This window comes from Puma concolor, chromosome A2 (assembly GCF_028749965.1).
Source record: "Puma concolor isolate L17-30 chromosome A2, mPumCon1.1.hap2, whole genome shotgun sequence".
Taxonomy (NCBI): domain Eukaryota; kingdom Metazoa; phylum Chordata; class Mammalia; order Carnivora; family Felidae; genus Puma; species Puma concolor.
In genome coordinates, this window is record NC_141668.1 from 134,073,445 (window position 1) to 134,282,013 (window position 208,569).

Consider the following 208,569-nt stretch of genomic DNA (forward strand, 5'->3'; position numbering starts at 1 on the left):
TGACTCCCTCTTTGTGTGTGTCTTATTTCTGCTTTCCTTTCACTATCTTTATCAGTTTTATTTCTTAAATTCTACAGACGAGAGAAATCATATGATGTGTGTCTTTCTCTGACATATTTTGCTTAGCATAATAGAGTCCGGTTCCATCCATGTTGTTGTGAATAGCAGTTTTCATTCTTTTTGATCACCGAGAAATATTCCATTATATCAATATACCACATCTTCTTCATCCATTCATCAGTCAATGGTCATTTGGGCTCTTTGCATTATTTAGCTAATTTTGATAACGCTTCTGTAAACATTGGAGTGCACGTGCCACTCCGAGTCAGCGTTTGTGTATCCTTTGGATAAATACCTAGCAGTGCAATTGCTGGGTCATTGTGTAGTTTTGTTTTTAGTTTTTGTGATAAATCTCCATACTATTGTCCAGAGTGGCTACACCAGTTTGCATTCCCACCAGCATTGCAAAAGGGTTCCCTTTCTCTGCATCCTTGCCAGCACGTGTCGTTTCCTGAGGTGTTAATTTTAGCCATTCTGATAGGTGTGAGGGGATATCTCCTTGTGGTTTTGATTTGTATTTTCGTGATGACGAGTGAGATTGAGCAACTTTTCATGTGTGACCAATCTGGATGTCTTCTTTGTTAAAGTGTCTCTTCATGTCTTTTGCCCATGTCTTCATTGGCTTCTTTGGTTTTTGGGTGTTGAGTTTGATAATTCTTTATAGATTTTGGATATTAACCCCTTATGTGATATGTCACTTGTAAATATCTCCTCCCATTCCATTCAGCTGCCTTTTAGATTTGCTGATTGTGTCCTCTGCTGTGCAGAAGCTTTTTATCTTGAGGTCCCAATAGTTCATTTTTGTTTTTGTTTCCCTTGCTTCTGGAGACACAACAAGCAAGAAGTTGCTGTGGCCAGGATCAAAGAGGTAGGTTGCCTGTTTTCTCGTCTAGGATTTGGATGGTTTCCTGTCTTACATTTAGATCTTTCATCCATTTTGAGGTTGTGTATGTGTATGGTTTCAGAACATGGTCCAGGTTCATTCTTCTCACTCTCCACTTTCCCAGTACCATTTGCTGAAGAGACTCTTTTTGTCCATTGGATATTCTTCCCTGCTTTGTCACAGATGAGTCGGCCATATGTTTGAGGGTCCACTTCTGGGTTCCCTATTCTGTTCCATTGATCTATGTGTCTGTTTTTGTGCCCATACCATACTGTCTTGATGATTATAGCTTTGTAATACACGATAAAGTCCAGAATTGTGATGTCTCCTGCTTTGGTCTTCTTCTTCAAGATTACTTTGGCTATTCGGGGTCTTTTGTGGTTCCATACACATTTTAGGATTGCTTGTTCTAGCTTTGAGAAGAATGCTAGTGCAATTTTGATTGGGATTGCATTGAATGTGTAGATAGCTTTGGGTAGTATTGACATTTTATGAATATTTGTTCTTCCAATCCATGATCATGGAATGTTTTTCCATTTCGTTCCATTTTCTTTTTCTGTGTTCAATTTCTTTCATAGACGGTCTGTTGTTTTTTCTTTTAATTTTGTTAATGTTTATTTATTTTTGAGAGAGAGAGCAAGAGGGAGAGAGAGAGTGCGCGTCCATGAGCAGGGAAGAGGCAGAGAGAAGAGGGAGACACAAAATCTGAAATAGGCTCCAGGCTCCAAGCTGCACTCCGGCTCCAAGCACAGAGCCCTATGTGGGGCTCGAACCCACAAACTGGGGAATCATGACCTGAGCTGAAGTCGGTGCTTAACCAACTGAGCCACCCAGGCACCCCTCTATTGTTTTCAGTGTACTGGTCTTTTACCTCTTTGGTTAGGTTGATCCCTAGGTATTTTATGGTCTTCAGTGCAATTATACATGAGATCAATTCCTTGATTTGTCTTTCTCCTGCTTCATTATTGGCGTATAGAAATGCAGTCAAACTCTGTATATTGATTTTATATCCTGAGGCTTTCCTGCATTCCTGTACGAGTCCTAGCAATTTATTGGTGCAGTCTTTTGGATTTTCCGCGGAGAATATCATGTCTGTGAGGAGGGAATGTTTGACTCCTCCTTGCCAGTTTGGACACCGTTATTTATTTTTGTTGTCTGATTGCTGAGGCTAGGACTTCCAACAGTATGTCGAGTAACAGTGGCCAGAGTGGACATCCCTGTCATGTTCCTAACCTTAGGAGAAAAGCTCTCAGTTTTTCCCCATTGAAGGTGATATTGGTTGTGGGACTTGCGTATCTGGACACTATGATGTTGAGGCACGATCCTTCTATCCCTCCTTTCATGAGGGTTTTCTTTTCCCATCAAGAGAGGATTCTGTATTTGGTCAAATGCTTTTTCTGCATCTGTTGAGAGGATCATGTGGTCCTTAACCTTTCTCTTATCAATGGGATGTATCCCATCAGTTGATTAGCAGACATTGAATCAGTTGTGCATCCCAGGAATAAATCCCACCTCATTGTGGGGATGAATTCTTTTTCTGTGTTGTTGGATCCAGTGTGCTAATTTTTGTTGAGAATGTTTGCATCCAGGTTCATCAGAGAAATTGGTCTGTAGTTTTCCTTTTTAGTGGGGTCTTTGTGCAGTTTGGACTCAAGGACATGCCGGCCTCATAGAATGAGTTTGGAAGTGTTCCTTCCATTTTCTGGCCATAACCTTATCTTGTTCCTTCATTTGGGATGCATTCCTCTTGTCTTGGCATTTTGGCTGAGTATTTGCCTTCTCTGTGTTCCAAAAGCTCCTTATGTTACCTGCCTGTGAGATAAATGGCTTTATGAAGAGGATGTCATCTAGTGTCCAGGGCCGGGCACATCAGGTAGTGTCTGTGGTGTGTGTTGCGTGCACTGTTTTGTGTTCTGGCTGCACTATCCTTCAGGCCAGTTGTATAGGCAATGTATGGTCCTTGGCCAGAATGTGGTGAGTTTTATCTAGGTCTGCTCTGATCTGCTTGTTAAATGAGACTTGGAACGACTGCCACTAGAAGTGAAGCCCTGAACAACTGTCTGGTCAAGAGAGGTGCTGTGGTCAGGGCTTCTGCTGGTCTTCTGGAGAGGGGCCAGCTCCTCTGGGACCGAGGCAAGCTTGACCTAGAAGGCCAGTCTCACCAGAGCACAGGAAGGTGGGGCTTGGTGTAAGCAGGTTAGGCAGTCAGTGTGGGAATTGCCTTGTTTCCGGTAGGCGGCTCTATGTTTATGCTGGGGGGCAGACGAGGGAAATGGCGCCACCCAGCTCCTCTGTCCCAGCTCCTTTGTCCCCTCTTTGTGACCACTGCAAAAAGAGAAAGGGCTCTTTTCCTAGAGGATTTGTGGAGTGAATACTAAATTAATAAAATAGCATACTCCCCATAGGAAGACATCTAAGTCCACGGTCACCATCCACCCTTCATCCCCCTCCGCCACAAAGGCTGCTTATTGTGTATGTGAAGAACTACAGAATGAGAAGGAATGACAGTCCCAGTTTCCACCCATGGAATCATAGCCCTTGTGGCTCAAAGCTCTGCCTCTAAGCCCCCGCCTGTGCCCGATCTGCTGCTCTCCTGACAATAGGGTCTCCTCCTCTCTGGAAGTGCTATCCAGTGGCACAGAGACACATGGGGTGATAGGGATCCTGAGGTCCTGCAGAGAATCTGGAAAAAAGCATGCTCTTAGAGAAACACTTCACCTATACATGTTAATTGGGCTCAGCTAATTTATTTTAATTCAGAGGTGCTTCTCAGCTTAAGTAGAGTAAAATTTGCAGGGTACTTTTGTCCTCTAAAAAAATAAGCTAAAATTCTATTAACAAAATTAACACAAATACACTTTGATTTCTGGTGTAAATTTCCATGTTTTACCTGTACCTGTGACACAGGACACAACAGAACCTGCTCATGTGAACCCAAGTGAAGGCCATGGTGGGGACTTGCCACACAGGTCATTTTGGAATTTTTTCTTTTCACAACTTAACTTTCAGTGTGTGTTTTCTACAACAAGTATGTCACCTCTTATAGTTCAGAATGTTCATACTCAGGGCACACCTGAAGGGATTCTGGATAGAATGTTTACCACAAAAAGATTGAATGCTGATGGATGTGAAAGTTATGCTGTCTAAGACCACTCTAAATGACACATACAAAAATATAAGTTGCAGTGAAGGCAGTTCGCATTTTCAAATTGTAGAGATATCCACAGATTTTCTGAACACATTAAAACCCTTGACAGAAACAGGAGAGGAAGAAACAGCAAGAGCAGTGATGCCACATTGAGGAGATCCAGAAAGAATGAGGCAAGCCAGGAGACTTCCAAGTGGAGTGTGGGATCATCCACCTTGGCTTATTTCCAGGAACACACTGGAAAAGCCCTAAGGTCCTCACCCCTAAGCACACTTAACCTGTAAACTTACCACAAAGAGATGCCAGGTGGACAGTAGAGAAGCCCGTAGACTATTCGGTAACGGTTGTGCGTTTGGAAAATAAAAACACAAGCAGACATATCATACGACACAGAAACCAGAGACATTGGCAGGAGAGTGTGCTGTACAGAAAGATGCGGGTGTCAGGAGAGACTTAGAACTGAAAATGGCCAGAGCATTTCCCTCGTACTTGATGCACTTTTGGTAGAGTCAGTATTGGTATCACTCACGGGAGTGACACCAGCTTCTGGATCTGCTAAAGGCCCTGGATGGGATGGACATTTACTCTGATTTGAGTAGACTGTTGGGGGATTAAAAACAAAACAAAACAAAAGAAAACAAAACAAAAAAACCCTCCCCACATTCCTGAAACAACTTAAACTCTTTGCTCCAGTCAGATCACAAATCACATGCAGAGGGTGTGCCTCATCCCTCAGGTGATCCCCAAGAAGTGGAAGACCCATCCTGTAAACCCTGACGAAGACCTGTAAAAGCCTTGATTCAGATGTTTTCATCACTCATCAAACAATGATGGATGGCTGGGGCTCAAGTAGATGGATATACATTAGGCTGTGCCTCATGCCTCACAGAGCCCAGCCCGCGGGCAGGGCATTTCTAATGAACCGCTATGTCTGCTTTTCTGCATACAGCCCCATTCCTTATCCACGAGAGACACCTGTACCAACACAGAGTGGAGGAAATGACAGAAAGATGAGATGTCGATCATGAAACATGAGGAACGTGGTAATGGCGGCAGACACATTCCCCTCGCATCATAATGGTCCGTGGTACCACCTCTGCACCTTGGCCAAAGACCTAACACCAACAAAAATGAGTGTGCTTTACAAGTCAACTCATACTGCTCAGATCATCTTACCAAGTGTTGCTGGTGGAGGGTTCGGGGTGGCCCCAGGGCCACCAAGGTTCAGGAGGTAGATGTGCCGAACAGCCCATGGGGGTGCATCTAGGGTCCTTGTCTGCAGAATCTTCCAGTTAATGGAGGAGGTCCCCATGGATCCACACTGTCCTGCAGAACAGAAGTGACAGCTATGTGCCTATGCCAGACAAGAGAACCAATACCAAAAGCAGCTTTAACCCAGAGAAGAACGTGTCAGCACCTGCCACCTTCTCTGCCACCAGGATCCAAGAGAGTAACATCAGTACCTGAAAACTCTGTCCCTGCCACTGGATACCACCTACAGCTTGGGGTGGTAGATGCAAGAGGAGGAACTGCTGTCACACACATCACTGCCCATGTCTGCGGAAGTAAAATGGCAAGGGTCCCGTCCTAGAGGGTTAACAGAAGTAATTACGTAGTAATGAAGTAGCATTCTCCAGACAGGCAGGCATCTATGTCCCAGTTCACCCTGCATGCCTCCTCTGCAGTGACTCCTGATGCTCTGTTTTTGGTATATTAGGAACACAACAAATTGAGTGCAAATAAATGGCTCATATTCTGCTCGTGGAATCACAGCCACTCCTGGCGAAATGTTCTGCAGCCAGACCCTCACTTTGCCTCCTCTGCTCCTCTCCCTGAAAAGAGTCTTCCCTCTTGAAGTGGTGTCAAAGGCCTCTGAGACCTCTGGGGAGTGGAGGATGCCTGGGATCTTGCAGGGGAATGAGAGTCTTCTGTAAGGAACAAGTGACTTGTGGTGAATGTCTCCAAAGCTCAGATGTGTTCATCTTAATTCATAGGGAATTCTGATTTTAAGCATACTACAGGACACAGAGTAATTAAGTCCTACAGAGAACAAGAGGTAAAAATTCACATGACAGAATTAATTCAAGTGTGTTTTGATTTCTGGTATAAAACTCCTGGGATGTATCATGAGACTGTATCAGCTCTAACAGTGACTGGGGACACAACCAGAAACTGCTCATATGAGCACAATCGAAGGACACAATGTTCAGGTTATTTTTAGCTAAGGTATAGCTGGAAGGCTTCCAGACAACTCATTTACCAACAAAGATGGGAAGGTGATGAGTGATGATAATGACTTTGTCTAAGACCACTCTGAATCGCACAGGGCACAGGGACACCTGGGTGGCTCAGTCGGTTGAGTGACTTCAGCTCAGGTCATGATCTCACGGTTTGTGAGTTCAAGCCCCGCGTCGGGCTCTGTGCTGATAGGTTAGAGCCTGGAGCCTGCTTCTGATTCTGTGTCTCCCTCTCTCTCTGCTCCTTCCCCACTCGTGCTCTGTCTCTCTCTGTCTCAGAAATAAAAACATTAAAAAATTTTTTAAATTGCACAGGGCACAAAATAAAAAGTTGGAGTAATGATGGGGTTTTGCATTTTTCAATTTTAAACAATACGGTAGACTTTCTAGCAGGTTAGTCTCCTAGCCAGAATCAAGAAAGGAAGACACAGCAGCCACACTGTTCCCACAGAGTTGAGGTCTGGAAGGGGTGACCCAGGCCAGGAGACGTCTGTTTGGAATATGGGGTCATCCTCCTCTCGTTATTTCCAGAAACACATGGTAAAATTTTAGGGTACTCAGCCTCTAAGCCCCTTGGGCTTCTAAACTTACCACAAAAAGATGACAGGCTGAAAATAGAGAAGCTTGTAGGCTCCTAGGTTAAGAGTGTGCATTTGGAAAACAAATAACAAGCAGACCTATCACACAACACACAAAATGAGACTAGGCCAGGAGAGCGTGCTGTACAGACAGATGAGGGTTTCCCGAAAGTGTTACGACTGAGAATGGTCCCAGGATTTACCTTGTCCTTGTCTGCATTCTTCGTACAGTCAGAGCTGCTGTAACTCACAGAGGTTGCACCAGTTTCTGGATCTGCTAAGGACCCCAGAAGGGATAGAGGTTTATTCTACTTTAGTGGACTGTGTGAAATTAAAAGAAGCCCTCACCTCATTCCTCCAATATCTTAAACTGTTCCCTACACACAGGTCCTTGGCCAGAGGCAGAGGGTATCCCACATGCCTCAGGTAACCCCCAAGGATAAGGGGGACAATCCCATCACCTTGATAAAGACCCCACCGTGCCCTAGTTCATGGTTTTCGCAATTAATCAAATAACTGTGGACAGGTCAGGCTCAACTAGCAATCTCGAAGTCATCACTTAAACAGAGGTTTCTCAGTATACATTATGGGAAATCACCATTTCATTACAGATTAAGAATAAAAATGAGGATGCCTGGGTGGCTCAGTCAGTTAATCATCTGACTCTCGATTTTGGCTCAGGTCATAATCTCACAGCTTGTGAGTTCGAGCCCTGCATCCGGCTCCACCCTGACAGTGTTGGGATTCTCTCTCCCCACCTCTCTCTCTGGTCCTCCCAGACGTGCACGCGTGCGCACGCACACTCTGTCTCTCTCTCTCTCTCTCTCTCTCTCTCTCTCTCTCTCTCTCTCTCTCTCAAAATAAACGAGCTTAAAAAAAGGGTAAATGGAGCATACTGATTGGGGTATATCATCAGGGAATGCTCAACCTGGGTATGTTTCTTCAGGCTCGAGGTGGATTGTTCAGTCTTTTCGCTTATCTAAAAACTGCCTTCTGCATGGGAAGTTATTATATAACTATATCTGATTAGAAATGTACTTACACTCCTATACAAACGAGAAAAGGAAAACGATGGGTATTTAGCAGTGAAGCCGCAGACTTGCCTGATAACATCAGAGGACAAAGCTATAGGGAGCCTGAATTAAGAACGTAGGGCTATGGTTCAAGAAAAAAATAAAATGACAACATTAAAAATAGTAACGAAATGAACTCCTGAAATAAAACTAAAATAAAGTCTTCACATTGTGTCAAGGTGGGAAGAAAGCTAAGGCCCATGTCCCGTCATCCCCTCCAGGATCCTCTCTTTAGCTAGGGGATGCTGGAGGAGGTGGGAGGGTCCGCAGTCAGGGGAGGGGCCTGAGCTCCACCAGTCACAGGGACAGGTGCTCCGCTGCCTGGGGCACCAGAGGAGAACGCCCTCCTGTCACCCCTTCAGACCACCTGCTATCCTTAGGTAGTAATTGTGGTTCTGTCCAGGACACACGATGATCACCCACAGGAAAAGGCTTTGCCACAGAAATTAGGCTGCTGCACATCCCCACATGCTCCTTACCTCTCCTCAGAGGGTTCTGTTTCTCTGGACTTCCAGGCATTGGTCTCCGCCTCCTGTATCCCTCAAGCAGCCTCTTTCCTTCCATCCCATCCAGTCTTGGATACAGAAAAAGAATGGACTTCTATAAGAGTTGCAATGCCACGTCCTCTGACTAGACACTAAACAACACAGCTGTCATCCCTCAAAACACCCATAAAAACTCATGTCACGCTCCCACACCTGTGTTTCAAGCGGGCGACCTCCTGGCTCTGCTCTGCCATTTCCCTCTCCCAGATCTGAGGCTTGATCTGGGGGAGAAAAACACATCCACCTTCAGTCGTGCCAGACTGTGCGCCAAAGAGGGAGAGGAGGAAAAAAGGAAATACTTACCCAGTTGTCCTGAGCATTATTCTCATGAACTGCGATCTGAAAAAGCAACAATGAAAAGTCCATATTTAGGAATTCCAAGGACCAACTACATTCACCCACATGAGGTACTAAGGGTTCAATATGTCAGGCAGAACTCACGTTACCTGGTGTCTGAAGGTGAGTTCTGCCTGCTGCAGCTGTTCTTGTCTTTGTTCAATTTGTTGCCTGTGAGTTATAGTTGCTTTTGTCAGATAAGGCCCAATATTGGGTATGGTTTTCAATCTGCCCATGTTCTCATCATCCTCCTATCTGTCCCCTAATACAATTTTACACATGAAACACTTTTCACATGATTGTAAATGTACAATAGGATCAAAACTATTGTTCCATCCTTTCCTAACTCATTCCATAACCGTAGGGTTCAGAATTCACGTAATTCCTTCCCCCTTTCAATTGTGCCCTAATTCATCATGTGACAAGTGTCTTTCATCATAAAGCTCTTTCATCCTTTCACTTAGGTCTTCACCATGTTTCCTAGGGTTGCAAAGACCAGGGCCATGAAATGGCACTACCATGTTGATGGTATGATTCATTCTAAGACACACTGCTTTCCTACAGATTATGATACTTGACACCACCCCCCAGGAACGTTGGCATGGATGAAGGTTCCCCACACTCTGGCCATTGCTTGAAATCTGGAAATGTTGATGAAGTTAATTGTTTTGTTCTTTCTAAATCTTACCTTTTTACCTGTTAATACTCTATGCATATGTCCTCTGAATTTTTTTTACATTACTATGTTGAGTTTAAACATAGACTTTTAACCTTGTAAAAAGGTTAGAAACAAAAAAAATGAAGAGAGGTTTCATGAGCTGCTGGTAATTAGTAGCTGAACTCAGTTGTACTTGTTTATTTCTTTCATGGCTATTTTCACATTTCCCCTGCAGCTGCCAGCTGATTCTTCTTTGCCGCCAGTTCACACTGTGTCATTTTCAGCCTCCTAAGATGGGAAAGACATATACATGGTCCAGGAGCCAAGGTCCACAAATTCTGCCTTTTTACCTCCCAGCACTCTTGAAGGCCTAGATACAAATACCTTTCCCCACTTCTCCCATAAATGGACAGACTGACAACACAGTCAGAGACATGAACTGAACACCCCATTTAAGTTAAAGAAAATTCAACCTCTGTCTGCTGCCATGTCTCTGCTCTCAGACCTGTTTCCTCTCCTTCATCATAAAGTCATCAAATAACATTGCACTTTGTGCCTTCCCAGAGCTGGACTTTGCTTTGAGATGGTGAAGGCTCATTTCAGTTCAGTGTCAAAAGCCGTGTCTGACCACCCATACCCATTAGGATGAAGCAAGGGATCATCACTAGTCTCACCCCTCCGTGGGGAGCCCTGATTCTCAATCCAGAAGTTGTACCCTGACAAAGACAATCACCCTGAAACACGACCTTCCAGGATATGGCTTCCCCAACATTGCAGCTCACTCCCAGACATCGCTAGAGCCAGGAGTACAACCCCTGCATCCACCTTCACATATCCTGGTGGAGGAAAAGGCCAATCTTAGAGCAGCAACATCACCTGAGGTAGAACCTGATATGAACTGTCACACAGTCTGGGTTTATCCAGGAAACAGATTTCAGATGGAAAACTATCAACTTCATGGAGCCAATGTACTTGAACAAGACTCAGTTCATTGACAGTGAAGGCAGCAAAGGGAAATGCTTAGAAAGGCTGGTTTGCTGTGTTGCCCTCAGACTATTTTGTTCATGGTGTTGCTTTAAAGGGTTTCAACTTGGTACTGGACGTATTCAAGAGTCACATGCAAAATTGAAAGACTCCTAGAAACTGACACCAAACCTCTAGACAGAGAAAGGCACATGCATTTCCTTCCGGCATCTCAAGCAGTCCTTCAACAAATGCTTTCTGGAGTGGCTGGAATGTAGTGGTTCTGTTGTAAGGGATTGAAAATAGAAAGGTGGCCAGGGTGCTGTACGTGCTCCCCAAAAGAGCTTAGAAATGATAAAAACAAGATGCCAGTGAGACAGAGCAGGCTCCACCCCAGGTGTGGGAAGGACTAACAGAAGCTGAGTCTCCAGGGAAGAGAAGGAAGTATTTCCTTTTCAATGTGAATGAGGGACTCTAAAGGCCCTGATCTCCTCGTGAGAACAAAAGGAAATACTGTACAAAGGAGGAAACATGTGAGCGAATGCACCAAATTTCTAATGACCCCATGAAGACACATGTGACCAAGATGGAGAAGAAGGGAGCCCAGGACAAAGCCAGCCTGGCAGTGGGAACCAATCTCCCCAGGACTCATGAATGAACTTGGGGACAGACAGCTGAACTGCAAAATAGGTGAACAACTTTATGGGCACAGACTTAGAAGGAAACGTGTTTCGTTCAGAGGCGGCCAGCAAAGATGAGCCCTAGTGAAGCTGCGGGCTTTGGTCAAGACTCAGAGGAGTTACACTTCAAAAATCGGGGGACAGGAAATAACTCAGCTTCCTTAGGCATTGGCCTGCTGTGAACAATCTCACTAGCAGAACTGATGCAGGGATCCAGTACTACTGGCGCCCCTACCCACTTTCCAGAAATAAATTTCTGTGGTTTCTGCAGCAAGATCATTGATTTTTTCCCTACACATTCTTGACCCATGTGGGGTCCTGAACAAAAATGACCTAATTCCTGGATGACAAGACAACGTGATGGGACTGAAACCCATGCGCCAATGGAAATGGATCCCAAGCAGATCCAGACATCAGTGTTATTAATGCTGATACCTTCCCTCTTCCACCCCAAATACATGACACAATGTGTGACAAGCACTTAGGACAGAAAGGAAAATGCGGGTGACAGAAAGCAAGGTAAGAAGGACAGGCACAATTCTGAGTGCATTTGGCAAAAAATTCGCAAAGAATTTTAATTATCTCTACTGGCCGTCACATTCATTCATACAACAGTACTTGTGATAGTTCTCACATGAACATTTTAGTCTTCTATAGCCACTTTTCTTTCTTCATAGAATTCTTCAAGGATGCCTGCTTTGTCCTTCAGCTGTTTGACTTTTGCTTCTTTGGTTGCTTTCACAGACCTCAATGCATTACACTTGTCTTCCAGGGCCTTTTTATTTTCTGTACAAACATGGATTTGCTTTCTAAGTGTGCACATGACCTGAGACTTGTTTTGGGTGAGATAGGAAAAGGGCAAGAACCGTGAAGGCAGGAAGGCACTCTTTCCCTTTCCAATGCAAAGTCATTGTCACCAATATGGGGATTTCTCCGCAACAGACAGCATACTTTCCAGTTGACAGTTATTGGACCTCAAGACTCTCAACTCTACATGCTCGAATTCACCATTTTCATCTTGCGTTTTTAAGTAAGACAGATAAGAGAAAAACACTTTCCATAAGTAATGATTGCACAAAAATTTGAGTGCACCTAACACAACAGGATTGTGCATTGCAATAAACAAAGACCTTGAGGCATAAATATAACTAGGAGAAGATAAAGATGGTGGGAAATAGTTCATGTCAGATAGCTTATAAATGGTTTTCTTGTTGGAATATATATATATATACATATATATATATATGTATATATATACACACACATCTGTATATGTGTGTGTGCATACACACACACAAACACACACGTTTTCCCCATTCATGTTGAAAATTCAATGTTCAGCATTACAAGAGGAAGAGACTATGAGGCACCTGAGTGGTTCAGTCAGTTGAGTGTCAGACTCTTGATTTCGGGTCAGGTCATGATTCCAGGATCATGGGATCTAGCCCTGTGTTGGGCTCCACGCTGAGTGTGGATCCTGCTTAAGATTCTCTCTCTTTCCCTCTGCCTCTCTCCCCCACTTGCATGCCCTCTCTCACTAAAATAATAATAATAATAATAATAATAATAATAATAATAATAAAGAATAATTTAAAAATAACTTCTTTAAAAAAGGAAGGGACTATACACTTTACATTTTCCCCATTATCTCTCAACTGTCTTTGAGAATTTTCTATATATCTTGGAGGGCAGAGCTGAATGATGTGATAATTAGTTGTGAACATAAAAGATAAATCCTAGTCCTGGAAATGACAAAAGTCATCATGGTGGTCGTAGTGAAATTCTAGGTCCTTGGGCAGGAGGTTGGACTCCCAGAGGCCCGCTCTCTACTGTGGTAATGGCAAGCTAATATGCTGTGCTTACCTCACCCAATACCAATGAACAAAGCACAATGAACTAATACCAAGTCTTAGCACTTCCTGATTCTTCACATTCCTCTCTCTCTCTGAGATAGCAAGGCAGCATGTGCACTTTGAAGGGTGTCTTTTAAAATTTCATTAAAGTGCTCAACTTTTCTGATGTTCTCCTTTAACAAACCATGTTGAATGAGTAATAATAATTCGTTATTTTACTTGTGTGTTTAGAATGCAATCTAGGCAAAGAAGGGATTCTTACCTTCCATTTAAGAGCTTCATCAGAGAGAAACTTCCGTTCTCTCTTAGTTTCCTGAAGATGTTTCTTTAATTCATTGTTTTATAAAACATGAAAAAGGAATCAGAATTCAAAAAAAAAAAAAGCATAATGCTAGATAAACCTGTCTTCTACTGTGTGACTCCTTTCACAAATAGAGAGGTAGCTCTTTACATTTGTGAAGCTTGTCTTCAATTGGGACTGTTTATAGAACACATGAAATAGGTCAGTAGGATGCTCTACCAGAGTGGAAGTAACCAAAATGAAATCACACAAAATATTTGAAAGGGCAATGCTACCTTCTATTCCCAAGTGGATATATCTTCAGCAAGTTCTTTGTTTTCTTTCTTAAAATTATTGATCTTCGTGGTTGTTTGCTGTAAACTAACTAAAAGGAGATAAAAACAATTTCTGAGGTTGTTACCAAACCAGTTATATCGAATAATCCCAGCGTTTTAGCCGCACAGACACATAACCTGACAGGTGGGTGTAACTAACAGTTTAGCTTTCCCTTGTGTCTGAAGAAATCAAGTTTCAGCAGCATTTTAAACCGAAGAAAGCCTATTTCAATGAGATTCCTATTTAAAATATTGTCCAAAATGGAGAAGTGCAATAAAATATCTTCTGCTAATTTCTCTCTTATCTGGAAGCACCCTTCTTGGAAAATTCAGTCCCTTTAAATAGTCACCACCAGAGATGAAACAGAAAAATCAAATCCTATCAACTTACGTTTCTCTCCTCCAAGTATTAAGGTACACAGAGAGGTCCCAGCAAATAAAGGAACAAACAAAAACAAAAAAAAACCTCATTTAGTCTGGATTTGAGCCACTCACACCCCCAGGTGCTATTTGGAATTCCACGCAAAGAAAGCTCAAACTGCTGCTGACTGACTACTCAAAGGTCTTGGATGACTTCCTCCTGCTCACAGATTGCCTTTCATGAACCCTAGGCCAGGAGCCCTGGAGGACAAGGTCTTTGGAATCAAACATACGGGTACCATCTCAGCTTTACACTTAGTGGCTGAAGGTTCTGGATTAATGGCAATTCCAAGAAGACAAACTTTTTTCATCCCGACATGCGAGTATTACCCTCCAACCTTAAAGGAATATTATTCAACACACAGGAAGCACCCAATTACAGGTGGATAGCACACGTAAGCTAGAACAGACTCCTCTAGCAGGGATTAATTCTCTTATCTGACCACAGAGTGCAAACTTCTATTGGCCGGCCCACTGTGAGAGCTCTCATGCCCTGAGATCACTCTTCTCCCCACCACCACCACTGCATTCAAAGGGATGAACACCAGCCTTTGAGGGCTCCTTACGTGTCGGGCAGCCACCCTGGCTCTCAACAGACAGCACCACAGCATCACCACAGTCTATGGAGCCCATGCAGAGTACATTTCCCCCATTTGTGTCACATTCACTTCTCATTCTTCCCTGGCATGGACGGCTCCTTGCACCTCAGACTCAAAACCTTGGTTTAAACCTCTCTTGTGACACACACCGTGCCTGGCAATATCTGGCTTCTTCTCTAAGCGTAGGCTTCTTGATAGACTCAAAAAGGGTTTTCTTATCTTCACATTTCAGCAAGAGCCGGGTCATGGCAAAGTGCTCACTCCACACCTCAGTCTCATATCATCACGTGTTTCCTAACCATTTCTATGTAAAATTACACTCATTTCATTCCCTCTACTTTGGTGATGTGTTCCTCCTCGTGATCTCTTATCTTAAGGGATGGCAACTCCCCTCCACATTGTCACTTAGGCCCCAAACAGGGAAGAGAAAGATTTTCAAGAGTTAACATGCCAATTAGACATCAGAAATCACCATGTGTATCCCTAGTTGAATGAAAATGCACATCAAGGGGTGCCTGGGTGGCTCAGTTGGTTGAGTGTCCAGCTCTGGGTCAGGCCATGATCCCATGTTTTGTGGGTTCTACCCTCACATCGGGCTCTGTGGTAACAGCTGGGAGCCTGGAGCCAACCTTGGAGTCTGTGTCTCCCTCTTTCTGTCCCTCCCCCACTCGCACTTTGTCTCTCTTCCTCAAAAAGAAACAAACATGAGAAAAACCCACATCAAACACCAGTACTGAGAAAATATTACAAAGAAAACTAAAGCTTGAATTCTTACCTTGATATTCTCGAGGTTCTAAGAGAGGAAGAAACAAAATTAAGTTTGCTGTCAAAACATATTGTTAGTAAAAAACCCAGTGTTCATGATACATACTAAAATAATACTCCAATGAAGTCACAATAATCATTTAATTTTGCCTAATGAATTCACAGGATTAAAAAATAGGAAAAAATTAGAATTTCCTATTTAAGTCATGATACTTCACAAACATTTCCGTTAAAACACACAATGTATATAGCTTATTTTTGACCCCCAAATCGATTTACATTTTCCTAAATGAACATTGAACCTATGCAATTTTGAAAATTGATAATGCAGACATTTTTTAAAAATGCACTAAATCGTCATTTCCCTGACTTTTTAAACCCAGGTTCCACACTGAAGTTTAGAACTGGGATTATTTTTAAATCCTGAAATAAAGAAAAAAGGAAGGAGGAAGGAAGGAAGGAAGGTAGGAAGGTAGGCAGGCAAATTCTAATATTTTTCAAGTAGTTAACATAAATTAAGTATTTATAAACCAGGTTAAAATAGAAAACTCAATAATATTAAACATAAGAAGTCAATGACTTCTGTTGTACATTCATAAAGTATCTAAAGAAACTCCTTTGGAATATCTCCAAAAATATGCCCAAAATTTATGGAAGAATGGGAGAAAGTAACAATAAAAAATGTACTAGAGATACAACTGATAATGTTATATGGATAGGTGTTTACAGATAGGGACTTAGAGGAGTAGTGACTATTATAAACATGGGATTGTTATTCCCCCCAAAATATACTTCTAGTTCACGTTCTAAAAACATTGAGGTTTTCTTTCAATGTTTACTTTGATTCTGAATCACAGCTTGAAGTGTCAGATTTCTGAAGTAAATAAAGATTTGCCTAATCAGGTGATCTTCTCTATGCTGATGACATCTAGGAGATTTTAAGTTCCTTGAATACACAGCTCCAAGTAGCCAATGAAAGGAATTCACATTCCTATTTCACAGTATTGCACCTAAATCAATCATTAAGAACTATGAAAATTATTTCTAAAAGAATGCTAAAGTCCTGGATATGGCCCCCAAAAGAACACATATCATTTTACAAAAACTAGACTAACCAGCACTGTAGGAGCAAATACACCCACAATGCAATTCACACGAATTCACATACGAAGCTTTAATTTTGTGCGAATGAACCACTCTAGAAAGTAGCCTCCAAAATGTGTAACATTTGTTTCTTCAGCTCTCAGAAGTGAGGTCACTAAAATGCGTGCTGGTGGGAAATGTACATGTCTTTGAGTGGCCACTGTCTGAAAGAGAGCAGGGGCTGTCAGCACAATGATCATGGGTTGTCGAACACACAAAAGACAAGCCATACTGGCATGAATGTAAACATCCTCCCTCGTGGGTATTCTTGAAACATCTGGCAACTGTCTGGCTGCTGATATTCATAGTTGACTTTTTTTTTTTTTGAAATTATTGTCAAGTTACCGAACATAGAGTGTATATAGTGTGCTCTTTGTTGTGGGGGCAGATTCCGTGATTCATCGTTTACATACAACACCCAGTGCTCATCCCAACAAGTGCCCTCCTCGATGCCCATCACTCATTTCCCCCCACCCCCGCATCAACCCTCAGTTCTCTGCATTCAAGAGTCTCTTATACTTTGCCTTCCCTTCTATTCAAAACTACATTTTCCCTTTCCCTCCCCCCATGGTCCTCCATTAAGTTTCTCAAGTTCCACATATGAGTGAAAACGTTTGATATCTTTTTCTGACGGACTTATTTCACTTGACATAATACACTCCAGTTCCACCCACATTGTTACAAATGGCAGGATTTTATTCTTTGTCAATGCCAACTAGTATTCCATTGTATATATATACCACATCTTCTTTATTCATCAGTTGATGGACATTTAGGCTCTTTCCATAATTTGTTGAAATTATTATTGAAAGTGCTGCTATACATGTGCCCCTATGAATCAGCACAGGGAGGAGAGCATTTTAAGAGAAATAGTTCATTAGCTTCTCTCCTGGGAGCCCTGGGACAACACCCAGATGGTTGACGGCCCCAGGTGTTCTGGGCAGGGAGGGCCTAGCAGGTGGCCAGGGTCACCCCAGTTATAAGTGGAGCAGAGAGCAGGGAAAGATGCAGCAGTGAACAGAGTTGGGGGCCTTGAAAAGTTGAGATGATTCATGGAGGCGAGGTAGTGTCCCCAAAGCCAGTGTCAGCTTCCCATCTGGGGAGCCCTTTGTGGCTCCTAGGGGCAGGACCAGGAGCCAAGAGTTTGAGATCCAGCTGTGCTGCTTATCAGCTGTGTGACCTAGAGTGGTTTGCTTCAGTAAAATGGTGTCCTTCCATGTACATGCCTGTGTCCATAACTGTGGTGAGGACGAGAGAAAGCCATGTACTGAGCACCTGTGCACAGTAACCTCACCATCTACGGGGATGCAGGATCATCAAGCCCAATGGTCAAGAATGAATTCTTGTTACGTTTTATGGTGCGAAGAGGTGTTTTCATTTCAGCATGGGGACAGGACCGGTTGGAAGGAAGAGCTGCACTGGGAAAGTGAGGAGCAATTAACTGTATACTTTTAAGTTTGGGGGTGGAGAGGCTAGAGGTAACCTATCTCTAAAGGGATTTGTGCATGTTAAAGAAGACTCATGGGATCCTGGAGGTCTGGCTGTTGTGAAGACAGGGTTGCTTTCAGTCTCTAGCCAATCATCAATATTTAGTGCCATTAGTGCCTTGAGCAGGGTCTCACTCTGCATGTCTCAGAGATTTTTCAGTGTGCTGCAGATTGTGAGAGAATTTAATCTTGACTATGATTCTCTTGCCTTTGTGCTCCTCCTCATTTCCCCCATGAATAATTTTTTAAGTTTCTTTACTTTGAGAGAAATATAGAGTGAGCAGGGGAGGGGCAGAGAGGGAGGGAGAGAGAGAATCCCAAGCAGCATCCACTCTCATATTGCTGAGCCCGATGTGGGGTTGAACTCACAAGCCATGAGATCATGACCTCAGCTGAACTCAAGTGTCAGAGTCTTAACTGACTGAGAGACCCAGGCACCTCGCCCCCCGCCGCCCCCTGAACAATTCTGAACCTTAAATCTTTAAGGTTGTTGAAGGCAGGGGGAAGGCCTCATCTTCTGTAACTTCTCCTTGCCGAATAGAGATGTAGAGATGTCCCTACGTCATGGGTCAACATTGATTAGTCAGGAATGTATAGGGGATTTAGGAAAAGTGGAGGCAGCTGAGTCCAATGTGGATCCCAAAGAAGTATGTGTGTGGTGGTAAGGACCATTTGTCAACCTGAAGTTATTGTAGTGATGGAGTCTTGGCACCAAGCAGAGAAACTTTGGAAAAGGCAACGTATGAGTATTAAATGGCTATAAGAATGAGAAGTCCAACAAAGAGACCCTTTATAGTTGACCCCAGTCGTCCTGAGAAGCAGGGCTTAACCAGTCTTTTAAAGAGAGGGAAGTATTTTTGCATAGCCTTAATTTGAGTACACATGTCAGTTGGTAACCCTGCCATAATTCTGGAGTAATATTTCTGGATAACCTGGAGTGCATACATAGCACTCTGCTTTCATGAAGCATAGGTGCCTCCTTGGGCTGCAGTTAAGATACCAAGGGCCATTCGGTTTTGGAGGGCCACTTTTTAAACTGAGCTGCGTCTGTTTAAAGATGAATAGTTTATGCTTGGCTAAAGCCTCTATTTGTAATTTTATATCAATAGAGGTGGCCCCTGGGGCATATATGGCTAAGGGATCAAACCATCAAGAAGCCCTCTTTGTTTGATGTCTAACTTCAACAATATCCTAATTATGAGGAATCATGGGCAAGTGGGAGAAAACTTGTCCGAGCCAGGCCAGAAGCCAAGCCAAATACTTGCCATCACACATGCCTGCAATACCTGTAGGTGTGGGTGAATTCCTCTTCTCAAGGTCCCCCAAATATCCTGAGGTCCCTGTACCTCCTGGGAAGTGATATTCCTGACTCTCCTGGTAAGGCTGCTGGGAAACCTGTAAGCAAGGTATCAGGCCAACAGTTCCAAAGGGCTTTCCTAGCTTACTTTTCATTTCTTTAAATGTGTGTTTATTTCGGACAGAGAGGGGGATGAGTGGGGGAGGGTCAGAGAGAGGGTGACAAAGGATCTTAGCAGGCTTTGTGCTATCAGTGCAGAGTCTGATACGGGGCTCGAACTCATGAACTATGAGGTCACGACCTGAGCTGAAGTCAGACGCTTAACTGACTATGCCATCCAGGCGTCCCCTGGCTTTATGTTTCATAAAGGCAACCTCAGTTCCTTAAAGCTGTATGGTCATATCTGAGTCTATGTATGTCCCTCTGAAATATGACATTCCAGTCAAAGCTTTGGTAAAATAACCAATACTTTCAATAGTGTCCTGTTACAAGGAGAACAGATTCTTAGTGAACTTAGGAAAACAACTGTAATTACCTTGTAAGAAAGAACTTTTGAATTTCAGAAGGTTGAGGTAGAGAGGAAAGTTAGATGCATCATTGTTCACAAATGAATGTTTTACCATGTTTCTGTAAGTCATAGAGACTCCTGTTAAGAGAGTTTCCTTAATCTGGCAGAGCAAACATCAGAGAACAAGTAACATTTCCAACAAGAGTCACGAAAATTATAATCATTTTCTTCAGTTCATTTAGTTCCATGTTACTAATTCTTGCTCAGTTTGAATGTAGCTTTCGTTAGTTCTGGAAATTCTTACCCATTGCAGCTTTATGATTTTTTTAAGTTTATTTATTTGTTTGAGAGAGACAGAGGCAGCATGAGAGGGGAAGGGAGAGGGAGAAGGAGAATCCCAAGCAGGCTCCACACTGTCAGTGTAGAGCCCGACAAGGGGCTCAGTCTCATAAACCATGAGATGGTGACCTGAGCCAAAATCAAGAGTCTGATGCTTAACTGACTGAGTCACTCAGGAACCCCAGTTTTATGATTTTAAAGCTATCAAAAACCTGCATTTGTTTAAAAAGAAGTCCTTTGCATGAATTTGCTTGAAGATGAAACACATTTTGCAAATGACAAAAGACCATAATACAGCTGACAAGAAAATTCAGTTATTTCTGTGACATAGAACACTTCGATAATCAGAATATCAAGGGGTATTAAAACTTCAGGAATTTCATATCTATATCTGTCTCTATCTATCTTTGTCCCTATATGAACCGTTATAGCATTGGCCCAAGCAATACAAGCTTAAGTTTATCGTTATTTGTTTGTGCATTCCAAGTATCTTAACATACCAAATAAACAAGCCTACTTGGTCAAAAAAGACTTCATTTACTATTGAAATCTTGGGAAAGTTTTAATGTTCATGCCTAAATAGGATTATGGATCATTATAAAACTTAAAACTTATTTATTTAACCAAGGTGACAAGAGATTCCAAAGGCCAATAGATAGGGTACTATACTTGTTAGTAAAACTTAGCTCCTTTAACATTGTGATGTTTTAACTTTCTTAACAAACCAAAGACCTGCTAAAGGCAAAACAGGGAACCTTTGGTTTTCTGGGCAAGCAAAACAAAAGAGAAAACAAGATTTATGTTTTCTTACCAAGTGCAAACTAACAATCCAAGAAAACGTTGTCTTTTTTTGGCAGAGAGAAAGCAGAATTGTAATCTTCTAACTGTGTACCTCTAGAATCCGTTCATTTTGGGGTACCTGCGGAGCGCAGTTGCTTGAGCATCCCACTCTTGATTTGGGCTCAGGTCATGGGATCAAACCCCGAGTCAGGCTATGCACTAAGCGTGGAGCCTCCTTGAGATTCTCTCTCTCTGCCCCTCCCCCATGTGTGCACATACTGTCTCTCTCAAATACGAAATGAAGAAAGTCCATTCATTTCAATGTTAGTCTGTGCTGATGACATATAAAATTATTGTCCAGAGACTACCCTTCACAAACTTCCTACAACTTTCTTTTGCACTCAGATTTTGTCCCAAGCCATTTCTTTCCAAACAACCAATCTCATTTTAGGAGAAAATTACTTTCTTTTACCTCAACAAAAAGTATTCCCATTCATCACGTCTTCCTTACACATCTCTTCGCTTTTTTACATGCAGAGTTACTTTCCTTATTTCCATCAGTCTTATTTACGTTTAGCAGAAGAATTTTCACTCTTAGAAACCTTAGCCTCCAGTGAAAACTAAGTAGTAACCACTTGTGAACTCTTATACCAGAATTCTTCTAGATCTAAAATTTATAAAACTACATTTTATAATTAAAAAACATGTTTTTCCGTGGTACCATCTTTTAATAAAGCACAAATCATTTGGGTCCAACAGACCCATTATATCTTCAGCTTCAATGTAATAAGAAGCCAAAAGTACAAATCTACATTCAGTAATCAATGCTACAGCACTCAGTCCTATTTGGAAAAGGCCTAGATGGCCAATGGATTCAGTTCTCTTTATCATTTAACCAAAACTTTCAAGTTAAATACTTTGAAAGCTATCTTAACCATTATCCAAGAAAACTTTGAGACAGACAAAATTCAGAATCATTTTAAGTCCTCTTTTTGCTAACAAATTGCCACAGAAATAACACAAGCTTATTTGACTTTCTGCACACCTTTGTAGAATAAATGTTTTATATTTGATGCTGACAACTCCAAAGACACGTCCATTTTCATTAAGCCAACAAATGTCGTTTAAATACCATGTATATTTCACCCGGGGCCACTAAAATGTCAATCAGTTTGTTCCCCATTGTCAATTTTTACCTGGGGCTGTGGCTGGAACTCTGAAGTGGGAGGGGTTAAGTCCAAGAGGGTACTCTTTGCTCCTTGACAGCAAGGGTAGGAGAAGGCGTCAGAGGTACTGAGGATGTATAGGAGTCTTTAAGGGTCTATGCGGGTACCACCGCACCCCAGGTGGTACAGAAACAGGTGGAAGGGTCCTGGGGAGGCTCACCTGTCTCCCTCACTTGACCTGGCCCCATGCAACACCCCCACGCTAAGTGTACCCTGTCCCTACTCTGTGCTCCTGTCCCCATGGCCACACTACCCTGGCCACTCCCTGGAATCCAGGCCTGGACACAGCTTTCCATAAGCCACTGACACGGGGTGCCCAGCACCGGGTTGGAACCAGGAAAACACCCCCTTCCATGACAACTTAGATGGGATAGGTCATGCCAGGGTCTGTGTATTCTGTCTGCCTGTGCTGGCCTCCAATGGAGTGCCAGAGTTATGTGGAGTGTGCGTGTGTGTGCGTGTGTGTGTCTAAATTTACGTTATGCACCTGTTCGTGGGAATTCTGTTTCTGTGAGTCTATTGACTGTGGACATGAGTTTCTTGTTATTTGGTTGTTTTCATGTTTGTCACTTGGGTTTATTTGTATGTATGTGTATCTGTGTCTGTCTCTGAATGAGTATATATCCTCTGTGCAGACCTCTGTGTCTGTGACTGTATCATCTTTATCTTCCAGGGACACGGGTCCCTGTGGTGGGAGTGTCTGTGTGTATCTGTGTTTCATGTCTGTGCGTGTATTGGTTGTGCATGTGATTCTGAGGCCCCTTTGGGTGTTCTTGATCATACCTGTGTGTGTGTGTTTTCTGTGTGTGTGTGTGTGTTTAGCGTGTGCAGAGTTTGCTTTATGGGGCTGTTACACGTGGCCCTGCGTGTGTGTGTCTGTGTGGGTGAGTGTGCTCCCCTCAGGGTGTCACTGACTATGTCTGCAGCGTGGGTCTGTGTGTGAGTCTGTCCATGAGTCCCATACCCGAGTACCCAGATGAGGCTGCGGGTGATTCCATGCCCGTGTGTCTCTGTGCTTATGGTGTCTGTTTCTTTCTGTGAGTGTGTATGTCTGTACCCCTAGGAATGAGCGGCTGCAGAGGAGACCCTTCAAGGATGAGTCCTGGGGTGGGTGAGCAGGAGACAATCTGGGCTGCCCTCAACCTGAGGCTCAGCTCCCTCTGTCCATTTTTCTCCTGTCCTCCAGTGTCCCCGCCTTGTGTTGCCACCTCAGTCCCCAAGGATGGATGGAGTGAAAGGTCAACTCACAGGACCACAGGCCAGTGGCTGGGAGGGCTCCAGGTGGAAGGAGGGCTTATTTAGTATGGGGAGGGCTCCTAGACCCTGGTGAGGATAAGGGCTTCCTGGGCCCTGGAAGAGGTGAGTGAGCGGGGGGCCCCTAGGGAGGCCCGGGGAAACAGAGCTCCTGGGCCCCATGGAAGGAATGCAGGATTGGGCACCCCAGGAAAGAGCTGGAGGAGTCCTACAGGACTCATGAGTCCCCAAAGGGCAGATCCCTCACTCACCTGTGCTGGTGCAGGCTGGGGCCGGGAAGCAGCAGCAGCAGCATCCAGAGGCAGCAGGGGCAGCAGATCCCTGGGATGGTGGATGGAGCAGTGAGCCATGGTCTTGCAAGCAAGGGGAATCACCACGCTGGGCTGCCCTCGGCCCTTGCCCCCTGCCCCAGCCACCTCACTAGCTCTTGCCCCAGCATCACCCTCCAGCAGGGCATGGGCAAGCCAGGCAGGGATGGGCACCTGGGGCCACAGGAGTGTCTCCCATGACCTCTGTGTCCTAGCTGTTGAATGGGCATAAGGAGTCACCCAGGGCCCCTGGAACAAGGTGGGAGAATCCAGCCCTGGAATCTTCTCTGATGGGACTTGGGGAGAATTATGGAGGGAGAGCATTTAGGGCCAGTTCATTGTCAGGATAAAAGCACAACACGAGGTCACCTTGGAGGCCGAGGTCAGTGTTTTCTTACGCAGGCCACATTCGGAGCACTCACCCAGGGATTTGGAGGAAGGAGAATAACTGATATTAATGTAAAAGAACAGAAATGCTGGACCGTGGGCACTCCTGATGCTCTTACAAAACAATGCCCATCCCTCCGTCCTCATCCTCTCCATAGTGGGGAAACTGAGGCAGTCAGGGATTTGGTCAAGATCACAGAGTGGTTTCTGGGTGTTTTGCTGATTACATGTGACCAAACTCCTTTTTCCAAAGTTCACTTCTTTAATCTTGCCAGTGATGTTTTTGGGCAACTCTGGGACAAATTTCACCTGGTTGAGGATGAAGCAAACCCATCCCGAATGAGTCCTGTTGTCATTTCCTACCAATGACCCGTGCGTCGCCTTTGTCCCTGCCCAGTCCCCCAGACAGGTTGGTACCATGTGGTGGCCTCACTAGGCTCCACAAAGGATGTCACATTGTCCCGTGACCCGGTAAGCTGGATGCAGCCCTGTGACGTGCTCTGACCAGTGAAACGTGAGTGGGAGCGAAGAGTGCCACCTTGAACACAACAGTTGGGAACAGCTGTGTCTGGCCACCTCTCTGTCCATCTCTTATGGCACCTGGTAGTTACCTATGGTGGGTGCTCTTTTATCCTGGTCCCAGGAGGACCATGGTGGACATGTGGCTTGAGCAAGGAAAAGATTTCCGTTATTACAAGCCATTAAGACTTCGGGGCCATTTGTTACGCACAATAGCATCTAGCCCATCCTAACTGGGATGCATCCTCCGTTCTCCTCTCTATGAGGCAGGCAGCACAGCCTAACATTGGAAGCATGATGTCTGTTGTCAGATACACGTGAATTTGAGTTCCAGCTCCATCCTTTTATTAACCTCTACCGCAGGCAATTACTTGGAGTCTGGGAGCCTCCATTTCTGCTCCGTAAGATGGATGGTTACATGATCTGAGGTTTGAAGGGGATTAAATGAAATGTAAATCTTTGAGTCCAGGGCCTGGCACGCACAGTGAATGCTCAGTCAACAGTAGTTGTATAGCTTTATGTCCTGATTGTCACATTCAGAAAAGCTGCAACTGGTTACAAAAGAAAAGAAGAAAGTGTTAATCCCTGTGGCCTATGTTTCCTTTCAAACTGTTTTTCAGCAAATAGGATAATATGTATATTCATTCATACCCTGCTTTTTTCCCTTGGTAAGAAATTGTTGTGATATTTTTATGTGACAAATAAAAGACCTGCATCTTCTTTTTAAATTATAGCACATTAGCTATCTTGACTTGCCTATTGCTGGACATTTCCATAGGTTGCCCATGGCACTGTAAACAAACGAAGCAGAATGAAAACTATCAGAATGCATTGTTTGCTAGAATAAATATTTGTTAACTGTTCTTTGCTCTGTATCTATGTACTAGGTTGCAATGTAGAATGTATTTCTTATTACAAATAATGTTTTAAAAGGTATGGAGTTGTTGATTTGAATTTTTTTCAAATTTTGAAACATTACACGTAATCTTTTTTTTTTTTTTAATTTCAGGAATAGAACTTAGTGATTCATTACTTACATATAGCACCTAGTGCTCATCCCAACAAGTGTCCTCCTTAATTCCCTTCACTCATTTAGCCCATCTTCTCACTCAACACCCAACCTGCAACCCTCCTTTTTTCCGTCTGTATTTAAGAGCTTCTTACAGTTTGTCTCCCTCTCTGTTTTAATATTATTTTTCTTTCCTTCCCTTCTGTTCATCTGTTTTGTTTCATAAATTCTGCATATGACTGAAATCATGTGATATTTGTCTTTGTCTTCTTTGACTTAGCATAATACACTGTACTTCCAACCACTTTGTTGCAAATGGCAAGATTTCATTCTTTCTGATCACGGAATAATATTCCATTGTGTATATATACCACATCTTCTTTATCCATTCATCAGTCGGTGGATATTTGGGATCTTTTCATACTTTGCCTATTGTTGATAATGCAGCTATGAACATTGAGGTGTTGGTGACCCTTTGAATCAGCAGTCCTGTTGCCTTTGGATAGATACCTAGTAGTACAATTGCTGCGTCATAGGGTGGTTCTGTTTTTAATTTATTTTTTTTAGGATCCTTCATACTGTTTTCCAGAGTGGGTGCACCAGTTTGCATTTCCACCTGCAATGCAAAAGGGTTCCTTTTCTATGCATGCTCACCAACATCATTTGTTGCCTGAGTTGTTAATTTTAGCCATTCTGACAGGTGTGAGGTGGTATCTCCTTGTGGTTTGGATTTGTATTTCTCTGATGATGAGTAATGTTGAGCATCTTTTCTTCTTTCTGTTAGCCATCTGGATATCTTCTTTACAAAAGCGTCTATTCCTGTCTTTTGCCCATGTCTTCATTGCATTATTTGTTTGTTAGGTGTTGCACTTTATAAGTTTTTATAGGTGTTGGATACTCACCTTTTTATGTGATATGTCTTTTGTAAGTATCTTTTACCATTCTGTCAGTTGCCTTTTAGTTTTGCTGATTGTTTGTTTCCCTCGCCGTTCAAAAGTGTTTACCTTGATGATGTCCCAATAGTTCGTTTTTGCTTTTGTTTCCCTTGCCTCCAGAGACGTGTTGAGTAAGAAGTTGCTGCGGCCAAGATCAAAGAGGTTTTTGCCTGCTTTCCCCTTGAGGATTTTGATGGCTTCCTGTCTTACATTAGGTCTTTCGTGCATTTTGAGGTGATTTTTGTGTACGGTGTAAGAAAGTGGTGCAGGTTCATTCTTCTGCATGTCACTGTCCAGTTTTCCCAGCACCACTTGCTGAAGAGACTGTCTTCATTCCATTGGATATTCTTTCCTGCTTTGTCAAAGATTAGTTGGCCACACGTCTGTGGGTCCCTTTCTGAGTTCTCTAATCTGTTCCATTCTCTATTCTGTTCTTGGGCCAGTACCATAGTGTCTTGATGATTACGGCTTTGTAATGCAGCTAGAAATCCAGAATTGTGATGCCTCTAGCTTTGGTTTTCTTTTTCAAGATTTCTTTGGCTATTTAGAGTCTTTTCTGGTTCCATACAAATTTTATGATTGTTTGTTCCAGCTCTGTGAAGAATGCTGGTGTCATTTTGATAAGGATTGCACTGAACGTGTAGATTGCTTTGAGTATTATTGACATTTTAACAACTGTTAAATTGTTCTTCCACTCCATGGGATGGTTTTCCATTTTCTTGTGTCTTTTCAGTTTCTTTCCTAAGTTTTCAGTGTATCCATTTTTCACCCCTTTGGTTAGGTTTATCCCTAGGTATTTTATCTTTTTTGGTGCAAGTTTAAGTGGGATCAATTCCTTGATTTCGCTTTCTGCTGCTTCATTGTTGGTGTATAGCAATGCAACTGATTTCTGTACGTTGATTTTATATCCTTCAACCTTGCTGACTTCATGTATAAGTTCTAACAGTTTTTTGATGGGGTCTTTTGGGTTTTCCACATAGATTACCATGGTGTCTACAAAGAGTGAAATTTTGACTTCCTCCTTGCCGATTTGGATGCCTTTAATTTTTTTTCGTTGCCTGACTGCTGAGGCTAGGAATTCCAACCCTCTGTAATAACAGTGATGAGAATGGACATCCTTGTGGGGTTCATGACTTTAGGGGAGAAAGCTCTCATTTTTTCCCCATTGAAGATGATATTAGCAGTGTGACCTTTATGATCTTGAGGTATGATCCTTCTATCCCTGCTTTCTTGCAAGTTTTTATTTAAAAAGGGTGCCATATTTTGTCACATGCTTTCAGGAACCTCTATTGAGAGGACCATGTGGTTCTTATCCTTTCTTTTATTAATGTCAGATATCACATTGATTAATTTGTGGATATTGAACCAGTCTTGCATCCCAGGATCAATCCCACTTGATTGTGGGGAATAATTATTTTAATGTGTTTTTGGATCTGGTTGGCTAGTATCTTGTTGAGAACTGTTGCAACCATGTTCATCAGGGAAACTGATTTGTAGTTGTCCTTTTAAGTGGGGTCTTTGTCCCGTTTTGGAATCAAGGTAATGCTGGCCTTGTAGAATTCGTTTGAAAGTTTTCCTTCCATTTCTATTTTTTGGAACACCTTCAAAGGAATAGGCGGTAACTCTTCTTTAAATGTTGGGTAGAATTCCTCTGGAAAGCCATCTGGCCCTGGACTCTTTGTTGGGAGATTTTTGATTACAGATTCAATTTCTTTCCTGGTGATGGGTCTGTTCAGGTTTTCTCTTTCTTCCTGTTTCAGTTTTGGTAGTTTTATGTTTCTAGGTATTTTTCCATTTCTTCCAGATTGCCCAATTTGTTGGCATATAATTGCTCACAGTATTCTCCTCTTATTGTTTGTATTTATGTGGTGTTTGTTGTGATATCTCCTCTTTCATTCATGATTTTATTTATTTGGGTCCTTTCCCTTTTCTTTTTGATCAGTCTGGCTAGGGGTGTATCTATTTTGTTAATTCTTTCAAAGGACCCTCTTCTGGATTAGTGGATCGGTTCTACTTTTTTGAAAATTTCAATATCATTGATTTCTGCCCTAATATTTATTATTTCCCTTCTTCAGCTGGTTTTGGGCTTTATTTGCTCTTCTTTCTCCAGCTCCTTTAGGTGTAAGGTTGCATTGTGTATTTGAGACTGTTCTTCCTTCCTTAAGAAGGCCTGGATTACTACATACTTGCTCTTATGACTGCCTTTCTTGCATTCCAGAGGTTTGAGGCTGTCATGTTTTCATTTTCATTGGCTTCCATGTACTTTTATATTTCCTCTTTATTTTCATGGTTAACCCGTTCATTCTATAGTAGGATTTTTTTTTTTTTATAATTTTTTTTTTCAACGTTTATTTATTTATTTTTTGGGGGGGACAGAGAGAGACAGAGCATGAACGGGGGAGGGGCAGAGAGAGAGGGAGACACAGAATCGGAAACAGGCTCCAGGCTCTGAGCCATCAGCCCAGAGCCTGACGCGGGGCTCGAACTCACGGACCGCGAGATCGCGACCTGGCTGAAGTCGGACGCTTAACCAACTGCGCCACCCAGGCGCCCCATATAGTAGGATGTTTTTTAATCTCCAGGTATCCATGGTCTTTCCAAATTTTTTCGTGTGGTTTCACAGATTTCTTGTCCAGTCCCCTGCAAGTGTTTTCACTTTCTCTCTCTTTCTCTCCAGCTACGTTCAGCGGAGTGCTTTTCTTGCACCATCCCCGTGGGCTGCACTCTCCCCCTTTCCTTTTCTCTGTCCTCTCTCTCCACAAAGAGCTCCCCCCCTCCCCGGCTTTTCTCTCCAGCAGTTCACTTATCCACACCGCATACCTGCCATGTTCTGTGGCTCAAGTGATGCAGATTATTGTCTTAATGTTCAAATCTCTTTGCTAGCTGTTCAGAATGATTTGGTGCTGATCTAACTGCATTTCCAGGATGAGACAAGCTCAGGGTCTCCATCTAGAGACCACATTTATAGCGATCAAACTCAATTTTTGGCTTACCTGAGGGTGGATGTGGCATCATCCCATTGTTCTAATAAGTATTTCTCCCACTTACTGGTGAGCATGAGTGTTCCTTGTCTTTAATATGCTTCCTGATCCTTCATATTTTTATCAGCTATTTATTGGTTGTCTCCCAGAAGGAATACTTAGGTATGAATCAGGAGATGTGACCTTCCACTCAGACTGAGAAGTAACAAGACAGTTCATAAATCTTGTGTAAGGGAGTACTCTGGATGCAGGATTAGAAATTGCTGTCCAGCTTCCCTGCCTCTCCTTTTACACCACCCAAGTTACATTAACACGTCTCACACATCATCTCATCTTCCAAAATAGACATTTTCTTTATTTCAGCATCTTGTGTTTAGTGCCCATTCAGTGAATCAACTCCTTGAAATGTAACCACCCATCATAGCTCTTATCTGATACCAAGAGATTGGTCTTCAAGGGGGCATAGTTGGACACAACAAGGTCCACAAGTGGGACCATAGCCTCATTGACTACCATGCACTGGGACTTAGATGTGTATGATTGATAGAAAATGTCCTTGACAGTCAGCTGAAGGGTTCCAGGCATAAAGGTGATTCCTGAAAATGGCAAAAGAGAAGACTTCAATCATATCTTTAAAGTAGATACCATTACCGTAACCATCCTGGCAGGCACATGAGATCTCTTTCAATACTAGCCTTCTAGGCTATCACCTCTCCACTGGGCCAGCACCCAAATAGCAGCTTTGGTGTAAATGGACTCTGAGCCCTCTGAGCATTTTTGCCATTACCTTTTCCTCTCAAGCGGTCAATAATTTACATGGGTAGGTGTCAGATTAATTGCTATTTGAAAGACAGCCTGATTTTGAAACTGTGTGATGCAAGGGGGTTGTGGAAACTTCCTCTATGTTGGTGCCTCTAGTGTGAAAATAGCCACTGCTGTGGATTGCTGGATTTGCACTGGACACAAACATTCCTTCCTCTTTTCTTCTGGCTGATCGATAGTGTTTCTTCCATCCATTTATCACATATTTGGGGACTATTATGTGACTGACACATGCAGGGTACATCTGTCTGCCGCAGGCTGCTCTATGATTATGTCAAGCAGAGGCTTCCCTTGATTTCACAAGCTTGGAGAATTAGAATATTTCTGGGAACAACTGACGATGACAATGTCTGTCTTGTACTAAAGGTTACATACCCTATTACAGGCCTCTTGGTTTTGGAAAAGCATCTGGTGTACCAGTGTGGGCCTTGGCCACACCTCCCACCTTTGTCTTTTGTGTCTCAGATGGAAATATCTTAAGGACAATAATAAAAAGTCCCTGTTCAAAACTGATGGTTGCCAGAGCACAAGTAACAACAAGTGTTGGCAAAGGTGTAGAGAGAGAAGAACCCTCTTGCATTGTTGGTGGAAATGCAAACTGCTGCAGCCATTCTTGAAAACAGTATGGAGGGTCCTCAAATAGTTAAAATAGGAGCGCCTGGGTGGCTCATTCAGTTAAGCATTCAACTCTTGATTTCAGCTAAGGTCTTTATCTCATGGTTCATGAGATTGAGCCCTGCCTCAGGTTCCACACTGACAGCATTGATCCTGCTTGGGATTCTCTCTCTCGCCCCTCTCTCTCTGCCCCTGCCCCCAATCACATACACACACTCATTCTCAAATGAACATTCTTAAAAAGTTAACAATAGAACTGCCCTACAATTCAGCAATTGTAGTACTAGGTACTCACCCAAAGAATACAAAAATACCAACTCAAAAGGATACATGCACCCCGATGTTTATAGCAGCATTGCCTCAACAGCCAAAGTATAGAAGGAGCCCAAATGGCCATTGAACAATGAATGGATAATGAAGAATCGGTGTATATGTATATAATGGAGTATTACTCAGACTACAGAAAAAATGACATCTTGCCATTTGCAAAGACATGGATGGAAGTAGTTTATGAACTAGTTCCTAAGTGAAATAAGTAAAATCAGTCAGTCAGAGAAAGACAAACATATGATTTCACTCACATGTGGAATATAAGAAACAAAACAGATGAACGTAAGGGAAGGTAAGGAAAAATAAGATAAAAACAGCGAGGGAGGCAAAGCCTGAGAGACTTCTAACTATAGAGAACAAACTGAGTATTGGTGGATGGGAAGTGGTTGGGGGGATGGGCTAAATGGCTAATGGGCATTAAGGAGCCCACTTGTGATAACCGCTGGCTGCTATGTGTAAGTGATGAATCACTAAATTCTACTCCTGCAATCAGTACTACACTACAGGTTAACTAAGTTGCATTTAAATAACATCTTGGAAGGAGGGGTGCCTGGGTGGCTCAATCGGTTGAGCGTCCGACTTTGGCTCAGGTCACAAAATCGCAGTCTGTGAGTTCGAGCCCCGCATCAGGCTCTGTGTTGACAGCTGGGAGCCTGGAGCCTGCTTGGGATTCTGTGTCTCCTTCTCTCTCTGCTGCTCCCCCGCTCATGCTCTGTCTCTGTCTCTCTCTCTCTCTCTCTCTCTCTCTCTCTCTCTCTCTCAAAAATAAATAAACATTAAACGAATTTTAAATAAAATCCTGGAAGGAAAAAAATCAACTTTGGCAAAGATGTAGAGAAATCAGAACTTTCAAACACTGCTTGTGGAAGTGTGAACTGGTACAGCTACTCTGGAAAACAGTTTGGCAATTTCTTAATAAGTTAAAAATGGAGTTGCCATATGGCACAGCAATTTCATTCCAAGGTATAAACCCAAGTGAATTGAAGACATATATTATTCTCACAAAAACTTCTACATAAATGTTCATAGGAGCACTATTCACAATTCCTGAAATGTGGAAACAACCCAGTTGTTCATCAACTGGTGACCAGATACATCAAAGGTGGTAAAACCGTACAAGGGGATATTGTCTAGTCATCAAAAGCCATGCAGTACTGTCACATGTGTAGATGAACTTCAAGAACATTGTGCTAAGTGAAAGAAGCAAAAGTCCATGTCTTGTATAATTCCATTTATATGAAATCTCCAGAACAGGCAGATCCAAGAGACATAAGTAGATTAGTGGTCGCCAGGGAATTGGCGTGGGAGGAATTGAGATATGGGCTTTCTTCTCAGAATGATAATAATATTTTAGACTTAGTGGTAATAGTTGTGCAACATCAGGACTAAAATAAAAGCGACTGGACTGTCCATTTTCAAATGGTCAGAATGACGGCTTTTAAGTGTTGTCAATTTCACCTTTTTTTTTTACATTTTTTCATTTTTTAGTATGTTTTAAATGTGAAATTTATTGTCATTGGTTTCCATACAACACCCAGTGCTCATCCCAACAGGTGCCCTCCTCAATGCCCATCGCCCACTTTCCCCTCCCTCCCACCCCCCATTGACCCTCAGTGTTTTCTCAGTTTTTAAGAGTCTCTCTCTTATGGTTTGGCTCCTCCTTCTCTAACATTTTTTTTAAAAAATAAAAAAATTGAAAGCTTCAAAAAATAAAAATAAAAATAACCAAAAAGGAGCATTTCAAACATAAAGAACAAGAAAAACATGTCCCTGGTTTCCATAAGATTAAAGTCATACAGCCTTGCAGATACTAATACATGAGATAAAGTCTGTAACTTTCTGGAATGTCATTGGCTATGATGATTTATGATGCATCGTGTGAATAAAACATATGTAATCCTGCACTGACTGTTCCTTCCTCAGAGAAGTCTCTTCTTTGTGAAGATTTTGTATCCTGGGTGGCTATCTTAACTTGGGCTTAAATGAAAGTCTTCTCCCTTCTGTCTAAAATTAAAAAACAAACAAACAACTTTTATTCACTTTGAATCAACATAGTTGTTTTGCAGTGTTGCTCAACTCTCCTATTTCCTTGTTGATCTTTTGTGTAGTTGTTCTATCCATGATTAACAGTGGGATATTGAAATCTCATTCTGGGAAGTATACTTCTGAATAAAAAAGGGAAGTTTAGAGTAATGATGCTGCTTTCCTTGGTGACCCTTTCCCAAAGTATCGTCCTAAACTTTTTTTTTTTTTAATTTTTTCAACGTTTATTTACTTTTGGGACAGAGAGAGACAGAGCATGAACGGGGGAGGGGCAGAGAGAGAGGGAGACACAGAATCGGAAGCAGGCTCCAGGCTCGAGCCATCAGCCCAGAGCCCGAAGCGGGGCTCGAACTCACGGACTGCGAGATCGTGACCTGGCTGAAGTCGGACGCTTAACCGACTGCGCCACCCAGGCGCCCCCGTCCTAAACTATTTTTAAGCAGAAGCAATACAATGAAAACAAAGGTATAGTCCCCCAGAGTGGCTTCTTTGCAGTGGGAATATGCATGTTGTGCTACCTCCTTGCAGCATCCTTTCCTGATTTTCTAGCTGAAGGGAGTTTCTTTTCCTTCTGAATTCCTTGTCAATTTACCGAGGACCTTCCTGCTTGCATTAAATTGCTCCTTCATCATCTCATCTCCCCTAGGAGTGTTTCAGCCCCTCTGAGGGTAGAACTTTGTCTCATTCATCCTTAGCTCCAGCTTCTTGCTCAGCGATTTTCATTCCATGGACTTTTGATAACATTTCAGAATACACGTTCAGAAGAAACGTATCATTGCTATTTGCCCACAGAGTGGTTTTAAACATGTATTATTTCACATGTGGTTTAGAGTATGGACTGTGGAGCTGGGGTCAAGATGGCAGCATGGGAGGATCGTGAACTCACCTCCTCCCATGAACACAAGAATTCAACAGCTGCTTATGGAACAATTCCCTCTGAAAAGGATCTGAAAGATAGCTTAACAGTGTCTGTACAATAACGGATAAAAGGATAAAATATATGGAAACAGGAGAGGCCGAGACACAGTCTCACAAGAAACCCCACTCCAGGTGTGGTGACCCACAGTCAGGAGGATCTCATAATACAGAAGTTGTCCCAGAGGACTGAGGGGTTTGTGAGCTACCTCAGGCACCCCAACTCTTGGGAACTACATGGCAAAGATGAGCCTCCAAGCATAGGGCCTTCAAAAAATAGGACTTACTTCCTGAAGTACTCAAGGGCTTCTGTTGAGCCGTGGTGTGGCTCACTCCTGTCTTGTCTTCTTTGTGCCTCCCACACCTGGCATTCTCAAGGATACCTGCTCTTTGAATGCTCTTCAGGATTTTTTGTTTTTTAACTACAAGCCTATTATTAGGCAAAAGCAATAGGCTGAGCCATGTGTGGGAACTTATAATGGCAAACACTTCATGGGAAATCTCCAGGGAACATGTGCTTTGAGTTTCCTAGGAACCTCCTAATTCCAAAAAATATTTATATTTTGGAGCCTCTCAGAGGCTAAGATTTCCTTGAGGTGATAAATGGCCTACAAGGTAGTTAAGCACTCTCTATGGATAATTTGTGTTTCATTTTCACAATAACACACAAGTCTGACTCTATTACTGTGCCCATTTCACACATAAGGAAACTGAGGCTCAGAGAGGGATGATATTACAAAAGTGGCAGTTCGTGGAACTGAGATGAAACCTTAGGCCTGTTTATAGACCCCCACACAATGGGAAGAATTCAGGCATCAGATGGACATCCTTTTACCACCTCTCCATTCTGTGAATGACTGAGACTGGAATCCCATAGGAGCCTCTGTCCCAGGGGCCCCTCTCCCATGTCTTACCCAATCGCACCCAGGCCAGGCAGCTCCAGTAGGTTTCTGGTGCTGGGCGCAGGAATATCTTCAGTTGGTCCCCATGGCTGAGGGCCCATGTGTCAGAGAGGATGCTAGCCACTTTCTGGGAGAGCTTAATCATTCTTCCAGAGCTCCCTTTGTCTTCTTCTCCTTTGGGGTCATTGATTATCTCATCTAATCTCTGCAACAACGCTAAGAAACAGGTACCATTGACATCTCCATTTGACTGATGACAAAACTAAGGTTTTAGCTAAGCAGTTTCCTCAAGGACATTTGGTTTTAGTGACAAGGCCAGGATTTAAACACAAACCTGTTTGGCTGCCAAGCCTGTGTTTTTAGTCACTTGCTAGAACACCTCTCCTGTGAATTTGTACTTTCTAGGGCCAGGCATGGATGGGGTTTGAATCTCATGATCTTTGGTTATGAAACAGACACCTTACCAGGGGGTCTTTGCCAACATTTCAAAGTTGAAAAACTTTTTTGGTTTTACCTTTTCAAGTTGGGACCTTTGGTTTAGCACATCCTTTATCAAATTAAAGTGTGGAGAATTGTTTTGCCTTGGGTCTTGGAGTCAGAAAATTTGAAGGTCCAAGTAGCAGTTTTTCTCCTTGGTCCTCATCAGGCACACCAGGTCACAGAGAAGATTTGAAACCGGCTCCACATTTGTCTCGGGGAACCACCTAGGCAAGTTGGAGAAAAGGCAGTGTGTCGGTACGTGTCTCAGAGAGATCATCTTTGAGGTCATAGTGCTGCGAACGAATCCATAAGGTCAACAATTTCTTTATGAATACAAACAAGAGTCAGACTGCTGGAGAGAAAGAAATGGAACACAAATATCTACCAACTTCAACAACAGACTCTATTAAGGGACTTGGGATATTGGGAGGATGGGGGAGCTGTTGTCCCTGTCTCCTCTGAGAAGTGCTTACCGTTTGCAATTTCAATGCCAGCTCTGGGGCAGGAGGAACTTTCCCAGACTTGGAACAAACCAAGTACTGGATCACTTTCATTGGCTCCTAGGCCTAAAAGACAATCTCCTTTGCCTGTGGAAGGTGGGGCTTGGGGGCGGTGAGGCAAAATGAAACAATGAATATATCTTGACTTTTAATAGTATGTCAAGAGAAATAGGCCACAGACTATAGTGCCAGGTGTGGTAGACTTTAAGATAACAGACACAGAAGTCGAGTAAGATTTTATCACAAAGTCTTGCCCTGATGAAAGAGATTGCTCATCAGTCACAAGAGCCCTGAGCCCTCAACACTGAACCCACAAAAATGTCAGGGTTTCTTTTAAAAACTGTCACATTGAAAGTCCTCTAGATATTGTCCCATAAGACTGTCTCATAACAAAGTTTGTAGCATTTAGATCTGGAGAGGAGACCTTGTGATACTCAGCAGAAGAGGGAAAGGTAGACCTTAGAGTCTCGAGTTAGCAAAATCTAAGAAGGTTATTTAAAAGGAGGTATTGATAATATACATTTCAAAGCAGTCCCAGTATTTAACAAAATATCGAACGTGTATGCTTTGTTGGAATTTTAACTTCATTTTTCTAACTGTGTGATGTGTAAATTTATCTGTTTCAGGTGGCTGGCGCTCTTCTTCCCAATTCCCATCCATGTTTGCAAACATAGAAAAGAGTAAACAATGACTGCTTTGGGTTATTGATAGATTTATTCAAGTTCTAGAAACTCGGGATTAGTGATTTTCATTTGATGATACTGGCATATCATCAATGTACTCAACATTAGAACAAAAATACTTGTAACAAATCATGAGAGTTCAAATGCTGTTATTAGCTTCCTACTGTCTACAATACGAACAAATTCTTTAGAGCAATGTCTGGTTAGATATAGGTTCGGTTGCTTCAACAAACACACCCAGTAACTTATTCCTTCCTTCCTGAATAGACTGGGCATATGCAGTCCATAGCTGGCTTAGCAGCTCCACCCTCTCAGGGACTCAGGTTCCTTCTGTGAAGGTGCTCCACCACCTCTAGGGTAGAACTGAGAGGACTCAGCATCATGTCCACATCCAGGAAGTGGGAAGTGAACGTGGGAAAGGGGAGGACATGCCTCTAGCTTCAGAGAATAACCAGAAAGTTTTCCATATCACTTCTGCTCACATTTAATTGGTCTGAACTTAGTCGCCTGGCTGTACGTAGCTTCGTGAGAGGCTGGGAAATGTGGTCTTTCCTTTTGAGTGGTTATGTGTTCGGCCAGAAATAGGGCATTCCATTTCTATGAGAGAACTGAGGGCATGACTATTGAGTGACCACTAACAGTTTCTGTCAGGGTCCACCCCTTTGATTAAACAACTGTCCGCAAATACACACAGAGCATCATCCCCACGCATAGAACATTGTCATATTCAAGAAATATAACCTCCAGGTCTCATAGAATGACTACATCTGGGTCAAAATTTAGTATCTCTTGTTACTCCCTGGTTCTCTCCATTCAGTAGGGATAGAATTCCTCTCTGACAAACTATAAACTAAAGCATGAGTTATGTCTAGTCTCCAAACCAACCAATATCTATCCCTGGAGTAGGATATTGCTATAAAAACTCCAATACTGGAAAGAGAAGAGTGAATAATGAGGTAACATAGGTCCCTAGCAATGATCCAACTCCTCTGGGCATGAATTATGACAGAACCCTGTCCTGGCGCTCTTTCGGGCCTCAGTTCATTCAGTAGGTCCTGATTCTGCTGTCTGGGAAGCATTCCTTCCTCTGCTGTCATCTTTAGCTTTTGTCTTTCCCTCTGGAACATTCTTTCATGTTCATCATCCTCTGTGGACAAATCTGAGGTGGATGTTTGGAAGAATATACCCTTCTTGAGGACAGGATGGCTTTTGCAGCCCACTTCCTGCTGCGCAGAAAGGGGATCATAAGGATTGTATTAGAGGTCAAACTAGTCTATGCCTTATTGACAATGGCGTTACAAGAAAGGATATGCTCTCTCCTCCCCATTTTCCTAGGCTATGGTTTCTTTTGCAAGAAAATTCCCTCAAACATTTAGGCTTCTGGTCTACTTTTATGTCTGTCAAATTCCATATGTAAATAATCATAGTGAAATATTTTGTTCAGGCATAGTTTTGGGGCCTGAAAACTCTGGTCTTCTGTGTAGCTTGTTCTGGGCTTTACCAAGTCTCCCTACTAAATCAATGAGAGCTATTTTGCACTTAGCCAGTTTACCTTGAGTCAGCCATATTGGGGAGGTGACTGAGAAAGGCTTGGGTGTCCTGTCCTGCTTAGGCTACCTATTGAAAGCCACGTGTAATTCCTTCAGTTTGGGGTGCAGAAGTTTTTGCCTCTCTCAGGCTTTGGCGGCACTAGTCACTCTCGTTGCCGCCAAATTGGATTGTCATCTACAGGCAGAAAGAGCTTCCTTAGAAGAGCTGTATACCCCTGAATCAGTGCTGGCAGACTGGCCGACCCTAGCCTGAGGTCTGTTTGTGGCAGGTTCCTGGTGAAAGTGGCAAAATGCATCCCACAGACACCACGTTCCAAATATTACGATTAATTTCTTCTTGAGTTTCAGGTTCTGATCGCATGTGATCCGCCACGAGAATGATCATAGACAACAGCTTAGTGTTTTGTCACAACATAAAAACTGTCACCAGACTTGCCACCAGACTGTAATACCTGTGCCTTCCCACCTACTGCCTGCCCACCAAACCTATGCCACTTATGTTGGGTTCTACACTAGCAGCCACTCCCTTCTCTTATCAAATTCTGTAATAGTTTGGATATAGAGCGCGTTGCTCTAACAGGGGCTATAAATAACCGTGGCTTCAACAAAATATGTATTTCTCTTTCATGTAACAGTCTAGGTATATGTTCAAACCCACAATGGTTACCCTATAGTGTCAGATACCCAGGATTCTGTATGCTTGCTCTGTGGTTCCTTACTGACAAGGTCAAAGATGACTCAGTACAGCAGATCTGCTTGCAGCCAGCAGGCAAGGAAAATGGGGAGGGGAGAGCGTATCCTTTCTTTTAACGCCATTGCCCATAGCACACCTCACTTCCATTTGCATTCTGTTGACCATAACTTAACACTTCCTGGTAATGTAAAGGCTCAGTCTACAAAGCCATGTACCCAACCAAATATCAGGAATTCTCTCAATATGAGAGAAGGTGGGAATGGATGTTAGGTGGCAACAAGCAGTACTGTTGCCAAGTCAATAATCCTGACTCCACTCTTCACTTCCCAGCCTCTCCTCAACATATGGTCATCTGGGTTCTGGCCTTCACCTCCCAGTTGTATCATTCCCACCGAGGTCATCCTGTCGTAGCTCAATGCAAGTTGTCTCTTGCCCTTCTCGATCCCACTGTAGCAACTGACCCATCAGACCTCTCCCTCTCTCCCAACCCCAATAGCTAATCATCAAGACCTCTCACGTGTATGTCTTGAAACAATTGCCTCATCGTCCCACTACTTCCAGTCTTGCGCAACTAACATAGGCCAGGCCACCATCATCTCATGCGCAGCCTTAAAATTGGCCTGTTTACTTTTCCTGCCACCCACTTCCATTTCACGTCAACCCATTCTCCATCTCCAATCAGAATGATCTTTTAACAATGAAAGCTCAGCAATCAGTCAGTGAATGATTGAAATTCTTCAATGGCTTCTCAGTACTTTCCGGAAAAGCACAAAGTTCTTTACTGGTTTGCAAGGTCCTGCAGAAGCAGGCTTTGGTTACTTCTCCAGCTTCATCTCTTAAAAGAAGCCTGTATTCTCTCCTCACCTTTTTGCTCCAGGTATACTGAAGTACCACGTATGTATCTATTTCCCAGGTCCTCTTGTATCTCTGGTGGCTGTTACTATGTTTCAGGCATTATCCAAAGTCATTTTCACACATTGGAATTTTGTTCATTTATCTCTTTATTTTGGTCTTTATTTACTTACTTATTTATTGTTTTTGATGAATAAAAATTTTATGTATTTGAGACTTACAATGTGATATGTTGATACATGCATACACTGACAAGTGAGAACCACAATGAAACTAGTTAACATATCCATCACCACCCATAGCTACTTTGTTTTTGTGGTGTGGTTAGAATGCTTGAGATCTGCTCTCTTCGTCAATTTCAAGTATACGATATGGTATTGTTAACTGTAGTCACCGTACTGTACGTTAGGTCGCTAGAACTTGTGCATCTTACAATGGAAAGTTTGTACGTTTTGATCAGTATCTCCCCCTTTTGCCCATCCTCCAGCCTCTGGTAACTACCCTTCAACTCTCTGTCTCTACAAGTTCAACTTTTCTTTAGACGAAGAGTTCACATGTGCATGAGATTATACAATATCTGTCTGTTTGCGTCTGACTAATTTCACTTAGAATCATGTCCTCTGGGTTCACCCACGTTGTCAGAAATGGTAGAACTTCCTTCTTTCTTCTGGCCAGATACTATTCCACTGAATGCACAGGCCATTTTTCTTTCTTTTGATGGGCACTTCAAGTTGTTTCCATATCTTGGCTACTGAATAATATCGCAATGAACATGGGAGTACAGATGTCTCATTGAGATAGTGATCTACACCCAGAAGTGGGATTGCTGGATCATATGGTATTTCTATTTTTAACTTTTTGAGAACCCCCAAACTGTTTTCCACAATGGCTGTACCAATTTACATTCCTGGAAATAGTGCTTAAGGGTTCACTTTTCCTCCACATCCTTGCCCACAGTTGTTATCTTTTGACTTTTGGAGAATAGCCATCCTAACAAACAGGTGTGAGGTAATAGCTCATTGTGGTTTGGGTTTGCATTTGCCTGACAATTAGCGATGTTGAGCATCTTTTCTCATACCGGTTAGCCTTCTGTATGTCTTCTTTGGAAAAAGTCTATTTGGGTCCTTGCCCACTTTTTCACCCTGTTATATGGTTTCTTTGCTGTTGACTTTGGGAAAATTGTAAGAGGAAACTTTATTTAAAGTGGAAGTGTTGAATTACTCTATTGTATACCTGAAACGAATGCAACACTGTATGCTAATGAACTGGAAAGAAAATAAAACCTTAAAGAAAATGGAGTCAGGGGGCCAGAAGGGGGAAGCTCACAGGCTCTACCACGTGTCATTTCCTGCAGACCCACTGGAAGGAGACATATCTTGTAAGCTGACACTACTTCAGCTACTGCTATACTACCTCAGCAAGAGGAAGAAAGGTCTTTCTTCTTCCCTCATGATGGCCCAGCTGATGACGGTCACAACTTAAGCAATGAAAAGCCACTATACTTGGATCTCCCAGTGTACTCCAAAGGACTTTTACTAGATCATAGCCCTCCCAATTTCTTCCTTTCCTCTACAAAAGTGTTCCTCTCCTTTGTTCTCCAGACTTGCTATAGCTTCCTTCTCCCAAGGGGCAGTTCTCTGCTATTCCTAAATAAGCCATTTTCTTTTGTGGTAACATAACTGGTAGTTTTATTTTTAAGGTTAACTATTCATGTGAACTCCTTATTTGTTTTGTATATTAACTCTTTCTTGGAGATGGTCTGCAAATGTATTCTCCGATTCTGTAGGTTGCTTTTCCATTTTGTTGATGGTTTCCTTCCCTTTCCTTCCCTGTGCTTTTTAGTTTGATGTGGCCCAATTTTAATTATAATTAATTATAATTATTTATATATATATATTTATATATATTTATATATATAAATATATATGATATATAAAAAATAAATATATTTTTTATATTTAAATATATATATATTTATATAAATATATAATATATATATTTATTTATATTTTTTGTGCATTATGTGCATTATATTTTGTGCATTTTGTGTATATTTTGTGCATTATAAAATATAAATATATATTTATATATATATATAAATATATATATATTTATATATATTTATATATATATATTTTTATAATAATAATATTTATAATTATATATTATTATATATATTTGTATTTATATAATATACATATTATATATTTTATTATATTATATATTATTATATATATATATTATATATATTATTATATTTATATTATACATTATATAATTTTATATATATATACACATGTGTATATACATTATATATATTTATATTTATATATTATTATATATAATATATTTATATTATATATAAAATATATATTTATTTATATATATAAATAAAAATATATATAATTAAAAATATATAAAATATATAAAATTAAATACATAAAAAATATAGATATAATATATATATAAAAAAATATATATTATATATATAAAAATATATATATAATTATATATATAAATCTATATATAAATATATATATTATATATATTTATATATATAAATATATATAAATAAAATATATATATTTATATATATATTATATAATTATGATTAAAAATAAAAATTTATTTTTACTTTTACTGCGTATGCTTTTGGTGCCAATCCCAAAATCTCATTGCCTAGAGCATAGTCAAAGAGCTTTCCTCTTTGATTTTTCCTAGAAGTATGATGGTTTCAGGTGTTACATTTAAGTCTTTAAGCCATTTTAAGTAGATTTTTGTGTATCATGTAAGGGAAGCGTTCACTTTCATTCTTTTGCATGTAGATATACAGTTTTCCCAACAGAATCTAATGAAGAGATAGATTGTCTCATATTCACCCATTGCTGGGGGTCACCTTTGGGGAGTCCCCTTTGAATTTTTTTTTTCAACGTTTATTTTATTTTTGGGACAGAGAGAGACAGAGCATGAACGGGGGAGGGGCAGAGAGAGAGGGAGACACAGAATCGGAAACAGGCTCCAGGCTCCGAGCCATCAGCCCAGAGCCTGACGCGGGGCTCGAACTCACGGACCGCGAGATCGTGACCTGGCTGAAGTCGGACGCTTAACCGACTGCGCCACCCAGGCGCCCCTGGGGAGTCCCCTTTGTGGCAGCTCATTTCTGAGGTTCACAGACACCCATACTCACTAAGAAATAAACAGACACCACAAGCACAGAATCACACCCAGCCTCACCTGGGAACACAGGTATGGGGTTTATGGACAGATTCACACACAGACCCACACTGCAGACACGGCCAGTGACACCCCGAGGAGAACACACCCACCCACACACACACACACCCACACACACACCACACACACCACACACGGTAAGACCCAAGGGGCAGCAAATTCACACACATAACTAATATATACACGTACAAAACCCAGACATACATAGACACTCCCATAGGGACACACATGCCCCCAGATATGTACATAATGGAAGGGGCATTTGAAAAGCCATGGTCACGCGGGGTGTCCTTTGTGAGCTATCAGGGTCGAAGGCAGCTGATTGGTGGAGAGAGAGCATAAACCGTCTGAATTGCTATGGCAATGCTCAAACAGGTGAAGACTTGGATGAAGAGAGATCTTCGTCTGCTCCACCTGCTACTGACAGTCTACTTAACTGGCTACTTGTGGCCTACTCATCTAGTGATTTACTGACCTGCTGAGCTACTAACTTCTCTGAACCCTCCTCCCTCCCTTCTTGTACTTGACCTGATCCGGGTACTCTCCCTGACCCCCTTCTTCTCCTGCCACACCCCCCTCCCCAATCCCATCCCTATTTAAACCCCGCCCCCCCACCTCACCCCCTTTCCCACCCCGTCCCTTCCCCTCCCACCCCCACCACCTCCTCACCCCCATCTGCACCTCCTCTCTGGTGCCCAGGCGCCCCCTGAAAGGACCAGAATATGACGGTTCGGAAGCTATTTTTCTGGATGCTCTTACTCGGGTATCCCAGTTACCCCAACACAAATGTGAGTACACATCCGACATCAGTGACTTCTTCCTTTTGTATTTATTTATCTTTTTCAGACTGTGGTTAAAAAAACAGCTTTTTCATGGAGTCCTTGATGAGAACTCAGTTCTTTTGGAAAACCCATTAAGTCAGGGCAAGGTTTCTCCACCAGCATGTAGGGGTTCTGGCCACACCTGTCCACATGAAGTTGTGGATCCTGTCTGGGCCACTTGCTCCAAAAAGAGTAGTGTTGACAGGATGGAAACCTGAGCTTCATAATGTCCAGAAAGAAGGACATGGGAAGATACTAAAAGCCACTGAGATCTTTGTCTTAAATAAGGGGCTCGTATGATGTTTGAATTATACTTCCTTAAAATCATTTTTAAAAATGTCAGAAACTCTACTGAATAAGAGCCATTCAATAGTATTAATAGTATTTTATACTATTAGATGGCTCCTGGAAGGCCTGTCAAGATTCTTCTTCAAGCTTTGTAAGTTTAGAGTCCCTCTTATACGTAGTTAGTTTTCCTATCAGCACGTTGTTCACATTTGTGAAGTTTGGTAGCCCTGGGAACCGTGGTGTCCGAAGTGTTGGTGTTGGAACGTGAAATGTCGTTGGTGCTCTGTGCTTCCTGGTTTGTTCGCTTTGGGGAACTTGTGCATCAGCCCTCTCCCTCTGGTCTTAGAGGCTGCCCCCAAGGACTCTGTGTCCAACCAGGTAGCTGACAAGCTCAGCGTACATGAAGTGGCCTCAGCCTGCTTGGACATTTATAATAAGAAAATCACTAGGAGTGATGTGATCAGGAAGTGAATGCATTCTTGTCCTTTCTTTAGCCAACTATGTGCAGAGTGTTGATTTACCCAAAGCAAAAAGGGTCTTGAATGTCCTTAGGATTGTCCAACTATAAAGAAATCCCTGGTTGCCAGTGTGAATGTTTCATTCTATCATTAAAAAGCAAAACCTGTACTCCCAAGAGCCTGAGACAGAGACACAGGGGACACCCATAGAGAAAAGTAGATTTCTTGATATTGGCATGCACCAGATTCTTAGAGAGGGATCTGCAAGGTCTCAAGTCAGGAACAACCTAAATTGAGGCAGAATCCTCTCACATGAATACCTCCAGGCACAACAGAATCTATTCTGTCTCTTTTGAGTCTACGAAGGAGGAAATTTCTTGGTTCTGTTTATTGCAATTTCCCCCTTCTACCTAGGCTGCATCTCATCGATCAGTTCAGCTCTCTCTCCCTCCCTCATTTCTGAATTCTTGCACAAACTAACTTGTCTTGCATTTCCTACCTCCACCTGGTCATGACCATTGTATGTGGGAACCAAGTGTTACTGGCTCCCTTGGATCGAATCTAGTAAACGGTAACTAATCAAATCAGCATACAGATAGCTGGCAGAGGTATCAAGAGTGCCCAGGACTTAGGATGTTTACCATTCATGTCAAGATGGCCTCTGTCTTTTGATCCCCATGATCACTGTGCTGACGGCCCCTGGTCTCTTGCAGACACTGGCCACTCAAAGACAGTGTACATTTCCCACCGGGACGCAATTTAGTGACCTCAGTTCTGAGAGCTGAAGATACAAATGGTACACCTTTTGGAGGCTACTTTCTAGAGAGGTTTATTGGCACAAAATTAAAGTTTGGTATGTGAGTTAGTATGAATTGCATTGTGAGTGTATTTTCTCCTAAAGGACTGGTAAGTCTAGTTTTAGTAAAATGATATGTGTTCTGTTGTTTTGGTGACCATACCCAGGACTTTTGTGTTATTTAGAAAGTAATTTCCATAGTTGTTATTGATTGGTTTAGGTGCAACACTATGAAATAGGAACTTGAATTTATTGTATTGGCTATTTGGAGATGTGTGTTCAAGTAACTTAAAACCTCATAGATTTCATCAAAATAGACAAGATCACCTGATTATGCAAATCTTTATTTAATTCAGAAGTCTGACAATTTGGGCTGTGATTCAGATTCAAAGTAAACCTTGAACGTAAAACCTTATGGGGAGCCTGGGTGGTTCAGTCAGTTAAGCATCTGACTCTTGATTTTGGCTCAGGTTTGTGAGTTTGAGCCCAGCATCAGGCTGTGTGCTAACAGCGTGGAGCCTGCTTTGGATTCTCTGTCTCCCTCTCTCTCGTTCCTCCCCCGCTGTCTCTACTTTCAAAAATAAATCAACATTAGAAAAAAGAAAACCTCAGTGTTTTTAGAAACTAAACAATAATGTAGAATTTATTTTTGCTGGAATAATCCCATATTATTATAAGAGCAGCTGCACATCTCTCAGTTATATCCATATCTGTAAACATCTGTCTCTATAACAGCCTCGTTTGAATCTCTAGTACATTTTTATTGTTACTTTCTCCCATCCTTCCGTAAATTTTGGTGTATGTTTGGAAATGTTCCAAAGGATTTTGTCTAGGTACTTCGTGAATATGTACAACAGAAGTCATTTACTTCTTGTCTACTAAAAGGGTGAGGAACAATGAAGCCATCACCACAGTAAGATCGTAAACACAATCATCACTCCTACAGGTTTGCCCCTGCTCCTTTGTAAGCCTTCTGTCCTCCCTCTCCTTCAGGAGGAGGCCTTTGAGAGGTGTGCTTATAACCTCCTGGAGGCTGGTTGAAGGTTTATAAAAATGATTCTTGGTGACAGATATTATAAATGTCTTTGCTATTCCTCATTATCTCAAATATTATTTCAGCTTGTCCATATTTTGGCTGACCATTTCCCTCTTGGCTCTCGTGTCTTCGGAACTCTGCGGAAGCTTGCCGTTATTACTGCCACCGTTGCAATTTGTGCATGTCTTATTTACCTCTGGAGAGTTGTCCTTGCTGTGAGTATACTCAAATACCTTACAGATAGGCTTTTAAGCATAAGTAAGCAGAAGTTTTTTGGTAAGCACAAATTTTTTACTAGACCATTTGTATGCACTCAGTACTTCAAATTTCCCTTTAAGCACGGCATTCATTGCATCCCACAAATTGTAGTAATTCCAACATTCATTATCATTTAGATGGACATATTTTTAAAATTCTGTGAAATGTCTCTTTGACCCTCTTCTTTTAGAATTTCTCTAGTCTATCTCTATTCTCTATCTTCTATGAGAATATCTCTCATATATTTTGTAGTTTTTCCGTTGTCTTTCTATTATTGATGTCTAGCTTACATATGTGTTCTGAGAACGTATTTTCTATGATTTTGTTGACTTCAAGTTAAGGTGTATTTTATGACCCTGAATATGGTCTGTGTCAGTGAATGTTCTATATGAGCTTGAGAAGAATGTGTATTTTTCTATTGTAGAAAGTGTTCTACAGATGGTCATGGATCTAGGTGATTGGTGATGCAGTTCAGTCCAACTGTGTTCTTATATTTGAATATCTTTATGCTCAATCTGTCAATGACTGATAGAGGGTGTTGAATTCTTGCAGCTGTAATAATGTATATGTCTACTTCTCCTATCAGTTGTATCAGTTTTTGCCTCATGTATTTTGGCACTCTGTTGTTAATGCATGTACATTAAGGATTATGTTTTCTTGGAGAATTCAGCCTTTATTATTGACCTCAGTATCTCCAATAATTTCCCTTACTTTGTACATGTTTTGAAGGACAATTTAATTGTTCACAGAATTCTAGGTGGATGGGTTCTTTTCTTTTAACAGTATAAACATTTCAGTCTTCTTGATTGCATGGTTTCTGAATTCTGAGTATTTTTTGTCCTGGTTCCTCTTGGGTAAGGTGTTATTTCTTCCATCTCCCTGCAACTCCAGCCCCCAACACTACCCCTTAGCTTCTTCCAAAATTCTTTGTTTTCAATTTTCTCTTGATTGAATAGTATATGTCTAGGGATAGTCTTGTGTTTCTTGTGTTTTTTTTTGTTTGTTTTGTTTTGTTTTGTTTTGTTTTTGGTTTGGTTTGGTTTTTTTGGAGGGGGGTATTTATCCTGCTTGAAATTCTTTGAGTTTCCTGAATCTGTGGTTTATGACTATCATTAATTTTGGAAAATTCTCAGTCATTTGCACTTCAAACGTATAAGTAGGTATTCCCATTTTGTGTATGTTACACCTTTGTCATTGTCACACTGGTCTTGGATTTTCTCTGTTGTATTTTTAATTTCTTTGTGTGCGTTTCTGTTTTGGGTGTTTCTACTTGACATTTCCTTCTGCTTGTTGAGTCTTTCCTCAGGTGTGTTGTGTGTGTTAATAAATCCAACAAAGGCATTCCTTATTTCTGTTATGATGTTTTGGATTTCTAGAAGTCCTTTTGGATCCTAGAGTTATCGTTTCTGTGCTCACATTCACCACCTCTTCTTGCATACTGACTACTTCTTCCATTAGAGTCATTATCCTATTAATCAGAGCGGTTTTACATTCCCAGCCTGATTATCCCACCATCTCTGCCATAGGAAGTGTGATTCTAATGCTTGCATTCTGTGTTCAAAAGATGTGGTTTTTCCTTTCAGGGTACCTTGTTAAGTTTTTGGGGAAGCTTGGGGTCACGTCCATGTTTAAAAAAACTGAGGTGAAGGCTTTTAGTGTCAAGTTTTGTCTTTCCCTAGGTTTTAGGCTGAGTTTACTCCCCTATGAGACAGGAAGGAGGAAGAGCACTGTAGTTGAGTATTTCCCTTCATCTGTATTGCTTGTCTTCAGAAAAACCCCATTAGGCTTTGGAGAAATAGTTTCTCTGGAGGGCAGGCCTTCTAAGCAAGAACAGAAGAGCATGAGTTTATTTATAAGTGGCTGTGTTTCCTCTTTTCCTGCCAATTTAGAAATCTTTCCCTTCAAAAAGAAAATATGCATATTAAGTACTTGGAAGGCCATCTCTCTTTCCATTTCCCCTGCTTAGGAAAGGAAACATGTGACATTAAAGGACTATCCATGGTTTCCTGTTTGCCCTCCGTAGATACACTTTCCTATAACAACATTTTTATGACTCACTTTTTGATACCATGATGATATTCCAATATCCTGGCAAGATGTTGGGGCTCGCTTCAGCATCACATCATCATTCAAAACTTTCAAATAGGGATATACGTCCTACCGATCAAGAAAATGTGTCTTTACCTTTTGTTAAAGTAGAGTCTTGCCTAGAATTTATTGAGCTATAATTCATCAGGGGATGACTTGGGTCTGGGTGTTACTGGGCCACCCAGACCAGGTTCTCCAGTCTCAGTGTCTTAGTAATGAACACTGATCGAAAGGGAAACAAAGCAGGTGGCGTTTATTAGAGATAGGTTGTATACAGCGGAGCCACCGAGAAAGAGGAATATCGCTCCCCAAAAGGGTAGTGTGCCAGGCTTATAAAGGCACTTTTCCAAAGGGTGAGGGGCTGGGAGTGGGGAAGCATCCTTCAGTCCCACAGTCATTATCTTATGGTTGTTACTTTTCAGTGGACGCAAGACAATCACAGGATGTCTTTTTCCATGGTTGACGTGCTTTTAGTGCTCCTAGAAAATAGAAATCCTAGTGCAGTCAGGCTTTAAATGGCTATTTCTACTTTTGCCCAGACAACCATTACTCCCTAATACCTGTTCTCTCTTTGGTTCACTTTCCCAGAAGTCTCCAGTATGGAAACTGTTAACCCTTGCCTTAGACCAGTGCCTTTACAGGAATTCAGTTCCTCTTGCTTTTCTTAGACCTTCTCAACGGGAGCCCTTTTTGCTTTGTTTTTGAAATGTTAGCCATCCTTTCTTTTGGTGCCTGTGCTTTTGCCCTAGCCATGTTCCACTCTCTTTCTCATCTGATGATGTGTTTTTGGAAGACCCTCTGTTTTTAGTGATCTAGGAAAATCATAGCACCTGACATGTTGTAATTGTTTATTGATTCGGAAAGCAGCCAACCCTGTGTAACATTTCAGAAAGCTTTCTAGAGAATGAAAGAAGCGTGTCTTCATACAAAGGTTTTCCTTTTCTTTCCTTGCCGCTTCCTTCCTCCTTCCCATCCCTTCCCTTTCCTTCTCGCCCCCCTACCGTCCCCCTCCATCTCTCTCTCTCTCTCTCTCTGTCTCTTTCTTCCTCTCTCCCTTTCTCTCTCTCTCTCTCTTTCTTTTTTTCTTTTTTTGGCATTTCAAATGATCCTGGGTTCTGGACTTCAGTGTGGATGTTGGGTTTGACTACAAGAGAAAAAAAATCAGACAAATATTTTATTTACGTATTTTTAAAACTGTCCGCATTATGCACTGACAGAATTGAATATTTTGATATTTATTTAATATAATGTAAATCTATCTTTTGGTCAAAAGAAGCTCTGAATCGTTATGCTTTTATCAGAAATGATTTATAAAGAATCATGAACTAAATATGAAATTCTACTTTTTTATTATATTAACGTTATGAATTCATTATGCTGAACAAAATGATCATTGTGATTTCATTGGATGACCTTTCAGTATTTTATCAGGAAGAATAAGTTTTTACTATTACTATGTTTTGACCTCAAACTTAATTTTGTTTCTTCCTCTCTCAGACAGAGCCTCCAGTATATCCAGGTAAGATTTTAGGTTTGAGTAGTCTTTGTAATGTTTTTTCATTACTCGTGTTTGGTGTGGGTTTTCATTTTTTAACTAGGGATAAATATGGTGACTTCTGATGTCTAATTGACTTGTTAACTCTTGAAAATCTTTCTCTTCCCTGTTAGAGGCTAAGTGACAATGTGGAGGGATTGGCCTCTCTTAAGACAAGAGACCAGGGGAGGAAAACACCACAGGAGGAAGGAGAACAGAATGAGTGTAATTTTGCCTAGAAATGATTAGGACAGAAGTGATGATATGAGCCTGAGGTGTGGAGTGAGTACTTTGCCGTGACCTGGCTTTTGGTGAGATGTGAGGATGAGAAAACCCTCTTTGAGTCTGTCAAGAAGCCTAAGCTTAGAAAAGAAGCCAGGTATTGCCAGGCAGGGTGTGTGTCACAGGAGAGGGTTAAACCAAGGTTTTGAGTCTGAGGTGGAGGGAACCACTCATGCCAGGGGAAAAGTGAACTTGATGCAAATGGGGGGCAATCTATTCTGCACGGACCCCATGGACTGTGGTGATTCTGTGGTGCTGTCTGTTGAGAGGCAAGGTGGCTACCTGACACTTAACAAGCCCTCAAAGACTGGTTGGTGTACATCACTGTAAATGCAGCGGTGGTGGTGATGAGAAGAGTGACCTCAGGGCAGGAGAGCTCTCACATTGGGCCAATGTGAGAGGAGTTTGCACTTTGTGTCTGTTAGAGGAGTCGGTGTTCTAGAGCTTACATGTATAGGAATGTCAGTGAAATGAGGTTTCTTGGGTTTAAAATGCTGCTGAAACTTGCTTTCTTCAGGCACAATGAGAAAGCTAAAAAGTTAGTTACACCCATGTGTCAGATCATGTGTCTGTGCTGCTAATACAGTGGGATTATTCGATGTCACTGGTTTGGTAACAACCTTAAAAATTGTTTTATCCCCTTGTAGTTAATTTACAGCAAAAAACTGCAAAGATCAACACGTTGGAGAAAGAAAACACAGAGCTGGCTGAAGCAATATCCACGTGGGAACAGAAGGTAGCATTGCCCTTTCAAATATTTCTTGTGACTTCATTTTGATTAGTTTTACCTCTTGTAGTTCATCCTACTGACCTATTTCATGTGTTCTATGAATACTTCCAATTCAAGATACGCTTCACAAATGTAATAAAAAACTACCTTTTTATTTGTGAAAGGAGTCACACATCAGACATAGGCTTATCTACCACGATGCTATTTTTGAATTCTGATTCCTTTTTCATATGTTTTGTATATACATCAATGAATTAAAGATACATCTTCAAGAAGCTAAGAGAGAAAGTAACATTCACTCTGCTGAAGCTCTGAAGTTGAAAGTAAGAATCCTTTCTTTGCCTGGATTGCGTTCTAAACACACAAGTAAAATTAAGGAATTGTTATGACTCATTCAACATGTTCTGTTGAAGGAGAACATCAGAAAAGTTGAGCACTTCAATAAAATTTTAAATGACACCCTTCAAAGTGCACATGTTACCTTGCAATCAGAAAGAGAGAGAGAGAGGAATGTTAAGAATCAGGAAGTGCTAAGAGTTGGCTGCTTTTACTGTCATTTGACTTTGGAGGCTTTTTGTTCATTGGGTGAGGTGAGCATAGCATATTCGCTTGCTGTTTACCATAGTAGAGAGTGGGCCTCTGGGAGACAAACCTCCATCTGCACAGCTGCCATGTCACTAGGACCACCATGAGGAGATTGCTATTTCAAGGACTAGGAAGTATCTTTTATTTTCACCACTAGGTCATTACCACATCATTCAGACCTGCCCTCCAAGATATGGAGAAAATCCCCCAAGATAGTTGAGAGATGAAGGGCAATAGCAAATTGTATACTGCCTTCTTCTCTTAATGCTCAACAATGTTCAGTGTGCATAGAGGAATATTCTCCTAAGAAAGCCATTTGTGAGCCCTTTGACTGGAACTATTTTCCATGTTCTTTGCCTTGTCCTTGTTGTATTTATGCCCAGGATCTTTCTTTGTTGCCATGCACAGTCCTGTTGCACTCACATTGTTGTGCGATCCTTATTTCTTGAATGTATTTTCTCATATCTGTCCTAAAGTCAGAAGATGCAAACGGTCAATTGGAGGAACTGAGAGCCTGGAGGTCCAATAAACGTGCACTGGAAGGTATGTTGTCTGTTGGGGAGAAATCCCCATATGGTGGCAATGACTTTGCTTTGGGAAGGGAAAGAATGCCTTCTTGCCTTCACACTAGTTGCCCTTTTCCTGTCACCCCAAAACCAAGTCTCAGGTCATATGCACATGCACAAAATAACCATTTTTTTTACAGCATGGAAAAAGGCCGTGGAAGACATTCATAATGCTTTGAGTTCTATGAAAGCAATCAGGGAAGGAACAGCCAAAAATCTGAAGGAGAGAGGAGATGTCCTTGATAAATCCTATGAAGAAAGAAAAATGGCTACAGCAAAGTAAGACGTTCATGTGATAATGGTCCCGAGTACTGTTGTATGAATGAATGTGGTGGCCGCTATAGATAAATATATTTCTTCTAGAATTGGATCCAGAGTATTTCTGCCAAATGCATTCAGGAGAATTGTGCCTGCCCTTCCTACCTTGCTTCCTATAACCTGCATTTTCCTTTCTGTCCTTAGTGCTTGTCACACATTCTTGTGTCATGTACTTGGGGTAGAAGAGGGAAGATCCTGGCATTAAGCACACTGATAACAGGCTCCCCTCTGGATCCATTTACATTGGCCTATAGGTTTCAATCCCATCCCATTGTCTTATCAGCCGGAAGTAGGTGATCTTTGTTCAGCACCGGACTTGGGTCAAAAATATTTAGGGAAAACATTGACTTACCTTGCTGCAGAAACCATGGGAGTTTCTTTCTAGACTGTGGGTTGGGATGGCATCAGTACTGCATCTCTTCATCCAGTCTGCAAGTGAGACTCGTATGAAGTGTGTCTTCATGGGTTCATTAGAAATTTGGTGCACCAGGTGCATGTTTCTTCTTTGGTCCAGTATTTCCTTTTGTTCTCAGGAGGAGGGCCTTTAGAGCCCCTCATTCACATTGAAAAGGAAATGCTTCCTTGTCTTCCCTGGAGGCTCAGCTTCTGTTAGTCCTTTCCACACCTGGGGTGGAGCCTGCTCTGTCTCACTGGCATGTTGTTTTTGTTAATTTGTAAGCTCTTTGTGGGAGCAGGTAGAGCACCCTGACCACCTTTCTATCTTCGCCCCCTTACAACAGAGCCTCTACATTACAGCCACCCCAGAAAACATTTGCTGAAGGACTACCTGAGAGGCCAGAAGGAAATGCATGTACCTTTCTCTGTCTAGTGCTTTTGTGTCCACTACTAACAGTCTTTCAGTTTTGCATGTGATTCTTGAGTACATCCGGTGCCAAGTTGAAACCCTTTAAAGCAACACCATGGACAAAATAGTCTGAGGGCAACACAGCAAACCAGCCTTTCTAAGCATTTCCCTTTGCTGCCTTCACTGTCAATGAACTGAGTCTTGTTAAAGTAGACTGACTCCATGAAGGTGATAGTTTTCCATCTGAAATCTGTTTCCTGAAGATAACAGCCTGACTGTGGGACAGTTCACACCATGTTATATTTCAGCATATATTGCCACTCTAAGATTGGCCTTTCCCTCCACCAGGATCTTTGAAAGAGTGGGCAGGGGTTGCACTCCTGAACCTTAGTGGTGTATGGGAGTGATTTGCAATGCTGGTGAAGCCTTATCCTGGAAGGCTGTCTTTCATACTCAGTGTCTGTGTCAGGGTACAACTTCTGGACTGAGATTCAGTGCACTGCCCCATGGAGGTGTAAGGCAATGATGATCCCCTGCCTCATCCTAATGGGTACAGTTGGTCAGGCACAGGTTTTCACACTGACCTGAAATAGGCCTTCTCCATCGCAAACAAAAGACCAACTCTGGGAAGGCACAAGGTGCAATGTTATTTGATGACTTGACGATGAAGAAGTAGAAGCAGAGGACTAGAAAGGCGGCTCTGATTGTAGGCGACTTGGCAGCAGACGGAGGTTGAATTTTCTTTAACATTAAATGGGGTCTTCATTTCTCTGACTGTGTTGTCAGTCTGTGCATCGTTGGGGGAGGGGATAGGGATATTTGAGTCTAGGCTTTAAGAGAGCTGAGAAGGAAAAAGGCAGAATTTCTGGACCTTGGCTACTGGACTATGTATATATCTTTCCCATCTTAGGAATCTGGATATGACAAACTGTGAACTAGTGGCAATGAAGAATCAGATGGCAACTGCAGAGGAAAATCTGAAAATAGCTACAAGGGACATACACAAGTGCAAGTGAGTTCAGATACTAATTAGCAGCGGCTCATGAAACCCCTGTTCGTTTCTTAGTTCTAACCTTTGTACAATGGGTAGACTCCATGAATATAGTAATACAAACACAAATTCAGAGGACATATCCGTAGAGAATTAACAGATAGGAAAAGATAAGTATTAGAAAGAACAAAACAATTAAGCTACTAAACATTTCTGGGTCTCCAGCATTGACCTGCCCATGTAGAAACTTCATCCATGCCAACGTTCCTGAGGGGTGGTGTCAGTTGTCATAATCTATAGGAAAGCAGTGTGTCATAGGATGAAATCATATCCATCAACAAGGTAGTACCATCTGATGGTCCTGGCCTTTGCAACCCTAGGAAACCTGGTGAGTACACAAGTGAAAGGAGAATAGAACTTTATGTTGGCTTTATGATGAAAGTCACTTGTCACATGATGAATTAGGGCAAGATTGCAAATGGAAAAGAATTCTATGACCTCTGAACCCTACGGGCATGGAATAATGAGTAAGGAGAGGATGGAACAATAGCTTTGGTTCTGCACATTTAGAATTGTGTGAAAAGTGTTTCATGTGAAAGGATAAATTGTATTGGGGAAAGATAAGAGGATGACGGGAACATGAGCAGATTATTTATAATCCTACCTAATATTAGGCCTTATTTGACGAAAACAATTGTATCTCACAGACAGCAAATTGAACAAACACGAGAACAGCTGCAGAAGGCAGAACGCACCTTCACACACCAGGTAACGTGAGTTCTGCCTGACATAGTGAACCCTTAGTACCTCATGTGGTTGAGTGTAGTGGCCCTTGGAATTCCTAAACACGGACTTTTTATTGTTGCTTTTTCAGGTCGCAGTTTATGAGCGTAATGCTGAGGACAACGGGGTAAGTGTTTTCCTTTTTCCTCCTCTCTCTTTGGTGCACAGTCTGGCACGACTGAAGGTGGATGTATTTTTCTCCCCTAGATCAAGACTCTGATCTGGGAGACGAGAATAGCGGAACACAGCCGGGAGGTCGCCCGCTTGAAACACAGGTGTGGGAGCGTGACATGAGTTTTTATGGGTGTTTTGAGGGATGACAGCGGTGCTGTTTAGTGTCTAGTCAGAGGACGTGGCATTGCAACCCTTATAGAAGTCCATTCTTTTTCTGTATCCAAGACTGGATGGGATGGAAGGAAAGAGGCTGCTTGAGGGTTACAGGAGGTGGAGACCAATGCCTGGAGGTCCAGAGACGCAGAACCCTCTGAGGAGAGGTAAGGAGCACGTGGTGATGTGCAGCAGCCTAATTTCTGCGGCAAAGCCTTTTCCTGTGGGTGATCATCGTGTGTCCTGGACAGAACTGCAAACACTAAGGACAGCAGGTGGTCTGAAGGGGTGACAGAAGGGTGTTCTCCTCTGGTACTGCAAGCAGTGAGGCACGTGTCCTTGGGACTGTTGGAGCTCATGCCCCTCCTCTGACTGTGACCCTCCCACCTCCTCTAGCATCCCCCTGTCTGAAGAGCCTGGAAAGGATGATAGGACAGGGGCCTCATCCTTCTTCCCACCCGGACTCAATGTGAAGACTTTAGTTTATTTGAGGAGAAGGTCATTTATTGACTATTTTTAATGTTCCTTTCTTTTTATTGTTGTGAACTGTAGACCTACATTCCTGAATCCAAGCTCCAAATAGCTTCGTCCTCTGATGTTATCAGTGCAACTCTGCGGCTTCACTGCTAAACATCCATAGTTTTCCTTTACTCCTTAATATAATATCAGTCAAGTTCAGTTCCATTCAGAAATAGTTACATAATATCGGCTCCCATGTGGAAGGCAGCTTATAGATAAGCTGAAAGACTGAACAATTTGCCTGGAGTCAGAAGAAACACACCCATGCTCTTCTGTGGAGGGTTTTTGATGTTATCCACCAACTGACGCTCTCATTTTAATTTTTATCTGAAATGAGATGCTGAGTTTACCCCTCATGTGTATTGAGAAATGGCTGTTTTGGTGACGATTTCCTGATTTCTCTTTGAGCTGCCCTTTTGAAAGTTATTTGACTAATTATGAAGAACATGAGCAAGGACCCTATGGTCTCTTCATTAAGATATGATGGGATGGATCTCCCCCTTATCACTGGGGTCAACTGAGGCTTATGGGTTACTCTCTGCCTCTCCTCCTGGTCCTGAGTGTGGGCAAGAGTTTAACACGTCACAAAATGTGGTGTTTGTGTGAATTCTTCACAGTCTACTAAAATCAGAGTAAACCTCTATCCATTTCAGAGCCTTTAGCCGAAGCTGATGTCACTCCCATGAGTCACAACTTCAAGCAGTCTACCAACAATGCCGAGACAGACAAGGTAAATGCTGGGGCCATTTTCAGTTGTAGGTCTGTCAGGAAACCCTCATTTGCGGAACAGCATGCTCTGCGGCCTTATCCCTGTTTTCTGTGTTGTGTGATATGTCTGCCTGTTTATATTCTCCAAATGCACAGCCTTAACCCAAGAGTCTACAGGCTGCTTTCTCTTCAGCCTGTCATCTTTTTTCTGGTCAGCTTAGTAGTCAAAGGAACTTAGAAGTTGACCACCCTATGGCTTTTCCCTTGTGTTCAAAATAACAACAACAGGAAGATACACTGCAGTCTATAGCAAAGTCTCTAAGCTTGTTGACTCCTAACACACTACCTCTCTGTGGGATCAGTGTTGTTGTTACTTTCCTCTTTCTGGTCACACTATTCATGTGTGAAGACTGACTGTTCATTGTAAACATGAAAAGACTTCCCCCAATCTTTATATTGTGTGCCTTGTACAATTTATGATGGTTTTAGACAAAGTCATTGTCATAACTCACCACCTTCACGTCTTCATGGGTAAATGAACTGTTTGGAATCCTTTCCAGCAGTATCTTAGGTAAAAGTATTCTGAACACAAGGTCCTTCAGTTGTATTCATATGAGCAGGTTCTCTTTGTCTCCAGTCAGTGTGAGAGCTGATACCATCGCTCATGACACATCCCTGGAAATGTATACCAAAGTCAAAACACATTTGCATTAATTCTGTTTCATGAATGTCTGCCTCTTTTTTCCCATAGGATGTATTACTCTGTGTCTTGTAGTGTACATAAAACCAGAATTCCTTATGAATTCAGGTAAACACTTGGGGGCCTAGTACTCATTGATGTGTAATATGTTCCTCACAGCAAACATTTCCTCAGGTCCCCTACAAGACTCCAGGCATCCCCAACTCCCGAGTGGTTTCTTGGCCTTTGACAGCACTTGCAGAAAGTAGGAAGACCTCTTTCTCAGCGAGGGAAGCAGAGGGGGCCAAGTGTGGGGCCGGCAGGCAGAACTTGTCCCCAAGAGTAGCTGTGATTTCATGTGCAGAGAATGAGCTGTGTATTTGCAGTCCATTTTTCTGTGTTCGGAATAAGCCAAAAACAGAGCTTTTGCCGTCACTGTAGTGGAGGGATGCAAAGTGATCCTGGACATGGATGTCCGCCTGTCTGGAATATGCTGCTTCATTAGTTTGGAATTACTTATTTCATCCTGTAAGATGGGATCATTTTGTTCTAAATTCTCAGACCTGGGCAGGGACATGTGGTGACAGTAGTTTAACCGCCTGCGTTTAGTTGCCTAAGCTGTAGGTGGTACCCAGTGGCAGGGACAGAGTTTTCAGGTACTGATGCTACTCTCTTGGATCCTGGTGGCAGAGAAGGGGGCAGGTGCTGACCCGTACTTCTATGGGTTTCATCTGCTTTGCGGATTGGTTCTCTTGTGTGGCATCTGCACATAGCTGTCACTTCTGTTCTGCAGGGCAGTGTGGATCCGTGGCGACCTCCTCCATCAACTGGAAGATTCTGCACACCCTACCCTAGAGGCCACCGTATGATCTCCTGGGCACATCCACCTCCTGTACCAGGTTCGGGACCATCCCAAACCCCTCCACCTGCACCACTTGGTAAGATGATCTGGGCAGTATGAGTTGGCTTGCAAAGAACCTTCATCTAATTTTTGTTGTTGTTGAGACTTTTTTAAAGAAATTTGTTAATGTTTATTTATTTTTGAGACAGACAGAGACAGGGCATGAATGGGGGAGGGTCAGAGAGAGGGAGACACAGAATCTGAAGCAGGTTCCAGGCTCTGAGCTGTCAACACAGAGCCCGACGTGGGGCTGGAACTCACGCACTGTGAGATCATGACCTGAGCTGGAGTCGGATGCTTAACCGACTGAGCCACCCAGGCGCCCCGTTATTGAGTCTTGTACAAGGTGCAGAGGTGGTACCACAGACCATTGCAACGCAAGGAACATGCCTGCCATCATCACCACATTCCTTGAGTTTCTCATGATTGACTTATCATCCTTGGGTCATTTCCCCCACCTTGTGTTGGTACAGGTGTCTCTTGTGGAGATGGAATGGGGCTGTATGCAGAAAAGCAGGCATAGCGCTTCAGCAGATGTGTGCCATACACAGTCCACGTGCTGGGCGGTGGGAGGCATGAGGCTCAGCCTAACGTATATCCATCCAGTTGAGCCCCCAGTCATCCACAGTTGTTTGAGGAGTTCTGAAAACACCTGAACCAGGGCTTTTATGGGGCTTCATCAGAGTTTAAAGAATGGCTCTCCCTTTACCTTGGGATCACCTGAAGCATGTGGGATACCCTGTGCATGTGATTTGGGATCTGACTGGGCCAGAGAGTTTAGGTTGCTTGAGGAATGAGGAGAGTGGTTTTTGTTTTTTGGGTTTTTTTGTTTTTGTTTTTGTGTTTTTGTTTTGTTTTAATTTTTTTTTAACGTTGATTTATTTTTGAGACAGAGAGATACAGAGTATGAACGGGGGAGGAACAGAGAGAGAGGGAGACACAGAATCGGAAGCAGGCTCCAGGCTCTGGGCCATCAGCCCAGAGCCTGACACGGGGTTCGAACTCATGGACCGTGAGATCGTGACCTGAGCTGAAGTCGGACACTGAACCGACTGAGCCACCAAGGCGCCCCATGTTTTGTTTTTTTAATCTCTGCACAATCTACTCAAATCAGAATAAACCTCCATCCCTTCTAGGGCCTTTTGCGGATCCACATGTTGCTCCTGTGAGTAACAACAACACTGACTCTACCAAAGGGACCACGAAGGACAAGGTAAATGCTGTGGACATTTTCAGTTGTAACTCTTTGGCAAAACCCTCCTTTTTCTGTTCAGCGCTCTCTCCTGGCTTTGTGTCTGTTTTGTGTGTTGTATGATATGTCTGCTTGTTCTCATTTTCCAAATGCACAGCCTTAACCCAAGTGTCTATGGGGTTCTCTCCTTTCTGCCTGTCAACTCCTTGTGGAAGGTTTAGAACCAATCGTGCCTAGGGCTGAGCACCCAAGGGCTTTTCTGGTATATACCTGGAAATAACCCAGGGAGGGAGAGACCACACTCCACCTGGAAGTCTTTTGGCATGACTTATTTTTTCTGGACCTCCTCAGTGTGGAATCATTGCTCTTGCTGTTTCTTCCTGTTCTGTTTCTTTCTAGGGGATTAATGTGTTCAGAAAATTGGCAGTTATCCTTATGTTTTGAAAATGCAAACTGCCTTCACTCCAACTTATATTTTTGTATGTGTCATTTAGAGTGGTCTTAGACAAAGTATATGTAATACCCATCAACATTCAGCCTTTTTTTTTTTTTTTTTTTTTTTTGTAACCGTACTGTCTGGAATCCCTTCAGGTGTGCCCTGGGTATACATATTCTGAACTACGAGAGGTGACATATTTGTCCTAGAAAACACGCATTGCTACATGCGTGGTGAAGAGAGACAATCCGTAATTACCTGCATTGTAATTCTCCACTGTGTCCTTTGTGTTCACATGAGCACGTTCTCTTGTGTCCTGTGTCACTGTTACAGGTGTAACAGTGGAGATGTACAGCAGAAACGAAAGTGTATTTGTGTTAATTCTGTTATTTAGAATTTCAGCTCATCTTTTAGAGAACAAAAGTACCCTGCGAGTTGTACTGTATTTACCTGAGAAGTACCGCTGAATGCAAATAAATTAGCTAAGCCTACCTAACATGTATACGTAACATGTTCTCTAAGAACATGCTTTTCGAGGTTCTCTGCATGACCTCAGGATCCCCATCCCCGAACATGTCTCTGTGCCCATGGATAGCACTTGCAGAGAGGAGAAGACCTCATTGTCGGGAGAGAAGCAGATCGGGCACAGGCGGGGGCTTAGAGGCAGAGCTTTGAGCCACGAGGGCTATGATTCCATGTGTGGAGCCTGGGATTGTGATTCCTTCTCAATCTGTAGTTCTTCACATACAAATAAGCAGCCTCTGTGGTGGAGGCGGAGGCGGGGTGGAAGGCGATTCTGGACTTAAATGCCTTCCTATCAGGAATATGCTATTTTATTAATTTGGTACTCCTTCCATAAATCCTCTCGGACACGAGCTTGCTGTTCTACATTTGCACACATGTGGGAACACTGGTTTGTCCCCATAGCATCCGTTCCCCACCCCCAAAGCTATAAGTGGAACCCAAAGTATGGGTAGAGATTTTGGCGCTGCTGCTGCCCTCTTGGAACCTGGTGGTGGGGAAGCTGGCAGGAGATGAGCACTGCTTCTTTGGGTTGTTGCCACTTTTTGCTGGTGTTGGTGCTTTGCTCTGTCCTACGAACATAGCTTTCTTTTCTGTTCTGCAGGCCATTATGAATGCAAGAGGGCCTGGTCCTTCCCCAGGATCGCCTTGCAGGCTGTCCCCCACGGACCACCCTTCACCACCAGTCACGGGCCATGGGCCACCTCCTCCACCAGCTCCTCCACGTACTAAGTTTGGTAAGATGACCTGAACTGGATGAGTGACCGATAAAGCGTATTCGTCTTCTTGGTGAAAGACTTGGTGGGAATGATGTAGGGATGCTTGTGAGGGCTTGGCAATTCAACTGCAAACCTGCCTGGGGACAGTGTCACATATCTCAAGTTTCTCAGGACATAGTGTACAATGGGCTGTGTCATTTCCCTGTAATGAGGTCAGCTGTAGGTTTCTCTTGTCTACAAGAAAGAGGAGTTTTACACAAAGGCAGATGTATCAGGAGTACTGGTGCCTGTCTGAAAGACACAATGCTTTGAGCTCCGTGAAGGATGAGATGCACCCCTAAGTGTAGGTGCCTCAGGTGTCCCGTCTGAAAGGGGGCACATGCATTATATGACACAGACCTTGTGGTCACCAGAGTGGAAATACCAGTGAAGGATCCAGTGCGAAACTGGGGGAAACTTGAATCACGCAGGAATAGAAGGGAAGTTGAGCACAGTAAGCAGAGTTTGAGGAGGTGCAGAGGGGAGGGCGTTGGGGTCAGTAGGATGGACTTGGAGGCCATTTCTGGCAGGGCCCACACACTGGGAAGGGAGCATGAGGACAGTGTGAAGTCTGCAAAGGACTGCTGCACGGGTTCAACCACAATGTAGAATGCAGTCATCATCTCTGAAATGTCAACGTCACCACAGTGCACCTAGTTCATAATCTAAATAAATTTTGTTGTTTCCCTTGGTTTTCTGAAGGGTCTGGACGTGTATGAAGAATGTTCTGGGAGACTTGGGAAGTTAAACTTAGTCTTAGGAAACGCTTGTCTGCCTAAGTTAGTGTGTCTCAGTGAGACTAAATGTGAAGGCAGGTTGTAGATCAGCTGTGCCGCTTCCTTGGCCTTCAGCCTGAGTCAGACTCTTGGTGGGGAACTCAGGGGTGAGGAGGAGCCGCCCCTGCTGAACTCTGGTCACCACACCCCTGCGTCTGCTGTCACCACCCTGCCTGCAGGTTTGCGTCTCCGAAAGTTCCCTCGCAATCTCCTGAGGTTTTGCCTGTGTTCCTGCTGTGTCAGCTCTAACACCAGCTCTCGGCGGTCATCTCAGAGCCTCAGGTTTGTAATCTGAGAAACAGGGACAATGTTGGTTTCTGAGGTCAGTACGATGAAGAGGTGAGAAGCACTTAAGGAATTTGTAAAATGTATGGGAGGAGTGGACACTCACCCTTCTCAGGGTGGAAATGAATGTATCTCCACACAGAAGGTCCTCAACAGATGTGCATTCAATTTCATGAAACTAAGAGTGTCATGCCTGAGGCTGAGAGGTTGGCAATCCGTGTTTCAAAAAATACGGCAAAGACCCCTGTGTTTTTTCTTTTAAAATTCAGGTCCTACTTTATGAAAAAGAAAAAGATAACTGTGATAGTGTGTACATTCAGGGATCTATATCTAAGATTTGAAGACAGTCCTAATCCCTTAGAGGTAGACACACAGATGCAGCCACACAATTAAGTGTTCATCCAAGGCCACAGATATATTGTTGAAGAGAAAATACATAGAGGAGAACACAAGATCCCATTGCAATAACCCAAAATCTCTTTGCCTTACAGGAGAATGTGAAATTTGAAGAGGACCCTGAACTGTGACCACTGGCTGTGGTGATGTGATATATTTAGAAAAGTTGTCTGATATGCGTATTTGACTGAATTCTTTCCCTGACCATTCCTGTCCCCTCTATTTTGTTTTTCCTCATTTCCCCTAATAAACCCATCACAGTTCTGTATCTCTGTCATTATCTGCTTCCAGGAGGACCTACGGTCATTCTGTGTTGATGTACACAGTGTGACCCCTGTATACATGGTCACAAACAGGTAGAATCTACAGTAATACGGGGCAGAAGATAAGTGACTGTTTGAATTGTATTGACTGCACATGTCCCGCTGGTTCCTTCTGGGGTGGTGGCCACAAGCTTCCTCCAGATCTGGTGACAGTTGTGGTCACTCGTCAATAGATCCTCGCAAGCACGTGGCACTTCCTACTCACCGTGGTGTGTGGTGATCAGCAGGGCAGCTATCAGCCCCCAGGACATGGCTGATTCGTGATTGCAAGACATGGATGAGGGGTCAGCAGTGTCTGGGGTAGAACAGTGCGGACACCCTGCATTAATCCACATGATGTGGATTTTCCCACGTACCAGCTACGTCATTGGTGCTACCTGGTAGCACCAATCCAGGTGGGAGCTGAGGTAGACTCATGGTAGTAGTTGTGGGTGTGAGTCTTATAATGGCCCATATTCCTCTCAGTGTTTTCTGTTTTTATCTTTTATTTTGATGCAATGTTTATTTTTGAGTGAGAGAGAGAGCACAATTGAGAGAGGGGCAGAGAGAGAGGGAGACACAGAATCCAAAGCAGGCTCCAGGCTCTGAGCTGTCAGCACAGAGCCCGACGTGGGGCTCAAACTCACAAATCCTGAGATCATGACCTGAGCCAAAGTTGGACACTTGAGTGATTGAGCCACCAAGTCGCCCCACCCCCCACCGTTTCCTTTTTGAGGGCCGGGCAGGGCAGATGTCAATGACATGATACCCATTCCTTCCGCACCACCAAGGAGGAGTTGGGTGTAAGCATCTGACTCTTTCCGGGTCCTCAAAGCCCATGCATTCTGCCCCAGAGCGCCTGACTCCTGCTGGGCCCGCCTTCCTCCCAGGTTATGGAGGCAACCAGGCTTCCATCCACGTTGGGGTCATGGCTGGGCCACCAAGGGCTCAAAAGCTGGCTGTCCACATGCTTCCCTGCGGTGGCTGGGAACAGCCGTGCTCCAGTAAAGGTCAGCATGAGCAGCTTCTCTAAACAGGATTCTCATCCACTGTGATCAGGGCCTGAGCTAAAACATGACAGGGGAGAGGGGGACACAGGAGATGTGGTGCCGTTTCCTGGACAGGGCTGCGCAGAGCAGGAGGCCAAGGCCTGCTAATCTCTGGATTCTGGATGGTAGGTGAGCAGTTTAAAACACCACAGCCTTCTCTTACATCAAAAGAGAAACCTATATCTTCACCCAGCCTTCCTCTGATATGAAGAGATGGCAATTATGATTTGAAGCCACAATTATCTACCTATGAGTCTGATGGAAATGATTTCATCCATCTTCGTCCATAAAGCACTTTTCATTGAAATTACCCATATAGAGGCAGGAAATTTATACCAGATGTGTAGCTTCCTCTAGATGCACATTCTGACCTTGTCCCATTTGTGTCCTCAAAGACATTATTGACAACTTGAAAAATAAGCTCTCAACATCAAGCTGGTGACGTTAGAGAATGTGGTATAAATGGAATTTCATATGTTCTCAATTAGAAATAATTTTTAATGGTGAAGGAGAAATTAAAAATATTGTCATTTTTAATTGAAATATAGGAGACTCCCCATGTTGTATTAGTTTCAGGCATATATCATGGTGATTCCGTGTGTATACATTACGCTCTCCAGGTACCTATACAAGGGTAGCTATATTGGGAAAGCATGCAACGCTTTCTTACAGGATTGACGCTATTCTATGGGCTGTACCTTGGATCCCAATGGCTTATTCATTCCATAGCTGGAAGCCTGTATCTCTTTCTCAGAGGTGTCAACTTTTTTATTTACCCAAGTATTTTGGTGCTAAACACCATGACCTGTAGGTCAGCAGGTGTCAATTTGCAGTCTGTATTTCTGTGAATGCTGCTTAAAGCATTACACATGATATCACTACGTCAATAAATTCGGTTTCATTCTTCACTCAGTAAAAAGGAGAAGGAAAAGGTTTCTTTGTGTCCCAAGCAAGCCCTTCGCTAAGACCCTTCTGGATCAGGAGAACAGGCTTCACTGGACCAGCTGCACTCTCAGTACTTCTAGCTGTGAGCAGCCATGGCCTTGAGCATTGCAGGAATTCCCATGGCGGCCGGCAGAGGGCGCGCACGCACCACGCCCAGGGTGGGGCCGGGCCTCTGCCTGGTCAGTGCTGGCCTGAGAAGGCGCCCACTAGGCTTTTCTGATTCAGGGCGCCCCGGGGCTGGAAAGGCTTCCTTGCTTCTGAGGACCCAGTGCCTCTGAGTGTGGGCAAAGAGCCAGAGCTGCGTTTCCAGCAGGTTCCGCCCCCGGGCCTGGGGGAGACCCTGGAGGCTTCGCAGCCCCTTGGCCTCTCCTAGGTGGTGGGGCTGAGTCCCGAGGCGGGGGAGGCAGGGCCTGGGCGGTTTCCCCGGAAGCGCGGGTGGTCGGTTGGCGGCACAGTCCCTCGCTTTTTCTGGGCTGTTCGTGGTTTGTTCCTCATTTCCCCTGCCGGTATTTCCCTGGAGGATCCGTGGATTCATGGGGTCCCATGACGCCACGTCAGAGAGGCTGGGCTTGGTTTGTTCCAGGTCAGGCTTGTTTCGGGGGAGAAATCCTGACACAAATTTGGAGGAACAGGAGCCGCATTTAGTTGGGAAGTGAAGACGCCAAATGTTGACTCTCAGGACCTTCTAGAAGGAGCTGGGACCCAGCTCATTTCATAATTTGAAAATAGTAGCCAAGGTGCTTACGGTAAAGTCATAACAGATGTGTAGCTCCCTGTAAGTTGCATGCGGCCTTGTCACGTGTGTCCATCAAAGATATTATTAGTGACTTTTCAGAGAAGCTCTCAACATCAAGATGGTGATGTTAGAGAATGTGGGATAAATGGAATTTCAGAGTCTAAATTAGGCATGATTTTTAAAAAAAAATTTAATGTTTATTTTATTCTTTTTTTGAGAGAGTCCCAGCTGGGGAGGACGGAGAGAGCGGGAGATGCCAAATCTGAGGCAGGCTCCAGGCACTGAGCTGTCAGGCAGAGGCTGACATGGGGCTCAAACTCATGGACTGCAAGATCATGAACTGAGTCGAGGTCGGACGCTTAACTGACTAAGCCACCCAGGCGCCCCAGGAATGATTTTTTAATGGCAAAGAAGGAGAAATTAAAAATAGTGTAAAGGATGTCGATTATTTATTGAAATATTGTTCACACATTTGTTGTATTAGTTTTAGGCATAAAGTGTAGTCATTCCATATGTCTATAAATTATGTTGTACTTAACCACAAGTGTAGCTATCACCTGAAAACATGCAACTTTATTATTACAGGATTGACTCTATTTCATCGGCTGTACCTTGTAGCCCTAGGACTTATTCATTCCATAGCTGGAAGCTGGTATCTCTCTCTCAAAGGTGTCAATTCTTTATCTAACCTAAGTATTTTGGTGGTAAACACAATTACCTCTTGTTCAGCATGTGTAAATAGGTGGGCTGTTTTCTGTGACCCTTGCTGCAAGCGTTACAAATGATGTCATTACATAAATAAATGTGGTTTCATTCTTCACTCACAAGAAAGGGGAAGGAAAAGATTTCTTAGTGCCCCAGGCCCTGTCACTAAGACCCCTCCCAATGTGGAGAACAGGCTTACTTGCCCAGAACACCTTCAGTCCCTCAGCTGAGGGCCATGGCCTTCAACATTGCAGGAATTCCCATGGTAGCCAGCAGAGGGCGTGCGAGCACCACAAACCCTGGGGGCGGGCTCCTCTCTATGCACGGTGATTGCCGGCAGAGGGCGCCCCATTGGCTTTTCTGACCCAGGGCACCTCAGAGCAGGAAGGGCTTCTGTCGCTCCCAGAGCACTCAGGGCCTCTGCCCTTGCCTGAGGACGGAGACCAGAGCTGCGTTTCCAGCAGGTTCTGCCGCCCTCCCCAGGGGAGACCTTGGGAGCCTTGCAGCAACTTGGTGTCTCCTGAGTCGCCAGAGAGAAGCTGCCTTGTTGCACTGAGTGTGGAGGAGAGGGCCCTGGGTGGCTTCCCTGGGCACTGGCCAGTCGGTCAGCAGCACAGGCCCTTGCATTTTGTGGGCTGTTCCCGTGTTTCATTCCTCACTTTCCCGGACAGTATTTGAACAAGACGTATTTTATTAAAGGACCCGTGGATCGAGGGGTCTCACGACATCACATCATGGATGCCGTGGATGGTTTGCTCCAGATTCAGGCTGGTTTCCAGGGAGAAATCCTGACAGAAATTCAGAAGACCGGGAGCTGCTTTCAGTTAGGATGTGAATACATGAAATATTCGTTCAGGACCTTCTAGAAGAATGAGCTGGGACCCACTTTCCGAGTCCTGCTGGAACCAAAGACCGAGGTAAGGGCACAAACTGTCCCCCACATCTTACATGCTTTTATAAATTTTCACGGTTATTTTTCCAACCTAGTGAAGTGATTGAAAACTACAGAAAACCTGGTAGGTAGGTGCCATTAACCTTATGTTATATTTTAGTTTAAATTCCAGGTGGTAAAGTAGAGTGTAATATTAGTTTCAGGTATAAATATAGAGCAACACTTCCACTTTCACTGGGTGCTCATCCCAGGTGCATGTCTCAATACCCATCACCTGTTTCACCCATCCCCCACCCCACTGTGGAACCCCTAAGTTTGTTTTCTAGTTAAGAGTCTGTTTGTTTGTCTCTGTCTCCTCCCCCTCCCGCCCCCTTTGTTTTCTTTCATTTCCACGCGTTAGTGAAATCACCTGGTATTTGTCTTTCTCTGACAGGCTTATTTCACCCAGCATAACATTCTCTCGCTTCATCCACCTCGTGGCAAATGAAAAGATTTCATGTTTTTTGGGCGAAATAAGGGTTCATTCCATATACTACATCTCAATTTATTCATCAGTTGATGGAAACTTGGGCAGTTTCCATAATTTGGCTGTTGTAGAAAATGCTGCTGTCAACATCAGGGTGCATGTATCCCTTTGAAGGATTATTTTTGTATTCTCTATGTAAATACCTCGTAATGAAATTGCTGGATTGTAAGGTAGTTCTATTTTGAATTTTTTGAGGACTCTCCATGATGTTTTCCAGAGTGGCTGCACCAGTTTGCATTCCTACCAACGGTGTAAGAGGTTTCCTCTTTCCCCACATCCTTGGCAACACATGTGGTTTCGTCATTCATTGATTTTAGTCATTCTGACAGATGTGATGAGTTATTTCGTTGTACTTTTGAACTGTATTTCCCGGAAGATCAGTATTGTTGAGCATCTTTTCATGTGTCTCTTAGCTGTCTGTATGTCTTCTTTGGGAAAATATCTATTTGTGTCCTCTGCCCATTTTTAATTGGAATTCTCATTCTTTGGGTGTGTATAATTATATATTTTGGACACAAGCCCTTTATCAGATGTCATTTGCAATTATGATCATGCTGTAGGTTGTGTTTTAGTTTTGTTGATTATTTCCTTGGTGACAGAAGCTTTTAATTTTTATGAAGTCCCATTCTTTTTGCTTGTGTTTCCCTTACCTCACGAGATATATCAACAAAGGTGTGTGTACAGCCATTGTCAAAGAAGATACTGCCTGTGTTATCCTCTGGGATTTTTATGGTTTCGGGTTTCACACGTAGGTCTTTATCCATGTTGGATTTATTTTTGTGTATGTTCTAAGAAAGTGGTCTGTTGTTGTTTTGTTTTGTGTTGCAAGTTGCAGTCTAGGTTTTCCAAAACCATATGTTGAGGAGACGGTTTTTTTTTTTAAGTGTATTTATTTATTTTTGAGAGAGAGAGAGAGCATGCAGAAGAGGGGCAGAGAGAAATGGACAGAAAGAATCCCACACAGGCTCTACACTGTCAGTGCAGAGCCTGACACGGATTTCAAACTGATGAACGCTGAGATCATGACCTGAGCTGAATCCAAAATTAGACGCTTCCGTGACTGAGCCACTCATGTGCCTCAAGACTATCTTTTTTTTCTATTGGATATTCTTTCCTGCTTTGTTGAGGATTAGTTGACCATATAGATGTGAGTTCATCTCTGGGTTTCCATTCTATTGATTTATGTGTCTGTGTTTTCTTTTTCTTGCTTTCTTTCTTTCTTTCTTTTTTTTTTTTTTTTGCCAGTGCCATACTGTTCTGCTCACTACAGCTTTGTAATATAACCTAAAGTCTGGAATTGTGAGGTCTCCAGCTTTGCTTTTCTTGTTCAAGTTTTATTTGGCTGTCTGGGGTCTTTTGTCGTTCCATACAAATTTGGGGATTACTTGTTCTAGTTCTGTGACAAATGTTTTGTTAGGGTGATAGGGATTGCATTACATGTGTAGATTGTTTTGAGGAGTGTAGACATTTTAACAATATTTGTTCTTCTCATCCATGAACATGAAATGTATTCTCATTTCTTTGTGTCCTCTTCCATTTCTTTCATCAGTGTTTCATAGCTTTTAGAGTATAGGCCTTTCACCTCTTTGGTTGGGTTTATTCCTGGTATGTTGTGGTACTTGGTGCACCTGTCAATGGGATTGATTCCTTACTTTCTCTTTCTGTTAATCCGTGATTCATCTATAGAAACGCAATAGATTTCTGTACATTGGTTTCTGTATATTGTGACTTGTGAAACTCATGTATCACTTCTAGCAATTTTTATGGGGGTCTTTCATGTTTTTTATAGAGAGCATCATGTCAGTTACAAATAGCGAGCGTTCCACTTCTTCCTTGCCGATTTGGTGCCTCTTATTTCTTTTTGTTGCCTGATTGCTGTGTCTAGGATTTCCAATACTATGTGGAGTAGCAGTGGTGTGAGGGGTCATCCCTGCGTTGTTCCTGACCTTCGAGGAAAAGCTTTCAGTTTTTCCCCATTGAGGATGAGATTAGCTGTGGGTTTTTCACAGATGGCCTTTAGTATGTGCAGGTAGGTTGAGTCTCAATCTATGTTGCTGAGGGTTTTTATCATGAATGGATGTGACATTTTGTCAAATGTTTTTCCCGCATCTGTGGAAAGCATCATATTGTTCTTCTCCTTTCTTCTATTACTGTGGTGCATCATGTTGATCTGTGAATGTGGAACCACCCTTGCAGCCCAGGAGTCTATCCCAGTTGATTATGGTCAATGATTCTATTAATGTATTGCTGAGTTTAGTTTGAATGCATTTTCATGAGAATTTCTGCATACATACTCATCAGGCTATTGGTCTGCAGTTTTATTTAAAAAAAAGTCTAAATATATTTTTAAATGTTTATTCATTTACTTAGAGTACATATAGGTGAGGGAGGGCAGAGGGATGGGAAAGAGAGAGAATCCTGAGCATGCTCCACACTGTCAGCACAGGGTCCAATGCGGGACACGAACCCAGGAACTGCAAGATAATGACCTAATCCGAAGTTAAGAGTTGGACAGTCAACCGACGGAGTCACCCAGGGTCCCCTGCAGTTCTCTGCTTTAGGAGAGTCTTTATCTGGTTTTGGTATCAGGGTAATGATGGCCTGATGACATGAATTGGTAAGTTTTCCTTCTTTTTTATTGTTTGTAATAATTCGAGAAGAATAGATACCACCTCTTCTTTAAATGTTTGGTAGAATTCATCAGTGAAGCCGGCTGGCCCTGAACTCTTCTTGTGTTGGGGGAGATATTTTTTTTTATTTTTTATTTTAAAAAAAAAATTTTTTTTTCAACCTTTATTTATTTTTGGGACAGAGAGAGACAGAGCATGAACGGGGGAGGGGCAGAGAGAGAGGGAGACACAGAATCAGAAACAGGCTCCAGGCTCTGAGCCATCAGCCCAGAGCCCGACGCGGGGCTCGAACTCACGGACCGCGAGATCGTGACCTGGCTGAAGTCAGACGCTTAACCGACTGCGCCACCCAGGCGCCCCGAGATATTTTTTTTTTAATTACTGATTCAGTTTCTTTCTGGTTTCAGATTTTATGTATCTTCCTGTTTCAGTTTTGGTAGTTTATGTGTTTCGAGGAATTTACCCATATTTCTCAGAGTGTCCAATTTGTTGCCTATCGTTTTCCCTAATATTATCTTCTAACTGTATTTCTGTGTTGTGGACTGTTATTTCTCCTCTCTTATTTGTGATTTTATTTGAGTCCTTTCTCTCTTCTTTGTGAAAAGTTTGCCTAGGAGGTTTTCAAGGTGATTACTGTTTTTAAAGAACCAGCCCCTGGTTTCACTGATTTGGTCTAGTGTTTTTCTGGTTTCTATTATCACTTATTTCTGCCTTAATGTTTATTATTTCCTTCTTTCTGCTGTCTTTAGGCTTGCATTGTCCTTTTTCTCATTCCTTTGGTTGTTAAGTTTCGATTGTTTGAGATTTTTCTTGCTCTGTCAGGTAGGCTTGTATTGCTATATATACTTCCATCTTAGGCTGCTTTTTTGCCTCATTCCAAAGGTTTTTTACCAGTGCATCTTCATTTTCATTTTCATTTGTTTCAGTGTATTTTTTCATTGATTTCCTGGGTGACCCATTCGTTTAGTAGCATGTTGTTTAGCCACCCTTTATTTGTGGCCTTTATTCTTTCTTCCTTCCTTCCTTCCTTCCTTCCTTCCTTCCTTCCTTCCTTCCTTCCTTCCTTTCTTTCTGTCTTTCTGTCTTTCTGTCTTTCTGTCTTTCTTTCTGGATGACTTCAAGTTTCCTAGCTTTGTGGTCAGAAAAGATGCTTGGTCTAATCTCTGTCTGGGTATCTGTTGAGGCCTGATTTGTGACCTAGAATGTGATCGATTCTGGAGAATGTCCCATGTGCACTTGAAAAGAATGTGTATTCCGCCATTTTAGTATGGAGTGTTCTGAATATATCTGTTAAACCCATCTGGTCCAGTGTATCATTCAAAGCCATTGTTTCCTTGTTGATTTTCTGTCTGTTGATGTGAGTGATATGTTAAAGTCCTCTACTCTCCTTGCATTATTATAAATGAGTTTCTTTACATTTGTTGTTAATTGTTTTGTATATTCAGTGATTATATGTTGGGTGCATAAAAATTTACAATCGTTGGATCTTCTTGTTTGGTTTCCCCTTTATTATGAGATTGTGTCCGTCTTCATCTCTTGTTACAGCTTTATTTTTTTTAATTTAAGCTTTAGTTGACGTACAGTGCGTGATTGGTTTCGGGAGTAGAATTTAGTGATTCATCAGTTACATACAATGCCCAGTGCTCATCACAACAAGTGCCCTCCTTCATACCCATCCCTCACCCATCTTCCTCCATCAACCCTCAGTTTTTGCTCTATCATTAAGAGACTCATATGGTTTGTTACCACTCTTCTCTTTTACTGCCCCTTCCCATGTTTTCATCTGTTTTGTTTCTTAAATTCCACATGAGTGAAATCATATATTTGTCTTTCTCTGTTTGACGTATTTCACTTAGCACAATACATTCTGGCTCTATTCACATCATTGCAATTGGCAACATTTCATTCTTTTTGATGGCCGAGTAATATCCCATTTTATGTATGTATGCATTACATATACGTATGTATATACATATATATGTATGTATGTGTATACATATATATACACACACACACACACACACACCTACCCCACAGCTCCTTTATACCTTCATTGGTTGATGGACATTTGGGCTTTCTCCATAGTTTGGCTATTGTTGATAATGCTGGTATAAATATTGGGTGCATGCAATTTCACTATTAGGTATTTATCCAAAGGGTACAAAAATGCAGTCTTGGTTTTAGAGTTTATTTTGCCTGATAGAAGTATTGCTACTGGCTTTCTTTTGACGTCGTTGGCATGAGAAATATTTCTTCATTCCCTCCCTTTAAGTCTGCAGATGAGTGTAGGTCCAAATAAGGCTTTGTAGGCAGCATCTAGATAGGTCTTGTTGTGTGTTTGTTTGTTTGCTTGCTTGCTTGCTTTTTTTTCTCTTGTCTATTCTGACACCCTACCCAATGTCTTTTGATTGGAGCATTTAGTCCATTTACATTCAGGGTAATTATTGATAGATATATATTTAGTGCCATTTTATTAGTTGTTTTGCCATTGTTCCTTGATGTTTTCTCTGATCCTTTGTTGTCTGTATGACTTTTGGTCTTTCATTTCCACTCAAAGAGTCTGATTTAAATATTCTTTTCTTTTGACTGGTATTACATTTATTTATTTATTTTTAATATTTATTTATTTATTTTTAAATTTAAGCCCAAGTTAGTTATCTTCTAGTGGAATCCAGTTTCAGGAGTAGAATTTAGTGATCCATCAAGTACAAAAAATACCCAGTCCTCATCCCAAGTGCCCCCCTTCATGCCCATCACCCATTTAGCCCATTCCCCTATTCACTAGCCCTCCAGGAACCCTGCATTCGTTCTCTATATTTAAGAGTCTCTTATCGTTTGATTCCGTCTGTGTGTCTTATTTCTGCTTTCCTCTCACTATGTTTATCAGTTTTATTTCTTAAATTCCACAGACGAGAGATATCATATGATGTGTGTCTTTCTATGACATATTTTGCTTAGCATAATAGAGTTCGGGTCCATCCATGTTGTTGCGAATAGCAAGATTTCATTCTTTTTGATTGCCGAGTAATATTCCATTGTATCAGTATACCACATCTTCCTCATCCATTCATCAGTCAGTGGTCATTTGGGCTCTTTGCATAATTTAGCTTTTTTTTGGTAATGCTTCTGTAAACATTGGAGTGCATGTGCCACTTTGAGTCAGCGTTTGTGTATCCCTTGGATAAATACCTAGTAGTGCAATTGCTGGGTCATTGTGGAGTTCTGTCTTTAGTTTTTGTGATAAATCTCCATACTATTGTCCAGAGTGGCTACACCAGTTTGCATTCCCACCAGCGTTGCAAAAGGGTTCCCTTTCTCTGCATCCTTGCCAGCACGTGTCGTTGCCTGAGGTGTTAATTTCAGCCATTCTGATAGGTCCGAGGGGATATCTCCTTGTGGTTTTGATTTGTATTTCCGTGATGACGACTGAGGTTGAGCAACTTTTCATGTGTGACCAATCTGGATGTCTTCTTTGTTAAAGTGTCTCTTCATGTCTTTTGCCCATTTCTTCATTGGCTTCTTTGGTTTTTGGGTGTTGAGTTTGATAATTCTTTATAGATTTTGGATATTAACCCTTTATGTGATATGTCACTTGCAAATATCTCCTCCCATTCCATTCAGCTGCCTTTTAGTTTTGCTGATTGTGTCCTCTGCTGTGCAGAAGCTTTTTATCTTGAGGTCCCAATAGTTCATTTTTGTTTTTGTTTCCCTTGCTTTTGGGGACATGACAAGCAAGAAGTTGCTGTGGCCAGGATCAAAGAGGTAGGTTGCCTGTTTTCTCTTCTAGGATTTGGATGGTTTCCTGTCTTACATTTAGATCTTTCATCCATTTTGAGGTTGTGTGTGTATGGTTTCAGAACATGGTCCAGGTTCATTCTTCTCACTCTCCAGTTTTGCCAGTACCATTTGCTGAAGAGACTCTTTTTGTCCATTGGATATTCTTCCCTGCTTTCTCACAGATGAGTCGGCCATATGTTTGAGGGTCCACTTCTGGGTTCCCTATTCTGTTCCATTGATCTCTGTGTCTGTTTTTGTGCCCGTACCATACTGTCTTGATGATTACAGAATTGTAATACACGATAAAGTCCAGAATTGTGATGGCTCCCACTTTGGTCTTCTTCTTCAAGATTACTTTGGCTATTCAGGGTCTTTTGTGGTTCCATACAAATTTTAGGATTGCTTGTTCTAGCTTCGAGAAGAATGCTGGTGCAATTTTGATTGGGATTGCATTGAATGTGTCGATAGCTTTGGGTAGTATTGACATTGTATCAATATTTGTTCTTCCAATCCATGAGCATGGAATGTTTTTCCATTTTTTTCCATTTTCTTTTTCTGTCTTCAATTTCTTTCATCGATGTTCTGTTGTTTTTTCTTTTAATGTTGTTAATGTTTATTTTTGAGAGAGAGAGCAAGAGAGAGAGAGAGAGAGAGAGAGAGCGCATGAGCAGGGGAGGGGTAGAGAGAAGAGGGAGACACAGAATCTGAAACAGGCTCCAGGCTCCAAGCTGTTCGCACAGAACGCAATGTGGGGCTTGAACCCACAAACTGGGGAATAATGACCTGAGGTGACGTCGGTGCTTAACCGACTGAGCCACCCAGGCACCCCTCTATTCTTTTGAGTGTACTGGTCTTTTACCTCTTTGGTTAGGTTGATCCCTAGGTATTTTATGGTTTTCAGTGCAATTGTAAATGAGATCAATTCCTTGATTTCTCTTTCTGTTGCTTCATTATTGGCATATAGAAATGCAATCAAATTCTGTATATTGATTTTATATACGGAGGCTTTCCTGAATTCCTGTATGAGTCCTAGAAGTTTCTTGGTGGAGTCTTGTGGATTTTCCACGGAGAGTATCACGTCTGCGAGGAGGGAAAGTTTGACCCCTCCTTGCCAATTTGGACACCTTGTATTCTTTTTGTTGTCTGATTGCTGAGGCTAGGACTTCCAACAGTATGTTGAATAACAGTGGCCAGAGTGGACATCCCTGTCGTGTTCCTAACATTAGGGGTAAAGCTCTCAGCTTTTCCCCATTGAAGATGATATTGGCTGTGGGACTTTCGTATCTGGACTTTATGCTGTTGAGGCACGATCCTTCTATCCCTCCTTTCATGAGGGTTTTCTTTTCCCATCAAGAGAGGATTCTGTATTTGGTCAAATGCTTTTTCTGCATCTGTTGAGAGGATCATGTGGTCCTTATCCTTTCTTTTATCAATGTGATGTATCCCATCAGTTGATTAGCAGACATTGAATCAGTTGTGCATCCCAGGAATAAATCCCACCTCATTGTGGGGATGAATTCTTTTTCTGTGTTGTTGGATCCAGTGTGCTAATTTTTGTTGAGAATGTTTGCATCCAGGTTCATCAGGAAAATTGGTCTGTAGTTTTCCTTTTTAGTGGGGTCTTTGTGCAGTTTGGACTCAAGGCCATGCCGGCCTCATAGAATGAGTTTGGAAGTGTTCCTTCCATTTTCTGGCCATAACCTTATCTTGTTCCTTCATTTGGGATGCATTCCTCTTGTCTTGGCATTTTGGCTGAGTATTTGCCTTCTCTGTGTTCCAAAAGCTCCTTAGGTTACCTGCCTGTGAGATAAATGGCTTTATGAAGAGGATGTCATCTAGTGTCCAGGGCCGGGCACATCAGGGAGTGTCTGTGGTGTGTGTTGCGTGCACTGTTTTGTGTTCTGGCTGCACTATCCTTCAGGCCAGTCGTATGGGCAATGTATGGTCCTTGGGCGGAACGTGGTGAGTTTTATCTAGGTCTGTTCTGATCTGCTTGTTAAATGGGACTTGGAACGACTGCCACTAGAAGTGAAGCCCTGCACAACTGTTTGGTCAAGAGAGGTGCTGTGGTCAGGGGCTTCTGCTGGTCTTCTGGGGAAGGGGCCAGCTCCATTGGGATGGAGGCAAGCTTGACCTGGAAGGCCAGTCTTGCCAGAGCACAGGGTGTGGTCTTTGATCTAAGCTGGTTAGGCAGTCAGTGTGGGAATTGGCTTGTTTCCAGTAGGCGGCTCTATGTTTATGCTGGGGGACAGAGGAGGGAAATGGCGCCACCCAGCTCCTCTGTCCCAGCTCCTTTGTCCCCTCTTTGTGACCACTGCAAAAAGACAAAGGGCTCTTTTCCTAGAGGATTTATGGAGTGAATACTAAATTAATAAAATAGCATACTCCCCATAGGAAGACATCTAAGTCCACGGTCACCATCCACCCTTCATCCCCCTCAGCCACAAAGGCTGCTTATTGTGTATGTGAAGAACTACAGAATGAGAAGGAATGACAGTCCCAGTTTCCACCCATGGAATCATAGCCCTTGTGGCTCAAAGCTCTGCCTCTAAGCCCCCGCCTGTGCCCGATCTGCTGCTCTCCTGACAGTAGGGTCTCCTCCTCTCTGGAAGTGCTATCCAGTGGCACAGAGACACATGGGGTGATAGGGATCCTGAGGTCCTGCAGAGAATCTGGAAAAAAGCATGCTCTTACAGAAACACTTCGCCTATACATGTTAATTGGGCTCAGCTAATTTATTTTAATTCAGAGGTGCTTCTCAGCATAAGTAGAGTAAAATTTGCAGGGTACTTTTGTCCTCTAAAAAAATGAGCTAAAATTCTATTAGCAAAATTAACACAAATACACTTTGATTTCTGGTGTAAATTTCCGTGTTTTACCTGTACCTGTGACACAGGACACAACAGAACCTGCTCATGTGAACCCAAGTGAAGGCCATGGTGGGGACTTGCCACACAGGTCATTTTGGAATTTTTTCTTTTCACAGCTTAACTTTCAGTGTGTGTTTTCTACAAGAAGTATGTCACCTCTTAGAGTTCAGAATGTTCATACTCAGGGCACACCTGAAGGGATTCTGGATAGCATGTTTACCACAAAAAGATCGAATGCTGATGGATGTGAAAGTTATGCTGTCTAAGACCACTCTAAATGACACATACAAAAATATAAGTTGCAGTGAAGGCAGTTCGCATTTTCAAATTGTAGAGATATCCACAGATTTTCTGAACACATTAAAACCCTTGACAGAAACAGGAGAGGAAGAAACAGCAAGAGCAGTGATGCCACATTGAGGAGATCCAGAAAGAATGAGGCAAGCCAGGAGACTTCCAAGTGGCGTGTGGGATCATCCACCTTGGCTTATTTCCAGGAACACACTGGAAAAACCCTAAGGTCCTCACCCCTAAGCACACTTAACTTGTAAACTTACCACAAAGAGATGCCAGGTGGACTATTCGGTAAAGGTTGTGCGTTTGGAAAATAAAAACACAAGCAGACATATCATACGACACAGAAACCAGAGACATTGGCAGGAGAGTGTGCTGTACAGAAAGATGCGGGTGTCAGGAGAGACTTAGAACTGAAAATGGCCAGAGCATTTCCCTCGTACTTGTTGCACTTTTGGTAGAGTCAGTATTGGTATCACTCACGGGAGTGACACCAGCTTCTGGATCTGCTAAAGGCCCTGGATGGGATGGACATTTACTCTGATTTGAGTAGACTGTTGGGGGATTCAAAACAAAACAAAACAAAACAAAAAAAACCCTCCCCACATTCCTGAAACAACTGAAACTCTTTGCTCCAGTCAGATCACAAATCACATGCAGAGGGTGTGCCTCATCCCTCAGGTGATCCCCAAGAAGTGGAAGACCCATCCTGTAAACCCCGACGAAGACCCGTAAAAGCCTTGATCACTCATCAAACAATGATGGATGGCTGGGGCTCGAGTACATGGATATACATTAGGCTGTGCCTCATGCCTCACAGAGCCCAGCCCGCGGGCAGGGCATTTCTAATGAACCGCTATGTCTGCTTTTCTGCATACAGCCCCATTCCTTCTCCACGAGAGACACCTGTACCAACACAGAGTGGAGGAAATGACAGAAAGATGATATGTCGATCATGAAACACAAGGAATGTGGTAATGGCGGCAGACACATTCCCCTCGCATCATAATGGTCTGTGGTACCACCTCTGCACCTTGGCCAAAGACCTAACACCAACAAAAATGAGTGTGCTTTACAAGTCAACTCCTACCGCTCAGATCATCTTACCAAGTGTTGCTGGTGGAGGGTTCGGGGTGGCCCCAGGGCCACCAAGGTTCAGGAGGTGGATGTGCCGAACAGCCCATGGGGGTGCATCTAGGGTCCTTGTCTGCAGAATCTTCCAGTTAATGGAGGAGGTCCCCATGGATCCACACTGTCCTGCAGAACAGAAGTGACAGCTACGTGCCTATGCCAGACAAGAGAACCAATACCAAAAGCAGCTGTAACCCAGAGAAGAACGTGTCAGCACCTGCCACCTTCTCTGCCACCAGGATCCAAGAGAGTAACATCAGTACCTGAAAACTCTGTCCCTGCCACTGGATACCACCTACAGCTTGGGGTGGTAGATGCAAGAGGAGGAACTGCTGTCACACACATCACTGCCCATGTCTGCGGAAGTAAAATGGCAAGGGTCCCGTCCTAGAGGGTTAACAGAAGTAATTACGTAGTAATGAAGTAGCATTCTCCAGACAGGCAGGCATCTATGTCCCAGTTCACCCTGCATCCCTCCTCTGCAGTGACTCCTGATGCTCTGTTTTTGGTATACTAGGAACACAACAAATTGAGTGCGAATAAATGGCTCATATTCTGCTCGTGGAATCACAGCCACTCCTGGTGAAAAGTTCTGCAGCCGGACCCTCACTTTGTCTCCTCTGCTCCTCTCCCTGAAAAGAGTCTTCCCTCTTGAAGTGGTGTCAAAGGCCTCTGAGACCTCTGGGGAGTGGAGGATGCCTGGGATCTTGCAGGGGAATGAGAGTCTTCTGTAAGGAACAAGTGACTTGTGGTGAATGTCTCCAAAGCTCAGATGTGTTCATCTTAATACATAGGGAATTCTGATTTTAAGCATACTACAGGACACAGAGTAATTAAGTCCTACAGAGAACAAGAGGTAAAAATTCACATGAGAGAATTAATTCAAGTGTGTTTTGATTTCTGGTATAAAACTCCTGGGATGTGTCATGAGACTGTATCAGCTCTAACAGTGACTGGGGACACAACCAGAAACTGCTCATATGAACACAATCGTTGGACACAATGTTCAGGTTATTTTTACCTAAGGTATAGCTGGAAGGATTCCAGACAACTCATTTACCAACAAAGACGGGAAGGTGATGAGTGATGATAATGACTTTGTCTAAGACCACTCTGAATCGCACAGGGTACAGGGACACCTGGGTGGTTCAGTCGGTTGAGTGACTGACTTCAGCTCAGGTCATGGTCTCACGGTTTGTGAGTTCAAGCCCCGCGTCGGGCTCTGTGCTGATAGGTTAGAGCCTGGAGCCTGCTTCTGATTCTGTGTCTCCCTCTCTCTCTGCTCCTTCCCCACTCGTGCTCTGTCTCTCTCTGTCTCAGAAATAAAAACATTAGAAAATTTTTTAAATTGCACAGGGCACACAATAAAAAGTTGGAGTAATGATGGGGTTTTGCATTTTTCAATTTTAAACAATATGGTAGACTTTCTAGCAGGTTAATCTCCTAGCCGGAATCAAGAAAGGAAGACACAGCAGCCACACTGTTCCCACAGAGTTGAGGTCTGGCAGGGGTGACCCAGGCCAGGAGATGTCTGTTTGGAATATGGGGTCATCCTCCTCTCGTTATTTCCAGAAACACATGGTAAAGTTTTAGGGTACTCAGCCTCTAAGCCCTTTGGGCTTCTAAACTTACCACAAAAAGATGACAGGCTGAAAATAGAGAAGCTTGTAGGCTCCTAGGTTAAGAGTGTGCATTTGGAAAACAAATAACAAGCAGACCTATCACACAACACACAAAATGAGACTAGGCCAGGGGAGCGTGCTGTACAGAGAGATGAGGGTTTCCCGAAAGTGTTACGACTGAGAATGGTCCCAGGATTTACCTTGTCCTTGTCTGCATTCTTTGTACAGTCAGAGCTGCTGTAACTCACAGAGGTTGCATCAGTTTCTGGATCTGCTAAGGACCCCAGAAGGGATAGAGGTTTATTCTACTTTAGTGGACTGTGTGAAATTAAAAGAAGCCCTCACCTCATTCCTCCAATATCTTAATATGATGCATCGTGTGAAAAAAACATATGTAATCCTGCACTGACTGTTCCTTCCTCAGAGAAGTCTCTTCTTTGTGAAGATTTTGTATCCTGGGTGGCTATCTTAACTTGGGCTTAAATGAAAGTCTTCTCCCTTCTGTCTAAAATTAAAAAAACAAACAAACTAACAACTTTTATTCACTTTGAATCAACATAGTTGTTTTGCAGTGTTGTTCAACTCTCCTATTTCCTGGTTGATCTTCTGTGTAGTTGTTCTATCCATGATTAACAGTGGGATGTTGAAATCTCTTTCTGGGAAGTACACTTCTGAACAAAAAAGGGAAGTTTAGAGTAATGACGCTGCTTTCCTTGGTGACCCTTTCCCAAAGTATCGTCCTAAACTTTTTTTTTTTTAATTTTTTCAACGTTTATTTATTTTTGGGACAGAGAGAGACAGAGCATGAACGGGGGAGGGGCAGAGAGAGAGGGAGACACAGAATCGGAAGCAGGCTCCAGGCTCGAGCCATCAGCCCAGAGCCCGAAGCGGGGCTCGAACTCACGGACCGCGAGATCGTGACCTGGCTGAAGTCGGACGCTTAACCGACTGCGCCACCCAGGCGCCCCCGTCCTAAACTATTTTTAAGCAGAAGCAATACAATGAAAACAAAGGTATAGTCCCCCAGAGTGGCTTCTTTGCAGTGGGAATATGCATGTTGTGCTACCTCCTTGCAGCATCCTTTCCTGATTTTCTAGCTGAAGGGAGTTTCTTTTCCTTCTGAACTCCTTGTCAATTTACCGAGGACCTTCGTGCTTGCATTAAATTGCTCCTTCATCGATCTCATCTCCCCTAGGAGTGTTTCAGCCCCTCTGAGGGTAGAACTTTGTCTCATTCATCCTTAGCTCCAGCTTCTTGCTCAGCGATTTTCATTCCATGGACTTTTGATAACATTTCAGAATACACGTTCAGAAGAAACGTATCATTGCTATTTGCCCACAGAGTGGTTTTAAACATGTATTATTTCACATGTGGTTTAGAGTATGGACTGTGGAGCTGGGGTCAAGATGGCAGCATGGGAGGATCGTGAACTCACCTCCTCCCATGAACACAAGAATTCAACAGCTGCTTGTGGAACAATTCCCTCTGAAAAGGATCTGAAAGATAGCTTAACAGTGTCTGTACAATAACGGATAAAAGGATAAAATATATGGAAACAGGAGATGCAGAGACACAGTCTCACAAGAAACCCCACTCCAGGTGTGGTGACCCACAGTCAGGAGGATCTCATAATACAGAAGTTGTTCCAGAGGACTGAGGGGTTTGTGAGCTACCTCAGGCATCCCAACTCTTGGGAACTACATGGCAAAGATGAGCCTCCAAGCATAGGGCCTTCAAAAAATAGGACTTACTTCCTGAAGTACTCAAGGGCTTCTGTTGAGCCGTGGTGTGGCTCACTCCTGTCTTGTCTTCTTTGTGCCTCCCACACCTGGCATTCTCAAGGATACCTGCTCTTTGAATGCTCTTCAGGATTTTTTGTTTTTTAACTACAAGCCTATTATTAGGCAAAAGCAATAGGCTGAGCCATTTGTGGGAACTTATAATGGCAAACACTTCATGGGAAATCTCCAGGGAACATGTGCTTTGAGTTTCCTAGGAACCTCCTAATTCCAAAAAATATTTATATTTTGGAGCCTCTCAGAGGCTAAGATTTCCTTGAGGTGATAAATGGCCTACAAGGTAGTTAAGCACTCTCTATGGATAATTTGTGTTTCATTTTCACAATAACACACAAGTCTGACTCTATTACTGTGCCCATTTCACACATAAGGAAACTGAGGCTCAGAGAGGGATGATATTACAAAAGTGGCAGTTCGTGGAACTGAGATGAAACCTTAGGCCTGTTTATAGACCCCCACACAATGGGAAGAATTCAGGCATCAGATGGACATCCTTTTACCACCTCTCCATTCTGTGAATGACTGAGACTGGAATCCCATAGGAGCCTCTGTCCCAGGGGCCCCTCTCCCATGTCTTACCCAATCGCACCCAGGCCAGGCAGCTCCAGTAGGTTTCTGGTGCTGGGCGCAGGAATATCTTCAGTTGGTCCCCATGGCTGAGGGCCCATGTGTCAGAGAGGATGCTAGCCACTTTCTGGGAGAGCTTAATCATTCTTCCAGAGCTCCCTTTGCTTCTTCTCCTTTGGGGTCATTGATTATCTCATCTAATCTCTGCAACAACGCTAAGAAACAGGTACCATTAACATCTCCATTTGACTGATGACAAAACTAAGGTTTTAGCTAAGCAGTTTCCTCAAGGATATTTGGTTTTAGTGACAAGGCCAGGATTTAAACACAAACCTGTTTGGCTGCCAAGCCTGTGTTTTTAGTCACTTGCTAGAACACCTCTCCTGTGAATTTGTACTTTCTAGGGCCAGGCATGGATGGGGTTTGAATCTCATGATCTTTGGTTATGAAACAGACACCTTACCAGGGGGTCTTTGCCAACATTTCAAAGTTGAAAAACTTTTTTGGTTTTACCTTTTCAAGTTGGGACCTTTGGTTTAGCACATCCTTTATCAAATTAAAGTGTGGAGAATTGTTTTGCCTTGGGTCTTGGAGTCAGAAAATTTGAAGGTCCAAGTAGCAGTTTTTCTCCTTGGTCCTCATCAGGCACACCAGGTCACAGAGAAGATTTGAAACCGGCTCCACATTTGTCTCGGGGAACCACCTAGGCAAGTTGGAGAAAAGGCAGTGTGTCGGTACGTGTCTCAGAGAGATCATCTTTGAGGTCATAGTGCTGCGAACGAATCCATAAGGTCAACAATTTCTTTATGAATACAAACAAGAGTCAGACTGCTGGAGAGAAAGAAATGGAACACGAATATCTACCAACTTCAACAACAGACTCTATTAAGGGACTTGGGATATTGGGAGGATGGGGGAGCTGTTGTCCCTGTCTCCTCTGAGAAGTGCTTACCGTTTGCAATTTCAATGCCAGCTCTGGGGCAGGAGGAACTTTCCCAGACTTGGAACAAACCAAGTACTGGATCACTTTCATTGGCTCCTAGGCCTAAAAGACAATCTCCTTTGCCTGTGGAAGGTGGGGCTTGGGGGCCGTGAGGCAAAATGAAACAATGAATATATCTTGACTTTTAATAGTATGTCAAGAGAAATAGGCCACAGACTATAGTGCCAGGTGTGGTAGACTTTAAGATAACAGACACAGAAGTCGAGTAAGATTTTATCACAAAGTCTTGCCCTGATGAAAGAGATTGCTCATCAGTCACAAGAGCCCTGAGCCCTGAACACTGAACCCACAAAAATGTCAGGGTTTCTTTTAAAAACTGTCACATTGAAAGTCCTCTAGATATTGTCCCATAAGACTGTCTCATAACAAAGTTTGTAGCATTTAGATCTGGAGAGGAGACCTTGTGATACTCAGCAGAAGAGGGAAAGGTAGACCTTAGAGTCTCGAGTTAGCAAAATCTAAGAAGGTTATTTAAAAGGAGGTATTGATAATATACATTTCAAAGCAGTCCCAGTATTTCACAAAATATCGAACACGTATCCTTTGTTGGAATTTTAACTTCATTTTTCTAACTGTGTGATGTGTAAATTTATCTGTTTCAGGTGGCTGGCGCTCTTCTTCCCAATTCCCATCCACGTTTGCAAACATAGAAAAGAGTAAACAATGACTGTTTTGGGTTATTGATAGATTTATTCAAGTTCTAGAAACTCGGGATTAGTGATTTTCATTTGATGATACTGGCATATCATCAATGTACTCAACATTAGAACAAAAATACTTGTAACAAATCATGAGAGTTCAAATGCTGTTATTAGCTTCCTACTGTCTACAATACGAACAAATTCTTTCGAGCAATGTCTGGTTAGATATAGGTTCGGTTGCTTCAACAAACACACCCAGTAACTTATTCCTTCCTTCCTGAATAGTCTGGGCATATGCAGTCCATAGCTGGCTTAGCAGCTCCACCCTCTCAGGGACTCAGGTTCCTTCTGTGAAGGTGCTCCACCACCTCTAGGGTAGAACTGAGAGGACTCAGCATCATGTCCACATCCAGGAAGTGGGAAGTGAACGTGGGAAAGGGGAGGACATGCCTCTAGCTTCAGAGAATAACCAGAAAGTTTTCCATATCACTTCTGCTCACATTTAATTGGTCTGAACTTAGTCGCCTGACTGTACGTAGCTTCGTGAGAGGCTGGGAAATGTGGTCTTTCCTTTTGAGTGGTTATGTGTTCGGCCAGAAATAGGGCATTCCATTTCTATGAGAGAACTGAGGGCATGACTATTGAGTGACCACTAACAGTTTCAGTCAGGGTCCACCCCTTTGATTAAACAACTGTCCGCAAATACACACAGAGCATCATCCCCACGCATAGAACATTGTCATATTCAAGAAATATAACCTCCAGGTCTCATAGAATGACTACATCTGGGTCAAAATTTAGTATCTCTTGCTACTCCCTGGTTCTCTCCATTCAGTAGGGATAGAATTCCTCTCTGACAAACTATAAACTAAAGCATGAGTTATGTCTAGTCTCCAAACCAACCAATATCTATCCCTGGAGTAGGATATTGCTATAAAAACTCCAATACTGGAAAGAGAAGAGTGAATAATGAGGTAACATAGGTCCCTAGCAATGATCCAACTCCCCTGGGCATGAATTATGACAGAACCCTGTCCTGGCGCTCTTTGGGGCCTCAGTTCATTCAGTAGGTCCTGATTCTGCTGTCTGGGAAGCATTCCTTCCTCTGCTGTCATCTTTAGCTTTTGTCTTTCCCTCTGGAACATTCTTTCATGTTCATCATCCTCTGTGGACAAATCTGAGGTGGGTGTTTGGAAGAATATACCCTTCTTGAGGACAGGATGGCTTTTGCAGCCCACTTCCTGCTGCGCAGAAAGGGGATCATAAGGATTGTATTAGAGGTCAAACTAGTCTATGCCTTATTGACAATGGCGTTACAAGAAAGGATATGCTCTCTCCTCCCCATTTTCCTAGGCTATGGTTTCTTTTGCAAGAAAATTCCCTCAAACATTTAGGCTTCTGGTCTACTTTTATGTCTGTCAAATTCCATATGTAAATAATCCTACTGAAATATTTTGTTCAGGCATAGTTTTGGGGCCTGAAAACTCTGGTCTTCTGTGTAGCTTGTTCTGGGCTTTACCAAGTCTCCCTACTAAATCAATGAGAGCTATTTTGCACTTAGCCAGTTTACCTTGAGTCAGCCATATTGGGGAGGTGACTGAGAAAGGCTTGGGTGTCCTGTCCTGCTTAGGCTACCTATTGAAAGCCACGTGTAATTCCTTCAGTTTGGGGTGCAGAAGTTTTTGCCTCTCTCAGGCTTTGGCGGCACTAGTCACTCTCGTTGCCGCCAAATTGGATTGTCATCTACAGGCAGAAAGAGCTTCCTTAGAAGAGCTGTATACCCCTGAATCAGTGCTGGCAGACTGGCCGACCCTAGCCTGAGGTCTGTTTGTGGCAGGTTCCTGGTGAAAGTGGCAAAATGCATCCCACAGACACCACGTTCCAAATATTACGATTAATTTCTTCTTGAGTTTCAGGTTCTGATCGCATGTGATCCGCCACGAGAATGATCATAGACAACAGCTTAGTGTTTTGTCACAACATAAAAACTGTCACCAGACTTGCCACCAGACTGTAATACCTGTGCCTTCCCACCTACTGCCTGCCCACCAAACCTATGCCACTTATGTTGGGTTCTACACTAGCAGCCACTCCCTTCTCTTATCAAATTCTGTAATAGTTTGGATATAGAGCGCGTTGCTCTAACAGGGGCTATAAATAACCGTGGCTTCAACAAAATATGTATTTCTCTTTCATGTAACAGTCTAGGTATATGTTCAAACCCACAATGGTTACCCTATAGTGTCAGATACCCAGGATTCTGTATGCTTGCTCTGTGGTTCCTTACTGACAAGGTCAAAGATGACTCAGCACAGCAGATCTGCTTGCAGCCAGCAGGCAAGGAAAATGGGGAGGGGAGAGCGTATCCTTTCTTTTAACGCCATTGCCCATAGCACACCTCACTTCCATTTGCATTCTGTTGACCATAACTTAACACTTCCTGGTAATGTAAAGGCTCAGTCTACAAAGCCATGTACCCAACCAAATATCAGGAATTCTCTCAATATGAGAGAAGGTGGGAATGGATGTTAGGTGGCAACAAGCAGTACTGTTGCCAAGTCAATAATCCTGACTCCACTCTTCACTTCCCAGCCTCTCCTCAACATATGGTCATCTGGGTTCTGGCCTTCACCTCCCAGTTGTATCATTCCCACCGAGGTCATCCTGTCGTAGCTCAATGCAAGTTGTCTCTTGCCCTTCTCGATCCCACTGTAGCAACTGACCCATCAGACCTCTCCCTCTCTCCCAACCCCAATAGCTAATCATCAAGACCTCTCACGTGTATGTCTTGAAACAATTGCCTCATCGTCCCACTACTTCCAGTCTTGCGCAACTAACATAGGCCAGGCCACCATCATCTCATGCGCAGCCTTAAAATTGGCCTGTTTACTTTTCCTGCCACCCACTTCCATTTCACGTCAACCCATTCTCCATCTCCAATCAGAGTGATCTTTTAACAATGAAAGCTCAGCAATCAGTCAGTGAATGATTGAAATTCTTCAATGGCTTCTCAGTACTTTCCGGAAAAAGCACAAAGTTCTTTACTGGTTTGCAAGGTCCTGCAGAAGCAGGCTTTGGTTACTTCTCCAGCTTCATCTCTTAAAAGAAGCCTGTATTCTCTCCTCACCTTTTTGCTCCAGGTATACTGAAGTACCACGTATGTATCTATTTCCCAGGTCCTCTTGTATCTCTGGTGGCTGTTACTATGTTTCAGGCATTATCCAAAGTCATTTTCACACATTGGAATTTTGTTCATTTATCTCTTTATTTTGGTCTTTATTTACTTACTTATTATTTTTGATGAATAAAAATTTTATGTATTTGAGACTTACAATGTGATATGTTGATATATGCATACACTGTGAAGTGATAACCACAATGAAACTAGTTAACATATCCATCACCACCCATAGCTACTTTGTTTTTGTGGTGTGGTTAGAATGCTTGAGATCTAGTCTCTTCGTCAATTTCAAGTATACAATATGGCTGTATGTTAGGTCGCTAGAACTTGTGCATCTTACAATGGAAAGTTTGTACGTTTTGATCAGTATCTCCCCCTTTTGCCCATCCTCCAGCCTCTGGTAACTACCCTTCAACTCTCTGTCTCTACAAGTTCAACTTTTCTTTAGATGAAGAGTTCACATGTGCATGAGATTATACAATATCTGTCTGTTTGCGTCTGACTAATTTCACTTAGAATCATGTCCTCTGGGTTCACCCACGTTGTCAGAAATGGTAGAACTTCCTTCTTTCTTCTGGCCAGATACTATTCCACTGAATGCACAGGCCATTTTTCTTTCTTTTGATGGGCACTTCAAGTTGTTTCCATATCTTGGCTACTGAATAATATCGCAATGAACATGGGAGTACAGATGTCTCATTGAGATAGTGATCTACACCCAGAAGTGGGATTGCTGGATCATATGGTATTTCTATTTTTAACTTTTTGAGAACCCCCAAACTGTTTTCCACAATGGCTGTACCAATTTACATTCCTGGAAATAGTGCTTAAGGGTTCACCCTTCCTCCACATCCTTGCCCACAGTTGTTATCTTTTGACTTTTGGAGAATAGCCATCCTAACAAACAGGTGTGAGGTAATAGCTCATTGTGGTTTGGGTTTGCATTTGCCTGACAATTAGCGATGTTGAGCATCTTTTCTCATACCGGTTAGCCTTCTGTATGTCTTCTTTGGAAAAAGTCTATTTGGGTCCTTGCCCACTTTTTCACCCTGTTATATGGTTTCTTTGCTGTTGACTTTGGGAAAATTGTAAGAGGAAACGTTATTTAAAGTGGAAGTGTTGAATTACTCTATTGTATACCTGAAACGAATGCAACACTGTATGCTAATGAACTGGAAAGAAAATAAAACCTTAAAGAAAATGGAGTCAGGGGGCCAGAAGGGGGAAGCTCACAGGCTCTACCACGTGTCATTTCCTGCAGACCCACTGGGAGAGACATATCTTGTAAGCTGACACTACTTCAGCTACTGCTATACTACCTCAGCAAGAGGAAGAAAGGTCTTTCTTCTTCCCTCATGATGGCCCAGCTGATGACGGTCACAACTTAAGCAATGAAAAGCCACTATACTTGGATCTCCCAGTTTACTCCAATGGACTTTCACTAGATCATAGCCCTCCCAATTTCTTCCTTTCCTCTACAAAAGTGTTCCTCTCCTTTGTTCTCCAGACTTGCTATAGCTTCCTTCTCCCAAGGGGCAGTTCTCTGCTATTCCTAAATAAGCATTTTCTTTTCCTGGTAACATAACTGGTAGTTTTATTTTTAAGGTTAACTATTCATGTGAACTCCTTATTTGTTTTGTATATTAACTCTTTCTTGGAGATGGTCTGCAAATGTATTCTCCGATTCTGTAGGTTGCTTTTCCATTTTGTTGATGGTTTCCTTCCCTTTCCTTCCCTGTGCTTTTTAGTTTGATGTGGGCCCAATTTTAATTATAGTTAATTATAATTATATATATATGTTTATATATATATATATATATAAATATATATAATATATAAAAAATAAATATATTTTTTATATTTATATATATATTTATATAAATATATAATATATATATTTATTTATATAAATATATAATATATATATTTATTTATATAAATATATAATATATATATTTATTTATATTTTTTGTGCATTATGTGCATTATATTTTGTGCATTTTGTGTATATTTTGTGCATTATAAAATATAAACATGTATTTATATATATAAATAATATATATATATTTATATATATTTATATATATTTTTAATAATAATAATATTAATATGTATATATTATTATATATATTTATATTTATATAATATATATTATATATTTTATTATATTATATGTTATTATATATTATATATATTATTATATTATATTTATATTATACATTATATAATTATATATATATACACATGTATATATACATTATATATATTTATATTTATATATTATTATATATATAATATATTCATATTATATATAAAATATATATTTATTTATAGATATAAATAAAAAATATATAATAAAAAAATATATAAAATATATAAAATAAAATACATAAAAAATATATATATAAAATATATATATACAAATATATGTATTATAAATATATAAAAAATATATATAATTATATAATTATATATATAAATATATATAAATATATATATTAGATATATATAAATATATATAAATAAAATATATATATTTATATATATTATATAATTATAATTAAAAATAAAAAATTATTTTTACTTTTACTGCCTATGCTTTTGGTGCCAATCCCAAAATCTCATTGCCTAGAGCATAATCAAAGAGCTTTCCTCTTTGATTTTTCCTAGAAGTATGATGGTTTCAGGTGTTACATTTAAGTCTTTAAGCCATTTTAAGTAGATTTTTGTGTATCATGTAAGGGAAGGGTTCACTTTCATTCTTTTGCATGTAGATATACAGTTTTCCCAACAGAATCTAATGAAGAGATAGATTGTCTCATATTCACCCATTGCTGGGGGTCACCTTTGGGGAGTCCCCTTTGATTTTTTTTTTCAACGTTTATTTTATTTTTGGGACAGAGAGAGACAGAGCATGAACGGGGGAGGCGCAGAGAGAGAGGGAGACACAGAATCGGAAACAGGCTCCAGGCTCCGAGCCATCAGCCCAGAGCCTGACGCGGGGCTCGAACTCACGGACCGCGAGATCGTGACCTGGCTGAAGTCGGACGCTTAACCGACTGCGCCACCCAGTCGCCCCTGGGGAGTCCCCTTTGTGGCAGCTCATTTCTGAGGTTCACAGACACCCATACTCACTAAGAAATAAACAGACACCACAAGCACAGAATCACACCCAGCCTCACCTGGGAACACAGGTATGGGGCTTATGGACAGATTCACACACAGACCCACACTGCAGACACGGCCAGTGACACCCCGAGGAGAACACACACACGCACACCCACACCCACACCCACACACACACACACACACACACACACACACACACACACACAGACACCACACACGGTAAGACCCAAGGGGCAGCAAATTCACACACATAACTAATATATACACGTACAAAACCCAGACATACATAGACACTCCCATAGAGACACACATGCCCCCAGATATGTACATAATGGAAGGGGCTTTTGAAAAGCCATGGTCATGCGGGGTGTCCTTTGTGAGCTATCAGGGTCGAAGGCAGCTGATTGGTGGAGAGAGAGCATAAAGCGTCTGAATTGCTATGCCAATGCTCAAACAGGTGAAGACTTGGATGAAGAGAGATCTTCGTCTGCTCCACCTGCTACTGACAGTCTACTTAACTGGCTACTTGTGGCCTACTCATCTAGTGATTTACTGACCTGCTGAGCTACTAACTTGTCTGAACCCTCCTCCCTCCCTTCTTGTACTTGATCTGATCCGGGTACTCTCCCTGACCCCCTTCTTCTCCTGCCACACCCCCCTCCCCAATCCCATCCCCATTTAAACCCCGCCCCCCACCTCACCCCCTTTCCCACCCCGTCCCTTCCCCTCCCACCCCCACCACCTCCTCACCCCCATCTGCACCTCCTCTCTGGTGCCCAGGCGCCCCCTGAAAGGACCAGAATATGACGGTTCGGAAGCTATTTTTCTGGATGCTCTTACTCGGGTATCCCGGTTACCCCAACACAAATGTGAGTACACATCCGACATCAGTGACTTCTTCCTTTTGTATTTATTTATCTTTTTCAGACTGTGGTTAAAAAAACAGCTTTTTCATGGAGTCCTTGATGAGAACTCAGTTCTTTTGGAAAACCCATTAAGTCAGGGCAAGGTTTCTCCACCAGCATGTAGGGGTTCTGGCCACACCTGTCCACGTGAAGTTGTGGATCCTGTCTGGGCCACTTGCTCCAAAAAGAGTAGTGTTGACAGGATGGAAACCTGAGCTTCATAATGTCCAGAAAGAAGGACATGGGAAGATACTAAAAGCCACTGAGATCTTTGTCTTAAATAAGGGGCTCGTATGATGTTTGAGTTATACTTCCTTAAAATCATTTTTAAAAATGTCAGAAACTCTACTGAATAAGAGCCATTTAATAGTATTAATAGTATTTTATACTATTAGATGGCTCCTGGAAGGCCTGTCAAGATTCTTCTTCAAGCTTTGTAAGTTTAGAGTCCCTCTTATACGTAGTTAGTTTTCCTATCAGCACGTTGTTCACATTTGTGAAGTTTGGTAGCCCTGGGAACCGTGGTGTCCGAAGTGTTGGTGTTGGAACGTGAAATGTCGTTGGTGCTCTGTGCTTCCTGGTTTGTTCGCTTTGGGGAACTTGTGCATCAGCCCTCTCCCTCTGGTCTTAGAGGCTGCCCCCAAGGACTCTGTGTCCAACCAGGTAGCTGACAAGCTCAGCGTACATGAAGTGGCCTCAGCCTGCTTGGACATTTATAATAAGAAAATCACTAGGAGTGATGTGATCAGGAAGTGAATGCATTCTTGTCCTTTCTTTAGCCAACTATGTGCAGAGTGTTGATTTACCCAAAGCAAAAAGGGTCTTGAATGTCCTTAGGATTGTCCAACTATAAAGAAATCCCTGGTTGCCAGTGTGAATGTTTCATTCTATCATTAAAAAGCAAAACCTGTACTCCCAAGAGCCTGAGACAGAGACACAGGGGACACCCATAGAGAAAAGTAGATTTCTTGATATTGGCATGCACCAGATTCTTAGAGAGGGATCTGCAAGGTCCCAAGTCAGGAACAACCTAAATTGAGGCAGAATCCTCTCACATGAATACCTCCAGGCACAACAGAATCTATTCTGTCTCTTTTGAGTCTACGAAGGAGGAAATTTCTTGGTTCTGTTTATTGCAATTTCCCCCTTCTACCTAGGCTGCATCTCATCGATCAGTTCAGCTCTCTCTCCCTCCCTCATTTCTGAATTCTTGCACAAACTAACTTGTCTTGCATTTCCTACCTCCACCTGGTCATGACCATTGTCTGTGGGAACCAAGTGTTACTGGCTCCCTTGGATCGAATCTAGTTAACGGTAACTAATCAAATCAGCATACAGATAGCTGGCAGAGGTATCAAGAGTGCCCAGGACTTAGGATGTTTACCATTCATGTCAAGATGGCCTCTGTCTTTTGATCCCCATGATCACTGTGCTGACGGCCCCTGGTCTCTTGCAGACACTGGCCACTCAAAGACAGTGTACATTTCCCACCGGGACGCAATTTAGTGACCTCAGTTCTGAGAGCTGAAGATACAAATGGTACACCTTTTGGAGGCTACTTTCTAGAGAGGTTTATTGGCACAAAATTAAAGTTTGGTATGTGAGTTAGTATGAATTGCATTGTGAGTGTATTTTCTCCTAAAGGACTGGTAAGTCTAGTTTTAGTAAAATGATATGTGTTCTGTTGTTTTGGTGACCATACCCAGGACTTTTGTGTTATTTAGAAAGTAATTTCCATAGTTGTTATTGATTGGTTTAGGTGCAACACTATGAAATAGGAACTTGAATTTATTGTATTGGCTATTTGGAGATGTGTGTTCAAGTAACTTAAAACCTCATAGATTTCATCAAAATAGACAAGATCACCTGATTATGCAAATCTTTATTTAATTCAGAAATCTGACAATTTGGGCTGTGATTCAGATTCAAAGTAAACCTTGAACATAAAACCTTATGGGGAGCCTGGGTGGTTCAGTCAGTTAAGCATCTGACTCTTGATTTTGGCTCAGGTTTGTGAGTTTGAGCCCAGCATCAGGCTGTGTGCTAACAGCGTGGAGCCTGCTTTGGATTCTCTGTCTCCCTCTCTCTCGTTCCTCCCCCGCTGTCTCTACTTTCAAAAATAAATCAACATTAGAAAAAAGAAAACCTCAGTGTTTTTAGAAACTAAACAATAATGTAGAATTTATTTTTGCTGGAATAATCCCATATTATTATAAGAGCAGCTGCACATCTCTCAGTTATATCCATATCTGTAAACATCTGTCTCTATAACAGCCTCGTTTGAATCTCTAGTACATTTTTATTGTTACTTTCTCCCATCCTTCCGTAAATTTTGGTGTATGTTTGGAAATGTTCCAAAGGATTTTGTCCAGGTACTTCGTGAATATGTACAACAGAAGTCATTTACTTCTTGTCTACTAAAAGGGTAAGGAACAATGAAGCCATCACCACAGTAAGATCGTAAACACAATCATCACTCCTACAGGTTTGCCCCTGCTCCTTTGTAAGCCTTCTGTCCTCCCTCTCCTTCAGGAGGAGGCCTTTGAGAGGTGTGCTTATAACCTCCTGGAGGCTGGTTGAAGGTTTATAAAAATGATTCTTGGTGACAGATATTATAAATGTCTTTGCTATTCCTCATTATCTCAAATATTATTTCAGCTTGTCCATATTTTGGCTGACCATTTCCCTCTTGGCTCTCGTGTCTTCGGAACTCTGCGGAAGCTTGCCGTTATTACTGCCACCGTTGCAATTTGTGCATGTCTTATTTACCTCTGGAGAGTTGTCCTTGCTGTGAGTATACTCAAATACCTTACAGATAGGCTTTTAAGCATAAGTAAGCAGAAGTTTTTTGGTAAGCACAAATTTTTTACTAGACCATTTGTATGCACTCAGTACTTCAAATTTCCCTTTAAGCACGGCATTCATTGCATCCCACAAATTGTAGTAATTCCAACATTCATTATCATTTAGATGGACATATTTTTAAAATTCTGTGAAATGTCTCTTTGACCCTCTTCTTTTAGAATTTCTCTAGTCTATCTCTATTCTCTATCTTCTATGAGAATATCTCTCATATATTTTGTAGTTTTTCCGTTGTCTTTCTATTATTGATGTCTAGCTTACATATGTGTTCTGAGAACGTATTTTCTATGATTTTGTTGACTTCAAGTTAAGGTGTATTTTATGACCCTGAATATGGTCTGTGTCAGTGAATGTTCTATATGAGCTTGAGAAGAATGTGTATTTTTCTATTGTAGAAAGTGTTCTACAGATGGTCATGGATCTAGGTGATTGGTGATGCAGTTCAGTCCAACTGTGTTCTTATATTTGAATATCTTTATGCTCAATCTGTCAATGACTGATAGAGGGTGTTGAATTCTTGCAGCTGTAATAATGTATATGTCTACTTCTCCTATCAGTTGTATCAGTTTTTGCCTCATGTATTTTGGCACTCTGTTGTTAATGCATGTACATTAAGGATTATGTTTTCTTGGAGAATTCAGCCTTTATTATTGACCTCAGTATCTCCAATAATTTCCCTTACTTTGTACATGTTTTGAAGGACAATTTAATTGTTCACAGAATTCTAGGTGGATGGGTTCTTTTCTTTTAACAGTATAAACATTTCAGTCTTCTTGATTGCATGGTTTCTGAATTCTGAGTATTTTTTGTCCTGGTTCCTCTTGGGTAAGGTGTTATTTCTTCCATCTCCCTGCAACTCCAGCCCCCAACACTACCCCTTAGCTTCTTCCAAAATTCTTTGTTTTCAACTTTCTCTTGATTGAATAGTATATGTCTAGGGATAGTCTTGTGATTCTTGTTTTTTTGTTTTGTTTTGTTTTGTTTTGTTTTGTTTTTGGTTTGGTTTGGTTTTTTTGGAGGGGGGTATTTATCCTGCTTGAAATTCTTTGAGTTTCCTGAATCTGTGGTTTATGACTCATTAATTTTGGAAAATTCTCAGTCATTTGCACTTCAAACGTATAAGTAGGTATTCCCATTTTGTGTATGTTACACCTTTGTCATTGTCACACTGGTCTTGGATTTTCTCTGTTGTATTTTTAATTTCTTTGTGTGCGTTTCTGTTTTGGGTGTTTCTACTTGACATTTCCTTCTGCTTGTTGAGTCTTTCCTCAGGTGTGTTGTGTGTGTTAATAAATCCAACAAAGGCATTCCTTATTTCTGTTATGATGTTTTGGATTTCTAGAAGTCCTTTTGGATCCTAGAGTTATCGTTTCTGTGCTCACATTCACCACCTCTTCTTGCATACTGACTACTTCTTCCATTAGAGTCATTATCCTATTAATCAGAGCGGTTTTACATTCCCAGCCTGATTATCCCACCATCTCTGCCATAGGAAGTGTGATTCTAATGCTTGCATTCTGTGTTCAAAAGATGTGGTTTTTCCTTTCAGGGTACCTTGTTAAGTTTTTGGGGAAGCTTGGGGTCACGTCCGTGTTTAAAAAAACTGAGGTGAAGGCTTTTAGTGTCAAGTTTTGTCTTTCCCTAGGTTTTAGGCTGAGTTTACTCCCCTATGAGACAGGAAGGAGGAAGAGCACTGTAGTTGAGTATTTCCCTTCATCTGTATTGCTTGTCTTCAGAAAAACCCCATTAGGCTTTGGAGAAATAGTTTCTCTGGAGGGCAGGCCTTCTAAGCAAGAACAGAAGAGCATGAGTTTATTTATAAGTGGCTGTGTTTCCTCTTTTCCTGCCAATTTAGAAATCTTTCCCTTCAAAAAGAAAATATGCATATTAAGTACTTGGAAGGCCATCTCTCTTTCCATTTCCCCTGCTTAGGATACACTTTCCTATAACAACATTTTTATGACTCACTTTTTGATACCATGATGATATTCCAATATCCTGGCAAGATGTTGGGGCTCGCTTCAGCATCACATCATCATTCAAAACTTTCAAATAGGGATATACGTCCTACCGATCAAGAAAATGTGTCTTTACCTTTTGTTAAAGTAGAGTCTTGCCTAGAATTTATTGAGCTATAATTCATCAGGGGACGACTTGGGTCTGGGTGTTACTGGGCCACCCAGACCAGGTTCTCCAGTCTCAGTGTCTTAGTAATGAACACTGATCGAAAGGGAAACAAAGCAGGTGGCGTTTATTAGAGATAGGTTGTATACAGCGGAGCCACCGAGAAAGAGGAATATCGCTCCCCAAAAGGGTAGTGTGCCAGGCTTATAAAGGCACTTTTCCAAAGGGTGAGGGGCTGGGAGTGGGGAAGCATCCTTCAGTCCCACAGTCATTATCTTATGGTTGTTACTTTTCAGTGGACGCAAGACAATCACAGGATGTCTTTTTCCATGGTTGACGTGCTTTTAGTGCTCCTAGAAAATAGAAATCCTAGTGCAGTCAGGCTTTAAATGGCTATTTCTACTTTTGCCCAGACAACCATTACTCACTAATACCTGTTCTCTCTTTGGTTCACTTTCCCAGAAGTCTCCAGTATGGAAACTGTTAACCCTTGCCTTAGACCAGTGCCTTTACAGGAATTCAGTTCCTCTTGCTTTTCTTAGACCTTCTCAACGGGAGCCCTTTTTGCTTTGTTTTTGAAATGTTAGCCATCCTTTCTTTTGGTGCCTGTGCTTTTGCCCTAGCCATGTTCCACTCTCTTTCTCATCTGATGATGTGTTTTTGGAAGACCCTCTGTTTTTAGTGATCTAGGAAAATCATAGCACCTGACATGTTGTAATTGTTTATTGATTCGGAAAGCAGCCAACCCTGTGTAACATTTCAGAAAGCTTTCTAGAGAATGAAAGAAGCGTGTCTTCATACAAAGGTTTTCCTTTTCTTTCCTTGCCGCTTCCTTCCTCCTTCCCATCCCTTCCCTTTCCCTCTCGCCCCCCTACCGTCCCCCTCCATCTCTCTCTCTCTCTCTCTCTGTCTCTTTCTTCCTCTCTCCCTTTCTCTCTCTCTCTCTCTTTCTTTTTTTCTTTTTTTGGCATTTCAAATGATCCTGGGTTCTGGACTTCAGTGTGGATGTTGGGTTTGACTACAAGAGAAAAAAAAATCAGACAAATATTTTATTTACGTATTTTTAAAACTGTCCGCATTATGCACTGACAGAATTGAATATTTTGATATTTATTTAATATAATGTAAATCTATCTTTTGGTCAAAATAAGCTCTGAATCTTTATGCTTTTATCAGAAATGGTTTATAAAGAATCATGAACTAAATATGAAATTCTACTTTTTTATTATATTAACGTTATGAATTCATTATGCTGAACAAAATGATCATTGTGATTTCATTGGATGACCTTTCAGTATTTTATCAGGAAGAATAAGTTTTTACTATTACTATGTTTTGACCTCAAACTTAATTTTGTTTCTTCCTCTCTCAGACAGAGCCTCCAGTATATCCAGGTAAGATTTTAGGTTTGAGTAGTCTTTGTAATGTTTTTTCATTACTCGTGTTTGGTGTGGGTTTTCATTTTTTAACTAAGGATAAATATGGTGACTTCTTATGTCTACTTGATTTGTTAACTCTTGAAAATCTTTCTCTTCCCTGTTAGAGGCTAAGTGACAATGTGGAGGGATTGGCCTCTCTTAAGACAAGAGACCAGGGGAGGAAAACATCACAGGAGGAAGGAGAACAGAATGAGTGTAATTTTGCATAGAAATGGTTAGGACAGAAGTGATGATATGAGCCTGAGCTGTGGAGTGAGTACTTTGCCATGACCTGGCTTTTGGTGAGATGTGAAGATGAGAAAACCCTCTTTGAGTCTGTCAAGAAGCCGAAGCTTAGAGAAGAAGCCAGGTATTGCCAGGCAGGGTGTGTGTCACAGGAGAGGGTTAAACCAAGGTTTTGAGTCTGAGGTGGAGGGAGCCACTCATGCCAGGGGAAAAGTGAACTTGATGCAAATGGGGGGCAATCTATTCTGCACGGACCCCATGGACTGTGTTGATTCTGTGGTGCTGTCTGTTGAGAGGCAAGGTGGCTACCTGACACTTAACAAGCCCTCAAAGACTGGTTGGTGTTCATCACTGTAAATGCAGCGGTGGTGGTGATGAGAAGGGTGACCTCAGGGCAGGAGAGCTCTCACATTGGGCCAATGTGAGAGGAGTTTGCACTTTGTGTCTGTTAGAGGAGTCGGTGTTCTAGAGCTTACACGTATAGGAATGTCAGTGAAATGAGGTTTCTTGGGTTTAAAATGCTGCTGAAACTTGCCTTCTTCAGGCACAATGAGAAAGCTAAAAAGTTAGTTACACCCATGTGTCAGATCATGTGTCTGTGCTGCTAACACAGTGGGATTATTCGATGTCACTGGTTTGGGAACAACCTTAAAAATTGTTTTATCCCCTTGTAGTTAATTTACAGCAAAAAACTGCAAAGATCAACACGTTGGAGAAAGAAAACACAGAGCTGGCTGAAGCAATATCCACGTGGGAACAGAAGGTAGCATTGCCCTTTCAAATATTTCTTGTGACTTTATTTTGATTAGTTTTACCTCTTGTAGTTCATCCTACTGACATATTTCATGTGTTCTATGAATACTTCCAATTCAAGACACGCTTCACAAATGTAATAAAAAACTACCTTTTTATTTGTGAAAGGAGTCACACATCAGACATAGGCTTATCTACCACGATGCTATTTTTGAATTCTGATTCCTTTTTCATATGTTTTGTATATACATCAATGAATTAAAGATACATCTTCAAGAAGCTAAGAGAGAAAGTAACATTCACTCTGCTGAAGCTCTGAAGTTGAAAGTAAGAATCCTTTCTTTGCCTGGATTGCGTTCTAAACACACAAGTAAAATTAAGGAATTGTTATGACTCATTCAACATGTTCTGTTGAAGGAGAACATCAGAAAAGTTGAGCACTTCAATAAAATTTTAAATGACACCCTTCAAAGTGCACATGTTACCTTGCAATCAGAAAGAGAGAGAGAGAGGAATGTTAAGAATCAGGAAGTGCTAAGAGTTGGCTGCTTTTACTGTCATTTGACTTTGGAGGCTTTTTGTTCATTGGGTGAGGTGAGCATAGCATATTCGCTTGCTGTTTACCATAGTAGAGAGTGGGCCTCTGGGAGACAAACCTCCATCTGCACAGCTGCCATGTCACTAGGACCACCATGAGGAGATTGCTATTTCAAGGACTAGGAAGTATCTTTTATTTTCACCACTAGGTCATTACCACATCATTCAGACCTGCCCTCCAAGATATGGAGAAAATCCCCCAAGATAGTTGAGAGATGAAGGGCAATAGCAAATTGTATACTGCCTTCTTCTCTTAATGCTCAACAATGTTCAGTGTGCATAGAGGAATATTCTCCTAAGAAAGCCATTTGTGAGCCCTTTGACTGGAACTATTTTCCATGTTCTTTGCCTTCTCGTTGTATTTATGCCCCAGGATCTTTCTTTGTAGCCATGCTGAGTCCTTTGCACTCACATTGTTGTGCGATCCTTATTTCTTGAATGTATTTTCTCATATCTGTCCTAAAGTCAGAAGATGCAAACGGTCAGTTGGAGGAACTGAGAGCCTGGAGGTCCAATAAACATGCACTGGGAGGTATGTTGTCTGTTGGGGAGAAATCCCCATATGGTGGCAATGACTTTGCTTTGGGAAGGGAAAGAATGCCTTCTTGCCTTCACACTAGTTGCCCTTTTCCTGTCACCCCAAAACCAAGTCTCAGGTCATATGCACATGCACAAAATAACCATTTTTTTTACAGCAAGGATAAAGACCATGGAAGACCTTCGTAATGCTGCGAGTTCTATTAAAGCAATCAGGGCAGAAACAGCCAAAAGGCTGAAGGAGAGCAGAGACGTCCTTGATAAATCCTATGAAGAAAGAAAAATGGCTACAGCAAAGTAAGACGTTCATGTGATAATGGTCCCGAGTACTGTTGTATGAATGAATGTGGTGGCCGCTATAGATAAATATATTTCTTCTAGAATTGGATCCAGAGTATTTTTGCCAAATGCATTCAGGAGAATTGTGCCTGCCCTTCCTACCTTGCTTCCTATAACCTGCATTTTCCTTTCTGTCCTTAGTGCTTGTCACACATTCTTGTGTCATGTACTTGGGGTAGAAGAGGGAAGATCCTGGCATTAAGCACACTGATAACAGGCTCCCCTCTGGATCCATTTACATTGGCCTATAGGTTTCAATCCCATCCCATTGTCTTATCAGCCGGAACTAGGTGATCTTTATTCAGCACCGGACTTGGGTCAAAAATATTTAGGGAAAACATTGACTTACCTTGCTGCAGAAACCATGGAAGTTTCTTTCTAGACTGTGGGTTGGGATGGCATCAGTACTGCATCTCTTCATCCAGTCTGCAAGTGAGACTCGTATGAAGTGTGTCTTCATGGGTTCATTAGAAATTTGGTGCACCAGGTGCATGTTTCTTCTTTGGTCCAGTATTTCCTTTTGTTCTCAGGAGGAGGGCCTTTAGAGCCCCTCATTCACATTGAAAAGGAAATGCTTCCTTGTCTTCCCTGGAGGCTCAGCTTCTGTTAGTCCTTTCCACACCCGGGGTGGAGCCTGCTCTGTCTCACTGGCATGTTGTTTTTGTTAATTTGTAAGCTCTTTGTGGGAGCAGGTAGAGCACCCTGACCACCTTTCTATCTTCGCCCCCTTACAACAGAGCCTCTACATTACAGCCACCCCAGAAAACATTTGCTGAAGGACTACCTGAGAGGCCAGAAGGAAATGCATGTACCTTTCTCTGTCTAGTGCTTTTGTGTCCACTACTAACAGTCTTTCAGTTTTGCATGTGATTCTTGAGTACATCCGGTGCCAAGTTGAAACCCTTTAAAGCAACACCATGGACAAAATAGTCTGAGGGCAACACAGCAAACCAGCCTTTCTAAGCATTTCCCTCTGCTGCCTTCACTGTCAATGAACTGAGTCTTGTTAAAGTAGACTGACTCCATGAAGGTGATAGTTTTCCATCTGAAATCTGTTTCCTGAAGATAACAGCCTGACTGTGGGACAGTTCACACCATGTTATATTTCAGCATATATTGCCACTCTAAGATTGGCCTTTCCCTCCACCAGGATCTTTGAAAGAGTGGGCAGGGGTTGCACTCCTGAACCTTAGTGGTGTATGGGAGTGATTTGCAATGCTGGTGAAGCCATATCCTGGAAGGCTGTCTTTCATACTCAGTGTCTGTGTCAGGGTACAACTTCTGGACTGAGATTCAGTGCACTGCCCCATGGAGGTGTAAGGCAATGATGATCCCCTGCCTCATCCTAATGGGTACAGTTGGTCAGGCACAGGTTTTCACACTGACCTGAAATAGGCCTTCTCCATCACAAACAAAAGACCAACTCTGGGAAGGCACAAGGTGCAATGTTATTTGATGACTTGACGATGAAGGAGTAGAAGCAGAGGACTAGAAAGGCGGCTCTGATTGTAGGCGACTTGGCAGCAGACGGAGGTTGAATTTTCTTTAACATTAAATGGGGTCTTCATTTCTCTGACTGTGTTGTCAGTCTGTGCATCGTTGGGGGAGGGGATAGGGATATTTGAGTCTAGGCTTTAAGAGAGCTGAGAAGGAAAAAGGCAGAATTTCTGGACCTTGGCTACTGGACTATGTATATATCTTTCCCATCTTAGGAATCTGGATATGACAAACTGTGAACTAGTGGCAATGAAGAATCAGATGGCAACTGCAGAGGAAAATCTGAAAATAGCTACAAGGGACATACACAAGTGCAAGTGAGTTCAGATACTAATTAGCAGCGGCTCATGAAACCCCTGTTCGTTTCTTAGTTCTAACCTTTGTACAATGGGTAGACTCCATGAATATAGTAATACAAACACAAATTCAGAGGACATATCCGTAGAGAATTAACAGATAGGAAAAGATAAGTATTAGAAAGAACAAAACAATTAAGCTACTAAACATTTCTGGGTCTCCGGCATTGACCTGCCCATGTAGAAACTTCATCCATGCCAACGTTCCTGAGGGGTGGTGTCAGTTGTCATAATCTATAGGAAAGCAGTGTGTCATAGGATGAAATCCTATCCATCAACAAGGTAGTACCATCTGATGGTCCTGGCCTTTGCAACCCTAGGAAACCTGGTGAGTACACAAGTGAAAGGAGAATAGAACTTTATGTTGGCTTTATGATGAAAGTCACTTGTCACATGATGAATTAGGGCAAGATTGCAAATGGAAAAGAATTCTATGACCTCTGAACCCTACGGGCATGGAATAATGAGTAAGGAGAGGATGGAACAATAGCTTTGGTTCTGTACATTTAGAATTGTGTGAAAAGTGTTTCATGTGAAAGGATAAATTGTATTGGGGGAAGATATGAGGATGACGGGAACATGAGCAGATTATTTATAATCCTACCTAATATTAGGCCTTATTTGACGAAAACAATTGTATCTCACAGACAGCAAATTGAACAAACACGAGAAAAGCTGCAGAAGGCAGAACGCACCTTCACACACCAGGTAACGTGAGTTCTGCCTGACATAGTGAACCCTTAGTACTTCATGTGGTTGAGTGTAGTGGCCCTTGGAATTCCTAAACACGGACTTTTCATTGTTGATTTTTCAGGTCGCAGTTTATAAGCGTAATGCTGGGGACAACTGGGTAAGTATTTTCTTTTTTCCTCCTCTCTCTCTTTGGTTCCCAGTCTGGCACGACTGAAGGTGGATATGTTTTTCTCCCCTAGATCAAGACTCGGATCTGGGAGAGGAAAATGGCGGAGCAGAGCCGAGAGGTCGCCCGCTTGAAACACAGGTGTGGGAGCGTGACATGAGTTTTTATGGGTGTTTTGAGGGATGACAGCGGTGCTGTTTAGTGTCTAGTCAGAGGACGTGGAGTTGCAACTCTGATAGAAGTCCATTCTTTTTCTGTATCCAAGACTGGATGTGATGGAAGGAAAGATGCTGCTTGACGGATACAGGAGGCGGAGACCAATGCCTGGAAATCCAGAGATGCAGAACCCTGCGAGGAGAGGTAAAAGGCATGTGGTGATGTGCAGCAGCCTAATTTCTGCGGCAAAGCCTTTTCCTGTGGGTGATCATCGTGTGTCCTGGACAGAAGAGCAAACACTAAGGATAGCAGGTGGTCTGAAGGGGTGACAGAAGGGTGTTCTCCTCTGGTACTGCAAGCAGTGAGGCACTTGTCTCTGTGACTGGTGGAGCTCATGCCCCTCCTCTGGCTGTGACCCTCCCACCTCCTCTAGCATCCCCCTCTCTGAAGAGCTTGGAAAGGATGATAGGACAGAGGCCTCATCCTTCTTCCCACCCGGACTCAATGTGAAGACTTTAGTTTATTTGAGGAGAAGGTCATTTATTGACTATTTTTAATGTTCCTTTCTTTTTATTGTTGTGAACTGTAGACCTACATTCCTGAATCCAAGCTCCAAATAGCTTCGTCCTCTGATGTTATCAGTGCAACTCTGCGGCTTCACTGCTAAACACCCATAGTTTTCCTTTACTCCTTAATATAATATCAGTCAAGTTCAGTTCCATTCAGAAATAGTTACATAATACCGGCTCCCATGTGGAAGGCAGCTTATAGATAAGCTGAAAGACTGAACAATTTGCCTGGAGTCAGAAGAAACACACCCATGCTCTTCTGTGTAGGGTTTTTTGATGTTATCCACCAACTGACGCTCTCATTTTAATTTTTATCTGAAATGAGATGCTGAGTTTACCCCTCATGTGTATTGAGAAATGGCTGTTTTGGTGACGATTTCCTGATTTCTCTTTGAGCTGCCCTGTTGAAAGTTATTTGACTAATTATGAAGAACATGAGCCAGGACCCTATGGTTTCTTCATTAAGATATGATGGGATGGATCTCCCCCTTATCACTGGGGTCAACTGAGGCTTATGGGTTACTCTCTGCCTCTCCTCCTGGTCCTGAGTGTGGGCAAGAGTTTAACACGTCACAAAATGTGGTGTTTGTGTGAATTCTTCACAGTCTACTAAAATCAGAGTAAACCTCTATCCATTTCAGAGCCTTTAGCCGAAGGTGATGTCACTCCCATGAGTCACAACTACAAGCAGTCTACCAACAATGCCGAGACGGACAAGGTAAATGCTGGGGCCATTTTCAGTTGTAACTCTTTGGCAAAACCCTCCTTTTTCTGTTCAGCGCTCTCTCCTGGCTTTGTGTCTGTTTTGTGTGTTGTATGATATGTCTGCTTGTTCTCATTTTCCAAATGCACAGCCTTAACCCAAGTGTCTATGGGGTTCTCTCCTTTCTGCCTGTCAACTCCTTGTGGAAGGTTTAGAACCAATCGTGCCTAGGGCTGAGCACCCAAGGGCTTTTCTGGTATATACCTGGAAATAACCCAGGGAGGGAGAGACCACACTCCACCTGGAAGTCTTTTGGCATGACTTATTTTTTCTGGACCTCCTCAGTGTGGAATCATTGCTCTTGCTGTTTCTTCCTGTTCTGTTTCTTTCTAGGGGATTAATGTGTTCAGAAAATCGGCAGTTATCCTTATGTTTTGAAAATGCAAACTGCCTTCACTCCAACTTATATTTTTGTATGTGTCATTTAGAGTGGTCTTAGACAAAGTATATGTAATACCCATCAACATTCAGCCTTTTTTTTTTTTTTTTTTTTTTTTTTTGTAACCGTACTGTCTGGAATCCCTTCAGGTGTGCCCTGGGTATACATATTCTGAACTACGAGAGGTGACATATTTGTCCTAGAAAACACGCATTGCTACATGCGTGGTGAAGAGAGACAATCCGTAATTACCTGCATTGTAATTCTCCACTGTGTCCTTTGTGTTCACATGAGCACGTTCTCTTGTGTCCTGTGTCACTGTTACAGGTGTAACAGTGGAGATGTACAGCAGAAACGAAAGTGTATTTGTGTTAATTCTGTTATTTAGAATTTCAGCTCATCTTTTAGAGAACAAAAGTACCCTGCGAGTTGTACTGTATTTACCTGAGAAGTACCGCTGAATGCAAATAAATTAGCTAAGCCTACCTAACATGTATACGTAACATGTTCTCTAAGAACATGCTTTTCGAGGTTCTCTGCATGACCTCAGGATCCCCATCCCCGAACATGTCTCTGTGCCCATGGATAGCACTTGCAGAGAGGAGAAGACCTCATTGTCGGGAGAGAAGCAGATCGGGCACAGGCGGGGGCTTAGAGGCAGAGCTTTGAGCCACGAGGGCTATGATTCCATGTGTGGAGCCTGGGATTGTGATTCCTTCTCAATCTGTAGTTCTTCACATACAAATAAGCAGCCTCTGTGGTGGAGGCGGAGGCGGGGTGGAAGGCGATTCTGGACTTAAATGCCTTCCTATCAGGAATATGCTATTTTATTAATTTGGTACTCCTTCCATAAATCCTCTCGGACACGAGCTTGCTGTTCTACATTTGCACACATGTGGGAACACTGGTTTGTCCCCATAGCATCCGTTCCCCACCCCCAAAGCTATAAGTGGAACCCAAAGTATGGGTAGAGATTTTGGCGCTGCTGCTGCCCTCTTGGAACCTGGTGGTGGGGAAGCTGGCAGGAGATGAGCACTGCTTCTTTGGGTTGTTGCCACTTTTTGCTGGTGTTGGTGCTTTGCTCTGTCCTACGAACATAGCTTTCTTTTCTGTTCTGCAGGCCATTATGAATGCAAGAGGGCCTGGTCCTTCCCCAGGATCGCCTTGCAGGCTGTCCCCCACGGACCACCCTTCACCACCAGTCACGGGCCATGGGCCACCTCCTCCACCAGCTCCTCCACGTACTAAATTTGGTAAGATGACCTGAACTGGATGAGTGACCGATAAAGCGTATTCGTCTTCTTGGTGAAAGACTTGGTGGGAATGATGTAGGGATGCTTGTGAGGGCTTGGCAATTCAACTGCAAACCTGCCTGGGGACAGTGTCACATATCTCAAGTTTCTCAGGACATAGTGTACAATGGGCTGTGTCATTTCCCTGTAATGAGGTCAGCTGTAGGTTTCTCTTGTCTACAAGAAAGAGGAGTTTTACACAAAGGCAGATGTATCAGGAGTACTGGTGCCTGTCTGAAAGACACAATGCTTTGAGCTCCGTGAAGGATGAGATGCACCCCTAAGTGTAGGTGCCTCAGGTGTCCCGTCTGAAAGGGGGCACATGCATTATATGACACAGACCTTGTGGTCACCAGAGTGGAAATACCAGTGAAGGATCCAGTGCGAAACTGGGGGAAACTTGAATCACGCAGGAATAGAAGGGAAGTTGAGCACAGTAAGCAGAGTTTGAGGAGGTGCAGAGGGGAGGGCGTTGGGGTCAGTAGGATGGACTTGGAGGCCATTTCTGGCAGGGCCCACACACTGGGAAGGGAGCATGAGGACAGTGTGAAGTCTGCAAAGGACTGCTGCACGGGTTCAACCACAATGTAGAATGCAGTCATCATCTCTGAAATGTCAACGTCACCACAGTGCACCTAGTTCATAATCTAAATAAATTTTGTTGTTTCCCTTGGTTTTCTGAAGGGTCTGGACGTGTATGAAGAATGTTCTGGGAGACTTGGGAAGTTAAACTTAGTCTTAGGAAACGCTTGTCTGCCTAAGTTAGTGTGTCTCAGTGAGACTAAATGTGAAGGCAGGTTGTAGATCAGCTGTGCCGCTTCCTTGGCCTTCAGCCTGAGTCAGACTCTTGGTGGGGAACTCAGGGGTGAGGAGGAGCCGCCCCTGCTGAACTCTGGTCACCACACCCCTGCGTCTGCTGTCACCACCCTGCCTGCAGGTTTGCGTCTCCGAAAGTTCCCTCGCAATCTCCTGAGGTTTTGCCTGTGTTCCTGCTGTGTCAGCTCTAACACCAGCTCTCGGCGGTCATCTCAGAGCCTCAGGTTTGTAATCTGAGAAACAGGGACAATGTTGGTTTCTGAGGTCAGTACGATGAAGAGGTGAGAAGCACTTAAGGAATTTGTAAAATGTATGGGAGGAGTGGACACTCACCCTTCTCAGGGTGGAAATGAATGTATCTCCACACAGAAGGTCCTCAACAGATGTGCATTCAATTTCATGAAACTAAGAGTGTCATGCCTGAGGCTGAGAGGTTGGCAATCCGTGTTTCAAAAAATACGGCAAAGACCCCTGTGTTTTTTCTTTTAAAATTCAGGTCCTACTTTACGAAAAAGAAAAAGATAACTGTGATAGTGTGTACATTCAGGGATCTATATCTAAGATTTGAAGACAGTCCTAATCCCTTAGAGGTAGACACACAGATGCAGCCACACAATTAAGTGTTCATCCAAGGCCACAGATATATTGTTGAAGAGAAAATACATAGAGGAGAACACAAGATCCCATTGCAATAACCCAAAATCTCTTTGCCTTACAGGAGAATGTGAAATTTGAAGAGGACCCTGAACTGTGACCACTGGCTGTGGTGATGTGATATATTTAGAAAAGTTGTCTGATATGCGTATTTGACTGAATTCTTTCCCTGACCATTCCTGTCCCCTCTATTTTGTTTTTCCTCGTTTCCCCTAATAAACCCATCACGGTTCTGTATCTCTGTCATTATCTGCTTCCAGGAGGACCTACGGTCATTCTGTGTTGATGTACACAGTGTGACCCCTGTATACACGGTCACGAACAGGTAGAATCTACAGTAATACGGGGCAGAAGATAAGTGACTGTTTGAATTGTATTGACTGCACATGTCCCGCTGGTTCCTTCTGGGGTGGTGGCCACAAGCTTCCTCCAGATCTGGTGACAGTTGTGGTCACTCGTCAATAGATCCTCGCAAGCACGTGGCACTTCCTACTCACCGTGGTGTGTGGTGATCAGCAGGGCAGCTATCAGCCCCCAGGACATGGCTGATTCGTGATTGCAAGACATGGATGAGGGGTCAGCAGTGTCTTGGGTAGAACAGTGCGGACACCCTGCATTAATCCACATGATGTGGATTTCCCCATGTACCAGCTACGTCATTGGTGCTACCTGGTAGCACCAATCCAGGTGGGAGCTGTTGTGGGTGTGAGTCTTATAATGACCCATATTCCTCTCAGTGTTTTCTGTTTTTATCTTTTATTTTGATGCAATGTTTATTTTTGAGTGAGAGAGAGACAGAGCACAATTGAGAGAGGGGCAGAGAGAGAGGGAGACACAGAATCCAAAGCAGGCTCCAGGCTCTGAGCTGTCAGCACAGAGCCCGACGTGGGGCTCAAACTCACAAATCCTGAGATCATGACCTGAGCCAAAGTTGGACACTTGAGTGATTGAGCCACCAAGTCGCCCCACCCCCCACCGTTTCCTTTTTGAGGGCCGGGCAGGGCAGATGTCAATGACATGATACCCATTCCTTCCGCACCACCAAGGAGGAGTTGGGTGTAAGCATCTGACTCTTTCCGGGTCCTCAAAGCCCATGCATTCTGCCCCAGAGCGCCTGACTCCTGCTGGGCCCGCCTTCCTCCCAGGTTATGGAGGCAACCAGGCTTCCATCCACGTTGGGGTCATGGCTGGGCCACCAAGGGCTCAAAAGCTGGCTGTCCACATGCTTCCCTGTGGTGGCTGGGAACAGCCATGCTCCAGTAAAGGTCAGCATGAGCAGCTTCTCTAAACAGGATTCTCATCCACTGTGATCAGGGCCTGAGCTAAAACATGACAGGGGAGAGGGGGCACAGGAGATGTAGTGCCGTTTCCTGGACAGGGCTGCGTAGAGCAGAAGGCCAAGGCCTGCTAATCTCTGGATTCTGGATGGTAGGTGAGCAGTTTAGAACACCACAGCCTTCTCTTACATCAAAAGAGAAACCTATATCTTCACCCAGCCTTCCTCTGATATGAAGAGATGGCAATTATGATTTGAAGCCACAATTATCTACCTATGAGTCTGATGGAAATGATTTCATCCATCTTCGTCCATAAAGCACTTTTCATTGAAATTACCCATATAGAGGCAGGAAATTTATACCAGATGTGTAGCTTCCTCTAGATGCACATTCTGACCTTGTCCCATTTGTGTCCTCAAAGACATTATTGACAACTTGAAAAATAAGCTCTCAACATCAAGCTGGTGACGTTAGAGAATGTGGTATAAATGGAATTTCATATGTTCTCAATTAGAAATAATTTTTAATGGTGAAGGAGAAATTAAAAATATTGTCATTTTTAATTGAAATATAGGAGACTCCCCATGTTGTATTAGTTTCAGGCATATATCATGGTGATTCCGTGTGTATACATTACGCTCTCCAGGTACCTATACAAGGGTAGCTATATTGGGAAAGCATGCAACGCTTTCTTACAGGATTGACGCTATTTTATGGGCTGTACCCTGGATCCCAATGAGTTATTCATTCCATAGCTGGAAGCCTGTATCTCTTTCTCAGAGGTGTCAACTTTTTTATTTAACCCAAGTATTATGGTGCTAAACACCATAACCTGTAGGTCAGCAGGTGTCAATTTGCAGTCTGTATTTCTGCGAATGCTGCTTAAAGCATTACACATGATATCACTACGTCAATAAATTCGGTTTCATTCTTCACTCAGTAAAAAGGAGAAGGAAAAGGTTTCTTTGTGTCCCAAGCAAGCCCTTCGCTAAGACCCTCTGGATCAGGAGAACAGGCTTCACTGGACCAGCTGCACTCTCAGTACTTCCAGCTGAGCAGCCATGGCCTTGAGCATTGCAGGAATTCCCACGGCGGCCGGCAGAGGGCGCGCACGCACCACGCCCAGGGAGGGGCCGGGCCTCTGCGTGGGCAGTGCTGGCCTGAGAAGGCGCCCACTAGGCTTTTCTGATCCAGGGCGCCTCCGGGCTGGGAAGGCTTCCTTGCTTCTGAGGACCCAGTGCCTCTGAGTGTGGGCAAAGAGCCAGAGCTGCGTTTCCAGCAGGTTCCGCCCCCGGGCCTGGGGGAGACCCTGGAGGCTTCGCAGCCCCTTGGCGTCTCCTAGGTGGTGGGGCTGAGTTCCGAGGCGGGGGAGGCAGGGCCTGGGCGGCTTCCCCGGAAGCGCGGGTGGTCGGTTGGCGGCACAGCCCCTCGCTTTTTCTGGGCTGTTCCGTGGTTTGTTCCTCATTTCCCCTGCCGGTATTTCCCTGGAGGATCCGTGGATTCATGGGGTTCCGTGAGGCCACGTCAGAGAGGCTGGGGTTGGTTTGTTCCAGGTCAGGCTTGTTTCGGGGGAGAAATCCTGACACAAATTCGGAGGAACAGGAGCCGCATTCAGTTGGGAAGTGAAGACGCCAAATGTTGACTCTCAGGACCTTCTAGAAGAAGGAGCTGGGACCCACTCTCCGAGTCCTGCTGGAACCAGAGCCAGAGGTGAAAACACACAATGACCTCCACATCGCACATGCTTTTATGAACTTTCAGTGGGGATTTTTTCCCAACAATGTTGTAGTCGTTGGAAATAACTGGAAACCTGACAGGTATGTTGTGTCGGGAACCGCCCGTTTCTTGAATGTTCAATATTATTCCTGCAACAGAATTTGTTACAGTTATCCTCTCTTGTCTTCATTGGAAGGAATCTCATCAATAATATCTTAAAAATATGCTCGTTACCTTATCCCCTTTTCAGTTGAGATTTGGCATGTTTTCTGATTTCTCATGAACTCGTGAACATCTGAAATACTTTTAAATTGATTGCAGGTTTTACTAAAAGCAGATTCACGGCGTCCCTCCCAGACTGCTCATGGTCAAAGAACATACCAAGGCCCCTTCTCAGTATGGGTAAGACTGTACCAAACAAACATCCTGAATCAATTTTAGAAGAAAAAGCCTGATGGTATTTTTTCTTTATGAAAATTGATGCTTAGATACCCTGTTCGATACATTTCCACTGTTTTTTTTTTTTTCCTTTCTTTCTCATTTTCTCAGTCAGAGATTCACAGACCTGCCTGAGTTTTACATTCACCACATATACTTTCAAGGCTCCTTTCTCTCCCTGTAAGAAAGAAGACAGATCTGATGCGCAGGCAAGTTGCTGTAACTTCAAGAATTGTGGTGTACGTGTCTGTTAACTCCCCCCCCCAGTTGAAAATATCACCCCACCTTGAGTACTGCCATAAAAAACGTAATCTGTGTTCACCAGTATGATTTCATTTCGTTTTAGTGGATTTCTTCATTTGATATTGTGTGTATATGCATACATTAGATGTTTTAGTCCTGAGAAAATCCCACATGTAGTTGAAAGAAAAATGTATATCCTATATGGAAAATTAGGAGATTGCACATTAAATTCATAAATGTAGAATTTTTTAATGTTTTTATTTATTTATTTTATTATTTTTTAAATATGCAATTCATTGTCAAATTGGTTTCCAACAACACCTAGTGCTCATCCCAACAGGTGCCCCCCTCGATACCCATCACCCACCCTCCCCTTGCTCCAGCCTCCATCAACCCTCAGTTTGTTCTCAGTTTTTAAGAGTCTCTTATGCTTTGGCTCCCTCCCTCTATAACCTCTTTTTTTTTTTCCTTTTCCTCCCCCATGGGTTTCTGTTAAGTTTCTCAGGATCCATATAAGAGTGAAAACATATGATATCTGTCTTTCGCTGTATGCATTATTTCACTTAGCATAGCACTCTCCAGTTCCATCCATGTTGCTACAAAAGAACATATTTCATTCTTTCTCATTGCCATGTAGTATTCCATTGTGTATATAAACCACAATTTCTTTATCCATTCATCAGTTGATGGACATTTAGGCTCTTTCCATAATTTGGCTCTTGTTGAAAGTGCTGCTATAAACATTGGGGTACAAGTGCCACTAGGCATCAGCACTCCTGTATCTCTTGGGTAAATTTCTAGCAGTGCTATTGCTGGGTCATAGGGTAGGTCTATTTTTAATTTTTTGAGGAACCTCCACACTGTTTTCCAGAGTGGCTGCACCAGTTTGCATTCCCACCAACAGTACAAGAGTGTTCCTGTTTCTCCACATCCTCGCCAGCATCTATAATCTCCTGATTTGTTCATTTTGGCCACTCTGACTGGCATGAGGTGATATCTGAGTGTGGTTTTGATTTGTATTTCCTTGATGAGGAGCGACGTTGAGCATCTTCTCATGTGCCTGTGGGCCATCTGGATGTCTTCTTTAGAAGTGTCTATTCATGTTTCCTGCCCGTTTCTTCACTGGATTATTTGTTTTTTGGGTGTGGAGCTTGGTGAGCTCTTTATAGATTTTGGATACTAGCCCTTTGTCCGATATGTCATTTGCAAATATCTTTTCCCATTCCGTTGGTTGCCTTTTAGTTTTGTTGGTTGTTTCCTTTGCAGTGCAGAAGCTTTTGATCTTGATGAGGTCCCAATAGTACATTTTTGCTTTTAATTCCCTTGCCTTTGGGCATGTGTCCAGTAAGAAATTGCTACGACTGAGGTCAGAGAGGTCTTTTCCTGCTTTCTCCTCTAGGGTTTGGATGGTTTCCTGTCTCACATTCAGGTCCTTCATCCATTTTGAGTTTATTTTTGTGAATGGTGTGAGAAAGTGGTCTAGTTTCAATCTTCTGCATGTTGCTGTCCAGTTCTCCCAGCACCATTTGTTAAAGAGACTGTCTTTTTTCCACTGGATATTCCTTCCTGCTTTGTCAAAGATTAGTTGTCCATCCGTTTGTGGGTCTACTTCTGGGGTTTCTATTGTATTCCATTGGTCTATGTGTCTGTTTTTGTGCCAATACCATGCTGTCTTGATGATTACAGCTTTGTAGTAGAGGCTAAAGTCTGGGATTGTGATGCCTCCTGCTTTGGTCTTCTGCTTCAAAATTACTTTGGCTATTCGGGGCCTTTTGTGGTTCCATATGAATTTTAGGATTGCTTGTTCTAACTTCGACAAGAATGCTGGTGCAATTTTGATTGGGATTGCATTGAATGTGTAGATAGCTTTGGGTAGTATTGACATTTTAACAATATTTATTCTTCCAACCCATGAGCACTGAATGTTTTCCCATTGCTTTATATCTTCAATTTCCTTCATAAGCTTTCTATAGTTTTCAGCATACAGATCTTGTACATCTTCGGTTAGATTTATTCCTAGGTATTTTATGCTTCTTGGTGCAATTGTGAATGGGATCAGTTTCTTTGTCTTTCTGTTGCTTCATTATTAGTGTATAAGAATGCAACTGATTTCTGTACATTGATTTTGTATCCTGCAACCTTGCTGAATTCATGTATCAGTTCTAGCAGACTTTTGGTGGAGTCTATCGGATTTTCCATGTATAGTATCATGTCATCTGCAACAAGTGAAAGCTTGACTTCATCTTTGCCAATCTTGATGCTTTGATTTCCTTTTGTTGTCTGATTGCTGATGCCAGCACTTCCAACACTATGTTAAACAATAGCGGTGAGAGTGGACATCCCTGTCGTGTTCCTGATCTCAAGGGGAAAGCTCTCAGTTTTTCCCCATTGAGGATGCTATTAGGTGTGGGCTTTTCATAAATGGCTTTTATGATGTTTAAGTATGTTCCTTCTATCCCGACTTGCTCGAGGGTTTTTATTAAGAAAGGATGCTGAATTTTGTCAAATGCTTTTTCTGCATCGATTGACAGGATCATATGGTTCTTATCTTTTCTTTTATTAATGTGATGTATCACATTGATTGATTTGTGAATGTTGAACCAGCCCTGCATCCCAGGAATGAATCCCACTTGATCATCGTGAATAATTCTTTTTATATGCTGTTGAATTCGATTTGCTAGTATCTTATTGAGAATTTTTGCGTCCATATTCATCAGGGATGTTGGCCTGTAGTTCTCTTTTTTTACTTGGTCTCTGTCTGGTTTAGGAATCAAAGCAATACTGGCTTCATAGAATTAGCCTGGAAGTTTTCCTTCCCTTTTCTATTTTTTGGAATAGCTTGAGAAGGATAGGTATTATCTCTGCTTTAAATGTCTGGTAGAATTCCCCTGGGAAGCCATCTGGTCCTGGACTCTTATTTGTTGGGAGATTTTTGATAACTGATTCAGTTTCTTCGCTGGTATGGGTCTGTTCAAGCTTTCTGTTTCCTCCTGTTTGAGTTTTGGAAGTGTGTGGGTGTTTAGGAATTTGTCCATTTCTTCCAGGTTGCCCAGCTTGTTGGCATATAATTTTTCATAGTATTCCCTGATAATTGCTTGTATTTCTGAGGGATTGGTTGTAACAATTCTACTTTCATTCATGATTTCATCTATTTAGGTCATCTCCCTTTTCTTGTTGAGAAGCCTGGCTAGAGGTTTATCAATTTTTGTTCATTTTTTCAAAAAAACAACTCTTGGTTTCATTGATCTGCTCTACAGTTGTTTTAGATTCTATATTGTTTATTTCTGGTCTGATCTTTATTATTTCTCTTCTGCTGCTGGGTTTGGGGTGTCTTTGCTGCTCTGCTTCTATTTCCTTTAGGTGTGCCGTTAGATTTTGTATTTGGGATTTTTCTTGTTTCTTGAGATAGGCCTGGATTGCAATGTATTTTCCTCTCAGGACTGCCTTCGCTGCATCTCAAATCACTTTAAAATCTTAGAGGTTCAACTGTCTGCTTACATTCACCATCTCTTTTTGCATGTTGTCCACTTTTTTCATTATCTGCATTATCACAGGAATGGAAGTGGTTTTAAGTTCCCAGGATGATAATTCCTACATCTCTGCCATAGGAAGTGTAATTCTAATGCTTGCTATCTGTGTTCAAACTGTGTGGTTTTTACTTTACTATGCCTTGTAAGTTGTGTTGAAAGGCAAATGTTATGTGCTGGTAAAGGAACTGAGGTAAATAGGACATGAGTGTGAGGTTTTTATATTTATCTGGCTAGGGGTTAGTCTGAATTTACTCCCAGGTGAGACAGGAAGGTGAGAGCCCTGGAGTTGAGTATTTTCCCTCACCTGTATTGTTTACTCTTTGGGAAATCCCCAGTTAGGCTCTTCGTTCCTCTTGAGGGCAGATCTTTTCTGGAAGAACAGAATACTTTGGAATTTATTTCTAAATGAGTATTTGCCCCTCTCCCTGCCACTGGAGAAAACTTGCCTTCACACAGAAACACAAATATTAAGTATTTGGTGTGTTCATATTCCTTTTCACTTCCCCGCCTGTGGGGCTGGGTGACAAGGAACAGGGAAGCTCAGAGGTTCCTAAGTGGCTTTTTGATAGCATGATGATATTCTAATATCCTGGCAAGAGTTTAGGGCTGGCCTCAGCCTCTCATCATCCTTTAAAACTTTAGAATGGGGAAATATGTTAATGGTGTCAAAACCGGGTCATGCCTAGATTTGATTGAGCTAGAATTTATCAGGAGAACTGAGGTCTGCAGAGCTCTTTTTGCTCTTTTTTTAAACATCAACTGTTATTTCTGTTGTTGCTTGTGCTTTAGCTCTAGCCGTGTTTTATTCTTTTTCTCATTTGGTGGCTTTTATTTTGTTTGTAGCAGTCTGGAAAAAATCATGGCACCTGATGTGCCATAACTCTGTATGAATTCAGCAGACAGCCAACTCCATGTAGTATTTCAGAAGAGCTTTCTAGAGAATAAAAGAGGCATATCATAGCTCAAAGATTTTGCCCGCCCTTCCTCTGTCCCTCCCTCCCTCCCTTCCTTCCTGTTTCTTTATTTCAGGAATTCAAAATAATCCTAGTTCTAAACTTCAGTGTGGATACTGGATTTAAAAAAAATAAGTGAGGGAAATGACAATTTAAAGCATTTTTTAAATGTATTATCAATGTTCAAAATTGAATAGGCTGAATGTTCATTTAATATAAACAAATTTTCTGTTAAAAAAAACTATTTACGTTGTGCTCTTTAACAGAAATTGTGAAGTAACATGACTTAAATAGAAATTCTATTTTTTCTTATCTTTTGATCCTGTGAATTAATTACGCAAAATAAAATTACTGTAATTTCACTGGATTACTATTTTGCTATTTATCGGGAACTATAGGTTTTTACTAATAATATGTTTTGACACCAAATTTAATTTTGTTTTTTCCCCTCTTAGATAGAGCCTTGAGAATATCACGGTAAGAATTTAAGCTTTAGTTTTCTTTGCAATATTTTCTCAGTACTGGTGTTTGATGTGGGTTGTGTTTTTTTTTTAATGTTTGAGTGAGAGAGAAAGAGTGCAAGTGGGGGAGGGACAGAGAGGGAGAGACACACACAGAGTCCAAAGTGGGTGCCAGGTCTTACCTGTCACCACAGAGCCCCATGGGAGGGTAGAACCCATGAACAGTGAGATCATGCATGACCTGAGCCAAAGTCAGACACTCAACCAACTGAGCCACCTAGGCGCCCCTTGATGTGCGTTTTGATTCACCTAAGGATAAATATGGGGACTTCTGATGTCTAATTGACTTTTTAACTCTTGAAATTCATCTTTCTCTTCCCTGTTTGGAGCCTAAGTGACAATGTGGAGGGAGTTGCCATCTCTTAAGACATCAGGAGGAGGAACACATCACCAGAGTAGAGGGAATGAAATTAGTGTAATTTTACATAGAAATGATTAGGAAACAAGTGATGATATGAACCTGAGGTTTGGAGTGAGTACTTTGCCATGACCTGGCTCTTCGTGAAATGTGAAGATGAGAAAACTCTCTATCTACAAGCCTATCAAGAAGCCTGAGCTTAGAGACAAAGCCAGATATTGCCAGGCAGGGTGTGTGTCACAAGAGAGGTTTAAACCATGGTTCTGAGTCTGAGGTGGAGGAAGCCGTTCATGCCAGGGGAGAATGAGTGGAGATGAGATTTTTGCAAATGGGGGTAATGTATTCTGCACAGGCTCCATAGACTGTGGTGATCCTGTGGCACTGTCTGTTGAGAGCCAGGGTGGCTGCCTGACACTTAACGAGCCCTCAAAGGCTGGTTGTTCATCCCTTTGAATGCAGTGGCGGTGGTGGGGAGAAGAGTGATCTCAGGGCATGAGAGCTCTCACAGTGGGCCAACAAAAGAGAAGTTTGCACTTTCTGGTCAGATGACAGAATCAGTCCCTGTTGGAGGAGTCTGTTCTAGAGCTTACATGTGTTACCTGTAATTGGGTGCTTCATGTGTGTTGAATAATATTCCTTTAAGGCTGGAGGGTAACATTCTCATGTTGGGATGAAAAAAGTTTGTCTTCTAGGAATTGCCATTAATCCAGATCCTCCAGCCACTAAGTGTAAAGCTGAGATGGTACCCGTATGTCTGATTCCAAAGACCTTGTCCTCCAGGGCCCCTGCCCTAGGGTTCATGAAAGGCAATCTGTGAGCAGCAGGAAGTCATCCAAGGCCTTTGAGTAGTCAGTCAGCCAGCAGCAGTTTGAACTTTCCTTGTGTGGAATTCCAAATAGCACCTGGGAGTGTGAGTGGCTCAAATCGAGACTAAATGATGGTTTTGTTTGTTCCATTATTTGCAGGGACCTATTTATGTACCTTAATAATTGGAGGAGAGAAATGTAAGTTGATAGGATTTGATTTTTGTTTCATCTCTGGTGGTGACATAAGTATTTGAAGTGATTGGATTTTCTAAGAAGGGTGCTTCCAGATGGGAGAGAAATGAGAAGATATTTTATTGTGTTTCTCCATTTTGGACAATATTTTAAATAGGAATCTCATTGAAATAAGGTTTTCTTAGGTTTAACATGCTGCTAAAACTTGATTTCTTCAGGCACAACGGGAAACCTAAAATGTTAGTTACACCCACCTGTCAGATCATGTGTGCTGCTAATACACTGGGATTATTTGATGTCACTGGTTTGGTAACAGCCTTAGAACATGTTTTGTCTCCTTTTAGTTAGTTTACAGTGAATAATTGAGAAGATCACTACTTTTAAGAAAGAAAACAAAGAACATCATTGCTGAAAAAACACCCATTTGGGAACAGAAGGTAGCATTGCCCTTTCAAATATTTTTTTGTGACTTCATTTTGGTTACTGCCACTCTGGTAGAGCATCCTACTGACCTATTTCATGTGTTCTATAAACAATACCAATTCAACACAAGCTTCACAAATGTAAAGAGCTACCTCTTTATTTGTGAAAGGAGTCACACATTAGAAGATAGGTTTATCTAGCACTATGCTTTTTTTTTTTTTTTTAATTCTGATTCCTTTTTCGTGTTTTATACAACAGTGAGTTAAGGAAATGTCTTTAGGAAACTATGAGAGAAAGTAAGTTTCTCTCTGATGAAGCTCTTAAACTGAAGGTAAGAATCCCTTCTTTGCCTGGATTGCATTCTAAAAACACAAATAAAAGGAATGAATTATTATTACTCATTCAACATGTTTTGTTGAAGGAGAACATCAAAATAATGGAGCACTTTAAATAAATTAAAAAAATAGTGTTAATAATTTTTTGAGAGACAGAGAGAGACAGAGCACAAGCAGGAGCAGGGGAGGAGTAGAGAGAGAGGGAGACACAGAATCCAAAACAGGCTCCAGGCTCTGAACTGTCAGCACAGAGTCTGACACAGGGCTCAAACTCACAAACCACGAGATGACGACCTGAGCTGAAGTGGGATGCTTAACTGACTGAGCCGCCCAGGCACCCACTTCAATGAAATTTTAAATGACACCCTTCAAAGTGCACTTGTTGCCTTGCAAACTCAGAGAGAGAGGAATGTGAAGAATCAGGAAGTGATAAGAGTTGGCTGCTGAGTTTTACTGTAATTTGGCTTTGGAGGCTTTTATTCATTGGGTGAAGTGAGCACAGCACATTTGCTTGCCATTTACCACAGTAGAGAGTGGGCCTCTGGGAGCCAAATCTCTTTCTGAACAATGAGCTAGAATTTCACTAGGACCACCAAGATGAGTTTTGCTATTTCAAGGACTAGGAGTTATCTTTTATTTTCACAACTAGGTAATTTATCACATCATTCAACTCTGCCCTCCAAGATATGTAGAAAATTCCCAAATATAGTTGAGAGACAAAGGGTGATAGCCACAGTGTATAATCCTTTCCTTTAAAAAAAATATTTTTAAATTATTCTTTATGAATTTTTTGTTTAAATTTTAGTGAGAGAGGGCATGCGAGAGGGGCAGTGGGAAAGAGAGAATCTTAAGCAGGATCCACGCTCAGTGTGGAGCCCAACACAGGTCTGGATCGCACGATCCTAGAATCATGACCTGACCCCAAATCAAGAGTCTGATGCTCAACTGAGCGAGCCACCCAGGTGCTCCATAGTCTCTTTCTCTCTTAATGCTGAACAGTGAATTTTCAACGTGAATGGGGAAGAAGTGTGTGTTTGTGTGTGTGTATGCACACACACACATGTACAGATGTATATAAATATATATATATATTCCAACAAGAAAACCATTTATAAGCTATCTGACGTGAACTATTTCCCACCATCTTTATCTTCTCCTAGTTATATTTATGCCTCAGGGTCTTTGTTTATTGCAATGCACAATCCTGTTGTGTTAGGTGCACTCAAATTTTTGTGCAATCATTACTTATGGAAAGTGTTTTACTCTTATCTGTCTTACTTAAAAATGCAAGATGAAAATGGTGAATTCGAGCATGTAGAGTTGAGAGTCTTGAGGTCCAATAACTGTCAACTGGAAAGTATGCTGTCTGTTGCGGAGAAATCCCCATATTGGTGACAATGACTTTGCATTGGAAAGGGAAAGAGTGCCTTCCTGCCTTCACGGTTCTTGCCCTTTTCCTATCTCACCCAAAACAAGTCTCAGGTCATGTGCACACTTAGAAAGCAAATCCATGTTTGTACAGAAAATAAAAAGGCCCTGGAAGACAAGTGTAATGCATTGAGGTCTGTGAAAGCAACCAAAGAAGCAAAAGTCAAACAGCTGAAGGACAAAGCAGGCATCCTTGAAGAATTCTATGAAGAAAGAAAAGTGGCTATAGAAGACTAAAATGTTCATGTGAGAACTATCACAAGTACTGTTGTATGAATGAATGTGACGGCCAGTAGAGATAATTAAAATTCTTTGCGAATTTTTTGCCAAATGCACTCAGAATTGTGCCTGTCCTTCTTACCTTGCTTTCTGTCACCCGCATTTTCCTTTCTGTCCTAAGTGCTTGTCACACATTGTGTCATGTATTTGGGGTGGAAGAGGGAAGGTATCAGCATTAATAACACTGATGTCTGGATCTGCTTGGGATCCATTTCCATTGGCGCATGGGTTTCAGTCCCATCACGTTGTCTTGTCATCCAGGAATTAGGTCATTTTTGTTCAGGACCCCACATGGGTCAAGAATGTGTAGGGAAAAAATCAATGATCTTGCTGCAGAAACCACAGAAATTTATTTCTGGAAAGTGGGTAGGGGCGCCAGTAGTACTGGATCCCTGCATCAGTTCTGCTAGTGAGATTGTTCACAGCAGGCCAATGCCTAAGGAAGCTGAGTTATTTCCTGTCCCCCGATTTTTGAAGTGTAACTCCTCTGAGTCTTGACCAAAGCCCGCAGCTTCACTAGGGCTCATCTTTGCTGGCCGCCTCTGAACGAAACACGTTTCCTTCTAAGTCTGTGCCCATAAAGTTGTTCACCTATTTTGCAGTTCAGCTGTCTGTCCCCAAGTTCATTCATGAGTCCTGGGGAGATTGGTTCCCACTGCCAGGCTGGCTTTGTCCTGGGCTCCCTTCTTCTCCATCTTGGTCACATGTGTCTTCATGGGGTCATTAGAAATTTGGTGCATTCGCTCACATGTTTCCTCCTTTGTACAGTATTTCCTTTTGTTCTCACGAGGAGATCAGGGCCTTTAGAGTCCCTCATTCACATTGAAAAGGAAATACTTCCTTCTCTTCCCTGGAGACTCAGCTTCTGTTAGTCCTTCCCACACCTGGGGTGGAGCCTGCTCTGTCTCACTGGCATCTTGTTTTTATCATTTCTAAGCTCTTTTGGGGAGCACGTACAGCACCCTGGCCACCTTTCTATTTTCAATCCCTTACAACAGAACCACTACATTCCAGCCACTCCAGAAAGCATTTGTTGAAGGACTGCTTGAGATGCCGGAAGGAAATGCATGTGCCTTTCTCTGTCTAGAGGTTTGGTGTCAGTTTCTAGGAGTCTTTCAATTTTGCATGTGACTCTTGAATACATCCAGTACCAAATTGAAACCCTTTAAAGCAACACCATGAACAAAATAGTCTGAGGGCAACACAGCAAACCAGCCTTTCTAAGCATTTCCCTTTGCTGCCTTCACTGTCAATGAACTGAGTCTTGTTCAAGTACATTGGCTCCATGAAGTTGATAGTTTTCCATCTGAAATCTGTTTCCTGCAGATAAACCCAGACTGTGTAACAGTTCATATCAGGTTCTACCTCAGGAGATGTTGCTGCTCTAAGATTGGCCTTTTCCTCCACCAGGATATGTGAAGGTGGACGCAGGGGTTGTACTCCTGACTCTAGCGATGTCTGGGAGGGAGCTGCAATGTTGGGGAAGCCATACCTGGCAGGTCGTCTTTCAGGGTGATTGTCTGTGTCAGGGTACAACTTCTGGACTGAGAATCAGGGCTCCTCACGGAGGTGTGAGACTAGTGATGATCCCTTGGTTCATCCTAATGGGTATGGGTGGTCAGACAAGGTTTTTGACACAGAACTGAAATGAGCCTTCACCATCTCAAACCAAAGTCCAGCTCTGGGAAGGCACAAAGTGCAATGTTATTTGATGACTTTATGATGAAGGAGAGGAAACAGGTCTGAGAGCAGAGACATGGCAGCAGACAGAGGTTGAATTTTCTTTAACTTAAATGGGGTGTTCAGTTCATTTCTCTGTGTTGTCAGTCTGTGCATTTACGGGAGAGGTGGGGGAAAGGTATTTGTATCTAGGCCTTCAAGAGTGCTGGGAGATAAAAGGCAGAATTTGTGGACCTTGGCTCCTGGACCGTGTATATGTCTTTCCCATCTTAGGAAGCTGAAAATGACACAGTGTGAACTGGCGGCAAAGAAGAATCAGCTGGCAGCTGCAGGGGAAATGTGAAAATAGCTATGAAAGAAATAAACAAGTACAAGTGAGTTCAGCTACTAATTACCAGCAGCTCATGAAACCTCTCTTCATTTCTTTTGTTTTTAATCTTATTACAAGGTTAAAAGTCTATGTTTAGACTCAACATAGTAATATAAACAAAAATTCAGAGGACATATGCGTAGAGTATTAACAGATAAAAAAAGGTAAGATTTAGAAAGAACAAAACAATTAACTTCATCAACATTTCCAGATTTCAAGCAATGGCCAGACTGTGTGGAAACTTCATCCATGCCAACGTTCCTGGGGGTGGTGTCAAGTATCATAATCTGTAGGAAAGCAGTGTGTCTTAGAATGAATCATACCATCAACATGGTAGTGCCATTTCATGGCCCTGGTCTTTGCAACCCTAGGAAACGTGGTGAAGATCTAAGTGAAAGGACGAAAGAGCTTTATGATGAAAGACACTTGTCACATGATGAATTAGGGCACAATTGAAAGTGGGAAGGAATTATGTGAACTCTGAACCCTACGGTCATGGAATGAGTCAGGAAAGGATGGAACAATAGTTTTGATCCTATTGTACATTTATAATCATGTGAAAAGTGTTTCATGTGTAAAACTGTATTAGGGGACACTTAGGAGGAGGATGAGAACATGGGCAGATTATTGAAAATCATACCCAATATTGGGCCTTATCTGACAAAAGCAACTATAACTCACAGGCAACAAAATGGACAAAGAGAAGAACAGCTGCAGCAGGCGGAACTCACCTTCAGACACCAGGTAACGTGAGTTCTACCTGACATATGGAACCCTTAGTACCTCATGTGGGTGAATGTAGTGGCCCTTGGAATTCCTAAATATGAACTTTTCATTGTTGCTTTTTCAGATCGCAGATCATGAGAAGAATGCTCAGGACAACTGGGTAAGTGTTTCCTTTTTTCCTCCTCTCCCTCTTTGGCGCACAGTGTGGCACGACTGAAGGTGGATGTGTTTTTCTCCCCCAGATCAAGCCTCAGATCTGGGAGAGGGAAATGGCAGAGCAGAGCCAGGAGGTCGCCCGCTTGAAACACAGGTGTGGGAGCATGACATGAGTTTTTATGGGTGTTTTGAGGGATGACAGCTGTGCTGTTTAGTGTCTAGTCAGAGGACGTGGCATTGCAACTCTTATAGAAGTCCATTCTTTTTCTGTATCCAAGACTGGATGGGATGGAAGGAAAGAGGCTGCTTGAGGGATACAGGAGGCGGAGACCAATGCCTGGAAGTCCAGAGACGCAGAACCCTCCGAGGAGAGGTAAGGAGCAGATGGTGATGTGCAGCAGCCAAATTTCTGCGGCAAAGCCTTTTCCTGTGGGTGATCATCGTGTGTCCTGGACAGAACCACAATTACTACCTAAGGATAGCAGGTGGTCTGAAGGGGTGACAGGAGGGCATTCTCCTCTGGTGCCCCAGGCAGCAGAGCACCTGTCCCTGTGACTGGTGGAGCTCAGGCCCCTCCCCTGACTCGGACCCTCCCACCTCCTCCAGCATCCCCTAGCTAAAGAGAGGATCCTGGAGGGGATGACGGGACATGGGCCTTAGCTTTCTTCCCACCTTGACGCAATGTGAAGACTTTATTTTAGTTTTATTTCAGGAGTTCATTTCGTTACTATTTTTTTTTCAACGTTTATTTATTTTTGGGACAGAGAGAGACAGAGCGTGAATGGGGGAGGCGCAGAGAGAGAGGGAGACACAGAATCGGAAACAGGCTCCAGGCTCTGAGCCATCAGCCCAGAGCCTGACGCGGGGCTCGAACTCACGGACCGCGAGATCGTGACCTGGCTGAAGTCGACGCTTACCCGACTGCGCCACCCAGGCGCCCCATCGTTAGTATTTTTAATGTTGTCATTTTTTATTTTATTTTTTCTTGAACCATAGCCCTACGTTCATAATTCAGGCTCCATATAGCTTCGTCCTCTGATGTTATCAGGGCAAGTCTGCGGCTTTACTGCTAAATACCCATTGTTTTCCTTCTCTCGTTTGTATATTAGTGTAAGTACATTTCTAATCAGATATAGTTATGTAATAACTTCCCATGGAGAAGGCAGCTTATAGATAAGCGAAAAGACTGAACAATCCACCTGGAGCCTGAAGAAACATACCCAGGTTGAGCATTCCCTGATGATACACCCCAATCAGTATGCTCCATTTACCCTTTTTTTAAGCTCATTTATTTTGAGAGAGAGAGAGAAAGAGAGAGAGAGAGTGTGTGTGTGTGTGCGCGTGTGCGCGCGCATCTGGGAGGACCAGAGAGGTGGGGAGAGAGAATCCCAACACCGTCAGGGTGGAGCTGGATGCAGGGCTCAAACTCACAAGCTGTGAGATCATGACCTGAGCCAAAATCAAGAGTCAGATAATTAACTGACTGAGCCACCCAGGCATCCTCATTTTTATTCTTAATCTGTAATGAAATGGTGATTTCCCATAATGTATACTGAGAAACCTCTGTTTAAGTGATGACTTCGAGATTGCTAGTTGAGTCTGACCTGTCCACAGTTATTTGATTAATTATGAAAAACATGAACTAGGGCACGGTGAGGTCTTTATCAAGGTGATGGGATTGTCCCCCTTATCTTTGGGGGTCACCTGAGGCATGTGGGATATCCTCTGCCTATGGCCAAGGACCTGTGTGTAGGGAACAGTTTAAGATATTGGAGGAATGAGGTGAGGGTTTCTTTTAATTTCACACAGTCCACTAAAGTAGAATAAACCTCTATCCCTTCCGGGGTCCTTAGCAGATCCAGAAACTGGTGCAACCTCTGTGAGTTACAGCAGCTCTGACTGTACGAAGAATGCAGACAAGGACAAGGTAAATCCTGGGACCATTCTCAGTCGTAACACTTTCGGGAAACCCTCATCTGTCTGTACAGCACGCTCTCCTGGCCTAGTCTCATTTTGTGTGTTGTGTGATATGCCTGCTTGTTATTTGTTTTCCAAATGCACACTCTTAACCTAGGAGCCTACAAGCTTCTCTATTTTCAGCCTGTCATCTTTTTGTGGTAAGTTTAGAAGCCCAAAGGGCTTAGAGGCTGAGTACCTTAAGACTTTACCATGTGTTTCTGGAAATAACGAGAGGAGGATGATCCCACATTCCAAACAGAAGTCTCCTGGCCTGGGTCACCCCTGCCAGACCTCAACTCTGTGGGAACAGTGTGGCTGCTGTGTTTTCCTTTCTTGATTCCGGCTAGGAGATTAACCTGCTAGAAAGTCTACCACATTGTTTAAAACTGAAAAATGCGAAACCCCATCATTACTCCAACTTTTTATTTTGTGCCCTGTGCAATTTAAAATTATTTTTTAATATTTATTTATTTCTGAGACAGAGAGAGACAGAGCATGAGTGGGGAAGGGGCAGAGAGAGAAGGAGACAGAGAATCAGAAACAGGCTCCAGGCTCTAACGTATCAGCACAGAGCCCGACGCGGGGCTTGAACTCACAAACCATGAGATCATGACCTGAGCTGAAGTCAGTCACTCAAGCGACTGAGCCACCCAGGCGTCCCTGTGCCCTGTGCAATTCAGAGTGGTCTTAGACAAAGTCATTATCATCACTCATCACCTTCCCGTCTTTGTTGGTAAATGAGTTGTCTGGAATCCTTCCAGCTATACCTTAGGTAAAAATAACCTGAACATTGTGTCCTTCGATTGTGTTCATATGAGCAGTTTCTGGTTGTGTCCCCAGTCACTGTTAGAGCTGATACAGTCTCATGACACATCCCAGGAGTTTTATACCAAAACACTTGCATTAAAGCTGTTATGTGAATTTTTACCTTTTTTGTTTCTGTAGGACTTAATTACTCTGTGTCCTGCAGTATGCTTCAAGTCAGAATTCCCTATGAATTAAGATGAACACATCTGAGCTTTGGAGACATTCACCACAAGTCACTTGTTCCTCACAGAAGACTTCCTCCAGGCATCCTCCACTCCCCAGAGGTCTCAGAGGCCTTTGACAACACTTCAAGAGGGAAGACTCCTTTCTCAGGGAGAGGAGCAGAGGAGGCAAAGTGAGGGTCCAGCTGCAGAACTTTTCCCCAGGAGTGGCTGTGATTCCACGAGCAGAATAAGAGCCATTTATTTGCACTCAATTTGTTGTGTTCCTAATATACCAAAAACAGAGCATCAGGAGTCACTGCAGAGGAGGGATGCAGGGTGAACTGGGACATAGATGCCTGCCTGTCTGGAGAATGCTGCTTCATCACTATGTAATTACTCCTGTTAACCCTCTAGGACAGGACCCTTGCCATTTTACTTCCGCAGACATGGGCAGTGATGTGTGGTGACAGCAGTTCCTCCTCTTGCATCTACCACCCCAAGCTGTAGGTGGTATCCAGTGGCAGGGACAGAGTTTTCAGGTACTGATGCTACTCTCTTGGATCCTGGTGGCAGAGAATGTGACAGGTGCTGACACGTTCTTCTCTGAGTTACAGCTGCTTTTGGTATTGGTACTCTTGTCTGGCATAGGCACGTAGCTGTCACTTCTGTTCTGCAGGACAGTGTGGATCCATGGGTACCTCCTCCGTTAACTGGACGATTCTGCATGCCCTACCCTAGAGGCGCCCCACCCCCATGGACCATTAGGCACGTCCACCTCCTGAACCTTGGCGGCCCTGAACCCCTCCACCTGCAACACTTGGTAAGATGATCTGAGCACTAGAAGTTGACTTGTAAAACACACCCATCTTATTTTTGTTGCTGTTAGCTCTTTGGCCAAGGTGCAGAGGCTGTACCACAGACCATTGTGATGCAAGGGGAATGTGTCTGCTGCCATTACCACATTCCTCAAGTTTCTCATGATCTCATCTTTGTCATTCCCCCCACCATGTGTTGGTACAGGTGTCTCTCGTGGAGAAGGATTGGGGCTGTATGCAGAAAAGCAGGCATAGCGCTTCAGCAGACATGCCCTGTACACATGCCATGTGCTGGGCCCTGTGAGGCATGAGGCACAGCCTAACGTGTGTCCATCTAGTTGCACCCCCAGCCATCCCTCGTTGTTCGGTGAGTGATGAACACATCTGAATCGGGGCTTTTAGGCGTCTTCATCAAGTTATAAGGGATGGTTCTTCAAGTTCTTCTTGGGGATCACCTGAGGCAGGTGGGATACCCTCTGCACGTGATTTGGGATCTGACTGGGGCAAAGAGTTTAAGTTGTCGGAAGAATGAGGGGAGGGTTTTTTTTGTTTTTGATCTCCAAACAGTCGACTCAAATCAGAATAAACCTCCATCCCTTCTAGGGCTTTTTGCAGATCCAGAAGCAGGCGACACTCCCAAGAGTGACATGAACCCTGGCTCTGCCAAAACTGCCAAGAAGCACAAGGTAAATGCTGTGGCCATTTTCAGTTCTGAGTCCTTACGGACAGCCACATCTTTCTGTACAACACACTCTCCTGCCATTGTCTCTGGTTTGTGTGTCATGTGGTATGTCTGCTCTTTTGTTTTTCTTTCCAAATGCAAAACCTTTACCCCGAGGCTACGGGCTTCCCCGTTTTACACAGGCATGTCTTTGTGGTAACTTTATAAGCTAAGCGTGCTTACGGGTGAGGACCTTTTCCAGTGTGTTCCTGGAATACATCAAGGAGGATGACACCACACTCCACTTGGAAGTCTCCTACCTTGCCTCATTCTTTCTGGACCTCCTCAATGCGGAATCATCTCCTCAGACTTCTCTCACAATATCCTGAGGCTTTGCCTGTGTTCCTGCTGGCTCAGCCCTAATACCAGTTCTCAGTGGGACCTACACAGAGCCTCAGCTGTGGTATCGGTGAAAACAGGGGTAATATTTGTTTCCAAGAACATTATAAAAAGAAGACATTAAATACGTAAAGCCTCTGCAAAATCTCTGGGAAGTGTCCACTCACCCTTCTCACAGTTTCAATTAAGATATCTCCACACAATGATCATCAAAAAAAGATGGTCAGGGGAGTTCGTTAAACTAAGACTGTTAACACCTCAGCCCAGGGATTGGGAATCGCTGTTTTAAACAATAAGACAAGGTCCCTCATTTTTCTATTAAAATTCGGGCCCTACCAGACAAAGAAAGAAAAGATCATTATGAGAATGTGCACATTCACAGATCTAGATCTGAAGACAATCATTTTCCATTACGTATAGACTCACAGATGCAGCCACACACTAAAGTGTTCATCTGAGGCCACAGACAAACTACAGAAGACAGAATGCATGTAGGAAAACATAAGATAAGACGGAAATAACACTAAATCTCTTTGCCTTATAGGACAACTATTTTGAAATTTCAAGAGGACTGTGCACGGTGACAGACGACAGTGATTATGTATCTATTTTAAGAAGGTGTCAGATCTGCCTGAATGCTTTCCCTGCCCATCCTGTCCCCTCCACTTTGTCCTTCCTACTGTCCCCTAATACACCTTTCACCATTCTGTGTCAGCGTCTGCTTCTAGGACCATCCACTCTCAGTCCCCATTGAGTGCACACAGTGGGGTTCCTGTACACACAGGGAACAAGCTGGCAGAAATGGCGGCGACAGAGGATAGTAGCAACATCACCCTTTGTGCAAGAGAGCCTGAGGGAGTTTTCCAGGGTGGTGGGAACTTCCTGTGTCTAGATTTATAGGGTGTTTATGTTCATTTATTTTAGAAATATTCACTGACTCCCTGGTGCCTCGGAGTCAGATAGACAGGTATCTGCCCCTAGGAAATGGCGGAGTTCTAATGATGGGGAAGGATGAGGGACCAGCAGTGACTATGGGAGAGGACTGAGGAGACCAACATGAAGTCAGACCCTCGCCCGGGATGCCAGTTCTCCCCAGACAGCACCATGTGTAGGAGGGCTCTGAGGAGCAGAGATTTCTTGATCAGACCCGTGAACTACATAATCCCCCTGCAGTTTCCTCACTGAGGGATGGCCAGAGCAGAAGCCAGCAGCTGGAGGACGCCCTGATCAGGGCTGGATTGGAGCAGTGGACCTGGGGGATTGAGTCAGAGAAAGGGACGGGCAGAAGGTAGCGACAGGGAGTTTGAGAGACAAAGGGAAGAGAAGAGAAGGGACCTTTCTCTGCTGACTTCACCTACATTTCTGTGTGAACAAAAGGAGATTCTTGCCTCAAGGGTAGGGAAGAAGGCTGGCAAAAAGACAGAGTGACATTCTCAGCTCAAGTGCCCAGGATATCAGCCTTGCTCGTGAGTACCTACCACGGGAAGCCCGTGCTTTCTGTCATAATTGGAACGGCAGCTCATACCATTTAGTGAAAATCAATCCAATTATGAATCCCTCAACATTAAAGTACTGCAACAAAATTAAGTGAACAGACTGAAAGATACAACACAGGATAAAGTCCAAAGGTAGATCGACTGCAGTACTTACGGGAATCCAGTCCATCAGAAAAGGAGGTACCCCAGTGCAGGCATTCAGACACCTGGGCAATATCTGCAAATGTTAAAAAAAAATGTAGTCCTTACTTCGAAAACAACATTGGCCTTAGACACAAAGGGATCATGACTTAAGGTTTAGAGAGAAACCATATGACTTCATGGTGCTGTACCCATGAGATCAAGTTGCATCAAATTATACCCTTTAACTTGAGGCTATTTGTTATATGTAGAGTTTCAAAACATAAAATGCTAGGAGAAAATGTGGGAAAGTTCCTTTCTAATCCTGAAGTGCATGGGTGATAGGAGTCTGTCTGACCATGTCTCAAAAATCCAAAAGATGAAGGCATTTAAAAAAAATTAGTAATAGCAGAGTAGGAGGACCCTGAGCTCACCCTGTCCCATGTTTTCAACTACATAACATCCACATCCAAGTCCATAAACCACAGAGGGATCCAGAGAGTGGCAGAACAAACTCCACCACTAAATAGAAGCTGTATCTGAAAGGTTAGGAAGGTCAGAAAGGTGGAGGGTGGCTGCCTGCAGAGAGGGCAGAGAAAGTGAGCCCTCACACCAGGGAGCTCACACAAACAAGACTAATCCCCAAAACAGTTGGCTTTAAAACCCAGAGGGGCTGAATTCCCTTGAGTTTGGATCCTGGAGCTTTGGAGGTCAGCTGACCCAGCACTGGGTGATCCAAGAGGATGAGTGCGAGCCAGGTCCCTGCCTGTGTAGAGAGGCAATGTAAACATGGCATTGTACACAATGCCAAGGCAACAGGAGACAGATCTGCTCATGCTGACTTCTGAGTGGTTGGGGGACTTTTCCAATAATGAGGGAGTTCACAGTCACCATTTTTCTCCCCCCCTCCCCCCAGATTAAGCACAGAGGCACCTACCAGGGAGTGGACCTGCAAGGACACTCGCTACCTAACGTGCTAGCTGTGTGCCAGTCCCAAGCATTCTCTGGGGGGGCTCACCCACTCCAAGCCTGCTGGCCTTGGCAAACTTTGTGCAAACCGCATGGGCACCCTGTGTGGCCAGCTGCAGGCAAAGCTGCCATTGCACACTGTGCACATCTGCACTGCACCCAGCTATGCACCCCTGGCTACCCTCATAGGTCTCACCCAGCCACATGTCTCCAGCCACTGATGCACTCTGTGCACAGCCTTGAGCCCCTGATTGCCCTGGTGCATAGCCCCCAGCCACCAAAGGACAGCTACATATTTGTCAACAGAATCTTGGCAAGCCAGAGGGAAGTGACATGACATATTCAAAGTGCTGAATGGAAAAATCAGCAGCCAAGAATACACTATCCTGAAAGGCTATCATTCAGAACAGAAGGAGACATGGAATCTCCCCAACAAAAACTAAAAGAGTTTGTACCACTAAATCAGTCCAGCAAGAAATACTAAGAGGGACTCTGAGTGGAACAGAGAGACCAAAAGTGACAAAAGGGAGGTAGAAAACACAAATCCAGTGAAAATGAATATTTCTGTAAAAAATCAGTCGAGGAACTCACAAAAATGGATATAAAATATAATAACGTACCAAAACACAGTAGGGAGGAGAAAATAATGGGTTCAAAGGTAAATGACCATCAACTGAATACAAACGGCTAAAAGCAAAGAAATTATGTAAAAACTTAATGGTCACCATATATCAAAAACCACCCATAAATATTCAGAGAATAAGTAGAAAGAAAATATATCACTAAAGTAAATCAGGAAAACAAGAAAGGATCGAGACAATCATGAAAAACCACAACAAAACAGGTAATAAAATGGCAATACATACATACAAATCAATAATTACTTTGAATGTAAATGGAATGAATGCTCCAATAAAAAGACATAGGGTGTAAAAATGGATGAAAAAACAAAACAGATTTATATGCTGTCTACAAGTGACCCATTTTAGACCTCAAGACACCTACAGAATGAAAACGAGAGGATGTCGAGAAACATCATGCAAATGAATGTCAAAAGAAAGCTGGGGTAGCAATGCTTGTATCAGAGGGAAAAAAACAGAATGGACTCAAATAAAATGACAAATGAGAGAGGAGAAATCATAACCAACACCTCAGAAATACAAACAACCATAAGATAATATTATGAAAACTTGTAAGTCAAAACTTTGGACAATTTACAAGAAATAGATAAATTCCTAGAAACATAGAAGTTACATAAACTGAAACAGAAATAGAAAACATGAACAGATCAACAGCCAGCAAGCAAATTGAGTCAGAAATCAAAAAACTCTCAACAATCAAAAGTCTAGGACCAGATGACTTCACAGGTGAACTCTACCAAACAGTTAAAACAGGGTTAAGACCTCATCTTCTTAAGCTAGTCCAAAATATAAAAAATGATGGAAAACTTCCAAATTCATTCTATGAGGCCAGCATTACCCTGATACCAAAACCAGAACAAGAGCCCACTAAAAAAGAGAACTCCACACCAATATCCTTGATGAGCATGGATGCAAAAATTCTGAATCAAATACTACCAACCAAATTAAAAAATACCTTAAGAAAATAATTCACCACAATTAAGTGGATTTGTTCCCAAGCTGCAAGGTGGTTCCATGTTCACAAATCAATCACTGTGATGCATTACATAACTGGGAGAAAGGATAAGAACCATATGATCGGGGCTCCTGGGTGGCTCATTCCTTGAAGCATCCGACATTGGCTCAAGTCATGACCATATGGTTTATGATTCAAGCCCTGTGTTGGGCTCTCTGCTGAAAGCTCAGAGCCTGGAGCCTGATTCAAATTCTGTGTTTGCCTCTCTCTCTGCCCCTACCCCACTCACATTCTGTCTCTTTCAAAAATGAATAAACATTTCAAAAAAACCCCCACACATACGGTCATATCAATACATGGAGAAAAAAGCATTTGACAAAGTACAACATCCATTCATGATTATAACCCCCTCAAGTAGGTTTACAGGGAACATACCTCAATGTAATAAAAGTTATCTGTGAAACCCCCGCAGTTAACATCATCCTTAGTGGGGAAAATCTGAGAGCTTCTCCTCTAAGGTCAGGAAGAAGACAAAGATGTTTACTCTCACCACTTTTCATAAATGTAGTACTGGAACTCCAAGCCACAGCAATCACACAAAACAAAACAAAACAAAACAAAACAAATCCAAATCTGGAAGAAGTGAAACTTTCACACTTTGCAGATTACATGACACTATGTATAGAAAACCCTAAAGAGTCCACCGAATAACTGCCAGAACTGATCACTGAATTCAGCAATGTCAGAGGATACAAAATCATTGTACAGAAACCTGTTGCATTTCTAGACAACAATCATGAAGCAGTAGAAAGAGAAATTAAGAAAACAGTCCCATTTACAGTGCACACCAAATAATAAGACGTCTATGAATAAATCTAACCAAAGTGGTGAGTGACCTATACTCTGAAAACTATAAAACAGTGATGAAGGAAATTCAAGATGACACAAAGAAATGGAAGGACATTCCATGCTCATGGATTGGAAGTACAAATATTGTGAAAATGTCTATACTTCCCAAAGCAATTGACACAATTAATGCAATCTCCATCAAAATACCAACAGCATTTTTCATAGAACTCGAACAGTCCTCAAATGTGTATGGAACTACAAAAGACCCCAATCTTCAGAGTAAACATCCTTTAGGTGAAGTGATAATTAAGGATGGCATGATGCCTCTGGATCTTCTGCTCCAAAACACGTTAACTCTGGCCTAAGCGTATGAACAAACGTTAGACGTATCCCACCCAAGGATCATTCTACAAAATACATTCTACAGACGTACCCTCAAAACGTTGCAGATTATGAAAAATATGGAAAATCTAAAAATCGTCACGACCAGGTGGAGCCTAAGGAGACAGGATGACTGAATGTAATGTGCCAGCTGGGATGAGTCTGGAACAGAAGAGGTTAAAACCGAAGAAATCTGAGTAAACATATAAATTTTAGTTAATACTACCATATCTCTTCGGGATATTGATTGTGATAATGTACCAACTCATAGGCCATCAAGAGTCAGAAAACAGTCTGATGTATGTGGAGACTCAGTACTATCTTCCCAATTTTTTTGGTAACTAGAAAACCATCATAAATGAAAAGATTATTAGTAATCATGGTTTTATTTTTTCAACACATAATATTATAAAACTGGTTCTAGTATAAGTTACTAGTGATTGACATTTACCTATTCTTGTTGTTCTTACTATTGTTTAATTTAAATAATAGCATTCATGTTACAGAAAACCGAATGCACAATGATGTACAATCCATAGAAACATCTACTTTACATATTTTAAGATAACATATATATATACACCACTGTATCATGTGGTATGTAAATTAAGTGTTTTTCTGATCTTGAATGATCATGTCATTGAGTGGCTTTCCATAAAGGTGGTTATCCTAGATAATAAATGATACTCAGATTTTACAGGATGTACTTCACATCATGCTCGAACATTTTCAAAAAAAAAAAGTGTACAAATGGCCAGATGAATCATTGTGACTGGCTCACTTATTCTAAAGAATCCTTGCTTTAACATTTTCATGCATATTTTTAGCAAGAATACAACAGAATCAAATATTTCCAAATCAGAGATATTCAAAGACTGGAAGAAAGATAGGGAGTTCAAGGGGTTTCAGAAGGAAAAGATGTGACTATGAAGTGGCAGTCACAGGCAAGCAACTTTCTCTGGGCCACTTTGACAGGTTTGCATGAGGATATGTGACTTGCCAAAGGATAAGACCCAGAAGTACAAGAGGGAAAGACAACACTTTAGGAAGAGGTGACTTGGAAAGGGTGCTTCTGTGCCTACGTGGTGGCTCAGCAACCTGGCTGGGGGTCCCTGGGTCAAAGATTTCAAAAGTCCAGCAGAACTTAGACTCACAAAGATCTTAGTAACGTATCAAAGTAACTTAGACCCACAAAGATCTTAGAGCCACAGAGTTGATCTTCATCTATGATTAGGAGATGGTCATAGTTTCCCAGGATATGAAAATCGGGCTGGCAGTAGGTGGCTAAATATTATTTAGGGCTACATTTCTAATAAAAAATGAATGTGTAAAAATTTGGGTTTGGAACGTTAAGAAAAATCATAGGCCCCACATCACCAAACCTAGTTTCATCCCTGCAGGAATGTAACCTTTAACCAGTCAACATAATTGCCTAGTCAGTGCTAGAAATTTTACTGATAGACCACTGCCATCCCCCTCAGGGAGACAATCTTGCCTAAATAAGGTATTCCATGCCACTAATTTTTTAATTTTTAATTTAAGTTTATTTATTTTGAGAGAAACAGAGAGCACATGCAAGGGAGGGACAGGGAGAGAGGGAGAGAGAGAATCCCATGACAACGAGTTTATGATCTGAGCCACTATCAAGAGTCAGACACTTAACCAAGCTATCCAAGCACCCCAAGAATATGGGCTTTCAAAGGTTAGCAGTCTTGGCTGGGACACATCCCTAAGGGCACTGGCCTACTCCTGGAGAGAAGGCAGCAAACTACTTGCAGGCATATGGCATGGAAACAGTTTATCTGTACAATGCCTGGTGCACACAGTGGGCAGATTATATACTCATCTTGCGGAGCATCCCTGAGAGGCAGTGGTCAGAAGAGGGGACAAAGGATCTGGGACAGAGGAGCTGGGTGACGCCATTTCCCTCCTCTGCTCCCCAGCATAAACACAGAGCCACCTGCTGGAAATAAGGCAATTCCCACACTGTCTGCCTAACCTGCCTACACCAAGCCCCACCTTCCTGTGCTCTGGCGAGACTGGCCTTCTAGGTCAAGCTTGCCTCGGTCCCAGAGGAGCTGGCCCCTTCTCCAGAAGACCAGCAGAAGCCCCTGACCACAGCACCTCTCTTGACCAGACAGTTGTGCAGGGCTTCACTTCTAGTGGCAGTCGTTCCAAGTCTCATTTAACAAGCAGATCAGAGCAGACCTAGATAAAACTCACCACATTCTGGCCAAGGACCATACATTGCCTATACAACTGGCCTGAAGGATAGTGCAGCCAGAACACAAAACAGTGCACGCAACACACACCACAGACACTACCTGATGTGCCCGGCCCTGGACACTAGATGACATCCTCTTCATAAAGCCATTTATCTCACAGGCAGGTAACCTAAGGAGCTTTTGGAACACAGAGAAGGCAAATACTCAGCCAAAATGCCAAGACAAGAGGAATGCATCCCAAATGAAGGAACAAGATAAGGTTATGGCCAGAAAATGGAAGGAACACTTCCAAACTCATTCTATGAGGCCGGCATGGCCTTGAGTCCAAACTGCACAAAGACCCCACTAAAAAGGAAAACTACAGACCAATTTCCCTGATGAACCTGGATGCAAACATTCTCAACAAAAATTAGCACACTGGATCCAACAACACAGAAAAAGAATTCATCCCCACAATGAGGTGGGATTTATTCCTGGGATGCACAACTGATTCAATGTCTGCTAATCAACTGATGGGATACATCACATTGATAAAAGAAAGGATAAGGACCACATGATCCTCTCAACAGGTGCAGAAAAAGCATTTGACCAAATACAGAATCCTCTCTTGATGGGAAAAGAAAACCCTCATGAAAGGAGGGATAGAAGGATCGTGCCTCAACAGCATAAAGTCCAGATACGAAAGTCCCACAGCCAATATCATCTTCAATGGGGAAAAGCTGAGAGCTTTACCCCTAATGTTAGGAACACGACAGGGATGTCCACTCTGGCCACTGTTATTCAACATACTGTTGGAAGTCCTAGCCTCAGCAATCAGACAACAAAAAGAATACAAGGTGTCCAAATTGGCAAGGAGGGGTCAAACTTTCCCTCCTCGCAGACGTGATACTCTCCGTGGAAAATCCACAAGACTCCACCAAGAAACTTCTAGGACTCATACAGGAATTCAGGAAAGCCTCCGTATATAAAATCAATATACAGAATTTGATTGCATTTCTATATGCCAATAATGAAGCAACAGAAAGAGAAATCAAGGAATTGATCTCATTTACAATTGCACTGAAAACCATAAAATACCTAGGGATCAACCTAACCAAAGAGGTAAAAGACCAGTACACTCAAAAGAATAGAGGGGTGCCTGGGTGGCTCAGTCGGTTAAGCACCGACGTCACCTCAGGTCATTATTCCCCAGTTTGTGGGTTCAAGCCCCACATTGCGTTCTGTGCGAACAGCTTGGAGCCTGGAGCCTGTTTCAGATTCTGTGTCTCCCTCTTCTCTCTACCCCTCCCCTGCTCATGCGCTCTCTCTCTCTCTCTCTCTCTCTCTTGCTCTCTCTCTCAAAAATAAACATTAACAACATTAAAAGAAAAAACAACAGAACATCGATGAAAGAAATTGAAGACAGAAAAAGAAAATGGAAAAAAATGGAAAAACATTCCATGCTCATGGATTGGAAGAACAAATATTGATACAATGTCAATACTACCCAAAGCTATCGACACATTCAATGCAATCCCAATCAAAATTGCACCAGCATTCTTCTCGAAGCTAGAACAAGCAATCCTAAAATTTGTATGGAACCACAAAAGACCCTGAATAGCCAAAGTAATCTTGAAGAAGAAGACCAAAGTGGGAGCCATCACAATTCTGGACTTTATCGTGTATTACAATTCTGTAATCATCAAGACAGTATGGTACGGGCACAAAAACAGACACAGAGATCAATGGAACAGAATAGGGAACCCAGAAGTGGACCCTCAAACATATGGCCGACTCATCTGTGAGAAAGCAGGGAAGAATATCCAATGGACAAAAAGAGTCTCTTCAGCAAATGGTACTGGCAAAACTGGAGAGTGAGAAGAATGAACCTGGACCATGTTCTGAAACCATACACACACAACCTCAAAATGGATGAAAGATCTAAATGTAAGACAGGAAACCATCCAAATCCTAGAAGAGAAAACAGGCAACCTACCTCTTTGATCCTGGCCACAGCAACTTCTTGCTTGTCATGTCCCCAAAAGCAAGGGAAACAAAAACAAAAATGAACTATTGGGACCTCAAGATAAAAAGCTTCTGCACAGCAGAGGACACAATCAGCAAAACTAAAAGGCAGCTGAATGGAATGGGAGGAGATATTTGCAAGTGACATATCACATAAAGGGTTAATATCCAAAATCTATAAAGAATTATCAAACTCAACACCCAAAAACCAAAGAAGCCAATGAAGAAATGGGCAAAAGACATGAAGAGACACTTTAACAAAGAAGACATCCAGATTGGTCACACATGAAAAGTTGCTCAACCTCAGTCATCATCACGGAAATACAAATCAAAACCACAAGGAGATATCCCCTCGGACCTATCAGAATGGCTGAAATTAACACCTCAGGCAACGACACGTGCTGGCAAGGATGCAGAGAAAGGGAACCCTTTTGCAACGCTGGTGGGAATGCAAACTGGTGTAGCCACTCTGGACAATAGTATGGAGATTTATCACAAAAACTAAAAACAGAACTCCACAATGACCCAGCAATTGCACTACTAGGTATTTATCCAAGGGATACACAAACGCTGACTCAAAGTGGCACATGCACTCCAATGTTTACAGAAGCATTACCAAAAAAAGCTAAATTATGCAAAGAGCCCAAATGACCACTGACTGATGAATGGATGAGGAAGATGTGGTATACTGATACAATGGAATATTACTCGGCGATCAAAAAGAATGAAATCTTGCTATTCGCAACAACATGGATGGACCCGAACTCTATTATGCTAAGCAAAATATGTCAGAGAAAGACACACATCATATGATATCTCTCGTCTGTGGAATTTAAGAAATAAAACTGATAAACATAGTGAGAGGAAAGCAGAAATAAGACACACAGACAGAATCAAACGATAAGAGACTCTTAAACATAGAGAACGAATGCAGGGTTCCTGGAGGGCTAGTGAATAGGGGAATGGGCTAAATGGGTGATGGGCATGAAGGGGGGCACTTGGGATGAGGACTGGGTATTTTTTGTACTTGATGGATCACTAAATTCTACTCCTGAAACTGGATTCCACTAGAAGATAACTAACTTGGGCTTAAATTTAAAAATAAATAAATAAATATTAAAAATAAATAAATAAATGTAATACCAGTCAAAAGAAAAGAATATTTAAATCAGACTCTTTGAGTGGAAATGAAAGACCAAAAGTCATACAGACAACAAAGGATCAGAGAAAACATCAAGGAACAATGGCAAAACAACTAATAAAATGGCACTAAATATATATCTATCAATAATTACCCTGAATGTAAATGGACTAAATGCTCCAATCAAAAGACATTGGGTAGGGTGTCAGAATAGACAAGAGAAAAAAAAGCAAGCAAGCAAGCAAACAAACAAACACACAACAAGACCTATCTAGATGCTGCCTACAAAGCCTTATTTGGACCTACACTCATCTGCAGACTTAAAGGGAGGGAATGAAGAAATATTTCTCATGCCAACGACGTCAAAAGAAAGCCAGTAGCAATACTTCTATCAGGCAAAATAAACTCTAAAACCAAGACTGCATTTTTGTACCCTTTGGATAAATACCTAATAGTGAAATTGCATGCACCCAATATTTATACCAGCATTATCAACAATAGCCAAACTATGGAGAAAGCCCAAATGTCCATCAACCGATGAAGGTATAAAGGAGCTGTGGGGTAGGTGTGTGTGTGTGTGTGTGTGTATATATATGTATACACATACATACATATATATGTATATACATACGTATATGTAATGCATACATACATAAAATGGGATATTACTCGGCCATCAAAAAGAATGAAATGTTGCCAATTGCAATGATGTGAATAGAGCCAGAATGTATTGTGCTAAGTGAAATACGTCAAACAGAGAAAGACAAATATATGATTTCACTCATGTGGAATTTAAGAAACAAAACAGATGAAAACATGGGAAGGGGCAGTAAAAGAGAAGAGTGGTAACAAACCATATGAGTCTCTTAATGATAGAGCAGAAACTGAGGGTTGATGGAGGAAGATGGGTGAGGGATGGGTATGAAGGAGGGCACTTGTTGTGATGAGCACTGGGCATTGTATGTAACTGATGAATCACTAAATTCTACTCCCGAAACCAATCACGCACTGTACGTCAACTAAAGCTTAAATTAAAAAAAATAAAGCTGTAACAAGAGATGAAGACGGACACAATCTCATAATAAAGGGGAAACCAAACAAGAAGATCCAACAATTGTAAATTTTTATGCACCCAACATATAATCACTGAATATACAAAACAATTAACAACAAATGTAAAGAAACTCATTTATAATAATGCAAGGAGAGTAGAGGACTTTAACATATCACTCACATCAACAGACAGAAAATCAACAAGGAAACAATGGCTTTGAATGATACACTGGACCAGATGGGTTTAACAGATATATTCAGAACACTCCATACTAAAATGGCGGAATACACATTCTTTTCAAGTGCACATGGGACATTCTCCAGAATCGATCACATTCTAGGTCACAAATCAGGCCTCAACAGATACCCAGACAGAGATTAGACCAAGCATCTTTTCTGACCACAAAGCTAGGAAACTTGAAGTCATCCAGAAAGAAAGACAGAAAGGAAGGAAAGAAGGAAGGAAGGAAGGAAGGAAGGAAGGAAGGAAGGAAGGAAGGAAGGAAGGAAGGAAGGAAGGAAGGAAGGAAGAAAGAAAGAATAAAGGCCACAAATAAAGGGTGGCTAAACAACATGCTACTAAACGAATGGGTCACCCAGGAAATCAATGAGAAAATACACTGAAACAAATGAAAATGAAAATGAAGATGCACTGGTAAAAAAACCTTTGGAATGAGGCAAAAAAGCAGCCTAAGATGGAAGTATATATAGCAATACAAGCCTACCTGACAGAGCAAGAAAAATCTCAAACAATCGAAACTTAACAACCAAAGGAATGAGAAAAAGGACAATGCAAGCCTAAAGACAGCAGAAAGAAGGAAATAATAAACATTAAGGCAGAAATAAGTGATAATAGAAACCAGAAAAACACTAGACCAAATCAGTGAAACCAGGGGCTGGTTCTTTAAAAACAGTAATCACCTTGAAAACCTCCTAGGCAAACTTTTCACAAAGAAGAGAGAAAGGACTCAAATAAAATCACAAATAAGAGAGGAGAAATAACAGTCCACAACACAGAAATACAGTTAGAAGATAATATTAGGGAAAACGATAGGCAACAAATTGGACACTCTGAGAAATATGGATAAATTCCTCGAAACACATAAACTACCAAAACTGAAACAGGAAGATACATAAAATCTGAAACCAGAAAGAAACTGAATCCGTAATAAAAAAAAATATCTCCCCCAACACAAGAAGAGTTCAGGGCCAGCCGGCTTCACTGATGAATTCTACCAAACATTTACAGAAGAGGTGGTATCTATTCTTCTCGAATTATTACAAAAAATAAAAAAGAAGGAAAACTTACCAATTCATGTCATCAGGCCATCATTACCCTGATACCAAAACCAGATAAAGACTCCCCTAAAGCAGAAAACTGCAGGGGACCCTGGGTGACTCCGTCGGTTGACTGTCCAACTCTTAACTTCGGATTAGGTCATTATCTTGCAGTTCCTGGGTTCAAGTCCCACATTGGACCCTGTGCTGACAGTGTGGAGCATGCTCAGGATTCTCTCTCTCTCCCACCCCTCTGCCCTCCCTCACCTATATGTACTCTAGGTAAATGAATAAACATTTAAAAATATATTTAGAATTTTTTTTAAATAAAACTGCAGACCAATAGCCTGATGAGTATGTATGCAGAAATTCTCATGAAAATACATTCAAACTAAACTCAGCAATACATTAATAGAATCATTGACCATAATCAACTGGGATAGACTCCTGGGCTGCAAGGGTGGTTCCACATTCACAGATCAATCAACATGATGCACCACAGTAATAGAAGAAAGGAGAAGAACAATATGATGCTTTCCACAGATGCGGGAAAAACATTTGACAAAATGTCACATCCATTCATGATAAAAACCCTCAGCAAAATAGATTGAGACTCAACCTACCTGCACATACTAAAGGCCATCTGTGAAAAACCCACAGCTAATCTCATCCTCAATGGGGAAAAACTGAAAGCTTTTCCTCGAAGGTCAGGAACAACGCAGGGATGACCCCTCACACCACTGCTACTCCACATAGTATTGGAAATCCTGGACACAGCAATCAGGCAACAAAAAGAAATAAGAGGCACCAAATCGGCAAGGAAGAAGTGGAACGCTCGCTATTTGTAACTGACATGATGCTCTCTATAAAAAACATGAAAGACCCCCATAAAAATTGCTAGAAGTGATACATGAGTTTCACAAGTCACAATATACAGAAATCAATGTACAGAAATCTATTGCGTTTCTATAGATGAATCATGGATTAACAGAAAGAGAAAGTAAGGAATCAATCCCATTGACAGGTGCACCAAGTACCACAACATACCAGGAATAAACCCAACCAAAGAGGTGAAAGACCTATACTCTAAAGGCTATGAAACACTGATGAAAGAAATGGAAGAGGACACAAAGAAATGAGAATACATTTCATGTTCATGGATGAGAAGAACAAATACTGTTAAAATGTCTACACTCCTCAGAACAATCTACACATGTAATGCAATCCCTATCACCCTAACAAAACATTTGTCACAGAACTAGAACAAGTAATCCCCAAATTTGTATGGAACGACAAAAGACCCCAGACAGCCAAATAAAACTTGAACAAGAAAAGCAAAGCTGGAGACCTCACAATTCCAGACTTTAGGTTATATTACAAAGCTGTAGTGAGCAGAACAGTATGGCACTGGCAAAAAAAAAAAGAAAGAAAAAGAAAACACACACAGACACATAAATCAATAGAATGGAAACCCAGAGATGAACTCACATCTATATGGTCAACTAATCCTCAACAAAGCAGGAAAGAATATCCAATAGAAATAAAAGATAGTCTTGAGGCACATGAGTGGCTCAGTCACGAAAGAGTCTAATTTTCGATTCAGCTCAGGTCATGATCTCAGCGTTCATCAGTTTGAAATCCGTGTCAGGCTCTGCACTGACAGTGTAGAGCCTGTGTGGGATTCTTTCTGTCCATTTCTCTCTGCCCCTCTTCTGCATGCTCTCTCTCTCTCTCTCTCTCTCAAAAATAAATAAATACACTTAAAAAAAAAACCATCTCCTCAACATATGGTTTTGGAAAACCTAGACTGCAACTTGCAACACAAAACAAAACAACAACAGACCACTTTCTTAGAACATACACAAAAATAAATCCAACATGGATAAAGACCTACGTGTGAAACCCGAAACCATAAAAATCCCAGAGGATAACACAGGCAGTATCTTCTTTGACAATGGCTGTACACACGTCTTTGTTGATATATCTCCTGAGGTAAGGGAAACACAAGCAAAAAGAAAGGGACTTCATAAAGATTAAAAGCTTCTGTCACCAAGGAAATAATCAACAAAACTAAAACACAACCTACAGCATGATCATAATTGCAAATGACATCTGATAAAGGGCTTGTGTCCAAAATATATAATTATACACACCCAAAGAATGAGAATTCCAATTAAAAATGGGCAGAGGACACAAATAGATATTTTCCCAAAGAAGACATACAGACAGCTAAGAGACACATGAAAAGATGCTCAACAATACTGATCTTCCGGGAAATACAGTTCAAAAGTACAACGAAATAACTCATCACATCTGTCAGAATGACTAAAATCAATGAATGACGAAACCACATGTGTTGCCAAGGATGTGGGGAAAGAGGAAACCTCTTGCACCGTTGGTAGGAATGCAAACTGGTGCAGCCACTCTGGAAAACATCATGGAGATTCCTCAAAAAATTCAAAATAGAACTACCTTACAATCCAGCAATTTCAATACGAGGTATTTACATAGAGAATACAAAAATAATCCTTCAAAGGGATACATGCACCCTGATGTTGACAGCAGCGTTTTCTACAACAGCCAAATTATGGAAACTGCCCAAGTTTCCATCAACTGATGAATAAATTGAGATGTAGTATATGGAATGAAACATTATTTCGCCCGAAAAACATGAAATCTTTTCATTTGCCATGAGGTGGATGAAGCGAGAGAATGTTATGCTGGGTGAAATAAGCCTGTCAGAGAAAGACAAATACCAGGTGATTTCACTAACGCGTGGAAATGAAAGAAAACAAAGGGGGCGGGAGGGGGAGGAGACAGAGACAAACAAACAGACTCTTAACTAGAAAACAAACTTAGGGGTTCCACAGTGGGGTGGGGGATGGGTGAAACAGGTGATGGGTATTGAGACATGCACCTGGGATGAGCACCCAGTGAAAGTGGAAGTGTTGCTCTATATTTATACCTGAAACTAATATTACACTCTACTTTACCACCTGGAATTTAAACTAAAATATAACATAAGGTTAATGACACCTACCTACCAGGTTTTCTGTAGTTTTCAATCACTTCACTGGGTTGGAAAAATAACCGTGAAAATTTATAAAAGCATGTATGATGTGGGGGACAGTTGGTGCCCTTACCTCGGTCTTTGGTTCCAGCAGGACTCGGAAAGTGGGTCCCAGCTCATTCTTCTAGAAGGTCCTGAGACGAATATTTCACGTATTCACACCCTAACTGAATGCAGCTCCCGGTCTTCAGAGTTTCTGTTAGGATTTCTCCCCAGAAACAAGCCTGAATCTGGAACAAACCATCCACGGCATCCATGATGTGATGTCGTGAGACCCCTCGATCCACGGGTCCTTTAATAAAATACGTCTTGTTCAAATACTGTCCGGGAAAGTGAGGAATGAAACACGGGAACAGCCCACAAAATGCAAGGGCCTGTGCTGCTGAACGACTGGCCAGTGCCCAGGGAAGCCACCCAGGGCCCTCTCCTCCACACTCAGTGCAACAAGGCAGCTTCTCTCTGGCGACTCAGGAGACACCAAGTTGCTGCAAGGCTCCCAAGGTCTCCCCTGGGGAGGGCGGCAGAACCTGCTGGAAACGCAGCTCTGGTCTCTGTCCTCAGGCAAGGGCAGAGGCCCTGAGTCCTCTGGGGGCGACAGAAGCCCTTCCTGCTCTGAGGTGCCCTGGGTCAGAAAAGCCAATGGGGCGCCCTCTGCCGGCCATCACTGCACACCCAGAGGAACCGGCCCCTCCTGGTTTGTGGTGCTGGAGCTCTGCCTGCTGGCCACCATGGGAATTCCTGCAATGTTGAAGGCCAATGTTCAGGCCCTCAGCTGAGGGACTGAAGGTGTTGTGCGCAAATAAGCCTGTTCTCCACATTGGGAGGGGTCTGAGTGACAGGGCCTGGGACACTAAGAAATCTTTGTGCAGCATAAAACCACATTTATTTATGCAATGACATCATTTGTAACACTTTCAGCAATGTTCACAGAAAAACAGCCCACCTATTTACACATGCTGAACAAGAGGTAATTGTGTTTACCACCAAAATACTTAGGTTAGATAAAGAATTGACACCTTTGAGAGAGAGATACCAGCTTCCAGCTCTGGAATGAATAAGTCCTAGGGCTACAAGGTACAGCCAATGGAATAGAGTCAATCTTGTAATAATAATGTTGCATGCTTTCACATGATAGCCACACTTGTGGTTAAGTACAACATAATTTATAGACATATGGAAGGACTACACTTTATGCCTAAAACTAATACAACAAATGTGTGAACAATATTTCAATAAATAATCGACATCCTTTACACTATTTTTAATTTCTCTTTCTTTGCCATTAAAAAAATCATTCCTGGGGTGCCAGGGTGGCTTAGTCAGTTAAGCGTCCGACCTCGACTCCGATCATGATCTTACAGTCCATGAGTTTGACCCCACCTTAGACTCTGCACTGACAGCTCAGAGCCTGGAGTCTGCCTCAGATTCGGTGTCTCCCTCTCTCTACCCCCTCCCCAGCTCCCGCACTCTGAAAAACAGAAAAAATAAACATTAAAATTTTTTTAAAAATCATGCCTAATTTAGACTCTGTGAAATTCCATTTATCCCACATTCTCTAACATCACCATCTGGATGTTGAGAGCTTCTCTGAAAAGTCACTAATAATATCTTTGATGGACACTTGTGACAAGGTCGCATGCAACTAACAGGGAGCTACACATCTGTTACGACTTTACTGTAAGCACCTTGGCTAATATTTTCAAATTATGAAAATGAGCTGGGTCCCAGCTCATTCTTTTAGAAGGTCCTGAGAGTCAACATTTGGCGTCTTCACTTCCCAACTGAATGCGGCTCCTGTTCCTCCGAATTTGTGTCAGGATTTCTCCCCCGAAACAAGCCTGACCTGGAAGAAACCAAGCCCAGCCTCTCTGACGTGGCGTCACGGGACCCCATGAATCCACGGATCCTCCAGGGAAATACCGGCAGGGGAAATGAGGAACAAACCACGAACAGCCCAGAAAAAGCGAGAGACTGTGCCGCCAACCGACCACCCGCGCTTCCGGGGAAACCGCCCAGGCCCTGCCTCCCCCGCCTCGGAACTCAGCCCCACCACCTAGGAGACGCCAAGGGGCTGCGAAGCCTCCAGGGTCTCCCCCAGGCCCGGGGGCAGAACCTGCTGGAAACGCAGCTCTGGCTCTTTGCCCACACTCAGAGGCACTGGGTCCTCAGAAGCAAGGAAGCCTTCCCAGCCCGGAGGCGCCCTGGATCAGAAAAGCCTAGTGGGCGCCTTCTCAGGCCAGCACTGCCCACGCAGAGGCCCGGCCCCTCCCTGGGCGTGGTGCGTGCGCGCCCTCTGCCGGCCGCCGTGGGAATTCCTGCAATGCTCAAGGCCATGGCTGCTCAGCTGGAAGTACTGAGAGTGCAGCTGGTCCAGTGAAGCCTGTTCTCCTGATCCAGAAGGGTCTTAGCGAAGGGCTTGCTTGGGACACAAAGAAACCTTTTCCTTCTCCTTTTTACTGAGTGAAGAATGAAACCGAATTTATTGACGTAGTGATATCATGTGTAATGCTTTAAGCAGCATTCGCAGAAATACAGACTGCAAATTGACACCTGCTGACCTACAGGTTATGGTGTTTAGCACCATAATACTTGGGTTAAATAAAAAAGTTGACACCTCTGAGAAAGAGATACAGGCTTCCAGCTATGGAATGAATAAGTCATTGGGATATAAGGCACAGCCCATAGAATACAGTCAATCCTGTAAGAAAGTGTTGCATGCTTTGGAGAGCATAATGTATACACACGCAGTCACTAGGATATATTCCTGAAACTAATACAACATAATGCGTCTATTATATTCAATTCAAAATGAGAATATTTTTAATTTCTCCTTCACTATTAAAAATTATTTCTAATTGAGAACATGTGAAATTCCATTTATACCACATTCTCTAATGTCACCATCTTGGTGTTGAGAGCTTATTTTTCAAGTTGTCAATAATGTCTGTGAGGACACAAATGTGACAAGGTCAGAATGCACATCTAGAGGGAGCTACACATCTGTTATAAATTTCCTGCCTGTATATGGGTAATATTTTCAATGAAAAGTGCCTTAAGGATGTAGATGGATGAAATAATTTCCCTAAAACTCATAGGTAGACAATTGAGCCTTCAAATAATAATTGCCATGTCTTCACAATCAGAGGAAGGCTGGGTGAAGACATAGGTTTCTTCTTTCATGTAAGAGAAGGCTGTGGCATTTTAAACTCCTCACTTAAAATCCAGAATCCAGAGATCGGCAGTAGATGTAAGAATAGCAATGCACCATCATGTTGCACATAACTAGTTCCAGAAGGAGAATACAGACCTTATTCTAAAATACTTTTGGTTGAGTGCAATAACCCATCATTGCAAGTTCCAGGCTGCCGGCTCTGGGGGCAGCACAATGCCTGACTCCTGGTTTTGGAACATAAGGAAGGTCATGCTTAAGCAGGGGGAATGGAGCAGGGACTGGGGGAGGGCGGGGAGACAGATCATAGTTTCCTCCCCATGGGGCACACTCTGCTCACCTGCTGATGAGCTGCACACTCTGCCTCAAGCCATCTCTCTCCATGACCGATCCTGAGACTGGGTCCCAACATGCCAGGCAAAATGAGGGGGGACCCATCTTCCCAGCGGCAATGGCCTCTACAGAGCTTGCCGCAGTGAGGTCGGAGCCTTGTACTCATGGAACTGTCATGCCCAGGTTTCCTACCCTTTCTGCCCCCAACACTTCTTAGTGTTCACAGAGCCCCCGCCTGCATGGGCCCATCAACCTCTCCACACACCGTGACCAGCTCCATCGACTCTCCTCCTTGCCTCCTCTTTGTCTCCACTTCTCTCTATTCCTGTCTCCCTCTGTTTCTTCGTCTCACTCTCTCAGACATGCCCAATTCTCCCATCGCGGACTCAGTGCCTCTCTCCTTGCCTGTCTCTTTCTCTGCCTCTCCACAGGCCCTCAGCTTTCTGCTCTGTGCAGCCCTGTCCAGGAAGCAGGGCACCACGTGTCCTGTGTCCCCCTCTCTCCTGTCATGTTTTAGCGCAGGCCCTGATTGAAGTGGATGAGAATCCTGTTTACAGAAGCTGCTCATGCTGACCTTTACTGCAGCATTGCTGTTCCAAGCCACTCCTGGGAAGCGTGTGGACAGCCAGGCCTTGACCCCTTGGTGGCCCAGCCATGACCCCAATGTTGCTGGAGGGCTGGTTGCCTCCGCAACCTGGGAGGAAGAAGGGCCCTGCAGGCGTCAGGGGCTCTGTGGCAGAATGCATGGGCTTTGAGGACCCGGAAAGAGCCAGATGCTTACAACCAAATCCTCCTTGGAGGTTAGGGAGGAACAGTATCATGTCACTGAACTCTGTCCTACCCATGTGTCACTAAGGAAACAGTGGGAGGAGGGGCACCCAGGTGGCTCAGTCGGTTAAGCGTCTGACTTCGGCTCAGGTCACGATCTCATGGGTTGTGAGTTTGAGCCTCTCATTCGGGTCTGCGCTGACAGATCAGAGCCTGGAGCCTGCTTTGGATTCTGCGTCTCCCTCTCTGTCTCCCCCTCCCTCACTTGTGCTCTGTCTCAATACACTGGGAGGAATATGGGACCTCATAAGACTCACTCCAAAACTACCACCGTTAGTCTTCCTCAGTGCCCACCTGGATTGGTGCTGTGAGATAGCGAGTAGGTGGGAAAAGTCCACAACGTGTGGATTAATGCAGGGTTTCCTCGCTGTTCTACCAGAGACACTGCTGACCCCTCATCCATGTCTTGCAATCAGGAATCAGCCACTTCCTGGGGACTGACAGCTGCCCTGCTGATCACCACACACCATGGTGATTAGCAGGTGCCGTGTGCTTGCGAGTAAACTGATATTACACTGTATGTTAATTACAGTTGAATTTTAAAAAAAAGTCCATATAGGGCAAAGAAGACATTTCTACAGAAATTTTAACGTATTTTGATCTAAATGATAATGAAAATTGAATATATTAGAGGGATATCTGTAATACTGAGTGCATATAAAAGGTCCAGTGACTTTAAAATTTTCTGCTGACTCATGATTACAAGTCTATCTATAAGTATACTTCAGTATACTCACAACAAAAACAGTTCTCCAGGGGTAAATTAGACAAGCACAAGTTCCCATAGAGGCAGTAATAATGTTTCCAAAGAATTTCAAACACATCAGAGCCAGGAGGGAAATGGTCAGGCAAAATATGGACAGGCTGAAATAATATCAGAGATGATGGGGAATCTTAAAGATGTTTACAATCTATCTGTCGCAAAGAATCATCTTTATAAACCCTTTACCAGCCTCCAGGAGGTTATAAGCACACCTCACAAATGTCTCCTCACACAGGATCAAGAGGACAGATGGCTTACAAAAGAGCAGGAACAAACTTGTGGGGGTGATGACTGCGTTTGCTATCTTGTGGTCATGGTTTCATTGCTGCTTACATATGTCAAATATCAATGAACTGTATTCTTTATAAAGGTGTTGTTACCCTATACAAATTACACGACCCTGAAGCTGTAGGAAAGATGTAAACGGCAACACTGAGAAATTTCATTTTGCTGACCAACATACTACAACTGTGTTTTAATAGTAAGAATTTGTAAGCCAATGTAAAATAGAAAAATTAAGAAAATGCAAATTTATAGTAGGTACGAAGTCAATGACTTCTGGTGTACATTCACGAAGTACCTGGATAAAATCCTTTGGAATATCTCCAAACTGTGCCCCAAATTCTTGGAAGAACAGAAGGAAATAAAAACACAAAATGTACTAGAGATACAAATGAGATTGTTCTAGAGAAACATGTGGACAGATATGGATATATCTGAGAGAGACGGGCAACTGCTATTATAATAATATGGGATTATTTTTCCAAGAAAATAAATTACACATTATGGTTCACTTTTTGATGTTTTCTTTCAATGTTCACTTTGATTCTGAATCACAGCTCAAAATGTCAGATTTCTGAGGTACATAAAGATTTGCATAATCAGGTGATCATGTATATTTTGATAATATCTGTGGGATTTTAAGTTACCTGAACACGCATCTTCAAATACCCCAATGAAAGGAATTCATGTTTCTCTTTCATGGTATTGTGCCAAAATCAATCAATAGCAACTCTGAAAATGGATCTCTCAAATAATACAAAATTCCTGGGTATGGTCAACCAAAACAATAGTACGCATCTCATGCTACAAAAACTGGACTTAGAAGCATTTTAGGAGCAAAACACTCGCAATGCAATTCATACTAATTCACATACCAAGCTTAATTGTGTGCAAAGAAACCTGTCTAGAAAGTAGCCTCTGAAATCTATAACATTTTCATCTTCAGCTCTCAGAGATGAGATCACAAAAATGTGTAATGGTGGGAAATACACACTCACCGTCTATGACTAGCCACTGTCTGAAAGAAAGCAGTAGCTGTCAGCACAATGGTTGGTCATGGGGCTCAAATGCACCAAAGACAGAGGCCATCTTGTCACGAAGGTAAAACATCTTCGGCTGTGTGGTGCCTCTGGCAGCTGTCTGGCAGCTGATATCGGTAGGTGACGCTGAACTAGATTAGATCCAATGAGGCCAGGAACACTAGGTTCTCACGGTCAACGGCCACGAGTAGGTGGAGGTGGGCAATGCAAGACAAGTTAGTTGATGGAAGAATTCAGAGATGAGGTAGGGAGAGAGCTGAACCAATCTGTGAGAGGCAGCCTAGGTACAGGGGGAAATTTCTCATCAAGACGATCAAGAATTTTCCTCCTTCATAGTCTCAAAAGAAACAGAATCGATTCTATTTAGATGGGAGGCATTCGTGTGGAATGATTCTGCCTCAGTGCAAGGGTTATTCCTGACTACTGGGACTTTCCAGACCCCGCTCTAAGGATCTGGTACATGCCAATCTAAAGAAATCTACTTATCTCTATGGTGTTCTCTGTCTGTCCGTCTGTCTGCCTGCCTCTCTCACTCTCCTAGGGGTACAAGTTTTGCTTTTCAATGATAGAGTGAAATAGTCACACTGGGAACCAGGTGTTTCATTATATTTGGACAATCCTAAGGACATTCAGAACCCTCCTTGCTTTGAGTAAATCAACACTCTGCGCATACTTAGCTAAAATAAGGACAACAATTCATTCACTTCCGGATCGTGTCGCCCCTCGTGATTTTCCTATCATAAATGTCCAAGCGAGATGCAGCCACTTAGTTCCTGCTGGGCTTATGAGGCTCCCGTCAACACAGTTGGACACAGAGTCCCGGGGGACAGCCTCCAAGACCCGAGGCAAAGGGCTGACTCAGAAGTTGCTAGAAGCCAACAAACCAGGAAGCACAGAGCCCAAAGACATTTCACTTTTTAACACTCTGTACCAACACCAATGCTCCAGTTACCTCTGTTCCCAGGGCTACCAAACTTCACAAATATGAACAATGTGCTGATAGGAAAACGAACTACATATAAGACGGACCCTAAGCTTACAAAGCTTGAAGCAGGATCTTAACAGGGCTTCCAGGAGCCGGTCTAATATCCATAGTTCCTATTAAATAAGAGTTCTTGACATTTTTAAAAACAACTTTAATGAAATAATTCACACATCATAGAAACACCTATTTAAGTCAATCAGCTCAATAGCTTTTAGTATCTTCACAAATCCTTCCTTCTTGACACTATAAACCTACTATGATCAGGTTTACATCCTGTCACCACTGCTCTTTTTGGACCAAGCAGCACAGACAGGACCCAGAACTTGATGCGGACAGCTGTGGCCACAACCACTTCAGCCTGGTGGAGAAACCTGCCCTGTGGTCCTCAGTCTTCAGGAAGAAATGAAGTTCTTCTGAAGTTCCCATCAGAAGCCCCATACAGAAGCTGTTGTTTAACCACAGTGTGAACGAACCAAACAGGAAGGAAGAATCCACCGATGTCCCATGTTTACTCACATTTGTGTTTGGGTAACCAGGACACCCAAGCACAAGGAGCCAGAAAAACAGCCTCTGCATCTTCCTGTCCTGGTCCTTTAAGGGGACTCTAGGGTTCCAGGCGGGAGGTGGAGACGGAGGATGGGGTGTAGGTGTGCAAGGGAGGAGTGGGGAGGGATGGGAAAGGGGGGAGGGGTGGTAATTGGGGATGGGAGAGGAGTATAAAAAGGGGGTGGGTTAGGGAAGGGGTGTGTCAGGAGAAGAAGGGGCTCAGGGACAGGACCAGGATCAGATCAAGTACAAGAGGGGTGGGGGGAGGGTTCAGACAGGTTAGTAGGTCAGCAGGTCAGTAAATCACTAGATAAGCAGGACATAAACAGCAGGTTAAGTGGACTCTCAGGAGCAGGTGGAGCAGAGGAAGATCCTTCTTCTTCCAAGCCCTCACCTGTCTAGGTGTTGCCTTAGCAACCCAGAGCCTTGATACTCTCTCTCGACCAATCAGCTGCCCTCACCCCTGGTAGAGCAATACGGACACCCCTTGTGACCTCATTTTTAAAAAGCCACTTCCCGCCTGGTGCACCACCACGTGCCATCCCAACGACAGGTCCTCTCTGGAAAGTTGGCCGACCTTCCGGTTTCTGGGCCCTCCCAACCCAGCTCTCTGTCACTTCTGAGTGCTCTCTCCTTCCTTTCTGAACTCCCATCTGCCATGGGCAATAGCTGAACAGAGAAAGCAAAGGAGGACACAGCTGCAAGAACAATCAAATGCACACGCAGACAGGAAGGTTTAACCCTCTCTCAGTCAAAACAGATAGAACATCCATAAGGTAGACATCTTGATAGCAAACCATCTGAATCCCACAGCTAGATCCATGTATGTGTCCACATGGACATAACACTGTAGAGGACACATTCACTTCAGGCACAGAGGATACGGTTACAAACATTCACCCTATTTATTACGGCCATAAGGGAAATTTCAGAGGAATGAAATGATTTCAGAGGAAGGAAATCACACAAAGCATGTTTCGGTGATAGAATGTGCTAGAAATCACTAATAAAGAGGAAACTAGAAATTCCCGTATGTTTAAAACTTGAGAAGTTCCTCTAGAAGTAGAATATGAGTCAAGAAATCCCAAAGCAAAAGAGCTATATTTGAACTGAATGATAGGAGCAAAATAAAATTGTAATCCAGAATGTCTCCTGGCCTAGAATATCCTGGAATGTTGGTGTGAGAAGACTGTCTGGTCCCCAAATCATCTCTAATTGACCTGGACATTTTAACACCACAAACAGTGGTACATCTGTCACTTATCTGTGTGACCCTCCTACCTATTGGCATGGGCTGTACATTATGAACCTTACGGGGGATGCGGGGGGGGGGGGGGGGGGGGGCGGGGGGTTGGATCCAGCTGACTCACAAGGGATCTCCTGCAATCTCCAGGAATGAGAGCATTTTAAGAGATATACTTCATCAGCTTCTCTCCTGGGGGACCCGGGACAACACCCAGATTGTTGGCAACACCAGGTGTGCTGGCCGGGGAAGGCCAAGCAGGTGGGCAGGGGCCAGGGACCCAGGTGACTATGCAAACCTACTGTAATCATCTCTCCCGGGCTCTGTCCTGAGCTGAGCTTCCTAAATAGTTTCTCTGCATGATTGACTCAATGATTTCCCAACTGAAAATCATTGCTCTAAATCCCCTCACTTTTATTTTTACATAAATTTATTGTAACAGGAACCACTCTGGCACTGCTAAAATAGCAAAGCAAGGGCTCCAGCCTAAATATAAAGAAACCATACAAAACAACCAAAACCAAAACAAAACAGGAATGAAAAACCAAGAGCGTTACATTCCCTTTAGATCCTGCTGCCTGCCTCAAGAGCCCCAGGGTTGGGCTGTCCTGGTTATACAAGGAGAGGCCAGCAACAGAGGGGGTGGAGTCTGACTGGCCCAAAAGTGAATGGGAGAGAGGCCATGACAATAAGGGGGCCTAGGGAATTTCAAGAAGGGTGGCCAGGGTCACCCTGATTATAACTGGAGCAGGGACCGGGGAAAGAAGAGGCAGTGGACAGAGTCTGGGGGGCCTTGAACAAGTGAGATCATTCATGGAGGTGAGGAAGTGTCCCCAAAGCCAATGTCAGCCTCCCATCTGGGGAGCCCTTCGTGGCCACTGGGGGCAGGGCCAGGAACCTAGAGTTTGAGATCCAGTGTGCTGCTTACCAGCTGTGTGACCCTGGACTGGTTTCCTTCAGTAAAATGGGAGTGTCCATGCCTGTGTCCAGAACTGTGCTGAGGACAAGAGGAAGCCACGTGCTGAGCACTAGTGGATATCAGCGCCATCACCTCCCTGGGGCATGTGTCTTCCCAGTCTGGTGCCTTAAAAGTTGCACAGCTGTTAAAGGCAACAAAGGTGAAAACCACAGTTCCCTCCAATTTCAGACCTGTGCCAAGCCTTTGCCTTTGCGGACATCACCTCTCGGGACCCAGTAGCAGTACCATCTGTAATCCCTTGCACGGATGAGGAATCAGGCTCAGAGCCCTCAAGGGGAAGGCTGGACCCAGGCTGAGAAAAGGCTCCCTGCTGACTTGGGTCTGGGAGGGGATGTTGGGAGAGTGGGAAGCTGGGGCGTGGAGACTCCAGAGAGAGCAGTGGCCACAAAGATTCTTGGCCCCATAGCCCAGCTTTGTCCAGGTCAGCCTGTACAGAAGCTGAGGCCAAACCAGAGGGCAAGGTCACAGCCCGGCTCCTGCACCTCAGGCTGCCGGTCATTCATCTCTGTGGTCACGATAATGCTGTCATATACTAGTCCTGATGATGCCATTAGTGCTATTATTGTGGTGGGAGAAGGCACAGCCCACTTTGACACACCCCAAGGATCCTGGAGAGACTCGCCTGTCTCCCTCACTTGACCTGGCCCCATGCAACACCCCCAATCTAAGTGTACCCTGTCTCTACCCTGTGTCCCTGTGCCTGTGGCCACCCTACCCTGGCCACTCTCTGGAATCCAGGCCTGGGCACAACCCTCAGTAAGGCACTGACATGGGGCACATGCCCAGCACAGGGTTGGAACCAGGAAAACGCCCCCCTCCATGACAACTTAGATGGGACAGGTCATACCAGGGTCTGTGCACCCCTTCTTCTTGTAGTGGCCTCCATTACAGTGCCAGAGCTGTCCTGGAGTGTGTGTGTGTGTGTGTGTGTGTGTGTGTGTGTAATCTGCAACATGCACCTGTGAGTCGGAGTTCTGTGTCTGTGGGTATACTGACTGTGGACATAAATTTCCTGTTATTTGGTTGTTTTCATGTTTTCTGATGAGGTTTTGGGGTGACAGTGGGTTCATGGGGAAAGAATTCTTGAAGTCATCTTTGGTGCAAAAAAGGTGATTTCATTAAAGCATGGGGACAGGACCAGTGGCCCTGGCTGAAGAGCGGCCCAGGCACCATGAGGAGAGACTAGTTCTATACTATGGAGCTGGGAAGAGGTCAAGTCCAGGGGAAGCTTCCAATGAGACTTTCATACGCTAAAGAAGATTCCCAAGAAAAAAAAAGAAAAAAAAAAAAAGAATACTCCCAGGATACTGGCTGCCTAGCTATTGTCAAACTAGGGTTGTTTGCCCTCTAGCAAAGCATTAGCAGTAAGACAGAGGGAGAGATGTTTCACTCTGCTGGCCTCAAGCCAATGGGCTGCAGGTTATAAGGAAATTTAGTTCTACCTGCCATTTCTTTCTGCCTTAGTTTCCTACATCACTATGGAGGGATGATGCTGGGGCTCTAGGAAACCAAGTCCAGAGGTTTCTGGAGATTACGATGGCCTTTTTCTCATGATTTACTAAGATATTTGTAAATAGATGGAGACAAGCCCTGCAGGACTATGATCTCTAGCAGTTAACCACTTGGGATTTTTTTTTCCTTTTGCTTTGTTCTTGGGCAGCCAGGAGTGCCCAAGGGCTATTACACATATCCCACCTGGGGGTGGGGGCTGGGGTTTGAGGCCTGGCAGCTTGCTTTATGCTCCCTCATCATTTTCCTCTTGTGTTTATCTGTATGCATGTGTATCTGTATCTGTGTCTCTGAATGAGCATATATCTGCTGTGCAAATCTCTGTGTCTGTGACTGTATTACCCGTATCTCTCGGGTACATGTGTCCCTGTGGGAGTATCTGTGCGTATCTGTGTTTCATGTCTGTGAGTGTATTGGCTGTATGTGTGAATTTGCTGACACTTTGGGTGTTTCTGACCACAACTGTGTATGTGTGTTTTCTGTGTGCCCAGTGTGTGTAGGGTTTGCTTCATGGGAGTGTTGCACAGGTCCCTGAGGATTATTCTACCCGTTTTATGGAGCTAAAAAACTGTTCAAGGTCACCCGGCGCATCACTGCAGGAACTGAGGCACAAACCTGAGTGTCTCTGAAATCAGAGTTCAGCCTCCTTCTTCACTCTGTGCTGTAAGCAGAGTCTGAAACTCAAGGAGGCTGCAGGAAAGGGAATGTTTGAGGTAAAGAAAGCCCCTCCAAACCTGATTTGCCTTTTTCACTTCTAAATAGGTTCTTCATCATGAGTTTCAGGGGGTCCCTGGACCCCTCGGGAGTTGAGTGGAAATTTTGTTTGTGCATTTTTCTTGAGCGAGAAGCCATAGCTTTCACCACTTTCTCTAAGGCGTCCCCCCCAGAATTCCATGTTATTCAGGCTGTCAAGAGGTTCACAAAGTAGGTTATCAGGACAGCTACCATGAACTTGGTCAGCGCTACTCTCTGCAAATCCCCTGGGCTTCCCCGGAGTGCTGAAATTCCTGAAAACCCAGCCCAAAAGCCAAGGATGCTTTTCCCCAAGGCAGCCCTTCCCAGGACATGCAACTGAGATGAGAGTTCTTAAGAGGCCTCCTCCATATCCGGGAAAATCAGTCATCAAAGAAGAGTCCACTCACTCTACGCACCACATAACAGGATTCGGCATAAGGACAGGAAATCTGAGAACTCCTGTGTATGGTCTTTAGTCGTTAAAGTGAGGAATCGACGCAATATGTGTATGGATGCTGGCACCCTCACTTGACATGCCCACGTCAGACAGTGAGAATCGGGAAGCTCAGACCAAGAACGGTGACTGGCACCGGCACCATCATTGGGGTATGCTGCCCATATTACAGCTATGTGCCCCCCGAGAGGAGATACGCAGACACATTATCTAGGGATAGCGAGGCTAACCATCACTGAGCAGGCACACGGCTTAAACCACCCCTCCCCACCCCATAACACAACCGCAGGCTGAAGAAAACACTGAGAGAGGAAGCACAAGAAAACAATTGCGTCGACTCTCCCCTTCTCTTCAACAGCTAGCTTGTCACAAGGTTACAAACAATGATGTTCTATTCAGATCAAAGCAAAGTCAGCCAAGAATAATCAAAAGTCTCCTGTAAAATATTCAAAATATGGACTGTTTATTAATGGTAAGTTTCTTCCTCAACACGTATCATGCTTTGATGGTAGCTAATGATTGCATGACGTCATTGCCCTTACAAATTTTAAAATAATATTTACTGCACCTTCAGCTCAGTTTAAAATTTGTATTTATGTATGCTTTATAATGTACCTAATAACTGTTCACTGGTACACGCACATACTTACTAGTACAACAAATGTGTACGGATTAGGGTACATACGAAAAAACATCTGAAAATACGTGTCCATAAAGCTTCATAAATAAGACCATGGAAATCACCAACTATGTGCTGTAAACCAAAAAATTCCCAAGGATTTGCCATCTCTTTGGGGCACACAGTTTGGGTGCTTCTCAAATGATGTGCATTCATGCTACCTAGGCTCCTTGATAAAATGCAGATTCTATTTCAGTAAGTCTGAGGCGGGGCATAAGATTCTTCCGCTCAAACTCCCAGGTCATGAAAATGAGGCTGCTCCACAGGACACACTCTGAGTAGTAAGTTCCTAAAATAACTATAATGGTAACTATTAAGTGCCCACTTGACTGGGCCACGGGGTGCCCAAATATTTGGTCAAAGGTCATTCTGGATGCGTCTGAGAATGGGTGTTTGGATGAGATGAACACTGACATTCAACAGACTGAGTAGATGGCCTTCCATCACTCGGGTGGGCCTCGTCTAATCAGTTGAAGGCACGCACAGACCAAAAGGCCCATGCTTTTGGGGCCGACCAGCACTAAGGGAACTGGGTGGGGGTGGAGACGGAGGAGAACCTGAGAGCTTCCTAAAGAGGGAAGTCACCCCCGGGAGGCAACCAACAGCTTCCTTGGGAAAATGCACGTCTGGTGTTGTCGGTTCTACCAATTTCTCAAGAGAAGTCAGAAATTGGGATTTCTATGTGAAATCTCCTTGGTTCTAAGTTGGGTTTCAAACACAATACATGACAGACACTGAAGAAATTTTACAGCCCAGATGCAGTGAGCCTTGACTGGATCCGAGTTTGGAAGCCCAAGCTCCAGAGGACATTTCTGGCTTGACCAGGAGAATGTTACCGTGATTGGCTATTTGATGGTATTAGAGTTTCTGTCCTTCTTCTTGAGTGCGATCCTGGGATTGTGTTGTGTGGGAGAATGTCCTTGTTCTTAGGTGATCCACGCTGAAGTATTTAGGGAGAAAGGGAGAGGGCAAATGAAAATACAGAGTAGGTGCTAAAGCAGATATGACAAGATACTCATAATTGCGTGGCCTAGATTAGTAACTCTCAACTGGGGGTGATTCTACCCCCAGATGACATGTGGCTATGACTGAGGACATTTTTTTTTAACTCACAGCTGGGTCATAAGGGGGGTGCTACTGGCACCTAGTGGGGGGAGTCGAAGCAGGCTGCCAGACACCCTACGATGCACAGAACAGCCCCCCACAACCGAGAATGGGCCGGCCCCAATGGCAGTCGTACCGGGAGTGAAAAACCCTAAAGACATTTTTATCCTTCTTTCAAGTTTTGTCTTTTGTATGTGTAAAATGTTTCACAGTAAAAAAAAAGAGAGAGGGGCGCCTGGGTGGCGCAGTCGGTTAAGCGTCCAACTTCAGCCAGGTCACGATCTCGCGGTCCGTGAGTTCGAGCCCCGCGTCAGGCTCTGGGCTGATGGCTCAGAGCCTGGAGCCTGTTTCCGATTCTGTGTCTCCCTCTCTCTCTGCGCCTCCCCCGTTCATGCTCTGTCTCTCTCTGTCCCAAAATAAAAAAAAATAAATAAATAAAAAAAAAAAGTTGAAAAAAAAAAAGAGAGAGAGAAACTTAAAAATAAGAATACATAAATAGTGGTGCCTGGGTGGCTCAGTTGGTTGGGCCTCTGACTTCAGCCTAGGTCATGATCTCTCCGTTCCCGGGTTCGAGCCCTGTGTTGGGCTCTGTGCTGACAGCTCAGAGCTTGGAGCCTGTTTCAGATTCTGTGTCTCCCTCCCTCTCTCTCTCTCTCTCTCTCTCTCTCTCTCTCTGCCCCTGCCCTGCTCATGCTCTGTCTCTCTCTCTCTCTCTCAAAAAGAAATACACATTAAAAAATTTTTTTGAGAAAGAATACATAAATAGCAATACCTTGCAGACCAAACAAAACATGTCTGCATGGTTGGGTAACCACAGCCGGCCACTGTTTGCAGTCACTTGTTCCGATACATATGACAGGATGTAACGCTACTGTGGCTGGTGAATGAGGGTCTCTGAAGTTCTTCCTATATCTTGGGCAAGACCCCCCCAGCTCCTGGAATTAGAGACTTTCTCCTGTTTTCAGGTCCCAGTCGGCCCAGAAGGGAGCAGCCGACATGCCCAGGATTCTGGGTCTGAAAACCAACATCACGGAGGTCTCTTCTAGGATGCCTCAAGTGCACAGGTCACGAGGAGCAGTTCGTGACGTGGCGCTGCTTTCCGATGAAATGAGAATGAACCCTTCATCTCAGTGACCCGCACAGCCAGCCCAAGACAAAATAAATTAAGAGGCTGTGGCCGAGATGGTAATTTCACCCAGAAGCTCTCAGGTAGCTGGGTGTATGCCACCCAGGTACCCCCTGACCTGTGGCTGGGACTTGAAATGGTTAATTGCATACACAGGGCACCATGCATTTCGACGGTCCTGGGGGCAGCCCCCAGCACCACAAATACACAAATACACAAAGCAGAAATACGTGCAGAAAACACACAACCAAATGCAAATAAGAGAGTGGCATTGGATTAATGCATCCAATTCCAAGACTGTAAAATAGTCCCAAACTCAAGAACACTCTTCCTTAAACATGAAGGCCACTTTTGAGGAGCTATTCAGGGAGGCTGCCACATGCGGATTTCTGGGGCTCATCCCAGACCTTTGCTGACCCGGAATGTTTCCCTTTCTGGACAGAACACAAGAATATGCATTCTAGGAAGCTGCCCACCCCCACCCAATATTCACTCAAACTGAAAACACACTTGAAATCAGGGGGCTGGGGACTGCAGTTTTATAACTAACTGGGTGACCTTGGAGAAGCCACCCAACCTGAGCCATGATTTTGTCATCTATAAGTGGGAACTAATAGCACCTGTCTCCTAAGGTGGTCATGCACACTAAAGGAGTGTTTACACACACATGCACTCAAGTACACACACACACACACACACACACACACACACACCCCTCTAGTGCAGTGCCTGGCAAATGTTCTTTCCTTTTCAGTAATAGTAACTGGCCACACACTGGAAAGCCTAGAGAGCTTTACAGAAGTACACAGACTCAGCAACCCTAGAGATTGTGATCTAAATTGCCTAGGGCAGGCCCCTAGCAAAAGGGTTGTTTTGTTTTGTTTTTTAAAGCACTCCAGGTGGTCCTAAACAGCAGCTGGGGTTGTAAACCACACCTGGGAAACTGCCAATAAAAATCAACCATCCTTTCTCTTCAAGAGAATGTACTTCCATGGCATTCTGGAATTTCCAAACTGTGTACCCAGAGAGACTTGTGTCCAGGCTCTTTCAGAGGTGTGGATGCCCCGATATTCAACACCCAACCAGCGCTCTGGTGGTCCCTGAAGAAGTGGCTGCAACCAACTAAGCCGGGGGGATTCTTTCTCCAGACAGAGCTGCAAGGTGGCAAGACAGGAATAAGATTCCCTCCTGAGCCCTGAGGTCTGCGGTGGAGCTCTGTCTCAACAGGAATACCCAGATCACACAGAGCCTGAAGATCACACATCGCCTTCCCCCTCTGCAGGCCAAAGGGAGCCGCCCACCCTTAGCTCAGCTCCCACCTTCCCACCTCCCCTTGTCCTGCCTTTCCTACCCTCCTTCACCCCCCACCCAAACACCCAGGAGGGCTCCTGGAAGCGCTGGTTTGCAAGGGAAAGGCTCAGTGGATACTTCAGCAGAGGAATTAATACGAAATGGCAAGGCAGCCTACCTATCCCTGGGGGACTCTCTCCCTACCAAGGCGACACCCATCGTCCTGCCTCCATATTCTTCCTTCGCCTTAACACAGACCCCAGGAACCTACAGGGACTGGCAGGGACTGTGGGGAAGTGAAACTCCTGCCTGTGGGGCTGGCGACAGGGCATCTTGGAGGTGCAGGAGGTGGGCGGGGCCAGCGCCTTACTCTCTCACTTGGTCAGAGTTTCCTGAATCCTCTCCAAGCTAACTTTTGTGCTTCAAGACCCCAACATCCACCCACACCTCCCTGCTGACCCAAACCAAGAGGAATTTCCTCACCTCTTGCCCCAAATCCCTACCCTCTGGGGGGAAAAAATCATCGGATACTCTGCGTATAAACAGAAAATAATTACTAGTGAGGTGGTCATGTTCCTTCGCCTATTTTGGGTGGGTCGCTTTGTTCAGGTTTTTAGGGCAGGAGCACCGAGTTCCTGCATCCACACGAGCACACATGGGCCCCACCAGAGGTGTGGGGAGGGTGTGTGTCTGTGTTTAGGGGGCGGGGGGGACACGTGGCTACCCAGCTGCCCACACTCGGCAAGATCCAGCTAGCTAGGGCCCAGCCATCCAGCTGTTCCAAGACCGCCAGTCGCTCTCCAACCCCGCCCGCCCAGACCTCCTGCCAACCCTGGCCTGCATCGCGTCTGGGGGCCGCTTCCCGGTGGCTGCCCTCTCTGCCTCCAAAGTTACTGGGTTGTGCGAATCAATTTAGACACTTTTTAAAAGGCAAAAAGAAAATCGCTCCATTAATCCCCAAATGCCTTCTCCCATCTGCTGCAACTCGCCATCACTAGGACTTGCATAATGAAAGTTGACGGAAAGTTGAGGAATCAGTGGGGCAGGAGGGAGGCTCCCGCCCTTGGAGTCCTCGCCAACCCCTGCAAGGGGCGCAGCTCGGGGCGGAGGCCCTGGCCCCCAGCAGGGAGAAATGGCGACAGCGGAAAGCGGGCAGGGGTCCTGGTGGCTGGGAGGCAACCAAGGTCCCAATTTCAGGAACCTAACAGCTCAGGGAGAGAGAGAAGAGGCCGCTCCAGGCAAGGCTTTTGTTCTCGCCCTCCCCTCTCTCTCTCCACCTCCCTCGCTTCTTTTTCGCGACCCTTACGAGTTGCAGGCGGCACACACTGCTTCCCTCCCTCACACGTGCCGCCCTTCCTTTTCGGGCCGCCTGCCCTGTTTACCTAGAAGCTGGCATCTGGAATCCGAGAGGTAGACCCTTCGCCAAAACCCAAGACTCCGGGGCCCTGAGCTCCCGGCCTGTGTGTGTCTCAGATCCGCTTGAATCCTAGGTGGGAAAGGGCAGCGAGACGGTGAGGGGTGGTGCAGAGACCACCCCCTACATACACACACGCGCTCAAGTCCACACCTGTGCGGAGCCCAGCGCCCCTTCTCCGCGCCTGGAGCCGAAATTGGCTGCCCAGGCGATCTCCGCCAGCGGACATGGGGGTTGGGGGGGGGGGGAGCGCCATTGCCCAAGGAAAGGTGGAGAGGGAAGAGGAGGGAGAGCGGCGCGTGGAGGGGAGGCGACGGAGTTGGGTGGAGGGGAGGCAGCCTACCTGGACTTGGCTTCCTTTGCCTCCGGTGCGCTTTCTCCAGCCCCAGCTTGGTGAGGATGCCTACAAGCGTGACGGCCAGCACCCCGCACATGATGTAAAGGATCCGGTTGGTCTTGTCCTTCGTGGGGGTGGTGCAGGGGGCCGTCCTTGCGCCCGTGGGGCTTGCGGGTGTTGAGCCACAGCGGAATGTCCGAGTTGGTGCAGGTGCTCTGGTTCAGTCGCCGCTTCTTAAAATGTGCAGCAGAACCGCAAGTCACAAGTCCCTCAGCAGAAGATGAAGTCGCCCGAGGAACAATTGAATGGCTGGTCCCACTGGTCCCTGATACCGAAGTAGCCGCGGCAGAAGTTCGGCGTGGGCGCTCGGGTAGGGGACGCGTCCCAGACCCCCGCGCCCTCGCTGGCCTCTTCCGAGGCGGCCCCCAGAGCGGCTGCACGCCCCCCTCCCCGCGCCAGCACTACCTCGCAGCCCAGCTGAGCCAGCTGCCCGTGCCCCGCTCGCTCCTGCGCCGGGCACACGCGGGCGCACAGCTCGGTGAGGAAGCTGCCGAGGAGCAGCCGGAGGACGCTACGAATCATGTCTCCCAGCCTGGGCTCGGCCGGCCGCCTGCCTCTCCAGGCGCAGCGGAAGCTGCCGAGGCTGTTGCCGGGGGCTGCGAGCCGCCTCCAGCCGCACAGGCAGGGAGAGGCGCGGGGCTCTCGCTGGTGGGCGGCCCCGGCGCTGGGCTCAGCCCGCGTTCGCCTCCCGGGCGCCGCGCGCAGCGCGCCTAAGGGGAGGGGCCAGGCGGGGAGGAGCGCGCCTGGCCGGGCTGGGGGAGGACGAGTGGGTGCAAGCGCTGGGTGCACGTCCGGCCCCCTACAGGGAGAGGGCGGAGGCCGGAGTGCCGCGGAGAGTGGGTCGGTCCCTGCCTCGACTAGGCCGGCGGCTCCGGACTAGCCGCCCTGCGCCCGCTCTCAGGATCCCTTTCAGCTCTCCAGCTTGCTAAGTCCCCAGGAGAGAGCCAAGCAACGCTTTTGGTATGAAGCGAGGGCAGGAGGAATGGCGGAGGGGGGAGGGGGGAACGAGGGGTGGAAAGGTCGCGAGCTCCCGAGAGGCGGGGGCGGGGAAGAGGTGAGTCGGCAGGGCTGGCGGGAGCGAGTTGAGGGGCGGGGGTGCAGAGCTGAGCTAGGCTAGCGGGCGGGGAGGGGGGGAGCGTCGACAGCCTCTGGGGCTGAAGGCACCGCTCGGGTTTCCAGCAGGTGGAGGATGGCTGCGGGACCTCTCGCGCCCTCTCTGGGTGGGAGGCGCGGCTCAGACCTGTTCCGGGCGAAGAGGCGGCTCAGCCCCTGGCTTTTTCAGGCGTGAGTGCGCAGGAGCTGCGGTTCGAATCTGCCCTCCAGGGAAGGGGGGATTCACAGGGGCTAGGTAGGGACAGACTAAGTGGCTTCCACTCCAAGGCAAACTGAGACACAGTCTGATCAGGATCGCCCCTCCATGGTGCCCGGGCCGTCTCGCCCTTCCCTTCCCCGACTGAGCCCTCTAGCCAGGCGCGCGTCCGGGGTGGTTCTACTCCCTGGGACTTGCCTAGGACCAAGACTGAGCTGGGAAGGCGCGGTGGCAAGCCACTGGCCCCAGGGTAAGGACCCCCGGGAGAGGGCCCTGGGAGGAACTGAAGTCAAAGAAGCCCAGGGGGTAGGAAGAGGCAGCAGACCAGGCCCAGGCAGGGGCACATCCCAAGTTCCTGAAGGTCTTTCCTTGGGACTCTCCCAGGCCCCAGGACCTGCCACTTGCGTCCTTCTAAGACCTCGCGGGGGCCTTCCCTGCGTTCTACAGGAGGGCACACCGCACGCCCAGATCCAGTGCAGCGCAAGGCCTGGACACCTAGCCTCAGCCACCCTCCCGCATCTGGAGCTCGCGCGTGTGTCTCTGGAGTCGGCTGGCCCCTTGCTCACGGAGCCCCCCAGACATCCTCACCGGTTGTGGTGCAGTCCGGCCTTGCTTCCTGGGCTTCCAGCCTCTGGTCCTTGCCCTTCAGCATTTCCAAATCTGCCCTCTCCACTCAGGTGATTCCAGCTGGAATCAGTTGGCCCTCTCTCATTTATCCCACTTCTTTCCTCTGCTTGAGTTTGACTCCAATAGCCCCCAAAACAGGATTTGCACCAAAGCTGCTACACTGAATTTAGATCTCCACACGCCCCTGTGTGTGTTTGTTGTTGTTTTGTTTTTTTTTTTCATTGCATTAACTAAGTATACACCTTGCAGTCACCTGGAGGGTTGGCAGGGAAATGTTGTCTCCACCACCCTCCCCTCCACTGGGCTTCAGTCAGGGGTTTCTCCGGGCATTTTCAAAGCACCCAAAAGTTGGGCCACCAATAAAATGACATAGTGGGTTCTCTTTAACCGAAAAAGCATGGTGGGGAGGTGGTTACTGAACTCCTTTGCAAGTTTTCTCAAAATGACAGGGAGTTTGGCTGACTGTGCCTTCTCTTGGAAGAATGTCACCTCCTGTCTTCTGAAAGACTAGCACAGAATGACCCTGTTCCAGCAAAAAATGAACCAGGCCGACACTGACCCGGCATATCCAGGAGTATGCCAGCCCTCGGAGACTCACTGAATCCCGGGCTGTATGATGTCCCAAACCCACCTGGACAAGGTGTGAGATTGTTTAGTCTAAATGCATCAGAGCCATCGGAACGAGGTTCCCAAAAGACGGCAGTGTGGCATGTGGGTCGACCCACACCCACCACCACTGTGTGAGCCTCTACAAACACAAGCATTGGGGTGTGAGAACTAATGATGGCTGACATCTGATGCCTACAATATACCCACTAAGCTTGTCTTTTCTAAAGTCGTCTCTTCACAGATGCTCAAAGCATATGTAGCATCTCGCAGACAATCTGGGAATAGTTGCTAAACCACTGGAGTGACTGATCTCCTGTAACTCTATCTCTAGGTGATACTACGAGGCCCACACAACAGAGGGAGGGACTGAGGCCCAAAGCGATGAAACCAGATGCCCACAGTACCGCAGCAAGGGATGCTACACGGTTGGCTTTTGACCCAAGAAATGTGAGTCCAGGGTCTGTGTTGTAACCGCTGCAGATAGTGCCTGCCTAAAATAGGCCTCCAGACTCCCTGTCCATCTGACATTACATTATGTATTTGGTTTTTGCCTATCTCCGCACATTGAACGGTAAACTCCAGGGCAGAAAGGGGCCTTCACTCCTGCAGCATCTCCCAGCACCTACAGCAGCAAGAAGCATGAGAAACACCCAAAAACTATTTACAGGCTGTTTTGAAGAACTTACTAAACTCTTATGCAAGACCTTTGGTGTGAAACGAAGGGAGGAAAGAAATGCATACAACAGGGACAAACAATGGAGTTTCTGCTGTCAGGACCACACAGAGGGATCGGGATATTTCTAGGCACTAAATCAGAATTGGAAAGGACCCTTCCAGCAGGCCTGCCTAGGTCCAAGAGGCTGAGGCTCAGAGAGGTTAAGGTCTTTGTCCCAAGGTTACATGGTCAGCAAGTGGGAAAGCCAGGGCTGGGTGCAGAATGCCAGACTCCTAACCTCTGCTTTCCTGCCTGCCCACCCCCACTGCACCCCACTGAGCAGCTGGCACCTCCCAGCAAGCATCAGGGCTGGGAGCCTAGGACAAGGGCCTGGTAGGAGGATAGGTCACAGACCTTCCCGCCAGAGTTGGGGTTGTTCAGACACATTTAAATTCGATTTTAAACAAGAGAGACAGAACAAAACAAACAAACAGAAAAAAACACCTTCGTGAAAAGAGACAAAATCTAGACAGGAAAGTCCATTTTAGAATCGGTCTCCGATCTCTGTAAAATATTGCCTGTCACCAGAATATTTGAGTCCAGTCCTCAGGGGAGATTCACTCTGGCTGCTATTCCAGGCTTTACTTAACAGAGACTGCCCCCTGATTGTCACAAGGAGAGTGCAGGGGGCCTGCTTGGGAAAGAAGCCAACCTGATAGAAGGACCCTTTGTGGCTTATTTGCCAGATCCCAAACTTTAAACCTGCTATCCCTGTGAACGTCAACCAAACCCAATTCCCTTGCTGTTCCCGCCTGGAACATTGCCCACACCCGTTTCCCAAGCCTTTGAAAAATATGTACAAGAAGGGGGAGAATCAGGTTCATTTTCCTCTCTAAAGGAAGAAAGCCACTTTCCTCTGGGTATGTCAACTCAGTAAATAGAGTCACTGCCTCCTAATAGAAGTGTGATTATTGACAACATGTCCCCATTTAGAACATGTGGTTGAGAAAGCATTTCCGTAAGGGTTCCCGGTGGGGAGGGGTGCGGTGTGTGTGTGTCTGTGTGTGTGTGTGTGAAGGGATGGTGGTGGTTATTCACTTCCTAATTGAGACACCTGTCAAGTTCATAGAAGATGAAAAATCATCCTCAAAGACCACCCCCACCACTACCCAAATGAATTCCTGCAAATGTGCTGAAATTAACATGCAGCTCTTCAGGAAAGTGCTTTGTATGAAATAGATGATGACATTATTATTTACAACACAGGCAGTTTTAGTATCTAAGGAAGAATCTCGTTGGCTCTAGGCTTCATTATGTTAGTCTGCAGCACAATTTGCCAGGAACCTGCAACCATACTCCCCAGGTATTAAGGGGAAGGAGCGATGTTACAAAGGAGGTTTACTCACCAGGACTCGGAGCCCACATCAGTCTATATGCAACTCCACAAATTAGACTCTCTGTGTCGTGGTCCTCACTGGAAGGCATTGATTCTTAATAGTCCTCCTCGGGTGACTGTTAGGGTTTCAAAAAGGTTTCTTAGCAACTGTTAGCCTTGCGAAAAAAGAAAAGAGATGGCACACAAGCTGTTGGTTGGAAACCTTAAGAGCTGCCTGGGGGCTGGGGGAGATCAAAACTGGACTCCCAAATGCAGAGGGCAAGGAGAGACCAAAGGAGGAGGCAGACGTCTCCAGATGGGTGCATGGTGGGGGTGATAAGCAAGGGAACTTACAAGGCCTGCCCTGGGCCCTGCAAGGCAAGTGGATCTCTCCACCTGCCTGCCAGAATCTTACAAGTTTATATTACACACAACCCGCAATAGGGGTCAGTAGTATATCGTCCAGATGGTCTCAGCAGCACTTTGCTCTCTCAGGGCTGCATCCTTGAAGCAGACTCCTCGTGCCAGAACAGTGTTTGGAATATACATTGCAAGGACAGGGGAGGGGGTGATGAGCCTCCGATTGCCCACTGCCAGCCCAGGGGTCAACTGAAGGTCATGTCCCCTGGATGACTTTCTCCAACAGAAGCCAAAATGTGGCCAGCACCTTGCCGTGCTGGGGCAACACGCTGGTTTGATACATTTTATTCTCTTGTTCTGAAAAGAGAGAGGAAACTACAAGACAAGTGAAGTGGGTCTCAATTTAGGCTCCCCCAGACTACAAGTAGTAGGTGAGGTGATTTTTGGTGGTACCCAAACATGTTTTGTAAATAATTTTATATTTATGTTAATATGTGTCAGAAAAAATTAATGACACATCAAACACTTGGCTTCAGGAGAAAAACATTTAAGGTGCACATCAATTTAAAGTCCATTAAGAAGAAGAATAAATATATTATAGTATTTATTAATAAAGTAAAAATGCAGAAAATAAGATGAAGTGTCTTGTGTTTAGGAAACGTGGGTTTTGGTATGAGGACAGGGTTTCTCAGTTTCAATGCTATCGACATTTTATTTTTTTTAAATGTTTATGTATTTATTTTTGAGTGCGAGACAGAGTGTGAGCAGAGCAGGGACAGAGAGAGAGAGAGAGAGAGAGAGAGAGAGAGAGAGGAAGACACGGAATCTGAAGCAGACTCCAGCCTCTGAGCTGTCAGCCCTGACCCAGATGAGTGGCTCAAACTCGCGGACCGTGAGAACATGACCTGAGCCAAAGTCAGTAGCTTAACTGGCTGAGCCACCCAGGTGCCCCAATACTATTGACATTTTGGAGTGGATCATCATTCTGTGATGGGGGGAGCTGATGTGGGGGGCTGTCCTGTGCATCGTAGAAGGTTCAGCGGCATCTCTGGACTCTACCCACTAGATGCCAGTAGCACCTCCCAGTTGCCACAACCAAACACAGGTGATGAGCAGACATTGCAAACAATTGAGAACTGCCCCATGTTTAAATCCTAGTTCTTTCTGTATGAGGTTTATGACCTCAAATGAGTCGCTTAACCTCTCTAAGCCTCAGTTTCCCCACCTATAAGATGTGGATATGAATGGGTCTTTCCCGGGACACCTGGGTGACTTTCGGTTAAGCCTCTCTGACTCTTGATTTTAGCTCAGATCATGATCTCATGGTTGGTGAGTTCAAGCCCCATGTTGGGCTCCACGCTGACACCAAGGAGCCTGCTTGGAATTCATTCTCTCCCTCTGCCCCTCCCCCATGCGTTGCTTGCTCTCTCTGTCTCTCTCAATAAATAAATAGATGAATAAATAAATAAATAAATACATACATACATACATACATACATACATACATACATACATACATACTTTAAAAAAAGAATGGTGCTTTCCCCAGGAATCTTACAAACACTCCATATCTTGCATAGAGTGCTTAGCACAGTGAAATGGAACTTTGGCAGTGCTTAGTAAACAGTCATTCTTACGACAGGAAACCTGAAGGAGCCTAGCAGGTGGCAGGCACTGGGCTGAGTCCTGGGGAGACAGAAGGCTGAGACAACATCCTTGCTCTCCAGGATCTCAGATCTCCAGGACAAGATAGAATATAGAGGCAGGGCAAGCTTCCTGGGCATGCAGTCTGGACAGCCTTACAGCAACCCATGTTCAGGAGGGTCCCGTGCTTCGCCTGCTGCTCTGCCATTGTCGTGAAACTCTTAAATGATTTCTGAACACGGGGCCTCACCAATTCTGCAGCCAGTCCTCTATGTAGGGGATGCAACTCTGGCAAAATGAGAGGTCAAGCATTTGGGAACTTACAGGGCGATGTTTCACTCCGCCTACACAGGCAAAGGTGTCTCTTAAAGTGTTGACATCCAATCAGTCCTAGCTTACATGTATGTAAGCATTCTCAGCAATGTAGCAAGAAGAAGTATTTTTTAAGTAGGCTTTAGGCCTAGTGTGGAGTCCAATGCTGGTCTTGAACTCACAACCCTGAGATCAAGACCTGAGCTGAGATCAAGTTGAACCAACGGAGCCACCCAGGCACCCCACAGCAGGAAGAATTTTGGTAGATTCTCTTTAAAAATAGTTCTCGTGGTGCCTGGGTGATTCAGTCGGTTAAGTATCCAACTCCTGATCTCGGCTCAGGGTATGATCTCATAATTCCTGAGATCAAGGCCCACGTGGGGCTCTGAGCTGACAGTGTGGAGCCTGCTTGGGATTCTCTCTTTCCCTATCTTTCTGACCCCCCACCAAAATAAATAAATAAACTAAACAAAAATCCCAGGTAGTTGTCAAATGTCAGTCCCAAGAACAATACTGAAGTTTTCCATAGTTAAGTTTCCACTGGTCCATAGAAAGTTGAGAAAAATTATGGTTGATGAAATAGATATTCTATAAGCAGCTCTTTTAAAGGTTGTATACTGTATTTGTGTAACAATCACACAAACTATGTTAGTCGTGTGTGTGTGTGTGTGTGTGTGTGTGTGTGTGTGTGTGTGTAAATATTTCTTACCGGGGTAAAATGGTAAACTTATCATGCCTAATTTTTGGTCATTTTACTATAGACGAATCCCAGAGTCTGGGATGACTAATGTAAGAACCTCACAGTAGGGTTTGTTCACAAGAAAAGTGGTAGTTTGAGGCAATTCTCTGAATAATTTAAGTCCCTCCAACTGTGCTGTGAAACCAAAATAGGTTTTAGGGTCATGCATTTTCCAGCTAGCTACATTGGCTAAAATGATGAGGTATATCCCCAGGAATTAGGTACAGCTGGATGCAAAGTACACAACTCCCCGGACCCACGTCTCTCTGCTCCAACAAATGCCTATAAATACAGATTGTATCAGAGAGTTTTTTCCATGTAACAAATCATCCCAACATTTAGTGGCTTAAAATAATAACTGCTTATTTAACTAACAGTTCCGTAGATTGGCAACTTAGGTTGGCCTCAACTGGATGGTTCCTCTGGTCTTGGTTGGACTCACTCATGCATTTGCTGCTAAACTGCCAGGTCACCAGGGTGCTGGTTGGTCTGGGACAGCCTTCTCTGTCCCATGAGATTTCTCATAAGCCATTAGGCTAGCCAAGGCTTTTTCACATGACGCCTGGGCAGGGTTCCTAGTCACTAAAATAAAGCACATGAGACGTATTGAGACCCAGGGTCAGCACAGGCACGTCATCACTGTGCCACATTCTGTTGGCACAAAACAAGATACAAAGGCAGTTTATATTCAAGGAGAATATGGAAGAGTGGCAAGGTTGCATTGCAAAGGGACATGAGTGTGGTGCCTGGGTGGCTCAGTCAGTTAAGCATCCGACTTTTGATGTCAGCTTGGGGTATGATCTCACAGTTTGTGAGTTCGAGCCCTGTGTCAGGCTCTGTGCTGACAGCGGGGCGCCTGCTTGGGATTCTGTCTCTCCCTCTCTCTGTTTGTTGACCACTTGCTCTCTCGCTTTCTCTCTCTCTCTGAAAATAAACAAGAAAAAGAGAAAGGAAGGAAGGAAGGAAGGAAGGAAGGAAGGAAGGAAGGAAGGAAGGAAGGAAGGAAGGAAGGAAAAGGGACATGCATGCAGAATGTGTGAATCACTGTAGCTATTTTTTTTTTTTTTTTTTTTTGTATGTGTATCGACCGTCTTAGTCCATTTAGGCTGCTGTAATAATATGTGATATACTGGGTGGTTTGTAAATAGTAGAAATCTATTTCTCACAATTCTGGAAGCTGGCAAGATCAAGACACAAGCATGGACACATTCTGGGACAGCCTCTTCCTGGTTCATAGCTGGCACCTTTTCACTGTGTCCTCACATGGCGGAAGGGGTGATGGAGCTCTGTGGGGGCTCTTTTATAAGAAGGGTGATTCCATTCATGATGACACCGCCCAAATGACCTAGCCATCTCCCACAGGCCCTTCCTTCTAATATCATCACATTGGTCTTTAGGATTTCCTGATGGGAATTTTTAGAGAACACAAACGTTTATTTAAAAAGATTTTTTAAAATATTTTTCTTTATTTTTGAGACAGAGAGAGACAGAGCATGAGCAGAGGAGGGGCAGAGAGAGAGGGAGACACAGAATCCGAAGCAGGCTCCAGGCTCGGAGCTGTGAGCACAGAGCCCGACGCAGGGCTTGAACTCACAGACCGTGAGATCATGACCTGAGCTGAAGTCCGAGGCTTAACCGACTGAGCCACCCAGGCACCCCTGAGAGGACACAAACATTTAGAGGATAGCTTCAACCTACCCAACAGTTCAAATGGCATTACTACCAACCACGGTAGAATGAAAATCCCCCTATCACCAAGACTGCCTCACCGACAGTATTCCAGGACAAACTTATACACACGTTTGTACTGTCTGCAAAGAAGCAACAGTCACATAAAGTTATACAAGTTGTACTTTCACCTCCATAATCAGAACAACCCCTGTACATTGGAAAGTTTGGTACCCAAACAGCCAGCCATGTGTCCAAACCAGTACACCGGGAGGTCCTTGGTGCCTCCCTTTGTTTCAACTTCCGTATCCTGTCAGTCACCAAGTTCTGTCAAGTCTCCCTCCTGAACAAACATCAGCTCCTTCCTTGCTGTCATCCCCGTTCCTCCTGTTTCACTTCAGCCCTCATCATCTCTCATGGTGACGATGACACTTCTCCCTAATTTTGCCTACCCCTCCCCCCATGTCCTCATCCTGAATCCAGTTGTCTTTCATTCACTTAACAAGCCTTTATTGAATGCTCACATCGTGCCAAGCACTCTGCTGGTGGTGGCAGATACAACAGGAAATAAGAGAGCCCCTAGTTTGGTAAAGGCAAGAAGCAAAAAAGACTTAATTTATTCGTCAGGGCAGGTCATGTGCTGTACTGCATAACCACAAAATCTCAGTGGCTTAACCCAGTAAATGGTGATTTAGGAATTCAGGTCTCTCCCATCATGTAGTTCCACCATCACAAAATCCTTTACTTTGAGCCATGTGGGAGCCATGCAGAGGCCATATGGAGCCATAGAGGAAAGAGCAGAAGGATGGAGTGAGGTAGTTTATGGCCATACCTGGGAAGTGGCATACATCATTCCCACCATATTCCATTGGCTGAACTCGGTCACATGGTCCCAACTTAAGCACAAAGGACTCTGGGAAATGTAGTGTTCCTACATGCTCAGAGTAGGAAAGAGAGCTGGTGAGTGTATAACCAGTCCTTTCCTCCATGGATGATTGTCATGCATGTAACTGGGAAGTATGGCATCCTAAGGGAACCAGGGGCGGGTCTAATGTATTTACTACATCCTTGGATTCAGGAAGGCAGGGTGGTGGGCTAAATAATGGCCCCCAAAGATATCCAAGTCCTAATCCCTGGAACCTCAAACCTAGTACCTGGCAGAAAGGACTTTGTACATGTGATTAAGTTAAGGATCTTGAGACAGAGAAATTGCTCTGGATTATCCAAGGGGGCCCTATCTGTAATCATGAGTGTTCTTCTAACAGGTAGATGGAGGGAGATTTGACCAGGGAAGAGAAAAGGGAGATGGGATGACAGAAGCAGAGATTGGAGTGATGTGCTCTGAAGGTGGAGGAAGGGTCCACAAGCCCCACAAGCTAAAAAGCTGGGAAAGGCAAGGAAGAGAATTATCTCTTGGAACCGCCAGAAGGAATCAGCCTGCCGACACCTTGATTTTAGGCTGTTAAGGCTCAATTTGAACCTCTGGCCTCTGCAAGTATAAGAGAATAAAGTTTTCTTGCTTTAAAATACTGAATTAGTGATTTGTGACAACAAGGGGAAACTAATACAAGCAGTTATGCCTACACTAAGTTCCAGATAAGGATCACGCGTTAGTGAGCTAGGCAAAAAGACTGGAAGACAGGGCCAAAAGTGGAAGTTAAGGCTGAAGGGTAGCAAGGTCCAGATCCAACAGGATTTGCGAGGGAGGAGAGGGAGGGGAGGAGGGCAGTGAATTTAAGCGCGAGAGCACCAGAAAGCCATTGGAGCAGGAGTGACCTGACCAAGATCTGCATTTTTAAAAAGCACGATAACCCCACCTGCTCTGTGGAGAGCACATCAGGGGAACCAGTGCTGGTGGCAGAAGACAGTCATTTATTTGCTTTATCCCAGGAGAAAAGGAGAAAGACAATATTCCAGGGTCCTGGCAATATGTAGTGGAATCAACGGGACTTGGTGATGGCCCGCCTCTGATAAGAGACATCCACTCCATCAGCAACATCAGCTGCACCAACTCTGATGGTCGATGGTACCTGCAGAGGACATAACCTGCTTAGCCACCTATCCGGAATTGTGAGAATATCTATTGTGTGAGAAGTCTAAAGGAACAGGCAAGGTGCCTGTGAAGACCAGGTGCTATCCATTGGATGCCTTCTTCCAAATCCTGTATTGCCAACACCATCATGTCCTTTGTAATTTGAGTAAAATAGTTAGAGCACCATCCCCATATACAGGGAAACCCAGCATTAACCTTCATCACCACCCACGCCACGATCAAGGCATTTCTATTTCTCCAGATCACTTCTGACTCTGATTTCCTGTTGCTGCTTGTACAGCTACCCAAACGATGGGTGAGCTGAGGCTGAAATCCAACCTACACTGTCCTGGCCGAAGCATGTACTCTTGGTGTATACAGAAACTGATTTGATGCTTGGCATGGCCAGAACTTGGAGCTTTTGAGGAGAAAAGACTGGAAATAAAGGTCAAGTAGGGGGTCAGCTTAAAGTGTACCAATGCCTTGCTAAGGGGCTCGAGACTGCTTCTTATAATGATGGTACCTTGTCCAACAATGTAAAACAAAGACAGACACAACCATTCATATTTGCATCTTATGCAGATCATGTTGCCAGCAAATCTGGTCCTCATCACCCTTCTGGGACCAAGAAAAAGCCAACCAGTCTGAGCTGAGACTGTCTATACCGAGTCCTGTTGGGAATCCCATTGGCCTCCATGCACAGACAGGATTAAACAGTGCTAGGAAAAGAAAGGGAAAATGGATCTGACTCAAGAGAGAAGCAGAAACAAACAAAAAGAAACTTAACTACCTGGTTGATGGCTTTCTGGATCCTGAGATTTGGGGGTTCTGTGTGCTACTCCTGGATCTTCCAATAAAGTCCTCCTAACTTCCTCCCGTTTTTGCCCAAATTAACGCAAGTTGATTCCTCTTATAAGTCTGACCTGGATATTGTGTGTCCACTTTCTGTCTTCAGGCCTTCGTCCCATCACCACCAAATGTGACATTTTGTGTCTCTCCTTCCTGATGCCATGAGTTGGCCAGATGGAGAGGAGGAGGAGAGGTCAGGGGAAGGCAGGGGCGGGGAGAAGAGAGAAAGGTGTCATTGCATACATACTCAAAGCTATAGAAAAGTGTTCATTATGGCATTGTCTGTAATAGCAAAGGACTGAAAACCACCTCCATCGGTGAGAGAACTGATAGTCTCCCAGAGAGATCTCTCCATCGGTGAGGTACTGGCTAAATAACTCACAGTACTTCCATACTGGAATACCATACAGCAGTTGAAAAGAATGAGCAGTGAAAAAAAGTTCTAGGGGTGCCTAGGTGGCTCAGTCAGTTGAGCATCTGACTCTTGATATCAGCTCATGTTGCAATCTTGCCATTCGGGGATCGAGACCTGTGTGGGGGCTGAGCTGACAGCTCACAGACTGCTTGGGATTCTCTTTCCCTCTCTCTCTGCCCTCCCCCCACCTCTCTCTCAAAATAAATCAATAAAATAAACTAGAGAACTCAGTTTAGGCATTCCTGTCTTACTTACATATTTAGTAAATAAATATGTTTATATTCTAAACATGGTATAAATTATAATAAATCATTATTCATATTATTACACATCTAAATGTATTTTATAAAAATATATAATAAATATGCTGTCCTTTATTTATTAAAATATGTAAATATATAAGTATATTTATTATATGAATGTATTTATGTATATAACACAAATATTAAACGTAGAAGTAAATTTATATTGATCATATACATAATATACACATATTATATATAATACATACAGTGTGTATATATATATATCAAATGAACTTCAAGGAAGATACAATTGTTTTTAAAAAGCAAGGCAGAGGGGCGCCTGGGTGGCGCAGTCGGTTAAGCGTCCGACTTCAGCCAGGTCATGATCTCGTGGTCCGTGAGTTCGAGCCCCGCGTCAGGCTCTGGGCTGATGGCTCAGAGCCTGGAGCCTGTTTCCGATTCTGTGTCTCTCTCTTTCTGCCCCTCCCCCGTTCATGCTCTGTCTCTCTCTGTCCCAAAAATAAAAATAAACGTTGGAAAAAAAAAAAAAAGCAAGGCAGAGAAAGAAGCACACTTACTTTTAAATTTTTTAATGTTTATTTAGTTTTGAGACAGAGAATGAGTGGGGGAGGGACAGAGAGAGGGAGACACAGAATCTGAAGCAGGCTCCCATGGAAGGAAGGAAGGATTGGACACCCTGGGAAAGAGTTGGAGGAGTTCTGCAGGCCTCGTGAGTCCCCAAAGGGCAGATCCCTCACTCACCTGTGCTGGTGCAGGCTGGGGCCGGGAAGCAGCAGCAGCAGCATCCAGAGGCAGCAGGGGCAGCAGATCCCTGGGATGGTGGATGGAGCAGTGAGCCATGGTCTTGCAAGCAAGGGGAATCACCACGCTGGGCTGCCCTCGGCCCTTGCCCCCTGCCCCAGCCACCTCACTGTCTCTTGCCCCGGCATCACCCTCCAGCAGGGCATGGGCAAGCCAGGCAGGGTTGGGCACCTGGGGCCACAGGAGTGTCCCCCATGACCTCTGTGTCCTAGTTATTGAACGGGCATAAGGAGTCACCCAGGGCCCTTGGAACCAGGAGGGAGAATCTAGCCCTGGAATCTTTTCTGATGGGGCTTGGGAAGAATTCTGGAGGGACGGCATTTAGTGCCAGTTCATTCACCGGATAAAAGCACAACACAAGGTCACCATGGCTGCTGATGCCAGTGTTTTCTTACTCAGGCCCCATTTCAGCCCTTACCCAGGGATTTGGAGGACTTAGATACACAAGAACTTAAAATACAAGACTCTCAATAAATTTGGTATAAAAGGAATTTACTTCAACATAATTAAGGCCATATATGGCAAGCCCGCAGCAAATATCACATTCAGTAGTCAAAGCTGAAAGCTTCTGCTGTAAGATCCAGAGCAAGACAAGGGTGACAAGGGTGTCCACTCTCTCCACTTCTATTCAACGTAGTCTTGGAAGTCCTACCACACCAGTCAGGCAAGAAACAGAAATAAAAAGCTTCCAAATCAGGAAGGAAGATGTAAAATCACCCATTTGCAAATAACATGATCTTAGTATATAGAGAAAACCCAAAGCCTCCACCAAAAAAGAAAGAAACAAACAAACAAACAAGCAAACAAACAAACATAGCACATGCCGTTACTACATTTGCCAAGTCACTGTATTTTAAGGGCAAATCCTGGCAATAGCCAATCCATCCATTCCAAGGCTCCACAGTAACCGTACTTAATCTGCTGTATGTACTGCACAGTCAGCTGCTAGGGCTTATACCCAGGGTAGGGAGGGATCAGCCTCGTGATTGTCAGGGGTGTGTCCGTGTCTTATGGCCTTGAAGGAGAGGGAGACCAGCAGCTTTAGGAACTTCACCTGATTGTGCATGCCATACGTGTAGGCAGGGGGAAGCAGCACTGTCAGGCATGAGGAGATAGACTGGGGCAGAATATGCCATACTAGGACCCCCATGTCCTTCCCTCTTTCGATGGGGTGTGCTCCATTCCAGGTATAGTGCATTTCCATAGGTCTGACTTTCAGCAGAACAACAGGATCCCAGTAGAGATCGAGTAGATCCCTCTCCCCCAGGGGTACAAAGTAACTCACTTATCCTAGGGGGCATCCCATGGCAAATTCCAGTAGACAACACCTTTTGGTGTTCTCAGCAGCATAGCATAGGAATCCACAGTGAGAGTTGGGGCCATAGCGGTCTCCCTAGACTTCTATACCTTTATAGTGTTGGGTGCCTTAGCAGGGGGCCCCAGTCTGACATATGGGGCATATGTTTGATCATTCAAATGCATTAAAGCCTGTGACAGCACATTAGTACACCGGGACAAGGTCGTTTTCCCTGTTAATAATTTAATCTGCTGCTTTAACATTCCATTTCTCCTTTCTACCAACCAGTGCTTTCTGAGCCAGGACATGGAAAACAGGGAGGATCACCTCAGGCTCTTGCAGGTGAGCCAGATGTCCTGATGCCATATCCTGATACCACAGGGCTTAGTTATGATCATCTGCCCTTTGGCTTCCCAGTGTCTAAATTCGAGGCTAATCTCTTTAGAACAGCCCACCTGTCAGTGCAAAGGATTGATGGCTAGAACTCATGAGTGATCACCAGTGAAACCCCTCTGAGTTCAGCCCAGTGGCTGCTTAGCTTGTTCCTGTTTCCATCCAGATGGTGTCAGCATTGGGTTGACTAGCACCTTGAGTTGCTCTGCGTGGGTTTCTCCAACTAGACCTGTCTGTATATTAGGCATCAGAGGGAATTTCCCCCATTTCCTCTAGAGGCCACAGAGGCCACAACACGAAGAAGAGTGGGGGCATTTGAAGGATCTACATATTCTATAGGACCCAGTAGCACCCACATTTCTGGAGACAGTGGGCTGTACACGGAAAATTATAAAACTTTGATGAAAATTAAAACAGAAACAAATGAAAAGATATCCTATGTTTATGGATCAGAAGAATTAATATCATTGAAATGTCCATATTACCTAAAGTCATCTGTAGGTCCATGCAATCTCTACCAAGATTCCAATGGCATTTTCACAGAAGTAGGAAAAAAAAAAACCTAAAATTTCTATGGAACCACAAAAGATTCCAAATAGCCAAAGCAATCTGAGGAAGTATATAAAGCTAGAGGCATCATATTTCCGGATTGAAATTGTATTGCAAAGTTGCAGCAAACAAAATATTATGGTACTGGCATAGAAAAAAAAAAAAGACACATAGGCCAAGAGAATAAAGAGCCCAAAAATAAACCCATGCATATGTGGTCAATTAATTTATAACATAGAAGGCAAGACTATACAATGGGTAAAGGACAGTCTCTTCCATAAATGGTGCTGGAAAAACTGGGTAGCTACATGCAGAAGAATGAAATTAAACTCTTATTTTATACTAGTCACAAAAATTAACTCAACATACTTAAATGTACACAAAACTGTAAAACTCCAAGAAGAGAACGAACAGGAAAATCCCCTAAATATTGGTCTTGACAACAGTTTTTGGATGTGACACCAAAAGCACAAGCAATAAAAAATAAATAAACAAGTGGAACTACATGAAACTCAGAAGCATCTCACAGCAAGGGAAATCATGAACAAAATCAAATGTGAACCTACAGAACGAGAGAAAATATTTGCAAATCATATATCCGATAAGGGGTCAATATCCAAAATATTTAAAGAACTCATATCACTCAATAGCAGAACCCACAAATAATCCAATTTAAAAATGGGCAAAGAACTTAAATAGACATTTTCCCAAAGATTTTCCCAAAGATTTTCCCAAAGACACACAATGGCGTACAGATACATGAAGGGGCTCCACGTCACTAACATCAGGAAAGTGCAAATCAAAATCATAATGAGATATTGTCTCACACCTGTTAGGATTCTTATCATAAAAAAGACAAGAGATAACAAGTGTTGGTGAGAATGTACAGAAAAGGGAACCTTTGTGCACTGCTGGTAAGAATATAAATTAGTATGCCCACGATGGCAAACAGTATGGAGGATCCTCCAAATATTGAAAATAGAACTACGAGGGCACTTGGCTGACTCAGTCGGTGGAGCATCCAACTCTTCATCTCAGGGTCATGAGTTTGAGTTCCACGCTGGGTGTAGAGATGGCATAAACTAACTAACTAACTAACTAACTAACTAACTAACTAACTAACTAACTAAGTAACTAACTAATTTAAAGAAAATAGAACTACCATATGATCCAGGAAACCCACTCTGGATGTACAACGAAATCTGTTTATTCTCTTGGGAAACAAAGCCACTACCGCCAAGGGATATCCGCCCCTACATGTTCATTGCAGCCATATTCAAAATAGCCAAGACATGGAAACAACCAAAGTATCCACTGACAGATGAATGGATAAAGAAGATGTGTGTGTGTGTGTGTGTGTGTGTGTGTGTGTGTGTGTGTGTGTGATTTATATACATACATATGATATGTCATATGATATCATATGATACATATGATATCATAGTATCATATGATAGTATTTCAATATATATATGACATATCATATGGATATATGTCATATGAATGATCATATACATATTGAAATATTATCAGCCATAACAAAAGAAATCCTTCCATATGTGACAACATGGATGGAACTTGAGAGCATTATGCTACGTGAAATAAGTCAGAGAAAGACAAATCTTGTATAATACCACTTACTTATGAATCTAAAAATGTCAAATTCACTCATAGAAACCAAGAGCAAATTGGTGATTGCCAAGGGCTAGGGATGGAAAGATGGTGGTCAAAGTGCACAAACCTTCAAGTAGAAGATGAGGAAGTTCTGGGGATTGTGCAGCATGGTGACAATGGTTAACAATACGAGAATTGCTACAAGAGTATTTTTACCACCCCTCATCCCACATACACAAGCAGGTAACAATGTGAGGTCTTGATTGTGTTGACCAAACTTACTATGGTAATTATTTCACAATATATATGTGTACCAAATCATCACATTGTACAACTTGAACTCACATAATGTTATTTGTCAATTATATCTCAATAAAGCAAGAAAAAAAAATCAGGTCAAGCGTTTCCTTCCTTTAGAGCCTTTCTGGGACCCTTTTCTGATCCTGTGAGAGTTGACTCAGTTCTTCTGTTCCAACCATACTATGAAATAGGTTCTAATAATAACACTAATCAGATTTTATTACATTTATTTACCTATATGCCTATCACCCACTAAGATTATAAGCTCTGTGAGGACAGGGACTATTTTATTCATCTTGACACCTTTTGTGACTAAAATACAGCTTGACGTAATTAGATTATAAATGGGAAATGAATAAATAAACTCTGCTTCTCCAATAAAAATTCAAACTGGAAAAAAATTGATGTGGGAAATTTGGCTCAAACTTCTCCAGCATGCTTTAAAAATTCTATTTGAGGAGCGCCTGGGTGGCTCAGTCGGTTAGGCATCCGACTTGGGCTTGGGTCATGATCTCGCAGTTCGTGGACCAAACCCTGCGTAGGGCTCTGTACTGACAGCTCGGAGCCTAGAGTCTGCTTAAGATTCTGTGTCTCCCTCTCTCTCTCTGCCCCTCCCCTGCTTATGCTCTGTCTCTCAAAAATAAATAAATATTAAAAAAATTAAAAATTCTATTTGAGCTGACAACAAGGTATAACTTCTTTAAGTTATCCTGACGTCACTATGCCTACATACGTAATACCCTTAAAGTCTGAGGCATTGAACACAATAAAAAAAAAAAAAATCTGTTTATTCTCTTGGGAAAAATAAGTCTTTACACAAATGACTGATGTTTTACATGGGAATTACTCCTCACTTGTCAGGAATTTTCTATTTGGTAGAGTGCTTGTTAAAAACTCAGATTCCTAAAGCCCATGCCAAACCAGCCCTATTGGATCTGAGTTTCTGAGCAGGTACAACGTTTGCAAGGTTCCCATATGTTTCCTGATGTTTGACCATGGCTTCTCTACCCCTGGTTTATTGTCACAGTCCCAGATTCTACTCCTGGGGGCTGGGGTTATTTTCCCTTCTTTCCTGACAGTTCTTAAACCTGGAGATTTTCTTCCCTGATGCAAAACTAAGAGCCCAAATATACATGACTTTCTAACCCCAAATCTTATTATTGCAAAGCACATTTTTGCTTTGAAAGTTACTTCAACGTGAGAGATAACCCAAACATTCACTGGTTTATCTGATTAAGACTCTAAGCCCTTCTGATTACATCACACCTGTCCTCTTCCCTTTGCACTAGCAGCATTCAATTTGCTTCAGGGCACAGGGCTTTGGGCTTGAATCTGTTCAAACGTAACAACAGAACTGCAGAAAATATACATATATGTCATTATGCGGTCATCAGTATCAGTAAGTGAATCAATATAAGATTTTGTGGTAGGAACTTATATGCAGGTACCTATTGGACATATGTGGTAGAATTTTTCTGATCAATCAAAGCAATACTATCGTGATATTTTCAGTAAACTGATAACAATGAAGAGGTTAATTAACAATTAGTGATCCTCAGAGATGCCAGTTTACCAAGATATTATTCTATTCTCTTAGCAATGGAGCTATAAAGCCTTCCAAATCCAACAGTAGGTTATGTTACAATTTCACTGTTGTTCTCATGGAGCTTTTCCAACAATCTATGAGGTTTTCTGAAGGTGTTAGAATTACATCCATTTGAACACCAGAAAGTATATGGGTTTCTGTTTATATCTATCATGAGACAAATGTTAAAATCATAGCTTTTTCTGAGATTAGTGACACAAATGCAAAATAATCCATACCCAATGGAGCCTAAGAGAGAGAAGTCCTTACATTCTTTTCTTATCAGAGAAGTAGGCTTTGCTTTGAGGGGGGCTGGGTGTTTTTATCAGCCTTTTCACTAATTTTACTAGGAAACAAATGCATAGTTTACTTCCACATATCAATTCACAAAGCTGTAGAACAAAAGAGCCACAAGGGACTTAAGAAGTCAACCTCCTTGTTCAAGGTCAGTGGCAAAAATGGGACTATGACCAGATCTGCTTTTTCTACTGTTCCATAAGTTCAGTTCAGTTGTTTTCACACATGTATATTAGATACCAACTTTGTATAAAGGAAACATCTTCTGAAGCATAATGTTTGCAAAGAACAATTGCGCCAAAATATCTGCCATAAATCCCTCCTTCGATATGACACCGTCTCTCGATACAGTTTTTGTTAAAACAAAATGTATACCCTGTAGCAATAACATAATCTGAAAAGAGAAATTCTTTGTCCACTCATGACTCATTCATTAGCCCAGTCAATTATCAAGGATATAGTAAGAGTCTTACCATGTCAGGCACAACTAAGTTTAAGGGTAAGTAGATTCATAGAGATGGTTCTTACCCTTGAGGAATTTATTGGCTAGTGGGGAGACACAGAGATATCAATTAATGACTAACAGCATTATGATCAAGGCAAGGAAATGTTGAAACAGCCGTTTGACTTTTAGCCCGAAGGAAGTCAATTAGATAATATTTGTGAGGGATTTGGAAGTACACCTGGTCATCTTTCTTTAAGGTTTGAGTGTAATTAATGGGATGCTACCTCTGCTATGCTTGGAGTTACCAACCATCAGGTACTGTAACAGAACATTCACTCATTCGGAATCTCCCAAATTCTCTTCTCTTTCATACATCAAAACAGAAGTGGGTTTCAGTTTTTCCCTAACCCAGTTTGCTAAGTGGACATTTAAAACCTGGCATCGGCAGGCTGTGTTGGAAGCATGGTAGTGGGGGTTCAGAAGTTCTCTCAAGGAGTAAGGCAGCATCTATTCACAGCCATAAAGATTCTGAGGATGGAAGAACACACTCCCCAGCATTATGCTCAGAGAAGGGGCCAGGACTCTGAGGATCGATGCTCTGTCATTCCCTCACCTATGCATATTCCTAAGGCATAAGGCAGCCCCAGAGTGGTGAGGTCAAGTCAGGTGATTACAGAGTGCCTGTCACCTCAAGGGTTAGTCATTATGGAGTTCAGGCTGTGAGAGGAAACTTTTTTAGGACTCATGGCAAGAACTGAACAGAAGACTGCAGGGTGCTGTGCTCCTGCAGAGGAGACTTTGCCCAAAGGCCCTATGAGGATGGCTATAGGGTTCAGTTGCGATGATGTCTTGCCCTAATGGGCCCAATTTTCAAGGCTTCCCTGAGTCAGGTTTTCAGTTCACCTGCCCAGTTGCTTACAGGAGAGCTAGCTGGCTGGGTTAGGACTAGTTCCAGGGTTTGCCACATCACAGTAACAGAGCACTCTCTTTGCTTCTTGCTACAATTCAGAACAATTTCTGATCCATGTCTCACCATGACAATAAGAGTTGTCACCTTCTCCCACACCGTAATGTACCAGAAATGAAATCATAACTCAACCTTTCTTCCTGCAATATCCACAGTCTCCTTTATGCAAATTTATCCAATCCTTTCTGAGAACACTCAGATGCCATCACTAAGAGGAACTGGCTGGCTTCCAGAAGTCAAATGAAAGTCTCTATTCACCTTCTCTGCAGACCTCCTAAACACAACTTCTATCTGTAAGCAGCATAACACAGTGGTTGAAAGCACAGCCTTTAGAGCCACATTCCTTGAGGTTAAAATATCCTGGCTCCCCCACGTACTACCTGTGTAAATTTAAATGTCCTGTGTCAACTCATCTGTAAAATAGATGTTACAATAGCTCCTACTTCATGGGGTTGTTATGGTGCCTATAAAATAGATAAAGCATTTAGATCAGAGTAAGTATAGTATAATATAACAGCTTATGATTATTATTCTTATTTTAGTAACAGCGACTAGAAGCTGTTTTCATAAGGGAGGAAAATCTCTCTGACAGGGTGCTGTATTACAAAAAGATTAAAAATTGCAAAACAAGCAACATTCAGGCCATTCCGGAGAAAAGAGTTCATATAAAGATACGAAGGTATTCAATCTTTGAACATGAGATCATGACCTGAGCTGAAGTCAGACGCCTAAAGGACTGAGCCACCCAGACACCCTGGATTTATATTTACTATGGGAAGAGGACTATGGAATGAGAAGGTTGTAAGAGGATCACGATTTTGGTTTTGAATATAATGTGTCAGAGACGTTTGTTAGACATACAAGCAAGGGCATCAAGTGGAGAAATAGGAGATGGGAGTCCAGGGGGAGGTCTGGGCTGGTGATTTAAATTTGAGGATCATCAGGGGAAAAGGTATTTAGGAGAGTGATAACAGCGAAAAGAAGAGATGTAAGGATGGAGACGTGGAGCCTCCAATATTTAGGGTTTGGGGACACAACAGGAACCAGCAAAGAAAACACTGAGGAAGAAGAGACTTGACCGGTGTGGCATATTGCAAGCCAAGTGGTGAAGTTGTACCAAGGAGAGTGTTTTAGTCAGTTCTGATTAATATAATAGAATACCACACGTGGGTGGCTTATACACAATACAAATGTATTTCTCAAAGTTCTGGAGTCTAGAAGTCCAAGATCAAGGAGCATCATGGTCAGGTTCTGGTGACAGCTCTCTTCTGGGGTGCAGGTTTCTTTTTGTATTCTCATGTGGCAGAAGCAGAGAAAGGAGGCAGGCTCGCTCATGACTCATTACAAGGGCACTAATCCCGTCCCTAAGGACATCATCCTCATGACTGCATCTAAAACTACTTCCCGAACGTCCCACCTCCTAACATCATCATACAGGGGAGTAGAGTTTTAACATATATTTAGGGTAGGACATAAACATTCAGTCCCTAACAGTGAACATCTGCATGGATCTAAATATTATTGATAGGTCAAGTAAGATGAAGACTAAGAATAAAGAAAGAAGTCTAGTATTGCCCAAGGGACTTAGCAATATGGAGGTCTTCGGTGACCTTGAAAAAACAATCTTCTAGAGGTCGTGGATGAGAGAAACTGGAAAAAATGCAGGTATCTCCGGTTTTGGCAGAAATGGGGAACAGAAACATAAAATGGTATCTATCAATGACCAATGGGATCAGGAGAGGAATATTTTTCTTAGGGGAAAAGCAATAACATGCTTATATGCTTTGGGGGATGATGCACTCAAGAGTGGGAAATTGACATGCCAAGGAGGTGAGAGTTGCCAACATTCTAAGTAAGGGGGAAGGAATTGAATGTAGTGAATCTAATGGGATCTAATGTAAGGCTGGAGGGGCTGTCCTTGGGCAGGAGCATGAACAATTCCTCTCTAGGAGCAGCAAGATATATCTCATAACTAATTCTGCTTTTTCAGTGGAATAGAGAACAAAGGAATCAGCTGAGATGAATGATCAAGACTGATGTATTAGAGGGGCGCCTGGGTGGCTCAGTCTGTTAACCATCCAACTTCAGCTCGGGTCATGATCTCACAGTCCATGGGTCTGAGTCCTGTGTTGGGCTCTGTGCTGACAGCTCAGAGCCTGGAGCCTGCTTCAAATTCAGTGTCTTGCTCTCTCTCTGCCCCCTCTCCTGCTTTCTCTATCTCTCTCTGTCTCTCTCTCTGTCTCTCTCTCTCTGTCTCTCTCTCTCTCTCTCTCTCTCTCTCTTTCTCTCTCTCTCTCAAAAATAATGAATAAACACTAAAAATTTTTTTAAACAAGACTGATGTGTTAGAGATTGGAGGAGTGAAGAAAAGCTATGGAACAGTCATGTAGGTGAGTGGACCAGAGAAACGCAGTTGGATGGCAGAGTGGCACCAACACCTGTTTAATATTAGCACTTAGGAATTTCAATGAGACCAAGCAGCTGGAAAAGGTGGAGATGGAAGAGGTGAGAGTGAAGAGTTGGAGGGTTTGGTAAACAGTATAAAAACCAGATTAAGGACTTTACACTCCAACCTACAAGATAAAAGGAAGCTAATCTTGCTTGTCAGGCAGGGCAATGACATAATTTAATGGGGCGTGCCAGAGAGAATATTCTGGTCGACAAAAACATAATGGGCTAAATGTTTTTAGTGGAGATATGGGCTTTGTGGTATCTAAAACTCCTTCTTATAACCAATATGTGTGTGTATGTGTGCATATATACAAATATATATATACATATATATACATACATACCGTTTGCTCTAGAAAACTAACCTAGTAGGCGATGTTCCAAGATGGCTGAACAGCATGGAAGTTTTTTGTGTGTGTCTCGAATCCATGAAATACAGCCAGATCAACACGAAACCATCCTGTATAGCTAGAAACCTTATTTGAGGATTAACACAACGATCTGCACAACCTGAACCACAGAACTCAGCAGGTACACAGCACAGAGAGGTGAACGGGGAAGAGAGAAGCTGCAAAGGGCTGGGAGCCATTTTTGCTTGCAGAGAGGATGGAGATGGGGGGGGAGGGAATATGGGAAAAGCAGCCCTCTCAAAAGCAGCCGGAGCAAAAGTGGAAAAGTGGACACAGTCGCAGGGGGAAAGGAGAAAGGAGAGGGTTTAAATTCCATTAAGACTCTATAAACAGGGGGAGTGCAGAGTCTGAAACTCCACAGCTCAATACCTGGAGGTGCTCTGGTGGGAAGGGTGAATCACTCTGGGGTCCCGGAGGTCCTCGGGCTGCCCAGGGAGGAGCGGTTCCACTGCTGGAAGGAAATTTGGTAGAGGCTGGATGGCCGCCTGGTCCCAGCAGACCCCAGTGAACAACCACAGTCACTGGTGCTGGAACAGGGTCGTTGAGGGTGAAGTCTGATGCCAGATGTGGGTTGTGATTTTCCATAATCCCCGAAATGCTGCTCCTACAGAATTGTGTGAAGTTTTTCTGTGGCACCCAGCTGCAGTCTCTGGGCATCAGCAGCAGCATGGTCCTGGGTGTGGCTGGCACCCAGCCATCGCTTAGTGAGACCCTCCCCCAGAGGATCTGAGCAGGTCAAAGCCACAGTCCCTCAGAATTGAGAGGTCGGGAAACAAACACAGCCACATCTGAGGTAAAACTCAAGAGGGAGGTGGCGCCTGGCAACTTGACCACCTGGTCATGGACTGTGGTAACGTGGGGAATGGACAGAAACCAGAGACAAAAGATCGGTGTGTGATTGCTGGTCGGGGAGAGCACAGAGGTCCAATACTAGAGACTGCGTAGCTGGGTGATGCCATTTTCACCATTCCCGTGCCTGTGCATACACACCTACAAGCGCCACAACATTCAACCCCAGTAAGCTAAGCAGTGCCATCTAGTGGAGAACAGAGCCGTTACACTAAGCCCTGCCCGACTGGACCAAACTCACTCTTCAGGAACACCACAAATCTCTCTGCCTGCTTAGTTTGTGGACTACAAAGTGCTTCATAGTTTGACTTCTAGGGGAAAGCGACGTAATTTCAATCGTATTTCAGTTTGTTCGCGGGTCCATCTATGCAGTTTTCTTTTTTTTTTTCTTTTTGTTTCTTGAATAAAGAAAGAGAAAATTTTATTTCTATTGCCAATTTTTATTAAAGATATTTTTCTTTATTTTTTTGCCGTATTTTGTACTTTTTTGGTAATTTTTTCAAATTCTATTTTACTTCCGTCATTTCATTTTATTCTATTTCATTGTATTCATTTTCTCAAATTTCCAAACGTTTTCCTTTTTTCCCTGCTTTTTATCTGATCAAGCTCCTTTCAATAGCCAGACCAAAACACACCAGGATCTGGCATCATTTATCTGATATGTGTGTTGTTTTCCTTTTTTTGGTTTTAGTTGTTTTACCTTAGTAATTCCTTTTCTTCCTTAAAATTGATGAAACAGGAATTCACCTCAAAAGAAACAGCAGGAACAAATGACAGTCAGGGACATAATCAACACAGATACAAGCAAGATGTCTGAACCAGAGTTCAGAATCACGATAATAAGAATACTAGCTGGGGTTGAAAATAGGTTAGAATCCTTGTCTGCGGAGATAAAAGAAGTCAAAGCTAGTCAGGATGAAATAAAAAATGCTATAACTGAGCTGCAATCTTAAATGGATGCCACGGAGGCAAGGATGGATAAGGCAGAGCAGGAAATCAGCGATAGAGAGGACAAACTTATGGAGAATACTGAAGCAGAAAAAAGAGGGAGATTAAGGCAAAAGAGCACAATTTAAGAATTAGAGAAATCAGTGACTCATTAAAAGGAACAACATCAGAATCATGGTGGTCCCAGGAGATGAAGAGAGAGAAAAGAGGTAGAAGGGTTCTGTGAGCAAATCATAGCAGATAACTAACCTGGGGAAAGACACAGACATCAAAATCCAGGAAGCACAGAGGACTCCCATGAGATTCAACAGAAACTGACCATCAACAAGGCATATCATAGTCAAATTCAGAAAATACTCAGGCAAGAAAAGAATCATGAAAGCAGCAAGGGAAACAAAGTCCTTAATCTACAAGGGAAGGCAGAACAGGTTTGCAGCAGACCTATCCACAGAAATTTGGCAGGCCAGAAAGGAGTGGCAAGATACATTCGATGTGCTGAATCAGAAAAGTATGTAGCCAAGAATTCCTTATCCAGCACGGCTGTCATTCAAAATAGAAGGAGAGATTAAAAGTTTCCCAAACAAAACTTAAAGGAGTTCGTGACACTAAACGAGCCCTCAAGAAATTTTCATGAGGACTCTCTGAGGGGAGAAAAGACAAATAAAAGAAAAAGAAAAAAGACCAAAAGCAACAAAGTTGGAAAGCACCAGAAAACACCACCAGAAAGTCCAACTCTACAAGAAACATAATGGCAATAAACTCATATCTTTCAGCACTCACTCTAAACATCAATGGACTAAATGCTCCAATCAAAAGACGTAGGGTAATTGAATGGAAAAGAAAACAAGATCCATCTATATGCTGATTACAAGAGACCCACATTAGACCTAAAGACAAACCTTTCAGATTGAAAGTAAGGGGATGGAGAATCATCTAACATGCTAATGGTCACCAAAAGAAAGCTGGAGTAACCATACTCATATCAGAAAATCTAGACTTTAAAATAAAGACTGTAACAAAAGATTAATAAAGGCATTATATCATAATGAAGGGGGTCTATCCACCAAGAAGGCTGAACAATTGTAAACTTCTATGCTCCAAATGTGAGAGCACCCAAATATATAAATCACTTAATCACAAATATACAGAAACTCATTGATAACAATATCATAATAGTAGGAGATTTCAACAGATTACTTATAGCAATGGAAATATCATTGAAACAGAAAATCAACAAGGAAACAATGGCTTTGAATGACACACTGGACCCAAGGGACTCAACAGATATATTCAGAACATTTCATCCTAAAGCAGCAGAATATACTTTCTTCTCAAGTGTACATGGAATGTTTTGCAGAATAGATCACACACTGGGACACAAATCATCCCTCAACAAGTATAAAAAGATCGAGTTTATACCATGCATGTTTTCAGACCATAACGCTATGAAACTCAAAATCAAGCACAAGAAAAAAATTGGAAAGATAACAAGTACTCGGAGACTAAAGAACCTCCTACTAAAGAATGAATTGGCTAATCAAGAAGTTAAAGAGGAAATGAAAAAGTACATGGAAGCCAATGAAAATGATAACACCACAGCCAAAACCTCTGCAAAGCAGCAAAAGTAGTCATAGGAGAAAACATATATAGCGATGCAGGTCTTCCTAAAGAAGGAAAAAGGTCTCAGATACACAACCTAACCTTACAGCTTAAAGAGCTGGAAAAAGAACAGCAAAGAAAACCCCAAACCAGCAGAAGACAAGAAATGATAAAGATTAGAGCAAAAATCAATGCTATTGAATCCAAAACACACACACACACACACACACACACACACACACACACACAAACTAAAAACAAAAAAAGAGTAGATCAATGAAACCAGAAGCAATTCTTTGAAATAATTAACAAAATTGATAAACCACTAGCCAGTTGGATCAAAAAGAAAAAGGAAAGGACCCAAGTAAATAAAATCAAGAATGAAAGACCAACCAACACAGCAAAAATAAAACAATAATAAGAGAATATTATGAGCAATTATACACCTATAAAATAGGCAATCTGGACGAAATGGACAAATGCTTAGAAATTTATAAACTACCAAGACTGACATAGGAAGAAATAGAAAATTTGAACAGACCCATAACCAGTCACAAAATCAATTTAGTAATAAAAAATCTCCCAAAAACCAAGAGCCCAGGGCCAAATGGCTTCCCAGGGGGAATTCTACCAAACATTTAAGGAAGACTTAACACCTATTCTCTTGAAGGTCTCCCAAAATATAGAAATGGAAGGAAAACTTCCAAACTCTTTCTATGAGGCCAGCATTACCTTGATTCCATAACCAAACAGAGACCCCACTAAAGAGGAGAAGTATAGACAAATTTCCCTGATGAACATGGACACAAAAATCTTCCACAAGATATTAGCCAACCACATCCAACAATACATTGAAAAACCTATTCACCACGACCAAATGGGATTTATACCTGGGATGCAGGGCTGGTTCAATATCCACAAAACAATCGTTGTGATTCATCACATCAATAAAAGAAAGGAAAAGAACTACACGTTCCTCTCAATAGATGCAGAAAAAGCATTTGACAAATACAGCATCCTTTCTTGATAAAAACCCTCAAGAAAGTAGGGATAGGAGGATCATACCTCGAGATCATAAAAGCTATATATGAAAGCCCCAACGCTAATATCATCCTCAATGGGGAAAAACTGACAGATTTCCCCCTAAGGTCAGGAACAAGACAGGGATGTCCACTCTCGCCATTGTTATTCAACATAGTATTGGAAGTCTTAGCCTTAGCAATCAGACAACACAAAGAAATAAAAGGCATCCAAATTGGCCAGGAGGAGGTCAAACTTTCATTCTTCACAGATGGCATGAAACCCTATATGGAAAACCCAAAAGATTGCACTAAAAAACTGCTAGAACTGATCCATGAATTCAGCAAAGTGGCAGGATATAAAATCAGTGCACAGAAATCAGTTGCATTCCTACACACCAACAGTGAAGCAACAAAAAGAGGAATCACAGAATTGATCCCACTTACCATAAAACCATAACCATAAACCCCAAAAACCATAAAATACCTGGGAATAAATCTAACCAGAGGTGAAAATCTATGCACTGAAAACTATGGAAAGCTTATGAAAGAAATTGAAGATGACACCCACAAAAAAGAAAAATATTCCATGCTCCTGGAGAGGAAGAACAAATATTGTTAAAATGTCAATAGTACCCAAAGCAGTCTATATATTCAATGCAATACCTATCAAAATAACACCAGCATTCTTCACAGAGCTGGAACAAACAATCCTACAATGTGTATGGAACCAAAAAGACCCCGAATAGCCAAAGTAATCTTGAAAAAGAAAACTAAAGCAGGAGGCATCACAATCCCAGACTTCAAGCTGTATTACAAAGCTGTAATCATCAAGACAGTAAGGTACTGGCACAAGAACAGACACTCAGGTCAATGGAACAGAATAGACAGCCCAAAAATGGACCCACAAAGTATGGCCAACTAACCATTGACAAAGCAGGAAAGAATATCCAATGGAATAAAGACAGTCTCCTCAGCAAGTGGTGCTGGGAAAACTGGACAGCGACATGCACAAGAATGAGCCCGGACCACTTGCTCACACCATACACAAAAAGACACTCAAAATGGATGAAAGATCTAAATGTAAGATAGGAAGCCATCAAAATCCTCAAGGAGAAAGCAGGCAAAAACCTCTTTGACGTTGGCCTCAGCAACCGCTTACTCAACACGTCTCCGGAGGCAAGGGAAACAAAAGCAAAAATGAACTCCTGGGACCTCATCAAAATAAAAAGCTTCTGCACAGCAAAGGAAACAATCAGCAAAACTAAAAGGCAACCGATGGAATGGGAGAAGATATTTGCAAACGACATATTAGATAAAGGATTACTATCCAAAATCTACAAAAAACTTCTCAAACTCAACACCCAAAAAACAAATAATCCAGTGAAGAAATGGGCAAAGACCTGAATAGACACTTCTCTAGGAAAGACATCCAGATGGCCAACCGACACATGAAAAAATGCTCAACATCACTCATCATCAGGGAAATACAAATTAAAACCACAATGAGATACCCCTTACACCTGTCAGAATGGCTAACGTTAACAACTCAGGCAACAACAGATGTTGGCGACAGTGTGGAGAAAGAGGAACTCTTTTGCACTGCTGGTGGGAATGCAAACTGGTGCAGTCACTCTGGAAAATAGTATGGAGGTTCCTCAAAAAATTAAAAAGAGAACTACCCTACAACCCAGAAAGTGCAGTACTAGGTATTTATCCAAGGGATACAGGTATGCTGTTTCGAAGGGGCACGTGCACCCCAATGTTTATAGCAGCACTATCAACAATAACTAAAGTATGGAAAAAGCCCAAATGTCCATCGATGGAAGAATGGATAAAGAAGATATGGTATGTGTGTATATGTATGTATGTATGTATGTGTTTATGTATGCATACACACACACACACACACACACACACACACACACACAGAGTGGAGTATTACTCAGCAATCAAAAAGAATGAAATCATGCCATTTGCAACTATGTGGATGGAACTAGAAGCTATTATGCTAAGGGAAATTAGTCAGAGAAAGACAAATATCATATGACTTCACTCATATGAGGACTTTAAGATACAAACCAGATGAACATAAGGGAAGGGAAGCAAAAATAATAAAAAACAGGGAGGGGGACAAAAACATAAGAAAGTCTTAAATGTGGAAAACAAACAGAGGGTTACTGGAGGGACTGCGGGAGGGATGGTGTGCTAAATGGGTAAGGGGCATTAGGAAATCTACTCCTGAAGAAATCATTGTTGCACATTATGCTAACTAACTTGGATGTAAATTTTAAAAAAAAAATTAAGTAAAAATTAAAAAAAAACTAACCAAGTAAATAAAAGATTTCCCAACAGAACATTGTTGAAAACTCCCAGTCATGAGTTCCCACTAAGCTTTGTAACTAAGTGGCTTTCTTAATTTCCCTAGTGTCTCATAAATACGGACCAGGTGCTCTGACACAAATATGCTCTTGCCCTGCTTCAAGGTTAGCAGAAAGAAAATATACTCCTATGACTTAGCTTGTTAAAAGGAGAGAAAAGAGGAAAGAAAAGTCATTTGAGATAAACCAACTATTTTGCATGATGGAAAATCTGCATGATTACTTTGGGCATAATGTATTGCATTTGTTTCTGGCTGACTTTGCCTAAATTAGTGAAGCTTTTTAAATGACCAAATTTTGAACATTTCACACATGCACACACACACACACACACACACACACACACACACACAGCATGAAACAAAAGTGAATAGAATATAACATAAATGCAGTAAGGACATAAAAGATTAGTTTTCCTGTAAAACGTAAAATAACTGCTTTGAGAACAGTTTTCCATTTGATAACTTCACAAGCAAATTTATGTTGACTTCTAATTTATTAACCATTTTTAGAAATACTATTTTCAATGGTAACTCTAAATGCAAGTGTGATTATGGTTCAGAAAGAGGGAAACATCGTTTCTCTTTAAATTAGTCATGCCGAAAACTGAAAGGATATCAAGTTTGCAAAAGACAGTTCCAACAGACAACATTGTTGATATCTGAACCATCATTTCAGTGAAAGTACAGCCAGTGAGGCTGTATCCTTGACTCAAAATCACATACCATTTGCGGAGGGAACCCCAGAAACTCTCCTCCAACATGATGATTGTCATCCAGGAGCTGTAATTTTTTTTTTTTTTTTTTTTTTTTTTTTTTTACTGATGAAATGGAATGTTCAAACTATCTTTATCATGACTCCAGGATCTGGCTTTTTAAGTCCAACTCAGTTCTAAAATGGCCTTAATTCATTTGCCTCGGGTTACTTATCTTAATCCTGAATACCCAAATGAAAGAGACTTCAAATTAATTCTTTGATCACTGAAGAAAATAGGTCTACAACAATGATATATTCCAAATCTTACTAGCTAAGATAGTATGCCTATCTCTTCCAAGTTACTGCAAGACTGATGCTTTCATTCAGCTTAATGGTCAACCTGATACATGATAGGTTCCTAGGGAAACCACAGTAATTTATGCTTGGGGATTCAGGCTATTTCTTTGTTTTAATCAGTGGTCATGATAAGTATGTTACTGTCTACAGGTTTATTCTAGACCTATTTTCTATGTTTTAGTTTATATTTGAGAGAGAGAGAGAGACAGAGACAGAGACAGAGCATGAGCAGGGCAGGGGCAGAGAAAGGGAGGCACAGAATCTGAAGCAGGCTCCAGGCTCCAGGCTCCCAGCTGTCAGCACAGGGCCTGACATGGGGCTCGAAGTCATGAGCAGTGAAATCATGACCTGAGCCTAAGTCAGATGCTTAACAAGCTGAGCCACCCAGATGCCCCTAGACCTATTTTAAATTCGCAAAGTAATATCAGACTCCAAAAGTATTGATTACTATCTAAGCCTTTAGCTCATTCACAAAGTGCATTTACTTTGAACAACACTTATTTCAATACGATGCTCTAGTTTTCTATTTTTAGGAGCTACACAGACATAGAAGCAGAGAACCAAGAGCTTCCTCATACACGACTTAAGAACCATCTCTACACCCCTGATGCCAATTGAAAACAACCATCACATGGCCACTTGACCAACATCCATAAGCTCAGGGCAATGGTTTGGAAATGCCAAATAAAACCGGAGCTCAACAGGTGGAAGGCGTCACACCATGACCTATAGTATTTCCATCTACATGTCCAAATGACAACTATTATCAGCTGCTTTCCTGTCAATTTAATGATTGCGCAACTCACATGAATGCAGGTACAACATACTGTTTAAAGCAAAGCTCACCCTAAAACATAAAATCGATGGTGAAAAATCCTAAGTTCTATTTTAAACCATCAGCTGCACCCAAAGAGAGAACGATACTCTCCTAACTATAAATAACTTTCAAAGTCTCTGATGGTTTTTTACCAATACAGCTCAGGCATGTTATCAAGAACACATGGTAAACTCTTATAACAAAGGCAATGACCTTTTACTCTATATTTTAGGATAAAATAACAGCTCTTGCCTTGACATTATGAATTCATTGTATAATTCTAACCTCTTACAAAGGAAACAAACTCTCTTAGTATTCTTAGTGGCTACATTTTGCCAAGGGAAGAATACATTTAGATAATCATTAAAGGTAAGAGAAATTGCAGCAGTAGAAAACAAAAAAAAGGGGTACTTAATCCCATTTCTTGAAATGTGACACCAGCTTTACAGGTACCATTGCTTATAATATATGAGGCTGAAGTATGGCTTTTCCCCATTCATCTTGGGGACAGTGTGGTAGATGAAAGAAAGTGGGCTTTGGAGCCCATGAGAATGAAATTATCAAAACGACAGGACTTACTAGTACTGTGGTCTCAGAAACATGACCTACTCTCTTTTGAGCCTCAGACTGTAGATTTTCGAAATGAGAGTAATCACACTTACCTCACCTAGAGGTTATGATGTGCACGCTAAGGATGTAATTCCAGTGCCAGCCAGAAACTTGGAGTATAGAGGTAGAGGGTAGATGCAAGCCTATACAAGTAAATAAACAGAGTTACAACTTGGACTAAGGGCAAACTGGGATTAGCACTGGGTGAGCAAATAATGGGGACAAGGGCATACAGAAAAAAAAACTCATGTGAGTAGTGACTAGGTATACAGACAGAAACCTGTTATGGAATGGATTTGCCCCCCAAATCCATACGTTGAAGTCCTAACTACCCATGGGACTGTACTTGGCTACCAGATCTTGAAAGGTAAAGTGAAGGTTGAATGAGCTCATTTGGGGGGAGGGACCCTAATCTGATAACTGGTGTCCTATAAGAAGAGAGTGGGCACCTACACACACAGAAGGAAGGCCACGTGAAGACAGTGGGAAGGAGGTTGTCCACCAGTCACGGAGAGAGGAGACCTGCCCTGCCCACACCTTGATCTAAAGTGTGAGAAAATAAATAAATCAACTTCTGTTGCTTAAGCCACCCAGTCTGTGGTACTTTGAGATGGCAGGCCCAGCAAACTAATAGAAAATCCCAACACTTACTCAGTGAATGGTGTTTGAGCCTTTGTAGGAGTTAGGCACTGTTCTAGGGCCCTAAGGAAACAGCCCTAAACAAAGCTGGTTTGGTCTTCCGATCCCATGGAGCCGACATTCTGGCAGGGACTGCAGCAGGCGACAGCCAGCAAGCAAGTAAGAAAAACAGATGATGCCAAGGGCCGGAAAGAAAAAGAATGCAGGGAAGGTGGATCGGGTGTTCGGGTCGGAGAAGGAGCAGTTTTCCGTTTTAGATAGAGAGCCAGCAGAGACCCCACTGAGCAGGTGACGTCAGAGCAAAGATATGACAGAAATAAGGGAGTAGGTCATGTGGGCATGTGGGAGAACATTCCGGACAGAGAGAGGCAAAGCAAGCGCAAAGACCTGAAGCAGGAGTGTGTGTGTGTGCCCTCCATGCTCAGGGAGCAGGGAGGGGGCCAGTGTGGCCGCAGCCCAGTAAACAAGGGGAGAGGAAGAGGAGATGCCTACAGGGAGGTAGCAGAGGCTGGGGAGGGTAGCACCTGTGTGGTGCGCAATTGGAGTCAGGCGTCTGGAGACATGAAGAGCTGGGGGCAGAGCATAAAGACTCGAAGGCCCCGGCTGCTGGTAGATAGAAGCCTGAGGCTGGCTGAGATCACCCCAGAGGAAGGACGGGCAGAAAGCGGATGGGAGGGGGGAAGAAGATGAGGACAGACCAACACAGACACTGGTGAGCAGCGGCCCGGGCGGTGGGAGGGGGGAGGAAGGAAGTTTTAAAGAAAGGGAGCAATTCTGTGTGTCTGTAAAATGGTGCCACGGAGCCCGCGAACTGGAGGTTGAGACTTCAGCGTGAGCCTCAGCGACGTGTCGATCATTCATGAGAGGAAAACTAGGGACAAGTGGGAGAGGAAGCCCTCTCAGACTCAGCTGATGGACGGAAGGTCTGCAGGCGCCGACACGTGCAATGCTAGGATGCAGGAAGGCAAGACAGGTGGTGGTGGATGGGAAGTGATTGCTCCCCGTACGCCGGGAGAAACAGCCACAGGTGCACAGGATGGCCTGGTCCCGAAGAGACCCCCCCCCCGCCCCCCCGCCCAGTGTGCAGGGGAGAGTGAAGCGGTGCAGGAGCCGCGTTAGCGAGATGGCTTCCTCCCTTAGGAACACGGCCCAACTGTGGCAACGGGGCGCCAGCCAGAGCCGTGGGGACAGATGTAGCCAAGGTGGGCGGCTGGGAGGTTTGCTGGGACTGTGTGTGATTGGGAAACACGGTGAAGAGGCCCTACGTTCCCTCTGCCTGTAGAACGGGACCACGGCCGGGATTTCCAAAGTGACATGCGTGACAAACAGAGCATCGAGCCCCCCACAGGGACCCCCGTGTTGTCCTCTTACAGCAGACATTCCCACTTCTCTCCTGCCCCCGTCACCTCCGTGATGGCTGGCAATCCCTCATCTGCTCTCCATTTCCACGAAATCGTCGCCTCGAGAATATTATGCAAGTGGAATCGAAAAGCACGTGACCTTTTCAGGATTCACTTTTTCCCCTCTGGGCATAATTCTCCGGGGATTCGGTTCTGCTGCAGTGTCTATCAGCAGTGCATGCCCTGGCACTGCTCACCGGTGAGCACCCCACCGCACGGGGCTAGCATGGTTTGGCTGTCTCCTTGTGGAAGGACACGTTGCACTAGGCTGGACAATGGCCCTCAAAGAAATCAAGTCCTAATACCTGGAATCTAACTCCCATCGATGGGCTCTAGTTAAGGATCTTGAGTCCTGGGTTATCTGAGCCCTAGATGGAATCACGAGCATCCTTAGGCAAAGGGAGACTTGACAAAAGAGGAGGCACTGTGTCCATGGAGACAGACTGGGGTGACGTGGACACAAGCCAAGGGAGGTTGGTGGCCACCAGGAGCTACCAGAGGGAAGGGATACACTGTCCCCTGGAGTCCTGGGGTCTCCAAAGGGACTACAGCACTGGGGACACTTTAGTCTCAGTGAAGCGAATTTTGTGTTCCTGGCCTCCTCCAAAACTGTGAGAGAACACGATTTTGTTCTCATAAGCCACCAAGTTTGTGGTAAAAGAGCAGGTGTGCACACAACAGGTCCCCATTCCCATCTCCCTCGGACTTTGGAGTCTTCCTTCCCTGAGAAAGACAGGGAAGTTCTGGCATTTCAACCTAGTTGACTGCAGGCAGCCATTGTGTCATTATTATGACATTCCCAATTCTCAAGGCCACACATTAAATTGCATTTCCTGTGGGAGGAACCGTGTATCCATGTCTGGCCTATCGTACGTCACCCTCTTTGGTTTAATACTCTTTGGATCCACTCCCATATTCATTCCCCAGTCTCCTACCAGTGCGAAGTGGTAATACCCTGCCACTCCCCTGCATGGGCACCTGATCCTGCGTGGACTTGGCATCCCGTTGTTTTCCAGGAAGTAAACACGGATGGTAGACATGGAGCCTGAACATCACTGCTCTCTGTCACGACAGTATTGTCCTAGGTGAAGCCATTGAAACCTTTTCTCTAGGGGTCCTGGGGGTGGGGTAAGACTTTTTCCCTTGGACGGCGGGGGGGGGGGGGGGGGGGTTGGGAAGCTGCTTCTCTTGGCAACAAAACACAAGATATTACCCTCATGAGGCCATACGTTTTCTGATATTTCGCCCTTGCTTTCAACCTCTCCTATTTCCTGCGTATACCCAGACACCCAAAACTGACCCCGGACAGTCTCTGTAACTGTTCCCCATGGCCACAGTGAGGACTCCACGTGCGATCCTCCAGCATGCTGTCCTCCATCCCTCCTCACCACCAGTAGTGGTAATGTGAACAAAAGTGAGATCACCTCTTGCCGCCAATGACCAGTATCCACTTCTGCCAACAAGGAAGCTACTTGTATGTCCACCAGGGAGAAGAGCAGTCCAGTCCCAGAGTCCCAGTTCCAGGCCGTTTCCTGCAGCCACTCGCAGTACAAATGACCACTTGTGCAGGACTGCCACAGGAGACGCACACCCAAAAGCAGTGAGTGAAGAGCGCTGCAAGGGGAAGGGAACCTCCACGAGAAGGTGGAGAGGGCAAAGCGGCCGTGCTTAGCAAAGGCATGATGTTTCCACTAAGAAGAAAGTAGCGGAAAAGTGGTTCCTGATCCTGTAAGATTTATCTGGAGATGAGGGTCATGTGGAGAGATGTGACACAGAGGAACACAACTACAGAAGCGCCCTGTTATCCATGGGGATATGTCCGGAGACCCCAGGGGGATCCCTGAAACCACAGACAGTACAAATACTATAGTGGCCATGAAGGAGTGCAGGCGGCTCACCCCTACATGGCCCATGAAGGGTTGCTGTTGGCACACCCCTACATAGCCCGTGAAGGGGGACAGGCAGCTCACCCCTACATAGTCCACGAAGGGAAGCAGGCGGCTCACCCCTATATGGCCCATAAAGGGGCGCAGGCAGCCGGCCCCTGCATGGCCCATGAAGGGGCACACGCGTGATGCCCCTACATGGCTGAAGAAAGGGCACACGCGTGACATATCTATATGGCCGATGAAGGGGCACAGAAGGGGTGCAAGCGTGACACCCCTGCATCGCCGATGTAGGTGTCTCGAGGCTGTCCTAGAAGGGTGAAAAATATGATTGGTGTACTTTAGGCGGCTGTTAGGGATGCGGCGATGAGCATTCCTAGTAGGGCTCAGGCATTGGTATATGATCTTAAGATCTGAATACCAAAAATAGACAACCAACTCCTACGTTATGACCAGGTGAATTTCACAATAGAAGCAATAATGCTGGTATGTGCAACAAGAAATATTTGTCCTTGCATAAGCTTCTATCAGAGCAGATGACTACAGATACTTAACAATAAGATAAAAAATAACCTGTTAAGTCACTATCAAACCAATTGTTGACCCAACACAGATAGGCAATCAAGGAAAGATGAAAAGAAGTAAAAGGAACTCAGCGAACACAAACCCCACCTGTTTACCAATAAAATCGCCTCTAGCACTTCTAGAATTAGAGGCCCTGCCTGCCCAGGGACATTCGTGAAACGGCCATGGTATCCTGATCGTGCAAAGGTAGCATAATCACTTGTTCCCTAAATAGTGACTCATATGCACATATGCATATTATGTCAAGCTGTATTTTAGTCACAAAAGGTGTCAAGATGAATAAAATAGTCCCTGTCCTCAAAGAGCTTATAATCTGTTAGTGGGTGACAGGTGTATAGGTAAATAAATGTAATAAAATGTGGTTAGTGTTATTACTGAACCTATTCCATAGTATGGTTGGAACAGAACAACTGAGTCAACTCTCACGGGATCAGAAAAGGGTCCCAGAAAGGAAGGAGACGCTTGACCTGATTTCTTTTCTTGCTTTATTGAGATATAATTGACAAATAACATTATGTGAGTTCAAGTTGTACAATGTGATGATTTGGTACACATATATATTGTGAAATAATTACCATAGTAAGTTTGGTCAACACAATCAAGACCTCACATTGTTACCTGCTTGTGTATGTGGGATGAGGGGTGGTAAAAATACTCTTGTAGCAATTCTCGTATTGTTAACCATTGTCACCATGCTGCACAATCCCCAGAACTTCCTCATCTTCTACTTGAAGGTTTGTGCACTTTGACCACCATCTTTCCATCCCTAGCCCTTGGCAATCACCAATTTGCTCTTGGTTTCTATGAGTGAATTTGACATTTTTAGATTCATAAGTAAGTGGTATTATACAAGATTTGTCTTTCTCTGACTTATTTCACGTAGCATAATGCTCTCAAGTTCCATCCATGTTGTCACATATGGAAGGATTTCTTTTGTTATGGCTGATAATATTTCAATATGTATATGATCATTCATATGACATATATCCATATGATATGTCATATATATATTGAAATACTATCATATGATACTATGATATCATATGTATCATATGATATCATATGACATATCATATGTATGTATATAAATCACACACACACACACACACACACACACACACACACACACACACATCTTCTTTATCCATTCATCTGTCAGTGGATACTTTGGTTGTTTCCATGTCTTGGCTATTTTGAATATGGCTGCAATGAACATGTAGGGGCGGATATCCCTTGGCGGTAGTGGCTTTGTTTCCCAAGAGAATAAACAGATTTCGTTGTACATCCAGAGTGGGTTTCCTGGATCATATGGTAGTTCTATTTTCTTTAAATTAGTTAGTTACTTAGTTAGTTAGTTAGTTAGTTAGTTAGTTAGTTAGTTAGTTAGTTAGTTTATGCCATCTCTACACCCAGCGTGGAACTCAAACTCATGACCCTGAGATGAAGAGTTGGATGCTCCACCGACTGAGTCAGCCAAGTGCCCTCGTAGTTCTATTTTCAATATTTGGAGGATCCTCCATACTGTTTGCCATCGTGGGCATACTAATTTATATTCTTACCAGCAGTGCACAAAGGTTCCCTTTTCTGTACATTCTCACCAACACTTGTTATCTCTTGTCTTTTTTATGATAAGAATCCTAACAGGTGTGAGACAATATCTCATTATGATTTTGATTTGCACTTTCCTGATGTTAGTGACGTGGAGCCCCTTCATGTATCTGTACGCCATTGTGTGTCTTTGGGAAAATCTTTGGGAAAATCTTTGGGAAAATGTCTATTTAAGTTCTTTGCCCATTTTTAAATTGGATTATTTGTGGGTTCTGCTATTGAGTGATATGAGTTCTTTAAATATTTTGGATATTGACCCCTTATCGGATATATGATTTGCAAATATTTTCTCTCGTTCTGTAGGTTCACATTTGATTTTGTTCATGATTTCCCTTGCTGTGAGATGCTTCTGAGTTTCATGTAGTTCCACTTGTTTATTTATTTTTTATTGCTTGTGCTTTTGGTGTCACATCCAAAAACTGTTGTCAAGACCAATATTTAGGGGATTTTCCTGTTCGTTCTCTTCTTGGAGTTTTACAGTTTTGTGTACATTTAAGTATGTTGAGTTAATTTTTGTGACTAGTATAAAATAAGAGTTTAATTTCATTCTTCTGCATGTAGCTACCCAGTTTTTCCAGCACCATTTATGGAAGAGACTGTCCTTTACCCATTGTATAGTCTTGCCTTCTATGTTATAAATTAATTGACCACATATGCATGGGTTTATTTTTGGGCTCTTTATTCTCTTGGCCTATGTGTCTTTTTTTTTTTTCTATGCCAGTACCATAATATTTTGTTTGCTGCAACTTTGCAATACAATTTCAATCCGGAAATATGATGCCTCTAGCTTTATATACTTCCTCAGATTGCTTTGGCTATTTGGAATCTTTTGTGGTTCCATAGAAATTTTAGGTTTTTTTTTTTCCTACTTCTGTGAAAATGCCATTGGAATCTTGGTAGAGATTGCATGGACCTACAGATGACTTTAGGTAATATGGACATTTCAATGATATTAATTCTTCTGATCCATAAACATAGGATATCTTTTCATTTGTTTCTGTTTTAATTTTCATCAAAGTTTTATAATTTTCCGTGTACAGCCCACTGTCTCCAGAAATGTGGGTGCTACTGGGTCCTATAGAATATGTAGATCCTTCAAATGCCCCCACTCTTCTTCGTGTTGTGGCCTCTGTGGCCTCTAGAGGAAATGGGGGAAATTCCCTCTGATGCCTAATATACAGACAGGTCTAGTTGGAGAAACCCACGCAGAGCAACTCAAGGTGCTAGTCAACCCAATGCTGACACCATCTGGATGGAAACAGGAACAAGCTAAGCAGCCACTGGGCTGAACTCAGAGGGGTTTCACTGGTGATCACTCATGAGTTCTAGCCATCAATCCTTTGCACTGACAGGTGGGCTGTTCTAAAGAGATTAGCCTCGAATTTAGACACTGGGAAGCCAAAGGGCAGATGATCATAACTAAGCCCTGTGGTATCAGGATATGGCATCAGGACATCTGGCTCACCTGCAAGAGCCTGAGGTGATCCTCCCTGTTTTCCATGTCCTGGCTCAGAAAGCACTGGTTGGTAGAAAGGAGAAATGGAATGTTAAAGCAGCAGATTAAATTATTAACAGGGAAAACGACCTTGTCCCGGTGTACTAATGTGCTGTCACAGGCTTTAATGCATTTGAATGATCAAACATATGCCCCATATGTCAGACTGGGGCCCCCTGCTAAGGCACCCAACACTATAAAGGTATAGAAGTCTAGGGAGACCGCTATGGCCCCAACTCTCACTGTGGATTCCTATGCTATGCTGCTGAGAACACCAAAAGGTGTTGTCTACTGGAATTTGCCATGGGATGCCCCCTAGGATAAGTGAGTTACTTTGTACCCCTGGGGGAGAGGGATCTACTCGATCTCTACTGGGATCCTGTTGTTCTGCTGAAAGTCAGACCTATGGAAATGCACTATACCTGGAATGGAGCACACCCCATCGAAAGAGGGAAGGACATGGGGGTCCTAGTATGGCATATTCTGCCCCAGTCTATCTCCTCATGCCTGACAGTGCTGCTTCCCCCTGCCTACACGTATGGCATGCACAATCAGGTGAAGTTCCTAAAGCTGCTGGTCTCCCTCTCCTTCAAGGCCATAAGACACGGACACACCCCTGACAATCACGAGGCTGATCCCTCCCTACCCTGGGTATAAGCCCTAGCAGCTGACTGTGCAGTACATACAGCAGATTAAGTACGGTTACTGTGGAGCCTTGGAATGGATGGATTGGCTATTGCCAGGATTTGCCCTTAAAATACAGTGACTTGGCAAATGTAGTAACGGCATGTGCTATGTTTGTTTGTTTGCTTGTTTGTTTGTTTGTTTCTTTCTTTTTTGGTGGAGGCTTTGGGTTTTCTCTATATACTAAGATCATGTTATTTGCAAATGGGTGATTTTACATCTTCCTTCCTGATTTGGAAGCTTTTTATTTCTGTTTCTTGCCTGACTGGTGTGGTAGGACTTCCAAGACTACGTTGAATAGAAGTGGAGAGAGTGGACACCCTTGTCACCCTTGTCTTGCTCTGGATCTTACAGCAGAAGCTTTCAGCTTTGACTACTGAATGTGATATTTGCTGCGGGCTTGCCATATATGGCCTTAATTATGTTGAAGTAAATTCCTTTTATACCAAATTTATTGAGAGTCTTGTATTTTAAGTTCTTGTGTATCTAAGTCCTCCAAATCCCTGGGTAAGGGCTGAAATGGGGCCTGAGTAAGAAAACACTGGCATCAGCAGCCATGGTGACCTTGTGTTGTGCTTTTATCCGGTGAATGAACTGGCACTAAATGCCGTCCCTCCAGAATTCTTCCCAAGCCCCATCAGAAAAGATTCCAGGGCTAGATTCTCCCTCCTGGTTCCAAGGGCCCTGGGTGACTCCTTATGCCCGTTCAATAACTAGGACACAGAGGTCATGGGGGACACTCCTGTGGCCCCAGGTGCCCAACCCTGCCTGGCTTGCCCATGCCCTGCTGGAGGGTGATGCCGGGGCAAGAGACAGTGAGGTGGCTGGGGCAGGGGGCAAGGGCCGAGGGCAGCCCAGCGTGGTGATTCCCCTTGCTTGCAAGACCATGGCTCACTGCTCCATCCACCATCCCAGGGATCTGCTGCCCCTGCTGCCTCTGGATGCTGCTGCTGCTGCTTCCCGGCCCCAGCCTGCACCAGCACAGGTGAGTGAGGGATCTGCCCTTTGGGGACTCACGAGGCCTGCAGAACTCCTCCAACTCTTTCCCAGGGTGTCCAATCCTTCCTTCCTTCCATGGGAGCCTGCTTCAGATTCTGTGTCTCCCTCTCTCTGTCCCTCCCCCACTCATTCTCTGTCTCAAAACTAAATAAACATTAAAAAATTTAAAAGTAAGTGTGCTTCTTTCTCTGCCTTGCTTTTTTTTTTTTTCCAACGTTTATTTTTATTTTTGGGACAGAGAGAGACAGAGCATGAACGGGGGAGGGGCAGAAAGAGAGAGACACAGAATCGGAAACAGGCTCCAGGCTCTGAGCCATCAGCCCAGAGCCTGACGCGGGGCTCGAACTCACGGACCACGAGATCATGACCTGGCTGAAGTCGGACGCTTAACCGACTGCGCCACCCAGGCGCCCCTCTGCCTTGCTTTTTAAAAACAATTGTATCTTCCTTGAAGTTCATTTGATATATATATATACACACTGTATGTATTATATATAATATGTGTATATTATGTATATGATCAATATAAATTTACTTCTACGTTTAATATTTGTGTTATATACATAAATACATTCATATAATAAATATACTTATATATTTACATATTTTAATAAATAAAGGACAGCATATTTATTATATATTTTTATAAAATACATTTAGATGTGTAATAATATGAATAATGATTTATTATAATTTATACCATGTTTAGAATATAAACATATTTATTTACTAAATATGTAAGTAAGACAGGAATGCCTAAACTGAGTTCTCTAGTTTATTTTATTGATTTATTTTGAGAGAGAGGTGGGGGGAGGGCAGAGAGAGAGGGAAAGAGAATCCCAAGCAGTCTGTGAGCTGTCAGCTCAGCCCCCACACAGGTCTCGATCCCCGAATGGCAAGATTGCAACATGAGCTGATATCAAGAGTCAGATGCTCAACTGACTGAGCCACCTAGGCACCCCTAGAACTTTTTTTCACTGCTCATTCTTTTCAACTGCTGTATGGTATTCCAGTATGGAAGTACTGTGAGTTATTTAGCCAGTACCTCACCGATGGAGAGATCTCTCTGGGAGACTATCAGTTCTCTCACCGATGGAGGTGGTTTTCAGTCCTTTGCTATTACAGACAATGCCATAATGAACACTTTTCTATAGCTTTGAGTATGTATGCAATGACACCTTTCTCTCTTCTCCCCGCCCCTGCCTTCCCCTGACCTCTCCTCCTCCTCTCCATCTGGCCAACTCATGGCATCAGGAAGGAGAGACACAAAATGTCACATTTGGTGGTGATGGGACGAAGGCCTGAAGACAGAAAGTGGACACACAATATCCAGGTCAGAATTATAAGAGGAATCAACTTGCGTTAATTTGGGCAAAAACGGGAGGAAGTTAGGAGGACTTTATTGGAAGATCCAGGAGTAGCACACAGAACCCCCAAATCTCAGGATCCAGAAAGCCATCAACCAGGTAGTTAAGTTTCTTTTTGTTTGTTTCTGCTTCTCTCTTGAGTCAGATCCATTTTCCCTTTCTTTTCCTAGCACTGTTTAATCCTGTCTGTGCATGGAGGCCAATGGGATTCCCAACAGGACTCGGTATAGACAGTCTCAGCTCAGACTGGTTGGCTTTTTCTTGGTCCCAGAAGGGTGATGAGGACCAGATTTGCTGGCAACATGATCTGCATAAGATGCAAATATGAATGGTTGTGTCTGTCTTTGTTTTACATTGTTGGACAAGGTACCATCATTATAAGAAGCAGTCTCGAGCCCCTTAGCAAGGCATTGGTACACTTTAAGCTGACCCCCTACTTGACCTTTATTTCCAGTCTTTTCTCCTCAAAAGCTCCAAGTTCTGGCCATGCCAAGCATCAAATCAGTTTCTGTATACACCAAGAGTACATGCTTCGGCCAGGACAGTGTAGGTTGGATTTCAGCCTCAGCTCACCCATCGTTTGGGTAGCTGTACAAGCAGCAACAGGAAATCAGAGTCAGAAGTGATCTGGAGAAATAGAAATGCCTTGATCGTGGCGTGGGTGGTGATGAAGGTTAATGCTGGGTTTCCCTGTATATGGGGATGGTGCTCTAACTATTTTACTCAAATTACAAAGGACATGATGGTGTTGGCAATACAGGATTTGGAAGAAGGCATCCAATGGATAGCACCTGGTCTTCACAGGCACCTTGCCTGTTCCTTTAGACTTCTCACACAATAGATATTCTCACAATTCCGGATAGGTGGCTAAGCAGGTTATGTCCTCTGCAGGTACCATCGACCATCAGAGTTGGTGCAGCTGATGTTGCTGATGGAGTGGATGTCTCTTATCAGAGGCGGGCCATCACCAAGTCCCGTTGATTCCACTACATATTGCCAGGACCCTGGAATATTGTCTTTCTCCTTTTCTCCTGGGATAAAGCAAATAAATGACTGTCTTCTGCCACCAGCACTGGTTCCCCTGATGTGCTCTCCACAGAGCAGGTGGGGTTATCGTGCTTTTTAAAAATGCAGATCTTGGTCAGGTCACTCCTGCTCCAATGGCTTTCTGGTGCTCTCGCGCTTAAATTCACTGCCCTCCTCCCCTCCCTCTCCTCCCTCGCAAATCCTGTTGGATCTGGACCTTGCTACCCTTCAGCCTTAACTTCCACTTTTGGCCCTGTCTTCCAGTCTTTTTGCCTAGCTCACTAACGCGTGATCCTTATCTGGAACTTAGTGTAGGCATAACTGCTTGTATTAGTTTCCCCTTGTTGTCACAAATCACTAATTCAGTATTTTAAAGC

General features: G+C 43.4%; 4 protein-coding genes, 4 long non-coding RNA genes and 1 pseudogene across 20 annotated transcripts; 7 read left to right on the forward strand and 2 right to left on the reverse strand.

Annotated features, from left to right (window-relative positions):
* Positions 1–8,058: 8,058 nt before the first annotated feature.
* On the reverse strand, positions 8,059–144,558 carry LOC147583527 (transport and Golgi organization protein 1 homolog). Of its 11 annotated transcripts, none has more exons than XR_015241892.1 (6): positions 144,457–144,557; positions 129,852–129,914; positions 83,403–83,592; positions 35,226–35,917; positions 34,283–34,365; positions 32,979–33,357 (listed from the first exon to the last, which is right to left on the reverse strand). XR_015241892.1 is itself a non-coding variant. In XM_086681046.1 (5 exons), exons 1-5 carry the CDS (start codon positions 137,987–137,989, stop codon positions 8,277–8,279), a joined length of 621 nt encoding a protein of 206 aa, XP_086537172.1. In that variant the 5' UTR covers positions 137,990–138,727; the 3' UTR covers positions 8,059–8,276. The 11 variants fall into 11 exon arrangements, 1 of the variants encoding a protein (XP_086537172.1); XR_015241896.1 differs by lacking the exon at positions 32,979–33,357 and having other exon boundaries at positions 34,033–34,365; positions 35,226–35,429; positions 35,728–35,917; positions 144,457–144,550; XM_086681046.1 differs by lacking the exons at positions 32,979–33,357; positions 34,283–34,365; positions 35,226–35,917; positions 83,403–83,592; positions 144,457–144,557 and adding exons at positions 8,059–8,553; positions 8,678–8,745; positions 8,828–8,863; positions 137,813–138,727.
* Positions 46,571–61,580, forward strand: LOC147583528 (transport and Golgi organization protein 1 homolog). The gene is made up of 15 exons (XM_086680563.1): positions 46,571–46,820; positions 50,449–50,470; positions 51,415–51,503; positions 51,758–51,820; positions 52,559–52,625; positions 52,789–52,927; positions 54,682–54,783; positions 55,470–55,530; positions 55,637–55,672; positions 55,753–55,820; positions 55,945–56,039; positions 57,045–57,121; positions 58,572–58,716; positions 59,816–59,892; positions 61,434–61,580. The coding sequence occupies exons 1-15, from the start codon at positions 46,623–46,625 to the stop codon at positions 61,578–61,580; spliced, it is 1,386 nt and encodes a 461-aa protein (XP_086536689.1). The 5' UTR covers positions 46,571–46,622.
* On the forward strand, positions 62,349–63,312 carry LOC147583529 (uncharacterized). Its single transcript, XR_015241950.1, has 2 exons — positions 62,349–62,645; positions 63,140–63,312. It is a non-coding gene; the product is annotated as an uncharacterized LOC147583529 (long non-coding RNA).
* Positions 91,569–100,452, forward strand: LOC147583530 (transport and Golgi organization protein 1 homolog). The gene is made up of 7 exons (XM_086680574.1): positions 91,569–91,712; positions 94,407–94,538; positions 98,107–98,128; positions 99,073–99,161; positions 99,416–99,478; positions 100,214–100,280; positions 100,448–100,452. The coding sequence occupies exons 1-7, from the start codon at positions 91,647–91,649 to the stop codon at positions 100,450–100,452; spliced, it is 444 nt and encodes a 147-aa protein (XP_086536700.1). The 5' UTR covers positions 91,569–91,646.
* LOC147583531 (transport and Golgi organization protein 1 homolog) lies at positions 100,441–123,966 on the forward strand. Its single transcript, XM_086681034.1, has 6 exons — positions 100,441–100,582; positions 102,337–102,438; positions 103,125–103,185; positions 103,292–103,327; positions 103,410–103,477; positions 123,675–123,966. The coding sequence occupies exons 1-6, from the start codon at positions 100,458–100,460 to the stop codon at positions 123,949–123,951; spliced, it is 669 nt and encodes a 222-aa protein (XP_086537160.1). The 5' UTR covers positions 100,441–100,457; the 3' UTR covers positions 123,952–123,966.
* Positions 110,250–112,238, forward strand: LOC147583532 (uncharacterized). Its single transcript, XR_015241948.1, has 3 exons — positions 110,250–111,059; positions 111,209–111,360; positions 111,508–112,238. It is a non-coding gene; the product is annotated as an uncharacterized LOC147583532 (long non-coding RNA).
* LOC147583533 (uncharacterized) lies at positions 120,034–123,236 on the forward strand. The gene is made up of 3 exons (XR_015241946.1): positions 120,034–120,431; positions 122,418–122,518; positions 123,198–123,236. It is a non-coding gene; the product is annotated as an uncharacterized LOC147583533 (long non-coding RNA).
* On the forward strand, positions 125,021–128,910 carry LOC147583534 (uncharacterized). 3 transcript variants are annotated; one of them, XR_015241944.1, is made up of 7 exons: positions 125,023–125,323; positions 126,301–126,517; positions 126,741–126,865; positions 127,003–127,146; positions 127,347–127,508; positions 127,745–127,827; positions 128,746–128,910. It is a non-coding gene; the product is annotated as an uncharacterized LOC147583534 (long non-coding RNA). The 3 variants fall into 3 exon arrangements; XR_015241945.1 differs by having other exon boundaries at positions 125,021–126,517; positions 126,975–127,146; XR_015241943.1 differs by having other exon boundaries at positions 125,028–126,517.
* A 17,619-nt stretch (positions 144,559–162,177) lies between the features above and the next one.
* Positions 162,178–164,157, reverse strand: LOC147583535 (protein shisa-9 pseudogene; annotated as a pseudogene).
* Positions 164,158–208,569: the final 44,412 nt, after the last annotated feature.

What these genes read in the sequence shown, in the direction of transcription:
- LOC147583531 (XM_086681034.1), top strand. Translation starts at nt 100,458, where the DNA reads ATGGAAGACCTTCGTAATGCTGCGAGTTCTATTAAAGCAATCAGGGCA. An exon ending in AGAAAAATGGCTACAGCAAA is followed by an intron (nt 100,583 to 102,336) that starts GTAAGACGTTCA and finishes TTCCCATCTTAG; the next exon opens with GAATCTGGATATGACAAACT. An exon ending in GTAATGCTGGGGACAACTGG is followed by an intron (nt 103,328 to 103,409) that starts GTAAGTATTTTC and finishes TTTCTCCCCTAG; the next exon opens with ATCAAGACTCGGATCTGGGA.
- LOC147583530 (XM_086680574.1), top strand. Translation starts at nt 91,647, where the DNA reads ATGACGGTTCGGAAGCTATTTTTCTGGATGCTCTTACTCGGGTATCCC. An exon ending in CCGGTTACCCCAACACAAAT is followed by an intron (nt 91,713 to 94,406) that starts GTGAGTACACAT and finishes ATATTATTTCAG; the next exon opens with CTTGTCCATATTTTGGCTGA. An exon ending in AGAGCCTCCAGTATATCCAG is followed by an intron (nt 98,129 to 99,072) that starts GTAAGATTTTAG and finishes ATCCCCTTGTAG; the next exon opens with TTAATTTACAGCAAAAAACT.
- LOC147583528 (XM_086680563.1), top strand. Translation starts at nt 46,623, where the DNA reads ATGATTCTTGGTGACAGATATTATAAATGTCTTTGCTATTCCTCATTA. An exon ending in TCTGGAGAGTTGTCCTTGCT is followed by an intron (nt 46,821 to 50,448) that starts GTGAGTATACTC and finishes TTCCTCTCTCAG; the next exon opens with ACAGAGCCTCCAGTATATCC. An exon ending in GTCGCCCGCTTGAAACACAG is followed by an intron (nt 55,821 to 55,944) that starts GTGTGGGAGCGT and finishes TCTGTATCCAAG; the next exon opens with ACTGGATGGGATGGAAGGAA.
- LOC147583527 (XM_086681046.1), bottom strand. Translation starts at nt 137,989, where the DNA reads ATGTCACTTGCAAATATCTCCTCCCATTCCATTCAGCTGCCTTTTAGT. An exon ending in CTGTGGCCAGGATCAAAGAG is followed by an intron (nt 129,915 to 137,812) that starts GTAGGTTGCCTG and finishes TAACATTTGCAG; the next exon opens with ATATTGCCCAGGTGTCTGAA. An exon ending in ATAATGCTCAGGACAACTGG is followed by an intron (nt 8,746 to 8,827) that starts GTAAGTATTTCC and finishes TTTCTCCCCCAG; the next exon opens with ATCAAGCCTCAGATCTGGGA.